At 41.5% G+C, this 288,358-nt stretch overlaps 5 protein-coding genes, 1 long non-coding RNA gene, 1 other non-coding gene and 2 pseudogenes across 16 annotated transcripts; 2 read left to right on the top strand and 7 right to left on the bottom strand.

Moving 5' to 3' along the window:
• Positions 1–10,697: 10,697 nt before the first annotated feature.
• Positions 10,698–11,176, bottom strand: LOC134737877 (peptidyl-prolyl cis-trans isomerase A). Its single transcript, XM_063649452.1, is given in 2 exon segments — positions 10,698–10,762; positions 10,765–11,176. Coding segments are annotated over 2 exon segments (477 nt in total).
• A 2,332-nt stretch (positions 11,177–13,508) lies between these two features.
• On the bottom strand, positions 13,509–18,039 carry LOC134737820 (uncharacterized). The gene is made up of 3 exons (XR_010123147.1): positions 17,115–18,039; positions 15,993–16,115; positions 13,509–13,746 (listed from the first exon to the last, which is right to left on the bottom strand). It is a non-coding gene; the product is annotated as an uncharacterized LOC134737820 (long non-coding RNA).
• A 638-nt stretch (positions 18,040–18,677) lies between these two features.
• On the top strand, positions 18,678–183,020 carry ROCK2 (Rho associated coiled-coil containing protein kinase 2). The gene is made up of 33 exons (XM_054474394.2): positions 18,678–18,821; positions 75,360–75,441; positions 76,458–76,558; positions 112,925–113,062; positions 126,739–126,999; positions 135,313–135,457; positions 138,257–138,395; positions 140,536–140,627; positions 141,352–141,511; positions 144,318–144,378; positions 144,878–144,889; positions 146,172–146,251; positions 147,130–147,178; positions 147,680–147,815; positions 147,913–148,004; positions 148,243–148,489; positions 148,874–148,980; positions 151,528–151,687; positions 154,919–155,079; positions 155,461–155,645; positions 161,274–161,343; positions 161,990–162,093; positions 162,260–162,446; positions 164,628–164,721; positions 164,817–164,911; positions 165,695–165,874; positions 166,052–166,220; positions 168,362–168,432; positions 169,037–169,125; positions 169,522–169,600; positions 170,689–170,950; positions 171,039–171,252; positions 180,380–183,020. Exons 1-33 carry the CDS (start codon positions 18,681–18,683, stop codon positions 180,381–180,383), a joined length of 4,167 nt encoding a protein of 1,388 aa, XP_054330369.1. The 5' UTR covers positions 18,678–18,680; the 3' UTR covers positions 180,384–183,020.
• On the bottom strand, positions 53,922–55,090 carry LOC129029184 (axin interactor, dorsalization-associated protein-like). Its single transcript, XM_054474392.2, has one exon. It carries the CDS (start codon positions 54,575–54,577, stop codon positions 54,152–54,154), a length of 426 nt encoding a protein of 141 aa, XP_054330367.1. The 5' UTR covers positions 54,578–55,090; the 3' UTR covers positions 53,922–54,151.
• LOC129030907 (U6 spliceosomal RNA) lies at positions 128,606–128,712 on the bottom strand. The gene has a single exon (XR_008500806.1). It is a non-coding gene; the product is annotated as a U6 spliceosomal RNA (small nuclear RNA).
• A 1,901-nt stretch (positions 183,021–184,921) lies between the features above and the next one.
• On the bottom strand, positions 184,922–206,607 carry SLC66A3 (solute carrier family 66 member 3). Of its 10 annotated transcripts, none has more exons than XR_008499840.2 (8): positions 206,303–206,581; positions 201,434–201,516; positions 201,288–201,357; positions 197,714–197,771; positions 191,430–191,550; positions 188,459–188,500; positions 185,873–186,040; positions 184,922–185,748 (listed from the first exon to the last, which is right to left on the bottom strand). XR_008499840.2 is itself a non-coding variant. In XM_063648967.1 (8 exons), exons 2-8 carry the CDS (start codon positions 203,976–203,978, stop codon positions 185,949–185,951), a joined length of 522 nt encoding a protein of 173 aa, XP_063505037.1. In that variant the 5' UTR covers positions 203,979–204,128; positions 204,835–206,577; the 3' UTR covers positions 184,922–185,948. The 10 variants fall into 10 exon arrangements, 6 of the variants coding, with proteins under 6 accessions (XP_063505037.1, XP_054330362.1, XP_063505038.1 ...); XM_063648967.1 differs by adding an exon at positions 203,923–204,128 and having other exon boundaries at positions 184,922–186,040; positions 204,835–206,577; XR_010123146.1 differs by lacking the exon at positions 184,922–185,748 and adding an exon at positions 190,650–190,723 and having other exon boundaries at positions 185,959–186,040; positions 206,303–206,584.
• Positions 206,608–210,722: 4,115 nt separating this feature from the next.
• Positions 210,723–229,710, bottom strand: C12H2orf50 (chromosome 12 C2orf50 homolog). The gene is made up of 4 exons (XM_054474395.1): positions 228,445–229,710; positions 221,522–221,561; positions 217,955–218,177; positions 210,723–217,071 (listed from the first exon to the last, which is right to left on the bottom strand). The coding sequence occupies exons 1-3, from the start codon at positions 228,699–228,701 to the stop codon at positions 217,986–217,988; spliced, it is 489 nt and encodes a 162-aa protein (XP_054330370.1). The 5' UTR covers positions 228,702–229,710; the 3' UTR covers positions 210,723–217,071; positions 217,955–217,985.
• Positions 229,711–233,205: 3,495 nt separating this feature from the next.
• LOC129030038 (putative uncharacterized protein FLJ33534) lies at positions 233,206–249,940 on the top strand (annotated as a pseudogene).
• Positions 249,941–261,698: 11,758 nt separating this feature from the next.
• On the bottom strand, positions 261,699–265,086 carry LOC129030039 (large ribosomal subunit protein eL6-like; annotated as a pseudogene).
• Positions 265,087–288,358: the final 23,272 nt, after the last annotated feature.

Below are 288,358 nucleotides of genomic sequence, written 5' to 3' on the forward strand. Positions count from 1 at the left end.
TTTGATCACTGACAGTACTGGGACTTTGTCTTCTTCCGTTTGTTATTCCCAACATCTAGTACAGCCTCTGCCACCAACTGATATTCAATAAATATTTCTTGAATGAATGAATGAGGGCATGAACGAAGAAAGTTTAGTTTCACGCTTAGAGAACCATCACGCCAGGCTTCAGGGCCAGTTGGAATCCATCCCAATTCCTGCTACAGACTTACTGATCCTGTCAGTTGTAATCAGTCGGAGAAATCATCCCAGCATGCTGGAACTAGGTAGAAACCTTGTTTTGCACATGATGAAACTGAGGTCGTAAATGTGAAGGTTGCACAGCAAATTCCATCAGAAGTTGTCTGAGATAGCAAGACTGATACCCATGCATTTCAAAAGTCATGAATCACCAAGATCTCATTCCTATTTCTAGTGCTGTGTCATACATTATTTTACTTTTCAACAAAATAATGATGGTTCCTTAAAATTGTGTAGCACTTTATAACTTACAAAGTCCTGTAAAAAAAAGACCTCTGAACTAGCTATTTGTGGTTAAGTCACTTGCCAGAACCATTCAGTTCTTAAATGATGGATCCAGGGCTAGGACTCAAGTTTTTGGCTCTATGCCCAGTGTACTCCTCAAGATCCAATGTCTGCCTCCAACATTACAATAAACAGTGGTTAAATAATGATTCTAGGCTCACTCCTGGGAAAACACTATCATTTCTAATCAATATAATCATCTCCTATTTCTAAGAATTTTCTGAAGTCGACATAGACCAGACTTGTCAAACTTTTACATAAGAGAGCTGATAAGATCGAAGCATGGCTACAAGAAGGAACCAGAGTGTCAGGTCTGTGTGTGTGTCTGTGTGTGTGCACGTGCGTGTGTGCATGGATGTGTAGTGTGTCAGTGACTCTGCATGTGGAATACTTGGTAAAGGCTTTAGGAACTCAAAAGTGTGGGTGGAAACAAAATAAGCAAATCTCCAATGCACAGCATCTGCATAGAGTGTGACCTTGATAAATACTTGCCAATGAATTAATATGCCCTGTGTTTAAAAATTCTCATATAATTGTTGTGCCCTTAGCCAGTATCTCCATAGAATAACTTTTAACAATGTAAATATGTCTTCCAAATAACTAAATTTATTCACTCATGCTTTCATTCAACAATGAACGCCTGGCTGGGTGCAGTGGCTCACACCTGTAATCCCAGCACTCTGGGAGGCCAAGGCGGGTGGATCACCTGAGGTCAGGAGTTTGAGACCAGCCTGCCCAACATGGTGAAACCCCGACTCTACTAAAAATACAAAAATCAGCCAGGCAGGGTGGCGAGTGCCTGTAATCCTAGCTACTCGGGAGGCTGAGGCACAAGAATCACTTGAACCCGGGAGGTGGAGTTGCAGGGAGCCAAGGACGCGCCACTGCACTCCAGCCTGGGTGACAGAGTGAGACTTTGTCTCAAAAAAAATAATAATAATAGCAATAGCCGGGCGCGGTGGCTCACGCCTGTAATCCCAGCACTTTGGGAGGCCGAGGAGGGCGGATCACAAGGTCAGGAGATCAAGACCATCCTGGCTAACACGGTGAAACCCCATCTCTACTAAAAATACAAAAAATTAGCAGGGGTTGGTGGCGGGCGCCTGTAGTCCCAGCTACTCGGGAGGCTGAGACAGGAGAATGGTGTGAACCCGGGAGGCAGAGCTTGCAGTGAGCAGAGATTGTGCCACTGCACTCCAGCCTGGGCGACAGAGCGAGACCCCATCTCAAAAATAAATAAATAAATCATCATCATCATCATAATGAACGCCTATAGGTGCCAGACGCACAGTTTCCCCATATCACAGCAGGAAACTAAACAGACAGGCCAACGTCTACTCTCATGGAGTTTCCATTTTTGGGGGACGCTAGACATGGATCATAACCACTCAGTTATATGTTATATTAGGTGATAAGTGGTATAAAGAAAAATATGCTTAGGCCGGGCATGGTGGCTCACGCCTGTAATTCCAGCACTTTGGGAGGCTGAGGTGGGTGGATCATGAGGTCAAGAGATCGAGACCAGCCTGGCTAACACGGTGAAACCCCGTCTCTACTAAAAAAATACAAAAAATAAATAGCCAGGCGTGGTGGCGGGTGCCTGTGGTCCCAGCTACTTGGGAGGCTGACGCAGGAGAATGGTGTGAACCCGGGAGGCGGAGCTTGCAGTAAGCCCAGATCACGCCACTGCACTCCAGCCTGGGTGACAGAGTGAGACTCCATCACAAAAACACACAAAAAAAATGAACAAAGACCTGAGAAGAAGGGGCACAAACTGTGAGAATATCTTGGGGAAAATCTTAACGTTTTGAACAAACACATAATTTTTAAAACTTTTTTTTTCAAATAGCTTATATACACTTGGCTGCCCCCCTCCCCCCGCCTTTTTTTTTCTTGAGACAGGGTCTCGCTCTGTCACCCAGGCTCCAGGCTGAAGTGCAGTGGTGTGATCACGGCTCACTACAACCTCTGCCTCCCAGGCTCAGGTGATCCTCCCACCTCAGCCTCTTGAGTAGCTGAGACCATAAGCACGTACTACCACGCCAAGCTAATTTTTGTATTTTTTGTAGAGAGAGGGTTTCACCATGTTGTCAAGGCTGGTCTCAAAGTCCCAGGCTCAAGTGATCCACCTGCCACAGCCTCCCAAAGTACTGGGATTACAGGCATGAGCCACTGCACCCAGCCTATGCGTGGCTGCCTTCTGAGAGGATCTAGCAGGTAGTTTAACATGTTATTGATAATTTGGGCATCTCTGTGACTGTCAATGCTGGACACCATGTAGTGCTGTTCATGGAGGTGGAGAGGGTGGAAGCTCAGAGGACTAGAGGACTATTTGCCCCCCCGCTAGAGGGCTCCAATCTGTTTTTCTTCTGCATTAATTATATGGCGCCCACTCCTCTCACACCCTATTATTTCTGGTAGTGTCCCAGCATCACTACCCCATGCGTTTTGTCTGCTTTTTCCTAATACATCATTGGTTTGTTAGGATTGGGTCTAGAAGAGAAAGACTTGAACAAAAGGCTAAAACGCAGCGCACAGGCTTTATGACATCTGCTCTGCCTCTCTGCCTATTCACATAGGACAATTTTTGCCTATTTCCTTACTCTCAATTTCCTTTCTGACTGTCTGAATGCCAAATAATTAAATCCCTGATTTGGGAACTGTTGCTAATTAATACCTCATTGTCCTTCCTTTTAGGGCTCAGAACCATTTTCTTTTTGATTTCAACAGATTTTCTTCATAGGAAGCAAGTTAATGTGCAGGTTTCCACAGAGCGGTGGAGACAGACTCAGGATAAAGCAGTGCATGAGGAGAAAGTTCCCAGGACAGGATCCAAGAAGCTCTCAGTGAGGGGAGGGGACCTGGAAGCACAGAGAACAGGAACTGTCTTTATTTATTTTTTAGTCAGTATGCCGTTTGCCTACAACCTAATAGTGGTACAGAGGAGGCCAATAATTCATAGCTATTTTATGCACATCAGGGAAAGGAGACTGAAAATACTCTAATAAAACTCCATGGGAAGTGCAATGGGAGCACAGAGTAATGAGTAATAGACTCTTACATGGAATCTGGGATGGGCTCACAGCAGAGGTGGCGTTTAAGTAAACCTTTGAAAGATGAGTACGTTTTCATAAGTAAAGAAAGGAGGGAGGACGGGTGTGGTGGCTCACACCTGTAGTTCCAGCACTTTGGGAGGCCGAGGCAGGTGGATTACAAGGTCAGGAGATGGAGACCATCCCGGACAACATGGCAAAACCCCGTCTCTACAAAAAATACAAAAATTAGCTGGGCGTGGTGGCAGGCACCTATAATCCCAGCTACTTGGGAGGCTGAGGCAGGAGAATTGCTTGAACCCAGGAGGCAGAGGTTGCAGTGAGCCAAGATTGTGCCATTGCACTCCAGCCTGATGACAGAGTGAAACTCCATCTCAAAAAAGAAAGAAAGAAAGGAGGGAAATTTCTAGACTGAGGAAACACCAAGAGGAAAGGCCTGAACGGAGGGAAATGCCTAGCTTATTGACCAAAAAAAAGTGAGCAAATAATTAGTATACTTTGACTTTTCCGGCTCTTTTGACTGGAAGCCTAGGATCCTTCAGGTAATACGCTTGCTTAAGGCCCCGTTTACGTTTTCTTTTTTTTTTTCTTTTTCTTTCTCCAGGTTTATATTTTTGCAACATTCTCACTCACACAAATCATCAGCTACCAACTAATCATTCAATGGAGCTGGAATTTAGGGCGCACAGGGGGGTAATGAGAAACAGGCCAAGAGTTACCAGGGACTAGACTGATCTAGTCTTACCTAAACACTAGAAGGTTTGGCGGGGTGCAATGGCTCACTCCTGTAATCCCAGCACTTTGGGAGGCTGAGGCAGGCAGATCACTTGAGGTCAGCAGTTCAAGACCAGCCTGGCCAATATGGTGAAACCTATCTCTACTGAAAATATAAAAATTAGCCGGCGTGGTGGTACATGCCTGTAATTCCAGCTACTTGGGAGGCTGAGGCAGGAGAATCACTGAACCTGGGAGGCAGAGGTTGCAGTGAGCCGAGATTGCGCCACTGCACTCCAGCCTGGGCAACAGAGCAAGACTCTGTCTCAAAAAAAACCCAAACAAAAACAACAACAACAAAACACAACAAAGACAACAAAAACAAAGTATATCACCCAGACAGCCATGTTTCCCAAGGCATATTACTGGGAACTGTATTTGTGTGAGACATTTCTTGGAGTTACTAAACCAAAAAAATAAAAACTCCTCTGGTTGATTATATTTTGGAAATACGCTTGGTTTGATGAGGCTAAACAGGTTTCTTTCCTGCAGGACTTGGTGCGTTGCAAGGAGGCCAGGGAAACAGAGACAGAGAAGCTGCTTCTCCAAACTTCAGTGACCACACCTGTGTTCCTGCAGCTGAGTGTCTCTCAGAATGGGTGTCTCTTAGGGACACACTGCTGTAGCTCAACACGGGAGCATTGCCAACACTTTTGAGCTGGAGAATAACACAAACCACAGATTAGCCTCTTGGAATGACCACTGTGGGGGCCTGAAGGTGTGGACTGGAGGCTGGACAAGTGTTGAGGGGCTCCCCTGGTGAGCATCTGGGACAGGTTTGATGAGGCCTGTCCCCAGCAGTGGCAGTGAGGCTGGCATGTCTGGGTGACCTCTACCCAGAGGCCCAGCTTTATTGCAGGCTGGCTCTGAGTCCTTTCATCTCTGGCCACAGCCGGACAAAGTGCCAGAGCTGGGCAGCTGCCTCAGTTCTCCAGCCCCTGTGCTCCGAGAGGCCACACAGGGGACAGAGATCAGAGGAGCCGACACCAAAGTGATGCAACTGCCCTCCCAGGAATGCTGTTCTCAACAGAGGAAAAAGAGTGGCGAAATGGGAGCCACGGGCCCTGTCGGGGCAGGACAGGCTTCTAGACCTCATCCTTGGGTCTAACTCCTTTATTTGACGTATGGGGAAACTGAGGCCCAAGAAGGGAAGGGAGATGCCTAAATTCACACAGCTGGACACATTTTTCAAATAACTCCACTTGTCTTACAGTAGTTTTGCATTATTTTTCTCATTGTTAATTTTAATCATTTTTTTTCAAATACTTTTGACTTCATGTCCAGGACCCTCCAATTAATATTCTTGCTCAAGACCTACATTTTTTCTAGATTCACTTTTTTTCAGTAATTAAAAAAAAGCAAATCACTTTCTTTTGATGATCTTGCCTTTGACTTTACGGCAAACTAACAGATTTTAAAACACAAGGAGAATAATGACAGGAACAAGTCCTTTGCCAAGGACTTGTCATGCCAAAAATATCCCTTACCAAATGGTTTCCTCACTCAATAAATTTTCCCTCATCCCTCATTTGACAAGTGACCTTCAAAGAAAGGAATCACGAAAGGGAGAAGGCAGCTGCCCCAGGAGTTGAAGAGGGAGATCCTGATCAACTCGGGGCTGAGCAGAGGAAACCTCAAGCCTAGTTCTGTGCTAGCTTTGGGGCCTTGAGGAAGTCAGAACCCTTCCTTTTGCGGGTCCTTTGAGTTTCTTGGCCTGGTGGTCAAGGTCCTTCGTATGTGTCCCTAGCCTATGTCCCCAGCCTTTCCCTCTTACGTCCCCCTAGCCAACTTCTGATCTAGCCAGATGTCCTTCATGGTCACCAGCATTGGCAGGCCTCTCCCACCTTTCCCCTTCTCCAGTCTTGCTTACCTGGGAGAGCCTTCTGCTATTCTAGTTATTATTCTATTCTTCAAGTTCCTGCTTCTTTCCTGAGGCCTTCTTTGGCTTCTCCAACGCAAATTATTGTACAGTTCTCTTGAATGCTCAGTACTTGATAGGATGGCCAAGACGGATGGGTTTTTACACGTTATTACCTTTAGCCCTTTTGTTTTATAGGGGAGAAAACAGAGGTACAGAATGGGAAAATAATTTGCCCAAAATCACACAATAAACAAATGGGACCAGCTTATCTGATTCCAGACTCATGCCCAGTTTACAATATCAAGATAGTTAATACTATTACATTCATTTGCCACTTGTAAGAATTATAAAAACCCATATTCTCACACCTTGTATGTTAACATCATCATTAATCCTCTTAGCCATTAATTCATTCAGGTATTCACTCATTTAAGCAGCCAACATGTATGAGGGCCGATGTCCAGGCACTGAACTGTGCCAGATACTAAGTATTGCTATTATTTCCATTTCATAGTTGAGGAATCTGACTATGACAAGTTCTGTGGTTGCCTCTAATTTACTGAATGAGTTGGGTCTCTTCAGGAAATAGAACTAACTCAGATGGTTTCCATAAAGGAGCTCTTTCCAGAGGTGTAGACAGAATTAAAGGGAGACAAGAAATGTTGAGGCACTGAGACCCGAGCGACAGTGAGAAGCTGAGGTCAGAAGGTCAGGGAGAGGACATAACCTCCCTGAGGCCCAGTGAGCAATGGAATGCAGCCCGCAGAGCTGCAGGGATTGAGGTGCAGAGCTGCTGCCAGAGGTCGAGCTGGGGCAGAGGGGAAGAAACCCTGTCCTCACCCCCAATCTCTTTCCAGCTCTCCCTTTGGGCAGAGCTCAACCAGAAGATAGACCACAGAGAGCCCAGAGTAGGCAGTCCATAGAGGTCAGCTCCTGGGGCGCAGAGCAGGATGGACAGTGGCTCTAGAAGCTAGTGGAACTCTCCAGACTCATACACAGCTGGAAGTGGGGGAGCTGGGACGCCACAAGCCTGTGTTCTTTCTTTTGTACCACGTGGCTTGCTCGTGCTTATGTCCTTCTGTTCATTCATTCAATCTTTTGTTCAGGCTATAAATACACTGAGCCCGCACTCACTCCTGGCCGGCCTCTGTGAGTATGTCTCATTTCCCTCCCCAGATCACGAAGCTCAGACCTTACCTTTTTATTGTTTTTTGTTGTTGTTGTTTGTTTGTTTGTTTGTTTGTTTTTTTGAGACAGAGTTTTACTCTGTCACTCAGGCTGGAATGCGGTGGCACGATCTTGGCTCACTGAAACTTCTGCCCCCGGGGTTCAAGCGATTCTCCTGCCTCAGCCTCCTGAGTAGTTGGGATTACAGGTGCCTGCCACCACGCCTGGCTAATTTTTGTGTTTTTAGTGGAGATGATGTTTCACCATGTTGGTCAAGCTGGTCTCGAACTCCTGACTTCAAGTGATCTGCCCACCTTGGCCTCCCAAAGTGCATGGATTACAGGCGTGAGCCACCACACCCAGCCTAGACCTTGCCTTTCTTATCTTGGCATTCCCCTTGGTGCCAGTCTTGGTCCTTGATGCATGGTAGGCATTCACCCCATTTTGTTGATTAGTAAATAGGTCCACTAAATACCACTCTGCCTTATACCAAGGATGTGGCCACAGAGGAAGCCAAGACAGCCAGCTTTCATTCTTGGAGGCACCAGAAGAGAGTGCTCCTGCACTCATCACTAAGTCACTTTCTTGTCTTGGAGTGAGAGTGGGGATTCTATGTGAGGGCTGATGCCTCTGATGCTCTGGAAATTCCCACCACTTCCAATAGCATGAAGCTCTGGGGCTGGGGTCTCACTTCCACAGTATCTCTGCTCTACTGAGTTCTTCCGAGCTCTCAGCTCTCATCTGGCCTGCAGAGTCTCAGGGCTATTTCTTTGAGGGTTGTGGCGGAGCTGATGAAAGCAAAGTTTACCACTTTCCTTCAAACACGAGGCCGCCACCTCCTCTGCACCGGGTGATCAATATTGAGGTTTGAACGGCCTTCCCTTGTAGATCCTGCTGGGCCACAGCAAACAATGACTGTGTGTATAACAGCCCGCCCCCTGTTTAAACACTATCCGTGCGAATGTCAATAAGAATCCAAAGACCTGAAGACAGTAGTCACTGGCATTCAGCTTCTGAGTAGTAGTAGTTGCACATTTCCTTCCTCCCTTCCTTCCTCCCTCCCTCCCTCCTTCCCCGCTTCCCTTCGCTTCCCTTCCCTTCCTGTCTCTCCCTTCTCTCCCTCCCTCCCTTCCTCCATCCCTTTATGCCTTCCTCCCTCCTTTCCTCCCTCCCTCCCTTCTGGAAAAGGGCAAAAGAATCAATGCAAACTAACCTACCACTTGCTTCTGGGTTTTTGTTTTTAAACTCATCCATCTTTATCTACCTTAAAATAAATTTACAGCATTTAGATACAATAATTAATCTTGTTACTTCACCGATGGAGCTTAGTGAGACCTGGAGGTCATCCTGATGTGTCCCTTTCTCTCCTCTTCCATGCCCAAACCCAAGCTGGGGGTTGTCGCAGGTTACAGAAGACTTCGGAAGTGTGCCCGCAGTCCTATATTTGCGAGGCCCCTTCACATACATTTTCTTATTTTAATGCAGAAATCAACTCTGTGGTGTAGCTTTTACCAGTAGGGAAGAGTTCAGCAGTTTGTGACTTGCTCAAGGTCACACAGCCAGTAAGTGGCTGTTTAATATCTGTCCCCTCCATTAGATCGTTAGTCTGATAATGGACAACAGGGATTATTTCTCTGTTGTTCTTCACTGTATTACCAAGATATAAATATCTTTGTTGAACAAACAAATGAGAAAATGAATGAATGAAAGAAACAACGGCTGGAATCCTATCAGCTTCTGCCAGGTGAGAAGGAGCCAGCCTTTCTGGGTAACTTTCCGTAGGCTGAACGCTGTCTGAGCCTTCTCTTACTTATTCCTCACCAGAATCCTAAAAGAGAAATTGAAGCTCAGAGAGGTGAGTTAATTTGCCTGAGGCCACACAGGTAAAAAGGGACAGACAGGCCTGGAACTATGTTTCTCTGACTCCACTGCAAGTGCCCTCATCCCCGCTGCTCGCTGCCTGTTCGGAGATAGGACCTTGACCAGCCCACCCTCCCAGCCTTGCAGCTCTGAATTTGGTGGACTGGCCTCTTCCGTGTTCACTTCTTGGAGGCTCCAACTTTGTTCAAGGCAAATGAAATATGACAAAGGCAACCGTGGCCACCACAATGCCACTCTAAAGGCCGGGAAATTTAAAGTGGGTCCTCATTTTGCAATAAGGCAGGCTTTTATGGAAACTAAGTGTATCCCAGTATTCTAATGATCAATTACTTTAACTACAGTTTTCTTCTTTGTATGCTTTGTAAGTTTTTAATTAATCATGATCATATACCACCTAATTACAAATGGTGGCCTGTGGATTAGTAAAATATCCCCCAAACTGGCTTTCTTCCTCTCTGCTGTGTCGCAAGTTCCACACGATCTTGTCCATGACTGCTGCAAGGTTCCCTCCCACTTGCCTGCCTACATAGGGCGACCATATCAGAGGGTGGTGTGGCCAGAAAGCCCGTGGATGGTATTCCATGTTAACATTTGCAACTACAGTGAGTCCTGGAGGACAGCACTGTGGTAGTTTCTTTGACATCACATTGCAAGTTAGTACAGGCCCTGGGCTTTCCCTCATCTGCTTTCCACTGACTACCCCCCATCTTCTTTCTGACCACCTGTATGCCCTTTTCCCTAGTCATCACTCATTTTTCCTTTTTATTTACTTCCTACTTTCCCACACCTGGCCTTGTTCTGCCTGGAGGAATGTTCTCTCTTTCTGTTTCCAAACTCTGCTGAATTTTTGTTGCTGTTGTTATTTAGTTTTTATTTCATAATCATAAACTTAACTCTGCAATCCAGCTAGGCATGGAAGGGAATAAAGAAGACATGGAACCCAAAGGGAACTGCAGTGAGAACACAAAGGTTGTAGGATACTGCGAGCAAATGGGGTGGAGGGGACAACATGGTTTGTCTGTGTCCCCATTCAAATCTCATCTTCAGTTGTGTCTCCCAGAATTCCCACGTGTTGTGGGAGGGGCCTAGGGGGAGGTAATTGAATCATGGGGGCTGGTCTTTTTAGTGCTATTCTCGTGATAGTGAATAAGTCTCATGAGATCTGATGGTTTTATCAGGTGTTTCCACTTTTGCTTCTTCTTCATTTTTCTCTTGCCACCACCATGTAAGAAGCGCCTTTTGCCTCCTGCCATGATTGTGAGGTGTCCCCAGCCATGTGGGGACAGTTAAACCACTTTTTGTTCCCAGTTTCAGGTATGTCTTCTTTATCAGCCCCGCAAAAATGGACTAATACAGGGCTACTCTCCTGACCTACAGAAAGAATGGTCTGGTGGTTAAGATAAAACACAGGTTGAACTTACCAGAGCTGTCCACAATCAGCAATGGTGATTTTCTTGCTGGTCTTGCCATTCCTGGACCCAAAGCGCTCCATGGCCTCCACAATATTCATGGCCTCTTTCCCCTTGCCAAAGACCACATGCTTGCCAATCAACCACTCAGTCTTGGCAGTGCAGATGAAAAACCGGGAGCCATTCGTGTTGGTTCCAGCTTTTGCCATGGACAAGATGCCAGGACCTATATGCTTCAGGATGAAGTTCTCATCATCAAATTTCTCCCCATAGAGGGACTTGCCACCAGTGCCATTATTGTACGTGAAGTCACCACCCTGACACATAAACCCTGGAATAATTCTGTGAAAGCAGGAACCCTTATAATCAAGTCCTTTCTCTCCAGTGCTCAGAGCACGAAAGTTTTCTGCTGTCTTTGAAAGCTTGTCTGCAAATATCCTGAAGGAGACATGGCCCAAGGGCTTGCCACTGACAGTGATGTCGAAGAACACAGTGGGGTTGACCATGGCTGGTAGTATGGGGCTCCTGGAGGCAGTGGTGTCTGCCAACTCTGTTAATTTCTTTTTTCTTTTCTTTTTTTGAGATGGAGTCTCACTCTGTTGCCCAGGCTGGAGTGCAGTGGCACAATCTCAGCTCACTGCAACCACTGCCTCCTGGGCTCAAGCGATTCTCCTGCCTCAGCCTCCCGAGTAGCTGAGATTATAGGCACACTCCACCATACCCAGCTAATTTTTGTATTTTCTTTTTCTTTTCTTTTTTTTTTTTTTTTTTGTTTTGAGACGGAGTTTCGCTCTTGTTGCCCAGGCTGGAGTACAATGGCGTGATCTCGGCTCACCACAATCTCCACCTCCCAGGTTCAAGCTATTCTCCTGCCTCAGCCTTCCCGAGTAACCAGGATTACAGGCATGCGCTGCCATGCCTGGCTCATTTTGTATTTTTAGTAGAGACGGGGTTTCTCCATGTTGGTCAGGCTGGTCTTGAACTCCTGACTTCAGGTGATCCGCCTGCCTCAGCCTCCCAAAGTGCTGGGATTACAGGCGTGAGCCACTGCACCTGGCCAATTTCTGTATTTTCAGTAGAGACAGGGTTTTGCCATGTTGGCCAGGCTGGTCTCGAACTCCTGACCTCAGGTGATCTGGCTGCCTCGGCCTCCCAAAGTGCTGGGATTATAGGCATGAGCCACCGTGCCCAGCCAACTCTGCTAAGTTTTAAGGACCCAGGCCACGTGTCACCTCTTTTCCCTGATCCCCCTGCTGGAAGACATGTCTTGCATCAGGATTCTTTGAGTTCTCACAGTATGTTATCTGTGAATCTCTTCAGGCACTTATGTTTGTTGAATTAAAATTATTTGTGTTTTTCCGTTTATACATTCACTCAACCATTCAACCATTAAAAATACACTGAGTATCTATTCAATCAACAATTCCTTAAACATTTTTTGTTTCTTTTTAGAGACGGTGTCTCACTATGTTGCCCAGGCTAAACTCAGACTTCTGGACCCAAGTGATTCTCTTGCCTCAGCCTCGCAGTTAGCTAGGACTACAGGCATACGCCACTATTCCTAGCTTGCATCAACAATTCTTGACTGCAAACTCTGTGTAGAAAGAACCCATACTCAGTTCCCTTTGTATTTACCACAGAACCAGCAAGCACGATATTCACATTGAATGTAGAAGGAAACTGGCCTGAGAGGAGAATGCCTTCCAGGGTGGGGCATGAGGGGAGAGGACTGAGGAGAGGCTAGGGAAGGTGAGACAGCACCAAAGGCACAGAGGTGGGAATGGCATGGTCACTTCTGTGAATGATGCATCCTACACAGTTTACAGTTTTGCTGAAGCATTTGGAGAGTGGAATAGTAGAAAAGTATTCTTCATGGTTAATAATGGGAAATTACTAATTTACTCTGGACTAACAACAGACCCAAGGTTTTGGATGTGAAAAGCATTGAAAGGGAAATGGAAATATTGTTCTTCTCATGCATGTGAGGCAAGCACTTTGCTAAATATTTTGTTAAAGGCTAAAGGGGATCGAGAACCCAGTAAGAATCAAGCCTTCACTCAAGGAAGAGGGGCCTTCATGGAGGATGAGTAGGGAATTCACAGGTGGAGAGGGGCGGAGAGGTGCCGTTCCACATGGGTGGAAATCGTCTTAACCAAAGAGGAATCAGTCAAGGGTGTTCCATTTTGAGAAAAAGAGAAGAGGAACACTGGAAGAAAAGTCTGAAAAGGGAGGTGCTGACATCTGTAGAAAGCCCGGATTCCAGGCTGAGGATTTCACGCACAATCATAGGAGAACCAGTGAAAGTTTTTGAGCAGGAAAATCACATAAAGCATCACAGTGCCACTTCTATTTCACTAATGGGGAAAATGAGATTGCCAGGTATGACATCAAGGTCCCCTGCCAAACTGGCAGAGCCAGAAACAAACTTAGCTTTCCAGGATCCTCCAAGTCATTTCTCGGGACCACTGTTCTCAAATATATGCGTTTGCACCATATATATTTTTGCAGTGACTTACCATTTACTTCTAAGTGCACTTCTGAGCTGTGACCAGAGCTTTCTCTTCTGAGAGTCTTTCATAGTATACTGGTGAATAATTTGTGTTGGATGAATGCAGTATCTTTCATCTGCAGATCTTAAGAAGCCTTAATGACAACCAAGCTTCATTAATTCTATTTTGTGTATGAGGCAACTGACTCACAGAGGGGTTCAGCAATTTTCTCATTCACCCTGGGAATTATTACCAGAACCATGAATGAAACTTAGGATGAAACTCTATTTCATAAACCATTAAACCCTGTACCCTTTATAGTAGAGGAGTTTACAAAGATAATGACACCTTTGTATTGCGAGTTCATTCCTTTATTCTGTTATTAAATCCTGGCTTGTGTGGAACAGAAGCAACTCACTACAACAATGCCAGCCTGCGTTGCTTGGCAGCGTGAAGCGAGATGGGAAAAGTTGTTACGTGTCTTATTGGTGATGGCTGGACCATTCACAGTTCGTTGTTTTCACCCATCCATTCCTTAATTCATTTATTCACTCCATGTGCATATATATGAGTCCTTATTACATCACCTGTAAAATGGGCATAGTAATATTACCATAAGCAAAAGGCTGTTTCAAGAATTAAGATAATCTCTGTAAAGCGTGATGCCTAGCACATAGTTAGCTCTTAAAATAATAGTTATAATTAAAAGAGTAATTACAAAAGCCACATGCTCAAAAGACAAAAATGGTCCTTTTCCAGCCCTAGCTATGGGTGGAGAGGGTAAAGTTGCATCTGAAAGGCGAATTAATTCTTGAGGAAGAGGCAGGTCCCTCAAATAAAAAACTGAAACTTGAGGAGATGGATCTCAGAGAAAAGAAGGAGGCCTGGACCCTCAGTCTGGGTGAGGAAGCATCAGGAGGGCTAGGAAGGAATTGCTGGGTAGTGGATGTCAAATAGACCATTGGGAATGAAGAGACAGAGAAAAGAAATTCATATGAAATGGAGTGGAGTTTCTAAGTTCTGCAGAGCAAGCTATGAAGAGTTATGGTACAATCCAAGCCTTATCCCTTGACAGGCCAGCCTGGGTAAATGCCCTGTATTTTCCGTGTTTATTTTTCCATTGTTCTTCCTTACTATTGAACAAAAGTTTCTGTCCAAGTTCCTGCCTGTCTCACCTGTGCTCAGGACACACTGGGGACTCTGTTAGAAAGGAGCAGTCAACCCCGGACCGAGTTGCATGGCACCAGGAGTCACAGCAGGAGTTCCCTTGGAGACCAGCAAGCCCAGGGAACCCCCTTCCATAGCTAATTTGGGATGAGCTGAGCTGAGAATATTAGGAAACTGCCATTTCCTCATAACCTGTTGCAATTCCAGTATTCTGTGTGACCTAAAAACTGGGTTGGAAATCCTCCTTAACACAGATACAAAACCCAGAAGCTGTAGAGGACAATATCAACCGATTTGACAGTATAACAGGTAAAAACAAAACTGAATGACAAGCAACAGATTGGAAAAAAATCTTCACAAACTGTAACATATTTTAATAAATTCTATTATAATATAACAAAAAGGAATATCCAAAATACATAAGGAGCTCTTATAAATAATAAAAAGAGACAAAACTAATGGATAAAAGATATAAACAGGTAATTGCAGAAGAAATAGATAAACAAAATGCCTATCTTCAGTAGTAATTAAGGGAATATAAGTCAGAACAAGATGGCATTTTTTGCCCATTTTATTGACAACAGTTAAAAATATTTATAATATTGAATACTGGGAAAGGTGAAGGGAAATGGGCAGTTTCTTCTACTCACGCTGAGAATGTAAATGGGTAGCATCTTTTTAAAGGCCAGGTTGAGGCCCGGCTCTGTGACTCACCCCTGTAATACCAGCACTTTGGGAGGCTGAGGTGAGTGGATCGCTTGAGCTCAGGACTTAGAGACCAGCCTGGGCAACAAGGCAAAATCCTGTCTCTACAAAAAATACAAAAATTAGCCAGGCATGGTGTTGTGTGCTTGCAGTTCCAGCTACTCAGGAGGCTGAAGTGGGAGGATTGCTGGAGCCCTAGAGGTGGAGGTTGCAGTAAGCCAAGATCTCTCGTGCCACTGCCCTCCAGCCTGAAGGACAGAATGTAAACCTGTCTCCAATAAATAAATAAATAACAGGTTGGCAGCATCTGTATTTACAGTATACCTACCCTTTGTTATGACAATTCCACTTTTAGGAATCTATACTATTCAAATATGAGGATACAAGGATGTCAATGGATCACTTTAACAGTGAGAAAACACGAATAATATCTAGCATTGATTGAGGGCCAGGACATTTCTAAGCACTTTATAACAAATATTGTGAGGACACCGAGACACAGAGGAGTTAGGTAACTTGCTCAGGGTCACACAGCAAGTGTGTGTTTGGGGCAGGATTTTGGCAATTGTTTCTTAACCACTATGCTCTCAAATAGAGAATAATTACAGTGTGGCACATCCAAACACACTGGGGAGTAGAGGACAGCAGGTAAGCCGAATGAAGCAGATCTCTGCCTATAGACATGGACACGCCTCTAGGACATATTAGTAATGGAGGGAAAAAACCAAGTTGCCACACACCATGATATGGTATAATTTCATGTCTGTGGGGAAAAGGTAACATGTATCTATAATACATATGTATGAGGATGGCCAAAGGCCTTGAGTGATATAAGAATGTATGTGGAAATACAGTCGGAACAGTAAATTTTAGATTATGTTCCATATATTTCTGGTTAGTTTGAACTTTTACAAGAATGCATTTGTGCATTACTGTTGAAAACAAGAATCGTTGTACTAACCTCCTCCTTACCCCATCCTGCAAAAACGTTTAACTCATATCAACAGATTCATTTTCTTTTCTTCCAGGTAGACGATGGGATAGGTCTTGGGTAAAAATCTTCTGTACCACGGCTTTTTCTGGTCTATATAAATATATATGTAGAAGATGCCCAGGATATATATCTTGTTGATCATTACTCTTAAAATAAGGTTTTCATGTTTGGTATTTGGACCATGGCTTCCTGTTATTCCACCAAGCTACATACAAATATACAACCAGTCAAAATTAATTTGGAAACTCAGAACCACAGTGTTTTTTTTTTTTTTTTTTGAGACAATCTCACTCTGTTGCCCAGGCTGGAGTGCAGCGGTGTGATCACAGCTCACTGCAGCCTTGGCCTCCTGGGCCTCAATGGAGGAGGCCTCCAACTCAGCCTCAGGGGTAGCTGGGACTATAGGCACAGGCCACCACGCCCCGCTAGACAGAGTGCTCCTTTTACCTTGCATATCATTTTGTCACCAGAAAAATAATCCATAATCATAGATTATCTCATTATTTTGCTCCAATGCATAAGTGGGAGTGTCTAGCTCCCTCTGTTCTCCTGGTGGCCTCTGTGGAGGTCTGAATGAGTAGCTCAATAAACAGACTTAAAGGACTCTCTGGACATGAAGTCAGTGTTACTATCTGAAAGGGAAAAGCTGCATTGGATGGATCATCGGGGCCTCTTCCTGCATGAGTCCAGCTAGGGGTGGTTTTAACTAACCTAAAACCAAAGAAGAGGCTCCAATTAATCCAATGGTTTGGATCAAAATGCAACTTTTACAGGGCTGGGGCTTCACCCTATCTTCGGGTTTACCTCTGACATGCCAGGGAGACAGTTCTTAACATTCTTATTACTTAATGGATATCAGATTGTTGCTTTTCGGAGTGGTTTTTCCATTTTTTGAAATTTAATTTGTTCTTAACCATCTTTACAGAAAAAAAAATCCCATTTATTTAAGAAATACTGTATTCTCTGGTTCTTATAGCTGCTCATTTTACATAGTTTTAGTGTGTACAAACGATTTTTTTTGTTTCATTTATTTCTAATATACCTTCTCATGTACTTGCCAAAATTTCATGTTTGACACAGTCTGCATACCTGCCAGGATTCTTGCTGTTACTGTGACGGCGCCTGTTTGGGTTACTCAGTTGTTGGACAACTGGGCCCATTCCCAGGTTTTGGTCATCACGAACATTGTGAATAGCCCCGCTGTTAACATCTTTCTGCAAGTTCTCCCCCTTCTTCGCCCTTTGGATCATTTCCTTGGAAATGTACTTCCTTAAATGGGTTTACTGGGTCAAAGGGGCTCTATGAACGGTTTTATAGCTCTTGGCACATAATTTTCGGATTGCGCCCTGGGCGGATCTAAGCGATGGCACCCGCCGCCGAGAGGGCAGGAATGCGGAGGAACGGCCCCGATAACCACCCCTCTTCCGCCCCCCAAAAGGAGAAGACCCCGCGAAGGCCTGCGGCTGGAAAGCCTTTTTCCGGTGCTCTCCCGTTCTCTCGACGTGGTTAGTGTCTACGCCGGGCAGAAACGCCTTCAGGATCCCAGGCCCTCCTGCCCCAGGACTAGGATTCCACCCGCCTCCGCTCATTCGGAATCCCAGACACCCAGGGCCCCCTCTCAGGCTCGCCTCGAAACCCCTGGCCCTGCGGCCCCTCGCGGGCGCCGAGCTCGGTCGCTATTATTTGGGCGCGGGTGAGGCGAGGCCCGCATAGCTGCGCGCTGAGTCAGCGGGGGCCGCGGCGGGGGGCGCGGCCCAGCTCCCCCCAGCGCACGGCTGCGCTGGGCCCGGCGTCCGGGGTTCCGCCTCGGGGCCGCGGGGTCGTCCCCGGGGTAGTCCGCGGGGTCCGGCGGGAGGGGCAGGGGGCGAGCGGAAGGACCCAGCTCGGGTGCGTCTCCCCTCCCCCAGCAGGAGCTCGGCCGTGACCGCGCGCCCGGCCATTCGCCTCAGAGAACCTCGCCAGGGGGAGGAGGCGAGGGCGGGCGAGGAAGGGGCGCAGAGGAGAAAGCGGAGCGGGACAGACGCAGGAAGGGAAAGAAAGAGAGGAAGCGCGGTGCGCGGGGCGGGGCGGGGCGGGGCGGGGTGGAGCGCGCGCAGGGCCGACGGGGGCGCGCGCCGGCGGCTGCGGGCGGAGGGGGCTTGTGGGTAGAGGCGGCGCGCGGCCGGAGACGGGCGGCCGCGCGGGAGTGTATGCGCCGGGAGCTGGCTGAGGGACTGCAAGGCGGCCGGCGGCGACCATGGCAGCGAGCCGGCGGCGGCCGTAGTGGCCCAGGCCTGGGCTTCAGCCTCTCGGGGCCCCAGAGGGCGGGGCGGTCCGGGCCGCGGCGGTGGCGGCGCCACTTCCCTGCTCCCGCCCGAGGACTCCTGCGGGCACTCGCTGAGGACCAGCGGACCGGCGGCGCGAATCTGACTGAGGGGCGGGGACGCCGTCTGTTCCCCGCCGCTCCCGGCAGGGCCGGGCCGGGCTGGGCCGGGCGGGCCCCTGGGAACAGCCCCCAGGCGTGGGACCGCCGCGGAGACCCGAAGCCGGAGCTAGAGGCAGGCGGTGGGCCCGGGTGGAGTCCCGGCCGAAGCTGGTGGTTCGGGGGCGGTGCTAGGCCCCGAGGCTGCCGGACCTGAGCGCGAAGAGCCTGAGTGCGGGTCCGGCGGTGGCGGCATGAGCCGGCCCCCGCCGACGGGGAAAATGCCCGGCGCCCCCGAGACCGCGCCGGGGGACGGGGCAGGCGCGAGCCGCCAGAGGAAGCTGGAGGCGCTGATCCGAGACCCTCGCTCCCCCATCAACGTGGAGAGCTTGCTGGTAGGTGGCCGGGGCCTGGGAGCTTGCTCGTTGCAGCTCACACCTCAGATCCCCTCTCCGCCCAGCCTTCCGTGCCCGTCCGCCCGTGGGGAGGGGGAGGTCTTGCCCCACCCCGCCCTGCTTCCGGCAGCCGGGGCCGGAGACCGAAAGATTCTGCCACCGAGTTCCAAGAGTAGTGACCCGCCTTTGATTCCTCCCTCTACCTCCTGCTGGAGCCGGTGTCATCCCCGGCTGCTCCTTTCTTGCAGCACTGGGAGGAAAACACCCCTCTTCTCCTTCCGCCTGCCCACTCTGGGGAGGTGGGTGGAGGACTGGCCATCCTTCATATACCAGGTTAGCTGATTTGAAAGTGTCATGCTACGTGGGGACTTGGTGCGAGCGAGGGAGAAAGAAACCTGATGCTGTCCCTGTTGCGAGTACTCACTGGGGTACATGACAAAGAGCTGCCCTCACTCTCTCCTTTTAGTCTGAAATCTTGGAACACACAGCTAAAGTTTTGCTGTTTTCACTTGCGTTTGAGCATTCCATTCCATACTTGCTACTTGATGCATTTTAATTGCTGTAAATTTAATTCCCTGAGATTATTGCGCCAGAGCCAAAAAATCAGTCTGAATTGTGGAGTGGAATAAATCTCTCCTCTTCATTGCGTCTCTTTCCTATAACGACCTTTGAAATCCAGATTAATAGCACCGTAAAGGCTGCTAATTGGCTCTTGATTAAGAAAGGAGCATGTTTTACAAAGTAGAAATGCACCGTAGGATGCTGACTTATTTCTTATTTTTGTTAGGATAGATGATTGTATTTCGCAATTTGAGTAGTGTGCAGTGTAGATGCATTTATGGGAAAAGGGGGTGTGGACTTTTACCCTGGGGAGGGGAAGAAAAGTGAAAACGATACTCTGTATATTAAATTGACTCTGGAAGACTAGAATTAGGGTGGGAGATCCTTAGATCCGTTAGACATTCTGTGCTGGAATGCAGATGTTTAGTTCTATTCCCTCCTGGGATAAACCTTACTGTATGATGAGAAAAACTGCCTCCTCCGTTTCCAGGGACAGACGGACTGACTTTTGGTCAGAGGCGGTTGGTTATCCTTTGAGGTTTCAGGCATCGTTTGCAGAGTGACTCAGTCCTGTTTGGTCAAAATGCAGGAACTGACTTTAGCTATATAGTGTGTCTTTCTGCTCAGTGTACGGAAAGTAATGAGTGATGTGCTGTATTGTGTCACATGTGTTTGATGTTTTACTGTTTTTCGGGTTAATGTGTTGTTCCTATGTTTTAATAGGAGCAGTCTTTGAAAGTCTTTAATCGGGAGTAAGATTGCTTGCATGGATGGCATAGCTTTTCCTAGGCTAAAGCGGAGACTGGGCTGCACTCCCAGCATTTTTACTTTGGTATTTTGCTAGCAAAACTTTGACCTAAGGCCAGAAAGTTTAGTTAAAAATAGTACAGCAAATCTCAAGTATTCATCAGGTTCATACTAAATCCTAGATGGAAACGTTTTGCAATTCACTTTGATATCTTAGATCTTTAATGATATTAATCATAATTATTAGAGTTATTCTGAGCTTGAATGTAAAGTAGCTTATACATGTAATATGATCATGCATTTTGTTTTATTACTTTCCAAATTATTAAAATGGAGGCTATTTTTAAAAGTGAAACATCTTACATGTTCAGGACACAGTTCATTCATTTAGTAGTTATTACAGCCAAAACACACTTTTATTAAGGTGACACATTACGGATCTGAGAATTGACATCAGATGCTGATGACTTGACAGACTCTGTTATTGCTGCTTCTAGTTGGTTAAATGTGCTTGAGGTGCAGTAAACCTTTCCAAGCCAAAATGCGTCCCTTATTCCTTTGGAGCAAGGTTCCTGGTGCTTCTGTTGCAAATTGATAAACTAAATTAAAAACATTTTTTATAATAAAGTAATTTTAAATTACGTATATTTTATTTATGAAATATTAGAATGGATTTTTTATTGTGGTAGTGTTTACAGAATTTACCATTTTTAACCATTTTTGAGTGTACAGGTTAGTGGCAGTCATTAAATACATTCACATTGTTGTGCAACCATCACCACTATCCATCTCTGGAATCTTTTCATTTTTCCAAACTGAAACTGTAAATTAATGTTTAAAAGAATGTTATAAAAATTATATTCCCTGAAATACTGATGAAATAATGACTGGTATCACTTCAAAGATCTGAAACCTTAGCATTTAGGTTGCATTTCACACTTGGTCATTGTTTTACTGCATATGACATTTATTTTTTGGTTTTGCCATAGGAAATACATATTTTGTCTTTAACAGAAAATTTAAAGGAATATAATTTAAAGCAAACACAGCTGCGACACTACATTCAGGAGCTCAGAAAGTACCTTTAAAAATTATATATTCCTAAGATGACAAAAGAAGATGAAGTACACCAGAAATGATTGTATGATGCTTTCAGTGGGCTAGGCCTAGAAGGTAAAACTCTGTAGGAAACAAAGTTATATGAGATAACGTGTAAAGTGCTTAGCCTAGTGCTTAGTACATCACAGTGCTCATTAAATTTAGTTCACTTCTCCTGTGCACATTTAGCATGTTATTAGTTAATTGCTTTAAATTTTCTTTTCAAAGGAAAATGGTTTTATTTGCAACTATTTCTTGCTACATAATTTTGAGTGAGTAGCGTTATCATTTGAATTTGTCATCAGAAAAGTGCTAGCAATCATTAGGCATAGGTAGCGCTGGATTCCAAGACTAAATCAGTGTAAAGATGACATCTTGTTTCTCTGCAAAGGCTCATGGCTTTATGTGGGTCCTTAAATTAATCTGAGAAGAATATATCTCTTTTATGGTTGCAGATTGTGAGCCGCTTAGTATTACTTAGAAATAGAGTTTTGCTTCTCTACTGCCTCTTTTTTTTTGGAGGCGAGTCTTCAGTAATATGCTTTTGTAGTGTTTGAAACCTTTGGGTAAATACCTATGCTTGTTGTGAAGACCAGCTTCTCATACTGCTTCCCTATTATGGTAAAAAGAATTGTGTTTCAGGCTTTGCTGAAGAGATATTTTTCTAAAAGTCTGTGCTTTTTGAGTGTTGATTTATTTTACTCTTTCAAAGAGTAAACAGTCACAATAACCTGTAGGACTCAAGCTTGAGTAAACTCTTACTTAAGACTTGTGTGGATGGGCAAAGGTGATTAAAAATTTGTTTACAATTTTCAGTGGCATAGAACATAAAATAATTTGATTGATTTCATTATACTTGTAAACTGTCTGACAATATTATCTCAGTGCTTAGACTCTTTCAGCATGCTGCTGGTTATTTGCCTAATTACAATAAAATTGTATGTGTATTTTTTGCATCATGTAATAAGTAAGAACATTATAAAGATACAATAAAAATGAAATAGAATAAAAATTAAAAATCGTTTTATATATTTTTTTCTTTATGAAGAGTTTGGCATTTATAGTGCAAATGTGACTAGTTTACTTTAAAACTTTCATATTGATAAGAAATATTTAAAGAAAATGAGTTAGCTAGGGAGGTTTTAAAAAAAAGGTGATGTCTGGAACTTACTGTTGATGTGAAGCAAGTGCAGGTCCGCAATCCCTTATCCACAATTTTGATATATAAAAAACCCTAAAAACCAAGTTTTTGGTAAAATGTATTTGATGATAACATCTGACCTAATCTGACATTAGAATACTTGTGGTCTAGTCATTCCTGTTGATGTAAATAATAATGCCTTTTGCTGGAGGAATATGAATGTATTTGATTTCAGGGTGCTGCCCAAATTTTCAAGCGTTTTAGGGAGTACACAGTATATGTACTGTATACCATTCTAAAATCCAAGAAATTCTGAATTTGGAAACATTTTGGTCCCAGGGTAAGGCCAATGTAGACTAAGTAAGGAAATATGGACTTACATACACTTCAGTAGCTGTAAATAAATAGTGGATAATTATCTTCAAACCTAACTTTTTTGTTTTTTATTTCCTGAGTCTTGATCAGATAGCCCTCTTTTTCCCATTTTGAATTCTAAAAATATAGTATGCAAATATAAGTTACGAAGCATAAAAACATATTCATGAAATCGTCACACAAGTTAATAAGTGGAACACTAGCTTGTAGAAGTTACCTGTGTGCTGTCGCCGCTGCTGGATTCAGTCTTCCTGCATCCTCTCTCATCTGCTAGCCTGAACATTTTATTGTTCCTTTGCTTCATTTCATAGATTACTACATTTGTGTGTATCTCTAAACAATATTGTTTAGTTTTACTTGTTTTTTTAACTTTATAAAATGTCAACATTTTTATGTATTCTTTTATGACTTGCTTTATTTCCTGAAAATGGTGTTTCTAAGATTGACTAACATTGTGGGTTATTCATATTCTCTGCTATGATAATCGGTACAGCTCCAATGTACTTACTGGGTATTTACAGTTTTCTTTCTTTCTTTTTTTTTTTGTTTTTTTTCTGTTATGGAAAGTGTTGCTAGGAGCATTTCTGGAGCTCATGTGAAGAATTCCTGTAGATTAGGGTATATATCTGGGAGTGGAATTGCTGGATTTTAAGATATACTATGTTCAGTCAACTTAATATAATGGATAGAGTTCAAAATTTTCCCCATCATGTTATTATAGAAAATTTCGAAGTATAGTAAGGGTGAAAGAATCAACAATGAACATCCATATATTTACCACATAATTAATATTTTGCTATATTTGCTGTATTTTCTTTATCTGTCCATTCCTTTATCCATCTGTCAATACATCTTTTATTTTTGGTTCACTTAAAGTAAATTGGAGATGTTAGTATACTTCACCTTCAAACACTTCAGTATGTCTTTAATTAAGAGTTCAATATTTGTTTAGATTTTTTAAAGATTAAATATGCATGCAATGAAATGCACAGATCTGAAATGTACCACTGGTGAGTTTTGACAAATGCACACATGTATTTAATGCAAATTCTTTTAAAAATACAGACCATTATTACCAACTCAGAAATCTCCTTCACACCTTTTCAGCTAATTCCACACGCCATTTTCTTCTCTTAGAGGCAGTCATTCTTCTGATTTTTTTTTTTTTTTGCAGTAAAGATTACTTTGACTTCTTCTATACTTCATAAAAATAGAATCATATAGTATATACTTTTCTGTGTCTGGCTTCTTTAACGCAACATTGTTTCTGAGAGTTATCTGTGTTATTGTGTGTGTCAGCAGTTTGTTCCTTTTTCTCATTGCTGAATTGTCTTCTGTTATATGTATAAACTGCAGTTTGTTTGGATATCTCGTGTTGATGCATACCTGGACTAGTTTTCAGTTTTTTGTTTTCACAATGTACAGTGGTCCCTTGGTGTTCTCCGGGGATTGGTTCCAGGATACTTGCCTTATAGTCTGCCTACGTACCAAAATCCGACGACGCACAGTCCTTTTTATAAAATGGCATTAGTATTTGCATGTAATCTGTGCATATCCTCCATATACTTTAAGTCATCTCTAGATTACTTACAATGCCTAGTACGATACTGTATTGTTTTAGTTTGTATTTTTTAATTTTTATTTTTTTCCAAATTATTTTTGATCCACAGTTGGTTAGATTCATGGATACAGAGTGCTGAGTGTATTATATATTTTGGCTTGATTTTTTTAAAATATGGAAACAAGATCTTGTTCTCTTGCTCAGGCTGGGATGCAGTGGTGTAGTCATAGTGCACTGTAACCTTCAACTCCTGGTCTCAATGATCCTTCCAACTTAGCCCCTCTAGTAGGGACTACAGGCGTGTGCCACTGTGATAGGCTAATTTTTATTTTATTTTATTTTTGCAGAAATGGGGTCTTGCTGTGTTGTCTAGGCTGGTCTCAAACTCCTGGCCTCAAGTGATCCTCCAACCTCAGCCCCTGAAAGCGTTGGATTAGAGGCCTGAGCCACTGCACCCAGCCTACTTTGGCTCTTAATACAGTTGCTATGAAAGTTTTAATTTCTTTTGGGTAAATTAAATACCTTGTAGTGGAATTACTAACTCATAGGGCAGATATGTGTTTACTTTTTAAGAAACTGATGGCCGGGCATGGTGGCTCATGCCTGTAATCTCAGCACTTTGGGAGGCTGAGGTGGGTGGATCATTTGAGGTCAGGAGTTCGAGACCAGCCTGACCAACATGGTGAAACCCTATCTCTACTAAAAATTAAAAAAAAAAAAAAAAAATTAGCCAGGTGTGCTGGCATGCACCTGTAATCCCAGCTGCTTGGGAGGCTGAGGCAAGAGACACCTGAACCCAGGAGGTGGGAGGTTGCAGTGAGCTGAGACCGGGTCATTGCACTCCAGCCTGGGCAACAAGAGTGAGACTCTGTCTCAAAAAAAAAAAAAAAAAAGAAACTGCCAGATCTTTTTATGAAGTAGTTATACCATTTTACACTCCCACCAACAATATATGAGAGTTCCAGTTTCTCCACGTCTTCCCCGACACTGCTCTTTAAAATGTGATTTCGATTTGCATGATTTGCATTTCCCTCATGACGAATGATGTACTTTTTCTTGCACTTACTGGCCATTTATATATTTTCCTTTGTGAAGCATCTGTTCAAAGCAACGTACCTCCATTTTTGCCCATTTAAAAACATTGGGTCATTTATTTGTATTTATTATTGAATCATACAACTTCTTTTGTATATAAAGAGAACACTCTTTGTCAAATAAATGTTTTGTGAATGTTTTTTGCTAGCTTATGGTGTATCTCTCTCTCTCCCCTTTTTTTTTTTTTTTTTTTTTGAGGTAGAGTCTTGCTGAGTTGCCCAGGCTGGAGTGCAGTGGCACAATCTCGGTTCACTGTAACCTCCACCTCATGGGTTTAAGTGATTCTCCCTCCTCAGCCTCCCGATTAGTTGGGATTACAGGCATGCACCACCACACCCAGGTAATTATTGTATTTTTATGGTAAAGACAGGGTTTCACCATGTTGGCCAGGCTGGTCTCCAACTCCTGACCTCAAGTGATCCACCTGCCTTGGCCTCCCAAAGTGCTGGGATTACAGGCACAAGCCACCATGCCTGGCCCTGTATCTCTTTTTTTAATCAAAATTTTTAATGGTTATTGCTTTTCTGCCCAAGTAATTGTTGCCATCCTCATGTCATGAAGATATTCTCCTTTGCTTTTTTCCAAAAGCTTTATGGTTGACTTTTACATTTAGGTCTAGGATACATTTTAAGCTAAATTTAATGTGTGGTGTGAGTTAGGGGTTGAAGTTAATTTTTTTTTCTCCACATAATTATCCAGTTATCCAGACTATCCAGCACCATTTAAAAAAAATTTTAAGTTTTCTCATTGGATTGCTTTGGCACCTTTGTTAAAAGTCAGTTTACTGACAGTTGGACTTTTAAATTTGCTTTTCTACCACCTTAGTAGCTACACCGGATTGTCAGTCCTGGTTCTATTGTTTAACCCATGCTCAATTCAAAAGTCATTTCTTGGCTGGGCACAGTGGTTCATGCCTGTAATACCAGTGCTTTGGGAGGCTGAGTTGGGAGGATTGCTTGAGGCTAGAAGTTTGAGACCAGCCTGGGCAACATGGTGAGATTTCTTGCCTCTACAGAAATAAAAAAGTTAGCCAGGCATAGTGGCACAAACTTGTGATCCTAGCTGCCCAGGAGGCTGAGGCAGGAGGATGGCTTGAGTCCAGGAGTTTGAGACTGAGTGAGCTGTAATGGTGCTGCTGTATTTCAGCCTGGGTGATAGAGTGAGACCCTGTCTCTGGAAAAAAAGTCATTTCTTTTTAGTTTTATCTGTACCTGAGGGAAATGACAACCAACTATGGCTGAGAGGGAAACATAGATTTTGTTTTTTGAAGTGAAGAAAGATTTGTCATTTTTTAAATTATAAAAATAATGTGCTCTCATTGTAGAAAACTTAGGGAGCGTAGAAGAGTATAAATGCTAATGGCACTTATCTGCAATCTCCTTCCTTAAAGATAATCACTGTTTAAATTAACATTTTGGTTTATATATCTTAACTTATATATATTTAAAAATTACACTATTCATGTGCTTCATCTTTTTTAATATTTAATGAATAGTATGAGTTTTATATAGTCACAATTATCAATCTTTTCACTGTAAAGTGATTTCTGGCTTGGTCATGTTTAGGAAATTCTCTATTACCAGGATTATATCATCATATACCTGATTTTTTGTTCTCACATGGCTTTATTTTTATTGATATTTTCATTTCATTTGGAATTCTGATGGAAAGTATGAAGTAGGAGTTCAAAGATTATATCAGGAGATTGAGATTTGTCTAGGTTTTAAATTTCCCAAAATATTAATTGGGAGTTTCTGTTTACATCTCTTTATTATACTTTCTATTTGGAGAGTGGTGGTTGGGGTGAGAAAGAAGGTTTAATTATTAAGGTCTAATGATTATAGGTTAGGTGTCTATTTGGGCCTCTTGAATTTCTTCATGAAAATACTATATAACTATACTTAAAACTCTAATTTGTGCTAACATTGTATATATGTGTGTATATATATATGTATATATATAGGCTGTTAGTGATAAGGATTACTGGTGGAGAGAATGTGGATGACTCAGTGCAACTTATAGCTTTTAAAAATAATAAAAGAACATTTTCCCTTGGTGGACTAGCATGTGGAGCTTACTGTTTAATAAATTCATGTGAAATCATGGTGCATTTGGGGCTCAACTAAAACTATACTCACTTTATCCTTAATTGGAGGCATTTTTCTTTCCTCTCATCTGTACTCCTCCCCCCCTTTAAAGTGTTATTAAATTATATAGATATTCTTGTAAATTCTGCAGTTAGGTTTTCTAAGTGACCCTCACTTATCTTTTCAAAAAGCATTTGGGTCACAATACTTAGCATTTCTCTCATTCCCTGTCTTCCCCTTCCGTGTGTGTGTCTGTGTGTGTGTGTGTGTGTGTGTGTGTGTGTGTGTGTGTGTGTATCAGTCAAAGGGAACTATTTGGATTCATTTTTAGTTCATTGTCAATAATATTTTGGGGAATGTTTCTAAGTCCAGGAATGATTTTATGGTTTGGTACTTCATTTTGGTAAGGTATGGGCTGTTTGTTCAGATATCTAAAGTGCTTTATAATTTTTTTTTTTGTCATAGGTGATTGACACTTATATTCAATGTCTGAATTCCTTTATTCTCTAAATGAGTTTCACCTCAGATTTCTTTAGTTATAAAGCAAGTGATAGACATTTTATTTTCAAGGGATTATAGACTTGGAACAATTTCTAATGTTTAATTATTGAGGTTTCTATGCCATGGAAATGAATTAGCAAAGTGTTCTCTAGCAGTACTTTATTTAGATAGAAACGGGCCAGAGCAGGGCTGGTATTGTCTTAATTACCTGGATAATTGTGTTGACAAATGCTTAATATGCTAAGCATTGCCTTCACATATGCTTCTTGGCTTTTGAGTTTATTTTTATTCAATGCACAGAATATGAGCACTTTTAGTACATGAGTCTTTTATGTTTTCCTATTCTGTAAATATTTGTTGAATGAACTAACAATTTTTTTTTTTTTTTTTTTTTTTGAGACGGAGTCTCTCTCTGTCGGCCAGCCTGGAGTGTAGTGGCGCAATCTCGGTTCACTGTTATCTCTGCCTCCCGGGTTCAAGGGATTCCCCTGCCTCTGCCTCCCGAGTAGCTGGGACTACAGGTGTGCACCACCACGCCTGGCTAATTTTTTGTGTTTTAGTAGAGATGAGGTTTCACCATGTTGGCCAGGATGGTCTCAAACTCCTGACCTCGTGATCCGCCCACCTCGGCTTCCCAAAGTGCTGGGATTACAGGCTCAAGTCACTGCACCTGGCCTCTTTTTTTTAAATAACAGGAGTGATAACCTGTAGAAATACCTCTACTTGAAGAGATATTAATTAAAATACTTCCCAGATAAACATTTTGATATGTATTCCTGTCACTAAGTTCTTATCTATCCATAGAAAAGAAGATAAGTAAACATCTATATATGCAGGGAGGATGGGTTTAGAAGTAGAATTAATTTGGAGGTCATGTAGGAAAAGCAAATTGTGATTTGGATATTTTCCGGATTGTGCTGAAACAGTTTGTCTTGGAAAGAATTAAGTGAATTTTATTCAGTGTTTTTAGGTGAAGTAAAGATACCTCATGGGGGCTGAACAGCTTTTTATTATTTATATGTGTCATTTTTTCCCCCTTCTCCTTAACTTTTTTCTGGTTAAACACATTTACTTCTTATGTACCTGGTTATGCCTGTGTTGGAATTGCACTTTATGAGCAGGGCAGATGAAATGCTGATGGTGTGTTCACAAGGTGAAATCCTTTAAAATAGTGTATTGGCTGTTATTAATAGTAAGGCAATATTTTTCAATAATATTAAAAATTAAGTTAAAGGGCATGAGACTTTTTTGACAGGAATCAAGTGTGTCATTGCAAGTCACAATGACTTGAGAATTTGTCAGGTATGAAGTATTCTGGTTTCTCATGTGTTGATTTGGCTTTAAACTGTTTCATGTTTGTAGTATTTCTTTTTTTCCCTAATACATGCAGGTGCTTTTTTTGTGTGTTCTCTGGACCATATTTAAAACAGTTACAGAAAGAATGGAATTTAGAGTTGTGATAGTTTTTCTTCTACATCTACTAGTGGTATTCATTTAGCAGACAAAGAAGAGTGATACATAATATCTTGCTTGTAATAAGCCTTTCATATTGGTTGAACAAATAAATACAGCCTGCAGATGTAGTGCAATTGGCAAAATGTGTTTCAATCTCTTATTTGCTCTTAGAATCAGCTCTGAAATAAAAGTCTGGTGGTTGAGAATGAGCAGGTATTGAATATATAGAGTCAGGCATCATTGTTTACTAGCATTGCTAGTTCTTTTTATTTTCAACTGTTTTATTGAGGTATAATTTATACACCATAAATTTCTTCCATTGTAAGTGTACAATATAATGATTTTTAGTAAATTTACAAAGTTATGTAACCATCATCACAATTCATTTTCATCACCCCCCCCCAAATTCCCTTGATCTTATTTGCAGTCAGTCCTGAATCCCAACCCCAGCCAGCCACTGATCTGCTTTCTGTCTCTATAAGTTTGTCTGTTCTGTAAATTCCATATAAGTGGAATCATAAAATATGCAGTGATTTCCACCTGGCTTCTTTTACCTAATGTAATGTTTTTGACGTTCATCTGTGTTGCAGCATGAATACTATGTTCTTTTTAATTGATGAATAATATTCCATGGTTGTGGATATACCACATTCTGTTTATGAATTCACCATATGAGGGCGTATGTTTTCATTTCTCATGGACAGATTCCAAGGAGTGGGACTGCAGGGTCGTATGGTAAATTTAGGCTTAACTTTTGAGAAACTGCAGACTGTTTTCTGAAGTGGCCCTACCATTTCACATTCTCACGAGAAATGCATAAGGGTTCCAGTTTCTCCATATTATCACAAAACACTTGGTAGTGTGTGTCATTGGAATTATAGCCATTGTAGTGCATTTTGCCAATGACAAATGATGTTGGCCACTGTTTTATGTGCGTGTTTTGCTTGTTCTTTTGATTTTTGCTAATGTGTCATGAGTGTGGCCTAATTTGAATCATATTTAAGTTGTTTTTGTTTTTATGCTAGGAAATAATATGGTAATCAACTGGTGAAGGAGTTTTATTTTGTATACCACAGGCCAATTCCAGTGTTGGGAATTCCAAAAATAGAATACAAATACAGATTGGTGCCCTCTGAATGTGGAATTATCCTACTGATAAGCGTTTACACCTGAAAGGCCTAGTTAATACTAAGCATTTTTTTAAAACCTTGTTATGATACTTTTTGTTTCCAAGGAATGAATGAGTCTTGCTGATCTATGTAGGCCCTTTTTTATTTTTTTAATTAAAAAAAGGTTTTTTTTTAAGAGATGGGGTCTCAGTCTGTTGTCCATGCTGGAGCGCAGTGTGATCATAGCTCACTGCAGCCTAGAACTCCTGGACTCAAGCAGTCCTCCTACCTCAGCCTCCCAAGTAGCCGGGACTACAGGTGCATGCCACTGCACCTGGCTAATGGGAAGGCCCTAATAATGGCAGTGGAGTCTACTAGTTGGGTTATTTCTGTTTCTGTTGTTGTTGTTGTTGAGACAGTGTCACACTGTCGCCTGGGCTGGAGTGCAGCAGTGTGATCTCAGCTCACTGCAACTTCCGCCTCCCAGGTTGACGTGAGTCTCCTGCCTCAGCCTCCCGAGTAGCTGGAATTACAGGCGCCTGCCACCAGGCCTGGCTAATTTTTTGTATTTTTAGCAGAGACAGGGTTTCACTATGTTGGCCAGGCTGGTCTCAAACTCCTGACCTCGTGATCCACCTGCCTTGGCCTCCCAAAGTGCTGGGATTACAGGCGTGAGCCACCGCGCCTGGCTAATTGGGTTATTTCTGAGCTACAGATGTTAAGGGCTTCTGATGTGCACATGGCTTTTTTTTTTTTGTTCCATTCTGCTCTGTGTTCATCTTCCATCTTTTGATTGTTTTGAACATGTTAGGTGTAAGCTTATAAACTTATTTATTTCCCTTTTGTTGACCCAAATTTTATCTTGATACTTCTCTGTTAAAACAGTTACTAGTATTACTTCAATAACTTGGTTCATATAGAGGATAGGTAGCTGTTGGTGTTTTAAGTACTATTGCACTTGGCTTTTGGCTTGCTTTTGAGTATTCATTTTAATTTGCGTTATAGGTACAAAGGTTGCCTGTTCTTGTTCACAGGTGGCGTTGGATGTTGACTTGGATATGTGCAAATTTTTGCATCATATCCAACATACTACATTCTTTTCAGGTGTTAAAAGTAGCCTTATTTGTGCATTCTGTATCAGTGTGTGATTCTACTCTTTTCGTTGTATTTAGGTGTGACTCCTCTAGAAGTCATACTCAGAATATGCTTATTGAAATTGAAGTTTTCTTTTTAATTTTAGGTTAGATAAATTATTTTGAGTTTTTATTAAAGATAACTACATGTGGGATCTTTTTCTTTTTTCTTGAGCTGTAAAGGAAACTTAGAAAATATTATTTCTTCTTCTTCTCCTCCTCCTCCCCCTCCTCCTCTCCCCCTCTCCGTCCTCCCCCCTCCTCCTCCCTCCTCCCCTTCCTCCTCCCTTCTCCTCCCTCCTCCCCCCTCCTCCCTCCTCCCCCCTCCTCCCCCCTCCCCCCTCCTCCCCCCTCCTCCCCCCTCCTCCTCCCTCCTCCCCCTTCCTCCTCCCTCTTCTCCCCTCCTCCCTCCTCCTCCTTCCTTTCTCCTCCTTCCTCCCTCCTCCTCCCTCCTGCTTCCTCCCTCCTCCTTCTCCCTCCCCCTCCTCCTCCCCCCTCCTCCTCCCTCCTTTCTCCTTCTCCCTCCTCCTCCTCCCTCCTCCCTCCTGCTTCCTCCCTCCTCCCTCCTGCTTCCTCCCTCCTCCTTCTCCCTCCCTCCTCCTCCCCCCTCCTCCTCCCTCCTTTCTCCTCCTTCCTCCCTCCTCCCTCCTCCTCCTCCCCCTCCCTCCCTCCTCCCTTCTGCTCCTTCCTCCCTCCTCCTCCTCCTTCCTCCTCCTCCCTCTTCCTCCCACTCCTACTCCCTTCTCCCCCTCCTCCTTCCTCCTCCTCCCTCCTCCTCCCCTTCCTACTCCCTCCTCTTTCCTCCTCCTCCCTCGTCCTCCTCCCCCCTCCTACTCCCTCCTCCTCCTCCCCCTCCTACTCTGTCCTCCCCTCTCCTACTCCATCTTCCCTCCTCCTCCCCCCTCCTCCCCTCCTCCCCTCCTCCCCTCCTCCCCCTCCTCCCCTCCTCACCCTCCTCCCCCTCCTCCCCTCCTCCCCCTCCTCCCCTCCTCCCCCTCCTCCCCCTCCTCCCCCTCCTCCCCCTCCTCCCCCTCCTCCCCTCCTCCCCTCCTCCCTCCTCCTCCCTCCTCCTCCTTCCTCCTCCTCATTCCTCTTCCTCCCTCCTCCTCCTCCTCTTCCTCCCCCTCCTCCTCCCTCCTCCCTCCTCCTCCTCTTCCTCTTCCTCCTCCCTCCTCCTCGCTCCTCCTCTTCCCTCCTCCCTCTTCCTCCTCCCTCCTCCGTCCTCTTACTCCTCCCTCCCCCTTCTCCTTTTTTTGAGACTTTTTTGAGACGCAGTCTTTGTCACCCAGGCTAGAGTACAGTGGTGAGATACCGGCTCACTGCAACCTCCGCCTCTTGGATTCTTAAAAGTTTTTCGTTTTAAAACCAAAAGGAAAAGAAAGTGTATTAGCACAGTTGTCATGAGCTTCGATGCCTACAAGATCTAGTGAAAAATGTGTTTTTGTATGTTGAAATCCCTGTAAAAGTATTTCATATATTAAATATGAAAATATTAGTATGATTTTGAAAAATGTATCACCTTTTTCAGATAACTTTGTTGTTTTAGAGTTATAGTTTGTGGGATTTTTATCTCATGGCTAACAAAACTACATACCCTGTGGCCAAGGCACAATTCAATAATGTGAGGCTCTAGAGTGACATATAATAAAAGTATCTTTTAAAGCCCTAAAGATTTATGACATTTTATCTTTTGAAATATTGTTTTCAAATAATTCCTGAATAGAAAGATAATTAGAAATGTGAAATCTGAAACTAGGTGATGCTTCTTTCACTGACTGAATATATTTCTGCAGTTATCTTTAGAAGTGTGTTACGGATGATTTAGAAACATTTTTATTGGAAGTATTTTTCCAGTTAGAAACATTTTACAATCTGGTGATGAGAATTCCTAATTCCATAATACCTCAGTGTTGTACAAGATGCTCCAGCATTTCTAAATATTTGAAAAAAATGCAATTAATTTGAGACTTCATGAGTCAGTTATGACATGTTCTTGCTAAAAATATTCTCAGGCATTATTTCTTGCTGTAGCTTAAATGGAATATGCAACTCATGGTTGCAACATTTAAAATTAGAATATGGATAATGTTTATGTTGTTATATTCAGGTTAAAGAAGAATTTAATCACAAAAGCAAGAGAACATTTAAAGAATTTAATCACAAAAATGAGAAAACGCACCTAAAGGATTTTGCTGATAGTTTTGTAAAACAATTTCTGCTGCAAGCAATTTTTTTTTTTTTTTTGTAAAAATGGGGAGGCTGTAAAGTTATAAATTTTGAATGCTGGAAAACAGATTGTTTTCCATATTTAAGACATTTCCATAATAGGAGAACAGCAGATGATACAAATAAAACTAAATTTAGAACTAATAAAAGGAAACTCTAGTACAAAATTGGCTTGTAAAATTTTCTTCTGAGGGAAGTCATAAAATATAACAGTGAATAAATTTTTAAGAAGTTACTGTTTTTTTTTTTTTTTGGAGATGGAATTGTTATAAGCTTTTAGTATAGGGAAGTTTTGTCTTTCTGGGTGATATAATGTCAATATTTGGTGTAGTGTTTTAATGTGCTTTCCCCTTTTAAACAGAATTACTCAGTTTGACTCTAGTTACAACAGATTTGTGAAATAAAAGTTTAAAAATCTGAACAATGCCTTATTTCAAATGATTTTCTATTAATAAAATTCCACCAAAGTACATAAAGAGGATCCCTATTTGATCTCATTAACATATGAAGGTTAAAATGAATTTTTTTTCTTAAGAGTTTCCCCACCAAGGTAGTGAAGATGGGCAAAAAATTAAGGAAAATGACTTGAATTTTTAATTTCAAGTGTATTTTTAAAAGAGAGAGTAGTATAGTGGAAAGAACATTGGATTTGGAGTCAGAAAAGCTAAGACTGGTGTTAATTAATGAGATGTTCTAGTGATTATCTTCTTGATTGTGAGTAATTTATAGGACTGTTTGCCTTCAAGGAGTTGTGAAGAATACAGTGAGAAGCTAACTATATGTGCTAGTGTTCTGTAAACTGTACAGAACTTTAGCTTTTTTACAGACAGTTGAAAAACTATGTGTATAACAGCCTATGTTGTTTGTGTCTATCGGTGTTTTCCAAAAGAGATGTGCATACAAAATCAACCCCCTGATATTAGCCTGTTTCCCCCCTCAAATGTAGCATATTATTTGGCACATATTAGCTTCACTAAGTGTTAAATAAATGAATGAAAATTGTTGGTATTTTTGTGTTCTTAATTCACTGAGTGTAATTAGTCGCATTGGGGTTTTGGATGGATCTTTACAATCTAAGAGAATAGTAAGACAAAGTCTTGGTGGGGTTTATGGCTCATAGATGATGGACTTTGGGGATAGAAGTTTCTTATTAGAGATGTGGAAGGGAAGGGAGTGAGCAGGACCAGGGATAGAGGCAGTCTTCTTTTCACTGATAGTCTAAATATACCATGTTCTCTATACTCTTTGCCCTTGTGTGTACCTGGATTGCTCTGTCTCCTTCTCTGTTTTATCAGCTTACCACAAAAACAAAAACAAAATAAAACTTCATTTTTTAAATTACAAAAGTAACATATGCCCCTTTAAAAATGGACAATTGGCTGGGCTTGGTGGCTCACACCTCTAATCCCAGCACTTTGGGAGGCCAAGGTGGGCAGATAGCTTGAGCCCAGGAGTTCGAGACCAGCCTGGGCAACACAGTGAAACCCTGTCTCTACAAAAAATACAAAAATCAGCCAGGTGTGGTGGTGTGCACCTGTAGTCCCAGCTTCTTGAGAGTCTGAGGTGGAAGGATTGCTTGAGCCGGGGAGGTGGAGGTTTCAGTGAGCTGAGATTATACCATTGCACTCTAGCCTGGGTGACAGAATGAGACTCCCCCTCTGCCTCTTTCTTGGCCATGTTCTCTTTCTCATTGAAGACACAGGCATGTGGCTCACAATCTTTCTCCATAAGGCTTTGCCACCATTCGTGGTGAATTTAGAGTTTATGTGAACAGAGGGCCCAGGACTCTGGCTTTATAGTTTCCTAATTTCATCATCTCCAGTTGTCTTTCTTTTCACTTAATTCATTCACCTAATCCCGTGGAGCTACTCTGGACCTCACCGTTACCTGAAAATTGGCTTTACCTTTGAGGTCTTAAATTTAAAACACTGTCCTGGCTCTGACTCTAAACTTTTGAGATCTGTAGTTCCTTGACATCTCTAAATGGTTCCTTCACTAGCAGGCAGGAACCCATTTTCCATCACTTTAAACTTCTTGCCAGAATCCTCAGTGTCCTTGTCCTCATGAATTTTCATCGTATGTATCTGGCAAAACCTAAGTTCTGGATCAGTTTGTCTCTCTGGCCAACAAAAAAAGCATTTGTTGAGCAGTGATGGATAAAAATCACACACAATTACCCAGATTAGTGGTACTGCAAATTCATGGTCTCTAGTCCCTGAAAGAGCTGTCAGGGCTGCATTGCAATTCTTTTATTCTCCATAGGGGCTATTTTAATCATTATTTTCTTTCTTTAAACTTAAGAAAGAAAGTATCCTCCCCAGATGGTCTTCCCACTTCATGGGAAAACAGAACCCATGAAAAGGAGACCCCTTATATTTCCTGTTACTTGACTCACCAGTTTATCTCCTCCGTAGCATTTGTTCTTCCTTTCCTTCTGTTTCAGTGGATGAGATGTTCCTCATGCTGCCTCAGGCTGATTCTCCAACTGTGCTCTGGGTCTCATTCTTTTCTTCCTGCTGATTAACGCTATGTCTTTAATCTCTTTCTTAATTCTGATTATTTCCCATCTCACTAATAAACATGTTCATAAAACAAATAACCAAAATCCCCCTAGGCATAAGTCTCATTTCTTACTGCATGATATGGTCAGAAAATAAAAAACAAAACAAAAAGGAAACCTCAGTTCTTTCTAGCTTCTGCCTCCTCCTCTCACCAGCAAAACAAAGCCCCAAGCTTGTGTACTTCTCTGTTGTCTCATGTTCTGTTCACTTCTCCATACACTATAATGTCTTCTCTAATCATTCACTAAAACTGCTCGCTCCAAGATCATCTGGACTTCTTGCTGCTAAAACCAGCATCTTATAGAATGTTCAAAAGTACTTGACACTTGTCAAATTGCTGTCTTCTGTTGGCTTCTGTGATGGTACACAAAGCCTCAGCTGTTTCTCCTCAGGCTCCTTTGCTGCCTTCTCTTCTTCTGCCAAATGGAAATGTTCCTTCCTTTTTTTTTTTTTTTTTTTAAATGCATTTGCCATCTTGGTTTTGTATCTTTTCCAGGACTTTATCATTTGTATGTTGATGCCTTCCATTTTATCCATCTGAGAGCTTGCATTTGAGCTTCCGGCTCACATATCCAGCTACCTACTGGTCATCTCTACTTGGATGTACTGCAGATACTTAATGATAACATATCTACAACTACATTCTCTTTTTTCCTATTGCTCCAAATCTGCTTCATTTCCTTTGGTTTTAGATTCAGTGATTGTTTCCACTATCCATTTAGCTTGGATCAGGCCAAAAATCTAGTGTCTGTTATCTTTGACCTCACATTGTTCCCAGATCTTATCAGCGTTACCTCTTAAAGGGGATTCACTTTCCTCCCATATCCCTGCTTCTTTCCTATTTCAAGTGACTATCATGCTATTTCTAGATTATTATGGTATTCTTTTCCCTGGTGTTCTTTCCCCCAGCTTTTCTAGTCTTTTATCCATTTTCTACTCTCCAGCCAGACTAATTATGAAATGTAAACTTACCCTGTTATTCTCTGAAGTATTTAAATGATTGATTTCCCATTCATTCAGGGAAAAGTTAAAATTGCTAATTATTTCCCACAAAATTGTTTGTGATCTAACTTCTGCTGACTTCTCTATCCTATCACTTGTCCCTTACTCCTCCCTTTCTCTCATATCCCACCCCATATTAAATAACTTTCATTTGAGGCTGCACCATTTTTCTTCCCATCATCAAGTTGTTAAAAAACCTAGATCCCTCTGCTTAAAATACAAATGCTAACTCCCCAAATATTACTGTAATGCAGTATGTGGAAAAACTTCTGTAGCATTGTATTTAGTTTGGTTTGAAGTTGGATTCTGGAAGGACAAGACACATATGTACAGTTTTCCCTCAGTATCCAAGGGGGATTGGTTCCAAGACCCCAAGACCCCTGTGGATACCAAAATCTGTGCATGCACCAGTCCCACAGTTGGCCCTGCCAGAACCACATACACAAAAAGTAGTCTTGCCTTTGGTTGTGGATGTGGAACTCATGGATAAGGAGACCTGACTGTATTTATTGGAAAAAAAAATCTACTTATAAACAGACTTGTGCAGTTCAAACCCATGTTAAGGGTCAGCTGTATTTATAATAATGTCTTTCAGAAACGGATCTGTTTCTATATTAAATGATAATAGAGAATTGGTTTGTATAGCGCGAAGGGGATTTCCTTAGAAAAGTGTTTCAAGTGGAAGTTGCTGATGGAAACTCATGCTTCTTGTGAGTGTTTCTATTATGAGAAGTATGGATAAAATAGTTGGCTAATGGAAAAATGGTAATATAAATGCTGGGCATAAAACTTCTTTATAGAAAACGAATAGATATTTTAAATAATAAGCACTCGAGACCTGTCATGTTGAGTAGAGGTTTTTATGATGTACTATTAAAGTTATTGTCATAGCAAAAATAATACAAGCAAGACATACATCTCTTACTATGTGCCAGGCACTGTGCTTTACTAACTTGTTAGATTTCTGTGTCATTTTTCCAGTGCCATGAAAATAACAAGTTCTTTCAAGACTGGCTTCTTTTACTTAGCAATACGCATTTTAAGTTTTCCCTCCATATCTTTTCATGGCTTGATAGCTTATTTCTTTTTAGTGCTGAATAATATTCCATTGTCTGGATGTACCATACTGTACCCACTCACCCACTGAACAACATTTTGTTGCTTCCAAATTTTGCTAATTATGTATAAAGCTGCTATAAATGTTCGTGTGCAGGTTTTTGTGTGAACATAAGTTTGTTTTGTTTTGTTTTTTGAGACGGAGTCTCCCTCTGTCGCCACGCTGCAGTGCAGTGACATGATCTCGGCTCACTGCAACCTCCGCCTCCTGGGTTCAAGCTATTCTCCTGCCTCAGCCTCCCCAGTACAGGCACTCGCCGCCACGCCTAGCTAATTTTTGTATTTTTAGTGGAGACGGGGTTTCACCATGTTGGCCAGGATGGTCTTGATCTCTTGACCTCGTGATCCTCCAGCCTCGGCGTCCCAAAGTGCTGGGATTACAGGCGTGAGCCACTGGGCCCGGCTGAACGTAAGTTTTTAACTCCTTCAGGTAAATACCAAGGAGTGCAATTGCTGGACTGTATGGTAAGAGTGTGATTCCAGCTGTATGACGTTCTGGACAAAGGCAAGAGTAAGGAACCAGCAAAAAGATCAGTGACTGTTAGTGTGGAAGGAGAGCTGAATAGGTGGAGGACAGAAGATTCTTAGGGCAGTGAAAACACTATATATGATACTATAATGGTGGATACAGGTTATTATACATTTGTGTGAACCCGTGGGATGTACAGTACCAAGAATGAATACTGATGGTAACTATGGACTTTGGGGGATAATGATGTGTCAGTGTTGCAGGTTTGTTAGTTGTAACAAACGTACCATTCTGGTGAGGGATGTTGATAGTAGGGGAAGGCTATGTGTATGCAGGGGTGAGGGGTATGTGGGACATCTCTCACAGTTTTGATGTGAACCTCTAACTGCTCTTTAAATAAAGTCTTTTAAAAAACATGTTCTTTAAAAATATTCTGCACTTAGGAATACTTACGAATTCAAATATGGTTTAAAATTTTTCTAAAAAATTACGACCTCTTCTGGGTAATATAGAGGTAGTTGCGTACTTTTTGCAAACATAATGAGAAACCTCTTACCTGTCTGATTAAAGTTATATTAAAGTCAGAACATCTGAGTAGCATATATGTGTAATAGTATATAATTTCACCCAATTCTTTGAATAAAGGTTTATTCATTCTGTACCTGAGAGATTTAGTGTCTTTTAGATTTAATGTCTTACTATTTGTTTTCTCATTTAATACAATTGTGAAATATGTAGGGCAGATATACAGAATAGAGGGAAAACTGAGGTTTGGAGGTTTGTCCAAAGTCATGCAGCTACTAAGTGGCAGAACTGGAAAAGAATCAATGTCTGTAGATTTCTAAGACAGTATTCTTTTTTTCATTATGATGCTTATTTTCTGAAGTAAAACCTCAAGCTCTGAACAAGAAATCGGTTGGCTATTTGGACAAGCTGGATGGCTATCTTAGAAAAGTAATTAATAATGTTAAATGTTTTAACATTAAAAAGATTACAAACTTCAGAATATTTGTTGTCAGTGATTGTTCAACTTGTTTACCCTAAAAAATCCCCTTAGGTTCAGGTTAATCTTCTTCACTGTTCTCCAGAAGAGCACTGCTTTGGATTTTTTCATGTCTGCAAGTGAAGAGAGCGTTTCACTGTATGATCTATACTTACTGGAGATAATGATGATTAAGAACTTACCTTTAAAACTCATTAGTTGTTAGTGTGATTTTGTTCACTGACCATTTGACCAAGCTAGGGAGGAAATGGAACGCATAACTCAGGAAAGGGAAAAGAAGCTCTTCACAACTGTGGTATCCCATAATGATAAAATTAGCCAAAACCAAAAAGTACATATTTTTAACTTTCTACCACATATAAAATAATGTTTAAGACATAGTCCAGGTACTTTTACGAAGTTATAGTTGGGAAGATAAAGCTTATTGTCAAGTGGAAAGTTAAATGGTGAATTGAAGAGCTATAAATACAGTAACATAAAATGATACCTTACTTGCTATTTGAGCAGCAGATACCAAACACCCTGAATTAAGAATGGTGGCAGTCACCATGCTTTGGAAGTATTAGAAAGAAGACCATTATGGATGCTCTTCTAATGCATTCGTGACATGAATGCAACAATGGCAGCAACAGTCATGATGATAAGAATAGTAGCAAACACTTAAATGGCTACCGTTTCTGGCATTTATATATAAAACATATAAAAATATATATGTATAAAATACATATACACACACTAGTGATACCTTGATTTCTTAACTTTATTTTTTCTTATTTTTAAAAAATTGATACATTAATATGAAAATTATGTATATTTATGGTGTACAACATGACGTTAACACCTCAATTTTTGAAAGATACTTTTCTTTGTGTAGTATTCTGAATTGACCGTTGTTTGTTTTGTTTTTGGCTTAAATAACGGAAATTTATTATCTCAAAGTTCTGGAGTCTGGAAGTCCCAGATCAAGGTGTTGGCAGGTTTGGTTTCTTCTGAGGTTTTTCTCCTTGGCATGCAGATGGTCGCCTTCTCACTGTGTCCTCGCGTGGCCTTTCCCCTTGCTTGTGTACCCCTGGTGTCATAATCTCCTCTTAGAAGGACACCAGTCAGACTGGATGAAGACCCACTCTGATGACCTTATTTTAATTTAGTCATCTCTTTAAAGACCCTATTTTTAAATACCAATGACATTTTGAGGTACTGGGAGTTAGGACTTCAACTCGTGAATTTTGGGGTGGAGGGGGAAACATAATTCAGTCAGTAACTATCCATCTATTTATCTATTTTTAAACCTATCATTTTTAACGTGGAGTGCTGTAAGATTGAAGATGCTTCAAAGAATGAATATGTATTTGAAAACTTGTGATCGAGTTTTTGTTGTGATGCTTCGTCCTTTGATCAGGGTAAACTGGTCGCTTTCCTGTCTGTAATACAGCTTTCAATTCCTACCTTTCGGGATTATTGTGGGATAGATTGACTGCTTTTGTTTTTGTTTTATTTAGTACTTTTAAAACATTGCTCCACTGTCTTTAAAAAAAAAAAATCAGTCCAGAGGTTTATTTGAGACTAATAATTTATTTGGCATTCTCTGACCCAGTGATCCACCTGCCTCAGCCTCCCAAAGTGCTGGACGCAGTGGCCACGCCTGTAATCCCAGCACTTGGGAGGCTGAGGTGGATGGATCACTAGGGCAGGAGTTCAAGAGCAACCTGGCTAACATGGCGAAACCCTGTCTCTACTAAAAATACAAAAATTAGCCCGGTGCGGTGGTGTGCACCTGTAGTTCCAGCTACTTGAGAGGCTGAGGCACGAAAATCGCTTGAACATTGGAGGCGGAGGTTGCAGTGAGCTGAGATCGTGCCACTGCACTTCAGCCTGGATGACAGAGTGAGACCCTGTTTCAAAACAAGAAAATAATTTGATCCTTTTGTGCCTTGCTTTGTTATGCCGGTAAAGAGCAGCAGTTAATCTAGAGCTAATTTTTCCATGCTACTGAGGGAAAAGCCTTTTGAGTACAGTACCTCAAGTCCCGTGAATTGTAGGGTTTTCCATTCTGGCTAGCATGGCAGGAATTATTCTTGATCAGCTCTTGGGAAATGTCTCATGTAGATCACTGATAAGTTCTCTACTGAAGACTCTAGCGGGAGCACTTGCGTTCTTTCTCTGTACACCTCCCTCCTCTCTGGTACTCTGCTCTGTTAACTGCATTGGCTTCCTTGGCTTCTAGCTCTGCTTCTGCAATCCAGGGTGACCACTTGGCTCAACTTAGGTTCCCTCTCTGGGCATGGTCACCTGGAAGTGGCCATGATAGGGCTCACTTTGTTTTTCTCCTCTCAGGGAGGGACCACCGTCTTTCACTGCCTGATATCCAGTGTCTTGAAAGTTATCATTTCACTTATTTTTTCTGGTTGGTAAGTTGTTTCAGGTGGCTGGAAGGGGTAGATTCTAGATATTTTAACTTAACTCCCTAAGCATTAAATGTAAACCCATTATCAGACTAGAATAAGACCTATATTAAATAATTTTATTGCTTCATAATTTATGTAAGGTATTTATCACAGTGGTGACATGGCAAAAAAAAATGTTTGCTGTTGCTGTCCTTATTATCTCATCAAAGGACTCAATGTTGGTGTCTTCCTTACCTTTAAGTGTTAAAGTATTTAAGATGAGGTCCAATCCAGCTGATTACAGCTGCACCATGAGACAGTGCTATTGAAGGAACCTGGTAGTGGGTAAAGAATATTGAAAAAGTTGATATAAACATTATGGCAGTGGCCCAAGTAGCTATTATTTTCTTCTTTGTACTAGGAAAACCCCTGGAATTTATTTGGGTTTGGGCTGAATGAAGACTACTTTAAAAAATTTTTTTAAAAGCAGTTTTGTTGCTGTGTGTGATTAGCCACATGAATAAGTTGAAGCTATGGAATGTGAACACCAGAGGTTTGTGAGTAGCTTCCAGGAAGAGTCTTTACAGGGAGTGAATGTATCCTTTTCTTGCCATTGCCTTTTAACAGCTGGTGTTGGTGCTTGCTATCCCATGTCATTAGGTGGAAGCAGTGGATTCAGGCTGACAGTAACAAAGCTGAGGAGCTTAGTTCCCTAATCATCATTGGAGCCACTGGATCCACCCTGAATAGTTTTAAGGTGTTTTCTGGTTAGGTTTTTCTGTCACTTGCAGCTGAATCAATCCAAACCAATAATATAATTTATTATGATAATATAGTATAAAATATCCGTGATATTTAAAAATTACCATTATTTCTTTAATATTGCCAAGGAAATAAGGTGTTTAGAAATGTGTAGATCAGATGGGACGTATCTAAAAATAATAAGAGCTATTTATGACAGACCCACAGCCAATATCGTACTGAATGGGCAAAAACTGGAAGCATTCCCTTTGAAAACTGGCACAAGACAGGGATGCCCTCTCAACATAGTGTTGGAAGTTCTGGCCAGAGCAATCAGGCAGGAGAAAGAAATAAAGGGTATTCAGTTAGGAAAAGAGGAAGTCAAATTGTCCCTGTTTGCAGATGACATGATTGTATATCTAGAAAACCCCATCGTCTCAGCCCAAAATCTCCTTAAGCTGATAAGCAACTTCAGCAAAGTCTCAGGATACAAAATCAATGTGCAAAAATCACAAGCATTCTTATACACCAGTAACAGACAAACAGAGAGCCAAATCATGAGTGAATTCCCATTCACAATTGCTTCAGAGAGAATAAAATACCTAGGAATCCAACTTACAAGGGATGTGAAGGACCTCTTCAAGGAGAACTGCAAACCACTGCTCAACGAAATAAAAGAGGATACAAGCAAATGGAAGAACACTCCATGCTCATGGATAGGAAGAATCAGTATTGTGGAAATGGCCATACTGCTCAAGGTAATTTAAACATTCAATGCCATCCCCATCAAGCTACCACTGACTTTCTTCACAGAATTGGAAAAAACTACTTTAAAGTTCATATGGAACCAAAAAAGAGCCCACATTGCCAAGTCAATCCTAAGCCAAAAGAACAAAGCTGGAAGCATCATGCTACCTGACTTCAAACTATACTACAAGGCTACAGTAACCAAAACAGCATGGTACTGGTACCAAAACAGAGATATAGACCAATGGAACAGAACGGAGCCCTCAGAAATAATACCACACATCTACAACTATCTGATCTTTGACAAACCTGACAAAAACAAGAATTGGGGAAAGGATTCCCTATTCAACAAATGGTGCTGGGAGAACTGGCTAGCCATATGTAGAAAGCTGAAACTGGATCCCTTCCTTACACCTTATACAAAAATTAATTCAAGATGGATTAAAGACTTAAATGTTAGTCATATAAAACCGTAAAAACTCTAGAAGAAAACCTAGGCAATACCATTCAGGACATAGGCATGGGCAAGGACTTCATGTCTAAAACACCAAAAGCAATGGCAACAAAAGCCAAAATTGACAAATGGGACCTAATTAAACTAAAGAGCTTCTGCACAGCAAAAGAAACTACCATCAGAGTGAACAGGCAACCTATAGAATGGGAGAAAATTTTTGCAATCTACTCATCTGACAAAGGGCTAATATCCAGAATCTACAATGAACTCAAACAAATTTACAAGAAAAAAACAAACAACCCCATCAAAAAGTGGGCGAAGGCCATGAACAGACACTTCTCAAAAGAAGACATTTGTGCAGCCAGCAGACACATGAAAAAATGCTCATCATCACTGGCCATCAGAGAAATGCAAATCAAAACCACAATGAGATACCATCTCACACCAGTTAGAATGGCGATCATTAAAAAGTCAGGCAACAACAGGTGCTGGAGAGGATGTGGAGAAATAGGAACACTTTTACACTGTTGGTGGGACTGTAAACTAGTTCAACCATTGTGGAAGACAGTGTGGCGATTCCTCAGGGATCTGGAACTAGAAATACCATTTGACCCAGCCGTCCCATTACTGGGTATATACCCAAAGGATTATAAATCATGCTGCTGTAAAGACACATGCACACGTATGTTTATGGCGGCACTATTCACAATAGCAAAGACTTGGAAGCAACCCAAATGTCCAACAATGATAGACTGGATTAAGAAAATGTGGTATACTTTTATGGAATGCTGTGTAGCCGTAAAAAAGGATGAGTTCATGTCCTTTGTAGGGGCATGGATGAAGCTGGAAACCATCATTCTGAGCAAACTGTTGCAAGGACAAAAAACCGAACACCGCATGTTCTCACTCATAGGTGAGAATTGAACAATGACAACACTTGGACACAGGAAGGGGAACATCACACACCAGGGCCTGTTGTGGGGTTGGGGGAGCGGGGAGGGATAGCATTAGGAGATATACCTAATGTAAATGACGAGTTAATGGGTGCGGCACACGAACATGGCACATGTATACATATGTAACAAGCCTGCACGTTGTGCACATGTACCCTAGAACTTAAAGTATAATAAAATATATATATATAAATGTGTAGATCAGGGCAGCTTTAAGAAATAGCTTTTGGAAGTTAATAGCTGTTTATGTATATGCCTGGTGTTTTACAGACATTTTATGTCCTTTATTTCCTTTTCATAACAATGCTGCAAAGTTATGTTGTTATCTCTGTTTTATTGATGCTATGAGGTTTAGAGAAGTTATGTAAGAGTTGCATTGGTAAAGTTAATATTCAATTTCAAGTCCGTCTGATTCCAAATCGCATACTTTTTTCACTAACCCATGCTTTTCTAACCCCTTTGCTTTAAATTTTTATCTCTGAGTATCTTCTGATTGGTAAATTAATCTATTTAGGAGATGCCCTGTAAAAGTGACTAAATTTATTATTTCAGGCCACGTATTTCTTTTGTTTCTTATTATGTTGACATAAGTTACATGTCTTTTAGTTACTTGCATCATTTCTGTGGCCTCATTCCCAGGAAAAGTTAAGCTTTCCTGAATTTGTGAAGTTGAACACCACCATAAACTCTGGACTCATGATAATTTAACCTTATGTTATATACCATAGATGAGAGTTTAGTCTGAAGAAGATCTCAAACTATTAAGCTTCTTAACTGTGCTGGTATTCTCCATCAATTAAAGGTTTGGTTTATGTATGGTTAGCTTTAAACGACCACACTTAGGATCTGAGGAAAACCATTTGACCCTTCTAGCCTATTCTAAGTCTCTTAATTCACTGAGAAATTTTGATGCATTTTTAGTTTTCATTCACTTATTATTTTGTTTTAGCCCTCTCTTTTTGTTCTGGAATGACATATTAGCAGTCAGAGGACAGACATACCATATCCTAGGAACCTAAGCATGTCAAGAATTACTTAAAATACATGGTCGCATAAAATGTTTACGTCTTAAAGAAATTTACATTTTGTAATCTGTTATGGCAAAATATTTTTAAAGCCTGAGTGTTCCAGACCTGTTCTACCTGTTACCTCTTAACTGAGATGAAGACTGCATACCTGAAAGAGAAATTCACTGGTAGAAGAGACACATGCCAGAACTACTGAGAATTAAGTCTTTGTTTATGTAACCTTTTAGTTTGTTGAGTCTTTCCTTTTTTGGAGTACATGAAATTAAATACTATGGAATAATTTGCCATTCTCAGCTGTTAATATATTCCCTATGCTGTAGAATTTGTTAATGCTACCTTTATTGTTATATAAACCTGACACGGTTTTTGACTTTAGTAATTGACAAAGTATGGATGTAAATTTAACAAGGAAAAACATTTAAAATTAGTGATGTTACATATACAAGTGTTGTGTAAATTCTGAATTTTCTTGGTCTCTAAGACCTATCCATCACCTCCTCTTCCACCCACCGCTGATACTGGATATACGTAGTATTTATTTATACCTATTTATTTATTTTGCCTCTTTTGCCTTTACAATAGTTACCCATTTTCCAACTTCTCAAGTTGGAGTGCTACCAGTTGAGGGTAGTTGTATTGAGTAGTTCTTTTAAAGAGAGCTTTCTTAGGGTATATCCAAATACTTCTCTTTCCAGTATAATAGCCATTAGCTACATATGGCTAAGTTAATTAAACTAATCAAAACAACATAAATTCAGTTCCTCAGTTGTGCTAGCCTTATTTCAAGTGCTTAGTAGCTACATGTGGCTAGTGGCTACCATCTCGGACAGCACAGCTTTATAGAACGTTTGCAGTGTTCTGTTGAGTATACTTAGAATGTGGACTGAAGAAGGCCCCTGGTACAACTCTATTTTAGATATATGTCATTTAATAATGTACTTACGGCTTTAATTTCTGGCTGAGGTTGTTCGAAAAAGTGAAGTCTTTAATCCTTGTGAAGCTTGCCTTGCTTACCAGTCTGCATTCTGATGAGTTTTCTCACTATGTTTTGAAGTCTTTTACAGTGCTGCCTATTTAACAGACAAATAGGACTTTGCTTGTTGTTAAATGATTTGCCAGAAAAAAATTATGGATATGTTTTTAGAAGTTTATTATATTCCTGATTATAAGAGTAACAGATGTATTATAGAAAACTGGGAAATGTAAAGAGTAAACAATAAAAACTTATATTATGCTGACTCAGATAATTTACTGTTTTTTTTGTACTAGTTTTATTCATAATATAATTAAAAAAATTTTAAACTGTTGGGAATTTATCTCGTACTCAGTTTATTTCCATTTTGTTCCCTTGTAGCATAAGAGTTTCTATATGATACTGTAAAACAACAACAACAACAAAAGAAAAACACTTTGAAGCATACACTGCAGTATTGAATTCAGTGGTTATAATTGCTTAACCATTCCTCTGTTGTTGGACATTGTGTTCTGTGTAATGGTGCTCTTTGTTTTGTAACATAGATTACGAGGGTACATCTCTAACTTCAGAATAATTGTTTTACTTTTTTTGGTAATTATTTGTTAAGTTTATGTCTTATGCTAGAGTATAAGCCATTTGAGTGCAAGGACCATGCCTTGATTACTTGTCTTAGGTCTTTTTTGCATTGAGAAAGGATATAAAGTTATTTTAGTGATATTTTTATCCTCAGTTTATATCATTGTGTCTGATATATAGATACTTGTTTGACAAATTGAACTTAGATAATTGGATTTTTCATTTTCATAGGTTTTGCTTATGGATAAGAATATGCACGACATTTTAATGAAGTAATAATTCAGCTTTTTGGACACATTCCTTTAGGGATTATAGTCTCATTTGTGATATACATTTTTCCTTTTTTGCAGCTCTTTTCACAGGAGAAAGTTTTTGGATATGCCATTTAAAGAGATGAATAATTTTTCAAGGACATCTATATTTAAGCATCATATTTGCCTGGCTTTATCACATACCACAATATGGTTTAGCTATTTGAAGAACATCTTTAGTGGCAAATGCAAAACAGTGAATCATGGGTGCTGAGATACTGGCCACATTTAGTTATGATACAGCTTTGTAGCTTGTATAAGTTGATTTCAACAGTGTTCTAAAAGGAACTATGAAAAGCAAATTTGAGGATATGTATAGTTTGTTTTTTTTCCTAAACTTACTTGGTTTTGCGTGTAAAATGTGGCAGATAGGAAACCTTATTCATGTAAATATGGTATATGTTGGAAATTGTAGTATGTTGGTACCAATAAGTGTAAATGAAGTTCTAAACTATTCTTAAACACATTTTAAATACCTTTAACAGTACTGTTTTAGTGAATAATAGTAACTAAACAGCATGTGCAATGCAGTTAATTTCTTTAAAGAACATACAAAGGACGTATGTCAGTCAAAACTGGTATAAAGAGAGCAGCAAATTGGAAAACATTCATAGTAATGTTTTTAGTTGCTACATTAGACTATGAGGAGAACATTACTATTACTGTGAAATACAAATTGTTGACTGCAAATAGTTTTTCTGGTATCATTATAAATGCTTTATTCATTTATCTCTAGTTCTATAGTAATACATTTAAATCTACCTTATTTTTAATCGCTTTTAATATTCCATTGCTTGGATAAATTATTTATCCATTACCCCTACCAAAGGATTTTTGAGTCACTTTCTTTACATCTGAGTATCAAAGAATGTTCTTATAAATATATATTTATGCAGATTCTAGGAAAAATGCTATAATTTTTTCCTGTACTTCTGACATTTCTTCAGTTAGTGTTAAATGTTTTTATAATAAGGACAAAGTAAAAATTTATATTTGTAAAAAATGCTTTAAAAAGTTGTTTAAATATTTGAGAGGAAAAATTAGATTATTTTCTCTCTTTATAACATGCACCAAAATAAACTCCCGATAATTAAAGAGGATAAAGGTAAAGTGAGAAACCATAAACTATACAGATTCCCATCTGATCTAAACATAATAGATATGAAAACAGTCACATTATAATGTAGTTTTTATTTACTGAAAGTGAACAAAACTAAAAGAGAAGTTAAAAGAGAGAAAAAACTGAGGAAAACCATATGCCCCAAGAGGCATACGCAGCACTAATATTTTTAACATAAAGAGGTTATACAAATTTGCTGTAAAACCTCAAATATCAATAGAAACATGGTACCAGGATTTAGACAATTCACCAAAGAAATGCAAACGACAAAAATAATGCTCAGGATTTAAAAATATAAAAATTAAAACATCAATAAGGGATCATTTTATTCTTATAAAACCCAAAAATATTTTAAATATGGTAGCATCTGCTGTAGAAGAGCGTAAATTTGTCACATTTATTCACTGCTGGTCAGAGTCTTTCTTGTTAGTTTTAATTTGTCTTTAGTTAATAGTTAATAGACTAGAACAGTTGTAGGTTTACAGAAAATTAAGCAGATGATACAGAGATCCCATGTCACAGCTACCCCATCCCCTTCCGTTTCTATTATTAACATCCTACATTAGTGTGGTACACTTGTTACATACAGTTAATGAACCAATGTTGATACATTATTATTAACTGAAGTACATAGTTTTCTTTAGGGTTCATTCTGTGCTGTACATTTGTTTGGGTTTTGACAGATGTGTAATATCAAGTATCCACAGTTACAGTATCATACAAAAGAGTTTTACTGTCCTAAAACTCCCCCGTGCTCCACTTCATCATCCTCCTTTCTTTTTCCTCTTGTTGCCTCCAATCACTGAGCTTTTTGCTATCTCTAGTTTTGCCTTTTCCAGAATGTCATATAAATGGAATTGTCCAGTGCGTAGGCTTTTCAGAATGGTTTCTTTCACATAGAAATATGCATTTAAGTTTCGTTCATGTCTTTTTTTGTGGCTGTATGATTCATTTCTTTTTATTGCTGAATAATATTCCATATACCACAGTTTATCATTTACCTATTGAAGCACATATTGGTTCCCTCCAGTTTTTGGCAATTATAAAGCTGCTGAAAACATTTGTATGCAGGTTTTAGGGACAAAACCCCAACAGAAGTTGAGGAACATCTATTCTCAACAATAACAAATGCATTATTAATACATGGAAAAAAGATGAATCAGAATTATACTGAATGAAAGAACCAGTCCAATAAAGAGCACATACTATTTGATTTCATTTACATATAATTATATAAACTTCAAACTAATTTATAGTGATAGGAAAACAAATCATTTGTTTCCTGGAGAAAGTGGGGGCTTTTGAAGAGGGGCAGGAGAGAGGGATTTTTCAGGAGTACAGGAAACTTTGTGGATTGATGGATATGTTCATTATAGTGACTGTGGTGATGATTTTATGGATGTATACATATTGACAAAACTTATCAAATTGTACAGTTTAAATGTGTGCTATTTATTGTATGTCAGTTTTACCTTAATAAAGCTCCTTTTTAAAACGAAGCTTAGAGTTTAAAAGAATATAAAGTATATGCTAAAAACTGAGAAAATTTTAAAATATGAATTTGTTAATTTATTGAGAATAACTATAATAAAGCCATTTAATTTCACCTATGTAGTACTTAATGAAAAATATGTTTTTCAATACAAAAAGTTTAGTGAGAAGAGTGGCCTTGCTCTGTTATTTTGCAAATCTTTTTAGTGTCTGACTTTAGTAGGAAACGACGGCTGGATTCTCATCTGCTTCTTCATGTGATCAGTTGTGATATGTTGTATTTGTTGAAGTAAATGAAGAAAAATCATCATTGTACGTATTTGTAGTTGGAAAAGGGAGGGGGATATTAATAGCCTTTCTAGATAGTTCTGGATATTCTTCAAGTTCTCTGTTGAAATCCCCCATCTTGATATCTCAGACATATTAATAGCAGTGATTTTGAAGTTTATGTTAAGTTTCTGGATCTCCTGTGGGGGGGGTGTGTGTGTGTGTGTGTGTGTGTGTGTGTGTGTGCTTTCTCTCGATTTTATGATATTTTAGTTTTATCATCTGGTATGGCTACTAATGTTTGACTGCTGGGCATTGCATGCGAAAAAATTGCATAGGATTAGGTAACATTGTCTTCAGAGAGGATTTACATTTTCTTCTGGCAGTTACGGTTGAGGCAGACTACCTTAATGTATTCAGTAATTGAACTGATTTGAGGCAGATTTTCAATCTTTTGCGGGTTGGTCTAGTTTTGATTTTTCCTTATTACTTCTAGGGTATAGCCCTTTAGTAGACTCAATTAAAAACCCTGGACTTTTTCTTCTTCGTAAGTCCAGAACTCTAATTTTTGTGTTCCCTACTCTGTAAGAATGCTAGAAGCTCTCTTAGGCTTCTCAACTTCAGAGCTGCAACTTTGTAGTCAACTTCAGGTTCACTTCTTTGTCCACCCACCACCCTGCCACCTCAAGGATTTTGGTTTCAAATCTTTACTGCTTTGGGGGCTCTCCAGGACTTGAGTAGATTTTTAAAAATAAATTCGTTTGGCCTTTAAAGCTTTTCCTTATTGATAAGATTGGCTTGCAACAAATTAGTCTATCATTGGTAGAGATAGAAATCTCCAGATTTTCTAAGAATTGTTTGTTTTTTAAAAAAAGTGTTTCAGTGTACTAGATAGTAGAATTTCAGGGGCTTGATATATTATAATTACTCTCATGCTGATTTCATAGCTAGTTGAGAGTTGGAGAAGTAAGTTAGAGATCAGAATGTCATCTATATTACTGGTAAAATCTAGGATGCAGGCTGTGGCTCAAATACAGGACAAAACTATTGTCCTAAATGAAATTTGAGTCATAGATACATTTTTCTCACAGAGGTGAAATCTTCCTTTTTTTATTATAAGAATAAGAGTAGATGAGAATAAATGTGTATCATTTATATTGATCAAAATTCTGGAAAATTAAGTAATTTAGTGTAACTTAAAATTGTAAATCACTGTTGTGGTCAGTGTGTGTTATATAACAGACATAGGTTGTATATACAACCTATGATTCTTCAATTGAGCTTATATTTTTATGAATTTTATGAATTGAGCTTATATTTTTATGAATTTTGCAGAGCGTGGATTTGTAGTAAGTAATGTTGAGCATGCCAGGATATAAAATATTATTTTGCATTCTCAGGAATTATCAAAAAATAGAATATTTTGTGATGATTATGTTTGCAATTTGGTAACCGTTCTGCAATCTGGTTATTTGCTGTTCATATTCGGAATTTATCTAAGAGTCAATGAGTTGTGTACTCCAAGAATTCTCTCAGTATTGCAGTATATGTCACAATAATGTGGCAATATCTTTCATCAATTCTAAGCCATGTGATTAGGCATGTTAATTGTTGGAATCACCCATTTAAAACTGCTTAACTTTGAACCCAACTCCACTTTAAACTTGTTTTAAAAATTGTAAATAAGACTTTACAGTAATGGCCAGAACTCATTTAGTATTTGAGGTTGTAATCAGTGCTAACACCAGGTGACACAAATGCAGTCAAGCTACTTCCCTTGAAAAAACTCACCAAACTTTAGGATCAGATTACCATAACATGGGCTAAATTAAAAACAGAAATGAAATACACAGTATTTATTACAGGGATATTTACCAGGAAAAGAAAGTATCTTTAGGCCATGTTGGTTTGACTATTATTTTACGTGATTTTATAATTAGTTCAGTCCATTCATAGAAATCTCTCAAAGAAAAATTTTGACGTAGCTCTTTTTTTTTCTTTTATTTCTTTTTTTTTGGAGACAGAGCAGGCTGGAGTGATGTGGCATGATCTTGGCTCACTTCAACCTTTGCCTCCAGGGCTCAAACCGTCTTCCCACCTCAGCCTCCTGAGTAGCTGGGACTACAGGCATATGCCATCATGCCCGGCTAATTTTTGTATATTTTGTAGAGACAGGGTTTCATCACATTTCCCAGACTGGTCTCAAAGTCCTGAGCTCAAGTGGTCTTCCTGCCTTAGCTTCCCAAAGTGCTGGGATTACAGACATGAGCCACCAAGTCCAGCTGACGTAATACAGTAATTGACTGGTTTCATATTAGGAACATTAAACTACATTTTTATATTTCATATACTCATTTTTGTGATTTTTAAAACAATTTTTTGGTGGAGATGGGGACTGAAATAACTTTCTAGGTATAGAACCCTAATTTGCAATACTGTTTCTATTGGAAATTCGAATTTTATTTACAAATTTTAATTTCAGTCGTTATCAAAGAACCAGTTAGGTTGTAAGATGGGTGGGAGTTGTGTGTAAGCTCCATTAAATCAAACCATCTTTATTTTGTGTATTCTGCATATGCACACACATGTACATATACAGTTATTCCTCGAAGTCTGTGGGAGACTGGTTCTAGGACCTCTAGAGGATACCAAAATCCATCCTTGCTCAAGTCCCTTATGTAAAATGGTGTAGTGTTTTCATATAACCTGTGCTCATCCTCCTGTATACTTTAAATCGTTTCTAGATTACTTATAATGCCTAATACAATGTAAATACTATGCCGATAGTTTTTTTTTTTTTTAATAGAAAGTAAAAACATGTTTCAAAAGCTGCAATAAACCTGTATCCAAAGGAGTCCTATACATCAGTGATGTGCTGGACTTTGAATTCTGTGGTACAGCTTTGCATTGGACTCCCTCCGGCCTACTGGTCTGGGTACGGCTTGCTTCCTGCCTGTTGAAGGGTGAATACGCTACACAGAGCTATGATGGTTTCTACTGAGTGGTAAAATTCACAGAAGTTCCAGGTTCATCATGTCAGGATCATTCCTTGTGCAAAGTTTGATGTAGATGAAGATAAAGTGGTTTCTTGGTCAGTAATTGCAATTGCTTTCTTTTCAAGTCAGTGGGCTTCTTGTATAGTTCTATTACAATTGGCCCAGGTTTAATTTCATCCATCTCCATGAAAGCAAAACACTTGGTGCTGGTAAACCTTTTTTTAGGCTTGTAGTGTTTGAATTCAAAGAAGATAGCTGCACCTTTGGTTAATTTTTCAACATGCTTCTGGAGCTCAATGTCCACATTAAAATGAACATATATATCTTCTTTTCTTGAAGCCACAGGAGTATCTTGCACAGGAGTTAAGTCTATGCCATTCAGATCCTTTACATTAACTGTAATATGGGGATCGATGCACTGCCCAGCATCTTTCAAACCAATTTTCTCAATTCTGATAGTGAGTAATGTCATTCCTGGTTCCGATGGCAACCTTGATAAGAAAGTACCGGGAACTCTAGCAGGAAAAGAATCAGGAGACCCTGCTCCAGCATCACCCTCTTCTTCATCTTCTTCAAATTCCAAATTCTCTTCTTCACCAGGTGCCAAAATTCTTCTTAACAGGACAGGCTAAACATCAAATGGGAATTCTTTATTATATGTAAGAATATTCTTTAGGATTGGTTCTAGCTTCTTCAGGTTCTCCGGTTTAAATTCTTCTTGAGGCTGTGTGGACTGTAAAGCTGCACTTCGCAATTCTAAGCATGTTGCAATTTTGCCTATGGTTTTCTTTTGTTCTTCTGTGAATTCAAAATTATTGTGTTGAGCTTGGGCCTCTTTTTGGAGATGTCTTGCTAATATCTGATACTCGTCTATCGCCTCCACCAGCTGGCCCCAAGAGTCGCAGTCAGCGCCTCTCCTAAAACTGGCACCCCAGCGCTGCAGCAGACTCCGGGTCACCTCTGACATGGCCGGTCCCCACCCCGTCCCCTCCTGCCCCTACCCCAGCAAGGCCGGGTTCTAGGGCGCCATCCTCCCCAGACCTGGCCCCGACATTAACAGGGCCAGGAGGAACCGCTACGGCCACCACCGCCACCCGCCGAGGAGCCGCCCCAGCCCATTTTTCACCGATAGTTGTTATATTGTATTGTTTAGGGACTAATGACAAGGAAAAAATTCTGTGTATGTTCAGTACAGATGCAACAATCTGTTGGTTTTTTTCCTGAATATTTTCAGTTTCAATTGTTGAATCAGTGGATTCAGAAACCACGGATATGGAGGGCTGACTGTATACAGTCTTTTTGGTATGTTTCTTTTTCAGAAGTGTTGGTTTAGATTCAGATATATTTGTTAGTTAGAAGTTTCTTTAAGATAATGTTTTCTGGCTGGGTGCGGTGGCTAACGCCTGTAATACCAGCACTTTGGGAGGCTGAGGCGGGTGGATCACGAGGTCAAGAGATCGAGACCATCCTGGACATCATGGTGAAACTCCATCTCTACCAAAAATACAAAAATTAGCTGGGCATGGTGGCATGCGCCTGTAGTCCCAGCTACTCGGGAGGCTGAGGCAGGAGAATTGCTTGAACCTGGGAGGTGGAGGTTGCAGTGAGCTGAGATCGCACCACTGCACTCCAGCCTGGTGACAGAGTGAGACTCCGTCTCAGAAACAAACAAACAAACAAAAAAGATAATGTTTTCTGTCATTTTGGTGATAATTATGCAAGAAAGGAAGGTCAGCTTCATTACCTGGTACACAGGAGAAAAAAGTATTCATAAAATGGGATACCACTGATTTGACTACTTCATGTGTAGAAACCATAAGATCATCTTTAGATTTTTGAATTATACTTTTTGAAGTACAAACCATTCAGTACATTTTATAATACTGTAAATTAATTAAAACCATTGTTGTTAGTGTAATTATAGCCTCGGTAGTTTTTCAAGGAAACGTGGTAATAAAATATCGAGACCTCAGTTACATATGTCTGTTGGTTTATACCACTGACTTTATTAGAATATTAGTTTGGCGTCATTCTTTTTTCCCCCAAGAAAACCTGCTTTCTGTATCTTCCCATATTTTTCAAGCAGGTCTGCTATAGTTAATTCCTGTCTGTCAGCATTTGGATTGTTTATACTGTACTTCCCACATGGTGTTGGTAGGTATTTTCTTGCTGTATTAGCTGGCTACAGTATTATGGCTTTGCTTGCTGATGGAAATAGGTTTGTTCACTAAGCTCCTTAGGGCAAGGACATTAGCTCATTAATTTATGCTGTAGACATATTTGTTGAAATGATATCCCAGAGCTATCAAGTTAACAGCGGAGTTCTTTTACCTGTTTCTGTATTCCTTTGCTTTGATTGAGAAAGTGAACTTATTTTGCAATTGATTCTTAAATCCCTTGTGTTCAAAGGATTTTATGTACACTCAGTCATTTAATGAATATTTAGTAACTACGGCATGCCAACCACTGGTTTAGGCAGTGAACAAAGCAGATAGAATTTTCCTATCAGTTTGCATTTTAATAAGGAGCTAGATAATAATTGTTTGTAGGATAGTGATAAGTGGTAAGGAGAAAGAAAGTAAAACAAAGAAAGATAATGCAAAATATAGAATTTTAAAAGTTTACGTATTATAATAAGTTCTCCCAGAAAAGGTGACTTTTAAGTGAAGACTTGGTGGAGAGCTACCACCAAGTGGTGCAGATATATGGGTGTGAGCATTTCTGACAGAAGGAAATAGTAAGTCCAAAGTCCCTGAGTCAGGAACATGCCTTGTGTGGTTTTTAAAAAACTTCTTATTTTGAAACAATTTTATAAACTTACTGCGTACACAAAACATTTGATTTGTCAACTGTCCAAATAATGTTCTTCATAGCAAAAGAATCTGACCCAGGATCATATATTCATCCAACTCTCATGGCTCTCGAATCTGCTTCAATCTGGAACAGTTCCCCAGTCTTTCTTGACTCTCATGCTCTTGACAGTTTTGATGATTACAAGCCATTTATTTTGTAGAAATTGTTCCAGATTTGCCACTGGGAGCCCTTTCATACTGGCTTATATGTCTTCCTGACAAGTCACCATCAGTCCTTGTACACTTCTTTACTTATTTTTAAACTTTTTTTTTGAAATAATTATAAATTCACAGTAAGTTTGCACAAATAGTACAGAATGGTCCTGTGTACCCCATTTCCCATAGTGTTTATGTCTTACATAACTATAGTTTATTCTCAAAACGAGGACATTGACATTGATACATTGTGTATGTATAGCTCTATGCCATTTTATCACCTGTGCACTCCTTCCTTTTTGGCACAAGATGCTACAAGCTCATCTTATCATTTTCCTACTCCAGCCTTAGAATCAGCTATTTCTCCAAGGAGCCCTAGTTCCTTTTAGTGAAGAGTAGTATTTTAAAACCAAGATCTGAGTGCTAGATGAGCTCATTGCTATGGGAGTATCTATTGTACACCAGGCCCTTTCAGTGGTCACATCCAGGAGGCATGTGCATGCACGTAAGTGTGTGTGTGTGTGCACCCATACAGACATTTATCTACATCTGTATTTCTGTATCCATCTTTATTTTTTTTTAGCTTTATTTTTGAGACGGAGTCTCGCTCTGTTGTCCAGGCTGGAGTGTAGTGGCATGATCTCTGCTCACTGCAACCTCTGCCTCCCGGGTTCAAGCAATTCTCTTGTCTCAGCCTCCCGAGTAGTTGGGACTACAGGCGTGCGCCACCACACCCAGTTAATTTTTGTATTTTTAGTAAAGACAGGGAGGGTTTCACCATGCTGGCCAGGCTGGTCTCGAACTCCTGACCTCGGTTGTTCCACCCTCCTTGGCCTCCCGAAGTGTTGGGATTACAGGCATGAGCTACCACACCTGGCCTCCTGTATCTTTTATATATTGAAATCTGTTAATTCATGTTGATACCTCTAGTTCCAGCTCAACACCATGAGTTCATTGTAGTGTGCCCAGCCCTCCTCCCCCATATTTGTATTTATTCTATCATTAGTATGAGCCTGGTTCAGTTATTACATGGTAACTAATTGGCTGAATTCCTCATATTTAGTCAGTCTCCCAATGCTGTAAAGCTGTGGTGCTGCTCAGTTTTCCCTCCTTGTTAGTGTCCTGTCTGCCACTGAGCTACCTTCCTACACCATTCCTACTTCTTGTGTAGGGTACCTGTTGTGATTTCGAAACCTTTAGAAGGCCAGTGTGGCAGAAGCACAATGAGTGAGACAGAAAGTAATGGGAGGTGAGGTTTGAGAGTTAATAACTAGGTGGATGCGAGCAGATGATAGACTCAAAGGCTGGGAATTGTGCTTTACTCTCAATGAAATGGGAAGCCATTGGAGGTTTTGAACAGAGTAGTGACAGCATCATTCTCTGTGTTCCGTTGAAAATATTCTAAGAAGAGAGAGAAGGCAAAGTTGGAAGCAAGAAGACCTAATGGTAGACATTTGCAATGATTCCAGCAAAATGTTGGTGATTTGTAAAGGTGGTGAAATCTGGTGGAGTTCTGGATTCATTTTGAAGGCAGTCTTGACCAGATTTGTAAGTGTTAGGATTTGGGCTCTTGAGAGAAAAAGCAGTCAGATTTGAATATTAACATTATTGGCCTGAGTATTTGCAAGGATGGAATTGGCATGAATGGAGATGTGAAAGACTGAAGGAGAGAAGTGGTTGTAGTAGGAAAAGGAAGGGGTAGGGCATAGTTTTGGACATTATTGTTTGAAATACTTACTAGACATTCAGAAAAAGCTGATAAATAGCAAATAGATATATGGGTCTTGAATTCAGGATTTTAGTTGGAATAGAGATAATGAATTTAGGAGCCATCAGCACATATTTAAAGACATGAGACAAGATGGAGTTCGAGGGAGTGAGTGAATTTAAGAGAGAAGAGGCCCAAAGACAGGAGAAAACCAATAAAGTATACTAAGAAAGGGCAACCAGAGAAATATGTGATAAACGATTTAAATGGGTTTTCATCAAAGCAAAGTAGAAAAAGTTTTCAAGTTTTTGAAAATAATAGGTCAAGGCAGTCCTGACCAAACTTTGACCTGTTATTTTGAAAAAAATAGTGAAGGACTGTCTAAAGATGTTTATAGGTCAAGTAAGATGTGAGCTGAGACATGATCGTTGGATTAGCAACATGTAGGTCACTGATAAGCTTGAAAAGAAAAGTTTAGGAGTGTGATGATGGCTGTTAGTCGGGGGAGAACTGATTGTAGTGAATTGTAAAGGGAATGGGAGGAGAAAAACTTAAGACAGGTAGAATAGGTATCTCTTCCAAGAAATTTTTCTGTAAAGAAAAAGATTGAAACGAAATGGCAGCTGTATGGGAGATAGGGTCAAGAGATTTTTTCTTAAGGGTAAGAGAAATAACGACATATTTCCATGCCAATGGCAGTAATCAAGTAGAGAAGGCGGCAAGAAGAAATGAAGAGAGCATGGGAGAACTGCTGTTGTGGTATTAATGAGCAAGAGGGAATGGGAGATTTAGTGTGTAGGTGGAGGGATTAGCTGTAGCTAGGACTGTACATCGATAATAGCAGGAAAGAAAGTAAAATGTGTGGGCACAGATGCAGGAATGTGGATAGATTTGGTGATGAAGGCTTGTGCAAGTTCTCAGTGAGGTAAGAAGCAAGATTTGAAGAATTCTGCACTTGAGGAATTTACAGCTAATAGATGTGAGATAAGCTGTGTACAAAAATAACTTTTATAAGGACAAAGTGACATCTTTGAAGAACATGTAATGTGTAGGAGTTAGGAAGGAGAGATTTTTATCCTGGAGGATCCTGAAGATTTCACAGAAATAAGTTTTATCTGAACTGATCTTTGAAGAATAGATAAAAATTTGAACAAGTAGAGATGACTGAAGAACTTTAACTTTTTTATTTTTTTATTTTAATGCTTAGCACTCAGCCTTGGTACATGGCTACCCCTCAGCAAATGAATGAGTGTTGAATGTTCTGTGGTGAAAGACTGTGAGGAAAGTGATGGAAGTAGAAAGACCAAGGTGAAAGGTGAAAGTTTGGGTGGTCCAGACTTTCCAGTGGATACTGTTCAATAGATATATAATGTGAGCCACATATATAATTTAAAATTTTCCAGGAGCCACATTTTAAAAGGTGGAGGGAAACAGATGAAATTAATTTCAATAAATATTTCATTTAACCCAGTATAACAAAGTATTATTTTAACATGTAATCAATATTTTAAAATTATTAATGAGTTATTAAAAGAGTTATTTCATATTCTTATTAGTACTAAGTCTTTGAAATCCAATGTGTATTTTACATTTACCAGAGCATCTCAGTTCAGGCTAACCACATTTCAGGTGCTTGGTAGCCAGATGTAACTAGTGCCTTCTCTATTGGACAATATAAATCTAGAGCAAATGTGAAAGAAGGGTCGTAAATAGTGGGAAGTCAGATTGGAGAAGGTCGATGGGGCAAAATATTCCAAATGCTAGTTTAGACTTGATTTTCTAGGCATTTGGAAGGTATGGAGTAATGTTAAGGGTGCCTGTAATCCCAGCTACTTGGGAGGCTGAGCGAAGAGAATCACTTGCGGAGGTTGTAATGAGCTAGACCGTACCACTGCACTCCAGCCTGGGCGACAGAGTGAGACTCCGTCTCAAAAGAAAAAAAAAACAACAACAAAAATACACCCCCCCAACAAATTTGAATATTAAGAAGAGCATGAAATGTATAGCTTTATGTTTCAGAAAGATTACTCAGCAGTAGAATGGAGATGTACTGGAGCAGAGGGAGATTAGAGGCAGGGAAACGAGTTAATAGGTAAGAAATAATGTGAATCTGAAACCATAATGGAGAAATTTTGTATTTCTTTTAAACCATAGTTGCTGGCCGGGCGTGGTAGCTCACGCCTGTAATCCCAGCACTTTGGGAGGCCAAGGCAGGTGGATCACCTGAGGTTTGGAGTTCGAGACCAGCCTAGTCAACATGGTGAAAACCCATCTCTACTAAAAGTACAAAAATAAGCCAGGCGTGGTGGCAGGTGCCTGTAATCCCGTCTAGTTGGGAGGCTGAGTGAAACTCCGTCTCAGAATGACTTGTACAGAGGGGATGACTTGAAGTAAGGGACAAGGGAAAGGAATTCTAAACCTGACTTACATAGAATGGCATTGCTTATTAGATATAGAGTAGGTAAGATTTTTTTTTTTTTTTTTTTTTTTTTTTGAGACAGATTTTCACTCTTGTTGCCCAGGCTGGAATGCAATGGTGCGATCTTGGCCCACTGCAACCTCCATCTCCCAGGTTCAAGCGATTCTCCTCCCTCAGCCTCCCAAGTAGCTGAAATTACAGGCGCCTGCCACCACGCTTGGCTAATTTTTTGTATTTTTAGTAGAGATGGAGTTTCACCATGTAGGCCAGGCTAGTCTCAAACCCCTGACATCAGGTGATCTGCCCGCCTCGGCCTCCCAAAGTGCTGGGATTACAGCCATGAGCCACCGTGCCCAGCAGAGTAGGTAAGATTTGAATGAGAAGATGCCTAATTTAATTTTCGTTATATTGATACCAAGATGCTGGCTATTTACACAACAGTTTTTTGAGTATATACACTATGCCTGGAATATAGAAAATAAGTTTTTACCTTTAGGGAAGATAAATTCCTTACCTTTAAGGAATTTATGACCTCCAAAGTTTTAATCTTGTATCCCATCATTGAAAAATTTTTGAGAATATCTCCAAATATATTTTATTTATAATTTATATACATGGACTATAGTATTAAAACATGTAAATTACAAAATATACATAAAAGAGGAGTTTTTAAAGTATAATTTTATAAACATAAGATTTTTATAAATATTACTTTATTAATGGTACAAACTTTTTCTTTCCCCACTAAATGACATATGCTTTATTGCTTTTTACAATTTTTGTTTAATGTTGTTGCAGTGATTTGAAGATTAGGTTCTAAGTTCAATTTATTTTGCTGCCAGGTTTTGAGAACTATCATAAGTTTTTTTTCCTCCTGAAATTTCACAAGGAGGTATAGCAATACAAATGGAAGAAGCATAATACGTTAGTGGCTGTAGTTACTAAATCACAATACTCACTTTCTAATTCTGCTCACCAATGATACAACTTTTTTTTTTGCACCTTAGTAGATCATTTTACACTCTCATTGAGTAGGTCCACTCAACTTAGGAGACTTCTTGGGTCTTTTGGGTATCTGGTGGATACTTGGAAATAAGGGTACTGGATCACAGTGTACTATTTTGTAGAAGTAGGGTAATATAAGCCTACAAGATGGTTCAAAGAATAAAGTCTAGATTTTTGTTGACTTTGTTGCCTTTTCCATTTTGAGTGTAAGAAAAATTATGGCTATTTGTGGCAATTTAGGTTCAGTGTCTTTGAGTAATTTTGTATTTCTTTTAAACCATAGTTGCTGTCCGGGCATGGTGGCTCACGCCTGTAATCCCAGCACTTTGGGAGGCCAAGGCAGGTGGATCACCTGAGGTCTGGAGTTCGAGACCAGCCTAGTCAACATAGTGAAAACCCATCTCTACTAAAAGTACAAAAATAAGCCAGGCGTGGTGGCGGGTGCCTGTAATCCCATCTAGTTGGGAGGCTGAGGCAGGAGAATCTCTTGAACCTGGGAGGGTTCAAGAGATTGTATTGAGCCGAGATCACGTCATTGTACTCTAGCCTGGGCAACAAGAGCAAAACTCCGTCTCAGAAAAACCCAAAAAAACCATAGTTGCTAATGTGTATCTAAATTGGTTGATAAATTATTATTCCTACTTAAGGTGCTGTTATTGCCAGAAATGAAGGAGCAATATGCAGATTTATGGATGAAATGGTCTAGTTGGTAATTAGCCTTTAGAAACTGTAGAGTTACCTATTAGTTATCAAATTGTTGCATCAATGGGACCTTTTCTCTGACAAATAAGGATTTATAGGCTACCAAAATATGAAATAGACCCCAAAAACTGTGAATTAGATTCGCTTTCCAAGACTTGCTCATCGTTCTTTATTTATAGGGGAGGGCACATACAGTGGACAAAAGAGAGACAGGACAGATATTTAAAAGGTTGTTAAAATGTTTTCTGATTTTTAAAAAGTGTTTACTTAAAAAAGTTTCCTGAGAGGTATGAAAGAACTGTTGCCTCCTGGGTAAGGATGAGTTGTGCCTTGCTTCTCTGGTTTCTGTTGAGAAGAACATTTTTACTTTTCCATGAAAATTAGGTTGGCTACTCGTTCTGCATAGTTACAAATGTAGTTAGAAGAAGAAAAGAGAAGAGTGCGTACTTTAAAACAACCATCAACAACTATTTTCTTCTTGCTGTGTTCTTTCGTGGTTCTTAGTGGTAGTTGTATGAATAGCAGAAAGACCTGCTCCTGGTTGCAGCTTCTGCCTCTGCTGTATCCCTAAGTGGCTCTGCCTCAAAGCACTTCTCCATTTTTTTTTTCTAGTGGGACTTTTATGAGAATTGAATGAGAAAGTGACTTTCTTTTGCACATAGTATGCACTCAGTAAATGTTAGTTTCTTAATGTGATCTGTGGGCACACATTTTTGCCCTTTGATTTTTCATGTGAACTTGGTTTATAAAAGTACTTGGTTGTGCCTTAAAAAGTTCATTGTTTAGATTTGATTAATATTTGACTGGAAAATTGAAGATTATGTCTGTGGGTATAATGATTTGATCTTGGGGTATTTCCAATGATTTTTTTTTTTTTTTTTTTGAGATGGAGTCTTGCTCTGTCACCCAGGCTGGAGTGCAGTGGTGCAATCTCGGCTCACTGCAACCTCCGCCTCCCAGGTTCAAGCGATTCTCCTGCCTCAGCCTCCTGAGTAGCTGGGATTACAGGGGTGTGCCACCACACCCGGCTAATTTTTGTATTTTTTTTTAGTAGAGACAGAGTTTAGCCATGTTGGTCAGGCTGGCCTCGAACTCCTGACTTCATGATCTGCCCGCCTGGGCCTCCCAAAGTGCTGTGATTACAGGTGTGAGCCACCGCGCCCGGCATCCAGTGATTTTTTAATGTGGAATATAAAATGAGATTTTTAAATCTCTGTAGTTTTAAAACATATTTATAATAACTATAGTGATATATCAAATTCTGACAATAGGGAAAGATAGTTTTGTGTTTGAAATTCCTTTAATTCCATCTCAGATTCTCCAGCAGGGCAGCTCTCCTCACTCAAAATTGCTGACTTGTTTTTAAGGGTTATGAGTAACATCTTTTCCATTACATGGAAGATGGGATCCAAAGTATAAAGTCGTGTGACTTCTCATAACCTGCTCCCTCCCAGCACTTTGAACACAAATAAGCTTTAAAAGTGTTTGGAGGATAAGTCTCTGTAATAAAAAATTTTCATTGAAATGTAGCAGACTTGAGGATGAGTTTCCTACTCATATGTCCTCCCTGATTGAGAAGATACAATATAATAGAAAAGGTATGTGAAAATGTCTAAGCACAATGATGGCAAACAGGTTTTAAAGTTCATTTGCCCCTGTGTGTGTGTGTGGTTTTTTTTTTTTTTTTTTTTTTTTGAGATGGAGTCTCACTCTATTGCTCAGGCTGGAGTGGAGTGGCACGATCTTGGCTCACTGCAACCTCTGCCTCCCAGGCTCAAGTGATGCTCCTACCTCAGTCTCCCAAGTAGCTGGGACTATAGGCTAGCACCACCATGCCTGCCTAATTTTTGTATTTTTATTAGAGACAGGGTTTCACAATGTTGGTCAGGCTGGTCTCGAACTCCTGACCTCAGGTAATCTGCCTGCCACGGCCTCCCAAAGTGTTGGGATTACAGGCCACTGTGCCTGGCCTCCTGTGCTATTTTTATATTGTCAATAAGTTCATTATTATCCAATGCATCCAAAACATTCTTTGTAAATATATGTCTATATATACCCTCACAGGAAAGTATGTATATTGTATGTATACAGCTTGATAAATTTTTAATCTGAGAACCCATATAATCAGCAGCTAGGTCAAGAAACAGAATTTTCCAGAATGTTGCCTCATCCTGACCTTCTAAACACCACCCCACCTATGTTTTTCATGAAATATTTATTTTTATGTACAAGTTTTTAGCAGTTTTAGGGAAATTACATTTGCTTTTAATTACCTAATGTATGTTTAAACATCATTAATTAGAAAGAAATGGGATATTTTGAACATTTCTGTCAGAAACTTGAAAAAATTTTGTTCATAAAGGTACTCAGAGAGCTCTGTGTCCTCCACACAGCTGACCTAATATAATGTGGTAATAGCCACAAAAAGGTAAAATACTTAGCATATAGAGTTAACAACGTGTATTTAGAATAGATGTGTTTATCACTTTGCTGAAAGAAATAGATGGAGAGACCTACCTTGTTCTTGGATGGGAAAAAAAGTTAGTTTTTCTCAAATTAATCTATTAATCCCTGTTAAGATCCCAGTTCAGAGAAGAGAGAGAGAAAAAAACAACATATGACTTGTAGGAGGCAGCAAATAGTGAAATGCATTGGGATTTAAAATAGCATCTGTTTCAGTAGAGATATGGAGCTATAGATAATAAATGAGTAATTTTTTAAAAGGTCAAAATGTATTAAGACTGACTTCTGTAATACCTTAGATCTTGTTTACTTAGATTTGCTATATTTTATTATGAGTTATTAATACAAAATTTCACCACAAAAAACTTAGGAAAAGAATAAAATCATATAATTTCATCATGGTATGATAGTTATTGTATTTTTTGCTTTCCATTCAAAAATTTCATATACATATTTCCCTTAAGTAGAATTATTATACATTTAATTTTTATTCTGCACTTTTTAAACATTAATTTTTAAAAAATACTAATTCCTACCTAGTCTTTGTAACAATTATTTTTAATGATTGCTTAATATAACTTTGACAAGCTTTAGTAAAATTTACTTAGTTTTTCTGTTCCAGATTTTTAGGTTGCTTTGAGTTTCTTGCTATTATAAATAATGTTGCTCCAAGCACTTTTGTGTTACATCTAATCTTTCCCAGATTTTAACTGTCTTAAATAAAATGTTAAGCTGTATAAACTTAAAATAAGATTGAAAATTACTTGGGAGTGAAAGAGCTTTTAAAATTGATTAAAACATAATTACATTCATAACAAAAGGAGTTACAGTGACTAGTACCTAACCTTTGTTTCATTTAGCATCACAAACAGTCTTTCATTAGTTGTCATACTAGCCCTGAGACTTAGATGTTGTATTGCATAGATGTCAAAAATGAGATTTAAAGGAGTAAAATAATTTTCTTTATGGAACACATTATGTTAGTGATGGAACTGTTTTTGGTTCTGTTAGTATAAAAAATGTGCTAATAGGTTTAGATGTTAAAGTGTAAAAACCTTCCAACTCTCCATATCCTAAATTACATAATCTTTAAATGCATAGTGTGTATTTAGGTGATATTGAAAATAGTGATAATAATAGCTAACATTTATTGAGTGATTGATATTGTTTGGAGATGAAGCAGAAATTTAGCTTCACAATTGTAGAAAAATGATTTTCTATATTTAGGTTCTTAGGGATGGAAACCATATAGACAAATTTCTTGTTATAAAATGAAAAAGAAGGTTCTGTTTATTTAATTGACAATTGACTAGAAACAGGCTGGGAAGACTGTTTCTTGTCATTAAGTGTGAATATGACCAAATGTTTTACCTTCTAATAAACAAAACCTTATCTGTTTTTTGTATCTTTTCAAAATTTAAAAAATACTGGAATAGCTCTATATTCAGAGTGGCTTAGATATCTATCTACTTAACTGTATATCCACAAATATATTATAGACAAATGTTGCTTTGTAATTTAGTTGGCCATTGTCATCTCCAGCATTCTTAGTTACTAGATAGACTTTACAGGAAAAGTTCTTCCTCCCACCATCTTGCCCCTTCAGCTCCAAAATGTCCATGAAGTGTTAGGTTATTCTGCTTTGAGACCCTTTGTTTTCCCTGTCTCTTTTTTTTGTTTTTTGAGATGGAATCTCGCTCTGTCACCCAGGCTGGAGTGCAGTGGCGCGATCTCGGCTCACTGCAAGCTCCGCCTCTTGGGTTTAAGTGATTGTCCTGCCTCGGCCTTCCAAGTAGCTGGGATTACAGATGTGTACCACCACGCCTGGCTAATCTTTGTATTTTTAGTAGAGACGGGGTTTCACCACGTTGGCCAGGCAGGTGTCAAACTCCTGACCTCAGGTGATCCACCCTCCTTGGCCTCCCAAATTGTTGGGATTACAGGCGTGAGCCACCATGCCAGGACTTCTCTTAAGGTAGTCTGGTCTTCCCTGGAGTATCTGTAGTGGAGCACTATATAAACAGATCCTGCCATCAGTGTATTTAGAGTACTGCTGCTGAACGATATTATGAATATCAAAATATTGAAGCCATATAATTATTCTGTGTACTATGAGCACCGAATAGGAAAATTAATAAGACATAAAACCAGCAGGCCTTTTGGGGGTATTTTTCTTGTATGTATGTGTTATATCCTGGATGAGATTTTTTTTTTTTTTGCCCTAAAGTCTATGTATGATATTTAACTGTACAAGTTGCAAATATGGAAAATACTTTTTAAAAAGTCTAACTTGCCTACAATCAGAATAACAACTCTAATTTTATCTGGCCAGTAGTTTCTCAGTTGAATACTAATATTAAATTAAGAATAGGATTCAGACAGATGATGCATTACTTTTTCTAATATTTTATAATAGAGAGGTGTTTAAATTGCCTGTTTTCTGTTTTATAGGGAGTTTCAGGTAACATTGTATGTAATTTTTGAGGATAGAAGCTTTTTTTAATAGAGGAAAAGATAAAATTGTTGATTTATAAACCATAAGAAATCTAGTAATGCAGGCTGGGCACAGTGGCTCACACTTGTAATCCTAGCACTTTGGGAGGCCAAGGCGGGTGGATCACCTGAGTTCAGGAGTTCGAGACCAACCTGGGCAACATGATGAAACTCCGTCTCTACTAAAAATACAAAAAGGTAGCCGGGCATAGTGGTATGCGCCTGTAGTCCCAGCTTCTCTGGAGGCTGAGGCACAAGAATCACTTGAGGTAGAGGGAGGAGGTGGAGGTGGAGGTTGCGGTGAGCTGACATCATGCCACTGCACTCCAGCCTGGGCGACAGAGCAAGGCTCTGTCTCAAAAAAAAAAAAATAGTAATACAAATATAATTTGATCTTAATTTTATTCATGTGTTTCTAAACAATATGTTACATTATGTATTACATAAATAAAATAATAAAACAATGTATTACATTATGAATGTAATTTGATTCATATCTTCCCATCAACTTAATATTTTAGAAGAAAAAAATTAGAATTTAATTTTAAAAATACCAATAATTATTCAAAGCAGCATTGGGCCCAATACCAACCCTAATGCTTCTTAGCTGTGCAGTTCTGGGAAATGGTTTAAGTTCTCCAAGCCAAATTTCAACTAAAAAATATGGTGATATTAAGACCATATAATTAACACCATATAATTCCATCATATAATTAACACCATATAATTAACACCATATAATTCCACAGTCTGCTAGGAAAATTAAATAAGGAGATGTTATATAAAGTGTTTGGCATCATGTTTATCCAAGAACTCTGCAATACCAGCTGCTTTATTATCAGCACAGCAGCACTATCACCATTAGAACAATTACCAACTTTACATTTAATTCTTCTAAAACTTTGATCAAATCAATAATGTGATTTTTTGCTCTTTCTTTCCTTTCTTTTCTTTTCTTTCTCTCTCTCTCTCTTTCTTTCTTAATTTTCTTTTGAGACGGGAGTCTCACTCTGTCACCCAGGCTGGAGTGCAGTGGCACAATCTCGGCTCACTGCAAGCTCCACCTCCCGGGTTCACGCCATTCTCCTGCCTCAGCCTTCCAAGTAGCTGGGACTACAGGCGCCCACCACCACGCCTGGCTAATTTTTTGTATTTTTAGTAGGGACGGGTTTCATCGTGTTAGCCAGGATGGTCTCGATCTCCTGACCTCACGATCCGCCCGCCTCAGCCTCCCAGAGTGCTGGGATTACAGGTGTGAGCCACCGCGCCTGGCCTGTACATTCTTTTAAAATCAGAATATGCTATTGTTAATGCCTCTCTCATTGTAAAGGTTCATTCTCTTTTTAGGACCAGGGCTGAGGTTAGGGTGAAGCCATTCAGGCACTTGGAACAAAATTTAAGGGAGAACCCTAAAAAGCCACAGTAATCAAGATATTTTAATGTAATATTTTAAAAATTAATGCAAAGACTCATCATGAACAGAATATCAAACTCAAAATTTTAAAGAAAGGCAAAATCAGGAAGAGTACTGTGCCAAGCCGTATTGGCATGTGAGGCAAAAAGGAAAAATTAATAATACTGGTCCTATCTTGCCATGCTGAGCCATGTTAGAGCCTGAGGCTCAAGGAAAAGTCATAAAAACATTCCTATTGCTCCTGTCTCTTGCCCTTGGAATGTTTCTTTCCCTATGCCAGGCCTTGCTTTAACTATTTAAATAGCCAATTTTTAAAGAACTGCTCACCAGAATGATTTTATAGGCCATGAACTCTTTTTTACAAATGAGGGCCCTAGAAATTGGGTGAAATTACTTGTGTAGGGTCACACAATTTTATCTTTTCCTCTATTAAAGTTTTTCTCCTCAAAGTTACTGCTAACCTCTGAGTTGCTAAATTCTCAGTCCTCAATTAAGTTGACTTACCCGTCCTCAATTTAAGTTGCCACTAAATGGCAGAACTGTGATGATATAACCCAGGTTTCTTAACTTCTAGACTTCCTTTACTTTGTTATCTCTTTATAAAACACATCTGTGTATTTGTTGGCTCATTACCCTGAGACTGGGTAATTTATAAAGAAAAGAGGTTTAACTGACTCAGTTCCCTAGGCTGTACAGGAAGCATGGCTGGGGAGGCCTCAGGAAACTTATAATCATGACAGAAAGCAAAGGGAAGCAGGCATATCTTACATGGCTGGGAAAGGAGGAAGAGGGAGAAGGGGGAGGTGCTACACACTTCTAAACCAGATCTCCTGAGTACTCACTCACTATCGTGACAACAGGGAAAAGTCTTACCCTGTGATCCAGTCATCTCCCACCAAGCCCCTCCTCCAGCATTAGGGATTACAATTTGACATGAGATTTGGACAGGGACACAAAAATCCAAACCATATCAACTATTTTAGTTATGTATTTGTGTTTGGAGTTGAAATAGCAAACAGAGGAAATGTGTTACAAATTCATTTAAATAACATTTCCTCGTCACTAATCTGTATAGCAGATACACAGAAATATGCTTCCTATGCTCTGTAACTAACTGTTTCTTTGGTTGTCTTGACTTTAAAACTTGTTTGTTATTTAGTATTCTTTTAGAGGAATAACTTTACTAATTAAGTTTATTATTTTATTAACTTTTAAGTTCAATATTGTTTATAAGAGCATCATAAAATCTTAATTCTGTTATATATAAGCTATTCTGGCTTGGACACATTTTTTAACCTCTTTAAGCTTCAGTTTCTGTGCCTACTAATGTAGGTGTGACAATAGTATTAACTTACATGCTGTGAGGAATAAAATGTTAAATGCATGTATAGTGCTTTGCACAATACATGGTGCAAAGTAATCAAGAAAGGTCCCTGTTAATAATATATGCTGTATTAACCTGTATAATGTAGTTAAAGTTTTTGGTAGGTAGGCTGTAAAGAATAAGATACATAATTTGTGGTCATGCTGAATGCTAGGTATTATTTACAGTCTATGAATGTGGAGTTTTTTTTTTTTAAATACAGTATTTAAAATAGTAGTACTAAGAAAGTGGTGAACATTGATTTAGAAATAATAAACTTGTAATCCAAATAGCCTTTAGAAAAGTTACTGCTAACCTCTGAGTTACTAAATTCACAGTCCTCAATTAGGTTGATTTACCAGTCAGATTAACTATCATTAGTCTATCATTTGTCTATCATTCTGTCCCTCTTCCTGCACTCTTCATCTGGCTTCTAAGATGCCATGATGGTCTTGACTTCCCTCCTCAAAAAAATGGTTGTTCCTTTTTAGTCCCCTCTTCTCCCTTGTTTCTTAATATTGATGCATCCCAGGACTCTGTGCTTGATTCTTTTCTGTTTCTCTATGATCACTCCTCTGGTGATCTTACCCAGTTTTATAGCTTTAAATACTACCTGTGTGCTGACAACTCATAAATGTATAAAATGTTCAGCTAAAGGATAATTTGTGCCTCATTTAGCAATTGAAATTCCTAAGAGGGTATCTCCATCATATTGCTTATCAATTTAGACTTTCCAGGTTGGCAAAGTATTTCCAATCTCCTTTTATTTTTATTTTTGGAAGCATTTTATTTGGATGTTTAACAACAATTAGATTTTTTTTTTTTTTTTAAGACAGAGTCTTGGTCTGTTGCTCAGGCTGGAGTACAGTGGCGCGATCCTCCGCTCACGGCAACTTCCGCCCCCTGGGTTCAAGCGGTTCTCCTGTCTTAGCCTCTTGAGTAGCTGGGATCAAAGGCTTGTGCCACCACGCTCGGCTAATTTTTGTATTTTTGGTAGAGACGGGGTTTTACTGTGTTAGCCAGGATGGTCTCGAACTCGTGGCCTCAGGCGATCCGCCCGCCTCGGCCTCCCAAAATGCTGGGATTACAGGCATGAGCTACTACTGCACCTGGCCAACAACAATAAGATACTAAGAAGCAGTGTACAGTGAAAGTGCAATCAAGTTCAATACTTCATTTCTTGACAACTGAAGTATAAAAGGCTCTGTGTTCAGGAAAAGTTAGAAAAATAGACCATTTTATGTATATGTATTTTTTCCCTCATAATAATTATAGTAGGGGAAACTGGGTGTTGGCTTATACATGTTTTTTTAAAAAATATAGTAGGATAACACATTTTTCTCCCTGCCTTTCTCTCATGCTTTTTGCATATAGACAACCTAAGTTAGTTTCTGCATTGGAGCTAATTCACGTTTCTCAGCTGGTAGCCTTAGAGGTGTAACTGGGCTAGCTGGGGGCATAGACCAAGGCTTGATTGAAAGCTGTGTCTGACCTATCTAGTGATGCAGATTCATATGAAACTTGGGCAATAAGATGTTGTTGTTTTTCCCTCCAGTGTCTTATTTTAGGAGCGGGGATTTTCACCCCAGGTACTGGTTTTGTAGTAATCAGTCTGGTTTTAATTCCTCACCTCGTTTAGTCCCTTTTAATTATCAGTCGTTGATCTTGCTGCTTTTTCTGACCTGAAATCCAATAGACCTCTGTGACTTTTAGCGCATACTCATTGCTTGGCATTTTTCTTTCTGGTGTTTGAATATTTTGTTATTGGTGGTAGTGTTTTGTTTAGTCTCAGTGGGGCTATCGCTTTCAAATGTTCTCCTGTCATTTCTATACGGTTGGAAACTGGCAGATCGTTTTCTTCATTGCTTTAAAATTTTGGTTGTAGTCTTTTCCTGAATTTATTTTATTTCTTTTTAACATTTATTTATCTCAGTTTTCGTATCATTTTTTAAAAAATGAGATGGGGTCTTGCTGTGTTGCCCAGGCTGCTCTTGAACTCCTGGGCTCAAGCAATCCTCCCACTTCAGCCTCCCGAGAGCTGGGATTACAGGGGTGTGCCACTGTGTCTGGTTTATTGTCACTTAAAGAAAATAATCACAGTTGAAATCACTGACACTTAAAACAAAACTTATGAAGGTTTATTTGAAACTGCATAACAAGGAAGGTCACAGACATAGGCTTTCAATCAAGTCCTGAGCTAACTCAGCTTGCCCAGTGACTGGATCTCAGCATTAATTTCATATACTTAAAACACTGGTATCTGAAAACAGTTCAGAATTTTTTTATTAAAAGGTGATACTAAGTAGAATAAATTTTGATTGTAAAAATTATAAACGTAAAGGCCTCAAGTAAGAATGTAAGTTTATAAATGTATATGTTATCAACCTACATTAAAGTATCATAGTATCATAAAAAATTGATGCTACATAAAAATAAATGAATAGTGCCTAATTGCGATAGTGTTTGGTCTTTAAAAAATGGTTTTATAAACAAGATGGTTGAGTTGAGCAAATGTTCAGATGTTCCAAATGCTGAAAAAGCTCTCTGACTCTCTTCTACTGGGGAATATTATGGGAATATATTTATAAACTTTCCAGATTATTTAATCTTCACATAATCCCATCTCTTGGAGAGAACTTTTGGGGAAGATGAGGGGGAGCAAGGATTTTGTTCTTTTATTAATGTCAAGTTGTAGTGTTGCTTCAAAGAAAGGCTTCTCTTGTCTTATGTGTAAATGGAGATTTTAATGCAGAGTTACTTTTATTTCAGTATGAAGTGTTAATATTCTATTTGTTTGAAAAGTCTCTGAGGAAGATTTACGGTTGCAATAGAAGCCTTTGCCTTGTCAATTTATATTTTTCTTCTTTTTCTTCCCGTGGAGGTAAATGGAGGCATGGAAGAATGCTTTCCATATGAATATACTTTTCTTTGATTTGAAATTGTAATACAGAGTATAAGTCTAGATACATCTAAAATATAAATGATTCAGATTTTACATTTTAAACTTATTGAAATATCAAAATTATACTAATCAAGATACATTGATTTGGTACTTAAAAATAGCCTAATATGCCCAAATGTTAGAATCCTTGAAAAGTAGTCCAGCTGTTTTGGAGGAGTGTGTGTGTGTCTGTGTGTGTGTGTGTGTGATGTTGTTTATGTGTATGTGTGTGGGAGGGTATGTCTCAATGTGTGAATTTAACAATCCCAGCTTACCTGGAAGTTGGATTTTTTAAAATGTATTTTTTTCTTTTAGTTGAAGAGACTCAAGATTGCTTTGTATCTGTATTAGATATCAGTGGGATATAAATCATTTTGTTATTAAAAATGTTAATAGTTTACTCTTAACACCTTTGCCCCTTTCTGTTATTAAATAATATTTTCATAAAGTGTTAACATTTTTTAGTGAATGAAAATTAAAAATATGAACTATAACTGAGTGGCAAGCATAGTATGTACAGTTATTCTAGGATTAGTAGATTAATTACCTTTCTAAAGAAAAATTTTTTTTCAGAGACAAGGTCTCACTGTGTTGCCCACGTTGGTCTCGAACTCCTGGGCTCAAGTGATCCTCCTGCCTCAGCCTCCCAAGTAGCTGTGATTACAGGTGTGTGCTGCCACGCCCACCTGGATTACCTTTCTAAATTTTGTGTGTAATTTTCCCCATGTTTTCCCCCTATCCAAGTCCCCTAAAGGTTTCTTTTTATTGCTGTTTCATTTTCTGCAATCCTCTAGCTTCCCTGTTTACCCTCCCAGGCTCCCGTTGTTTCTTTTAGCAGGGTGTCAGTCTGATCATTGAGACTAGAGGGATGAGTTAAGTCTATTGGACCTCCTAAGATTTAGGTTGTATGCTGTTACTGTCATTTCCTAACAGCGTGACCCTGAGGAAATCAAAGTCATGTAATTTCTCTGTGCCTTAATTTGTTTCTTCATTTTTAAATTGAGGATGTTTCCTCCTACCTTCCACAGAGTTACTTGGCATTGAGACAATGTATGTGATAGTATTTTAGAAATCCTGCTACCTTCACAAGCATTTCCATTGAGTAATCTGAGACTTAGTTACTTTCTGGTGAGTTTTTTTCACCTCCACCATTATGTGTATATAGTTTTTTTCTGTTTTAATGCATGTTCCTTGTAGAAAATATGGGAAATACAGAAATGTAAACAAAAAATAGAAATCCAGACAATGCATCATCCTTTTGTTGTTGTTTTTAGAGGAAATTTAGTTTTGAGACTGAGCTCCCAGAGGGTAAGGATGGTGTCATTTATTTTTGGATTTTCTCTTCTTAATCTGCACTAGGCACAACATGAATGCAGGTTTAATGAGAGGGAACTTAGTGTGGCTGTATTTCTTGAAGTCAAAACCTGATGAAATTTGGCCATTTGAAGAGAGAAAAGAAGACATCTGTCTAGCAAAAATAATAATAGATACATGTTTTGAAATGACATTTTTCCAGTGGCTGAAAGAACACAGGAAAACATGATAGGGGCAGTCCTAATATTCTCTGACAGAGGTTAGGAAACCAGTTAAAGCTGTTGGATATGGAACTTATGGACACTATCATATCAAAGTGGGTTGGCATTTTCCTGGTGAAAATGACACAAATAAAATTAAAAGACTTTTTTTGAATGCTTGGAAATTGTAAAAACTGTCTTTTCCTCTTTTTATTTCTTAACAGGATGGCTTAAATTCCTTGGTCCTTGATTTAGATTTTCCTGCTTTGAGGAAAAACAAGAACATAGATAATTTCTTAAATAGATGTAAGTATGTTTAAACTTCATATTTGATCTTATAACTGTACTTTTGTTAAGAGATTTTTGTTTGGTTATTATCAGCCTATAAATTTATTAATTTAATCAACTTATTTATTAAACTTAAGTCTTTTGCTTAGCATTTGATTTATTCAAAAATTGTTACTTTTATTTTTAAAGCAATTGCAGAACCGAATTACAATATGCAAAGCAGATAAAGTTCTAAATTTTGAAATACATTATTAAGACTAGCTATTTTAGGACAGGTTATTTATAGCAGTTTGAAGAGAAGTTTTAAATTAATATTTACAATTCCAAGACTTAATATTACCCAGAGAATTAATAAGCTTTATACTTCTGTAATTGTGGACATTTCAGACTAATAATAAATAATGTGATAACTATTATTACCATATGTGTGGTAATCCTTAATCTTTGCCATTATTAATGTTACAATGCAGAAGTAAATGAAATTGAATTCCAAGAATAAGAAATTCTCAAAACAATTAATGTATACTTTGTATCATCACAGTAAGCTCTTTACTTTGAAATTGGCAGAGACTGAGGTATTTTCCCAATTAAACAATCTTATCTATAGTTACTATTTATACAGTATGATTACCACTTTTCAGAGAAGTAGGCCATCAAAATTCATTACTAAGATTAGCCTTGCAAGTAATTTCATGGCAACTTTCTACCATGATTCAGAGTGCACACCAGGATTGCTTGGGTCATCACTGTGTCAGCTATCATCTAACTTGCTAAGCAACAGAATCAGAAACAGAATAGCTGTAACTGCTACTTTTTGGCAGTCAGTGGTGTTCATTTATATGTGTTAATAAACCATGGAGAGTTTTGGTTCTTTAAGGTTAATGTATATCTTAGATTTTTAACAGCCTTTAAAAACTAGCAAGTTTAGCTAAAAACTGTCTTTTCTTGAAACAAAAATATATTTATAAATATGTTGATTATTTAAAAATATAAATATGATTGATATTATAAGTATGGTGATCTTTTTATGGTAGATGAGAAAATTGTGAAAAAAATCAGAGGTCTACAGATGAAGGCAGAAGACTATGATGTTGTAAAAGTTATTGGAAGAGGTGCTTTTGGTGAAGTGCAGTTGGTAAGAAAGTATTTGTTTTGTTCTTATTGTTCTTTATGACATCATGGTTTTGTGAAGCATTATCAATAGCAGCTGAGTAGATCTAATTTCTATGCCCACCCATGCCAGAAGGTGGCTTTGTGATCTTGGTCAGTGTCTTCATCTATAAAAGGAAGCGTTTGTTGTCTACTCTGGGTCTCTTCCAGCTCTGAAACACATTGTAGAAAATAAGGCCAATATAGCTTCACATGTGATCTGCCTGGCAGTTAATATTCCACCAGAACTGTTGTATTTTTATTTAGAATGTTCAGATTAAAAACATCTGCTTAAGGAACTGAGATTTATTTAGATGTATAAGAAATCTAACAGATAAATTTTAATAACTGAAATTAAATCTGAAATTTATTTTCGCAGGCCAAAGTGGTACCAATTGGAATTATAGTAAATGTTGACAATAACTATTACCTTTATATTATTGGCTTAGGAACTCTTCCTAATCTCGTATTCCTGTTTTCATCACCTGAGTATATGAAACTCCTCCTCTATTATTGTCCTTATAGTTAAATTAGAGTCAAATTCTCTTCTTCACACTACAGTGTTTACCCCTCTTGATGGAGCACTAAGAAAAGTAGTGATCATTGTAAGTCAGCATGGATTTTATTAAGAACAAGTCATGATAGACTTTTTTTTTCCTTTCATTGCTTCTTTCTTTGGGTTTTTTGTTTCTTTTTGTTCTTTTTTGAGACAGGGTCTTGCATTGTCACTGAGGCTGGAGTGCAGTGGCACAATCTTGGCTCTCTGCAGTCTTGACTTCTCAAGCTCAAGCAGTCCTCCTACCTCAGCCCTCCAAGAAGCTGGGACTACAGGCATGTGCCACACACCCGGCTCATTTTTTGTATTTTATGGAGAGATGGGGTTTCACCATGTTGCCGAGGCTGATCTTGAATTTCTGGACTCAAGGGATCTACCTGCTCGGCCTCCCAGAGTGCTGGGAGTACACGCATGAGACGCCTCACTGGGCCTTTCTTTGATGGGTTTATTGGACTCGTAGATCAGGGTAGTACAATGTATGTCCATAAGAAGAAGAATATTCTTCTGAAGAAGTCTGACACACTTGAGGATAATATGATGAAATGTCATGGTAATAATTGTATGGGTAGGCAAGCTTTATAACTAATGTACTAGTTTTATTCCAAGGAGGCTAGTGAAAGCATGGATGGTACATGGGACAGAGACCTCCAAGAAAGGTTTCAGGGTCCCTCTTCTCCTATTAAACATTTTTTTTTTTTTGAGACAGAGTTTCACTCTTGTTGCCCAGGCTGGAGTGCAATGGCGCGATCTCGGCTCACTGTAACCTCCACCCCCCGCGTTCAAGCAATTCTCCTGCCTCAGTCTTCGAGTAGTTGGGATTACAGGCATACACCACCACACCTGGCCAATTTTGTATTTTTAGTAGAGACGGGGTTTCTCCATGTTGGTCAGTCTGGTCTTGAACTCCTGACCTCAGGTGATCCGCCTGCCTCGGCCTCCCAAAATGCTGGGATTACAGGCGTGAGCCACTGCGCCCGGCCTCCTATTAAACATTTTAATGACTTGTTTGGGAGCGATGGTAGCATGTTGAATAATTTTGCAAATGAGTTAAACCTGAAGTATAATGAGGATGATTTTAGGTGATGAGCCAAAATTCAGAAATCATCAGTGGGAAAGATCATTGGCCAGATAGAAGTGAAATTGAACCAGAATATAGTACTTGGATGTGAAGAACACAGGGAATAGTTGCTTAACAGTACTGTCTGAATTAAAGAACCATTTTCCTTGAATTGTAACCAGGCAAGAGTCATTAATGATCAGACTACCTAAAGTAGTAAAGAAATTTGGGGCTGCTTTAATATAATTTCTAAATTGATAGAAATTGATGGACCATACCTGTAATATTTTATTTATTCTAGATGCCCTGTTGGCCTGTTTTTTTCTTTTTTTAAAGACTTTAGTTTTTTTAAGAGCACTTTCAGGTTCATAGTAAAATAGAGAGGAAGGTATAGAGATGTCCCGTATACCCCTTGCCCCAACATATGCATAGACACTTCCATTGTCAGCATCCCTCATTAGAGTACATTTGTTACAACTGATGCTTACATTGACACATTATAATCACCCATTGTCATAGTTTACGTTAGGGCTTGCTCATGGTGGTGTACATCCTATAGGTTTGGCCAAGTGTACAATGATATATGCCCATCATTATACTATTATACATAGTATTTTCATTGCCCCAAAAATCCTCTGTGCTGTGCCTATTCATCTCCCAGCCCCAAGTCTCTGGCAGTCACTCTTTTTACTGTTTTCATAGTTTTGCCTTTTCCAGAATGTCATGTAATTGGAATCATACAGTATGCAACCTTTTCAGATTGTCATCTTTCACTGAGTAATACACATTTAAGGTTTCTCCATGTCTTTTCGTGATCCTTTAGCTTATTACTTTTTACTAAACAATATCCTGTTGTCTGGCTATACCAAAGTTTATCCATTCACCTACTGAAGGACCTATTGGTTGCCTCCAGGTTTTGACAATTATGAGTAAAGCACTATAGACATCCATATGCAGGTTTTTGTGTAGACATAAATTTTCAGTTCATTTGGTTAAATACCAAGGATCTTGATTGCTGGATCATAGGATAAGAGTGTATTTGGCTTTCTAAAAAACTGCCAAACTGTCTTCTAAAGTGGTTGTACCACTTTGCATTCCTACCAGCAATGAATGAGGATTCTTCTTATTTCACATCCTCCCTGGCATTTGGTCTTGTCGCTGTTATAACTGACAAAAAACAAGTGTTTTGGTTATTTGATTAGGTGTTTAACGGTATCTCCTTATTAATTTGACATTTCCCTGATGACATATGATGTGGAACATCTTTTCATATACTTATTTGCCATCTGTATATCTTTTTCTTTTTTTCTTTTCTTTTTTTTGAGGCGGAGTCTCTGTCGCCAGGCTGGAGTGCAATGGCGCTATCTAGGCTTACTGCAACCTCCACCTCCTGAGTTCAAGCGATTCTTCCTGCCTCAGCCTCCCAAGTAGCTGGGATTACAGGCACTTGCCAGTATGCCCAGCTATTTTTTGTATTTTTAGTAGAGACAGGGTTTCGCCATGTTGGCCAGGCTGGTCTCCAACTCCTGACTTCAGGCGATCTGCCCACCTTGGCCTCTAAAGTGCTGGAATTATAGGCGTGAGCCACCACGCCTAGCCTGTATATCTTCTTTGATGAAGTGTCTGTTCAGGTCTTTGGCCCATTTTTTGATTGGGTTGTTTATTTTTTTTATTGTTGAGTTTTGAGAGTTCTTTGTATAACAAATTCTTTTGGATAATAGACCTTTATCAAGTGTGTGTTTTTCAAATATTTTCCCCCGGTCTTTGGTTTTTCTTCTCATCCTCTTGACATTGTCTTTTGAGTAGTAGACAATTTGAATTTTAGTGAAGTTCAGGTTATCAGTTATTTCTTTCTTGGGTTATGTCTTTGGTGCTGTATCTAAAAAACCGTTGCTCTAATCAAGATAATTTAGGTTTTCTCCTATGCTATCCTCTAGAAGATAAAAGGTCTAGTCTTGATTCTTTTTTTTTTTTTTTTTTTTTTTTTTTGCATGTAGATGTTCAGTTATTCCAGCAACATTTGTTCAATCCATCGTATTGCCTCTGCTCCTTTGTCAAAGATCAGTTGACTATATTTATGTGTGTCTATTTCTGGGCTCTCTATTCTGTTTCATTGATCTATTTGTCTTTTCTTTCACCAATATCACATTGTCTTGATTACTGTAGCTTTATAGTAAGTCTAGAGGTTGGATAGTTTCATCCCTCCCATTTTGTTCTTCCTTACTTATTTTTAATTATTATTTTTTGAGATGGCATCTTCCTCTGTTGCGCAGGCTGGAGTGCAGAGGTGTGATCCTGGCTCACTGCAACCTCTGCCTCCTGGGCCCAGGTGATCTTGCCGCCCCAGCCTCTCGAGTAGCTGGTACTACAAGCGCGTGCCACCACTCCTGGCTAATTTTTGTATTTTTAGTAAAGATGAGGTTTTGCTATGCTGCCCAGGCTGGTCTCAAATTTCTGGGCTCAAGCGATCTACCTGCCTTGGCTTTCCAAAGTGCTAGGATTACAGGTGTGAGCCACTGCACCTGACTGTTCTTTAATATTTTGTTGGCTATTCCGGGTCTTTTGCTTCTCCATATAAACTTTAGAATCAGTTTGTCAATATCCGTGAAATAACTTACTGGGATTTTTTTTGTGATTGGATTGAAAATATAGACCAACTTGGTCTATATTTGAAGAACCGGTATCTTGACAACATTGAGTCTTCATATCCAAGAACATGGACTATCTCTCCATTTGCTTAGTTCTTTGATTTCTGTCATCGGAGTTTTGTAGTTTTCCTCATATAGATCTTATACATATTTAGTTAGATTTATGCCTATTTTATTTTTTTAGGTGCTTTAATGTAAATGGTACTGTGTTTTTAATTTCAAATTCCACTTTTTCATTGCTCATATACAGGAATTTGATTTCATATACATTGCTCATATACAGAATTTAATTTCAAATTCCACTTTTTCATTGCTCATATACAGGAATTTAATTTCATATATATTGCTCATATACAGAATTTAATTTCAAATTCCACTATTTCATTGCTCATCTACAGGAAAGCAATGAACTTTTGTGTATTAACCTTCTGTCTTGCAACTTGGTATAATGACTTGTTCCAGGAAATTTTCGAATCCTCTACATAGATGATCACATAGATCCTTCCCAATCTGTATACGCTTTACTTCCTTTTCCTGTGTTATTGCATTACCTCGGACTTTCAGTACAGTGATGGAAAGGATTGGTGAGAGGAAATGTCCTTGCTTTTGTTCTTGATCTTAGTGGGAAAGCTAGTTTCTTACCAGTAAATATGAAGTGAGCTGTAGATTTTTTATAGATATTCAAGTTGAAGTTCCTCTATTCTTCATGTACTGAGGGTTTTTTTTTTTTTTAATCATGAGTGGGTGTTGGATTTGTCAGATGCTTTTTCTGCATCTATCATATGATCATCTATTTTTCTTTTTTAGCCTGTTGGTGTGATGGATTACAATAATTGATTTTGAAATGTTGAAGCAGTATTGTATACCTGTAATAAATCCCACTTGGTTGTGGCGTATAATTCTTTTACACTACATAATACATTGTTGGATTTGATTGGCTAATATTTTGCTGAGGATTTTTGCATCTGTGTTCATTAGAGATAATGGTTTGTAGTTTTCTTGTAATATCTTTGTCAAGTTTTTTGCTGACCTTGGAGAATGATTCTGGAAATATTCCCTCTACATCTGTCCTCTAAAATACATTATAGATAATTTCTTCCTTTAATAGTTGGTACATTTCACCACTGAATCCATCTGGACCTCATGCTTTCTGTTTTGGAAGGTTAATAACTATTGATTTAATTTATTTAATAACAGTAAGTCTGTTTCTTGTATGAGTTTTGGCATATTATGTCTTTGAAGGAATTGGTCCATTTCATCTAAATTATTAAATTTGTGGGCATAGAGTTATCATTCATTCATTCATTGAGACAAGTTCTTGCTCTGTTGCCCAGGCTGGAGTGCAGTAGTGTAATCTCAGCTCACTGCAACCTCCGCCTCCTGGGCTCGAGTGATCCTCCCACCCCAGCCTCCTAGTAGCTGAGACTACAGGTGTGCACCACCATGAATGGCTCAAATTTTTTTTTTTTTTTTTTTTCTGTAGAGATGGGGTTTCACCATGTTGCCCAGGCTGGTCTAGAACTCCTGAACTCAGGTGATCCGCCCGCCTCAGCCTCCCAAAGTGCTGGGATTTCAGGCATGAGTCACTGCACCCGGACCCTATTATCCTTATTAATGTCTGTGGAATCCTTAGTGGTTTTCCCTCCTTCATTTCTGATATTGGCAGTTTTTATTCTCTCTCTTGTAGCCAACCTGGCTAGAGCCTTAAAAATATTATTGGTCTTTACAAAGAACCAGCTTTTAGTTTCATTGATTTTTCTGTATTAATTTCTTGTTTTCTGTTCCTTGGTTTCTGCTCTAATTTTTATTATTTATTTTCTTTTGCTTACTTGGAATTTAATTTGTTTCTTCTGTTTCTAGTCTCCTAAGTTGGAAACTCAGATTATTGATTTTAGATATATGCATTAAGCACTGCTTTCACTGTATCCCACCAATTTTGAAAAGTTTTGTTTTTATTTTCATTTGTTTCAAAATATATTTTAATTTCTCATGAGATTCCTTCTTTGACCCAAGAGTTATTTGGAATTATGTTGTTTAATCTCCACATATTTTGGGATTTTCTAGTTATCTTTCTGTTACCAATTTCTGGTTTAAATCCATAGTGATCTGAGAATAGACACAGTATGATTTCTATTTGAAGTTTGTTATGGTGTGTTTCGTGGCCCAGAATGTGATTTATCTTGGTGAACGTTCCATGAGAGTTTGAGAAAAATGTGTATTCTGCTGTTGTTGGATAAAGTAGTCTATAGATGTCAGTTATATCCAGTTGATTGATGGTATTGTTGAGTTCCACTATATTCTTAACTGGTTTTCTGCCTGCTGGATCTGTCCGTTTCTGATAGAGCAGTGTCAAAGTCTCCAATTATGATAGTGAATTTATCTCTTTCTTCTTGCTGTTCTATCAGCTTTTGCCTCATGTAATTTGACACTCTGTTGATAGATATATAACACATTGATGATTGTTATGTCTTCTTGGAGAATTGATCCTTTTATCAGTATGTAATGCCCTTTTTTATCCCTGGTAATTTTCCTTGCTTTGAAATTTGCTCGTCTGAAATTAATATAGCTACTTCTGCTTTCTTTTGATTATTGTTATGGTATATTTGTTTCCATCCGTCTACTTTTCATCTATATGTGTCTTTATATTTAATGTGAGTTTCTTATAGAAAAAATACAGTTGGGTCTTTTTTCTTGATTCACTCAATCTCTGTTTTTAAATTGGTCCATTTAGACTTCTGACATTCAAAGTGATTGTTGATATAGCTGAATTAATATTACCATATTTGTTGTTGTTTTCTTTTGTTGCCTATATTCTTGTTCCTATTTTTGTCTTCCATTCTTTTTCTGTCTTTTGTGGTTTTAACTGATCATTTAATGTGATTTCATTTTCTCTCCTTTCTTAGCAGATTGTTTATACTTTTTTTTTTTGCTTTTTATAGTGTTTGTCTACTTTTTTCCTTTTTTTTATTGTTTGCCCTAGAGTTTTAAATATTTATTTACATTTCTGAGAAAATTAAAAATAAAACCACCGGCTGGGCACGGTGGCTAATGCCTATAATCCCAGCACTTTGAGAGGCCAAGGCGGGTGGATCACCTGAGGTCAGGAATTCGAGACCAGCCTGGCGAACATGGCAAAACCCCGTCTCTACTAAAAATGCAAAAAATTAGCCAGGCGTGGCGGCAGTCACCTGTAATCCCAGCTACTTGGGAGGCTGAGGTGGGAGAATCGCTTGAACCCAGGAGGCAGAGGTTGCAGTGAGCCAAGATCATGCCATTGCAGTCCAGGCTGGGCGACGGAGTGAGACTCTGTCTTAAGAAACCAAAATAAAATAAAACTACCTTTACAATCCAGCAATTCCACTAGTAGGTATATATCTAAAGGAAGTGAAATCATTATTTAGTAGAGGTATCTGCATTCTCATGTTCATTGCAGCATTATTCATAAGAGCCAAGATATGGAATCAACCTAAGTGCCTAACAATGGATAAAGAAAGATAATATGGTATGTATAAACAATGGAATACTATTTAGCCTTACAAAAGGAAGAAATCCTGTCATTTGGAACAACATAGATAATTGATGGTTGGAGGATCTTGTATTAAGTGAAATTAGCCCAGGCACAGAAAGAATACCACATGATATCACTTATATGTGGAATCCAGAAAAGCTGAGTTCATGGAAGTAGAGAATAGAATGGTGGTTACCAGCAGCTAGGGAGATCTTTGTCAAAGGATACAAAATTTCAGTTAGATGGGAGGAATAAGTTAAAGAGATTTATGGTACAACATAGTGACTGTAGTTAATAATGTATTTTCAAAAAATCTCTAAGAGAATAGATTTTAACTGTTCTCAACACAAAAAATTAGAAGTATGTGCAGTAATGCTTATATGTTAATTAGCTGGTTTTAGCCATTCTACAGCATATACGTACTTCAAAACAACATGTTGAACACCATAAATATATGCAGTTTTTGTCACTTAAAAAATAAAATTTTTGTGAAAGGAACTTTAAATGCTAAATGAGGAATCCTGTCTGTAAATCATGCTCTATGATTCCATAAGACATTCTGGAAAAAGACAACTTTGGAAGCTGTAAAGATTAGTGCTTGCTACCCAGAGGAAAAGAAGTCATACGAAAAAGATATTTGCACACACGTTTATAGCAGCACCATTCACAATTGCAAAATCTTGGGACCAACCCAAATGTCCATCAGTCAACGAGTGGATAAAGAAATTGTGCTATGTATATATGATGGAATACTACTCAGCCATAAAAAGGAATGAATTAACGGCATTCATAGTGACCTGGATGAGATTGGAGACTATTACTCGAAGTGAAGTAACTCAGGAATGCAAAACCAAACATCGTATGTTCTCACTGATATGTGGGAGCTAAACTATGAGTACGCAAAGGCATAAGAATGATACAATGGACTTTGGGGACTTGGGGGGAATGATGGGAGGGGTGCGAGGGATAAAAGACTACAAATAGGGTGCAGTGTATACTGCTTGGGGGATGGGTGTACCAAAATCTCACACATCACCATCAAAGAGCTTACTCATGTAACTAAACACCACCTGTACCCCAATAACCTATAACCTATGGGGGAAAAAAGGATTGGTGGTTGCCAGAAGGTTGTGAAGGGGTGAATGGGTGGAGCACAGGGGATTTGTGGGGCAGTGAACCTATTCTGTCTGTTACCATATTGGTGGATGCATAACATTTTGTCTGCTAAGGCATAGAATTGTGTAGCACAAACAGTGAACCCTAATGTGAACTCTGGACTTAGTTAATAGTAATGTATGAATATTGCTTTGTCAGTTGTAACAAATGTACCACACTAATGCATTCCTCTAATATTAACATATTAGAGGAAACTGAAAAAGAGAAGGGGACAGGGAGTATATAGTAAATTTTTGTACCCTATTCGGTTTTTCTGTAAACCTAAAACTGTTCTAAAAAATAAAGTCTATTAATAAAAACATGAAAAAATAAATATACTCACAGTTTATCCAAGTCCCCTTTCAAATCACAGCATACCACTTCACAGGGGGTGTAAAATACCTTATAATAACAAAATAATCCTAATTCCTTCCTCCTGTTACGTCTATCATTGCTGTTATTCATTTTGTGCATATATATGTATACATATACACACACCAGTACACATACAGACAAGCATACGTTACTGAATATATTGTTGCTGTTATTATTTTGAACAAATTTATTTGTTAGATAGTTAAGAACATGAAAATAACAGTTTTTGTTTTACTTTCACTTATTTCCTCTATTTCTATTTTTGCAAGAAACATCATTGGAATTACAGGGTTTGCATTGACTCTAGGTTGTTTTGGGTAATGGTCATTTTAACAATACTAAGTCTTCCAGTCTATTAACAAGGGACTGGGTTCCATTTACTTATGTCTTCTTTAATTCCTTTTAGCAATGTTTTGTAGTTTTTATTAGATGTCTCTTTTGATTAAGTTAATTCCTGAATGATCTTTTTGATGTTATTGTAAATGGAATTGTTTTTGTAATTTTCATTTTAGATTGTTTATTTTTAGTGTATAGAAATATAATCGACTTTTGAGTGTTGACTTTATATGCTGCAGTTTTGCCTAACTTATTCTAATACATTTTTTGGGAGGTGGAATCTTTAGGATTGTCTACATAAAAGATCATAAATCATTTATGGACAAAGATAGTTTTATTTATTTTTTATTATCTAATTTCTCTGGCTAGAACTTCCAGTGCTATGTTGACTAGAAGTGGCACAAGCCTTTTCTTGTTCTTTATCTTAGCGGAAAAACTTTTAGACTTTCACTATTGAGTATGATATTCACGTGAGTGTTTCACATATGTAGTTTGTTACGTTGAGGTGGTTTTCTTTTACTCCTGGTTTGTTCAGTGTTTTCTTTTTGTAAATCATGAAAGAGTGTTGAGGCAGGGCACGGTGGCTCACGCCTATAATCCCAGCACTTTGGGACGCTGAGGTGGGCGGATCACCTGAGGTCAGGAGTTCGTGACCAGCCAGGTCAACGTGGCGAAACCCTGTCTCTTCTAAAAATACAAAAATTAGCCGAGTGTGGTGGCAGGCACCTGTAATCCCAGCTACTAGGGAGGTTGAGGCAGGAGAATGTGTTGAATCCGGGAGGTGGAGGTTGCAGTGAGCTGAGATTGCACCACTGTACTCCAGCCTGGGTGACAGAGCAAGACTTTGTCTCAAAAAAAAAAAAAAAGAGTGTTGAATTTTGTGAAATGTGTTTTCTCCCTCAATTGAAATGATTATGTGTTGCTTCCCTTTATTCTGTTAATGTGGTTTAATACAGTGATTGATTTGCACATGTTTTACCATCCTTGGATTCTAGGAATAAATCATACTTGGTCATGATGTGGAAACCTTTTAATATACTGCTGATTTCAGTTTGCTAGTAATTTGTTGAGAATCTTTCTATTAATTTTCAGAAGTGAAACTGGTTGGTAGTTGTTTTCTCATACAGTCACCTGCCCTTACCTGTAGGTTTGCTTTCTACAGTTTCAGTTGCCTGCAGTCAACCAAGGTCTGAAACTATTACATACAATAAGGTATTTTGAAAGAGAGAGAGAGACCATATTCATATAGCTTCTATTAAAGTATATTGTTATAATTCTTCTTCTTCTTCTTCTTCTTCTCATTTTTTTTGACATGAAGTCTCGCTGTTGTCCCCCAGGCTGGAGTGCAATGGCACAATCTCGGCTCACTGCAACCTCTGCCTCCCGGGTTCAAGCGATTCTTCTGCCTCAGCCTCCCGAATAGCTGGGATTACAGGTGCCTGCCACCACCCCCGGCTAATTTTTGTATTTTTAGTAGAGGTGGGGATTCACCATGTTGGCCAGGCTGGTCTTGAACTCCTGACCTCAGGGGATCCGCCCGCCTCGGCCTCCCAAAGTGCTGGGATTACAGGCATGAGCCACCGCTCCCGGCCTGTTCTTATTATTCTTAATTTTTACTGTTGCTTAGTTTATAAATTGAACTTTATCATAGATATGTATGTGTAGGAAAAAACATAATATATATAGGATTCAGTACTCTCCATGGTTTCAGGTAACCACTGGGGTCTTGGAATGTATTTCCTAAGGATAAGAGGGGACTACTGTGATGTCTTTATCTGTCCTTGGTATCAGGGTAATGCTGGCCTCATAGAATGAGTTAGGAGGTGTTCCTTCCTCTTCAGTTTTTTAGAGAAGTATGAGAATGATTGATGTTATTGAAATATTTGGTAGAACTCACCAGTGAAGCCATTAGGTAAAGAGCTTTTCTGTGTCAGGAAAGTTTTGGTTACTGAATCAATCTCTTTACTAATTGTAGGTCTATTTATATTTTCTGGTTTTTTGTGTGAGTTAGTCTTGGTAGATTTTGTGTTTCTAGGAATTTGTCTGTTTTATCTAAGTTATTCTACTTGTTAACATAAAATTGGTCAGAGTACTCTCTTAATCATTTTAATTTTCGTAAAGTGGGTAGTAATGTCCCCACTTTTATTTCTGATTTTAATAATTTGAGTATTCTCTGTTTTTTTTATTAGTCCATCTAGCCAGAGATTTGTGACTCTTTTGGATTGTTTCAAAGAACCAGCTTTTGGTTTCATTGATTTTGTTGTTGTTGTTGTTGTTGTTGTGTTCTCTGTTTTATCTTTGCTCTAATCTTTATTATTTCCTTGCTTCTGATGGCTTTGGGTTTAGTTTGTTTTTCTCTTTCTAGTTTCTTCAATTGTAAAGTTTAGTTTTTAATTTCAGATCATTCTCGTTTTTTTAATGTAAGCATTTATAGCTATAAATTTCTCCCATATACTACTATTGCTGTATTCCGTAAGTTTTTTGTTGTGTTGTTTTCATTTGTCTCTGGAGTATTTTCTAATTTCCCTTCTGATTTCTTACATGATTCGTTGGTTATTTGTGTGTTGTTTAATTTCCATGTTTTTGTGGATTTTCTCATTGTAGTTATTTTATCGATTTCTTTTTTTTTTTTTTTTTTGAGACAGAGTCTCGCTCTGTCACCCAGGTTAGAGTGCAGTGGCGCGACCTCGGCTCACTGCCAGCTCCACCTCCTGGGTTCATGCCATTCTCCTGCCTCAGCCTCCTGTCTTTTATTGATTTCTGACTTCATCCCATTGTGGTTGGAAAATATACTTTGTATATCTATCTTTTTAAATCTTTTGAGACTTAATCTGTGGCCTGACATATGATCTGTCTTGGAAAATGTCCCATGTGCACTTGAGAATATTATATATGTTATTATGTGTTCTGTATATATCCCTGAGATCTAGTTAGTTTATTGTGTTAAGTCCTCTGTTTCTTTACTGTATTTCCATACTCCATTCTATTAATGATAATAGAGAATTAAAGTCTCCACCTATTATTATAGAGCTGTCTATTTCTCCCTCAGTTCTGTTTTTGCTTCATATATTTTGATGGTCTGTTACTAGGTGTATAAATGTTTGTAATTGCTGTGTCTTCTTACTGTATTGAAACTTTTATTAAGATACAATGTCCTTCTTTGTTTCCTGTAACCTTTATTGATTTAAAGTCTATTTGGTCTGATATTAGTATAGCCACTTCTGCTCTCTTTTGGTTACTATTTCCATCCTTCCACTGTCAATCAGTTTGTGTCTTTGGATCTAAAGTGATTATCTTATGGACAATGCATAGATGGATCTTTGTTTTAATTCATTCTGCCAATCTCTGTCTTTTGATTGGAGAGTTTAATTCACTTACATTGAATGTCATTACTGGGAAGAAGAATTTATTTCTGTTATTTTGCTATTTGTTTTCTATATGTTGTAAAGCTTTTTTTTGACCCTTATTTCCTGCATTTCTCTTGGCTTTTGTGTTCAGTTCATTTTATTATAGTGGTATGTTTACATTCTTTCTCAATTCCTTTTGTATGTATTCTGTTTTCTTTGTAGATACCATAGGCATTACATTTAACATCCTAAACTTATAAAAATTCAGATGTCAAGTTATACCAGCTTAGCTTCAAGAATATACAGTAACTTTGCTCTTTTTTTTTTTTTTTTTTTTTTTTGAGACAGAGTCTTGCTCTGTCGCCCAGGCTGGAGTGCAGTGGCACCATCTCGGCTCACTGTAACCTCCGTCTCCCGTGTTCAAGTGATTTCCCTGCCTCAGCCTCCTGAGTAGCTGGGATTACAGGTGCCCATCACCGTGCCTGGCTAATTTTGGTATTTTTAGTAGAGACCATGTTGGCCAGGCTGGTCTCAAACTCCTGACCTCAAATGAGCCACCTGCCTCGGCCTCCCAAAGTGCTAGGGTTATAGGCATGAACCACTGCAGCTGGCCAGCTCTGCTTCTTTAACAGCTCTGCCCTCACCCTTTCCAGTTGCTGTCACAGAATTACCTCCTTATTGATTATGTGTCCCAAACCATAAACTAATCACTTTAAATGCATCAATTTTTTATATAGAACAAAATGGGTTTATGAACCAAAGTTTCAATAATACTAGCTTTTAGATTAATAATTTAAAAATATGTATTGGCCTTTTAAATCGAGTAGAAAGCAAAAAGTGCAATTACAAACCATTATTACAGTAATACTGGACTTTATAATTGTGTGCGTATTTACCTTTATTGAGATTTTTATTTCTTCACATGACTTCAACTTACTGTTTGAACAGTGGGTTTTCATTTCACCCTGTAGGACTTCATTGATCATTTCTTGCAGGTCAGGTCTACTGGTAACAAGCTCCCTTAATTTTTGTTTATCTGTTAATGTCTTAACTTTCCTGTCAGTTTAGGGAAAACACAACAACCAAAAAACCCAGTCAAACAATAACAAAGCTTCGTCACTTTCCAAGGCAGTCCTTTCCTCAGATCTACTCCAAATGAACCTTTCAATTCTACTTCTTTTTTTTTTTTTTTTTTTTGAGATGGAGTCTCGTTCTGTCTCCCAGGCTGGAGTGCAGTGGTGTGATCTCTGCTCACTGCAAGCTCCGCCTCTCTGGTTCACGCCATTCTCCTGCCTCAGCCTCCTGAGTAGCTGGGACTACAGGTGCCCGCCACCACACCTGGCTGATTTTTTGTATTTTTAATAGAGACGGGGTTTCACCGTGTTAGCCAGGATGGTCTCGATCTCCTGACCTCGTGATCCGCCCGCCTCTGCCTCCCAAAGTGCCGGGATTACAGGCGTGAGCCACCGTGCCCAGCCTCGAACCTTTCAGTCCTTTCAACCTCAGATGGCATTGTTTCAAGTCCCCAGAGCACCATACCCCTTGAGTATATCCTATCAATATGCCCTTTAAAACAGGGCAACAGGTTTCTGGTTCCACAAATAAGGAGCTTGGAAATCACCATCCGTCCTAACAACAAATAAAATGCTGAAGAGACTGAAAAACCAACAGTGCTTCTTGAATCCAAAAGACAGGTGAGGACACCAAACAAACCACTGACCCCAAACTAGAGAGACAAACAAATAGCCATGGCTATAAGATCCAGGATTCATAAGCAGAAATTGCCACGAGAACCAGTGCTGAGGTAGGAAAACCTGAGCTGTAACTGACAAATTGCTGGGGGCTAAGTGGTGGTCAAGTCAGACAATTAAAAACTTGCAGGGGACCCAGTTATAGGTGAGCCCCCACACCTTTACAGATTTTATATCCAAGAACTCAACCAGAGTCTCACAGTAAATATTGGAGAAAAATCTCCTCATGCTTCCAGGAAGATTAAAGGGAAAGGAACATTTTGAAATATGCCACAGCATTTGCTTCTTAACAAGGCCTGCCCTCTAGATTTAACCAGAGCATGATGGAACTTGGGGAAAGTTAATACACAACTCCAGCCCACACTAGCCATCCTATGACTCAGAAACACATTTGAAGTTCACAGTATAGAGGCACAGGGATTCACTGAGACCTAATCATAAGACTAGAACACTGCCCGCAAGATTGTAGAACCTAAGACTGTAGGAAACATTGCCTCTCTCTACACCTTATATTACTAAAGACCTATTTACAGAAGTTCCTTTTACTCAATGCATCATGTCCCGCTATCAAGGAAAAATTAGAAAGCATACTAAAAGGCAGGAAAAAAATTTTTGAAGCGACAGTAAGCATTAGAAGCAAACATGGTAGGAAAGCTAAAATTATCAAACCAGCAATTTAAAAGAACTTTGATTAATATGCTAATGGATAAAATAGCATGCATGAATAGAGTGGTGATGTGAGTAGAGAGACAGAAATCCTAAGGAACAACTGAAAATAAATTCTAGAGATCAAAAACACTTTTAACAGAAATGAAAAGTGCCTTTGGTAGACGTATTGCTAGACTGAACAAGGTTGATAAAATATCTCTTTAGTTTCAGGATATATCAATAGGTAAACCCAAAACTGAAAGCATGTAGAGGGAAGACTGAAAAAATCAGAACAGAATTATCACAGAACCATGGAACCACTAGAAAAGGTGTGAAATATGTGTAATGGGAATACAAGAAGAAGAAAAAAACAACAGAAGAAACATTTGAAATAATAGTGAAAATTTTACCCAAATTAATGTCAGACACCAAACCACGGATCCAGAAAGCTCAAAGAACACAAAGCAGAATAAATGTCTTAAACGTTACGTATAGGAATATCATTTTCAAACTGTAGAAAACCAAGCATAAGAAAAAGCCTGAAAGCCAAGAGAAGAAAAAGCCAAACAAACCACACTTTACCTATACAGGAACAAAGATAAGAATTTTATCTGACTTCTCCTCAGAAACCATGCAAGCAAAAAGAGAGTGGAATAAAATATTTAAAGTATTGAGAATAAAAAAGAAAGCAAAATTACCAATCTAGAATTCTGCACTTTAGGAAATTATCCTTCAAAAGTGATGGGGTGGCTGGGTGCAGTGGCTCATACGTGTAATCCTGGCACTTTGGGAGGCCAAGGTGGAAGGATTGCTTGAGGCCAGGAGTTTGAGACCAGCCTGGGCAACATAGTGAGACCCCATCTCTACAAGAAAATTAAAAATAATTAGCCGTATGTGGTGGCATGTGCCTGTAGTCCCAGCTACTCTGGAGGCTGAAGTGGCAGGATTGCTTGAGCCTGGGAGGTCAAGGCTCCTGTGAGCCATGACCATACCACTTCACTCCAGCCTGGGTGACAGAGCAAGACCCCATCTCAATGAAAAAGCACACAAACACAAATGATGGGAAGAGAGAGGATTCTGAAAAGAGAGGGGAGTAACAAGCAAGAGGAATCTCTTTCGTTACCTGGACAACAATCACACTGGCAGAATATGTCGTATATCCGAAGAAACAGGAAAATATATATAGGCCATTCAAAGAAAACAAAAATAAAAGAAACTGTCCTTGAAAAAGACCTGAAGGCCAAGGCCGATTCAAAAAAGGTTTTTTTTTTTTTTTTTTTTTTTTTTTTTTTTTTTTTTTTTTTTTTGAGATGGAGTCTTGCTCTGTCACCCACGCTGCAGTGCAATCATGCAGTCTTGGCTCACTGCAACCTCCACCTCCCAGTTCAAGAGAGTCTCGTGCCTCAGCCTCCCGAGTAGCTAGGATTACAGGCGCCTGTCACCACACCTGGCTAGTTTTTGTGTTTTTAGTAGAGATGGGGTTTTGCCATGTTGGCCAGGCTGGTCTCAAACTCCTGATCTCAGGTGATCCGCCTGCCTCAGCCTCCCAAAGTGCTGATATTACAGGCATGAGCCACCACTCCTGGCCCAAACAAAGACTTTAAAACAACTATCCAAAAGATGCTGAAAGAACTAAAGGAAGATATAGAGAAAGTCACGAAAGTGATGTGTGACCAATATGAAAATATCAGTAAAGAGACAGAAAACCTAAAAAGAAACCAAAAAATTTCTAGAGCTGAAAAGTACAATAACTGAAATAAAAAACACTAGAAGGGGTCAAAGGGGCAGATTTGAGCAGACAGAAGAATCAGCAAACTTGTATATAGGAAAATGAAGATTACTGAGTCTGAGGAACAAAGAAAACATTGAAAAGTGAACAGTGAAAAGTGAACAGAGAAAAGTGAACAGTGAAAAGTGAACAGATTGAATAGTGAACAGAGTCTAAGGGGTATGAGTAGGACACATTCAAATAGAACAAAATATGTACTGTGGGAATAACAGAAGAAGAAAGAGACAGAATATTTGAATGGGTGTAAACTCCCAAATTTTGATGAAAGCCGTGAATATCCAAGAAAGTCAACAAAATCCAACTAAAATGAACTTGAACTCAAGGAAATCTACAATGAGAAATCTTACGGTCACACTTGAAAATTACAAAGAGAGAATTTGAAAGCAGCAAAAGAGAAGTGATTTGTCACATATAAAGAATCTTCAATAGATTATGAATAGATTTCTCATCAAATATTTCAGAGGCCAGGAGACAGTGGGCCAATATATTCAAAGGGCTGATAGAAAAAAATGTCATCTGTGAATCCAGACACACATACACACACACACACACACAGACACAGCAAAACTGTTAAATGCACACACACACACACACACACACACACACACACACACACACACACACACACACACACACACACACACGAAAAAAACACACACACACACACAGTAAAACTCATATCCGGAGGGCTGACCTTAAGAAGCGAATGCTGTGGCATATTTCAAAATATTCCTTTCCCTTTAACCCTCTTGGAAGTGTGAGGGGATTTTTCTCCAATATTTACTGTGAGACTCTGGTTGAGCTCTTGGATATAAAATCTGTAAAGGTGTGGGGGCTCACCTATAACTGGGTCCCTTTCAAAGTTTTTAATTTTCTGACTTGACCACCGCTTAGCCCCCAGCAATTTGTCAGTTACAGCTCAGGTTTCCTACCTCAGCACTGGTTCCTGTGGCAATTTCTGCTTGTGAATCTTGCATCTTGTAGCCATGGCTCCCTTTATTTGTTTGTCTCTCTAGTTTGGGGTCAGTGGTTTGCTTGGTGTCCTCACCTGTCTTTTGGATCCTGGAAGCACTGTTGGTTTTTCAGTCTCTTCAGCATTTTATTTGTTGTTAGGATGGATGGTGATTTCCAAGCTCCTTATTTGTGGAACCAGAAACCTGTTGCCCTGTCTTAAAAGGCATATTGGGGCCAGGCGCGGTGGCTCACACCTGTAATCCCAGCATTTTGGGAGGCCGAGGCGGGCAGATCTCCTGAGGCCAGGAGTTTGAGACCATCCTGGCTAACATGGTGAAACCCCATCTCTGCTAAAAATATAAAAAATTAGCCGGGCTTAGTGGCGTGCACCTGTAGTCCCAACGAGCCGAGATCGTGCCACTGCACTCCAGCCTGGGTGACAGGGTGAGACTCCGTCCCCAAAAATAAGAAAAAAAAGCATATTGATAGTATATACTCAAGGGGTATGGTGCTCAGGGGACTTGAAACAATGCTGTCTGAGGTTGAAAGAATTGAAAGGTTCATTTGGAGTACATTTGAGGAGAGGACTGCCTCAGAAACCAGTGAAGCTTTGTTATTGTTCAGGGTTTTTGTTGTTGTTTGGGTTTTTTTGTTTTTGTTTTTGTTTCTTTTTTTTTTTTTTTGGTATGTGAAAATGGTGAAGCTTTGGCTTTTAGAATTTTGGTACTGTGGTCGGGAGAGTGGGAGATTAGATGACATGACAGTTGAGTTATAGAAGAGCCTAAAGATAGGGAAAATATATAGTAGTTGAATCCTAGCTCTTCCATTTTCTAACTCAGAGATCATGGTGACCACAGGCATGAGTCTTTCTGAGTTCCCACCTGTAAAATAGAGATAATTATACCTGTCTTATGGGAGTCATTATGGGGGATTAAGGGAATTAGTAATAAAAATAGGCCTGGTCAAAGTGCTTCCTAAGGGTTAATTGTATTATTGCCTATTGGTATATAGATTCATGCTGTGAATATTTTAAACAGATGCATTGTTTCTGCATACCTGTGTAGTTATGGAAGAGATACAGAATTTGGAGTTGAAATTTGGAAGGAATATGACAGACCTTAACTTATCATGTCTTAATGGCAGGATATTCACTGTACTGTGTTAATTTGATCATTACAATTTAATATGTTAAAGGAGAGAGAAGAAAAAGGAAGATGTATAAATAGAGAAGGCTTTTATTTTTGTTTTTATCATTAATTTTTCATCTCAAAATTTGTTTTGGCTACAAAATATGCAGAAACAAAGTCTTAATTTTTAGAAATGAAAAATATTTTAACATTCCATTAATCTGATGACCTGACCCAAGAGTTTATAGCATGTTTGTTTTGGCTTTAATTCTTGGTTCTGTTTTACTTTATGTAGAGATTCTTTAAAATAAGGATAAGATTGCAAAGGAGAAGTGCAGGTGCTTCTTTCATAGCCTTTTAAAGTTGATTCGTATACAGTAAATAAATTACTATGGCGGATATGTGTGGACTGTTCCACATTTGGCACATCTTTATGAGTATGTTTTTCTAGACATTTGAAGAAAGTTTTATAATAGTTGGTGCAAATTTGTCCTTTTATGTGAAATACTTTTTCATTTCAAGTTAAAAATGCATTACCACAGAGGATCTGCCAATTTCTACAGATCGAATTCTCACTGTACAAGTGACTTTAGTATGTCACAGTAGGTATTGCACAGTAGTCATGCACAGCATTATGGTGTTTTGGTAAATGATAGACTGCATATATGTCAGTGGTCCCAAAAGACTATAATGGAGCTGAAAAATTCCTTTTACCTAGTAATGTCAGCTGTCTTAAGGTCATAGCCATCTTAATGCCGTAGTTCCAACAATTACTCATGCAACTCAATAGTGAAAAAACAAACAAGCCCAACAAACCACCATGGACATATTTCTGAAAAAAGTGACACCTCAAGAAGTACCTCAGGCAGGTCCTTCAGGAGGGATTCCAGGAGAAGGCATTGTTATCATAGGAAATGCCAGCTCCATTCATGTTATTTTGCCTGAAAACCTGTTAGTGGGACAAGATGTAGAGGTGGAAGACAGTGGTATTTATGATCCTGACCCTTTGTAGGCCTATGGTAGTGGGCATGCATGTTTTAGTTTTCAATAAGAAAGCTTTAAAAATCTAAAAATAGAAAAAGGACCACAGGTGTGTACCACCATACATGGCTAGTTTTGAATTTTTTTTTTGTAGAAACAGGGTCCCCCAGTGTTGCCCAGACTTGTCTCTAACTCCTGGTCTCAAGCAGTCCTACTGCTTTGGCCTCCTAAATTGCTGGTGTGAGTAATCCTGCAATCCCACTGTGTAATCCCCCTGCTTACTTCTTATTCCTAAGAAAAATGTTAAGTGACATTAAATTTTTTCCTGGTCGCTGTTTTATTTAAAACTATGGAATTTAATATATGAATGCATTCTCATTCACAAAGGTCTAAATTGCTTAGAATTAGGTGGAAGAACATGTTAAAACCTCCATTTATCATGTTTCTTTCTCCCTATTACCATTTTCAAACATAAAGGTAACCACCCTTTTTGTATCCTTTCACTGCTTGGTGATTTACAGATATTTGGAGACTGTTGCAAAACTAATGTTGAATTATTTTCAGTGGGTATTTATATTTTCTCCTAATCATTTTCATTCTAGGAAAGTTTAAAACTTTTCCCTATTCAGTTATGAAAATTTCCCTTGAAATTAAGAATTATGTATATGATGAATACGTTCACAGTAGAATAATGAGAAAACAAGCCAACATTATACTTTTAAAATTCACCTGTAGTGTTAGAATTGAGAGAGAACTACTGTTATTAATTTGATATCTAGATTTCCAACTTGCCCATTTCTAAAGATACATGTAATATATTTAAGTCTTAAAGGATCATTATATACATAGTTTTGTAATTTGTGTTTTTTAATGCAGTAATAAATGGTAGCATACACTCTTTTAGCAGTTGTAACATGCCAGGCAGACTTTTAATCTATTTGTATTTAGTAACCCAGGTCTTCACAACAGTCCTTTCAGGTAAGTATTATTACTATTATGCCCATTGTACAGATGGGAAAATTAAACTCAGGTAGTTAGGATAAATAACCTACCGAAGTTCACATAGCTGCTAAGTGGTTGAAATGAGATTTGAATTTAGGCAGAGGATTCCAGAGAGTGTTCTCTTTGATATATGGTCATAACCATCTTTCCATGTCAATAAGTATAGACTTCACCTGTACTTTTATTGGCTGTATAGTATTTTACTTTCATCTCACTCAAACTCTTAGTAATATTCACATCTCTTTATTTCTTGAAAGGATTTTTTCTTTACAGGCTCTTCCTTCTAAGTTTCCTTCATGATTCATTCTCTACCTGACTTCTAAATTTGTAGTTTCCAATGGCCAGGCTTTTTGTTTCTTTTATTTGTCTTCTTAAGGTAAGCTCATGCATTCCTGTGACTTTAAATACAGTTTATATAATGGCAAGGTCCAAATTTATAGTTACTGCTCAGAACTTTCTACTTTGCTCCGCAACTCATATCCACAGTGGCTTATTTGACATCTTCATGAAGACGTGTCATAGATCTCTAAAATGTGTGAAATCAGAATGTTTGATTCCCTCTCTAACTTTGTTCTTCCTCCACAAATCTGTTCCTTCTCTTTCTGATTGTAGTAAATGGCTCTTGCATCAACCTAGTTGTTCAAGTCAAAAAATTAGGAGTCATCACTGATTACTCTTTTTTCTGTCAACCCTTATAGTTAATTTTTCAGTAAGTCCTGTTTCTGCTTTCATAATATTTCTCCAGTCCATCCACTTTTACTGTCATCACCTTCATCAAGCCACTCCATCATTATCCAGTTATGTATGAATACCTGCTTTGCATTCTATTTCCACTTCTGCTAACAGTGTTTCACCATCGTTACTATTAATCTTAGGTTGTGAAGTGCTGATGAAGACAGTGTTAGGACTCTGCTTATTACATCTATAAATTCACACTATCCAAGCTCAGTTAGACTGACATTACTATTTAGCAGACCATCTTCCTCCTGCTTGAAATACCCTTGTGTTCTCATGTATTACTCCTATCCCCATTCCTGGTTTGTGTGTAGTGGAATTAACAGTGGAGCTTTTTAGCATACATGTTTTGTTTTCATCTTTTTTATTTATTTCCCCACCTCCTTATATTGAGTTAGATAAAAAATGGGAATTCTCCATCTGATCTGACTAATATAAACTGCTGTCAAGGTGACCTTATAAAATATATTTATGTATTATCTCTGCTGTATATTTAATGGATCTTTTTCCAACTGAATGAACTATGAAATCTTCATCCTGGCCTTCCAGGCTGCCTTTTAAGGTGTTGGCCAATTAAAAAAAAAAAAACTTTAACTCTTATCTTCCACTGAGCTATTCATTGTAGGCAGGCTTCTCATTTCAGAGCATGCTCTTTGTGTTTTTGTGTGTGTGTGTGTGTGTGTGTGCCTTGTGCTATAGTTTATATATATACTTTGATTTCTTTTTTTTTTTTAATAATGTAAAACTTTGGATGCAGGAACTGTGTCTTTCAAGTACTTTTGGCATTTACATCAGGGATTCATAGCTGTTCTACATAGTTCACTCGTATCTGGAAAGATTATCTTATTTAGTCAGGAACACAGTTTTGGAGGAATATCTGTAGAGCAGCAGGAAGAAAAGGAGAACCCTTACTGTAGGCATTTGTCAGTTCAACCCAGACATTGGTAACTAATGTGTGTGTGTGCAACCAGATCATATCTGGAGTTAGATTTTTCTTGTCTTTCAGTATGCTGTATAGCACAGAAACTTGAATGTAGAAAGTTTGCATTGAAGAACTGACTGTGATCCTTCCTGATCACTGGGCTTATTGCTTCCTGGGCATCCACTGGCTTTTAATTTAGTTTTAAGCCAAGCTTTTAAAGTAGAACCAACCAGGAGGCAAGGATGTTGGGGACATGATTTTCCAATGCTACTCATGTAAACTCAACTTTTTAATTCCTTCTTTGGAATAAAACAGGCTCTTCACTGTTTACAGGGTTATTTTTAAGTGGCAAAAATTATCTGTCTTTCAACATGTTTTTGTAATTCCTGTATCCCCCATTCAATCTTGGCTGCCACAAACAGAAAATGTGAGGACATTTTTTTCGTGTATCTATGGTAGAAACAGTAACTGCTCCAGGTCTGTCAAGTAGATTCATTGGATCTTCTTATAAAAATAATATATTTTTGATAATAAAAATAAATTTGAAAATTTCAAATGAGGTGTTTTACTTAGAATGATGTTCAAAAGTTTTTGTCCATAAGTGTTTGAGGAGGTCCATTTTAGGATTTTCCAAGTGTATTAGTCTGTTTTCACGCTGCTAATAAAGACATACCCGAGACTGGGCAATTTACAAAAGAAAGAAATTTATTGGACTTACAGTTCCACGTGGCTGGGGAGGCTTCACAATCATGGCAGAAGGCAAGGAGCAGCAAGTCACATCTTACATGGATGGCAGCAGGCAAAGAGAGCTTGTGCAGGAAAACTCCCCCTTATAATAACCATTAGATCTCATGAGACTTAGTACTTATTATCATGAGAACAGCACAGGAAAGACCTGCCCTCATGATTCAGTTACCTCCCACTGGGTCCCTCCCACAACACATAGGAATTCGAGATGAGATTTGTTTGGGGACACAGCCACACCATATCACCAAGTATGTCTCTGGCTACACTTAGGAATGTCTCATCTACTTAAGTTTTTTTTTAAGCTCTACATATTAGCTTCAGAAAGTACAAATAAAAATAAGAATAAAAATTACCAAAGATTTTATCAGTTATGTTATAACCCCTGTTAACTTTTTGACCATTATTTATTTTTTTGTTTTTTGTTTTTTTTCATATGTATAGCCAGTTAGATGGTGTTTTTACACTCATCCACTTTTAAAATTAAAAACAAGGGATATAGCAATCTTTTCTATACAAAGAGAAACACTGTAATAGGAGCAACGTTTTTATCCTTTAGGTACTCATAGACTAGTGATGGGAAATTCATGTCATACTACATAACAGAATGAGCTAAATTCCATTTGTCTGTGGTGGAGTCAGCTAACATTCTCATTGAGGATATTCTGTGTGCTGAATATTTATAGCCATTATCTCATTTTATCTATGCAATAACTCTATGATATGTAGATGAAGCCACTGAAATTTAGAGATTAGGTAAATTGGCCACATAGTTCATAAACAGCTAGGAGTTTGCCCAGGTTTGTTGACATTTAAATCCATGCTTGCTATTTCTTTCTTTATTTATTTAAGACAGAGTCTTGCTCTGTCGCCCAGGCTGGAATGCAATGGCGCGATCTTGGCTCACTGCAACCTCTGTCTCCTGGGTTCAGGTGATTCTGCTGCCTCAGCTTCCTGAGTAGCTGGGATTACAGGCACCTGCCGCCACGCCTGCCTAATTTGTGTATTTTTAGTAAAGACAGGGTTTCACCATGTTGGTCAGGCTGGTCTCGAACTGCTGACCTCATGATCCACCCGCCTCAGCCTCCCAAAGTGTTGGGATTACAGGCTTGAGCCACCACGCCCGGCAAATCCATGGTTTTAAACATTACTCTGTGTGGTGTGATAATGAACAGTCACTGTATCTGACTGTTCATCTGTCTGTCCATCTGTATTGAATAAAGAAGGAGTTGAAGAATAAAGGGAAATCTACAGAGATGCTGAGGAAAATAATAATAAAATAACTTGGAAAGAGACATCCTCAAAGGATAATCAGTGGAAACCAGCTTTGCTAAAGTAATAGCATTTTATTGTGATACTTGTAACATGACTGCTAATAAATTATAAAGGTATGGTATAGATATTTGGCATAAATAAGCTTATTGCCTCTTAATGTTTGCTCTGTAGATTAAGTTATGTCAAAGACCACAAGCTGATGGTTCCAAGCTCTTGATTTATGAGCCAGGAACTGTCCTGTCAAAGCAGTTTAAGTGAAATTCAGGCCCTATGAACTAGAACATGTAGCCAAAATATTCTAAAGTTTTGTAGATATCCTACAGATATATGATTTTGTTGAATTAGTCAATTTAGCATTGTGCCAGCCACTACACAGTCTCACAAATGAAAGTATGTGTTATATTCCTAAAGGAGCTTATGAAGTAGACATGTTCACAAGTAATAGATTATTTTAAGTGCTATGGAAACACATAGAGGGGAGCAGTTTTACATGAAGAATCACCAAAAGTGAAGTCAGTCAGCATTTTTCTCATATTCAAAAGCCATCTTATGCCTATCTTGTGTGATTTTATTTTATATAAATGAGTATCTTTTTCCTTCTAGGTATATTTGTTTTTCTGTTTAGTTATCTCATATGTAAATATTGCTAGTTTAAATATTTAACTGTTTTCTACCAGCTGACAAATATATTTTAGCTTCTGTTGATATCTTTATAGCAGAAGTTTAAAAACTGTTCTTGTCATGTTCTGAGTCAAGCATAGGTAATAATACTGTATAAATTAAAATTGGCTCTTAATGTTGTATGGATTGCTTTCTCTAATGAAGTTAGGAAGCATTCAAAATTTGATTTGTTCTTAAAGTGAGTGAAGATTTGAAGAGTGGTGTAAATATATATAGAAGAGGGACTATGTTAGCAACTCCTTTTTTTTTTTTTTTTTTTTGAGACAGAGTCTCGCTCTGTCACCCAGGCTGGAGTGCAATGGTGTGATCTCGGCTCACTGCAACCTCTACCTCCCAGGTTCAATCAGTTCTCCTGCCTCAGCCTCCTGAGTAGCTGGAATCACAGGCACCTGCCACCACACCCAGCTAATTTTTGTGTTTTTAGTAGAGATGGGGTTTTGCCATGTTGGCCAGGCTGGTCTGGAACTCCTGACCTCAGATGATACACCTGCCTCAGCCTCCCAAAGTGCTGGGATTACAGGCGTGAGCCACCACACCTGGCCTAAGCAACTTCTTTTTAACACTGTTGACATATTTTAAACTATATTTAACAACATTGCTGGAATGACTATTTGAGATAACCTGCTAATTGAACACAAATCAGTTGAAAATCTGGTCTATCTGCTGTAAGAGGGTTTTCTAGTTTCAAGTCTAGGATAATTCATTCTTTAAATTCCCACTCCCCACCTGTGTTTTCATATTCCTTTCCTGTGCATTTATTTTCGGTATTCTATAAATTTTACAACACTATACAAATCAAAGGAATTGTTACTCCAGCTTGGTCATTTAATATAGAAGATGGATGTAAGCCATGATTCTTGTCATTACTTACTTTGCTCTTTGCATTTAGGATTCTTGTTATATACAGTTACTATATATCAATCCTTCAAATTTCAAAAAATTTTTTTACAAGAAAAGTATATTTTAAAGATAAAATTAATCCAAAAGTAGTGCCAAATAGGACTGCTTATTAATATAGATTTATGTATCACTAAGGATAATTACTAATTACTACTTTTACACAATTTTAAAATATATAAACACCGTTAGCTACATAAACTTATTTAGACCCAACAACAACCTTATGATAGGTATTATGATACTAGCTTTATAGATTGCAAAACTGAGTCTCAGAGAGGTCAAATGACCTGTCCAAGGAAAAAGAATTCAGTGGCATAGCAGGACCTGGAACCCATATTTGTATGATTTTAAATCCAGAAGTATTTTAATTACTTACACTTAATCAGTAGCTTCCAGAGTGCTTATGAATGTTTTATTTTGGCTTAAACATTTGTCTTGCAGTTCCATTTACAGTATATGATATGCAAACACTGATTTGTATAGTTAATGCAAAGATAACTTCAGTCTGGTCTTTACCCTAATGATCACCAACTAGGGAAAAGTAATCCATTTAAATGAGGCTCTAGAGCAGCTTTTCCCAAAGTGTGAGGTATGCTAGTATATGTATCAAAGGAATATTTATTATTTTAATGTAATTCCCAGCCTAAAAGGCCATCAGCCCTCAGACCAACCAACAACAGGTTTATTCTAGATCTTATGTAGTGAAGCCTAAATCTCCCTTAAAAGCTCAAACTTTCTTCTCCCCTGTCCTCACTTCTCTTGAAGCTCTTTGTCTAGCTCCTTCCCCTCTGGGCACATGCAGTCTCCTCATAATTTCCTCCAGTCTGTCACCCTTGCCTTTCCTATATTTGACTCTTTATACTTCTTTAGTAATCCAGCTCTTCCTCCTCAGCTCCAACTCCTCTCCCTTTTCAGTTTTCTTTTCTTTTTTTTAATCCCTTTCCAAGATCCACACATCAAACACCAGTGTCCTCTTTACCCCTTGGGTTCTTCATAACACTGTCACATATACCTTAGCCCTAGACTTATCCTACCTCCCGTCCTATCACAGCTCCTTCTCCACTCAACTGCATTCACAACCCACCCTAACTCCTTAACCTGTGACTAACAGAAATAACCTGCTCAACAAAATCTGTGGTATGTAGTGTCTTTCTCACCAAACCAACTTCTAACTGGTTCCAGGATTGGGAGGTCTTGTTTTTTTCCCCTTGGCTGTCTCATAACTGAACTCCATAGGCTCTCTCCACACTTTAAAATGTTTTCTACACTTTTGTGCTTATTCACTGTTGCTAAGCTTGCATTCTACAGTTTTGGTGATTCAGAATGTTCTGGGGTTCACGAATAATATGGGGAACATTTTAAAAAAGAATTAACTAAGAGCAGTTGACAAAGCCTCCTGCCTTGAAAGGAAATTTTGGCTTACAAAGGACCATTGTTAAATCAGATTGGACAGGAGGTGATATCAAAGAAATACGCAGGTATTAAGGGTATGAGACAAAACTTCTAATGCATGAAGTTTGGGAAATACTGCTCTAGGGTATTTGGAATTCAAATTTATTCATTCAGTTAGTCGCTTATTCACTCATGCATTCACCATGTCATTATATTAAGCATCTACTCTGTACCATCATTGGGCTAGCTATGCAGTAGTATGACAAAAATTCACAGTTTCAGCCCTCATAGAGTTTCCTGTGTAAGGGAAGGGAGATTCCATGTGCTTTCATGAAAAGCAGAGTTTTTGTTTCTTAAAAAAAAAAAAAAGTTCCTCCTTAAACAGATTTTAAAAATATAACTGAAGTGACAAAAATACACTTTCTGTAAATAAATAACATCTAGTAGATGTGTTACCCCTCAGAATTTCTATTATGATAAATAAATGTACCAAACTTGGTGTCAGAAATCACTGTGGGCCAGGTTAGAAAAACAAACACTTTTCACTTGAAAATACATCACTCCATTATTCAATATTATAAAATGAAGAAAAATCACTATTACTGCTCTAGTTAGTAAATGAAAGTGTATTTGCTTATTACGAATGTTGGTTTGATTTCAAATCTCCTGAAGTACCTATCTCCTGAGATGCTGGCTGAGCTTTAAGGACAGCTTGCAACACTGGATCTTCCCATGGGCCGCCATCTCTAATGATTCGAGTCACCAGTCCCAGATTCACATGTCCATATCTGCGGAGGTGATTCTGGTATTCCTGGAATGATCCAAGAATATCCTTTAAGAGCTCTTCATAAAACTCACCTCTTCCAAAGAACAGCAGCAACTCGAAGAAACTCACAGCAAGGCTACTCAAAACATGTTGTACGTGCTCACATTCATCTGGGAATGATGCACTGGCTGTTGTAAAACAACAAAGTACAATCTGAAGAACCTGAAGCTGTGGCAAAGGGACCTGCCATCTTCCAGCGTAATCTTCAACCACCTGACAGAAGCGTCGGCAATAACCCCGACAGCTGATCGCGACGCCGCCACTGCAGCTGCCAGCACCGCCTCTGCCGTCGCCCGCACCTCTAAGCCCCAAAGGGCCCAGCAGGGACTCCACAGTGGCCACAAGCTCTTCTCTGAGGCGTTCGGCCTTTTGATCGCTGTCTTCCTCCGCCGTGAGGCTCTCGCCGCCCAGCACATACCAGCCCCTGCTCCTCCGCCGCTGTAGCTGCCTAGGCTAACCTCCCAAATTTCAAAATATTTTAAAATGAGAAGTGATGTAATCTATTAATATAATCTTTGTAATTATAATTTGTTTAGGCAGTTTTCATTTTGGGCTATATTTTCTTTATATCCATACTGATGTTTTGTTTGCTTGTTCTATCAAATACTGAGAATCCCTAGCCTACTATCCCTGCATTAAAAATTTTGATCGGGGTGACCTTGGAGCGTAATTCAACCTCTGAACAACCTGAACTAAGACCATGGGGTATTAACATTTCCAACTGAAGGTATAGATTTGTCTGTTTCTTTCTTAGTTCTGTTAGTTTTTATGTTATTAATTTTCAGGCTCATTTATTGAAGATGCATACGTAATTAGAATGGTTATGCCTCCGTAATGAATTACCCCTTTTATCTAAATTACCTTCTTTATCTCTTATGATACTCTTTGCCTTGAAGTCTGCTTTATTATTTACATGCCAACTTTCTTACCCTTGCAGTTTGCATGGTATATCTTTCTCCATTCATTTGTTTTCAAGTCATTTGACCTCATAATTAAACTATATAACTTATGTATATATTGATATATAATATGTATATTAGATATATGTATTAGTCCGTTCTCACATTGCTGTAAAGAACTACCTGAGAGACTAGATAATTCATAAAAGAGGTTTAATTGACTCACAGTTTTGCAGGCTGTACAGGAAGCATGGCTGGGCAGGCCTCAGGAAATTTACAATCATGGCAGAAGGTGAAAGGGAAGCAAGCATGTCTTATGTGGCCAGAGAAGGAAGAAGAGAACAAAGAGGGAGAATGCCACACACTTTTAACAACCAGATCTCATCAGAACTCACTATCAGGAGAACAACAAGGGGGAAGTCCCTCCCCATGATCCAGTCACCTCCCACTAGGCCCTTCCCTCCAACACTGAGGATTACAATTTGACCTGAAATTTGGGTGGGGGCACAAATCCAAACCATATCAATATATAATTATTATATATAAGTATGTGAACTATAATTGCTTTTTAATCAGTTTTTATAATTTATGTTTATTAATTGGAGTATTTAATCCATTTATAATTACACATATTTTAGACTGTTTAAAACGGTATTGGAATCCCCTGAGTCTCTTCATTTTCATTTATTCATTTTGTCTTTATTTTTCAGATTGATTTGTGTTCAAGTTCACTGACTTCCATATAGTTTCCTTTTTTTTTTTTTTTTTTTTGTGATGGAGTCATACTCTCTCATCCAGACTGGAGTGCATGGAGTGCAGTGGCACCATCTCGGCTCACTGCAACCCCTGCCTCCCAGGTTTAAGCAATTCCTCTGCCTCAGCCTCCCGAGTGGCTGAGATTACAGGCACACACCACCATGCCTGGCTAATTTTTGTATTTTTAGTAGAGACAGGGTTTCACCATGTTGCCCAGGCTGGCCTCGAACTCCTGACCTCAAGTGATCCCCCCACCTCAGCCTCCCAAAGTGCTGGGATCACAGGTGTGAGCCACTGCACCTGGCCTAGTTTCCATTTTTCTGTTGATATTTACTTCTATTCACTCATTAAGACTATATTTTATTTCTTTAATATATTTTCCGTTAGTTCTTTGAACATATTTATAAGAGCTATTTTTAAGTATTTGTCAGTTGAATCTAACATCTTTTGGGGCCATTTTCTATTGACTGCTTTTTTCTTGATGATGAGTCGCATTTTCCTTTTTGCCTATCTAGTAATTTTTAAATTATATACTGTACCTTGTGGATGTATGGTGGAGACTGGGGTTTTGTTATTTTTCTTTGAATACTATTGATTTTCATTCTGATAGGCTGTCCAGTTACTTGCTGTTCATCCTTAACTCTTGCAGGCTGTTTTACACTTTGTAAATGTAGATGTGTGGAAAGATCAAGATGTTTCCCAAGTTTTTTTTTTTTTTTTTTTTTTTTTGAGAGGGAGTCTCGCTCTTTCCCCCAGGCTGGAGTGCAGTGGTGCGATCTCCGCTCACTGCAAGCTCCGCCTCCTGGGTTCATGCCATTCTCCTGCCTCAGCCTCCCAGGTAGCTGGGACTACAGGTGCCTGCCACCATGCCTGGCTAATTTTTTGTATTTTTAGTAGAGACGGGGTTTCACCGTGTTAGCCAGGATGGTCTCAATCTCCTGACCTCATGATCCGCCCGCCTCGGCCTCCCAAAGTGCAGGGATTACAGGTGTGAGCCACTGCGCCCGGCCCCCAAGTTCTTTTAAATTTGTAGTATGCAACCTCCAAACTGTGTTTCCCTTTGGATCTTTTAGGGTTTAATATTAGGTTTTGTTAGGTTTGTGCTAGAGTAGGTCTTACTTTAGAGCCTGGTTCTTTTTCATAAGATGCGTCAGCTGAACACCCAAGAAATTAGCCAGGTTCCTCTACCTTTTTTTTTTTTTTTTAAGAGACAGGGTCTCACTATGTTGCCCAGGCTGTCTCAAACTCTTGGGCTCAAGCAGTCCTCCTGCTTCAGCTTCCCAAAGTGCTGGGATTACAGGCGTGAGCCACCGCACGTGCACTTCTCTACTTTTGCTTGTCTGGAAATCCTGTGTTCTTCCAGTGCCACTTAACCTCTAGTGTTTATGTTTTACCATAACCCCAAAGCAGTTGGTCTCTAATAAACCTGGACTGCTTTCTTTCTGGGTAGCCCAGCCTTTAGCCAAGTACACACATGTGACTTCTAGGGATCTCCCTCTCCTTACTTTCCAGTTTCCTGCCCAGAATAATTTAGCTGCTTCATTTGTCTTAAACTCTGATCTCTGCCTCCTCAACTCAGCAGAAACGTGCAATTACATGCTGCGTACTGGTTGCAATATTGACTTTTATCAGAGTTTCTGGGCAATTATGGGGTTGACTTGGTGAGTTTCTCTTCTCTCAGGAATTACAGTCTTGTGTTTATTTTATGAAACCTGAATACAGTTGCCTTGCGTGTTTTGTCATTTTTGATGGTTGTTTACAATGGGAGGGCTAGCTGGTACCAATTACTTCGTCATAGCCAGAAGTGCATGATTCTGAGTAATAAGTATACAAATGTGTTGTGTCATCCTGGGACTTATTTGTGTTTTCCATTAGTGATTTGTTCAAACCCACTCCCCTAATACAATTTTGTACCTGGCTTTTATTGGAGGTGGAACAAAACTTTCTCTATTAAAGAGGCATAGCATTTTATGATTTTCTAAAATTTTATTGCATTTTATAGAGTATCTGATAAGTGTCATGGTTCTTCCCTGTCTCCTCTGGGGAAGACACCAGCATATCTTTGGTTTACCTTATTTTCATCAATATAAGTATTAGCTGTACATGTGGATAGTATTTGACAGAAGATAACTAGAAATATTACCTGCTGAATCTTTTTTAAAACTGGAAATTGATGGTGTGGCCACTTGTAAAATACATTTTTGCAGATATTAATTGAGTCATTAAATATTTAGTGAGTGCCTGTTTTATTGCCATTGCTGGCATTGTACTTGGCACTAGGGATATAATGGAGAACAAAATAGGCATGCATAATCCCCATCCTTGTTGAATTTACATTCCACTATGGGAGACAGGCAATAAATACAAAGAAACAACATCAAAAATTACAAATTATGATATCTACCAGGAAGAAAACAAATAGGGTTCTGTGGTTGAGAACAGTGAATTCTTAGTTAGGGTGGTCAGAGAAGACCTCTTTGAGGAGTTTTATATTTAAACTGAATGGATAAGGAGGTAGTATCCTTATGGGAGAGGTTGAATTAGGTACTATGATGGGTTTTTAAATACCTTTCCAGTACCCATAAAGATCCTGAGGAAAGTTTCGTTATATTAGAGGAACTGAGAGAAGATAAGTGTGTCTGAAGTATGAACAACGGGAAGAAAATGACAAGATTTAAGTTGGGAAGGTGGACATAGGCTAGATCATTTAGGACCCTGTAGACAATGGTCAGGTGCGTGATTTCCTCTTCTTTCTTCCGTCCCTGAATAGGGTAACCATATAATTTGTTGTACAAAAACTGGCATACTCTGAGTAAAAAGGAGCACCAACTGGATGGAATAGTGGGTTGACAGATGTAATCTAGCCCTGTTTGGGAAAATCATCCTAATTGTGTACATAACATATGTAGAAATAGTATAGATTCTGCCTGCAGACTACCTTTAAATCTTATTATTATTATACTTTAAGTTCTGGGATACATGCGTGGAACATGCAGGTTTGTTACATAGGTATACATGTGCCATGGTGGTTTGCTGCACCCATCAGCCTGTCATCTATATTTCTCCTAATGCTATCCCTCCTCTAGCCCCTCACCCTGTGACAGGCACTGGTGTGTGATGTTCCACTCCCTGTGTCCACGTGTTCTCATTGTTCAACTCCCACTTATGAGTGGGAACCTGCGGTGTTTGGTTTTCTGTTCCTGTGATAATTTGCTGAGAATGATGGTTTCCAGCTTCATCCATGTCCCTGCAAAGGACATGAACTCATCCTTTTTTATGGCTGCATAGTATTCCATGGTGTATATGTGCCACATTTTGTTTATCCAGTCTATCATTGGTGGGCATTTGGGTTGGTTCCAAGTCTTTGCTGTTGTGAACAGTGCTGCAGTAAACATACGTGTGCATGTGTCTTTATAGTAGAATGATTTATAATCCTTTGGGTATATACCCAGTAATGGGATTGCTGGGTCAAATGGTATTTCTGGTTCTAGATCTTTTTTTTTTTCCACCCAGGCTGGAGTGCAGTGGCGCGATCTTGGCTCACTGCAGCCTCAGCCACCCAGGTTCAAGCCATTCTCCTGCCTCAGTCTCCCAAGTACCTGGGATTACAGGTGTGCATCACCATGCCAAGCTAATTTTTGTATTTTTGGTAGAAACGGGGTTTCACCATGTTGGCCAGGCTGGTCTCGAATGCCTGACTTCAGGTGATCCGCCCGCCTCAGCCTCCCAAAGTGCTGGGTTTACCGGTGTGAGCCACTGTGCCTGGCCTCTGGTTCTATATCCTTGAGCAATTGCCACACTGTCTTCCACAGTGGTTTAATTAATTTACGCTCCCACCAACAGCATAAAGGTGTTCTGTTTCTCCACATCCTCTCCAGCATCTATTGTTTCCTGACTTTTTAATGATTGCCATTCTAACTAGCATGAGGTGGTATCTCATTCTGGTTTTGATTTGCATTTCTCTAATGACCAGTGATGATGAGCTTTTTTTCATGTTTGTGGGCTGCATAAATGTCTTCTTTTGAGAGGTGTCTGTTCATATCCTTTGCCCACTTTTTGATGGAGTTGTTTGTTTTTTTCTTGTAAATTTGTTTAAGTTCCTTGTAGATTCTGGTTATTAGCCCTTTGTCAGCTGGATAGATTGCAAAAATTTTCTCCCATTCTGTAAGTTGCCTGTTCACTCTGATGATAGTTTCTTTTGTTGTGCAGAAGCTCTTTAGTTTAATTAAATCCTATTTGTCAGTTTTGGCTTTGTTGCCATTCCTTTTGGTGTTTTAGTCATGAAGTCTTTGCTCATGCTTGTGTCCTGAATGGTATTGCCTAGGTTTTCTTCTAGGGTTTTTATGGTTTTAGATCTTACATTTAAGTCTCTAATCCATCTTGAGTTAATTCTGCTTACTATCTATATAGCCCTTGGGCAGTTTGATGTCTCTGTGCCTCAGATTTCCCATTTGTAGTATGGGGAAATAATACCTCACTGGGAATGAAGATTAAGTAAGATAATATATGTATCAAAACACGCAGTGCCTGGCACATGCCAAGTACTTAGTAAATCTGTTCTTTCAGCATTTATTTATTGAAAGGTTATTATGTGCCAGACATTATACTAGGCAATGGGGATTAAACGTTGAACCAAACACAGAAATCCTTGCCTTCATTGGGTTTATATTCTGGTGCTGAGAAATAGGTGATAAATAAGTTAAAAATGGGATGTAAGATGGTAATAAGTACGATGAAGCAAAAACATGACACAGAGAATGGAATATGGAATATGCTTGGCAGCAGAAGGGGATAGTGATTTGAACAGGGATTTAAGGAAGTGAAGGATTGAGCCAGCTACAGAAGGTGATTCCAGGCAGAGGGAACATGCAGAGATGATATGGGAAGTTGTTAGGGGGTTTTAAGCAGAGGAATGACAGGAAATGGTTTATATTCTAGAAGGATGACTAGGCTGTGGATAAGAGAGACTGACAGCAGGGAAACAAGTTGGAAATGGAAATAAAATATGTTGAGCCAGGGTGGTATCAGTGGAGGTAGTTAGAAATGGTTGGATTCTGAAACTTCTTGAAGGTAGAACTGACAGGATTTGCAGATAAATTTGATAAGATGTTTGAGAGAAAAAGAGGTTTTTTAGCTAGAGCAACTAGAAGGATGAAGCTACCATTTACTGAAATGGGGAATAACTGTGGGAGGAATAAATTCAGGGGTGAAGATTAGGAGTTTCAGTTTTAGGCATCCTATTAGACATCCAAGTATTAGTGTTAGCAGTTGTTACTTATCTAATAAATGTTAACTGTTATAATCATTCATTAAATATTTATTGGCTCTCTGGTGGACAGTTTGCTATGTTCTTGGAATTAAAAGGGTGGTCAAAAATAGACAGTCTTCTTGCCTCTATGGAATTTGCAGTCTAATTGGAAACATAGAAATTGGTCAGATGACCTCATCGTTGGTAGTATTTTTTTCCTAAAAAACAAACAAACAAACAAAAACCTTTAATTAGGGCACCTAAAGAGAAATAAGAGTGACTTAACAAAATCATAGGTATCCCTTGATATCTAAATTTATTAAGTTCTTACTGGCAGATAGTGAGGGATGTGTATACATTGATGTTTCAGACTACTTACATAAATGGTTTTTTTCAGTAGACGTATATTTTAAATTTCTTATTTAACAATACCTCATTCTTAAAGTTGGTTAGCTTAATATGAGAGAATGAAGCTTCACGAATTTACCTTCATTTAGTTGAAATGAGAGAGTTGTATATTGAATTCAGTGTTTAAAATATTACATATTTCATAGAATACTTAGGTTGTTAGAAATGTTCTCCTTTGTTTCTTTCATTAAAAATGTTTTGCTTTTACTTTTTATTAGCTAAGGACCATTTTTTTGTAACTGAAGTCTTTAATAATAGCATTATAGTATCATCTGTTTACCTTTCTCTCATAACATGAAAGTATTAATTTTTGTGTTTTAAAAAATCAACAGGTTCGTCATAAGGCATCGCAGAAGGTTTATGCTATGAAGCTTCTTAGTAAGTTTGAGATGATAAAAAGATCAGATTCTGCCTTTTTTTGGGAAGAAAGAGATATTATGGCCTTTGCCAATAGCCCCTGGGTGGTTCAGGTAAGCATACTAACTTTTATAAGTTTATTTCCTTTTTTTTATGAGTGCTTTATTATTCATGAGTTGATTTTTGTGTGCCAAGTCTTATGCTTCATTTACGTGGTAACAGTGCAGTTATTTTTAGGAGATTTGATTCGAAACATTTGTTTAATGTTCCAAAACCGTATGTCCACATAGATATGACATGTAATACTTATTTAAATTGTTGTATGGAAGCAAGTATTACTTGCAGCTTTTTCTTCTTGATTCTTTTATAAAGAATTGGCTTGAATACCAGTATGCCATTATTTCATACCCACTTATTCTTGTGATTTACATAGTAGGAACATAGTAAATTCATTGAATCATCTGGAAGGGTATATACATATTAATATTCCAACATGGCACATGTGTACATATGTAACAGACCAGCACATTGTGCACATGTACCCTAGAACTTAAAGTATAATCATTAAAAAAAAAAAAAAAAAAAGTTTGTGTGGCCAGGCTCAGTGGCTCACATCTGTAATCCCAGCACTTTGGGAGGCCGAGGCAGGTGGATCACGAGGTCAAGAGATTGAGACCATCGTGGCTAACACAATGAAACCTTGTCTCTACTAAAAATACAAAAAAATTAGCCGAGCATAGTGGCACCCACCTGTAATCCCAGCTACTCGGGAGGCTGAGGCAGGAGAATTGCTTGAACCCGGGAGGCAGAGGTTGCAGTGAGCCGAGATTGTACCACTGCACTCCAGCGTGGGCAAGAGAGCAAGACTCGGTCTAAAAAAAAAAAAAAAGAAGTTTATGTTACATTAATCAGCCTATCTTGAAAAAAAAAAAAAAAACCAAGAAACTTCCTACAATAAACATTTAGAAAATTCTACAATATTGTGGCTCCTAATTTTGCCTTTTATTTGACTGTGGGTTAAGGAATTTATGGTTCTGCTTTGCCTTCATTCTTTTTTTTTGAGATGAAGTCTTGCTCTGTTGCCCAGGCTGGAGTGCGGTGTTGCGATCTCCGTTCACTCCGTCTTCTGCTTTCCAGGTTCAAGCAGTTCTCCTGCCTCAGTCTCTCGAATAGCTGGGACTACAGGCATCTGCCACCACGCCTGGCTAATTTTTGCATTTTTAGTAGAGATGGGGTTTTGCCATGTTGGCCAGGCTGGTCTCGAACTGCTGACCTCAAGTGATGTGCTTGCCTTAGCCTCCTGAAGTGCTGGAATTACAGATGTGAGCCACCACACCTGGCCTTTGCCTTCTTTACTATTATGTTTCTCACTAGCTTTGCTTCTCTAAAAATTTTTTTTATACTAGTAACTAAATCTGCAAACATTTTTGAACAAGTGTCCTGAGTAAGATTAGGTATATACCAGTTCTTGTTCAGAATGCTTAAATGATCTGGGAGTTTGATACCTTGCTTGTGGAAGGCAGTTCAGATTCCCACCCCCGCTCCCCCCAAAAAAACTCACTTTTGACCATGTTATTTAGAAGCTCATTACTGTTGCTTTTTTATAAGGTTGATCCTCACTCCTCCCTCCCCCACTTTTTTTTTAAATTGTAGGCAGTGAATAGAAATTCTGATATGTACAGCGAAACTAAAACTTCTATGGTAAATTCTATACCATGATAATTTTTTTTTTCCCTTGAGACGGAGTCTCCCTCTGTCACCCAGGCTGGAGTGCAGTGGCGCGATCTTCGCTCATTGCAACCTCCACCTCCTGGATTCAAGCGATTCTCCTGCCTCAGCCTCCCGAGTAGCTGGGATTACGGGTCCTCACTACCATACCTGGCTAATTTTTGTATTTTTAGTAGAGAGACGGGGTCTCACCATGTTGGCTAGGCTGGTCTCGAACTCCTGACCTCAAGTGATCTGCCTGCCTTGGCCTCCCAAAGTGCTGGGATTTACAGGCATGAGCCACTGCACCCGGCCTGCATACCATGATAATTTATCTGATTAAAGAATGATTGCAATAAAGTATTTGTTTCACTTTTAGCTTTAAATTGCTTTCATAGTAGCAGATTGCCATTTCTGGTTATTTCATAAATTGATATTCTTTGATCTTTAATTCTGCTATGTGAACCTTTATAAAGTGTTAATTGAGATAGAAGAAAATCTGCTGATTATTGAAGTAATTGGGATAATGGATCTGAGGAAGCAAACCAATAGTGAAACATAGTACAATTGAAAAAGTAAATCCGATTATAATTGTGGCCTTTATATGCTTCTCTCTCTTGGTAAAGAACAACATTCCATGCACCATTATATTTATGTGTATAAAATGTTTGACTTTTTGGGAAAACTTGTCAAAGTGACTGACTTCTTTTTATTTATTGTTTTATTCAATGATTTTGAATATTTTCACAGAGTTGTACAACCATTACCATTACCTAATTTTAGGACATTTTTCTCACCCTCCAAAGGAGCCCTGGACCAATTAGCATTTATTCCCCCAATTCCCCCTGCCCTCCTGCCCCTGTCAACTGCTATTCTATTTTATGTCTTTATGGATTTGCCTATTCTGAAAGTGTCCTATAAATCAGATCACACAACATGTATGTATGTCTTTTGTGACATCTTTCACCTAGCCTAATGTTTTGACATTCATTCATTCGTGTTATAGCATGTATCAACACTTAATTTCTTATTATGGTTAAATAGTATTCTGTTACGCGGTTGTACCACACTTCGTTCATTCATCACTTAATGGACATTTGTGTTGTTTCTCCTTTTTGACTATAATGAATAATGCTGCTTTGAGTATTCTTTCATAAGGATTTTGGTACATATGTTCACACATTTCTTTTAGGAATCTACATTGCAGTGAAATTAATGAGTCATCAGATATGCCTATAATTAATTTTATTGTATTATTTGTTTTCCAAATCTCAACTCTTATTTTTAAATGACTATTAAATATTTAATTGTATTAATGCCCCCATAGTTACTATAATTTTGTTAGAAATATCACTTTTCATTTTTGTTAATATAAATTAGCCACAGTAATAGGTCAAATCTTCGGCCTATCTGTATTTCTTAGAAATATATTATTAGGGTGATTTCTGAATTCAATAGATAAATATTGACATATTTTTAAAACTTTTATTCTTTTGCGGGTAGAGAGGACTTTGTCTTTTTAAAGCCATTTATATATCCAGTTTGCTGTGTTTTTCTAGTGTTCTTATTTTTATGGCAAATGCTTCCTTGCTTTCCTTTGTAGTTTTGTCACCCAGATGTGTACCCCTAAACACCTTAGTTTAGTTTTGGCATTAAAAAAAAATTTAAGTTCAGGTATATCTTTTAAATCTCTCAATGTAGAGAGTTTCCCTCTTCTTTCATTTACTTTTGTCCCCAGGTTGAAGAAACCTGGATTTTGCTGATGTCTTCTTGTGGTGTAGTTTAACATGTTTCTCTCTCACTTGTATTTTTGTAAATTGGTTGTTAGATATAGAGGCTTGATCAGATTCAGGTTTCACTTTGGAAGGGGATGGTGTAGGACTACTTCATAGGCCGGGTTCATAGGCCACCTATAAGAAGACTAATGTCCGGTTATCTGGTGTGTTACCAGCTATTTGTGCTCAGTGTCTTGATATATCATTTATTAAGGTTTGTAAAATGATACTTCAGTTCAATCATTCCTCCTTGGTTATAGTGACTGGAATACTTCTGTGAAGAAAAATATTTATCTGTTTACTTGTTAGTTACTCGGTGCAGTTCACACTGGAAGGACAGGATAAATGCTTTATTCTTTTATTGTATTTACCAGTTTTCAAAATAAGGGTGACCAGTTTTGGGGGAGAATCAGTTTGAACTCATGGACTTAAAACCTGTTTGATATGTTTCAGTCTTTGAATATCTTATTGATGCTTAAATTGTGGTACCTTTGACCAGTGGGATCAGAATGAGGTTGGTTTCTGAAACCTTTAACGAAGCCTTAATAGTCTTTCATAGCTTGCTTGCAGTGTGATGTAACAGGGTGCTCCAGACCTATCTTAAACATTTGCTGCTCTTGATGTGTAATTAACTGTGCTTGTAGGTCTGTGTTTTATACATGTGTGAGTTTTTCTTTACAATAGATTCCTAGCGTTGGGATTGCTAGGTCAGATGGTAAGCACATTTGACATTTTGATTGATAGCACCAGATTGCTTTGTTAAAAAATTTTTCTTTACAAGTTTACATTATCTTTGTACAATAGATGTTCTCTTTCACCACAGTTTTAGCAAATACTTGATATTGTAACTATTTTAAATTTTTACTAGTTGCATGCTTGAGAAATAATGTGTTAACTGTGTTAAGTTGTACTTTCTTGATTACTTACGAGATTCATCATCTTTCATATGCTTATTAATAATTTATATTCCTTTACATTAAGCCTAAAAATATAATTTATATTTTTATAAATTTATAATATAATTTTATAAATAATACATAATTTATAATATAATTATATTTTATACATTAAGCAATGTATAAGGAATATAAATTTCATTGCTAATGTATAAGGAATATAAATTAGTAAGCAAATATGCTTATCTTTTATAGTGCACTGAAAAAGATTTCGAAGTAGTGTAAAATTTAAAGTAAATGCTATTTGCAATAATGTGATTTTTAAAAGTGGGATACTGAATTTGATTTACTAATATTTTGTTAAGTAGTTTTGCATCTATGTGCATAATGAGATTTGACCTTTAATTTAATTTAATTTAATTATTTAAACATGGGCTCTTGGTTTTCTTATTACGGTAAGACTACTCTAATAGACATAGTAGGGAAGCATACTACTTTTTTCTGTGCTTTGGTATGGTTTATAAAAAATGTAAACTATTCATTTCATGAGGCTTGAATGAACTTACTTGCAAAGCTTTCTAGAAAAAAATTCTTTTTTTTTTCTTTTTTCTAGAGACAGCATCTCACTCTGTTGCCCAGGCTGTATTTAGTACAGTGGCAAGGTCATGGCTCCCTGCACCCTCAAACTCCTGGGCACAAACAATCCTCTCACCTCAGTTTCCCAAGTAGCTGGTACTGCAGGCATGTACCACCATGCCCTGGCTCATCTTTGGTAAAGACTGGGTTCTCACTGTGTTGCCCAGGCTGGTCTCGAACTCCTGGCCTCAAGCCTTCCTCCTATCTCTGCTTACCAAAGCACTGGGATTATTATAGACATGAGCCACTGCACCCAGCCTAATGATACCTTTTTCCATTTTAAAAATGTATTATGATAAATGTCAAACATATCCCAAAGTAGAAAAAAAAGTATATTGAATCCCCATGTACAGTTCATCCAGCTTCAACAATTACCAACCATGGCCAATCTCATTTCAGTTATGCCAGGAATTGCAAACATTTTTTGGTAAAGGGCCAGATGGTAAATATTTAGGCTTTGCAACCTAAGAGGCAAAGTTGAAGATATTACATAAGTATTTATATAATGAGAAAACAAATTTCTGCACAGTTTTTATTGATAAAATTCAAGAGATAATAAATACAATTTAAAAATACAGGTCTACTAATGACAAGAATGAAATTCTTTTCTGGGTGTTTGCTCAACTGGGGTCCACAATTAGTGATACCTATCATCAAAATTAAGTGAAAATACTCATCTGTTAATGCTGGTGTGTAAAAATATTTTCCATATTCATCTGTGAAAATGTCCTTTCACACAGCTAGGTATTGCCACATACTATAATTATCCACTAACATATGAATGTTTTTTAAAGTTGTAGATTTATGGAAAAATTGAGTAGACGGTATAGAGTTCCTATCTATCCCCAATACAGTTTTCCCTGTTATTACAAATGTATGAATGAACCAGTATTGATACATTAAACTAAAGTCTTTATTTAGATTTTTTAAATTTTTACCTATGTTCTTTGTCTGTTTCAGGATCCCATCCAGAATACCACATTACATTTAGTTATCGTGTCTTCCTAGGCTCTTCTTGGCTGTGACAGTTGCTCATACTTTCCTTGTTTTTGATGACCTTGACAATTTTGAGGAGTACATGAATTATACTGTAGGATGTGGATGCTCCTCTGTAGGAATTTGTCTGATGTTTTTCTTATTATACTGGGGTTATGGGTTTTTGGGAGAAAGACTGCAGAGTTAAAGTGCCATTTTCATGCTGTCATATCAGGAGTACATGCTAATACATTATTTATGACTGTTAATGTTGACCTCAAGCATATAATTTTGATTTACCATATTTATCACTTGGAGAAGGCATTTTCAGAAAATTTTAAAATTCTTCTTTTGATAGTTACATGTTAATCATTTCTAATTGAGATTAGATAGAAGAAGCCCCTTGATTGGAAAGTTCAAATCAATTTTGAAATATGGATATTTCCCTTGCGCTTACATTTGGGCCAAAAATGCTGCTTCAAAATGAGGAAATTAACATCGATACATTACTGATTAATATTCAGATCCCAATCAGGTTTTCACCAGTTGTCCCAGTAATGTCTTTTATAGCAGGAGGATCCAGTTTCAAACCACATCACATTTATTTTCTTTCAGTTTTGAACATTTCCTCAGTCTTCCCTTGACTTCTCAACCTTCTTGGCTGTAATATCCCCCACTAGGCTGCCCCTTTGCTTGGATGTCCTTTGGACCCTGTTTGTGTTACCAACCACAGGTTCCTAGGGTCCCAGGCACTAGAAAATGAAATGAGGCAAGAAAGTGTCCCAGACAAGGCTTTATTCATGGGTGATGTTAGAACACAAAGGAGAGCACTGGAGAGAGAGTTCTCCAGCTGGCTCCCTGAGGACAGGTCTTTTTGTTGTTTTAAGAACCGTGATGACATAAATAAGCATGAGATACTTGGATGTCATTACATGTGCAGGGTGGAGCACAAGGTGTGCAGGTGCAGTGAGAAATCATGGTAGTACACACATGGCATGATAACAAAATGGTGAATAAGCTCCTCCCTGGGTGGGGAGTTTAGTATTATAAGGAGGCAAGGGGTAGAGATTAGCCATTCTTCTGGTCTTATGCACATATGGGCGATAGGATTAACTCCCTTGAGTGAGATTTAAGGTGGGACGCTGTGTATTTTAGTTTCTTCAAGATCATACTTCAGTGAGGATGGCACTTGATAAGATTTAGGGTGGGATTCTGCTTATCGTAGTTTCCTCAAGTTCCAGCCATCAGCTGGAAGGAAGGTCAAGGCAGGGTAGAACCCCGTCCCTCCTCTGTCTCACTTGGGCTTTGGTATCCCATGGCACCCATCCTCACACGTGAATGGTCCTCCTTCTCTTCCTGAGCTCTGATACCCTCTGTGTGGCTTGACTGCTGACTCCTTTTATGGTATGTTTTGATGAATAGTAATTCATAATTTTAATGCAGTAAAAGTTTAATCGAACTTTTATGGTTAATGGCCTTTTGTGTTCATTAAAATTTGTCACTACCTTGAGAGCATGAAGATATTGTGCTATGTTACCTTTCTGACTTTTATTTTTTCCCTATTAATCTGTCCTATCATAGTCCATTAGGGCTCCTGTAACAAAATACCAGAAACCAGGTAGCTTATAAACAACAGAAATTTATTTCCCAAAGTTCTGGATGCTGGGAAGTCCAAGATCAAAGTGCTGGCAGATTTGTTGTCTGGTGAGAATCCACTTTGTTGTATATGGCACCTTGTCTCTGTGTCCTCACATAGTAGAAGGGGGTGAATGAGCTCCCTTGGGCCTATTTTACAAGGGCAGTAAACCCATTTATGATGGCTGACTTCATGTTATGCTAACAAGGTGACTCAAGTGGCCTCCATGACCTACTCATTTTCCCAAAAGCCCCTTCTCCTAATACCATCACCTTAGGATGATGGTGTTATACCGTCATTAAGATTTCATATGAATTTTGAGGGAACACAAAACATTCAGACCATAGCACCTATGATCAGCCCAGAATGGACTTTTTATAATAGAGTGTTACTTAAGGATTCAATTTTACGTGTTTCCATATGGATATTCAGTTGTTCCAACATTACATATTGACAAAACTTTCTGTTCCCCACTGGTGTACATTAACTCCTAATGTTGTCATTCATTTATCCATCTGTTTTGGGGTTCTGTATCTCACTGCATCATTTATCTATTCTTGCCACCAGTAACACAATACTTTAATTAGCTTGGCTTACCTTGCTTGGTATTTATTGGAGTTTCTTAGAATTATGGGTTTATAGAGTTCGTTAAACTTGGAGGTAGTTTGGCCGTTATTTCTTTAAATGTTTTTTCTGTCTCAGATCCTGTCCCCTAAGCCCCTATCCCCTTTCTCAGACTTCAGTTACACATGTGTAATCTGCTCGATGTTGTCCCATAGGTAACTGATACTCTTTTTCCCACCAGTGTTTTTTTCTTTGCATGCTTCATTTTGTATAGTTTTTTGCTATGTCCTTAAGTTCATGGATCTTCTCTTCTATAGTATCTACTCTAACTTCACTCCCATTCTATTTGGCTTATTTGACTCCACAAAATTGTTTTGAGATTCATCCATGATGTATATCAATATTTCATTCCTTTTTATTACTTTTATTACTTTTTATTACATATATCCTTGTAGGGAGATGTGACAATTTATCTGTTTGTCTATTAATGGACATTCAGGTTTTTTCCAGTTTTTCTCTCTTATAAATAAAACTACATTATTATTTCTGGATTAACTTGATTCTTTGAAAGTTGTTTTTAAGCTGTGGTAAATTTAGAGTTGCCTTTATTCTGATGGAAAATATATACGGTATCTCTTTTCTGTTGTTCTAGTGGCTGTGTTTACCATTTTAACATGCACATTTAAGTTTTCAAAATTAATTTTATTGAGGTATAATAACTATGCAACTTTATTGAGGTATGCAACTTTTTATACCTTTGTAAGACAACTTTATAATAGAACTTTATTGAGGTATAATTTGCATAGCATAAAATTCATCTATGTGAAGTGTATGCTTTAGTGAGTTTTAGGAAATTTATAGCATTGTGGAACCACCACTACTATCTGATTTTAGAGCATTTCCACCATCCCAAAGTGGTCACTTGTACCCTTCAGTGACATTTCCTATTACCCTCTGAGCCCCAGGCAACCATTAATGTGCTTTCTGTCCCTGTAGATTTGCTTTTTCTAGACAGGTCTTATAAATGGAATCATATAATATGTTGTGTTTTGCATCTGGTACTTTTTCCTTAGCATACTGTTTTTAAGGTTCATCCACATTGTAACGTTTGTTATACTTCATTCCTTTTTAGTGCTGAATAATATTCCATTGTATGGTGTGGTATAATAAATAATATATCTAGTCTTTGTCGCCATTTCTGGCACAGAGCTTCAAAAGCCCTGGAATTTCCTGAGTGATAGGAGTGTCTTTGTTACACCAGTGAGGTGACTCACGTGTCCTCCTGATAGCTTCAGGATGAGGGCTGACCACTACAAAAGACCAAACACGTGATTAGAAGATTAAGGCTTTTAGCTGCCAGACCTCCCGGGAGAGGGAGAAGGAGATGTTGGGGGAAGATTAGAGATTGAGTTTAATCATTTGGCCAGTGATTTAATTAATCATGTCTGTGTAATGGGGCCCTTATAGAAACTCTGGATACTGACACTCAGTGGAGCTTCCTGGTGGTGAACACATTGATGTTCTGGTGCCAGGAGAGAAATGCACTTTTATTCTACACAGAGAGGGTGCAGAAGCTCTGTAATCTCTTCCAGACTTTGTCCTGTGTGCATCCTTTATAATAAAACTGTAATCATAAATACAGCACTATGCTGAGTTCTGTGAGTCATCCTAGTAAATTGTTAAACCTGAGGAGGTTGTGGGAACCCCTGAATTTGTAGCCAGTAAGTCCAAAATGTAGAGAACCTGGGGATCCCCAAAGTGCAGCTGATTTCTGAAGTGAGGGAAATTTTGTGGAAGACTGAGCTCTTCACTTGTGGGATCTCATACCAAGCCTTGATGGTTAATGTCAGAATTGCATTGCAGAACACCCAGTTGGGGTGGAAACGGTATACAGATGTACTCCATGTTATTTGTTCATTTACCGGTTAATGGACATTTGAATTGCTTCCACTTTTGGCCATTATGAATAATGAATAATGCTGATATGAATATTTGCTTATTAGTCTTTTGTGGATATATTTCATTTCTTTTAGGTAGGTACATAGGCGTGGAATCCTTGATTGTTTGCTACATTTATGTTTAACTTTGTAAGACATTATCAAACTGCTTTCCAAAGTGGTTGTGCCATTTTGCATTCTCATCAACAGTTAACTATTTTCTGTCTTTTTTAGTATAGCTATTCTGATGGGTGTTAAGTGGTATATCATTGTGGTTTTAGTGTGCATTTCCCTAATGACCAATGCTATATATATCACTTGTAAATGTTTCCTCCCAACCTGTGGTTCATCTTCTCATTTTATTAATAGTATCTTTCAAGCCAGAAAATTTTTATTTTGATGAAATACTATGTATCAGTTTTTTATTTTGTCAGTTTCGTTTTTGGTGTTATATCTAAGAAACCTTTGTCTAATCTAGGTTCATTAAGATATTCTCCTGTTTTTTTTTTTAAGATTTTTGTAGTTTTAACTCTTAAATTTAGGCCTATAATTCATTTTGAATTAATTTTTGACTATGGTGTGAAGTAAGGGTCTAAAAATATTTATCTTTTTGGCTGTAGCTATCCAGTTGTTCAAACTTTTTTTTAAATTATTTTTTCCCTCATTAAATTGCCCTGGCACCTTTGTCAACAAATTTATTGATCATAAATACAAGGATTTATTTCTGGGTTCTCAGTTCTGTACAATTGTGTTCAATTGATCTATGTATCTTTTCATATGCCAGTACTCATATCTCACTTTGTTGCGCAGACTGGAGTACAGTGGTGCAATTGTAACTCACTGTAAACCTCAAAATCCTGGGCTCAAGTGATCCTCCCACCTCAGCCTCCCAAGTAGCTGGGACTACAGGTGTACCACCATTCCTGGCTAATTTTTAATATTTGTGTAGAGACACAGTCTCACTTTGTTGCCCAGGCTGGTCTCAAATTCCTGGCCTCAAGTCATCCTCCCACTTAGGCCTCCTCAAGTGTTGGGATTACTGGCGTGAGCCACCGTGCCTGGCCAGTATTGTCTTGATTATTGTAATTTTGTAGTAAGTTTTGAAATTGGGAAATGTAAGTCCTCCTGCTTTGTTCTAGTTCCAGATTGTTTTGGCTTTTCTGAGTCCTTTGCATTTCCAAATAAATTTTAGGACCTGCTTGTTGGTTTTTGGAAAAGACCCACTGGGATTGAGATGGAGATTGCATTGAATATAATGATCAATTTGGGGAGAATTGCCATTTTGATAATATTGATTCTTCCAATCCATGTACATGAGGTGGTCTCTTCATTTATTTTCATATTTCCTTTAATCATTTAAACATGTTGTATACCGACAGACACACACACACACACACACACACACACACACACACTTTCTCAATTTGGTAACTAGCCTTATCATGCTTTCCTATTTCTTCCTTCTCTTCATCCTGATGCCTTCCATTTTAAAATTATGTCTCACATAATCCTCTTACTTGGATTTATTCCTTTTTTCCCCCCCTAGTCAAGTCTCACTCTGTCACCCAGGCTGGAGTGCAGTGGCACGATCTTGGCTCGCTGCAACCTCTGCCTCCCGGGTTCCAGCAATTCTCCCACCTCAGCCTCTCGATTAGCTGGGATTACGGCATGCGCCACCATTCCTGGCTCATTTTTGTAATTTTAGTAGAGATGGAGGTTTTGCCATGTTGGCCAGGCTGATCTCAAACTCCTGACCTCAGGTGATCTGCCTGCCTCAGCCTCCCAAAATGCTGGGATTACAGGCATGAGCCACTGCTGTGCCCAGCTATTCTTCATTTTGTCAAACTATATTCTCGAATAATTTTTTTGAAAATGGTCTGTCAATTATAAAATTTCATTTTGTCATCTCCTTTGTTTTCTTGTCTGCCATATTCTAGAATGAAAATTATTTTCCCTCAAAACTTTGAAGATATAGCTATGTTGCCTTTTATATTCAGTATGTTGGCTGAGGGGTTTGTTGCCAATATGATTTTATGTTTTTGTATATATGGCATTTTTTGGAAACAGGATTTTTCTCTTGGATTTCTGAAAATTTAGCCCTAGCTGTGTAAAGTATCAGTTTCATTTAGAGGTTTTCTTGATCTTAGATTTTTAACTTTACTAATTTCTAGAAATTTTTGTTTACTATTCCTTTGTTGTTCTAGTCTTTATACTCTCTAGGACTGCTTTTAGGTAGACGTTGGTGCTTTTCTGACATTGCTCTGTATTTCATCTCTTACTCCTTCAGTGTGTTCAGAGAACATTCATTTTCTCAGTTTTCTAACTGTAATCTGTTTGTCTATCATCAGTCATATAGTGAATTCTTAGACTTCAGGGGTTTTTTTGTCCTTATATCAGCCTAATGTTTAATTGATGTGACATCTGTTACCCTTTTGAGGGTATCGATTTTACATGTATTTTTTGTTTTCTTTTGAGACAGAGTTTTGCTCTTGTTGCCCAGGCCGGAGTGCAATGGTGTAATCTCGGCTCACTGCAACCTCTGCGTCCGGGGTTCAAGCAGTTCTCCTGCCTCAGCCTCCCAAGTTGCTGGGATTACAGGTGCCTGCCACTATGCCCAGCTAATTTTTTATAGTTTTAGTAGAGACGGGGTTTCACCATGTTGGCCAGGCTGGTCTCGAACTCCTGACCTTAGGTGATCCACTTGCCTCGGCCTCCCAAAGTGGTGGGATTACAGGTGTGAGCCACCACGCCTGGTTGATTTTACATTTTTAAAGCTGTCTTCGGTTTGTCCTATTAAACATTTCCTTGAGTATTATTTTTGTTTGTCAAATTGCTGTTTTCTTTATTTCATGATGTTGGTTTTTCTCAAATATTGATTCTTAGTTTTATCTTTTCCCTGTTTGTCTGTGGAAGGCTTGTGTTTGCATTGCTTGTTTCTGGGAGGGGTGTGACATACTGTTTGCTAGAATGTACAGATAGGTTTTCTTCAGACATTGTGGTTTCTCTGTCTTTTTGGGGGGCCAGTAGCAACCTGGACTGGTATCTTCTTTCTCTGGTCCCAATGCTACTGCTGTAGTCTCAGTACACTGAATGTCTCTTGTTTATCATGAACAAGGTGATGGGGAAGGGGAGAGAAGAGTTTTGCCTCTTCCAAATATGGCTACCAGTGACTCATTCTTTCCATTGATATGGGGCTTATTCTCTCTTCTTGTATCTGTTGAATCTAGTATCTCTAGATTTTTTAAAATTGCTCCTACCTCCTCAGCTCTTTTCTGTGTGAGTTATGTGCGGTAGTTTGTTCAGAAAGCTGTTTTCTTTAAACTATAGTGAATTCTTCTGTCATTCTTTCACCTTTAATGTTCATTGTTCCTGTTTGTTTCTTTTCTTAAATGTTTCTATTTAAATAGTTTCTTTTGTATTGTGTTCTCCATGAGGGGAAATATTCATTTATGCTTGAATAAGGCACCCATATAAAAATTTTGTCTGATACTGTTTATCCATTACATATGCCTGAGTCTAAAATAAAAGATCTCATACATTTTAGTTTTGGTTATAAAATAGTTTGCCTTTTTCAATAGTAATAATAGTTTTTTAAATTTTTGTTCTGATTATGGTTTTTGGTTTGGGTTTTTAAAAATTTTTCCTTTTCCTTTTGTTTTCCAGCTTTTTTATGCCTTTCAAGATGATAGGTATCTGTACATGGTAATGGAGTACATGCCTGGTGGAGACCTTGTAAACCTTATGAGTAATTATGATGTGCCTGAAAAATGGGCCAAATTTTACACTGCTGAAGTTGTTCTTGCTCTGGATGCAATACACTCCATGGGTTTAATACACAGAGATGTGAAGCCTGACAACATGCTCTTGGATAAACATGGACATCTAAAATTAGCAGATTTTGGCACGTGTATGAAGATGGATGAAGTAAGTAAGCAAATTATTTAAAACGATAGGTTTTTGAGGGACAGAAATAAATGAAATACTTTAAATCAGGTCTTCATAGTTTTGAACAAAGGTAAATATCGTTTTCATAACTGTATAGCACCCAAACAAGATATAACCAACTTAAAACATTTCCTTAACCAACTTAAAACATTTCTTTTGTAATCATTTATGTAGCTGTAGAGTACTTATCAAGAGAAATAAAAACTTAGCTTAGTTATCTTCCTCATAGACTGTTGACAAGCATTTGCTACCAATCAAAACCGGTTCATGTGTATAATCTAGGTGAAGAAGGACACAAAATCTAAATTAAGGTAAATTAGGTATTTTCACCACCATTGTTATTTCTACATTTTTTTCTTTAAAAGAGGAGGTAAACGTAAGTAAAGAAATTTATGTTACAACCTCCTACTCACTCCCTCTGCATCAACCACGCAGAATAAATTTGGGAACATCATCTGTTGCGATGCTTTACCTGTTGATCAATTCATATTATGATTAATAGGTTCAGTGGCATTAACCTCGTAGCTCATTATGATATTGATTTATTTTGGTTGTAAAATTTATATATCTTGCCCTTTTCTCTGTAAGTGTGCAGTAAGTAATTCTTGATGGAGAGAGATCGGTTCTGTTTCCTTTGTATTACCCTGTTGGACCTAGGAGTCGACTTATAAATGTTAATATATATTGACAGCAAACTGTATTTCATGTTTTGTATGTTTTTTATAACTTTCCAGTATGCTTATAAAGCTAATCTTATTTCTTGATAGTTGTCTAGTCAAATGTTTATTTTGAGTTAAGGTAATTTTCTCTCTACCTCTTAACTTATTCATGCCACCTGTATGACATTCACTTTTATTGATCATTCTACCTTCATCAGCATTCCAACTTCCAAGCTCATCTCAGATTTTACCTTGGCTTTAAGGTTCCTTCTGATAATCCTGACCTGACTGATCATTCTTTAATGTCATAATGTCCATAATTTCTTCACATAGTCAGAATTTGTGCTATACTTTATGGGCCATTTTTGTCTATCTTAATCTACCCAGGTAGAACTTAACATCCCTATATATTTTTGGTCTTTTTGATAGAGTCTGTTATGTTCTGCAACCCTTAATCACTGTTTAATAGGTGGAGTTTTTTATTGTACCCAAAGCTCCCTCTTGTGGTATTTGGTATAATATAGTGTGAAATGATTAACAGTGCAAATGATCTTTAATGAAAATGAAGTATGAAATAATTTGCTAATAGAATGCTAAACTTATGTCTGCTATACATAAGAGAAGATGTTTTTGTGTTGTACTTCCATGAATGTATTGCGATTTTCATTAAACCAAAAACTTTTGGCGCTAGGGTACAGAGAAATAAATCATAACACATGTTTTTAGGGAGGATAAGGGTGGTTAAGGAGAGAAAGGTGTAGAGAAGGAGAATATGGGGAACGGGATAGAATATGGTACCTACAGAATAATTGTATAAGCATGTAAGCAAATACTTAAATTGTCTCTTTATAAGGCAAAGTAAAACATGGCCTAATTATGTTTACTATTTTTACTTTTATTTTTATTTATTATTTTTAATAAATTTAAAAAATATGGACTGCTTCAAGAATTTGCGTGTTATGCTTGTGCTGGGGCCATGCTAATCTTGTCTGTATCGTTCTAATTTTAGTATATGTGCTGCCTAAGTGAGCACTGTTTACTGTTTTTAAACTCAGATACAGACAGTTGAGTTTATACTCCTTGGTTCATAGTTTATTGTCATGAGTAGTCAACACAAAGGCCTCATCTTGCTTTTATTTTATATTTTCCTCCATTCAGTTTCTGTCTCATTCTGTCCTTCCTCTCCCTAATAGATAGCTAGTATATGTTTACCATATGTTTTTGCAGATTATTACTATAGTGTACATATATGTTCTTAGCTGGTATAAACAGTATCTTGATATAGATGTCATTTTGTTTGCTGTTGTTACTCAGCATTGTTTTTATATCTCTCCCTGATAAATGTCAGTTGGTTCATTGCTTCTTTCTGCTGCTTAGTATTCCGTAGTATCTATCAATCAATTTACCTTATTATTCCTTGGATGTTCGATTTTTAGGTCACCTCCAAATCCCTGCTAACAACAGTACTGTCTTGAACATCTTTATGTAGGTCCCATGTATATGCTGACAAGGGGTTCTCTAAGTATAAACATAGAAGTGAAACTACTACATCAGAGGGTACATAAAGAAAGAATTGCCCGATCTCCAGAATGGCTGTGAATGTTTGTAACTTCTTACTACTAGTACATGAGAGATCTTGTCTCCCCATATCCTTGCTAACACTTATTATTCAGTTCTCTAAGGGTTACCAGTTCCATTGATATACAGTAGTATCTTTAAACAATTATGTTCATCTTATTGGACTAAGTTAGCCAAGAAAAAAATAAATAAGATTTATAAAAGTTACATTAATCTTTTTTTGTTGTTATTGTAGACAGCGTCTCCTCTATTGCCCAGGCTGGAGTGTAGTGGTGTAATCATAGCTCACTGTAGCCCGAAACCCCTGGGCTCAAGGGATCCTCCCGCCTTAGGCTCCTGAGTAGCTGGGACAACAGGCGTGCACCACCATGCCTGGTTCATTTTTTTATATTTCATGGAGACAGTGTCTCTCTGTGTTGCCTAGGCTGATCTCAAACTCCTGGGCTCAAGTGATCCTCCTCCTGCCTTAGCCTCCCAAAATGCTGGGATTACAGATGTGAGGCACTGTGCCTGACCAGTTATGTTAATCTTGTAACTAATGATGACAAACCGCTCTTCATATATTTGTCAGTCATTTCTGTTTTGTGAATTACCTGTTTATATCTTTTAACTCTTTTAAATTGGTTTCTTGTTCATGTACAAGGATTGCTTATATAATCTAGACAGTGATTCCATAGATATTGCTGATATCATCTTCCATTGTGTTACCCATCTATGCCTTCCTTTGTTTGAATAGAACTCCTTCATTCTGATGTAGTCAAAGATGTTTTTTTAACAAATACTGAACTTTTAAAGCGTTGTTTTACCCTAGACCTCCATTCCTCAAGCAATACTAAGGATAATTATACAATGTTTAAGAACAAAAGAGTTTTTTTATTAAAAACTATAGTACATTGAATTTATAATTTTCTATTAGTTTTTAACATGAATAGTCTTATTGCAAGTTTAAGGCTCAACACTTCATGTGCCTTTGTTTGATTATTGTTGCCATACCAAAGCCATTAGAAATGTCCATAGTTTTGGCCAGCTGCAGTGGGTCACACCTGTAATCCCATCACTTTGGGAGGCCAAGGTGGACAGATTGCTTGAGGCCAGGAGTTCGAGACCAACCCGGGAAACAAGGTGAACCCCCATTTCTACTAAAAATAGAAAAATTAGCCAGGCGTGATGGTGCATGCCTGTAATCCCAGCTCCTTGGGTGGCTGAGGCATGAGAATTGCTTGAACCCAGGGGGTGGAGGTTGCAGTGAGCTGAGATCGTGCCAGGCCACTGCCCTCCAGCCTGGATGACAGAGCAAGACCCTGTCTCAAAAAAAAAAAAAAAAAAAAAGAAATGTCCATAGTTTTATTCTCATCCACTTACAGAAGGGACTGTGACTTGGTTTTATACAGCTTACATGCCAAAAATAATTTTTACATTTTTAAAAGTTTGTTTAAAAAAAAGAAGAAAAATATGTGACGGAGAACCTGTGTGGCCCACAAAGCCAAAATATTTACAGTCTGGCCCTTTACAAGAAAAATTAGCCAACACTTTATCTATAATATAGACATATATGCTCAAATTATTTTTCAGCCATCCTGACTTCCTATAAAATGTTATGCCATGGATAAAAGCAAAAATAAAATACAACTATCAACTTACAAGGACTAAAATGATTTGTCACTATCAGAATTCAGAGTAATACTATCTCATTAAATTATATCATTGATAAATTGTACATTACACAACTTTCTGGATGCAGTTGCCATCACCCTTATTCTCTCAGAAAAAAAAAAAACTTATCTAAATGTGAGTGAGAGTCACATTGTAAGATATTTATATGTAGATGTGTCTCAGTAATAGTTGAGAGCTACTGCTATGTTGGGTGTACTCTGCATGTCATGCATTTTATAGCAACCTTTACCTCCTTTTAAGACTACTTTATATGTTAGTATTTTAAATTACCTGAAGAGGGCAGGCACGATGGCTCATGCCTGTAATCCCAGCACTTTGGGAGGCTGAGGTGGGTGGATCACCTGAGGTCAGGAGTTCGAGACCAGCCTCGCTAACATGGCGAAACCCCATCTCTACTAAAAACACAAAAATTAGCCAGGCATGATGGCGCGGGCCTATAGTCCCACCTACTCAGGAGACTGAGGCAGGAGAATTGCTTGAACCCAGGAGACGGAGGTTACAGTCAGCCAAGATCGTGCTACTGCGCTCCAGCCTGGGCGACAAAGCGAGACTCTGTCTCAAAAAAAAAAAAAAAAAAAAACTGAAGAAAAAAAAAAATTACCTGAAGACGATTTTTATCCATTAATATTCTAGCATATACCATTTGACTAAATAGAGGCTATAATTTTTTAAAAGCTAACTGGTAGCTTTTCTTTTTAAGTAATTTTTTTTTAAAAAAGGTATGCATTTTCAAAAGGTTTCTCAGATTATTTTAAATGTATCATATTAAATATGTATTTGCTAAATGTATTTGATGTATTATGGACCAAAAAAATCATAAATTCAGAGAATTTACTGAAAACACTGAATTTACTGAAAAGAGAAGAATTTCCTAAAACAGAAGCATTCAGTGATTCTGTTATTAAAAATTCCATTTACAGTTTTTTTTCCACCTTTATAGGAAGCATTTCAGTTGTTTTTAGACCAACTCCAAGATTTCTGATTGACCAGTTTTGTGTTTTCAGTAGGTTATCTTGATTTATGATATTTTTTGACCATGATAACACATCAAATATATTTAGAAAATACACATTTAATCTGATACATTTAAAATAAAATAATTTGAGAAACCTTTTGAAAATGCATACTTGATTATCTGGCTCTCCAGCTTAATACCCTTCAGTAGATTTCTGTCATCTACTGAATTAAGTTCAAACTCCTTAGCTTGTCACATGAAATTTCTTCTGATATGACCCCCTGCCTGCTTTTGTACCCTATTCTCTATCATTTGACAGTACTTTATGGCTTAGAAGTCTTGAGTTACATGTAGTTCTTTCTATACTATGATATATCATGATTCTTGGCCTACATATATGCTGTCTAAAAATCTGCCTGGAAAATTCTTATTCATATTTTGAAACTCAGTTCAAAGTTTGCCATCTTGTGAAAGCTCCTTAGGTTGGCTTCTTTGTCCTTTCCACGTATCCCCCTTTTGGAGCATTTTCTTATTTTTTGACACTATACAATGTTCAAGACTTGTCTTATATTTTCTCTGCCTCACCTCTGGAATCACCTACTTCTCCAGGAAGCTCTGATTCTTTTTATTAAAGAATGGTATTTATAAATCAATAATTGGGTGCTAGATGTGCTCATTGCTCCTGGACTGTCATTACTTCTAGGCCCTGCCAGCTGACAGAGTTAGGGGGTATATATTGTATATACTAAATGTACTAAACCATAAACCACATGCACACATGTTTATATTTAATTTTGTATATGTCTGTATATATAGCATATTAAAAATTAGGAGCTCATACTGATAACTCTGATTCAAGTCCAGCACCACTGGGTTTATTCTTGTCTCCCTCCTTTCTTTTTTGTAATTTCTGTCGTGAACAGTAAAACTCTTGGCTCTTATTATCTGCAATGTATTTACTTACCAGTTCAACCCTAGTATACACATAAAATTATTTCAGAGTTGTCAGTCCTTACCCCTGTGACAAACAGATTTGCTAACCAAAATATATTATTTTTGCACACTTCTTTCTGTTTTTAATTAGTCTTAACCGTGTCCTGTTAAGATGTTATTTTTCAGAGTTACTTAGTTTAGTTTGTTTCTTTCTACCTTCTCTAATGTGGTTATGTTATTTATTTATAAAACAAGTTCGTTTCTTTTTTTTTTGTGTTCCATTTAGAGTTCCCGCCACATCCTGATTGGTTTTAATGTTTATTTTTTTTGGATACGTGAAGTTTCCTCTGGTTTTAGGAGATAGAGCTATACAAAATGTATGCTCAGAGAAGAGTCACTTGCTCCATATTCCCATACCCTGTTCCCATTACTCCCTTCTTTCCATCCTTTGCCCATCTACCCACTGTTGGTAAGCCAATCTCTTTAGTTTTTTACTTATCCTTCTCACAGTTCATTTAAACAGGGTTAGAGACTTGTTATAAATGTAGATTTCATAGTCATATAATTTGAGGGCTTCCACATAAGACACTTTTTAAGTATTTTTAAATATCATTTTCAAATGTTTGTTTTAAAAACTTCAGTATGCTAGCCAAAAATTATGGTTAGAACATTAATTTTCCAAAAGCAGAGTGTTATTCACATAGTTTAGTATGTGAATATAGTTTACTATTAGCAATTACTATTACTATATAGAATATAATAGTTTATAACCAATAAAAATCTTTAGTCCTACCCAAGTATTTATTCTGCAAGTGGTTATTCACACTGATATGCAGCTTATCCTTCCAGTCGTCATTGTGTGGAACTTTACATTTAGTTGATTTGGATTTCACTGCATTTCTTGAACAAGTTTATACCAGGTTGTTCCTGTTTCTTTATGCTCTTTTTTTCTATCTAACCTGTCATACCATCCTCTCTCCTTTAAACCCTAGCTTATCTGTCCTTTACAGCCTAACTTTATGCCAATTCTTTCTTATCTTGCCCTTTCTTGTCCTTCCTCTGAACCTTTGAATGCTAAGTAATTTTTCCTTTGGTTGCATGTGTGCGTTTGTGTTTGTGTGTGTGTGTGTCTCCAGTAAGTTGGTTTTAGTAGCTAAGTCTCATATAATTTTTTAAAAGCTTAATTTCTGTGGATGTATGTGAAATAAGGAAATTTTCTTTAACCTAATAAGCCTCTATTAATTTTTTCCCCCAACAGAAGTCTAGACTGTAGGACAGTCCATGATAAAAATTAATTGTATACCCTGCCTTTTGAAGTCAGGCACTGTCTTGTTCATAATTTGTCCTTTGTAGTAATCCACACAAAGTGTTACTCCCATGGTTTGCTCAATTATTTCCATAACATTTATTTTTAAATTTCTATTCACACTAAAATAGCTTTTATTCTCTATTTGCTATATATGTGGGAAAATAAAGCCATTGAGTTAGTTCTGCCAATTTGAGAATGAATGAAAAGATTTTTTCTATAACAAGTTTCATATAAAGTTACATAAATTAGGTTTACAAAATGTGTTCAACCTCCTTTTCTCAAGGTAGCCATAATACTCAATATTAGGTAGTTTGTATAGCTTCCTTATGAGGAATGTGGGCAACACACTCTTTACTGGGCAGGTAAAGGAAATAAAGGGCACTTAATCTCTCAAATCATTGCAAGTTGGACAGAGCTAGAGGTAAAGAAATACCGTTTAGCACCATACTTCTCTAGTCATTTCATTTTGCAGCATGCAGACACACACATCCCTATAATGGTTATTGTACTTGTCAAAAAGACATCAAGGAGGGATTATTTTATTATCTACTGAAACTAAACACAGATAAGTGGTTTTTAAAAATCATCTTGCCAAATATATTGATGCCACAGCTGCATATTTCTAAATATATAGCTTGGAAGTATAGCTTTCACACTTCTAAGATCTTTTAATTTAAACATTTGATCTATTTCTTTATTTTTTTCCTTGGTAATACAAAAGCCAACTCTTTATTCAGCCTCCAAACTGGGGCCCTTTGTTATCTTAATTGCTTCAGTTTATTCTGGAAATATGAAAGCTTCCTTTCTCTAATGATTCTTTTTCCTAGGTCAGCATCCTTAAGACCACATTTTGTACTAACCTTATAACTATAGTGTAAGAAATAAGAAAAAGAAAAGTTGTTGATTTGCATGGAATCTCCATTTTACCAAACCTTTTTCTTCTTTCATTGAGGAAGCCACCTGTATTTTAGAGTTCACAGTTTATTCCTATCTGCCATAATTTAAGCATTTTAATGCATTTTCCAGTGTATTTATTCTCTGTATCCCGAAGTTATGTCAGCACTGAAGTTCTGTTGGTAGCAATATGTAATCACTGTATATCTAGTAATAAATGTATTCATTGCATTTATAAGTGTGTGTTTTTACACTGATCTGTTTTTTCTTTATCTCTCCTGTTCATGCAGACAGGCATGGTACATTGTGATACAGCAGTTGGAACACCGGATTATATATCACCTGAGGTTCTGAAATCACAAGGGGGTGATGGTTACTATGGGCGAGAATGTGATTGGTGGTCTGTAGGTGTTTTCCTTTATGAGATGCTGGTGGGTAAGTAAATATTTTAACTTCTTTTTTCAAAATGCTTCTTATAATACTTTATTTCAGTCAGGAATTTGAGAATATAAGGAAATTAATTGCCTTTGTCGTAGGTAAGAATTGGATTTCTGGAAACTTTGAATTAGTAGTATCTCATAGGGCAGACTGTTAATTGGAAAATTAATACCAAGCCTGATACTGGCATGGTGATTAAATAGAATAAGTAGAATGTAAAAAGATTTAAAAATATATCACCAGGAAATATTTCTCCAGCAGACATTTTTGAATTAAGAAAATATTAGAACAAGAAGCAAGTTTACAGGTTCAGTGGGCCTTCATTCTAAGATTTTCCTTCTTTTTTTTTCTGAGGCAGCGTCTCGCTCTGTTGCCCAGGCTGGAGAGCAGTGGCATGAACGCGGCTCACTGCAGCCTTGACGTCCTAGGCTCAAGTGATCATCCCATTTTGCCTCCCGAGTAGCTAGGATTACAGGCACATGCCACTAAACCCGGCTGATTTTTTTCATTTTTTGTAGAAGTGGTCTCATCATGTTGCCCAGGCTAGTTTCAAACTCCTGACCTCAAGTGTTCCTCCCAGCCTCCCAAAGTGCTGGGATTTTAGGCATGAACCACCACACCTAGCCCTCTAAGTTTTTCTTGATCAATCGTATTTGTTATAATATTTAAATATAAGACTTAATATTTGTCCCAATAGTAGTAGAGAAATAAAAATCTCTTTAGTTTATGTAATTGCATAATTGATTTCGTAAACAACTGTATTCCTTCCATTTACTACTTGCATATATATTGTTTGTAATTCTTGTGAAATAAATTATAAATATAGTGTTTACCATTTGATTATCAAGATAAATATATTTTATAATAACATTTCAGTTTTAGAAAACTCAGAGACAAATTTAGTTATTTCTTCTTTTTTATGACCAAATCAAAATTTGAAAGGCTGAAGTATTTCAAAACTTTCTTTACATCATAGATTTCATTCCTAAGGTTTCCCATTTCTAAGTACTGGGGTCATAAAAATACTTACACCTTCTGGCTAAGGAAGCCAGTGACGTGGCATGGGGATGAGGGTTGAAAATGTAGTTAAATCCACTTTCCAAGGCAAGTATGTCAAGGCTAATAGCATAATATGGAATTAGAGTTAAAAATATACTTTTTAGAATTAGAGAATATATTTTCTGAAAGATGAGCCTAAAAGAAATGGTAGTGTAAAACCTGTATGATAAAAGACTATGGTTATTGCTAAAAAATCAGAAATTTTCGGTAAATTGCAAATTTAAATAATAATTACTCTTGAACTTTTTTTTGGCATAAATTGCTTTCTCTTGATGACTGTCTTGTGTATGTAGCATTGATCTTGTTATGCTTTGTTTCATGTCATAGTATGACCTACTTTATTTTGGGCCTTTCAGAGTGAGTCTGTTTGTACACATCATATGGTCCCATGTAGCTGTCTATTCTCCCATCTCTGGCCTAGGTTGTGTCTTGTAATCTTTTGAAAATAGAATATATTCTCTTTTTTGCCTAGGCACGCTTTCCTAGGGATTTACAAAATAAGATACTTTAGAGGAAGTAATTTGGCTTATTTGATGAAGAGGCCATTTAAATTCTCACGACTGCCAGGCTGGGTGGTGCTAGCTCATCTCTTCAGGAGGCTGAGGCAGGAGGATCACTTGAGCCCAGGAGTTCAAGGCCAGCCTGGGGAACATATGAGATACTGTGTCTAAAAAAGTAATAATAAAAGAGTAAAATTAAAATAAATAAAAATTTTTTAACATAAGAAAGTTTAAAAAGTTAAAAAATAAATTAAAAAAATAAAAAATAAAATACTGAATTCATCACTCCCCTCCACCTTTCTTTGAACACAAACAAAAAATAACTACCTGAAGACATTTTTTGAAGTTTTGGATTGGCTGATTTGGGAAAGTCAGGTTTTCATTAAAGTTGCTTGTAGTGTAGGTGTACTGGCAGAGCCTGTAACACTTGTGGGTTTAGCTGAGTACTGGCCAAAATGGTGCTTTCAATGTTTTCCATCTTTATACTTGCTTCAGTGCATCTATTACAGTCATTAGTAAGAACACTGCATGGGGAGACCATTTCTGCCCTCTTTTAACTGTAGCTATATGTCATTTTAAGCTAGTCACAGTCTGTCTCTCTGGGCCTGACTTCCTGTTATGTAAAATAATAGAGTTGGTTTAACTCTTGCAGCAGCCCTGTCTGGCCTATCATGATGTAAATGATTTAAGTCTGTGCTGTCCAGTGTGGTAACCATTGGTTACAACATGACTTAAAATGTGGCAAGTATAACTAGGGAATTGTGTTTTTCATTTTATTTAATTCATTTTAACTTTAAATTGCCACCTATAGCTAGTGGCAACTGTGTTGTATAACATCTCTAGAGAGTGATTTCAAAATGCTGATCCAGCCCAAGCATTAAAGGACCCTGACGGATCTGACCCCACATAGGAAACCTTTCTCTTGGACTATTCAGTAAAACATTTCCTCTCTTAAGTTAAAAAAAAAAACAAAAAAACTCAACAAATTCGGGAGTTATTGTTGATTTTATTTTGCTTTTAAGGGATGAGAGATCATTGGTGGTGGTAAAATTTAAATATATTCTTTGTTTTAGAATATAACAATATGTCTGTTGTTTTGACTGGGACTCTGTGCCCGTAGAATATTTGTTCTTCCCTGCATGTGACAAATTTAAACTTAACATATTTAAATATTAGGTGAAAAGTGTTTCCTTTGCATTCTCTGTTACATTCAGTATCTTCTTTCTTGAAATTTTAGGGGATACTCCATTTTATGCGGATTCACTTGTAGGAACATATAGCAAAATTATGGATCATAAGAATTCACTGTGTTTCCCTGAAGATGCAGAAATTTCCAAACATGCAAAGAATCTCATCTGTGCTTTCTTAACAGATAGGTAATGTACATTGAATTTCTTTGTAGAGAAGCCCTTTTATGTTAAATTTGTAGAAATAAAAGCATACCTAGCTTATTAACGTATGAAATCAGTCTGCCTCTCATTACCCAAGTAGCATCTGATTCTGGGTTAGCCTTTTCCTTCTGCTAAGCCTGGTGTTGGGCTACCTTGTTGTTATGTGTGTACAGCCCAGTTGTAATTGAACTCTAACCTTAACCCTCATGTCTAAAAAGGAAAAAATAGAACGTGGTAAAACAATGGATTTGAAAGAAATAAAACTTTTGTATTGTTCACATTTTATCCTCCAAGCTGGTTATTCCATATTACTCTTATATAACTTTGAGAGTGTTTTGTATAGGTAAATATTCAACAGGTTATAATCTTAAAAACTATTCGTGTTAGACTTGGGAGTGCTTCCTTCCCAACCCTTTTTAATTTGCATTTGAATATGAGCAAGACTATCCTGGAAATTGTATACTTTTAAAAACAAAATAGATGAACAAAGGTGTGAAAACCTCCCCCAAAAGAGAAGCTAGAAAGCTATTTGATTTCTCTTCCTTGTTCACTCCATTCCATTTTTTTCTAATGTCCCATTTTATGTTTGTGATAGGAGTCATCCTGTCAAAGGACCAACATATACAAGAGGGTGCTCACACCCTCGTTCAAACTTACACATCAGCTTTGTGATCTTGGGGAAATTATTTTTAGTTTTTTGGGAAATAATTTTACTCATCCATAAAACAGTGGGCTCAAATTACATAACTAAGGGCATTTCTAGCTCTAATATGCTAAGATTCCTCAGCACATCTTATTGCTTATTAATTTGTTACAAGCATTACTGCAGTGACTATCCTCACACATTCATCTCTGCATACATTTTATAGGATAAAATCTTAAAGGTGGAATTCTGGGATACACATTTTAAACTTAAGTGATGTTACAAAATTGATCCCCAGAAAAGTTACATCAGTATGTATTTCCATTAACAAAATTGTTTTCCTCTCGTCAAACTGAACATTATAAAATTTTTTCTTTTTTTCATCAAAGAGGATAATTATTTTTATTTGTCAATCATTTGTAGAATAAAACTTTAATAACTGTCAATTACATCGTTGACGAGCAGTCGGTGCTGATAAACTCAAAGTAAAATGGAAATGACGATTTATATATTAAGACCTGGAGATGAGGAGATGTTATCTTTGAAAAGAAGGAGAGACGCCTCTTTCTAAGAGGATAGGGTGGAAGAAGAACACAGCCTGTATGATGTTTGATGTGGGCACTGAGCAGGATTGGTAGGGATGGTCATAATTTGTGCTGGTTGATAAATTGTACAACAGGGTACACCTGTTTTATGTTAATGAAAGGAGTGTTATTCATGAAAGATTTGAATTAGTAGTCATGGGGCAGGGGTGTGCAATCTAAGGAATGATTATAGGTGGAAAACTGATATTTTGAAAATGAGCTAATGCCATAAATATGGCTAGGAGCACTTCCCCTTAAGGTCTACAGTTTTCCTGTTTATGTTAAACATAGCTCCAGGGCCTTGTATAACACAGATGCTCTCTGTTTCCATATAGTCTTCATTGAAGACTCAGAGGATCAAAGAATGAAATTCTTTGTAACATTTTTCATATATGCAGAATAACTTTAATATACATGTAGAGATATAGTTACCAGAATAAATATGGATAGCTTCAAACATAATATATGCGTTGTTTTTAGGAAAGGGAGAGATTTTAAAAATAATATTTCTATTAGAGAAGTTTTGAATAACTCTTCTCTGCCAAAAGTTAGACCTGTGTCTGTTTATATCCTGAAGTTACTGTCATTCAGTCGTGGCACATGCAGGTGAATGTTTTTACTTGATAGTCTTAACGTACTTTCATTTGATGCAAACTATAGACAGCAACATTTTACTTTTCATGACATTTATTGTGCATTACAGTTTTTAAAATCTCTCTAAAGAGATCACATACTGTAACTTGGGATTGCTTATTTTTGAGAAACATTTAAGCTGAAGCTTTTAATACAAATATCTCAAATTTACTTGAGATCTTTATTTTGGTTAAACTGTTGACATAGAGTTAATCTTTTTATTTTATAATTTTTAAATAATACAGTCTTTAACTGCATTGTTTAGGGAGGTACGACTTGGGAGAAATGGGGTGGAAGAAATCAGACAGCATCCTTTCTTTAAGAATGATCAGTGGCATTGGGATAACATAAGAGAAAGTAAGTCAATAAACCTAAATATTTTCATTCCATCACATTCTGAAATTCATAAGTTGATTCCTTTTTTGAAATAACAAGCATGTTTGATAACACTTAATGCTAACTCATTTTTAAATTGAGAAATTTCATTTCAAATTTGTTCTGTGGCAATATTTATAACAATATTCCTCAATATCTTTGCAAACTATTGGCAGTATTTCTCAACACTTTTATAATAAACATTACACATTTCTTAATTTGCCAAGTTAAGCTTTGTAGATCTCAATAATTTTCAGAATCAAGGGAATGCAGTCCTTTAGTTTAAATGTGTTTGACTTGACAAATCAACAATTATTTGTGGAGACCATACTCTGTTAAATATTGCGGTAAGCATAGTAACATATTTTTACTATGTATATATGACATTGATTCATTTTAAGGGTAAGAAATATTTCTGTTTCGAGATTGTAGAAAATGGAGGTCTCTAAATTCTGTGCAAATTATTGCTGCTTGTAATTTTTAACAACTAGAATAATATGTTGCTTTCCTTGTTTAATCTGTATTTAAAACTGATCTAATATAGCAATAAATTACAAAATTTAATTCTGTGAATCGATAAAATGGCAAATGCGCTGCTACAAATTTATATAGTGTTATTAAATAATAAATAATACATCATAATAAAATAGGATGGTTTATATATTTTGGTTGTGAATGAAATAATTTATTTCTTTTCTTTTAATAGCGGCAGCTCCTGTAGTACCTGAACTCAGCAGTGACATAGACAGCAGCAATTTCGATGACATTGAAGATGACAAAGGAGATGTAGAAACCTTCCCAATTCCTAAAGCTTTTGTTGGAAATCAGCTGCCTTTCATAGGATTTACCTACTATAGAGAAAATTTGTATGTGGTTTATTATTTGTTAAATTTTACTGTTTTTAGAATCTAGCTATAAGATGATGTCTTATTTTGAGACTCAATTATAGAAGATAAAGTATTAATTTGTTTTTTTCCAAAAGGACTATCATCAGAAGAATTCTTAATTTTATTTTATTATTTCTGAATGTTATATGTTATTCATTTAAAAGTTATTGCAAGACACCATTCTACATTCTTTTGGGGACATACAATAAAAACAAATACCTATTTTTGAAGAAGCTTGTCATCTCATGAAGGATATAAGGGAATTATATAGTCATAAAGAAGGGTAAAATGTGACAGTTGCCTTAAGAAAGATGCTAAGAGAATCTGGGATGGTTCAGAAGAAAAATAGAAGTCATCTCTTTGGGGTGGGAGTAGGGAGAAATAGGTCAGAGCTCTGGGAAGAGGTGGCATTTTAGCCAAGTCTAACAAGAAAAGGTTTTGAGTGGCTGAAATATGGGGAGGTTAGGGGACAGTTGTGAGGTGTTGAATAGTGGAAGCAAATGTTTGGAATGTGAGCATACATTGGGAGCAGAGCACTCACATTGAGTCCAGTAGCACTCAAACATAGAGCAGGTGCTACTATGTCATTACAGTTTGGAGGACTCGATGAGACTATGTGGTTTTCTGGCCTGTAATCTCTGCATCTAGCAGAAAGTCTGACACAAGATCATTCAATAAATATTGGTTAACTGAAGTGAGAGTATTGTTTGTAAGATTAGAAAATATGTTGAGACTGGGTGTGGTGATTCACACATGTAATCCTAGCACTTTGGGAGGCTGAGGTGGGAGGATAGTTTGAGCCCAGGAGTTCTAGACCAGCCTAGGCAACAAAGTGGAACCCTGTCTTTACAAAAGAAAAAAAAAAAGCTGGGTACGGTGGCTCATGCCTGTAATCCCAGCACTTTGGAGGCTGAGGTGGGCAGATCACCTGAGGTCAGGAGTTCAAGACCACCCTGACCGACATGGAGAAACCCCGTCTCTACTAAAAAATACAAAATTAGCTGGGCATGGTGGCACATGCCTGTAATCCCAGCTACTCTGGAGGTTGAGGCAGGAGAATCACTTGAACCCAGGAGGTGGAGATTGTGGTTGAGCCAAGATCGTGCCATTGCACGCCAGCCTGGGCAACAAGAGCGAAACTCCATCTCAACAAAAAAAAAGAAAAAGAAAAAGAAAAAAGAAAGCCAGATGTGGTGGTTTGCGCCTGTAATCCCAGGTACTCGGAGGCTGAGATGAAAGGATCACTTGAGGCCAGGAGTTCAAGGTTGGAATGAGCTGTTCCAGCCTGGGTGACAGAATAAGACCATGTCTTAAAAAAAAAGAAAAAAAAAAAAAGTGAGTTTTGGGGAAGAATTATCAACAGATGATTGTTGTGTGCTCTGCTAAGAGGCTTTTGACCACCTGGCATTGGGAAGCCACTGAAAGCTGTTCAGTAGTTGAATGAGGCATTAAAGATATTTGAGAAACATATTGTTGACAAACTTACAGTATATCCGTGTGTGTAGTGTGTCATGATCAGAATAACCAACCATTGCAATTTGCCCAGGACTGAGGGTTTTCCTAGGATGTGGCATGGGACTTTCATGCCAAAACCAGGAAAAATCCAGGCAAACCAGGATGAGTTGGTCACCCTAGTAATGAAAATATTCTAAAAACTATTGTCATGCTGACCAAAATGAGGGTATCAGTGCCAGGAAAAACACAAGCATGGTGTAGGCAATAAGGAAGAACACAGTTGGGAGAAATTGATAGTCAAATAGAAGTGATGATTTATATATTTAAGACCCGGAGATAAAGACATGTTATCCTTAAAAAAGGAGGAGAGAAGTCTTTTTCTAGAAGATGGTGTAGAAGAATAAAATAGTTACAGAAACTGTAACTATTACAGGCAGCTCACGCCTGTAATCCCAGCATTTTGGGAGGCTGAGGTGAGTGGATCACTTGAGGCCAGGAGTTCAAGACCAGCCTGGGCAACACAGCAAGACTGTTTCTCCACAAAAAATTTAAAAATTAGCCAGGTGTAGTGGCATGTGCCTGTACTCCTAGCTACTTGGGATCCTGAGGCAGGAGGATTAATTGAGCCCAGGAGTTCGAGGCTGCAGGGAGCTATGATTGTACCGCTATACTCCAGCCTAGATGACAGATTAAAAAAAGAAAGAAAAATGAGATAATAAGATGAAGAGGTGGGAAGTATAGTGTCATTTAGTGAGTCTGGTGCAAACAAAATTAAAGACTAGTTATCCCGTAAGAGGGAAAGGCAAGAAAAGTTTAGCATTTGATTGATTGATTGATGGATGAATTGAGATGGAGTCTCACTTCGTTGCGCAGGCTGGAGTGCAGTGGTGCGATCTCGGCTCACTGCAACCTCCACCTCCCGGGTTCCAGCAATTCTCATGCCTCAGTCTCCCGAGTAGCTGGTACTACAGGTGTCCACCACCATGCCCGGCTAATTTTTGGTTTTTTTTTTTTTTTTTGGTAGAGATAAGGTTTCACCATGTTGGTCACACTGGTGTCGAACTCCGGACCTCAGGTGATCTTGCCCGCCTTGACCTCCCAAAGTGCTGGGATTATAGGCGTGAGCCACCACGCCTGGCCCTAGCATTTTAAATTATTGAAAATGATACAAATGTCTTGAGGGAAAAATATTGCTTCGTTTGTAAATAATGTGTTGAAGTGAAAAGAGAGAAATCTGTGTTTGATATTTAAGTCTGAGAATAACTTGAATAAAACAGCACATAGATTAAAATGAAATGAAAAAATTTATTTTCTCCCCCCTTCCATGTAGGCTATTAAGTGACTCTCTATCTTGTAGAGAAAATGATTCAATACAATCAAGGAAAAATGAAGTATGTATACATTTTTACTGCTGTAGTTATTTTAGTTGCATGTTTAAATATTTTAGTAATACCCATGTTTTTAAAAAGCTAATTTGATGCTCCTTTTAAAATCATGAGATGGCATTCCTTGTGTAATACAGTTTAACATAGCATTGCAATGATTGATTTATGTGAATAGTATCATTATTCAAGACATGATGGCTAGTACAAAGAGGACTTCTACATGGCTTTAGGCTTAATTGAGTGCCAAAAGTGATAGAATAAGTTTGTAAACAACTATAATAACATTTAGAAAATTGACTTCTATAATTTGTAAATGAATGCAAAGCTAAATCATACATGTATATACACATACACATAAATGATGATGCTAAACATTTTTTCTTCAAACTTATGAAAACTAAAGCATTAGGTTGGATAATTTTGTTATGGTTTGTGTTTTAGGAATTTTACAGAACATAACCATCATTTTAATATTTTAATGTGTTTTCTGTTTTGTTTTAAATAGGAAAGTCAAGAGGTATGTTGATGTTGTCAGATATATTGAAAAACTGAGAAAAACTCATCACTCTCGCAAAGTTTAAATATAGTCATATCCTACCTAGCATTTGGAGTACTACATCTACCCAAGAGAGAAGTTCCCAGCCTTTCTTCTACCAAGTATCTCTTATTATTGTTCTGTGGATCTGTTTAAAATATATATTATGTAATTTTGTTTTTATTTATCAAGGACATATAACTGGCAGCAAAAATTTCTGATTAGCATATAGTAACTGGTGTGCTCAAATTATTGTAATGCAGTAGTAGCCAAAAGCAATTAAACTTGACTAGTTCATTAGCCTGTATATTTTTATTAAGGGAAAATAGAGTTTTGCTTAAGATAGATGCAGTATTTAAAACCATGGAGAACCTGATCACTAGAAGGAATAATGGAAAGTACATTGCCATGGGAGTCTAATAGACCTGCATTGATTTTTGCCACTGTCACTTATTAGCTATGCTGCCTTGGCCTGATTATTTACTGTTTTTGAATTTCATTTTCTTTATCAAGTAGATACAATGCTACCATCTTTGTAGGATTTTTGTTAATATTAACAAGACAACATTTGTAAAGTGCCTGATATTTTACCAAAGGCACCGCAGGAGCTCAAAAAGTTAAATCCTTTAAAAAGTAAATAATGTTCCAAAAATGGATTATTTAATAGTTTTGGTAATTTTAGCTTGTTTAAAGACTTACATAGCTAGGGAAAGCTGCTGAGGAGCTAGCTTGTAATTAATTAGCTATCATTTATTCGAAAGTTATTGATTACTCCACAGTAACATGACCAGCACTACGTAGGAAGATATAAAAGAAGAGCTTATATTCTTACTTTGAGCATATTCAGTTGAGTACTCTGAATATTTGTTTTAGATGTATTCATTTTTATCTGACTAGCACAAATAATGACAATATTTTCAAGCAGATAATTCATAGAAAAGCAGCAGAAGATATCAGAGGTGGTATTCTTTATAATGAATTTGAAACTTTGTGTCATAGAACAATTCTGCCAAAGTTAGAGCTTCTTATGCATGGTTACATAAGTATGTTCATACATACATGCGTACTCTGATAGAAAGCAAGAGATGGGGGAGTTTTTCCCTTTATCAGTATAACTCACATTAAGACAGTACAAATACTGTACCATTATAGAGGACATTATGTTTAGTGGAAAGACAAAATAAGCTTATCATTGTTTTCTTTAAGCCTCTCATCTTTAAATATGACCAAAATACGTAATTACAGTTTCTTGTTTTTTTAACAGATTCAGAAAAAACTGTATACATTAGAAGAACATCTTAGCAATGAGATACAAGCCAAAGAGGAACTGGAACAGAAGTGCAAGTATGTTTTGTAGATAATTAAATATTACATTATAAAATTTAAGTTTAAACATTTACTGAAAAAAGGAGAGCGGCCAGGCGCGGTGGCTCACACCTGTAATCCCAGCACTTTGGGAGGCTGAGGTGGGTGGATCATGAGGTCAGGAGTTCAAGACCAGCCTGGCCAAGATGGTGAAACCCACTCTCTACTAAAAATACAAAAATTAGCTGGGCATGGTGGTGGGTGCCTGTAATCCCAGCTACCTGGGAGGCCGAGGCAGAGAATTGCTTGAACCCGGGAGGCAGAGGTTGCAGTGAGCTGAGATTGTGCCACTGCACTCCAGCCTGGGTGACAGAGTGAGACTCCGTCTCAAAGAAACAAAAGAATAAAAAAGAAAAAACAGAAACGGAGAGCTACGGCCTGGCGCAGTGGCTCACGCCTGTAATCTCAACACTTTGGGAGGCCAAGGGAATTACTTGGGAGGCTGAGGCGGGACAGTCGCTTGAACCTGGGAGGCGGAGGTTGCAGTGAGCTGAGATCGCACCACTGCACTCCAGCCTGGGCGACAGAGCGAGACTCCGTCTCAAAAAAAAAAAAAAAAAGAAAGAAATGGAGAGCTACGGGCCAGGTGCGGTGGCTCACTCCTGTAATCCCAACACTTTGGGAGGCCAAGGGAGCTACTTGGGAGGCTGAGGCAGGACAGTCGCTTGAACCTGGGAGGCAGACATTGTAGTGAGCTGAGATTGCGCCACTGCATTCCAGCCTGGGCAACAGAGCAAGACTTCGTCTCAAAAAAAAAAGGAGAGCTACCAAGTAATTATGTAATTACTTTTAAATTTATAGACTATGTTTTATTGTAAATTGGAAGTTATTTACTGTTTCTTTCTGAAATTCTTTAGATCTGTTAATACTCGCCTAGAAAAAACAGCAAAGGAGCTAGAAGAGGAGGTAAAGTTGCCCCACTTTTTTATTAACATTTTTGTTAGTAAAAATCTTTGATGTCTGACTTACCTAAGGAGCTCTCTTAGTACCATAGTAATACGTGCCTTGAAACCTACCTTGTAGTATTGGTGGATAGGACTAAATTATAGGGAAATCATGTTATAAATAGGCTTCATTTTGCAAACTTGAGTTAATTCAGTATGTGTAGATATTTCAAGGGAAAAAAATGCTATTCATAACATTTTAGGCCAAAGTATTAAATAATGATAGTTCAGTAGTCGTGGAAAGTTACAGGAAGTTTGAATAGTAAACAAAACATTTACGGTCTTTATGATTTAAGAGTAGTGTGCTAGTTTACAATCATAGAAAGCATTATTACAGTTTTAACAAAAAAGCAGTGATAGCCTTTTTGAGATCTTTTTTATCTGTTTGGAATAACAAGTATTTTTTGTTTTGATTTTATTTTTATACATACTTTTTTGATAATAACTTTAAGCATTATTTCAGATTACCTTACGGAAAAGTGTGGAATCAGCATTAAGACAGTTAGAAAGAGAAAAGGCGCTTCTTCAGCACAAAAATGCAGAATATCAGAGGAAAGCTGATCATGAAGCAGACAAAAAACGAAATTTGGAAAATGATGGTTTGTGGTGTAGAATATTAATTACTCATCAAGAAAAAAATTAAGTGTGTGTATGTGTGTTATGTTAAGCTTGCCACTGAAATGCTTTTTATCATAGTTAACAGCTTAAAAGATCAACTTGAAGATTTGAAAAAAAGAAATCAAAACTCTCAAATATCCACTGAGAAAGTGAATCAACTCCAGAGACAAGTAGGTGGATCTCAATTTGTAGTAAAGATACTGGGTTTTATTTTTAACTGCGCGATAACATTAGTTTTAGTTGACAGTGTTGCAAAAGGCCTTTACCTCTAATTTTAGAAATCATTTGGAAAATATTTTTCGGTTTTTGTTTATTTTAAATAGTTTCTAATGGGGGAATACATTGACTTATTTTCATTACATACATCTGTGTTTGTTTGTTGTTGTTTGGTTTTGAATGGAACAACAGCTGGATGAAACCAATGCTTTACTGCGAACAGAATCTGATACTGCAGCCCGGTTAAGGAAAACCCAGGCAGAAAGTTCAAAACAGATTCAGCAGCTGGAATCTAACAATAGAGATCTACAAGATAAAAACTGCCTGCTGGAGACCGCCAAGTTAAAACTTGAAAAGGAATTTATCAATCTTCAGTCAGCTCTAGAATCTGAAAGGAGGGATCGAACCCATGGATCAGAGATAATTAATGATTTACAAGGTATTGAAGTCATGGTTGCACTTGAGTTAATTTTGATGATTCTTATTTTAAAAATAACTTTAGATGATGGATAGTGTGCTGGAGTAGGACATTTCTGAATATACTATTCAGAAATATTCTAACGTTAGAATATTAGAAATACATTGATACAAAATTTTATGAACAAAAGATTTAATTTCAAATAGTATGATTTTAAGTATTAAACTCTTCAGGTAGTAGATTGTATTCCATTTGAATTAACTATAAAGCACAGTACCAACAAGTGTAAAACTTCTGCTCACAAACAACAGCTCCAAAATAGAAGGTGGCTTGCAAACTTTTTATTCCTAATTGAATATATATACTTTGTGGGTTTAATGTTTTTAAAAACATTGCAATTTTTAGGTAGAATATCTGGCCTAGAAGAAGATTTAAAGAACGGCAAAATCTTATTAGCAAAAGTAGAACTGGAGAAGAGACAACTACAGGAGAGATTTACTGATTTGGAAAAGGTAAAACATGTTTTATATTTTTGCGTAAGAAAATTGACAGTAGACTTTCAGGTTAGAAAAGTTATTCTAAACTAAGGGAAGTCACTAACTGGAATATTTCCACATGCTCATGGATTCCTTTTGATTTGGACTTGATGTGTAGATAAGAGATGTATCTGCAGGCTTACCATAACACCGTACAAGCAGCCCTCAGCATGCTGGCTGCTCATGAAGTGAGGGGACCCATCCTGGAGTGTGGATAATGAGGATCTCTCTAGGACCCAAGGAAAACTCAAATTTCGACTCATAACATGTCTTAAAAATGCCATATATAAAGTCACCATGACTTTTGGCATTTAGAAGTTTTTCTTTTAAAATACTCTAAGAAGGGGATGATTTCTAGAGTCTATGCAGTTAGCATTTTATTTTCATTCACTTATTTATTTACTCAACTAAATATTCAGTGTGTTATGTGTGGTAGAAATATCAGGATGCAGTCATTGCCTTGAATAATGTCACAGTTGAATAGGTAAGTTTAAATAAAAGTTAAATAAAAGTTTAAAAGTTAAAAGTTTAAAAGTAATAATAAATAGGTAAGTTTAAAAGTAATAATAAAGCACAAAGATAATTCTAATGCAGTATGGCAAATAGAATGATAGACTTATGGACAGGGTGTATGGGATGCATCCCTAACCTGACAGCAGGATAGGTCGGGCAAAGGCACATTCCAAGTTAGGGAGAACAGCATGAGCAAAGACATAGAAGATGGAAAATAAAAAAGGCATTGTTTGTTTTCTGGAGTATAGAGTGGGAGTCAGCAAATTTTAATCGTTTAAAGGCATGATAGTAAATATTTTATCTTCTGTGGGTTATATGGTCTCTTGCAACTGTTCAGCCCTGCTGTGATTCATAAAGGAATGGATGTGGCTATGTTCCAATGAAACTTAAAAAAGAAAAAGACATCAGGTTAGATTGGCCTGAAGATCACAATGTGGTTGTTATGTAAGGACATGAGGAATTCAGTGGTCAGAGTGAGGCTACAGAGCTCGGCATGGTAGATCATGCAAGATCTATTAAGAAATGTTGAATATAGTAATGGGCTAGCCACTTAAGGGCTTTAAATTGGATGATCTTATTAGAGGTACATTAAAGATAGATCACTGTGTACTGTGTGGAGAAAAGATTTGAGGAGGACAAGACTAGAGGTAGAGAGACCAGTCAGTAGACTTTTTCAGTAATGCTGATAAGGAATAATGGGAGACTTAGTACAGCCATTAAAAGGTTGGAAAAATTGGAAGACTCAGAAATATTTGGAAGACGAATATTTGGCAGCACTTAGTAGTTGATTAGATATGGCATATGAGTAGCAGTCAAAGATGAGTCCCAGATTTGTAGGTTGTGACAAGATATATAGTGATGCTGTTAATAAAGAATAAAGGAAAAATAGCTCATGAGACAGTGATAAACCCACTTTAGTCCTCTTAAGTTTGAGGGTACCTATGAGACAGCCAAATTAAGAATGTCTGCACTGCAGTAGGCTATAGTAGTAGAAGTTAGAAATATTTGAGTCATTGGTGTGTAAGTAGCTGAAATCATGTGAGTGGAATAGCCCATCTGGGAAAAGACTGTGTAAAGTAGTGATTTTTTTTTTTCTTTTTTAGGACAGAGTAGATTACTCTGTTGGTGGATTATGTGCTTTGAGAAATCATTTTTCGTATGAAAGGCTTTATTTGGAAAAAAGCCTTTATCATATTTATGATATGAACTATAAAAATCAAAGAATTAGAAAACCTTTGGGGTTTATGTAGAAAATAGGAGGAGCATTGGGGCTTAGATCACCAACATTTAAGGGACAGCTGGGAAAGCTTCAGGAGCAACAGGAAGGATGCAAGCAGAATGGAGAGAACCAACTAAGTACAAGGTCGGCAATGCCAAGGGATAGTTTTAAGGGGGGCAGTGAGTTCAAATAAGATAAGACTGAAAAGGGTCTTTAGAATTTGATATTGAGAATAGCATTGGTCTTTTTGTTGAGATTAAGTGAGCTCGATACAGATCTCAGAACAGCAGAGTGGGGGTGTAGACTATTGGGTACAGTGGGAAGTAGAGAAGTAGAGTATGTAGATTACTATTCTAAAAGGTTTGAGTGAAGACGGGAGGGGAAATACTGAACATTCTAATTAAGACTGTTAAAAAACGAGTTAAGGTTGAGCACCATGGCCCACACCTATAATCTCAGCACTGTGGGAGGATCACTTGAGCCCAGGAGTTCAAGATCAGTGTAGGCAGTGTTTAATGAGACCTTGTCTCTACATTAAAAAATAAAATAAAATAAATTAGCCAGGAGTGGTGACAAACGTCTATAGTCCCAGCTACTTTGGAGGCTGAGGTGGGAGGATTGCTTGAACCTGGGGAGGTTGAGGCTGCAATGAGCCGTAATCAAACCACTGTACTTCAGCCTGGGTAACAGAGCAAGACTCTGTCTCAAAAAAAAAAAAAAAAAAATTAGAAAGCTTTTGAAATTGTGAGCTAGTCTTTTTTGTTGATAGCTGCATTTTAAATATTTAATAGGAAAAAAGCAACATGGAAATAGATATGACATACCAACTAAAAGTTATACAGCAGAGCCTAGAACAAGAAGAAGCTGAACATAAGGCCACAAAGGCACGACTAGCAGATAAAAATAAGATCTATGAGTCCATCGAAGAAGCCAAATCAGAAGCCATGAAAGGTATGCATTTTTTAAAGAGGGTTTTCCAGCAGCGTCTTCCTAAGAATTGATTCTGTGTTAGCTTTTTGGTTTTGAAACATATTTGTTTATATTTCATTGTCAAATATTGGGAATTGGAGGGAAAAATACTATTAGGGAAGCTTTACATAGATATTATATTATTTTTCCTTTGTATCGTTACAGTAATCATTTCTAAGATAGTAAGACCCAAACACAAAATTACATGATCAGATTTTTAGATCAGAGATAAATTAATATTTCTCAATATTATATACCTGGTAATATCTGTACCACTCTGTATATGTGTATCAGTAGTAAGAAAGAATATCTGAACTTGACACGCTGTGTATCTGTTACTACTGATACAGGTAATTCTTGTAATACAAGAGTTTCGTATTATAAAATTCTTGCCAGTTTATGCAAGGTAAGGATTTAAACGTAATAGCTGGTCTAACTAGAATGTAAGTTCACTGAGTATTTTGATCTCTAACGTGATGAAGATACTAGCCAGATTTGGTCGAAGCCATATAATACTAATAGATAACAAAGTTAACCTTCCCATAAACTAGACTTTATCCTGGAATTGTCTTAGGATAATTTTTTCTTTTCCAAACTGACTGTTTATAATGACTCTGAAATTCCAAAGAAAATCAGTACTTTAAGCTATTCTTGTGAAAGGCTTAAAACTCTTGAACAGAAATTTATTTTCATATTGAGGCATAACATGAGTAAAATAACTTAGAAAAAATAGCCTTTTAATTATTGCATGTAATTAAAATGGTAGATTTTCTTAGTAAAAATCAGTGTAGTTTAAGGTACTAAATCAGGATGATAAGAAATGAAATGAGTACTTTATTTAGAAAAATCTAATTGTAAGGGAGAAAGTTACTGGGCCATATTTCCTTTGTCTGTAGCCTAGAAGACAGAGTTGAATTATTTTCACTGAGGTATAATTTACGTGCAATAATAAAATGTAAACATTTTTGATGTTTTGTGATATGCTCACATAACTACTGTTCAAAACAAGATAAAGAATATATCAGGCTAGGCATGGTGGCTCACATCTGTAATCCTAGCACTTTGGGAGGCCAGGGTGGGAGGATCTCTTGAGCCCAGGAGTTTGAGACCGGCCTGAGCAACATAGCAAGACCCTATGTCTACAAAAAATAGAAAAATTAGCTGGATGTAGTTGCATGCGCCTATAGTCGGAGCTACTTGGGAGTAGGACTCTCAGTATTCCTGCAATGATGCAGGAACATTGCTTGAGCCCAGGAGTTCAAGGCTCCAGTGAGCCATGATTGCATCACTGCACTCGAGCCTCAGTAACAGAGCAAGACCCCATCTCAAAAAAAAAAAAAGGACTATTTTCATTATCTCAGTAATGCCTCTTTCTGTTCTCAATGCCTACATTATGGTGATTTTTTTTTTAAATGAGGACATTTGTTTAGTGATTATTCTCTGAACTGATAAAAATGAACCAATTCAGTATTAACTACCATTTTTTTCAAACTATTAAAACGCTAATGTAAGATACATGATGACTTCCATATTTTACACATGAGTACACAAAACTGTTAAATATTATAGATGGTTTCAAATCTGAGGCTAAAGCCTTTGGTCCTTCTGTTGCATGTCATTGGCTCCTTGGATTAAGAACATGGCTTACCAAATAATTACTAGCTATGTGACCTTGTCTAGTTATTTAAACTTTCTGTGTCTTGTTTCCTGTAAAGGGACTATTACAGTATTATTACGTTGTTGTGAAAATCAAGTGCAATAAAACATGTAAAGTGTTTAGAAATGTTAACTATTATTAGTACTACATGGGGAATGTTTCATTTTTCTGCACTTTTGAAGACCATTCATTAAACACTAAATATTCATAGGTTTAATTTTTACCTAATACAGCTTTATAATAGATGATAATTAGATGTTGAGCATTAATTATGAAAAAGCAGAGGAGCCTTAATTGAATGCGAACTGAAGTACTAACCAGTATATCAAGATAATCCTTTAACTGTGGTGACTTACATTTAACACTGAAATCACTTGGAACTTTGCGTTCTGATAAGTAAAATAGATTAAAAATTTATTGTAAATAATTTAGAAAACACAGGAAAGTATAAAGAAAAAAGCAAAGATTACTCATAATCCTATGAGTTAGGATACTATTTTGTAAGTTTTCTCCATTTTCTATACCGTTTTGCTTTTTAAAAAAAAGACATTGTGAGCGTTTCCTTAGGTCATTAAAAATTCTGCTTAAATAATAAGCACTTACCAAGTGCTTGCCATATGCCAGGCAGCATTTAAGTGGTACACATGTATTAAATCTTCACAGCCTCCCTAGGTGCTATTATCCCTATTCTGGAGATAAGGAAACAGAGGTCCAGAGAGGTGAATCACTTGCCCAGTCAAACAGTGTTAGACCCAGGGTTTAAGCTCGGAAAGTTTGGTTCCAGAGTCTTGTCCTTTACCACCTCCCTAAAACATATTTTTCAACACCTGCATAATAATGTGTTAATACGGAAAGTCCTATGGAGATCATAGAATCTACCTGGATTGTTTTAAGGTAAAAATAGTAACACTGAGAGACATAGAATAGCAGTAAAATATAAGAAACCTTTATTTAAAGATGTAAGCATCTTGTAGAATATAAATAAAGGTAGAACTATTTTGCTTCCATTAGAATAGATGTAATATTGCAGAGTGTGATACATTTTTATGCCCTGTGAATGAAACTCCTAATTTTCAAGTATGAAAGTGAAAATATTAAATTGAAAATTAAGGCCAGGTGCAGTGGCTCATGCCTGTAATTCCAGCACTTTGGGTGGCTGAGGTGGGTGGATTGCATGAGGTCAGGAGTTTGAGACCAGCCTGGCCAACATGACAAAACCCCATCTCTACTAAAAATACAAAACTTAGCTGGGTGTGGTGGCACATGCCTGTAATCCAAGTTATGTCTGGAGGCCGAGGCATGAGAATTGCTTGAATCCAGGAGGTTACAAAGAGCAGAGATTGTGTCACTGCACTCCAGCCTGGACAACAGAGTGAGACTCTGTCTCAAAAAAAAAAAGAGAGAAAAGAAAAAAAGAAAATTAATAGAATATAAGGCAGCATCATTTATTATAATTTTTATTAGTATGGTGTCATTTAATGTGCTTTTACTTATAAATTCATGATATGCTTCTTTTATTTGTAAATTTATGATTATGTCCATTTTTATTATACTAGAAATGGAGAAGAAGCTCTTGGAGGAAAGAACTTTAAAACAGAAAGTGGAGAACCTATTGCTAGAAGCTGAGAAAAGATGTTCTCTATTAGACTGTGACCTCAAACAGTCACAGCAGAAAATAAATGAGCTCCTTAAACAGAAAGATGTGCTAAATGAGGATGTGAGTATTAAGTGTACTAATGATTAATAATAAACTAATGAATTAATAAGTTAGGTTTATTCATGAAGGTCTAGTGATGGTTTCATAATTTTAAAGTTTTTCTTATAATAGTCTGCAACCTGTTGGTTTAACTAAATTTTGATGATATACTAAAGGAATCATAATTTAAACATTTTTAAAGTTATATTTACCTTATTATATTTTATTTAAAAAATACAATTATAGTATTATTAGAAATACAAAAAAAATTTTAGTATGAAATGAATTAGCTACCTAAGGGTAAAAAAATCTGTTTTACATTACCATATTTTATACCAACTTCATTGATTAGAAAAATAGAAATAATTTACTTATATACCAAGTACACAATTTATTTCTTAGGTTAGAAACCTGACATTAAAAATAGAGCAAGAAACTCAGAAGCGCTGCCTTACACAAAATGACCTGAAGATGCAAACACAACAGGTTAACACACTAAAAATGTCAGAAAAGCAGTTAAAGCAAGAAAATAACCATCTCATGGAAATGAAAATGAACTTGGAAAAACAAAATGCTGAACTTCGAAAGTAAGTTAATTGATTGAGATGTTTTAATATGCATAATTATCCATGTATAAGTTAATTTTGGTGTATCTGTGGATTTTCTTTTGAGCATTTTACTTTCTTGGCCGTGTTTTCTATTTCTTTCTGTACAAGTAATGTGTTGAGTGTCACTGTTGTCCTTCGAGATTATATTCATTTCCCCAACAGTTTTTACTGCTGCTACCTAATTACAATGTGATGATAGAGGAAGTGTTGGTGATGAGGCAGAAGAAAATATCTGGGATTTTCATACCATGCTTTTAGCTTCCTCCTCAGGGCTCTTTCTCAAGCTTATTGTCCGTGTGCCTGTTTGTTTCCTTAGTTTCTTAGACTTGGAAATGTTTGACTGTTAAATAAACAGCATGTAAATTTTTAATCATGTCATAGGATATACTCTAGTGTCTACTTGATTTACTTATAAAATAGAGAACATATTGTTAAAATACTTTAAAAATATTATAGGCACAATTGTGCACGTCTGTAGTCCCAGCTACTTGGGTGGCTGAGGCAGGAGAATCACTTGAGGTGAAGTGAGATTGCTTTGCGCTGTGATCACGCCTGTGAATAGCCACTACATGCCATCCTGGGCAGCATAACAAGAACTCAACTCTAAAAAAGATAAAATATACAGTAAATATACTATTAAAATTTGTCCCATTTATTCTATTAGTAGGAGAATTACTTCTTCCTAATCATGACCAAAGGTCATATTGGATCCCGGTTGTTTGATGAAAGACAGTGTGATAGAGTAGAAAGAACAAAGTCTTTGGATCCAGACAGACTGAGTTGTGAATATTGGTTCTGTTACTTACCAGCTAACCAACGTCGGGCAAATGATTTAATTTCTCTAAGCCTTTTATCACACTTGTGAAAGGGAGCAGTAATAGCTTCCTTGTTAGGGATCTTGTAAAGGATAGCAATGGTTTATTTAAAGCATCCATCATATAAGTGTTAGGGACTATTACTGCTAGATCTATTACTGTTACAACTACTATAGCTACTACTAATGTATCCTCATTATAATTGTCTGCTTTATGCATACCTGTGACAGGTCAGTAAGATTGATACTATCTAAGAAAGGATGCTCAAAATATTCGAGTAGACTGTTCTTTTTGCTGAGCTGATCTGTTTATTGCCAGGGTAAGCCTAGACCTTCAACTTCATGAGATTTAAGCTTTTAAAATTGGAACTAGAAATTGGAACAATAATCAGACATCTTTGTCTTTATGGTTTTTTTTTTTCTGTATATTAGCTTTATTTTTCTCTCTTATTTCAGGCCAGCTTTTTATTCTAACAATAGTGTTTATGCAGATGTAAGAGCTAATCATCTAGGTTATGTTTCCTTCCCACTTCTAATAATGGTATGTTTATACCTAGTGTATATGCCTCTTATTTTCTTTGTAAGTAAATAGCGTTCTGTTGTTTCTTAATCCCTCTTTTCCTTACTTTCCCCCACCAAAGACACCCATGTTTTCTATCTTAGCCACCTAATAGGGTTATAGAGGAAGTGTTCATTGTAGGGTTAAAATTGAAGGGCAAAAATTATTTATTTATATTTTGTTCTCCCCAATCCTTTTTTTTTTTTTTGAGATGGAATTTCACTCTTGTTGCACAAGTTGGAGTGCAATAGTGTGGTCTCAGCTCACTGCAACCTTCCCTTCCTGGGTTCAAGAAATTCTCCTGCCTCAGCCTCCCAAGTAGCTGGGATTACAGGTGCCCACCAATATGCCCGGCTAATTTTTGTATTTTTAGTAGAGATAGGGTTTCACCATGTTGGCCAGGGTGGTCTCGAACTGCTGACCTCAGGTGATCTGCCTGGTTCTGCCTCCCAAAGTGCTGGAATTATAGGTGTGAGCCACTGTGCCCGGCCCCCAATCCTTGATTGAGGTTTTACATATACTACATCCTCAATAAATGTTGTATGAATGATTACATCCCTCTTAGGTGTAAGGCATTGTAGTAGATACTATGAAAGACAGAAAGATTAACCAAATACACTTCCTACCCATGAGAAGCTTACTAGCATTTTATCATTAGTTATTCAGTGGGGAAGATAAGGCAGGTACATAAGTGAATACAAGGTTAAAAAAAAAAATACATGCAATGGGAATTTACATATGAAGTGCTATGTTGGCTTCTTTTTAAAATGGCCAACATACATATCTCTTCTTTCTTGTAAGATTCCAGAAAAACTCTAGTAAAGGAATTTAAAAAATATATAAACCCACAGTAAGTAAGAATGAGAATGGGTTGGAGGGCAAGAAGGTTCTCTAGTGAATGAGATGGCAGTTAGATGGAAGCCTTGCGACTGATGAAGTAGAACAAAAGAAGAAAGGAGTATATATAAGGCCGGGGTATATATGAAGTGGGATATAGATGGAAAAGAAGTATTCAGAGCAAATAAGGCCTGGAGTAAGTTGTGACACTAAATGAACTAATCTGCTGATCATACTCTACCATTAACCTTGCAGATATGTCTGCAGCCAGGCACCTCCCACCACTAAGGTTTTTATCAGAGCATTCTCCTCTACAGAGTAATTAGGTACAACCTCTGGGGTAATTAGGTACAACCTCTGGGGTAATTAGAACAGCTAATATGGGATGAAAAGCCTTTCTCACTCTGGCATTTAGGGGTCCCTTTGCTTAATGCTGGCTTTTAAAGCCTCTCATCTTAAACTGAATCTTGCCAGTGAGAAAACTCCTACATACATAGAGATTAAAGTTTTTCCCACCTCCTTTGCAAGTAAATAACCAAGTATCACTAAGCATCTGAGGAAAGCCTGCAATCTGAAAGAGGAAGAGTATGATAATGAAAGAGGAAAAGTGCCCCCGGAGGAAACATATATCAAGGAGTAGAAGAAAACTGCTAAAAGTTCTGGAAAATAAAAGCACTGTAAAAAGCTACTGGTAATTAGTATTGATCAAAGATTTCAGGAGATAACTGCTTCCATTAATTGAGAACCAGACACAATGTAAAAGGAACAGCCAGAATAGGAACAAGCTCTTGAAGATGAATAATTACTGCCAATATAAATTTGTTGGAAGGGTTCAAAGTCAAAGAAATTTCCTAAAATGTAGAACAAAAGAAGAAATGGCATGGAAGGTTTGAAAGACATAAGTAAGGCACAGAGGGACTGTTCTAGGAGATCTAGCACCCAGCGAATAAGAATTCCAGCAAGAACTAAAAACCAAGAGGAGGAAATTAAAAAAATAATAGAGAAGAATTTCCCCTAGCTGAAGGAGAAATGTCTTTAGACTGAAGGGACTCAGCAAATAAATGAAAAAAGATCTGCATCTAGACATATTCTCATGAAATTTCAAAAACAAAGACAGGATGGGAGTGTTAGAGTTCTCATCTAGTAAACCGGGGAGATTATAGTTTGTGTTTGCTATAAGAGGGAAATGGGGGGTTCATTATACCACTTAGATGAGTGATACAACTATATTGGGAGGTGGGGAGAGGTTGGGGAAGGCAAGAGAGCTAAATTCAAGTCTGACAACAGAGAATGGGCAAATAATATCTAAAACTTATGGGATGTGGAGATAACCACCAAAAGATAAAACAAATGAAACAGTTATTTCTTCTAGGGGAATAGGATTAGTAGGGGTAGAGAGGTGTCAAATGAGGAGACTTCTACTTCTCATTGTAATTTCTTCCTTCTGTTCTGTACTCCTCATTTGTAATCATGTAATTACATGGTTCTTTCTGAAATAATACTTTCTGAAAATTACTTTTCTTAAATACCTAATAAATATTAGGTTTTAAAAGTTACATATAAATGAAAGATATCAGCTCTTGAAGAAGATCCTGATGTTAAAATTATACTGTGGTTTGCTACAAGTGGGCTTAGCTGACAATGATCAGACAGTTTTAAAACTTGACCTTTCATATATTTGTTAAATTGCATCTCTCACATCTTTGACTCGTGGAGAAATAAGAATCATGAATTCTCAACAGTATACTCATCAACAATAAAATACAGAAATGACACAGTTAAGTGACATTGAGTCATAACTTCCTTTTTTACCCACAAGTTTAAGAGCCAGTGAGTAAACAAAGTGACCAAATTATGTTAAATGGGAATGAGAATAAACCTCCTAAGCAGTATACGAACTGAAGAGACTGGGGTTAAATCACATGCTCCCTCTGAGTCTTCCTGCATTGTAGTTTTTAAAAATACCCAAGTGGTGTTCATATAGCTTCCCATTGTAAAATACTCGACTCTATTAAAAAAAAAAAAAAAGCAGTAGGTAAGCTCTCCTTCATGAATGCAGACATTTTCCTCTCTCCAGAGATAACATATCAACAATTTGTTATTTCTCCTTCCAGACTGTTTTCTGTGCCTTTATCTATATATCTGAACAAATATATGTGAGGTTGAGTTTTCTGTGCATTTTATTTTTTGCTTGTTTTTAAATTATACAAATTGTATTGTTCTCCAACTTGCTTTATTCCTCCTTAGTTTTGGTTTCGGATAACTATAACTTTTATGTTTTTAAAATAAGGCCAGAATTTAATGTACCATTTCAACCCAGCTTCTTAAATGGGTTGTTGGGCTTGCTTTTATTTTATTTATTATTTTATTCCTTTATTGAAGATTAACATAATACAGAAAAAGTACACAAATACTAAGTGTAGAGCTGAGTGAATTTTTACAAAGTACACAAATCTGTGCAGCCACCGTCCATGTTTAGATCTAAAGCCAGCACTTCTCACCTCCCCAGAAGCCCCCTCCCAGGCATTCTGCACTCCCCACTGAGATCACCAGATTTGAGGTGCTCTTTGGATTCTTCTACTTGGTTGGCATAAATGGCTGATCACAGTGTCTGTATGTGAATGTTTGATTCAGTGTTGATTTAGTATAACACTGGTCTCAGAACCCCTTTATACTCTTAAAAATTATCAAGGGTTCTGCCGGGTGCAGTGGCTCACGCCTGTAATCCCAGCACTTTGGGAGGCCGAGGTGGGCGGATCACAAGGTCGGGAGATTGAGACCATCCTGACTAACACAGTGAAACCCCATCTCTACTAAAAATACAAAAATTAGCCAGGTGTGGTGGTGGGCGCCTGTAGTCCCAGCTACTCGGGAGGCTGAGGCAGGCGAATGGCATGAACCCAGGAGGCGGAACTTTTAGTGAGCCCAGATCGCGCCACTGCACTCCAGCCTGGGCGACAGAGTGAGACTCTGTCTCAAAAAAAAAAAAAATAATAAAATAATAATAGTAATAATAATAATAATAATAATAATAATAATAATCAAGGGTTCCAAATGAGTTTTTGTTTACGTTTGTTATATCTAATGATTTGTATTGTGTTAGAAATTAAAACTGAGAAAACTTTAAAACACAGGAACACACAAACACGTTTTTTTAGCCATCAGAATGACGTAATTACAAGTCATGTGGCCTCAGGAAAAGTACATAGGGTACATAACGAGGGAATGAGAGTTTTAAAAAAAGCCATGGTGCTCAGTATTATGAAAATGATTTGACCTTATGGGTTCTGTGGAAGAACCTCAGAGACTCCCAGGGCTTCCCCCAGACCATACTTTGAGAGCTGCTCGTTTAAAATGTGTGTAAGTTATTTAAACCTTTGATTCATTGTCCTCACAGAGAACGTCAGGATGCAGATGGGCAAATGAAAGAGCTCCAGGATCAGCTCGAAGCAGAACAGTATTTCTCAGTAAGTTCAAGACACATTAATTTGCAAATAGCAAACAGAGTTTTGGATGGGATGTTTTATTTATACCATACAACTCATATAAAAAGAGCAGCTGGGCAAAAGAATGTAGATAGTTTAAGAGAAATTTATTATCATTGCTAGAAAAATAATTCTAAGCACAAAACGTACCTGATGAAGCTGATTAACAGCTTCATCAGGTGTGTTTTCAGGAAGAAAATATTTTTATAATGCAAGAAATAAAATTATAATAAAATTATCATTTTAATAGTTGTGCTTTTTTGAGATCAGGTTTAAAAATATGAAGTAGAAACTCCTGTTTTATTGATTTAAGCCAACAACATTTTTTTGTCTAAATTCTTAATGTTTTTCCTTGCCTCCTTATTCATTTTACCTATCTATGCTATTAAATGAGAAATATCACTGTGATATCCAGTTGAAAATCATGCTTCTTAATTATTAGCTGAACTTGTATTAGTTAATTGATGACTAGAAATAGGAAAGTTCATTAAACTATTCATTTGCTCAGGGACTTAACAGTAAGAAAATATTTGTATGTGTTCATTCTCCTTTTTGTCTGAATAGCTTTTGAATGTAGAAGTAATATTTCTGATGATGGTATACATTTCTGTTGTATTTTGCTATTTAGACCCTTTATAAAACACAAGTTAGGGAGCTTAAAGAAGAATGTGAAGAAAAGACCAAACTTGGTAAAGAATTGCAGCAGAAGAAACAGGAGTTACAGGATGAACGGTAAGTATGAGACCCTTGTCTCTTTTTGTTCATATCTGTATACTTTGCTCCTAGAACAATGCCTGGTAATCACCAAATAAAAAATTATTGATGAAGTGAATTGGACAAAAACTTTCACTTCATAGTGAAAACTGAACCATTAAAATGATATATTGCTAAAATGTAGGGACTCCTTGGCTGCCCAACTGGAGATCACCTTGACCAAAGCAGATTCTGAGCAACTGGCTCGTTCAATTGCTGAAGAACAATATTCTGATTTGGAAAAAGAGAAGATCATGAAAGAGCTGGAGATCAAAGAGATGATGGCTAGACACAAACAGGAACTTACCGAAAAAGATGCTACAATTGCTTCTGTAAGTCAAATTCTTGGTGCTTTTTTGGATTATAATTAAATTGCTGTATCTTAAACCTTCTTTAGACATACTAAGTATCACAGATCTAAATGAAAAATTATATATGCTGACTACAAGATTTTTAATCTAGTTAACTGCCGCCTTCTCAATGTTGTCAGAGGAGCTTACTAAAAGTGACTTCACCTGTTAATTCAAAGTTAAAGGTCTAAAGTGAAAGGGTCATTTTTTTTTCTTTTTAAACAGAACTTAGTTCAGAAGAAACTACCAGGAAAACAGTTCCATGCAGGTTGAAAAAACTGCAATAAAAATGTCAGAGAGAGGTCAAATATCAAGTAGTTAGGTTTACTCTATCAATTAACTAGACCTATTGAAATGCAGTGGTAATTAAAAAGTGTGGTATTAGAACAGGGATATTCAATCCTGTTCAGTGGAAATGAAAAGGGAGGTCAGAAAGATTTCTGCACATACAGGAACTTGGTATATATGATGGGAGTGGCAGTACACAAATCACTGGGAAAGGACACATTTCATAAATGGTTTTGGAATAACTGTTTTTATATGGAAAGGAATAAAATTAAATCCCCACTGCATCACACACAAAAGTAAATTCTAGCTATCTTAAGGACTAATTATGAAAAGTAAAAATTTTAAGCTATTAGAACAGAATCTAAAAGTTGCATATGACAGAAGACAGCATAAACAAATGACAGAAAGGAGATATTTGTAATATATTTATTAAACAAGGGATTTGTATCTAGAGTATATGTAGAATGTCTGCAATTCAGTAAGATAAGATTAAAGAATTTGGAAGAAAACTTAGCTGGAAGAGAAAACCTAAATATATAAGCACGTACTTAACCTCACTATTGTTCAAGAAAAGCCTAGGTAAAACAACTTTGAAATACCATTTCATACCCATCACATTGGCAGAAATTCAGTAGCTGACAATTTCAAGTGTCTGAAGAATGTCTAGAAGATGGCATTCTTATTCACTATGGGTAGTATAAATTTAGTATGGCATAGTACAGTAAGTAGTATGACAGTTTCCAGTAAATTTTAGGCATTCACATAATGCAGTCCGAAGAAAGTCCACAGTAAGATAAATACACTATAGAAACTTAGGCACAATGCTTATAGCAGCATAAATATATTAGCAAAAACTCAAATGTCCATGAATGAATGAATGCATGCATTAAATGTAATAGAAGATGGAACTATTACATCAGTTAAAATAAATTAGGTCTTCATTTGTATCAGCAGTTTAATGCTTTGATATGCTATTGAGTGAAAACAATTACAGAAAGATAAATTCAGTAAGATAGAAAATCGCAGCCTGGCATGGTGGCTCATGCCTGTAATTGCAGCACTTTGGGAGTTGAAGGTGGGAGTATTGCTTGAGCTCCAGGAGTTTGAGACCAGCCTGGGCAACATAGTGAGACCCTGTTTCTACCAAAAAAAAAAAAAAAATTTTTTTATCCGGGTATGGTGGTTCGTGCCTATAGTCCCAGCTAGCTACTCATGGGGGCTGAGGTGGGAGGATCCTTAGAGCCTTGGAGGCTGAGGCTACAGTGAGTGGTGATCGCACGCCATTGCACTCCAGCCTAGGCAACAGAGCTTGAGACCTTGTCTCCAAAAAGAGAAAAAAAAAAAAAGAAAATCACATAAAGCCACACTATGTATTGTTTCATGTGTATGTAATGAAATACAGTCATGGGTGGAAAGGCAAAACACATAATTTACAGTAAAACTTCCTTCAGGCCAGGTGTGTTGGCTCATGCCTGTAAGTAATCCCAGCACTATGAGAGGCCTAGGCAGGCGATCACTTGAGGCCAGGAGTTTGAGACCAGCCTGACCAACATAGTGAAACCCCATCTCTACTAAAAATACAAAAATTAGCCAGGTGTGGTGGCGCATGCCTGTAATCCCAGCTACTAAGGAGGCTGAGGCAGGAGAATCACTTGAACCCAGGAAGTGGAGGTTGCAGTGAGCTGAGATTGCGCCACTGCACTCCTGGTTGACAGAGCAAGACTCACCTGGGTGACAGAGCAAGACTCTGTCTCAAAAAAAAAAAAGAAAAATAAGAGGTTTAACAGTATTCTAGGATGTTTCTCATTTGAATTGTTTTATAACATAAATTGTGTAAATTGGGATGTGATTATTTTTTCCTCTTTCATTTCTTAGCTTGAAGAAACTAATAGGACACTAACTAGTGATGTTGCCAATCTTGCAAATGAGAAAGAAGAATTAAATAACAAATTGAAAGATGTTCAAGAGCGTATGTATTAACAAAAAATGTTTATTTTAAATATACCTAATGTTTATCAGCTGCTGTAATTACCAATGTAATTTTAACTTTTTTCCATGTTTCAGAACTGTCAAGATTGAAAGATGAAGAAATAAGCGCAGCAGCTATTAAAGCACAGTTTGAGAAACAGCTATTAACAGAAAGAACACTCAAAACTCAAGTATGTATAATAGAATCTAAATATGATTTTGAATTTTGTCTCAGTTTATCTCTGTTACATTTTACTTCTAGCATTACAAATTAGTAGCAGTAGTCATCGAATGTACCAATATTTGTGAAGTCACAATTGTCTGATTTTTGCCAGGTTGGGAGAAGTTAGATTTGATTAATATTGTTAAATTCTATAGCAACTAAAATTTTTCTTAATTTTTCCTTTTGAAATCACATTCTCTTTCAATTTATTGTTGTAATTTAACATGTTTTTCTACTTTTAAGAACTGTTTGGATTGACCATTTGCTGACAACCTGAAAAGTGTCAGTTAGTTCACTCTCTGCCAACTCCTACAGTTGCATATGTACTGCATGAACAGGTGGGGTACTAGGTACTCTTCACTGTTGTTGGACATAGAATATTTTATTAATACGATGTCACTGCAAAATGTTCTTCCTCCAGAATAAAAGAAGGGTCTGCCTATTAAAGTCTCTCTTAGAACTAAAAAGTCAAAATGGTAGAAAGCAACATCAGATCAATTCTATAAATATTTAAATTATAATTCTCAGAAAACACGAGTAAAAATCTAATGGCTCATTGGATGGAGAAGGATGATGAGTAGTAAAAGAGGTGTATTATTTAAATATTATAGAAAGTGTTTCTTTGTAGCCCTGTATGTAGGGAAGGAGAGTATTTGTGATTGTATAACTTGTTGCTCTTGATGAGATACTGAGAAACCATGAACGTAATTTATTTTATTTATGTATTATATTTATTTTTACATTTTTTAAGGCTGTGAATAAGTTGGCTGAGATCATGAATCGAAAAGAACCTGTCAAGCGTGGTAATGACACAGATGTGCGGAGAAAAGAGAAGGAGAATAGGAAGCTACATATGGAGCTTAAATCTGAACGTGAGAAATTGACCCAGCAGATGATCAAGTATCAGAAAGAACTGAATGAAATGCAGGCAGTAAGAATACTTTTTGGACTCTAGACTGAAGACTTCTTTTTAAGAAGTAGAATTATTTTCATGTCTGTGTTTTACTGGTTATAGACCATTTCTATTTAATAATTATTATTGAACCAAGAAGCAAAATGTTGAGTTATGTTGCATCCAATTAACTTATTGTAATTAAATTTCTTATAGCAAATAGCTGAAGAGAGCCAGATTCGAATTGAACTGCAGATGACATTGGACAGTAAAGACAGTGACATTGAGCAGCTGCGGTCACAACTCCAAGCCTTGCATATTGGTCTGGATAGTTCCAGTATAGGCAGTGGACCAGGGGATGCTGAGGCAGATGATGGGTTTCCAGGTATGGATTTGCTTCCAGCACTAATATTTGTCTTAAATATAAATCAGTTCATTGTTTTAAGTCTTGCGACTGACTGCTCTGAAGGAAAAATGTTTGTAATTTCTTTAAGGGAAAACCTACTCCTTGGAGTAAGGATTCAAGTAACATTTCAAACTTATTTTATTTATTGATTTTTTTTTACAAAAGAAAAACTCCACGTCTAGTTTTTAAATTATTATATATTAGCTCTATTTTTAAGCTTTCGTTTCATTTTCTCTTCTTTCTGCATTCTTACTTCCTTTTATGTTGGGTGTTTAGTTCATATCACTCAGTCACACACTATGGAATCCATGTCATTCACCTACCAACGTTCCTCTACTTCTCTCAATATTGCCACTAAGCCTTCCAGTTCTCACATGCTCCTTGACTCTGATTCTGACTCAGAAGAAGAATCTTTGCCTTACTTACCCATTTCATCGGAACCTAATGGCACAGGTGATATCCTGAAAATCTTCTCATCTTTGGAGTTTTTCCCACTACCCTTAATTTTAGTCCTTTTGAAGATTTTTTATGTAACATTAACTAATAATCACTAACTCTAATATGTTGTTGTAGACTCAGTTAAAAATAAACTGCTGCATGAATAAAGAATTTGTTTTTAAGGTATTTTCTTATGGCATTGCTGTTATAATTGATAGATGCCAACTTGCGAGAAATGGAGTAATACATTATATTGCTTAAGAGCGCATGGTTTCACTGCTTGTTTTAGCCATTTTCAACCAAGAAGAGATTCTTCCTGAAGTTTCATAACAAGAGTGGTGGTATAGAAAAAGTACTTCGACTGATTCAAAGGATATGCTTAAGGTTTTTACTGAGTACTTACTGACATTATCCTAGGCATATGTCCTTCATAAGAAACATGAAAGAATTTGGCCTGATCGTTACCCTGAAAGAGATTACAGTTTAAATGAAAACAGCAGAGAGTTCCGTCATTCAGAGTCAAAGAGGCAGCCCTGTATGATCTTTCAAGACTGCAGTTTCCTCATCTAAATTAGGGGAATAATTCCTGTTCTGTGCGGTTTTTTTAGGATTAAAGAGAATTTATGTAAAGCATCCAGCACGGTTGATACATAATAGAAGTTAAATAAGTGATAGCTACTTTTACTATTAGAATAACTTCCCCAAATGCTATTTCACGTACTTATTTCATTAAAAGATATTGATCAAATGTCATTAAAACAAATTCTGAGGATTCATACACATTCCTTAGTTGAATTACAATGTTACTGATTTTGATATTTTGGAATTTAGAAATCTTTTGGTTATTTTGCTGCTTATTAACCAAATTTTATCTAAAATGTACATAATTGGTCAGGTGTGGTGGCTCATGCCTATAATCCTAGCACTTTGAGAGGCTGAGGCAGACAGATCACCTGAGGTCAGGAGTTCGAGACTAGCCTGGCCAACATGGTGAAACCCCATCGCTACTAAAAATACAAGAAATAGCTGGGCGTGCTGGCGCGTGCCTTTAATCCCAGCTACCTGGGAAGCCAAGTTAGGAGGATCACTGGAACCCAGGATGCAGAGGCTGCAGTGAGCCAAGATTACGCCACTACATTCCAGCCTGGGCGACAGAGCAAGACTCCATCTCGAAAAAAAGAAATAAAATGAAACAAAATTTACATTATTTTATTTTATCATAGTTATTCTAAAAGTCCATTTTCTCTGAACACGTAATTATTTAAAATATTTACTCCTTGAAAATGTGCACAATGTGGCCCTCTTCCAAAGGAAAAATAAAGGAGTCTAAGGCAGGTGTACCAGTGAGAATAGAGAGTTGCTGCTGCTGCCTTTTTTTTTTTTTTTTTTGGCAACTTTTCTCCTGAATTTTACAAATGCATGAATTTAATCAATGGAACATTTGACTTTATAAAACTATAGACTTTCTGTTTCCAATATGATATAACCTGGATTTTGTTTTGCATTGCATAACTTTTTACTACTGATCCTGTACTATTACTGTATCCTAGATGATGTATAGTGATAAATTCTAAAGGATATATTTTATTTGTTTTATAAATTTCATATTAAAATTTTATTAAGTTCTTTGTTATCTAAGGAGAATTGTTACCTTTATCCTCACATGTTGTTCTTATTTGTAGAATCAAGATTAGAAGGATGGCTTTCATTGCCTGTACGAAACAACACTAAGAAATTTGGATGGGTTAAAAAGGTAATTGATACTTTGAAATATGAGCCTTTTGTTTTTGTTTTTGTTTTAACTCTAGTCATTTGGCTTTTGTAGTTGTAGGATATACACGACTGGTACTTTTAGACACATAGAACTTGTTTATACTTCAGGATTTGAAATGATATGATTTTATTTATCTTTGTAAAAAATTTTTTGTCCTCATATCTTGTTAATAAGACAGATTTTATTGTTAGGAAATTGTTGATTTTGATACTGTTGCTGTTTTGTTGGGAAAAGAACTGTGAATATAGTAAAAAAGACCCACTTATTTATTTTCCTCTGTTACTATGATTATTGATTTTATTATGTTTATTTTTGAGAAGGTTACTAATGATGTTGGATCCCAAAGCTAAGTCCAAAAAAATTTAACTTTACTTCTCCCCACAGTTTGCTTATTTAAAATATCTATTAATATAAACAAAATTTATTGTTATTTTAAGGAAGACTTTCCTAAAGATATATTAAGTACTTTTTAGTTACTTAGTATTTTATGATTTTTATTGCTAATATAGAATTTATTTTCAAAAAAATCAATAAGGTATATAAAAACTTGAATTACTGATTTCTTTTCTCCCTGTTTTAACAGTATGTGATTGTAAGCAGTAAGAAGATTCTTTTCTATGACAGTGAACAAGATAAAGAACAATCCAATCCTTACATGGTTTTAGATATAGAGTAAGTGTTTTTATTAGAATATTTAGAAACTATATCTTTTAAAGTATAAGAGACTAACAATGCAATTTATTAGTCATAGTATAGCTCCTACTGTACTATTGTTACATTTTCCTGTGATTTGCTTCATACAGATGAAAGTCTGGGATACAGGGTTAGCTAAAACATCTTTATTTCATGGGCCTTTGATACATTATTTTTTGAAACTAATTAGAAAATTTCTGACATAGAGGTTTCTAAAAATCTTAATTAATTATAGAATTAATAGAACAAAATATTCTGAGTTCCTAACATGGGTCAAAGTAGTCAGTGTTTAACTTCTGACATAAGTATAGAAGAATTAATATATAATTTGATCCTTGGGTGATATTTTATTCCTTTATTCAAAATTTTTTGTAGCAAGTTATTTCATGTCCGACCAGTTACACAGACAGATGTATATAGAGCAGATGCTAAAGAAATTCCAAGGATATTCCAGGTAAACATAGTTTTGTTTATATTTGGTTGGTTGGCTTTGTTTTGTTTTTTTCACATTTAAAAGTTCTCAAATGACATGACATGTTAATAAATCTCTTCATTCTTTGACCCTCTTCAGGTTACCTTTCTGTTTCAGTCCTATTTAAAGTTGGTTTGTTGCTTTGTGACTTTTGTGCTTAATTCTGTTTGGGAACGTCTTCATTTTTCTCCATTTTTTTTTCTCCATTTTATTTGTTAAAGCTTGCAGTGTGTTTGTATCATGTTTCTGGTCTTTGCTATATTTTTGTTTAAGGTTGGTTATGACTTTTTTTTAAGCATGAATTTTTCCCTTTCTGTTTTTGTTTAATCTCAGCTCTCTAGAAAGTTAGGAAAGTCAGTTATGGAGGTAAATTTTGTACCTTATAGCCCTTTTACCTCCAATTTAAAGTGAAACCACATTCTTCCCTTTACTACTTCCATTTTAAAATTAGTCAAACCAACAATGACTTACTGATTTCCTTCTATGTAAGAGTCATTGTGCTTGGTGTACTGTGTGGAAGTTGGCTTCTTGTTTTCTGAATGCTTATCATGTTTATTTGGAGTATAATACACATCCTTTCCTCTTTCTTTTCTCTCTCAACTCTCAAAATACAGGACTTTTGAAATGAAGCTGTGCTCATAGCGTTTACCCAGTTTTCTGTTAAGTATTACAAAACACCAATTAGTGTGATTGCCACATTTCTCCAAGTGATTGTTTTGAACAGTCTCTCCCAGAAAAACTTTCTAACACCTATGAAGTGCACATTTACCTTTTGCTGACCTATTCTGATAGTGCTGCTAAAGCATGGGTGTTATAAAGAAAATAAGGAGGCAGCATTTGAACAGGATCAGTCCTTTTGAAATGCAAACCAAAGTGACTGTCTGATGACATTTCTTATATAAGCTCTTGATTAAGTTTGCGTAATCAAGAGCTTAAGTTTGTACTTCAGATACATTTTCTTCTCTTTGAATAATTTAGGCTAATTTTATTTTACTTACACTATCAGAATTGTTACTACATAAAAAAATAGCGTGTTTGGAAATCATTTATTGTTCTTTTGGCATTCATAGATTCTGTATGCCAATGAAGGAGAAAGTAAGAAGGAACAAGAATTTCCAGTGGAGCCAGTTGGAGAAAAATCTAATTATATTTGCCACAAGGGACATGAGTTTATTCCTACTCTTTATCATTTCCCAACCAACTGTGAGGCTTGTATGAAGCCCCTGTGGCACATGTTTAAGCCTCCTCCTGCTTTGGAGTGCCGCCGTTGCCATATTAAGTGTCATAAAGATCACATGGACAAAAAGGAGGAGATTATAGCACCTTGCAAAGGTAAATGGTAAATTACTTGCTCCATCGATATTGGCTATGTTCAGATCATTTTAAGCACATTAATTTTTTTTCAAATTTTTCTTTATAGTATATTATGATATTTCAACGGCAAAGAATCTATTATTACTAGCAAATTCTACAGAAGAGCAGCAGAAGTGGGTTAGTCGGTTGGTGAAAAAGATACCTAAAAAGCCCCCAGCTCCAGACCCTTTTGCACGATCATCTCCTAGAACTTCAATGAAGATACAGCAAAACCAGTCTATTAGACGGCCAAGTCGACAGCTTGCCCCAAACAAACCTAGGTAAAAAACTAAAATGTGGTAAGGAAAAAAAAAAAGTCTATTAAAATATTTTGCTATTTATATTCAAACTACAAATTTTCCTAATTAGTTTTCCTTTGCTTTGTATTTTAGTTAACTGTGGAATACCAAATGTTTGGAACTGTCTTAATGTGCATGTCATATTCATCGATTCAGATGAAAGTAATATAAATTTACTTACTAAATCACACACATACAGTAAATTCAACCAAAAATCTTTAAAAATTTTTGTTATGTTTATTTGTACAGTAAATCCTCACTTAACATTGTCCATAGGTTCTTAGAACTTACAACTTTAAGCAAAACAATGGCAGGTCCTGGAATTAAGTTGTTTCCTTCAAAATTGTTCTGTTACAACCTTGATGAGAAGAAAATGGTTTTGTTATACTTCATTTAGCTTAAAGTCGTACTTTCCAAGAACATGTTGATGATGTCAGGTGAGGACTTACTGTATAATGATATAATTTTCAGCTTTTATAAGCACTTGAGTAATTTAATAACTTAAAAGATAGAATTAACATTGTACACAGACCTCACATTGTCAAGTGCACACACTGTGTTTCATATTATAAGCTTTTATTATGTTGGGTGACTTGGGAGGCAGGTTTAAAATCAGCTTAAGTTTTAAATCAAATCTATAAATTTAAAACAGTAACTTGAGTGTGATTTTAACAGCAACATAGACCAGCTTTAAAAATGCAAATATTAGCTAATGGGTAAGGTGGTTATTCCTTGGAATTGAGGTAGAGTTAGGAAAATGGAGTAAGGTCAGGGATGATCATTATGCACAAAAACATTTTGATGGAGCCATTTTCGGATAGCTATGTGAAAGTCCTTTAGTTAAATATCTTGATTCACAATAGCCATTTCTTGGCTTACTAACTACTTCAGCATTTATAAACATTGCTATCCATTGAACATGAAATGAACACAAGAATTTGGTTAGCTAAAGGAAAAAGCATATACTTTGATCAGGTATCTAATTTCAGGTATCCTTTTGGTTCCCTAACACAGGACCTTCAGTATATGAATATTGATGTGCATTGGCTGTATTGTCAGAAATTCTAATCACAAACATTTTAGATGAAACTTTCTGAAACTAATCTCTTAAGGAAATAATTTAGAATGACAAAGGCAGAATTGGTGTTTCAGCAGTGAAAATGTTGAATATTTTGTGTGAGGTATGATAAAACTAAACAAAATTAGTGATTATTGACTAAAGCTAAAGAAACTCAGAATTCAGAGACACTGAAGGCCATTTCAAGTGCCTTCTGTAAAACATCTGAAAATTAAATTTCTATTATTAATATTGTAGAACTATTAATGCTTAAATGGCATTTTAATACCTTATAGTGTATGTAGTGTATAGTGATTTCAGTTTCCAAAGTACTTCTCTGTGTATTATTTTCTCTCATTTAACTTCTTATATATTATCTCATTTGCTCTTTAAAACAGTCCTGTGGAATAGAATAGGTATTGTTATATTTATTTTTGATTAAGACTCCAGAAGGGGTTTGTCTAGATCTAGAACTGTAATAACTCCAAATATCCTTTTGATACATTTTTTTCTTTTGTGCTATTTGACACATTAATGATGTCACTACATACGATAACATATATGGGATTAGTTTATGAGGCACACTCCGAATTATGTAGCAGGCTGTTTTTGTGTACACTGACTTACAGATACCTTCCTTTCCCAGTCCACATCAGCATTATGGTCTATTTGAGAGTACATTTACTTTTGATTTTTGTTACTTTTTTTTTTTTTAAACTTCTGGCCTTGCCCTGTGAATCATTCATTGATTTTTTAAAAAAATACATTTTGTCATAGCAACGGTAAGTAGTAGGGATTTCTTTCTCTCACATCTGCATGTAAATAAAACTAATATCAAAATTGACTGTAAAATGTATAGTGTATATTTTGTGAAAAAATTCATTTAATACATTCTTTGAAATTCTAAACATGAAGGTGGTCACATTTATAATATAATTTGGATTTTGTTGTGCATCTGCAACATTATTTCCATTGTTTTTGGCATTTGAGTCTCCATTGTTTCATGTACTCCTAGCATTGTGTCTGTATCTCTTACATGAATCAATCAACCTGCATTTTTATTATTATTATTATTTTTTTTTGAGACAGGGTCTCACTCTGTTGCCCAGGCTGGAGTGCAGTGGCACAATCATGACTCACTGCAGCCTTGACCTCCCAGGCCCAACTGATTATTTTCCCACCTCAGCCTCCCAGAGTAGCTGGGACCACATACATGCACCATGACACCTGGCTAATTTTTATTTTTATTTTTTGTAGAGATGGGAGTCTCCCTATGTTGCCCAGGCTGGTCTCAAATGCCTGGCCTTAAGCAGTCCTCCCACCTCGGCCTCCCAAAGTGTTAGGATTACAGGCATGAGCCACCACGCCTGGCTAGTATTCCATTTTGAATATCACATTTTAAGAGTCACTTATACAAATTGAATGGTATATAGATGAGAATAACAGAGGTTGCAGTATGTCATTTGAAAGTATTATGTAGCAAGCGAAGGAACTGAGGATATTTTGTTTTCTGAAGACATTATTTGAAAGTGTGAGAGATCATAAATAGCACTAAACAGTTAAAGACCTTTCCCTTGGAAGATGTATTAGAAGAACCAGTCAGAGAGGCAAACTGTAAATCTCATTGAGTAGCATGGTTCCAGGGAGGAATCAAGCCTCAGGCTGGATGGCTTTTAACATGCTACTGGACTAAAGCCCATTCAATATACAAATGGGTGGAACTGGTAAAGGGCCATCCAAGAAAACAGAGACGCAGAATTGCTGGTGTGTCAGCAGTGATCTAATATCTAGCTGTTCATTTGAGTTTGTTTAATATTAGTCTTAGCATTAGTCAATCTAGCTTTAGTTGAACTAATTTGACATGGTATCCTTCTTAAAACAAAGTTTGGCTTTGTTAGATACATCAAATATAAAGTGAATCCATAAATGTTCACTTAACCATTTTTGGTAACTTTTCCTCTGTGTCTTTCCTTGTGGTCATCTGCCATTACATCATTACATCTTTTCTTCTTCTTTTTTCTTTTTTTTTTTGTGAGATGACGTCTCACTCTGTCACCCAGGCTGGAGTGTAGTGGCGTGATCTCAGTTCACCACAACCCTCCACCTTCCAGGTTCAAGCAATTCTCCTGCCTCAGCCTTCTGAGTAGTTGGGATTACAGACATGCACCATCACGCCTGGCTAATTTTTGTAATTTTAGTAGAGACGGAGTTTCACCATGTTGGCCAGGATGGTCTCGATCTCTTGACCTCATGATCTGCCCGCCTCAGCCTCCAAAAGTGCTGGGATTATAGGTGTGAGCCATCGCGCCCAGCCTCTCCTCTTAACTCTGTTTTCAGCACTTCATTTTTTTCTGTAGTGGTGAAGTTTATTAAAGTAATAGATAAATGTTAGCTAGTATTATGCTAGTTTATCCACAGAACCACTCTGTGAGGTAGCTATTAATATATCTCCATTTAACAGATGAAGAAACTAAGGCACAGAAAGATTGTGTACCCAAGGTCACACAGCTAATAACTGGCAGAGCCATGACTTTAGATCCAGATAATCTAGTTCTGGAGCCTGGACTTGGAAGTGAAGTAGTCACTGCCTCATTGTGATAAAAATAGAACTTAATTAGCACTTTGGGAGGCCGAGGCAGGCGGATCATGTGGTCAGGAGATCGAGACCATCCTGGCTGACACAGTGAAACCCCATCTCTACTAAAAAATACAAAAAATTAGCCCGGCGTGGTGGCAGGCACTTGTAGTTCCAGCTACTCAGGAGGCTGAGGCGGGAGAATGGCGTGAACCCGGGAGGCGGAGCTTGGAGTGAGCTGAGATCGCGCCACTGCACTCCAGCCTGGGCGACAGAGTGAGACTCCGTCTCAAAAAAAAATAAAAAAATAAAAATAAAAATAAAATAAGACTAGAACTTAATTAATTGACAGTTCATAAAAATAATGTATAGAAATGGTATTCTACAGGAATGTTTTCTTGGTACTTTTGAATTAAAATTAAAATGCCATACTGGAAAAGTAGGAAATTTGTGAAGAAAATGCTAATTTTTGATGAAGACAATTTGGAGAGTCCTAATTTGTTTCAATGCAAGATAAAAATATACCAGTCTGGGCCAGGCGTGGTGGCTCACGCCTGTAATCCCAGCACTTTGGGAGGCCAAGGCAGGTGGATCACCTGAGGTCAGGAGTTCAAGACAAGCCTGGCCAAGATGGTGAAACCCTGTCTCTACTAAAATACAAAAATTAGCCGGGCGTGGTGTCAGGCACCTGTAATCCCAGCTACTCGGGAGGCTGAGGCAGAGAATTGCTTGAACCCAGGAGGTGGAGGTTGCAGTAAGCCGAGATCGCGCCACTGCACTCCGACCTAGGCAACAGAGTGAGACTCTGTCTCAAAAAAAAAAAAAAAAAAATTATATACCAGTCTGGCTAGAGGGTATTTCTCTTTAATTAATTTTCTTTTAAAGATTTTTTTTAACGCAGTATTTAATGCATGCAGAAAAGTATAAAGCAAAAATGCAATAAATGCTCATTTATCGAGTTTTAAGAAGTAAAACATGGCAACACAGTTAAAACTTAATGGAGGAAGTAGCTATTGTGTCATTATTATCTTTGTTCTTCCCCATTTCTAAATGTTAGAGAGTTAACAGTCTACTTGGGAAAATAATGAAGTTATATACAATTTGAAGTGTCAAAAATAAATCCATAGATGAATATATACCTGATCTTGAATTGGGGGAGAACTTCCAAATAATAAAAGCAAAGAAAACAAAGCCAAAGATCAACTACCCCAAAAGTAAAGCCTTGTAAATTTAAAAAACACCATGTATTTCCAAAATATATGAGAAAGATGAGTTAGTATCTTCACATATGGAAAGTTCTTATAAATCATTGAGAAAAAAGATCGCCTCATCCCCATACAAAATTAGTGAGGCACATGCAGGCATTATTATGGAAATAGCTGTTAAATATAAAAAAAAGTGATCAGCCTGATTACAGTAGTCCCCCTTTATCTCAAGGGATATGTATTCCAAGACCCCCAGTGGATGCCTGGAATCACGAATAGTACTGGACCGTACACATACGATTTTTAAAAATCTGATAATGAAGACCATTAGTAAGTGACTAACAGGCATGGATATGCTGGACAAAGGGATGACTCACATCTCAGGCAGGACAGAGTGGGATGGCACAAGATTTCATCACGCTGTTTACAGTGTTGGGCAGTTTAAAACTTCTAAGTTGTTTTGAGCTTTTCTATTTAATATTTTCAGACTGTGGTTCACCACTGGTAACTTGAAACCATGGAAAGTGAAAACAAGGATATGGGGGGACTACTGTATTAAGAAATTAACATTAAATTAAAACTATAACATAAAACTATTTTTCACCTGCCAAACTGGCAAGGGTTAAGAAATGAAATGGGTACTTTTGTGGACTGCTGGTAGAACTCCAAATTAAATGCACTCTTTCCAAAGCATCTTTGACAATAAGTTTCACAGGCCTGAACTATATCCCTGTTGATCAGTTAATGGTGGAGACAGTCAAGAAACAGGCAATTACAGTACTATGTAAAATGCTGTTTATAATATAGGGATGAACAGAGCGCTGGGGGAAACGAGGGAAGCATGGAGAATTCTGCCTGAGGACATTAAGAAAGATCTCAAACAATGGAGGATGGATAATTTTACAAGCAAACAAATAAGGGAAAATCAGTTCCAGGCAAAATGTCATGTGCAGAGGTACAAAGTCATCAGAATTACTTATGTATTTGTAATTTTGTGTTGGGTTGGCGTTGGGAGAAGGCAAGGGCAGGGAGTGGTAAAAGAGGATGTGACACTGGAGAGAAAGTCTGAACCCAGCTGAAAAGCTCCATGTACACTGCGCTCAGGAATTTTGATTTATAAGTAGAAGTCTTTCAATAAGGGATTGGTATTCAGGCTTAATGAGATCCTGAACTGAGTACTTGACAATGAAAACGAAGAAAATAAACCTGGATTCGGAAAGATTTCTTCAGTTGAAATAACTAGAATTAGATGACTGATTGGAAGGGATGAGGGAGAGGGTTGTAAGGGAAGTCTTGTCATACACTGCAGTCGTATCTAGCGATTAGACTTTTAAATTTGAGATTGTGACACTGGCACACACTTCAAAGGTTTTGAAAGGGTATGCAATGCAGCTTATGCTAAAGCTGAGGCTTGGATGCGCTGGAAGGCCTGCTGATCACAATCTCCCAAGCAGTAGAGCTGAAACTATGGCTATAAGTTATGTTATATATAAGTCTAGAGAGGTGAGTGTGTGCCAGGTTGTGATATGTGTTAAGTGAGTAATTATATCTGTTTGTGTGTTTTCTCAAATGTTGTCCTGTGTTTAGCACATTTTAAAAGAGTAATTTGAGTCGCTGTGTTTATTTTAAATTAGAGTAATCAACCTATTTTGTCAGTGTTTCTCAAAGTTAACCAGCTGTATCAGAAATCGCCTCAGGTTTTTTATTTGAAAATGCAAATATTTGGGCCCTTTTCAGTCATATCTAAATCTCTTGGAATGAGGCCTTATAAAGAGCAGTAGGTAAATCATATACACTAAAGTTTCTTCCTTTAGAAGTGTGTAAATAAGAACCACTGACAATAGTGATTACAGGTGAGACTTTGGGGACTAGATGAGTTCCTTGGCACAAATTGATTCACGAACACCACAGTTTTAAAAATGAAAAAGTTACTCCTTTTTTATTATTTATTTATTTTTATTTTTATTTATTTATTAATTTTTTGAGACGAAGTCTCACTCTTGTCCCCCAGGCTGGAGTGCAATGGCACGATCTCGGCTCACTGCAACTTCCGCCTCCTGGATTCAAGTGACTCTCCTGCCTCAGCCTCCCGAGTAGCTGGGATTACAGGCACCTGCCACCATGCCCAGCTAATTTTTGTATTTTTAATAGAGACAGGGTTTCACCATGTTGGCCAGGCTGGTCTTGAACTCCTCACTTCAGGTGATCCGCCCGCCTCAGCTTCCCAAAGTGCTGGGATTACAGATGTGAGCCACCGCATCTGGCCAGGTTACTCCTATTTTTAAAAACAAAGATGATAGCAATATTACAGTTTAGGTTATTGAATTAGAAAGAAAAGACCACATATATCCCAACTCTAAGTCCAGTTTAGCCAAGATGAGTTGCTAATGCTACTTATATACCTGTGGCTTTTCCCTTGTCCCTAGTTTTTCATATGCAGGACAAAGCTCTTGGTGACACATTGAGCAGGCAGGGTCCTACTGGAATTCAGAAAGCTGCTTTCTTATTCTATTACTCCCTTTTTACCGCATGGTTTTTGGTGCTATGATGGAAAAACTGAGCTGACAATCTAACCACTTTGGTGAAGGGAACATTGACAAATGTGCTTTCATAATTCTCAAATCAAACTGGGCATCAGGATGGTTACGTGTTTATCTGGGGTATGGGAGTGAGGAGGGAGAAGCAGATTGTTTCTTATTATCCCAAATATGATCGCTGTCTTCAAATATCTGGAAAGTATACTTGGCCAACATGATTATATGCATTTATATATAAAGGGCAAGGCTTCCCTGTGTGTGTCCATCTTAATTTAATCTTGTTGTTATCCATGAAGGGAAAGTTAAAATGCTTACAGCACATTCAAAGTATGATTTCTAAGTCATAACATTAAGTTACAGTTTCTAAAGAGTGTGTTAGAGTATAAATTTACAAACCTCCTATTGCAGATTGCTTGATTTGGCATTTAAAGAATGGGATTGGTCATTTGATGATGTTGATGGTGGTGGTGATGATGATGACGATGTTTTTGATTTCTGAAGAAATAAATGGGGTAAATCAAAAAATGAAAAATCAGTTATTTTAGTACTTCAACGTAGTGCATGTGGTTTGCACTTGGGCTTTCATTACTTTTTATTTTTGAAACTTGTTTTTAATGGTATATAGTTAAAAGTAGTTTTCGAAAAGTTGCTAACTGAAATTTACATGTTAAGTGTAAAAGTGAAATGCTATGTTCAGATTCTTTATTGGCTATAAATTTTTAGTACAATTAGAATTTATCTTAGGAATGAGATGTAGAAATCACAAAAGGAGTTAATTCTGATACGTTCTGTTCATTCCAAAGAAGCCATATTCAGAAGAGAAGTAAAATTTACAACGTTTACAAGTTCCTACAGCTATATTAGTTTGTGAACATAGCATGGGATTCCTTTCTCCATTTCTCTCCTTTTATTTCCACCTTGCAAGAATTGAAAGCATAAAAACTTTATAAGTCTAATAAGTGCTGTGAAATAGCTATTTCTGATTTGGCATTTTTGTGTGTGGTGCAGTGAAATGTTTGCTTTGTGAGAATTTAATGTTACCCTTGCTGAAGAATGTCAGTGATACGCTGTGAGAATTGTGCTTTTAGAAAATGTAAAATAGTTTGGTTAATAGTGGCTAAAGGAGATTTGAATGAAAGTTGAGCCTCAACTTAAACCTTTTACATAGAAGGATTTAAAAGAAATAATGTGTGTTTTAGTCTAAGTAAGCATGTTGCAAAACATAAATCAGGTAGTACTGGTATCTATTTATAATCAGATTTCATAGAGTAGCTTGTATATATTTACTACAACAATGTAGTTGGTCCTATCTTATAGATAAAACAAAATGTGGCTTAGGGTTGAACAGCCAAGTAGAACCTGATCAATAGGCCCATTTCCCTTTCAGCTACATGAGGCAGCTGGCAGTTAAACCCCAAATCAAACTTTATCTTCTAAGTTATTCTGTGGTATATTGTTTAACCCTAATAGCTTGTTAACCATATTAAAATGTGTGTGTAATGTGTGTAGCTAATATTCGAAAATTCCAAGTTGTTTTGGGAAAGAATATAATTGTATGTACCTGTAGGAAAAGTAATACAGTAAGTATGTTTATGCATGAGTTTAGTGTTAAAAAAAATAGTAGTTGGAAGACTGTATAGTTTAATAATGTGAATGGAATGCTTTTTCTAGGAATTTAACAATCTCTTAAATTATTTCACTGTATCAACTAACTTTATTTTTCCTTTCTTTTCAGCTAACTGCCTTCTATGAAAGCAGTCTTTATTCAAGGTGATCGTATTCTTCCAGTGAAAACAAGACTGAAATATGATGGCCCAAAATTTATTAAAAAGCTATATTTTCCTGAGAGACCGATACATACGCTCATACATATATGTGTTCCCCTTTTCCCTGTAATATAAATTACAAATCTGGGCTCCTTTGAAGCAACAGGTTGAACCAACAATGATTGGTTGATAGACTAAGGATATATGCAACTCTTCCAGACTTTTCCATAAAGCTCTCTCGGCAGTCGCTCACACTACAATGCACACGAGGACTGAGAAGAGTTAAAGGCTAAAGAGAACATCTTTTCTAGCTTCAACAGAGAGGTTTCACCAGCACATTTACCAGAAGAATCTGGGAATGGATTCCACTACAGTGATATTGACTGCATCTTTAAGAAGTGACCATTATACTGTGTATATATATATAAACATACACATATATATATATATAGTACTCTAATACTGCAAGAAGGTTTTTTAAACTTCCCACTTTATTTTTTATACACATTAATCAGATATCATTACTTGCTGCAGTTGCAACTATGCACTTGTATAAAGCCATAATGTTGGAGTTTATATCACTATTCCTGTGTACCTGATGGAAGTTGCATGTTTATGTTTAAGCAGTTACTGTAACAAGAAGTTTAAAGTTAATTATATGAGTTTCCTAATGCTTCATGATAGGCAACTTTACCCATTTTGAATGCCTTAATTTAATTTTTTTCGAAGTCTCAGCCCTGTCTGTATTAAAAAACAAAAAAAGTGTTTACCAGCTCTTAGGATGTAAACTAGCTTTGTGGAAGATAAATCGTGCACTATTTTTCTCATAAATAGTTATATCAATGTCAGCCTATTTTGATTAACAAATGTTTTTGAAGTATTATTGGTTATAGAAACAATAATGGATGGTGTTGGAACTAATATATCCTTGATGTCTGTCTATTATTCATTCAACCCTTTTTACAGACCTCAGTATTAGTCTGTGACTACAAAATATTTTCTTTGCTTTAAATTTGCTGGCTACCCTAGATGTGTTTTTATTCCTGGTAAAGACATTTGTGATTACATTTTCACACTTAAGATTCAAAATTTTTCCCAAATATAAAGAAAACTAAGACAGACTGTAGATGCATTTTAAATATTTAAATATGATCCTCAGACATGCAGCTGTGTGTGGCAGTATTTTAGTACTGGGTTAAGAAAACTGGTAACTGGGAAGAAGTGGCCTCAAAGGCACTTAATTTGATTTTTATTTTTTAAATGCTGTCAAAGTTAGAGTTTACGCAGGACCATTCTTGCTATATTCTCACGATCCCAGATAAGTGTGTGTTTTATACTGCAACAGTATGCAGCAATGGTAAGCGTAAAGTTTTTTTTTTTTTTTTAAATTATGAAGTATTTTAACAGTCTCTCTTCAAACTGTCACACACAGTTTGGTATGATATTTAAATACATCATCTGGACGGGCATGGTGGCTTACGCCTGTAATCCTAGCATTTTGGGAGGCAGAGACGGGCGGATCACCTGAGGTGAGGAGTTCAAGACCAGCCTGCCCAACATGGTGAAACTCCATCTCTACCAATATACAAAAATTAGCCGGGCATGGTGGCGGTGGCCTGTAATCCCAGCTACTTGGGAGGCTGAGACAGGAGAATCGCTTGAACCCAGGAGACGGTGGTTGCAGTGAGCGAAGATCGTGCCACTGCATTCCAGCCTGGGCGGCTGAATAAGACTCCGTCTCAAAAAAAAAAAAAGTCATCTAATATTTTGATGAAGGAAATAGACATTTTTCATTGATTCCCTCTGATGTCAGTTAGAGATGTTTAAAGAGTTAGATCCCCATAATACATACTATTGTGGAAACTGAAGAGTAGCCACTGGCCTACTGATAGACTGAAACTGATTTTGTTATTCTTACGTTCTCCAGTCTGCACTCTGCTATGCTGTCTGTGCTCAGACTAGATGTGCATGCCGTTTCCTTTGCAGGTGTGTTCTGCAGCTCTGGTTTTGGGGGACAGCTCTTTTTTAAGTAAGATTAAAAAATGAAAAATATATAAATTTATATAGAATAAATATTTCCATTCATTAGAGTTGTTAAAAGGAGACTGAATTAATATTTTATATAAAGATTTTGTTACATTATGGGAGGTTCTATCCTATTCTGAATTGGAGAGTATATATATATATATATATATATTTTTAATAAACTTTATTAAGGTGAAATAATTTCAAGTTTACATATGAGTAACTGAAATATTTGAGTAAAAAAGGCAAAAGTTTAAATTTGGAATGCTGTATATATTAGAGAATATGGGGAATCATGGTGTGACCAACTGTACAAGGAAGATTCATATGAAGGTCTTAGGGGAAAAAGATAATTCTGAAGGGTGAAAAAAAAATCTCTCCCATGGAGATTCTTCACATTGTATGGTTTGACATAAGGGTTTATAAGGTTGTTTGTCCAACTAATGAAAATGCGCTTAATAAAAAATTCTGACCTTGGGTAAGAATTCGCTTTTTACCGCATTGCCGCTTTCATGTACATACATGAGTGCATGCACCTATCAATGTGTTTTCTTTCCAACACTTATTAAATATAAAACAACCTGATTTTGTGCTCGTTTCTCTTTTTTCTTGAGACCCTAAAGCTTCCAAGATAAATATTTATAAGACTAAAATTTGCTTGTTCCTTCACACCTGATTTCTCCTAGAACCATGAATACCTCCTATGGGGAACTAAGAAATCATGAATACTGGGATTTTCTTATTGGATTTTTTACTTTTGTTTTGTGGGGATAACGAGACAGAAGTGAAAGGAAAACTGGTGCCGGTATTACTGTTGAAATTAATGTACAGTGAATGTTTTTAAAGTATTAATTTTAAAAAACCATGTTCTCTAGAAACAAGTTTTAAAAATCTATATGAAAGTTTTAAAATGTTCTAGCTAACTAATGGATAAGCATACCAGTAAAGCCAAAATAAAGGTTAGTGCTTTTAAAACTAACCTGTGTTAGAGTTACATGAATCCGGCTCTAAAGTATCTATTTTGCATCCATGTATCTATAGATCTTAAACAGAAATACTCTAGGTTGCCACACCACAGTTTTAAGAAGTTATGCTGCTGCTGTTATTCTCTTCTAGGATTCTGGTGGTAAAGTAGAGAAACTCGGACACTATATTAACCTTACTGAAACATGCTTTAAATCGTGTCTAAAATCTGATTTGAGCAAGTCACTGCCGAGCTTCTCAGTCTGCATTGACACTGCTACTGACTCACCTCTCCTTCCCTGGAATAAGGCTTCAGCTTCCCTATGCTGTGAAGACACCATTTGTAAGCACTTTGAACGTAAGCACTGTGTGACAGCGCTGGATATCATGCTTGGGGGGTGGGGGGGCCTCTCCCTGACTCCTATCCCCATAATAATGAGTTTTGTTTGGAATTGTAATAGGTAATGAACTGCATGGTTTAGAAAATCATAAATATTTGATCAGCTGTCCCCTCTGAACAAAAATTGCACCCCTTTTTTAAAATTTTGTTGCATCTTTGTAGTGATGTAATTGTATTTTATGCCTGCTTTTTTATAAAAAAAAATAAAATAAATGGAGACATAAGCATTTTCATACTTCTCCTGTGAAATAGTCCTGGAATACGGCAACCTTCTAAAGGTTACCCAAAACATTTGCTTTCTCTATAAGATGGGTATAAACAGTGGGATGAGGATAGTAAATAAGTCTTACAGCTAAGGCTATAGACTTGTGATTCTTCTGCCCTGTGATTTAATTCATGGAGAAATACCAAATTTCAACCAGGAGCCTGTCTCTGATTTGATTTGGGTGTTTTAAGACGCACACAAATAGAACAAACTCATCTGAATTGGTGAGGATAGGGAAAAGAGGCAGGATGTCTGTTTTGTCAGGAAATAGTGTGCTGATTGATAGGTGATTTTCTAGAAAGTGTTTCTCTGGCAGTCAGTGGAACCTTTTCTAGGGCACTTATTTGCTATGTGATCTTGGGCAGGTTATTCACTCTGAGCCTCAGTGTTTTCATCTGTAAAATGGAGATTGTGTCTACTTTACAGGATCACTGCCAGATTAAGTATGATGTGTGTAGAATGTCTGAAATGGCTCGAGTGTTTGTTGCCTGACAAAGGGGGAAAAACAGAGACCTCGTCACCTAAGTATGCTATTAAAGGAGTTGCTTTAAGCAATGATAAAGTACTAATGTTATCTAAATAAAACATTTGTTGGACTAAAAATCATCCAATTTGTATTGATGCTAATAGTCAGATTATAACCGCAAATGAAAAAAGATTAACTTAACTTGCATGTTTAAAAATATGACATCTGTAATTTTAACAACTACAGAATGAATAATTTTGTTTTTAGATACCATGTTTGTTTCTCTTCCTGTTGGTCCCAAGCAGTAGTTCTAAAAGGATTAACCAGTTTATTTAAAAACTATACCTTACATAAAATAGTCATATTAATAATTGACAGTTGACTCAGCAGAATTCAAAATATGAAAATTTATTTTGCATAGGAAACAATAATCTCTGGTAAACATCATTACTGCATATAATAAAACAATGCCTTCAATTAAAGGGGGAAAGTGAGTTTTAAACATTAGGGTTAATTTAGAAGAAAATACAGTATATAATAATCTCAACATCAAGTTTAGGGTAAAAATACTATAATGTGAAAAAAAATCCGTAAGAACTGGACAGAACCTACCTAACAACACCCTTTACCGTGTGTGTTTTCAATAGACAAAACATATTTTGTACCAAATTCCAACAGTGGTAATTCTATAGTTGTGGCCCTTTAAAAAAATGGCATCATTGTACTTGAATCAGAAAGCTTACTGGGATTTCCTCATCGAAAGTAGAGATTGCAGCTGATCGTAGTACCTTTTGTTAGTAATTACTTAAGGCACAGTGCAAAGTTGAAGGACTGTTTTGGTACAAACTCAAGCCAGTTACATGTATGCTTGCCTTGGTATCCTTGCTAGAGCACATGCAGGTGTAATACTGTATTATATACAACAAGGCCACCCTGTTGCATCTATGTTACAATTAAACATCAGTCCCAGAAAGTGAACCCTAGTCATTTATTATAGGTGCCCACCTCTGACTTGGAACAAAATGCCACTCCATTCATGTTCATTTTTGTCATGGAGAGGATTTATTTCCTAAAAAGATTCTGAAAGCCAACAAATCGATGTCGTTCTTCATAGAGAACTTAAGAGTAAGGGTCAAAATGGCCTCAAAATGGGCTTCTTGGATGACTTCCAACAGTCACTGCCTTCTCAACACTGCAGATGTCTGAGCAGTACCATAACCTAATGAAGTGAGGAAGGAGGAGGAAAATTGGTATTTTTAAACAAGTATTTCAGTGGCTCTTTCAAGTCTAAAAAAGCCTTTGGCTTCAAAGATTATAAACTGATTTACTAAATTTTAAAAGACCTTAATTTAGCAAAGAGCTTCTTTTTCCTTTGGTTCCGTTGCTCAGAATCCCCTGTGTGAAGGAATAATGTATCCATCATTCAGCCTTTATAGCGGTCTTCCGGTAGCGAAGTACTGTCACTGTTACCCATATATTTAAAGCCAGCATGATCACAAAACGTAGAAGAACTGAAATTTTAAAAAAGTATATTAAAAACCGTCTTTACAATACAGAGCAAAACCACCTCCTGCTCAAAGCATAAGCCTAAATAAAGCTTCACCCCCAACCTCCGAAGTGAACAATTTTGGTTCCAGGTATTTCCGGGGAAATGATCTTCCTATCATAATGACAATTTTCGGCCCCTTGGCCCAACTTCATAAATAATAATTTATCATCTTAAGTGCTCAATTGATAGTAATGTGGCTCTGGCTAAGAAGGGTTATAAATTTTTTTTTTTTGGGGGAGACAGTCTTGCCCTGTCACCCAGGCTGGGATTCAGTGGCCTGTCTTGGCTCACTGAACCTCCACCTTCTGGGTTCAAATGATTCTCCCGCCTCAGCCCCCCAGGCACCTGGGATGACAGGCGCCCACCAACACGCCTGGCTATTTTTTGTATTTTTAGTAGAGACAGGGTTTCACCATGTTGGCCAGGCTGGTCTCAAAACTCCTGACCTCAAGTAATCTGCCCACCTTGGCCTCCCAAAGTGCTGGGATTACAGGCGTGAGCCACTGTGCCCAGCCTAAGAAGGGTTATAACTTTTAAAAATGCCTTTACTCATCTGAAGTCCTGAGGGTGCTGCTGTCTCAGAACATTCCATGTTAAGCAAGGGTGGTTTAACATATTCTGTTAAGATCATCCTGAAAAACTGGCCCACACGACAAGGCATATTTTATATTCAAGTAACCATGAAAATGTGTCTCTTTGTGGAAAAATAAATAAATATATATAAAATATATATATAACTTTAACAGTGACTTAACTACTACTTTAAGGTACAGATACACTCCTGATAAATAGGTTTAATGAGATTTAAGATATCTTTGTGTTTGAAAAACACATGTAAGATTTTAGCTGAACTGTTTTTAAAAAGTTATTCCCAGGCCGGGTGCGGTGGCACACGCCTGTAATCCCAGCACTTTGGGAGGCTGAGGTGGGCGGATCACCTGAGGTCAGGAGTTTGAGACCAGCCTGGCCAACATGGTGAAACCCCATCTCTACTAAAAATACAAAAATTAGTTGGGCATAGTAGCGCATGCCTGTAATCCCAGCTACTCTGGAGGCTGAGGCAGGAGAATTGCTTGAACCCAGGAGGCAGAGGTTGCAGTGAGCTGAGATCACGCCACTGCACTCCAGCCTGGGCGACAGAGTGAGAATCCATCTCAAAACAAAACGACAACAAAAAAGTTACTCCCGGATATACTGATCACTTTCAAGAACAGCTGTCATAGATAAGAAATAAATCACAATTAGAACAATCTTGATCTTTTAATTTCTAATGTATAGGTTTTGTTGTTTACTTGTGGTTTGACTTTCCTTTCCATGCTGAGAATTCAAGTCCTGTGGAAAGACCCAAGCCTGTCTTCCTTCCCATTTTGCACTTGATCAAAGTTTATGCTTCGACCAGAACAATTTTAGTCCTACCATCAGAGCTGACAAAAAGTATTCGAGCAAAGGTATAACCTCCAGGAAGAGATTAACAAACATATCTCTGTTCTGAAGCACTATTTCTCAAATAATAATTAGCTCATTTAAAAGGTCTACATGCTGGGGACATTTTCTGATCTTCACAGGTGACACCATCTGTTCTAATCATTTTCCAAAGATGTATAATATATGCTTGATTTGGGAGTTGAAAACAGCCTAAGGAATTACTAAATTCTTTTGTGGTTAACCATAGTTTTCCTCCTCCGTGACAGCTTTTTCTTTTAAAGAAACAGAACAAAAACATAGCCCATTGGTGACACCACTTCCCTGCTTCAAAGCCTCCAGAGCCTTCCTACTGTTTGTAGGCAGTTCTTGTAGGCCCTGGATACTTGGGCCACTGCCAGCCTCGCGTCCTTCCTCTCCTGAAACTCACCCGCTTGTCACTTTCCCCCTGCTCTTCGCACTCTAGCCCTTTGTCCTTCGCTCATGACCTTCACAGTGCTGCTCCTTGTTAAGAGTCTGGCCTCTGCCCACATCCTTTCCTCTGGCTAAACCTCTATTCATCCTTATGATCGCTCTTCTTCAAATTAATCTGCCCAACTCCTGCAAACTAGGCCAGGTTCTCCTTAGATGCTCATCCTGCCCTACTCTTCCAAACCATGTCCCATTAGAATTCAATAGGGAATTGTGTGATTACCTCACGTCCAATTCCACTGCTTAAGTGGAAGTTCCATGGAGATAGGAATCTATCGTCTTGTGCATATTCTATCCCCTGTACTATAAGAAGGAGAGGCTTAATAATAAAAAGGGTGACCAATAAGACTAGGAATACATTGTTGCCGTCTTCTAAATGTGTAATCCAATAGAGCCAAGTCCATCCATTAAACCCTAAGACAGTTTACAAATAAAGGAGACACAAATAGCACAAAACTCAAAAAGGAAGTGAAGATATTTTGCTTACTTGTAAAATCATTGGTGGTCATTAAGGTTGTGATTATTCTTGCTGTAAAAGAAAACTTGCAGCAATAAGTAACTTGCCTCTCAGACATTTTGGGGCTTAGCTAATAATGTCTTTCCCTTTTAATATCCCAATATATATTAACCATTATTTTTAAATTATTTTTATTCTTTTTTAAACAACATATATTAACTATTCTTGATAGAGTTTGGTAGTACAGAAAACCAAATAGTGCTGTATTTCATAATTACATAAAAACTAGCCATGCCGGATCACCTGAGGTCAGGAGTTCGAGACCAGCCTGGCCAACATGGCAAAACCCTGTCTCTACTGAAAATACAAAAATTAGCCAGGTGTAGTGGTGGGTGCCGGTAATCCCAGCTACTCAGGAGGCTGAGGCAGGATAATCGCTTGAACCTGGGAGGCAAAGTTGCAGTGAGCTGAGATTGCACCAATTCACTCCAGCCTGGGTGATAGAGCCAGACTCTGTCTCAAAAAAACAAAAAACAAAAAACAAAAAAAACCAGCCATGCACCCTACCCCAATGGCCCAGTGGTTTTGAAGCTGCTTGTGAGGGAAGGTACCTAGAAGGTACTCGAGCACTGCCTGTGGAAAGCCAGAGAGACTGAGCTCCCTTCCACTGTCTCTGTGCTAACCTGCAATCCCCGACCCTCCAAAAGCAACTCTCATTTACAAATTGAGCATCTGGGTAGTTTTATTTACAGAAAGGCTCCCACTAATTAAAAACAATGTTTTGGCCAGGCACGGTGGCTCTCGCCTGTAATCCCAGCACTTCCGGAGGCTGAGGCGGGTGGATCATGAGGTCAGAAGTTCGAGACCAGCCTGACCAACATGGTGAAACCCCGTCTCTACTAAAAATACAAAAATTAGCTGGGTGTGGTGGCGGGCGCCTGTAATAATCCCAGCTACTTGGGAGGCTGAGGCAGGAGAATCGCTTGAAACCGGAAGGCTGAGGTTGCAGTGAGCCGAGATCGTGCCACTACACTCCAGCCTAAGCAAAAGAGCAAAACTCTGTCTCAAAAAATAAACAACCAGTAAATGTTTTCGAATCCCTGATTTCTATCCTTGCATTTTATAGATAAACAGACTGAGGCCCAGAAAAGGGGAAGATTTTTCCAAGGGTCTAATTAGAACTATTTTGTTTAGTTTATTTGTGTGCCATAGCCCTTTACTTAGTAAACATTTAGGAAATTGGAGTAACAGTTTAAACCAACACACGAGAGCAGGGAGCGGCATGACTTGGGAGTTAGAGAAGATCACTGCCTGCAGCTCAAGGCATGCCTTTCCTAGCCCAAAACCAGCCTGTCAAAACTTCTCTCTGCTAACACATTCTGCATTTAGCACATACTGACATAGTAGTTTTTTGGTTTATCTTCCAACTAAACTGCAAGCCCCTGAAGGGCAGAGGCCAAATCCTATAAAATCTTTTGTTGACACATTTGATAAACCAAGGCTTTACACACAGACACCACATAAATAGTTGATTAAATCATCATTTAAATAAAAGAATTCAATCATATAAGTAGACAGAAGACTTCAGTTAGGAAGGCGGCCAACAAAGGACTCTCAAACAAACTTTTTAAAAGGCTGTTAATAACCACACATCTGACAAGGGTTAATGACCAGAATATGTAAGAAACTCAAATGACCCAATTAAAAAATGGGCAAACGATCTGAACAGACATTTCTCCAAAGAAAACATACAGGGCCAGGTGCAGTGGCTCACACCTGTAATCCCAATACTTTGGGAGGCTGAGGTGAGATGAACACTTGAGCCCAGTAGTTTGAGACCAGCCTTGGCAACACAGCGGGACTCCTCTCTACAAAAAATTGGCTGGACGCGGTGGCTCACGCCTGTAATCCTAGCACTTTGGGAGGCCAAGGCGGGTGGATCACTTGAGGTCAGGAGTTCAAAACCAGCCCGGCCAACATGGTGAAAACCCGTCTCTACTAAAAATACAAAAATTAGCCAGGCATGGGGGTGTGTGCCTGTAATCCCAGCTATTCAGGAAGCTGAGGCAGGAGAATCGCTTAAACCTTGGAGGCAGAGGTTGCAGTGAGCCGAGATTGCACCACTGCACTCCAGCCTGGGCGACAGAGCGAGACTCTGTCTCAAAATAATAATACTACTAATAATTAAAAATTAGCCAGGTGTGGTGGTGTGTGCCCGTACTCCCAGCTACTTGGAAACCTGCAGTGAGCGAAGATCACATCACTGCACTCCAGCCTGTGAGAGATAGCGAGACCCTGTCAAAGGAAAAAAGAAAGAAAGTCTTGATTTTAAGACATAATTAAGACAAGTAACTTGTTGAATATAAAGACCAGCAACCATGGATGGAGACATTAGCCCTTTAAGATGCAGAAGAACCGTGATGAAGTCTACTTAAAATATCTAAAACTAGTAAATCCAACTAATGTGATAGCTCTGAATTATAAAAATGTTTCTACCTACATATACCATATATGTATTTTAGGTAGTTTTTGTAAGAATCCAAATGAACAGTGAAAATTCTAAAGTTGAGACCAAACAATGTGGCTGCCGAAAATCTCCATCACTACACATCTTATTCACTCTCAAAAGCCACTGTATGATTTTCATCTTTTAAAACCTGTTATATTCAAATTCTTAAGATAAATTAGTACATTCGATATAATCAACCTCTTTGTCCTTTCAAAGAAGACAGAACTAATTAATATCAGGCCAGATTTTTGGAGAAAAATAGGCTTTCACTTTTTTTTTTTCTTGGCAACTTAGATCTTACAGAAAATGGAGTGCAGTTTGCATTAAATCATCTTTGTAAACATGGATACACTTAGGAGGTTCTAGCTGAGTAGCCATTTGTAAAGTAGTAAAGCACCAGGGACCACGTTACTTCAACACCAACTTAACACCCTACTAGGTAGACACTTGGTGCTACCAAAGGCCTCCCCACCATCTGAGTCCGGTTCTTACTTGCACAGGTATAGGAAGAGAGGCTCCAAGTCAGCGCACTCACAGTTCCTGAGTCTCTCGTCTTCCACAGACACTGGAGCTGTGCAAACTTACTGGCTGCGCTGATGAAAGTACATAGATTCTGTTTGCAGATAAAATGTGAGAAAGTCACGAGTCGATTTGTTTACAAAAGCAAAAGAGGCCGGATGCGGTGGCTCACACCTGTAATTCCAGCACTTTGGGAGGCCGAGGCGGGTGGATCACGAGGTCAGGAGATCGAGACCATCCTGGCTAACACAGTGAAACACCGTCTCAACTAAAAATACAAAAAATTAGCTGGGCGTGGTGGTGGGCGCCTGTAGTCCCAGCTACTCGGGAGGCTGAGGCAGGAGAATGGCGTGAACCCGGGAGGCGAAGCTTGCAGTGAGCCGAGATCGTGCCACTGCACTCCAGCCTGGGCGACAGAGTGAGACTCCCGTCTCAAAAAAAAAAGCAAAAGAGCACCAGATACTCAAAGCATTTTTGAAGCCAAATTTTCAGGTCAAAATAATAACGGAATTGTACAAAGTTGAAACCTAAGTTTAGTGACAAATAATGCAATAGTGAGACGTTTATTTATTTATTTATGACAGTCTCACTCTGTCGCCCAGGCTGGAGTGTCAAAATAATAACGGATTTGTACAAAGCTGAAACCTAAGTTTGGTGAAAAAGAATGCAATAGTGAGACATTTGTTTATTTATTTATTTAGTTAGTTAGTTAGTTAAGACAGAATCTCACTCTGTTGCCCAGGCTGGAGTACAGTGGCACAATCTTGGCTCACTGCAACCTCCACCTCCCAGGTTCAAGCAATTCTCCTGTCTCAGCCTCTCAAGTAGCTGGGAGTACAGGCACGTGCCACCATACCTGGCTAATGTTTTTATTTTTAGTAGAGACGGGGTTTCGCCATGTTGGCCAGGCTGGTCTCAAATTCCTGACCTCAGGTGATCTGCCTGCCTCAGCCTCCCAAAATGTTGGGATTACAGGTGTGAGCCACCGCGCCCAGACTAAGACATTTATTTATAACTCACAGATTCCACCGTGCAGTGGGTAACTAATGGCCAGAGCTAGTTTGAAATTGAGAATGAGAAAGAATCAATGCTCGGCCACAGAGGTTCATCTATCTACACCTCCAATAAGAAGTAAGTACTGAGGGGCCAGGCGCGGTGGCTCAGGCCTGTAATCCCAGCACTTTGGGAGGCCGATGCGGACGAATCATAAGGTCAGGAGTTTGAGACCAGCCTGGCCAACATGGTGAAACCCCGTCTCTACTAAAAATACAAAAAAGTTAGCTGGGTGTAGTGGCGGGCGCCTGTAATCCCAGCTACTAGGAAGGCTGAGGCAGGAGAATCGCTTGAACTTGGGAGGCGGAAGTTGCAGTGAGCTGAGATCACATCACTGCACTCCAGCCCTGGCAACAGAGTGCAACTCCGTCTCAAAAAAAAAAAAAAAAAAAAAGTACTGAGATATTGTGTTTTAGAGCTTGGGGAAAACTATGCTGTTCTGAACTGACAAACATAAACTCTAGCAGCAAGCCGCGGCGCCTCAGCCCTGAATTTCTGGCTATTCTGATAGTCTGTGTGGTGGTGCGCTCAGGCCTCTGCTATACAGTGAGGTAAGAGATCCTCACAAATCAGCCTGCTGCTCTGCACAGCATCCTCGACGCTGACAACCACCAGCCCTGCCAGCATCAGTCTCTTCAGCAGCTGAAACTCCAGTCTCTGGGTTGAGTGTAGACCGAAGGGAGACAAGGTGACACCCAGGAGACCAGTTAGGCTAGTGCAGTCACCTGGGTTTGTACGACAGCAGTAGAAACAGACGAGGTGAGAAGTGTTCAGGTTCCGGATATATTTCAAAGGCAAAGCCAATAGGATTTGCTGAGGGAGTGGTAATGGGATGTGACAAAAAGAGAAATCTGGCTGGGCACAGTGGCTCACGCTGTAATCCCACTACTTTGGGAGGTCGAGGCGGGCAGATCACGAGGTCAAGAGATCGAGACCATCCTGGTGAACATGGTGAAACCCCATCTCTACTAAAAATACAAAAATTAGCTGGGCATGGTGGCACGCGCCTGTAGTCCCAGCTACTTGGGAGGCTGAGGCCAGAGAATCACTTGAACCCGGGAGGTGGAGGTTGCAGTGAGCCAAGATCGTGCTACTGCATTCCAACCTGGCGACAGAGCAAGACTCTGTCTCAAAAAAAAAAAAGGAAATCCAGGGTGATTCCAGTGTCCAGTGTTTCTGGCCTTTGCAGTGGAAGAACGGAGTTGCCATTAATTGAGACACATTGAGATGAAGGTGGGAGAGGGGCAGGGTGGAAGATCAGAAACCCAGTTCTGGACACGCGAGGTTGGAGAGGCTCAGTCGTCAGGCAAGGGTAGCCAGTGGTTGGCTGTGCGGTGTGTGCTGGAGCCCTGGGAACACTGAAGTCAGGGAGCTGAGGAGGAACCAGCAAGGACACAGAAAGGATCAAGGGGAAGGATCACTGGGGAGCAAGGCTTCCTGGAAGCCCGGTGGGCAAAGTGATTCAAGAAGGAGTCCTGATCAATGGTGTCAAAAGCTACCAAGATATGAATGAAGAAGAGGAATGAGAACTGGCCACAGGCTCTGGCGCGAATGAAAGCCGCTGGCCTTGACAAGAGCAGCTTGTTTACCTTCTGTCTCCCCCAGAGAAGGAAAGCTCATGGGGAACACTGTCTGTTTCCTGCTGGGTCCCCAGGACCTGTGACAGTGCTGGCACCTGGCCGGCAATCAACAAATCCTTGCTGAGGGAATAAATCCTTAATAATAATGCAGTTTGGCAAACGTGATGATAAAGGTGCACCCAGGATGACTTGGGAGGAGAGAAGGGGTCACTTGGACAAGGAAGAATTATGGAGAAGGGAGGCCAGGTGCAGTGGCTCAAGCCTGTAATCCCAGCACTTCGGGAGGCCAAGGCAGGAGGATCACTTGAGGCCAGGAGTTCGAGACCAGCCTGACCAACATGGTGAAACCCCATCTCTACAAAAAATACAAAAATTAGCCAGGAGTGGTGGCATGTGCCTGTGGTCCCGGCTACTCAGGAGGCTCAGGCACAAGAATCATTTGAACCCAGAAGGCAGAGGTTGCAGTGAGCCGAGATAACACCACTGCACTCTAGCCTGAACAACAGGGTCAGACTCTGTCTCAAAAGAAAAAAAAAGGAATTATGGAGAAGGGAACCACTGGGAGTGCTCTTGGGCAGAGGAGTTGACCAAGAACCTGTGGTCAGGCCTGTGGCAGGACTAAAGTCACCCTGAGAGCTGGGTGCAGATGCTCGGAGGATGGCTGACCCCAGGCAGGGAGACCTGTGAGGAGAGGGGCTCTTATGCAATCAGGAGACCTGGACAGAGCAGAGGAGGGAGGACTGCAGGGGAGGGCTCACACCAGAGAACCAGCCAGAACACAGGATCGGTGGGGTGGCGAGGAGTTGGTGCAGGATGCAAAGAGCTGGGGAAGCTGGCTTTGTTCACACACATCAGGGTCCAGACCACATTATAATACACTTGTGTTAAACACAAGCTTGCCTGCTAGATATTCTACCAGATTCATCTTTCAGGAGCAAAGCCATCTTTACAGTCCTGAAGTAGTGTTGGTTTGGGCCTAACCAAGCCCTAGAATGTCTTATCACATCAACTCAATTGGAGACTATGAAGTTTTTCTGTAAAACAGAGTCTAATCTAGGAACAGGATTGGAAAGAAGGGATGCTTAGCTGTTATGGAGATCTTTTTTTTTTGAGACATAGTCTTGCTCTGTCGCCCAGGCTGAAGTGCAGTGGCTGGATCTCAGCTCACTGCAACCTCTGCCTCCTGGGTTCACGCCATTCTCCTGCCTCAGCCTCCCGAGTAGCTGGGACTACAGGCGCCCGCCACCACACCCAGCTAATTTTTTAAAATATATTTTTAGTAGAGACGGGGTTTCACCATGTTAGCCAGGAGGGTCTCGATCCCCTGACCTTGTGATCCACCTGCCTTGGCCTCCCAGAGTGCTGGGATTACAGGCGTGAGCCACCGCGCCCTGCCTTGCAGATCATTTTTAAGTACTTTAATCATTTTCTTATGAATAAACCATGAGTATATGAATTAGCAATTTAACCACGAATACACAGTTTAGGACTTTTGGGGGAACGATCTTGGGTACCTGCATTTGAAAGCCAAAAAATGGAACATTCTACAATTGAGGTTTTCCACTGATTCAAGCAGCACCTGCTCCTCTCTAGGATTCTGGGGTTTTGCTACCATGTGTGAGCTCTGAAGGCCCTGCTCATTCTCCTGCACTGGGGCTGCGTGACCCTCAGATCTGGGCCACCTTTTGCCCCAGACCCTGGTACCTCAGAGCAGGTGCGTGAGGAACACTCATTGAGTCAGTAAAGGAGGGCTATGGGCAGACACAGCACAGAGCCTGGTGTTCAGCCCTCACATGATAAAGAGAGAATCAAAATTTTATTTCACGAAATGTTATATCATCAATGTATGGTTAGAATAGACGACTACTGCTAAGGGCACAGAAGAAACACCTAAAAGCTGTTGTTGCCCTTGACCCCTGAACTTGATTCTTTTGTTTTGTTTTTGAAACGGAGTCTCGCTCTGTTGCCCAGGCTGGAGTGCAATGGCTTGATCTTGGCTCACTGCAACCTCCACCTCCCGGGTTCAAGCGATTCTCCTGCCTCAGCCTCCCGACTAGCTGGGATTACAGGCATGCGCCACCACACCCAGATAATTTTTGTATTTTTAGTAGAGACGGGGTTTCGCCATTTTGACCAGGCTGGTCTCGAACTGCTGACCTCAGATGATCCACACGCCTCGGCCTCCCAAAGCTCTGGGATAACAGGCATGAGCCACCACATCCCGCCATTCTTGACAAGCCTATATCTCAACACTGCTAGAAGGATGTTTCCTCGGGGTGAAGGCTCACAGCTGCTGTATGGGGGCTAATCACCCCCGAACTAGAACCACCCCAACTCATCAGTAGTAAGAGCTACTGAGAAAATAGAGATGGCTCATTTACAGGGTTGTGAGATTTGGCAAATAAAAATACAGGACATCTAGATAAATTTAAATTTCAGAACAACAACAAATAGTGTTTTAGTACAAGTATGTCCCATGCAATATTTTGTTTGTTTTTTGAGATGCAGTCTCGCTCTGTCACCCAGGCTGGAGTGCAGTGGCGTGATCTTGGCTCACTGCAAGCTCCGCCTCCGGGGTGGAAGCGATTCTCCTGACTCAGTCTCCCAAGTAGCTGGGATTACAGGTGCCCGCCACCATGCCTGGCTAATTTTTGTATTTTCTTTTAGTAGAGAACGGGGTTTCGCCTGTTGGCCAGGCTGGCCTCCAACTCCTGACCTCAGGTCATCCGCCTGCCTCGGCCTCCCAAGGTGCTGAGATTACAGGCGTGAGCCACCCCACCTGGCCCCATGCAGTGTTTTGGACATACATGTACTGAAAAAGTGTTCCTTGTTAATATGGCAACCCTACTTATTTGCTCTCCAAAGTCACAGGGTTGAAATGTAACAGAAATATTCAACAGAGAATCTAGTCTACTTTCCAGACAAGATGTTGGGGGAAAGGGGAAAGAAATTCGTGGGTCTGGGTGTGGCAGGCAGTGCCCTGTGACCACCAGTTAGTTCTCCTCCTTCTTTTCTCGTTGGGTAGAAACATTCACTTCCGTCACCTTGGAGAGGTCTGTGGTCAAACACATCCCAAACCACCCTCAGAAGCCCTTGGAAATTTTCGGCCCTGAGCCAAGTATGAAAAAAAGGCAGCCCTTCTCCAGGACAAGGCCAACATGCCATTATAAACCTAAGAAGAAGCTAGTTAACTGATGCTCAATTCTTCATTCTAAAACTGCTAGTGGCCAGGTGCCATGGCTCACACCTGTAATCCCAGCACTTTGGGAAGCCGAGGCGTATGGATCACTTGAGGTCAGGAGTTCGAGACCAGCCTGGCCAACACGGCGAAACTCTGTCCCTACTAAAAATACAAAAATTAGCTGGGTGTGGTGGCACATGCCTGTAATCCCAGCTACTCGAGAGGTTGAGGCAGGAGAATCCCTTGAACCCAGGAGGTGGAGGTTGTGGTGAGCCGAGATTGCGCCATTATACCCCAGCCTGGGCAACAAGAGTGAAACTCCATCTCAAAAAAAAAAAAAAAAAAAAATATATATATATATATATATATATGTATATAATATCTATCAAGTTCTCTCCAAGGTAGCTTATTCCTCCTACTTTCTTTTCAAGTACAATACTTACCATGGCCAGGTCTATGATCCACTTCTGCAGGGCAAGGACGAACCAAGAAGACACCAATCTTACCAAGTGCTAAGGGACACAACAGTGGGTCACCCACATCCGCACCACCCTCCCGTCTCACATATACAAACCAAGACCACAGACAGCGGCACGCGGAAGCCAGGTGGGTGGGACAAGAGGACACGCTACCAGAACCTGCCGGATTTGGAAGGGACGAAAAGGGTCGCAAGTGAACACCTGCTCGGAGTTCAAAAGAACGAAAGCAGGTTACAGAACAGAAATACAAAGACATCCATGCTCATGGACTGCTCCCTAGGATTGGGAACATTCCTAGTGGTTTTCACCGCCCACTGAATTCTGGACCATGCAGACATCTCCGATTTATGGTCAAAAGCTAAGCACTTAAAGGAGAAGTCCAACATTATAAAGCAGGAATGTTCTGCAAAATTGCTGTGATGTGAACTTCTGTTTACTGACTTCCACCTTTCCCACTAACTCCACTGTAAAAATGATACAGCTGGGGCGGGCAATGCCGGGAGTCAGGCATGTGCACCGAGCTTGGTGACGCCACAGGAATAGAGAGGCCAGCTAGGGAGCTGAACGAGCACCCAGGAGACAGAGGCCAGGGCTGGAAGGGGACAGCCAAGAGTCTCTGGAGTGCCCTTGGGCAAGTCACTTTCCATCTTTCCACCTTGATTTGCTTATCTATAAAATGCCTACAAGCACGTAGCACCGACTCAAGAGACTGCTGTTATTATAATTTCAAACATTAATTAAATGAAGATATTGAAACAGACAATGCCCTGTGCTAAAAGTCAGTGGAACTAAAATACCCACAGCCTGATCAACACCAGAAGGTAGCTCGAAGCTGGCTGGATAGAATCCTGTTTTTAAAACACTAACTCAGTTTTTAAATCTAATTTTTGTGACTCCTCCCCCAACCAATTCTGTTCTATCCTACCTCATTCTGTGTATTCTGAATATACATTTTATAAAATTCGACCAATAGTAGGAACTCCTGAGATCCTACAGATGATTTATTTGTAGGGTTGCCAGATTTCACAAATAAAAGTGCAGGACACCCAGTTAAATTTGAATTTCAGGTCGAAAACAAGTAACTTTTCCCAAGTAGCTGGGATGACAGGTATGAGACACCATGTGTGGCTCATGTTTTCTCGTCTTTTTTTTGGAGCGCTAGGGAATCCCACTATGTTGCCCAGGCTAGTCTCAAACTCCTGGCCTCAAATGATCCTCCACTTCGACCACCCAACACACTGGGATTACAGGCACGAGCCACTGCACCTGGCCAGTAATTTTCAGTAGAAGTATATCCCAAGCAATATTTAAAAGTATTCATTAGGCCGGGCGCGGTGGCTCACACCTGTAATCCCAGCACTTTGGGAGGCCCAGGCAGGCGGATCATGAGGTCAGGAGATCGAGACCATCCTGGCTATCACGGTGAAACCCCGTCTCTACTAAAAATACAAAAAATTAGCCGGGCGTGGTGGTGGGCGCCGGTAGTCCCAGCTACTCGGGAGGCTGAGGCAGGAGAATGGCGTGAACCCAGGAGGCAGAGCTTGCAGTGAGCGGAGATCACACCACTGCACTCCAGCTTGGGCGACAGAGCGAGACTCTGTCTCAAAAATAAAATAAAATAAAAATAAAAATAAAAGTATTCATTAATATGGCAACCCTATTCTTTTGCTCTCCGTAACTCACAACCAATGGGAGATTATAAGCATCTTGCTGATACTACAGACTCGCCATCAGCATCCAGCTATGTGGTATCTCCCAGTGCCACCAGCACCCAAATTTTCTAATCTGCAGCCTCACCATCTGCACAAAGCTGTTGCATTTTATTTCAAAAGTAAATTATATAACTCTTTTCATCTTCAAAGTGCTGTTTACCAAAACCTTTAACCAGCTGGGACTGACCGTGAAGTGTTGAGGTGCAGTACAGCTGTGCAATCCCTCTTTCTGCAGAGAGAAACTGAGGCAGCAGAGCTTACCACTCGGGGAAACAGCAGAGGGTCAGGACTCAGCCAGAACCCAGCTCCCTCCCTAGACACAGGCTGCAGAGCCTCGCTTCTAGTAAAACCACCACAATGGCCCTGTCATTTACTCTGCTTGACTGTGTTTCTGGTACTTCTAGCTCTTACAACAACTCTAAAACAGAGGCATTATGATCCCATGTCACGGATGGGGGATGCGCAGTTTACACCGTATGCTGAAGCCACCCCTGTGGTGGCAGGGACCTGTCCTGTCTGGCTCCAGGCCAGCTGCTTCCCACCACTCCACACCCACATTCTCATGGCCTGCGCTTAGGTCACTCGGGCCACAGGCCTGGCTCTGCCCTCCTTCCTCCACTCTGAAGAGCGCATGGGAAGAAACAGCTCAGGCTATTTCACAGATGTGGCAGGACAGACTGACAGCTAGTGCCATTCAAAACACTTTCTTGGGCCAGAAGGGGCGGCTCACGCCTGTAATCCCAGCACTTTGGAAAGCCAAGGTGGAAAGATCGCTTGAGTCCGGGAGTTCAAGACTAGTCTGGGTAACATACCAGGACCCAATCTCTAAAAAAAATTTTTTTTAATTAGCTGGGCATAGTAGCATGCACCTGTAGCTCCAGCTACTCAGGAGGCTGAGGCAGGAGGATTCCTTGGCCCCAGAAGTTCGAGGCTGCAGTGAGCTATAATCCAGCCACTGCACTCCAGCCTGGGCGACATAGTGAGACCCTGTCTCTTAAAAAAAAGGTTAAAACATCTTACAGCTTGGTCAACATAATGAGACCCCGTCTCTACAAAAAATTTAAAAATTAACTGGGTGTGGTGGCATGCTTCAATAGTCCCAGCTACTCGGGAGGCTGAGGCGGGAGGATCACTTGCTCAAGGCAATCAAGCTTGACCGAGGAGGTCAAGGCTGCAGTGAGCTTTGATCCCACCACTGCAACCCAGCCTGGGCCACAGAGCGAGACCATCTCAAAAAAACACCAAAAACGAAACCAAAAAAAAAACACTCTCCTGGCTTTTTAAGGAGTGTGACGTTCAACTAGTGAGTCTTTACAAAGAGAACTGAAATGAAGCCTCACTCTCATTCACAGGAAGTGCCACTGAGCGGGGCACATCTGTGAGCTGACCAGACTCCCACTGCAAGCCTCCGGGCCAACAACTGCCGCTCAGACCTCAAGGTTCAGCCTCTAAGCTAACATCTTGAGAGGCGCCGGATACTCTCATTATTATTGCTTCCAATCCTCGGAGGACATTATCAGGGCAGGAAGAAATGTCTCAGATGAACTAATGCAGTTGGACGATGCTGCTCTTAGCAGGGGTGGACTCTACCGATCTGCCTTCCACTCCGCCTGCTGGCACCGCCCAGGGCATGCTGGTCTCGGAGGAGCAGCAGGGGCTGTACTGAGGACATCTCTGGTGTACGTGGACACATTTACATTTGGGATTTCTTTTTTTTTTAGTTTAACCAAAAAATACACATCTGGTAAAGAAGCCTGCTTCACAATGCATACTATTCGCAAATAACACCCCCGTTCCCACTTCTGGCTCAGATTCAGAAAGGATACACAGCGATGTAAGGAGTGGCCTGCTTCACGTTCCCGCTAAAATGAAAGATACAGAGCAGAAGGATGACATCTGAAAGAGAAAGGCTCAGAGTGAGGGAGGAAGGGGAGACCCGTGGCAGCCCGCTGGACAGGGAAGGGGCTGTTACCTTGCGCGATGAGGATGGGGTACTCCAGGTAGGTCAGCGGCGGATACCCATAGTAACACTGGTACCGGAGAAACACCAGGAATCTGGAGAGAGAAGGGCACATGTCCACACGGCTGCCCCAAAACGCAGCTGTCGGGGCCGGCAGGCACCCAGAACACTGAGGTCAGTTTGCCGAATCCTTGCAGTGAGGGTGTGGACACACCAGTGTCAAAGAGGAAGGTTTGGAACAAAATAGATGGAATTCAGTTGAATCATCTGTACAATTTTTGGAGCATCCAGAACTTACTGGGCACCGGGCCACAGTGCAATACCCACGATCTCTATAGAGTGCCTTGAGATGGTCGCTTACAAAGGATTTTTACAGAAGGCAAATCCCTGAGCAAGAATATGAGACTGGGCCTTCTGGGCCCACGCTTGCTGGCCTGCCTGCACCGTTGGGCTCTCACTGACCCCGGCAGCTGCCCCTCAGCTGCTGCACACATCTGCCCTCCACTCTGAGAAGCTGCAGAGGCGCAAGGATCCGAGAAGCCGCAGCCATCCCTGGACGGGGGGTCTGTGGCCATGTTTTAGGAGTTAGAACAGCACCTGGATGGTCCAGTTGCCTTCCAGAAGAGCTGCCCGGTTGAGAGGGCAGTGGGGGAAAAGCGTGAGGAACCACCCTCGATTTCGCTAAGAAGATTCCGGCTGTGAGGATGATGCGAAGACCCCGGGGTCCCACCTTCTCAAAAGAAAAGGCAGGGCTTCCTGCCTCCCCCTCACACCCAGCCATCTCCCTTCAGGACCGGAATCCCTGTGGTCTCCTGGGGCTACCTGTGTGTCCCATCGCCCAGCTTTGTGGCTCCTCCCTCTCACCTGTGTGTTCGGACCACTCAGGTCAGGAAGAAAGGGGAGCCAGAACCATGGGACTCCAATGCACAGGAGGGGCCCCCCAGGGTCTCCAATCTCCTAAGCTGGGAAAGAATCCTGGAAAAGCCCGATTCACAAACAGGCTGTGCCTCCCTGGCCTGTTTCTGACAGTGCACAACTTAGCTGGGGGCGGAGTCGGAGGAGGGCACAGTGTCGCCCTGAGCACGAGGGCCTCCCCCATGCCTGGTCCCCGAGTGGAGGCCCCCACCATGCCCAGCAGGGTCCCCACCCCCAGCTGCCTGCAGGCCCTCCGGGTGCTTTGCAGCTGGGCCACCTCCCAGCTTCAGAGACAAGAGGTGCCTCTGCACAGCCCTGCCCTGCCGCAGGGACTCTCCTTCTGCCAGCCTCCTGAGCAGCCCCCTCTGTTCCCCTGTGAGATTGAGCCTGGGGGGCTGAGAGAGGGGGAGGCTGCACCCCAGCCCCTCTGTGGGGCCACAGCCAGCCACTGAGTGCTGAAGAACAAAAGCTATGGGGGTCTTCACCATTGAAATAACTGTGTGCTGACCCCTGGGACGCAGCCACAGTCCGCAGGCCAGGCCTGAGAACCTGGGAATGTCAGAGCCCGTTCTCACCTCCAGGGGTCATCCATGCTGGCTTCCACATCTTACAGACCACTTGGGGAAACGGAGGCCCATAGACACCAAGAACATACAAGATGAAGAGCCTGATTTCCCGAGGCTGATCTGGATGCAGCCGTTGCTGCCCCTGCAGGTTTTGTCATCTACTCCCTGCTTTCCCTGGGATTCAAACTCCCCCCGTCCCTGCAGCCTGGGGAGGTAGGGTGGGGACAGTGACTTTCCTTTAGTTTTTAATGTTTCTTTTTTTTGAGATGGAGTCTTGCTCTGTCGCCCAGGCTGGAGTGCAGTGGCGCGATCTCAGTCACTGCAACCTCCACCTCCAGGGTTCCAGCAGTTCTCCTGCTCAGCCTCCCGAGTAGCTGAGACTACAGGTGTGTGCCACTACACCTGGCTAATTTTTTTTTTTTTTTTTTTTTGAGGCGGAGTCTTGCTCTGTCGCCCAGGCTGGAGTGCAGTGGCACAATCTCGGCTCACTGCAAGCTCTGCCTCCCGGGTTCACGCCATTCTCCTGCCTCAGCCTCCCGAGTAGCTGGGACTACAGGCGCTCACCACCGCGCCCGGCTAATTTTTTGTATTTTTAGTAGAGACGGGGTTTCACCATGTTAGCCAGGATGGTCTTGATCTCCTGACCTCATGATCCACCCGCCTGGGCCTCCCAAAGTGCTGGGATTACAGGCGTGAGCCACCGCGCCCGGCCTACACCTGGCTAATTTTTGTGATTTTAGTGGAGACGAGGTTTCACCATGTTGGCAAGGCTGGTCTTGAACTCCTGACCTCAGGTGATCTGCCCGCCTCGGCCTCCCAAAGTGCTGGGATTACAGGCATGAGCCACCATGCCTGGCCCTTTAAAGTTTCTTTTAATAAGTAATCGCTACAGTGCTTATCATAATAAAATCATGCCAGCCGGGCATCTGACACAGCCCCATTTGTTTCCATTCCCATCTGCTCCATGCAACCATTGGAGTTTTCTCCCTCAACACCTGTAGAGGGTTAAACAAAACATACCCGCACCCAGGCTGGGGGACAAGTGACCTGGAGCAAGTGGTGGGCTCCAAAGGCATCCTACCCAGAGGCCGAGGCTCTACAGCCTAAGGGTCCACCGGGGGAGGGCCGCAGTCCATGGAAGGCTGCAGGCGGGGCAGGTTGGATGAATCTTGTGTTCCAGGAGGCTCCTGGCTGCAGAGAGCAGGGAGGCAGAGCCCAGCAGAGCCCTAGGAGAAACAGCAAGGTTGGGAACTTGGGAGGGGGAAGGCTCCAGCTACAAGGAATGCCCCTGGGTGGCAGAGGAAGGTCCCTGGGCAGAGGCTCCTACCCTTCACACCAAGCCACACTAAAAAGGCTTTTCTGGCATAATTAAGACACACTTCATGCTCCAGTTGACTCAATGCTCTCAAAACCAGGCTCTTAGTTTGCTCAAATGGAGACCCAAAGAGGGCCCGTGCCCTCCAGGCAGCTGACTGCGACAGCCCTGGGGTTCCTTCTGCTCTAACTCTGGCTGCTGCCTGAACTGGTCAGGGGCCCGGGGCCCAGCTGGCAAGCATGGCAAGCCCCAGGCGGGCCTCCCAGGCAAGGCCGGGAAGGGCATAAGGGAGCATAAGGGAGGCAGGCAGGGAGACAGGAGGGCCAGGGGGATGGGCCCTGACACAGCCAAGCCCATTTACAGAAGTCTATGTGCCTGGCCCTGGCCCTGGCTTGGAGGCTGCAGAGCTGGTGCACCAGCCCTGACAGAGCCCCCTTTACCTGCACGTGATCAACTGTAAGACCCTTAGACAGGCCAGCAGGGATGGCAGCAAGCCGCTGCCCCACCCAACCGTTGAGCTCCCATGCCCAGGAAGACCCTTCCACTGCCTGAGGTCTAGCTTTCACTAAGGTGAGCTGGGAGAGGTGACAGCTGGCAGATCTAATATGAGTCCTCACCTGCGTATCTCTGAGGGTTTGCGTTTTTCAAGCAATGGTGCAAAGGTGGTGGAAATGCAGGCCTCGGGGCTGGTGGCAGGAGGGAATCTACAGACTCTACAGACAGCCTGGCTTCTTTTCCTTCATGGGTCCGGCTTCAGCTTCCCCAGCTCACGGACCTAGCAAGGGGCCACGGCCAAATCCCACTCCTGGCTTTCATGCCCTTTGTCCCCTCTCCCACCTGAACGGTCACTGCAGCCACTTACAGCCTGTGTCTTTTGCCACAACCTCATCGCTCCAGCCTCTCTGCTGCCAGCCTGGTGGTGGCACCAGCCTGAAACGCATGCTGCCCACCTCCCTGCCATCCAGCCTGGGACCTCCCCTCCCCACCCCGCAGGGCAGAGTCACTCACAAGCCTAGAAGAGGTCACAGTCCCTCCCACCGCAAGCCTTTCCCAAAAATTTCCCCTCAAAGCCCCCCATTGGATGACTGTGCCCAGGGCCGGGCTCCATAGGGCCGGCGCGGGGTCCAAAGCCTGAGTGGGACCCCTCACCCTCCCACACCTGAGGTCTCCTCTTTCTGCCCCGCACCCCTTGGCTTCTTCCCATCCTGTATCCCGCACCCCCCACCCCGCCCACCAGGAAGGCTTGTGTGGAGGACCAGCCTTCAGACCCCACTGGGTGATGGCGGGGAGCAAAGTGGAGGGCCTGGCTTGGCCAGCGGGAAGGGGCGAGACCACCAGGTTGAGGTATGTGTTTTCCTATTGTCGGGGCTCAAAAATGATACCCCAAAAGTTTGGTGCTCTGGCATGATGAATACTTTGAATAGGAAAACCCTAGAAGCTGCCTCAGAATCAAGGACTTAATGACCTCTCCGTCACCCCTTCCCAACTGCAGAGACTCTCCAACTTCCTTACAGATGACTAAGGAAACTTCTTTCTACAAGAATGCAATTGTCTTAAGACCCTCTCCCAAGGAATCTCATTAAATAACCAGGAAAGATTCCCCACCAACCACCGGGAGAAGAGAAGAGATTCAGCCATTCTTAGTTCAACCCCTTATTTCACAGGTGAGGAAACCGAGGCCCGAGAACGAGGTTGACGGTGCGTGGTGAGTTTAGGGACAATGAATATGACAATGAATATGACAGCCTCGAGGTGCAAATGGCCTTGATCAGGGCCAGCAGGTTTTGTCACTAGCGCACCAAGGGCTGCCTCCGCTGGGTCTGTTTTCTCATCTGTCAAATGGGCGTGCGCAGTCAATTCGTGCCACGCGGGGCTTGGTGAGAAACAATGTACGCGGGTGGTGGGTGGCCGTGGGAAGAGCACCCCGAGCCCCTAGGCTCCCTAGTTCACCCTCGGCCGCTGCCAGCTGCGACGCCGGCGCGCAAGGATCATCCCCGCCCTACTTAGAGCCGAGGCTCTCCCGGGCTCCCAGCGGGCAGCAGCTGCGAGGGGGAAGGAGGCAGCCCCGGCCGCCCCGGGCCTTACCCTGCCAGCTCCAGAAGTAAACTCGGAAGGCTGAGGCCCCGCGCGCTGCGCGCCGCTAGCACGGCGGAGATCTGCGGCAGCTTCAGCGCGGCGCACACGCCCAGCGTGCTCCAGTTACACAGCCCCAGCAGCGCCGCCTCCATAGCGCCACGGGCGCGGGCACCTGGGCGGCCGCAGCGAGAAGGGACCGCTCAGCCTCGGCGGCGCAGCTCCGCCGAAGCCTTCCGCCTTCCCGGGATCCGCCCGGGACCGCCCGGCCAGGGCCCGCCCCTCCGCGCACCGCCAGGCCTCGGGCCCGCCTCGCTCCGCCCCTCCACTGGACGCACCCCGCCCTCTGGCCCGCCTCGCCCCTCCCGCCCGGGCTCGCCCCGCCCCCTAGCCAGCCTTGTCTCGCCCCGCCCACGGGCCCGCCTCCCTCCGCCCGCCCGGGCTCGCTCAGTCCTCGAACCGGCCTCATCTCGCCCCGCCCCCAGATTCGCCCCTCCCGGTCGGCCTCACCTAGCCCAATCCCCTGGCCATCCTCGCTCCGCCCCGCCCCCTCCTCTCCGCCCCCCCCACTTCTGGCCAACCTCGCCTCGCCCTGCCCCTCCTAGCCCCGCCCCCGGGTGACAGTCCCACCCTGGCCTGCGGGCTCCGCTAGCTGCTGCTTCGCGTTTCCGCGTTCTTGCGACCTGATAGTTTAGCCGCCTCCGGGAGCCGCCCTGGAGGTCCGGTTTTTCCACGGGTTGGGTGGACCGAGAGGCAAATGGCCCAGGAGGATGGGCCATTCTGCCGGAATTTTTCCTCCCTACAAGTGTTTTAGTTTCTCTCACTAAGCACTTCAGGAGTTAAAGCCTCCTGCTTAAGGGCTGAGTGCACCCTCCCGATTTACAGGTGGGGAACCAGGCTGGAGAGACTGTCTGGGACCAGAGCCCCGGGGTCGCCTCATTCGTGCCCTTTCAGAGCACGCGGCCTGTCTCCAGTCTGGAACTGAAGGCTTCCCTCCTAGCGGCGTGGGCCCTGAGGGGCCACCGGAAGCCTTGAACTTGAGCACTTCACAGTGAAACTGTTTCTTAAGGATTTCTCCTGATAAAGTAACTTGGACGTGGCCGTCTAAGCCACAAACTGAGGGAAAGGGAAGGACGCATTTTCCAACCTCTGGAAATCGCCTGTGTATTAGGGCCAGGTTATGAAGCAGGCAAAAAAGCACCAAAATGCAATGCCAGAATCCACGATGCCTGGTTTTGTGCCATAAACCTTAGCCGGGAAGTGTGAGGGACGGGAGCTGCGTCACCTTCGGAGTTCGGAGTTCTGGCCGAGGCTCTTTCTCTCCAGCCTCACCAGCCCATCACCTCCGCCTATGGAAAAACAAAACAAAACAAAACAAAACAGGTGCTGAGTCCTGCCTCCCAGGTCTAAATGAGAACAGGATGTTCAGAAGGGAATCCTTAAAGGAAATTGGGCTTGGGCCTGCCCTGGCTAGATCCATACTGATCATTATTGCCCCCGCGAAGCGGGAAGATTGCTTGAGGCCAGGAGTTCAAGACCAGCCTGAGCAACATAGGGAAACCCCCGCCTCTACTAAAAATACAAAAATTAGCCCAGCGTGGTGGCGCGTGCCTGGGGTCCTAGCTACTCGGGAGGCTGAGACAGGAGGATGGCTTGAACCCAGGAGGCAGAGGTTGCAGTGAGTCGAGATCGGCCACTTCACTCTAGCCTGGGAGACAGAGCCAGCGGACCCTGTCTCAAAAATAAATAAATAATATATATAAAAATTTTTTGAAGAAGAAAATAGAGAAGTAAAGAGCTTTTTTTTTTTTTTGAGACGGAGTTTCACTCTTGTCGCCCAGGCTGGAGTACAGTGGCACGATCTCTGCTCACTGCAACCTCTGCCTCCCGGGTTCAAGTGATTATCCTGCCTCAGCCTCCCAAGTAGCTGGAATTACAGGCATGTGCCACCATGGCCGGCTAATTTTTGTATTTTTAGTAGAGACGGGGTTTTGAACTCCTGACCTCAGGTGATCCACCAGCCTCAGCCTCCCAAAGTGCTGGGATTACAGGCATGAGCCACCGTGCCCAGCGTAAAGAGCTTTTTAACAAGCATCAGCAGCAATGACTATAGAAACATCTAGAACCTGTTGAGTGCCTCCTGTGTGCCAGGTGTTTTACTTTCATCATGCCATGTGATAGGTCCTTGATGCAAGAGGTGGTCCTGGTTGGAAGTGCCTGGTTCCCACCACATGGCAGTGGAATCCCCCTCCTTCCTCTTTCCCTTCTGCCCCAGCCTTTATTCCAGGGGGTGGCCAGGATCTGGGACCCCAGGACTAGCCTTAGGAGGGAGCTGCTCCTACCTGGGGTTCAGCCTGCGCTAGCATTTGGGGATGCAGGCAGCATGAGGGGCCTTTGAGAGGTATGAGTACTCCCAGGACCACGCAGGGAGTGGCCTCCTCCGTTGTGGAACAAATGCTGCTCCTGGCCCAGGACACTGCAGCCGCCTGCTCTGGGGGTCAGCTGGGTGAGGCAGGGCTGTGGAAGAGGTTTCTTCCTGGCTCCTAGACCCCTCCCTGGCTACTTTGGGTGAAGACCAGGATGCACTGATGTGGGTGTGTGGCCCTTGGGGGTTAGACAGACCTCAGCTGTCCTCCTAGCATTGGCCCCTACAGACTGCATGATCTTGGACAGACCTTAACTTCCCTGTTCCTCAGTGTCATTTTTAAAAGGGGAGAACCATCCCCCTCAGAAGGTTATTGAAAGGCACAGAATAGGTGCTCAACGTCTATGGTCATTCCCCACCAGGTGCAAACTAGCAAAACCTTTTTGGGATTTGTGGGCACTGGCTTTGCTCCTGAAGCTGTGTGGGGATGGGGGCGGTCCTAGGTGGAGCCAGGTTTGGGCCATGCAGGAAGGCGTTTGGGTCTCAGCCCCCATGCCCAGCGGGACATCTCAAGAGCATGCCAGCTCTTCTGCTCAGAGGATGGCCTCAAAACAGCTGATCTGCGAGGCTCCTCTGTTCCTTCGGGAGGTTGAGGAGTGTCTGGACGGGGGTATCTACAGTGCACGCTCACTGGGATATCTCTCCAGGACAAGACAGTGCCCCCATGTTAGAGACCTCTGCCTCCTCCCCAGCTACATGGCAACCCTGGTCACAATCTGTTACAGGACCCTAACCCCGCTCCTGGGCTACAGCTGCACAGAGTGAATCAGCTCCCTGACTGAAGCTGGCCAAGAAGTCTCATTGAAACCGCCTTTGCAAAAATTATAGCAGGAAATTATGACAGTGAAAGAAATCAGACCTAACTGACCCCATCTTGCTTCTAACCTTTAAGCTGTCCTGGTTCCTTTCTGGGCATAGGCTGAACCAGCCTTGGGAAGGAATTTAGTTTATGGTTTGACTCTGAAACAAAATTAATAATAACCTTTTCCTGAAAAGACTACCTTTGTGCCTTGGGACCTGTCTGCCTTTGTAGGACTAACAAATTAGCTACAAGATTAGAAATTACAGTTTAGGGTCATGCAGGCTCTGGCTGAAAGAGTCTGAACCTTCCCAAATTGCTCCTAGGGATCACATCATTATTGTAAAACCTAAGATCAGTGCTTGAGGTATTTTGCAGACCCTGCACTGGATGGATCAGCTGACACCACCCAGACCAATTATTTGGCTCAACCAGTTCTGCAATCCTTGCTCAGGAACAGAAGACAGCAAGAAAACTTCATTTCGACCCCCCTATGAGTCCATCTCCATCCTGACCAATCAGCACTTTCCACTTCCCAAGCCCCTATTGGCCAAATTATCTTTAAAAACTTCCATCCCCCAGTCGGAGCGCAGTGGCTCATGCCTGTAATCCCAGCACTTTGGGAGGCTGAGGCGTGCAGATCACCTGAGGTCAGGAGTAAGAGACCAGCCTGGCCAACATGGCAAAACCCTGTCTCTACTAAAAACACAAAAATTAGCCAGGCATGGTGGTGCTAGCCTATAATCCCAGCTACTCTGGTGGCTGAGGCAGGAGAATCGCTTGAATCCAGGAGGCACAGCTTGCACTGGGCCGAGATCGTGCTACCGCACTGCAGACAGAGTGGGTGACAGAGTGATACTCCGTCTCAAACAAAACAAAACAAAAACAAAAAAACTTCCATCCCCAAATGCTCTGCTCAGGGAGACTGATTTGAGCAATAATTAAACTCCAGTCTCCCGCACAGCTTGGCTCTGTGTGAATTGCTCTTTCTCCATTGCAATTCCCCTGTCTTGATAAATGGGCTCTGTCTAGGCAGCGGGCAAGGTGAGCCCTTTAGGTGGTTTACACCTTCACGTGGGAACATGGAATTGAGCAGAAACTGATTCCATACCTCCCCCACCCTCACCCCCCGACTCCCTTCAACAGAGGAGATGTGAACTCGAGAGCCATTGGTGGTGGCAGTAAACCCAAAATATCTGAGACAAGTCTCAACCAATTTAAAAGTTTATTTTGCCAAGGAGATCCTGACGACATGTCCCCAAGATGGCTGGGGTACAGCTTGCTTTTGTGCATTTTAGGGAGACATGAGACATCAATTAATATATGTAAGATATACTTTGGTTCTGTCCAGTAAGACAGGACAACTCGAAGAGGGGGGCTTCCAGGTCATAGGTAGATAAGAGACAAAAGCTTGCATTCTTTTGAGTCCTTGATCAGCCTTTTGGTGAATTCACAATCTAGTCTGGCTCAGTGAATCTTCATTTTTACATAAACAGTAGGTCTGAGGAAGCAATCAGATAAGCATTTCTCTCAGGTGAGCAGAGGAATGATTTTCTGTCCTGCACCTGTTAAGATCAGCTATCAGTTTACATTGCCAGGATGAATTCAACAGAAATGTTTCAGGGTAAAGTTTTTTTTTTTTTTTTTTTTTTAATTCTTGGCATGATCCTGAGTAGGGTAAAGATCTTGAGGCCCACAAGGAATTTCCTTGTGGGCAAATTGTGAGGGAGGCATGTAACTGTTTTATCTTTATAGCCATCTTATTCAGGAATTAAAATGGGAGGCAGGTTCCCAGCTTGACTTTTCCCTTAGCTTAGTGATTTTGGAGTTGAGATTTATTTTTCTTTCACAGTGGCCATTCCCCCACCTTCATTTAAAAAAAAAAAAAAAATTCCTAAACCGCCGGGCACGGTGGCTCACACTTGTAATCCCAGCACTTTGGGAGGCTGAGGCTGGCAGATCACCTGAGGTCAAGAGTTCAAGACCAGCCTGGCCAATGTGGTGAAACCCTGTCTCTACAAAAATACAAAAATTAGCCAGGCATGGTGGCAGGTGCCTGTAATCCCAGCTACTCGGGAGGCTGAGGCAGGAGAATTGCTTGAACCTGGGAGGCGGAGGCTGCAGTGAGCCAAGATTACGCCACTGCACTCTAGCCTGGGTGATAGAGCGAGACTCCGTCTCAAAAAAAAGAAAAAAAATCCTAAACACAAATTTTTCGTTAAGCCACTTGCAAGTTTGTTATATACATCATGGCACTTTTCAGCAAACACCTCCTAAGAACAAGGGCTTTCGGCCAGGCACAGTGGCTCACGCCTGTAATCCCAGCACTTTGGGAGGTTGAGGCGAGTGGATCACGAGGTTCGAGATCAGCCTGGCCAACATGGTGAAACCTCGTCTCTACTAAAGATACAAAAAATTAGCTGGGCATGGTGGCACGCACCTCTAATCCCAGCTACTCGGGAGGCTGAGGCAGGAGAATCGCTTGCACCCGGGAGGTGGAGGTTTGCAGTGAGCCAAGATTGTGCCATTGTACTCCAAACTGGGCAATGGGGTGAGACTCCATCTCAAAAACAAACAAACAAAAAGAACAAGGGCTTTCCTCTACAGAGCCTCAATGGACTCAGCACACTGCACTTTCCCACGGATACAATGGTGTTAGCTAACATTTAGTCTGCAAAGGGTCCTTTAGAGCTGCTTTTGCTTTCACCCAGGATCCAGTCAAGGATCACGGGCCAAATCACTTCTTCAGCCTTCCTTTGTCTTTTATGACATTGACTTTTTTTATTTTTATTTATTTTATTTTAATTAATTAATTAATTAATTATTTTTTTTTGATAGGGTCTCATTCTGTCACCCAGGCTGGAAGGCAGTGATCAGATCATAAATCACTGCAGCCTTGACTTCCTGGGCTCAGGTGATTCTCCCATCTCAGCCTCCCAAGTAGCTGGGACTATAGGCCTGCATCACCACACCTGGCTAATTTTTTGTATTTTTTCAGTAGAGATGCGGTTTCAGCATGTTGTACAGGCTGGTCTCAAACTCCTGAGCTCAAGCGATACTTTTACCTCAGCCTCCCAAAGTGCTGGCATTATGGGTGTGAGTCACAGCGCCTGGCAGACGTTGACATTTTTGAAGAGTCAAGGCCAACTCTTTGGCAGAATGTTTCTCAATTTGAGTTTGCCGGGAGTTTCTTCCTGATTATATTCTAGTTACTTTTTTTTTTTTTTTTTTTTTTTTGGCAGGAGTGCTTCCTAGGTGAGTAGGTAGCGTTGTCCTCAGTGAACCACACCAGGGGAGCACGGTGTCAGCTGTCCTGTTATTGGTGAGGTTTGGCTTAATAGTTTGGTTAAGGCGGTATCTTCTAGATTTCAGCATTTACCATTCCCTAAGAATCTTTCACTCAGTTGTTTTAGTGTCTTTTATTGATTCTTGCCTAAATCAGTTATTGCTGTGAGTCATTAAATGGTGATTTTTCTGTTATCATTTATTCTGCATTCTTCAATAGAAAAGAGTTTTCATGGCCAGGCGCGGTGGCTCACACCTGTAATCCCAGCACTTTGGGAGGCCGAGGCGGATGGATCACCTGCAGTCAGGAGTTCGAGACCAGCTTGGCCAACATGGTGAACCCCCGTCTCTACTAAAAATACAAAAATTAGCCAGGCATGGTGGCAGGCGCCTGTAATCCTAGCTACTTGGAGGCTGAGGCAGGAGAATCGCTTGAACCCAGGAAGCGAAGGTTGCAGTGAGCCAAGATTGCACCATTGCACTCCAGCCTGGGGGACAAGAGCAAGACTTCATCTCAAAAAAAAAAAAAAAAAAAAAAAGAGTTTTCATTAGTACTTAAAATTTTAAAAAATTATTGGTATGAACCCATGGATTGTTATTGTTATTATTATTAATGTTATTTGGCGGGGCTTGTGGGCACTGGCTGGGGGTGAGCATGGGCATGGTCAGGGTGGGCTATTACTGTTCTTCATTTCAGTGCTCATATTGTCCCAAATTTAGGTTGGTCCTTGTATCCCTTTTCCATATCGTCATGACTTTTTGAATTTTTCTTAGTTTCTGGCACAGGAAGTTGCTCCAGGCTCGCCTTGTACTTTCCGTGAATGGAATTCTTTTTTTTAATCACGTGGAAAGTTGGCCGGGCGCGGTGGCTCATGCCTGTAATCCCAGCATTTTGGGAGGCCGAGGCAGGCGGATCACCTGAGGTCGGGAGTTTGAGAACAGCCTGACCAACATGGAGAAACCCTGTCTCTACTAAAAATGCAAAATTAGCCAGGCGTAGTGGTGCATGCCTGTAATCCCAGCTACTCAGGAGGCTGAGGCAGGAGAATCGCTTGAACCTGGGAGGCGGAGGTTGCAGTGAGCTGAGATCGTACCATTGCACTCCAGCTTGGGTGACAAGCTGGTGAAACTCCATCTCAAAAAAAAAAAAAAAAAAATGTGAAGCAAGCATCCCTCCAGGCTCGCTATGGCTCTCAGGTCTTGATTCCTTTCCTGAAGCCCTGCTACCTCCTGGCCCTTGGTCTCCAAGTGCCCATCTCTTTATAGGTAACACCCCCTTTTCCTTTTGCTGGCACTGACCCTGCAGGCTTGGTGCCCACTTCTTCATGACCTCCTGACCCATCCACCCTCCCTTGTTCTGGCCCAAATGAGCTGAAAGGCTGGCCTTGGGACTTCACTGCAGATGCCCCTCTGTCCTGGTTTCCTGGGCTCCCAGTGGGTGAGATGGGGAAGGTTAGAAGCAGGCATCTTCTTGAAAAGATGGCAGATGTGGCAAGGAGCAGAGGGTGGGTGGGGCTGGTTGTGAGGAGGGATTTGGCGTGATGACAGGTCATTGCAGAGTACAGAAAGCAGTTCTGCATGCAGAAGCCATCAGTGTGCCTGCACGGTTCTGTTGGGCCTTTGCGCCCTGGTGATGTGCCATGAGAAAAACATGCCCCAGGAGGCTTTCAGTCCAAGAGGATGAGAGACATGCATAAAAAACTTGAACCTAACCTGAAGTGTGGAGGCAAGTCTAGCCAAGCCCAGCCAAAATCAGCTGAGCCCCAGCTACATGCAGACCTGTGAGCAAGGAAGGGGGTGTTTTGTTACACAGCATTATCACAGCTGATTAGTGCACTCTGTAAAAGAACTCAAACCCCTTTGTTCTTCAGTACTCCCTGAATGCTCAAAGAAGAGAATCCTGGAGCTGGAGATGCCCTTAAATCTGTCTTCTTCCCTCCCCTGCCATTTTATAACTGTGGAGACTGAGGCCTGGAGCGGGGAAGGCAGCATGGAGAAGTCACACATGAGATGGATCCTGGCTCTTCACTAGTTGTGAGCCCCTGACCAGATTGAATGAAGTGTTTGGCTTAGTTTCCAAACCTCTCAAATGGTGACAATTCTAATACGTGCAAAACACACAATGTGGGTAATGCGCCAAGCCCAGAGTCTGTGCTTATAGGCTGTGTTGTCTGTAAGTGGCTGTGCTTCCAGGAGTGGCAGAACTGGCGCAGGTCCCTGGCCCTCCTCACTGCCCTCCAGGGCACTCAGTGATTCCCTCCCCTCTGCACAGGCCTGACCACCTGCAGCCATCCTTAACCTTGACTTTTCTTGTGCCTCTCTCTCCCTCAAATGGAAATCTTCTTTGTTTTGAGTGTGAGAATAATATAAGGCAGGCTCAGGGCAAAAACGTAAATTGGGTCTTTAAGGAGCCTCCAGCATCTTTGTACCCACCCAGCCCGAGGACGAACACTTGACCTTCATGAGATGCAGCCAGGATGTGACCAGGACCCCTGGCTGTCCTGGCCACTGACCTTTACCTGGCTGATGATCTCAGAGTGGAGAGGGAGCCCAGCTTCCATGTCAGACACTGAGAAAGAAGGCGGTGGCCTCCAGATCCAAGTAGGAAGGGTTGGGCCTCTTCCTGGCCAAGTCACACTGGGCCTGGTCTGCTCCATCACACAGTCGCGCAGGGCCAGGGTATGGCATGAAATGCAGGGGCTGTTGCATGGAAATAACGTGTCCTGTCCTGTGTAACTCCTGGAAACACCGATGATCTATTCTTGATGGTAGTAGGGATCCCAGAGATTGGAAAAATCAGTTTTCCCTTTCTCAAGAATCAAGAGACTTTCTTTAAGCAGAAAAATCCTGTAATTTGCTAAATTTGGGGGAATCAATCCATTGAGGATTAAAGGGGACCCATATAGCATAGTGCTTAAGTATATAGTCCTTGGACCAAGACTCAACTGCCGAGTATGAACCCCAGCTTCACCACTTGCCAGCTGTGTGACCTTGGGCAAGTGACTTAACCTCTCTGTGCTTTAGTTGCCTCATTTATAGGAGTATCTATCTCATAGGGTTGCTGAGAGGATTAAATGAGTTAATACATGCAAATAACAGTGACATTTAGCTACTGCTGAATAAGACCCAAGCAAGTATCAAAGACAGAGCAGTCATTTCAGCCCCTGCCCCATTCTTCTCTCTTTTCAGGAGGCCACGGCTGGGGTCCTGCAGAGAACACTGAGCTTCAAGCTTGAGGCCTGGCATTAATGTATGTTTGGGATTTTATTTCACCTCTCTGAATCTCAGGTTTTGCCTGTATTAAATGAATATGAAATCTCTGCCTGTTGATTCTCTTGGGTTGTTGAGAAAATAAATTTAAAATGCTTTACCCTAGAAACTGTGGGCTATTGTTTTTGTTTTGGCCAGTTTTTGTTTATTTTGTTTGTGTGTCAGTGTGGGTGTAGGGAGATTCTGCTCCACGAGCTCACTCAGGGCTCCAGGCTTGGGCCTGACATGCTCCCTCCATCTTGTGCCGCTCTCTTCCCTGCATCCTCCAAGTCCTCTCCCTTCTTCAGCTGATGGGGAAAGGAGAACAAGCCAATACCTGGAGCGTCTCATGGACCAGGCCTGGAAGGGAGACCTAGGGTTTTTGCTCCCATTCCACTGGCCATGGCTGTGTCACATGCTCCACCCAAACCAAGGGAAAACACAGCCTAGCAGAGCACCCGGGAAGAAGAGGAGAATGCGGATGTTTGAAAGAATGAATCCATTTGTGTTTTAACCAACAAAGAGGAACTAAGCCTTTTCTGCATTTTTTTGCTTAAATATAAAGGTTGTGATATAATCACAAGGGTCCTTAAAAGCTGGAGGAAGTGAAACCAGATGCCTGTAACCCCAGTGCTTTGGGAGGCCAAGGTGGGAGGATCATTTAAGCCCAAAAGTTCAAGACCATCCTGGGCAACATAGTGAGACCCTATCTCTACATAACATTTTAAAAATTAGCCAGGCATGGCCGGGCGCGGTGGCTCACACCTGTAATCCCAGCACTTTGGGAGGCCGAGGCAGGCGGATCACCTGAAGTTGGGAGTTTGAGACCAGCCTGACCAACATGGAGAAACCCCATCTCTACTAAAAATACAAAAAATTAGCCGGGCATGGTGGCACATGCCTGTAATCCCAGCTACTCAGGAGGCAGAAGCAGGAGAATTGCCTGGACCTAGGAGGTGGAGGTTGCAGTGAGCCAAGATCACACCGTTGCACTCCAGCCTAGGCGACAGTGTGAGACTCCATCTGGAATAAAAAAAAAAATTAGCCAGGCATGTTGCCATGTGTCTGTATCCCTAGCTACTTGGGAGGCTGAGGTGGGAGGATTGCTTGAGCCCGGGAGTTCAAGGCTACAGTGAGTTATAATTGCGTCACTGCCCTCTAGCCTGGGTGACAGAGTAAGACACTGTCTCTAAAAAAAAAAAAAAAAAAAAAAAGAGAGAGAGAAAGAAAGAAAAGATGAAGGAGTGAGGCAGGAGAGAGCGAGCGATAGAGACTGATTTGAAGATGCTAGGATGCTGGCTTCGAAGACGGAGTAAGGAGCTGCCAGCTAAGGAATACAGGCTGCCTTGAGAAACTGGAAAAAATGTGGAAATAGATTCTTCCCCAGATCCTCCTAAAAGAGCACAGCTCGGCAACATGTCGATTTTGGCCCAATGACACCCATGTCAGAGTTGTGATCTTCAGAGCTGTAAGATGATACATTTGTGTTGTTTTAAGCTATGCAGTTTGTGGTCACTTGTCACAGCAGCTGCAAGGAGTGAACACACTGAATCGCAGGAGGGAGACAGAGGCAAAGAGTGTTGCAGCAGCCAGCTCAAGGTCCCACAGCTCATCAGGGTCACAAGCTGGATTTGAACCCAGGCATTCAGTGCTCCTGACCACAATGCAGGGTCCCTTTCATGGGGCACCCATGAGTTCCCAAGCTGGAAGGGCTGGGGATTGTATGGCCGTGGACCAGTTACTGAGTCCTCTGAATCTCACGTGTAAAAAGTGTGTAAGAGTGACCCCATGGAGCCCACCAGAAGAGCGTCCTGCAGCTTAGAGACAGTGCAGACCCAAGCTGCCTTGTGTGGGGAGCTGACTGGTGCTGTTGTGGGCTGGGTTTCTTGTCCCCACCCACACCCACCTGGGGAAGGCCAGCCCAGCCCTCCTTGCTCCTAGATGGGCTGCATCTCGTCCTCCAGCTTCTTCTTCCGGGCCCCTTCTGTGAAGAAGAAGTCCATGCGGATGAGAGTCTGTCCCAGGGGCGTGTCCAGCCTGCTGCCCACAACCTGGTTCATGGAACTGGGAACTGTGTCCGAAAAGAGAGGCACATGGTCTGGCAACTTCTCAGGCTCCTTCTTGTTGCCCTGAGGAGAGGGGACAGCTCGGATCACACAGAGCGTGGAAAAAGGAGGACCTAGAATGGGAGAAAACAGAGCAGAGAGCAGGTGCCTCTCTGTGTGAAGCATCTCCAGGTGATTCAATCCTGGTTTGGACTTGGGATCCCTCAAGAGTGACCCGATGCCACAGCCTCTGCCAAGCTTGTCCCTCCTCTTCCTCCACTTCCCCTTCCCCAGGTGCCTCCCAGATACCTTAACTTTTATGCTGCGACCTGCAGAGATCAAGGGAAGGATCAGGTCTTATTCCCCTTTCTATCCCCAGGACTAAGACGCCACTTTACATCTGGTGGGAGGTTTTGATTTGTGTGTGTGTGTGTGTGTGTGTGTGTGTTTTTTGGTAAATTTGTACTTAGAGTATAACATTCACACAGAAAAGTGCACAAACCATCACTGTCCAGCTTGACAAATGTTCACAAAGTGAAGATGCCCATGTGCCCAACCAGATCAAGGGGTATGATCCCCTCCCCCGCCTCCTTTCAGCCCCTCAGCCCCTGTCTCTGCTCCCAAGGCAACCTGACCTTGACCTCTAATGCCACGCATTAGCTTTGCCTGGTTTTGAACTTTACATTAGTGGAATCATGGCTCTTCTGTCTGGCTTCTTTCTCTCAACATTATGTGTGTGAGATTCATTCAGCTTTTGTGTGTGGCTGCCGTTCATTCATTCTCAGTGCTGTACATTACTCCATGGTGTGAACTGTACTCCATGGTGTGAACTGTGTGAATATCACACAAGTTATTCACCTGTATCACCGCTGATCACACTTGGGTTGATTCTAGTTTGGAGTTCTTATGAGTAGTGCTGTTCTGGCCATATGTGAACATGCATTTGGGTGAACTCTGTAATGGATGCATGCATGAATGAATGACTAAACGTAGTCTGATGGCCAGGCACCGTGGCTCATGCCTTTAATCCTAGCACTTTGAGAAGCCTAGGCGGAAAGATTCAGACCAGCCCGGGCAACATGGTGAGACCCCGTCTCTACAAAAAAATACAAAAATTAGTTGGGTGTGGTGGCACATGCATGTAGCCCCAGCTACTCAGGAGGCTGAGGTGGGAGGATCACTTGAGCCCAGGAAGTTGAGGCTGCAGTGAGCCATGATCATGCTACTTCACTCCAGCCTGGGCAACAGAGTAAGAACATGTCTAAAAAAAAAAAAAAAAAAAAATCTGACAAGTGGGAAAACATCCTCAGCTCTTCCTGCCCCTGTTGAGGGTTACCTTTCTGCTACCCTGTGTCTAATAGAAGTGACATGACCTGTCAAGTAAGGAGATCGTGGTTTTCACCTGGCAAAGTCCATGCCGAGGTGGCTCCACCCTTTGGCCATGATGCAGATTTCAGTAGTCAGGTTGCTATCACATAGCCCTTAGCAGGGAGAGACTCTTATAGGCTGCAAGCCCAGACCAGATGCACAGGGTGGGATATCAGGTCCCATGAGCTGAATTTTCCCTCCAGAATAGACAGCAACAAGTCCAGCAGGTCCACATTAAACCTTTCCTCAACCTGGCAGGGTCCAGGTAAGCATGGCCACCCCCCTGAGTGACTTTCCACATTGCTTATCTTCCAGGTTGGTTCTTTGACCATCTTTTTTTTTTTTTTTTGAGACTGAATTTTGCTCTTGTTGCCCAGGCTGGAGCTCAATGGCACGATCTCTGCTCACCGCAACCTCCGCCTCCCAGGTTCAAGCGATTCTCCTGCCTCAGCCTTCCGAGTAGCTGGAATTACAGGCATGCGCCAGCACACTCGCCTAATTTTTGTATTTTTAGTAGAGATGGGGTTTCTCCATGTTGGTGAGGCTGGTCTTGAACTCCCAACCTTAGGTAATCCACCTGCCTTGGCCTCCCAAAGTGTTGAGATTACAGGCGTGAGCCACCGCATCCAGCTGATCATCCTTTTTATAGTGAGATCCATCTTTCCATTCACTCATTCATCCAGCATGAACTGAATGTTCACTCTTTTATGGTCTCTGGGGGATGGGGCAAATGCTAGGGTTGTGGTAGCGTGCGGTGATGAATTCATATTCATCTTTTCTCTTTTTAAAAAATAATGTTATTTTTGTAGAGATGGGGTCTCCCTATGTTGCCCAGGCTGGTCTTGAACTCAGGGTCCAGGTGATCCTCCCACCTCAGTCTCCCCAAGTACAGGCATGTGCCACCATTCCTGGCCTCATCCTTTCTCTTAAGGAGTTCACAGCTGGTGAAATTGGGCATTGCAGTATTACATTACATGCAATACCAAAATAACGGGTGAGATATGCTGGTGAATCAAAGGAAGGAGTGATCTGGCCAAGCCTGCCCAGGAAGGGGAGATTCCCCAGAAGAGGGGGCACGAGAGCAGGGTCTTGAAGAGTGAATAGGAGTCCGTCAGGCTGACCAGGTGGAAGGACATTCCAGCAGGGGACGAGCACGCCCAAAGGCATGGATAAAAGAGTATTGTGGGGGCTGGGTGTGGTGGCTCACGCCTGTAATCCCAGCACTTTGGGAGGCCGAGGCAGTTGGATAATTGAGGTCAGGAGTTCGAGACCAGCCTGGCTAACATAGTGAAACCCCCTCTCTACTAAAAATACAAATATTAGCCAGGCATGGTGGTGTGCACGTATAATCTCAGCTACTCAGGAGGCTGAGGCAGGAGAATCGCTAGAAACCAGGAGGTGGAGGTTGCAGTGAGCCGAGATTGCACCACTGCACTCCAGCCTGGGCGACAGAGCGAGACTCCATCTCAAAAAAAATAAAATAAAAAAGTGTGTTGTGGGGTCTGTGTGGGGTGGGTAATGAGGCTGGGGAGATAGATGGTTTAGATCACAGGAGGTTTTGTAAGCCACCTGAAAATTTCAGACTTATTGAAGCATTATAATCAGGGGAGCTACATGGTCAGTTCTGCCGTTCAGGGAAATTAGTGTGGTGGCAAAGTGGAGGATGGATTGGAGGTGGTGATACTAGAGTCAGGGAATTTGTTTACAAAATATTTTTACCCAATCTCATTGTCCTTCTCGGGCACGCCACACAGATATGACTACACATTGCTGCCATCCTCAATCAGGGGAGACATTTCAGCAACAGATGCCTGTCATTTCCAATTGGTTCATCTTAATAAAATTAAGAAACACTGAGGGAAACAAATTTCTAAATGCTTCATGTAACTGTTTTCTATCCAACGGACCCTGCATTCCTTGAAACAAGAGTGTATTTGACTCCTCGCTGCACATCCAGCATCTGGTGCGGAGTAGATCTTCAATAAATGTTAGTTGAATGATGGAAAGAATGAGTTATATTCAGTTGCAAGTATGTTTGGCAGGAACATATTTTACCTTACCATTGGGTCATAGTCTTTCAGGAAACTCCAGTTCTGAACCCTGGAAAGGAAAAACATGTTGGCTGTGTGAGTTCCTTCCAGGACATTTTTACCAATGACTTTCACTGTGTCAAGTCAACGCAACAATGTATCACATGGAAGAACTAAATAATTTCTTTTTTTTTTTGAGACGGAGTCTTGCTCTGTCACCCAGGCTGGAGTGCAGTGGCACAATCTCGGCTCACTGCAAGCTGCGCCTCCCGGGTTCACGCCATTCTCCTGCCTCAGCCTCCCGAGTAGCTGGGACTACAGGCGCCCACCACCGCGCCTGGCTAATTTTTTGTATTTTCAGTAGAGACGGGGTTTCACTGTGGTCTGGATCTCCTGACCTCGTGATCTGCCCACCTGGGCCTCCCAAAGCGCTGGGATTACAGGCGTGAGCCACCGCACCCAGGCTTTTTTTTTTTTTTTTTTTGAGAGGGAGTCTCGCTCTGTCACCTAGGCTGAAGTGCAGTGGCAGAATCTCAGCTCACTTCAACCTCTGCCTCCTGGGTTCAAGCAATTCTCCTGTCTCAGCTTCCCAAGTAGCTGGGACTACAGGTGCACACCACCACACCTGGCTAATTTTTGTATTATTAGTGGAGATGGGGTTTCACCATATTGGTCAGACTGGTCTTGAATTCCTGACCTCAGGTGGTCCACCCACCTCGGCCTCCCAAAGTGCTAGGATTACAGGCATGAGCCACTGTGCGCAGCCAGAACAAAATAATTTTTAAGTGAAACAAATGCCAAGTGTCAAGCAGGTATTTATGGTGTATCCTACCAAAAGAACAAACATTTCAATTTCTAATGACTTTTCCTGGAATGACAACTATGATGTTGCTATGGTGGGGCTGCCTAAGGAAAGCAAAGGCTACCATCTCGCCCTGCCTCTGCTTTCAGAAGGCTACAGTAGGCAAGCATTCTCTGAAGAAAAAACAGTTTTCACATCCCCAAACCTTTGTAACCTTCCAATGTGAGTGACAGAGGAAGGCTAGGGAGAGGTAGGAAAAGGGAGGGACCATAAGGATAGTATTACCTTGCACTGGTCGTTTAGTTTTATTTGAATCTAATTTTAAAAAGTCAAACAATTCTACAAAACATAATAAAAACAGCCTTCTCTATCCCCAGCCTCACAGCCCCTGAGCCCCACATCCTAGAGTCAAACCTTTGCCAGCCTTTTAACTGTTTCTTCAGGACTTTGCGTCCATATTTTGAAATAATAGGATTCTACTGCTGTATTATGCCATTCTTGCCTTGCTGTAAAGAATACCTGAGACTGGGTAATTTATAAAGAAGGTGTAGGACAGGCGCAGTGGCTCACACCCGTAATCCCAGCACTTTGGGATCACCTGAGGTCAGGAGTTCGAGACCAGCCTGGCCAACATGGTGAAACCCTGTCTCTACCAAAAATACAAAAATTAGCCGGGCATGGTGGCAGGCACCTGTACTCCCAGCTACTAGGGAGGCTGAGGCAGGAGAATCGCTTGAGCCCAGGAGGCAGAGGTTACAGTGAGCAGAGATCAAGCCACTGCACTCCAGCCTGGGCGACAGAGTGAGACTCCATCTCAAAAAATAATAATAATAATAAAATAAAAATAAAAAAAGAAGGTGTAACTGGCTCAGTTCCACAGGCTGTACAGGAAGCAGGATGCTGGCATCTGCTTAGCTTCTGGGGTGGTCTCAGGAAACTTACAATCATGGTGGAAAGCAAAGTGGCAGCAGGCAGGTCACATGGCCAGAGCAGGAGCAAGAGAGAGAGAAGGGAAGTGCCATACACTTTAAAAGAACCAGATCTGGTGAGAACTCACTACTGTGAGGACAGTACCATGGGGATGGTATAAACCATTTATGAAAAGCCACCCACATGATCCAATCGCCTTCCAGCGGCCCCACCTCCAAAGCTGGGGATTACAATTCAACTTGTGATTTGGGTGGGGACACAGATCCACACCATATCCACTGCTGTTTCTTAATATTTTTTAAAATTTAAACTTATCTATTGACTTTCTATTATGGGAGAGGAAGAGTTAGCATTCTTACCCCTGCCCTTCCCCTTGTTCTTTCAAAATCATTATAGATCTCGGTTAAATTGATATATATCGTTTTGATTCTTATGATTATGTAAATGTTATCCCCTGATGAACCAAGGAGTGCAATATGCCCCAATTCTGTTCTTGTACAACCTTGTATTCTTTCTAGAGCTAACAGAGAAATTACATTTCCTCCCAATTTTTTTTAGGCTTCTATGTACTGATCATTGATTTCAGATGCTCCAACAAAACTGAAAAGTCCCTCTCAATATTATTTTCTACACATTCATGTGCATCAGATAATAAACATTCCTTTAAAATCTTTCTGCCAGGTGCAGTGGCTCACACCTGTAATCCCAGCACTCTGGGAGGCTGAGGCAGGCAGATCACGAGGTCAGGAGATCGAGACCATCCTGGCTAACATGGTGAAACCCCGTCTCTACTAAAAATACAAAAATTAGCCAGGCGTGGTGGCGGGCATCTGTAATCCCAGCTACTCGGGAAGCTGAGGCAGGAGAATGGCGTGAACCCAGGAGGCAGAGCTTGCAGTGAGCTGAGATTGCGCCACTGCACTCCAGCCTGGGTGACAGAGCGAGACTCCGTCTCAAAATAAACAAATAAATAAAATAAAACCTTTCTTAGACACCTCCTCAGAAGCCCCGTGTCCTCCTGCTCCCACTGGCCTAGCCATGCCTCAAGATCACAGGCTGGTCCTTTCCTTCACCAACACGCTGGCATCCCCCTCTTTGGGAATTCCATGTCTTACTTTCTTGTTAATGCACCTGTTTTTGTGGAGCACCTACTCCAATATCTGTGGACTCATGCATTTCTTTGGTTCTGGAAAATTCTCACTTACTTTCTCTTTAGACATTTTCTCTCTCCCATGCTCTCATTTGGGAGTTTTGATTAAAGATATGTTGGACCTTCTTCAGTTTCTCTATGTTTTTAATTCATCATTTGTATTTTCTGTCTTGATTTTCTGAATAATTTCTCCTGTCTTGAGTTTATAAAGTCTCACTTCAGTTGTGTCTTATATTTCAACTTTATATATTTTTATTCCTACAAGTTCTTTTTGTTTTTTGTTTTTTTTTGAGATGGAGTCTCACTCTGTCACCCAGGCTGGAAGTGCAGTGGTACAATCTCAGCTGATTGCAGCCTCTGCCTCCTGCGTTCAAGCAACTCTCCCTGCCTCAGCCTCCCAAGTAGCTGGGATTACAGGTGCACGCCACCATGCCTGGCTAATTTTTGTATTTTTAGTAGAGATGGGGTTTCACCATGTTGGCTAGGCTGGTCTTGAACTCCTGACCTCAGGTGATCTGCCCGCCTCAGCTTCCCAAAGTGCTGGGATTATAGGTGTGAGCCATTGTGCCCGACCTCTTGTTTCATTTTTAAAAGCAGGCTACTAGAAAATTTAAGCTATGTGTGTGGCTCACATTGTATTTCTGTCGGGCAGCACTGCCTTACACATTCCTCTTTGGGTTTTCAAGGCCTTGCAAAACTCTGTCCCCTGGGTCTTTATGCCTCCTTGTGCCCCTGGCTTTCTTCTCTGGTGTTTCCTGGCAGCTTCCCTGCCTTTCTAGTAAATGTTGCAAGTTCTGTCCTGCATCCTTGCCTCTTCTGATCCATTGTGCTCTTCCAGAGAGAGCTTATTCACATTGCTGAGGCCAATCCCCACCCGTTTCCTTCTAAAATTGAGATAGAATTCACATTTCATAAGATTCACCTTTTAAAGGACACAATTCAATGACTTTTAATATATTCACGGAGTTGGGCAACCATCACCACTTTCTGATTCCAGAACATTTCATCACCCCCAAAACACCTGTGTCCATTCGCAGTCAGTCCTCATCCTCCCCTTCTGGACGGGTTTTTAATGTGCAACTCCTGACTCTCACACTCAACTACCTCCTGGGCAGCTCCATCTAGACGTGGTTCAGGCATTGAAAACTCACCAGAACTCAGCATCTTCATCATTTATCTTCTCCTCCCTATTAATTATTCAAGCTGAGACCTGTCATCCTTTACTCCTTCCTCACCTTTCCTCCCACATTTACTCAGTTTGTAAATATTTTCTGTCATTCTGTAGGTTGCCTTTTCACTCTGTTAATTGTTGCCTTTTCACTCTGTTAATTGTTGCCTTTGCTGTGCAGAAGCTTTTCACATGCAAAAGAAGGAAACTGGATCCTTTCTAACGTGATACATACCAATCCACTCAAAAACATAGAAAGAAGCTTCATGACATTGGTCTTGGCAATTATTCCACGGATATGCCACACAAAGGACAGGTAACAAAAGCAGATAGACAGATGGGATTACATCAAACTCAAAAATTTCTGAAGAGCAAAGGAAACAAGCAACAAAGTGAAAAAGCAACACACAGAATGGGAGACAATATTTACAGATCATATTTCTGATAAGAAGTTAATTTCCAAAATATATAAGGAACTTCTACAACTTAGTAGCACAAAACCAAATAACCTAATTGAAAAAAATGGGTTAAGGACTTGAATAGACATTTCTCCAAAGAAGATAAATAAATGGCCAATAAATATATGAAAAGATGATCAATGTCACTCATCATCAGAGAAATGCAAACCAAAACCACAATGAGGTCAAACATGGTGGCTCACACCTGTAGTCCCAGCACTTTGGGAGGCTGAGGCATGTGGATCATCTGTGGTCAGGAGTTCAAGACCAGCCTGGCCGGAGCTTGCAGTGAGCCGAGATTGTGCCACTGCACCCCAGCCTGGGCAACAGCCAGAGCTGGAGCGAGACTCCGTCTCAAAAAAAAAAAAAAAAAAAACAAAACCAAACAAAACCAACCTGGCCAACATGGTAAAAACCTGTCTCTACTAAAAATACAAAAATTAGCCAGGCGTGGTGGAGGGCACCTGTAATCCCAGCTACTCAGGAGACTGAGGCAGGAGAACTGCTTGAACCCAGGAGGCAGAGGTTGCAATGAGCTGAGATCATGCCACTTCACTGCAGCCTGGGTGACAGTGTGAGACTTCATCTCAAAACAAAACAAAACAAAAAATCACAATGAGATACCACATCACACCTATTAGGATGGCTGTTATCAAAAAAACAAAAGACAATCAATGAGTGTTGGCCAGTGTGTGGAGAAACTGGAATGCTGAGATACTGCTGATGGGAATGCAAAATGGTGCCACTGCTATGGAAAAGACAATGGAGGTTCCTCAAAAAATTACAAATAGAGGTACCATATAATCCTGCAATCCCTCCGATATGGTTTGAACATTTGTTCTCTCCAAATCTCATATTGAAATGTGATCCCTAGTGTTGAAGGTAGGGCCTAGTGGGAGGTGTTTGGGTCACGAATAGCTTGGTGCCTTCCTTGCGGTAATGAATGAGCTCTTGCTCTATTAGTTCACAGGAGAGAGGTGGTTGTTAAAAAGAACCTGACACCTCCTCTCTCTCTCTCTCTCTCTCTCTCTTTCCCTTTCGGTCCCTCTTACCATTGACATGCCTGCTCCTCCTTCACCTTCTGCCATTATGGTAAGATTCCTGAGGCCCTTACCAGAAGCCAAGTGGATTCCAGGACTATGCTTGTACAGCCTGCAGAACTGTGAGCCAAATAAACCTCTTTATAAATTACCCAGCCTCAGGTGTTCCTTGATAGCAATGCAAAATGGACTAAGGTATCCGTTTTTGAGAATTTCTCCAAAAGAACTGAAATCACTCCCATGTCCATTGTAACACTATATATAATAGTCAAATGTGGAAGCAACCTAAAAGTCTATTGACAAATGAATAAAGAAACTGCACACATATATACACTCAGCCTCAAAATGGGAAGAAATTCTGCAATATGCGACAAGATGGATGAACCTGGAGGACAGGATGCTAAGCTAACAAGACAGACATGGAAAGTCAAATATTGCACAATTCCATTTCTATGAGGCACTGAAAATAGACTCCTGGAAGCAAAGACTAGAATGGTGGGTGCCAGAGGCTGGGAGGAGGGGGAATGGGGCGTTGCTACTCAACAGGTATGAAGTTTCAGTGGTGCAAGATGAATGCATCCTAGAATCTATCAGGCTGCTCACTTAAAAATGTAATCGAGATCGTGCCATGTTCCTGCTTAAAATCCTGGATGGTGTCTCCTTTGGAAAAAATGCATCCAGACTTTTACAAGGGCTGGGGTGGCCCCCGCTGCTCCCCCTCATCCTGCGGCTTTCCTCACTCCCAGTGCCTCAGCTACACGAACTCGCTGTTTTTTAGATACATCAAACTCTTGGCTCCTTCTCATGTCTCGGCTTAAATGTCTCCTCCCCAGAGAGGCCTTCAGCAGGCTCTGCCCCCGACGCTGAACTGTTTCCTTCTTACCGCTGGTCACACTTCATGCACATTTGTACTTGTTTGCTTCTCTGCTTGCTTTTTGGCTGCCCTGTCCTGAATATGAAGGCTCCGTGGAGCCATGGCCAGGTCTGTCTAGTCCCTTGTTGCAGTCTGATCTCGTTTCAGAGCGGCTCATGGGTATTTTTGGTTGAATGAATGCATGAAGGAGCATCCTTTCCCCAAGTCAGGTCAGACGGCCAGCGCCTCTAACCCAGACTAGGCCAGCAGGCTCCAGCTCAAGGGATTACCGGCCTCGTCGCAGTCGGAAGGAATGAGGTGGGGCTGCTCTGACCCAGCGGCATCTGGTCCTGGCCTCCATCTTCCTCGCTTCCTAGGCTCAGGCTCAGGCCTGGCTCCGGGCTGGGCTGGTGACCCACCTCCCCCCGGGCATGCCATGCCTTCTGTCCCTCAGCCGGATCGTTTGCCCTCCCATCTCCCTTTCTCCAAAACCTTCCACAGCTTGTAGTCAGGCTGCGGAGTCAGGGTGGGAAAGGGAGAGCAGGGACTCACCAGCGTCGCTGGCCCCGCCGCTCGGCCTCCAGGAGCTCCCGCCACAGCTGGTCCTGCTGCACGCCATCGCAGGCAGCTCCCTGAGCTACCCGCTGCGCCTTCAGAGCCTGGGGGGCCTGGCAGCCACCGGCAAGACCCCTGCTGGCCATAGGGCCACCCCGGGCAGCTGGGGAGACCGAGGCTGGCGGCCTGGTGGGGGGCAATCGGTACCCAGCTGATGTGGTTCTCTGGAGCCCAGGGGTGGGGGGGCTCCCCATGGGTGCAAGTGTGTGTGTGTGTGTGTGTGTGTGTGTTAGAGAGAGAGAGACCTGTGCCTGAGCTCAGCTCAAACCTCCTCCTGGAACACTCTGTCCCTCCTAACCCCGGGAGAGCCTGGGCAGGGTCCTCCTCACTGTGCCTTCAGGCCTCGAGCTCAGAGTGGCCGACGGGGACAGGGCTCTCCGGGCTGGGGAGAGCATTTGAGCCCAGTTTCGTTTTGAACTCCCGCCTGTGTTGACTGTTGTCCTGGGAACGGGCAGCTCCTAGGAAAGGGGCGGGCCCCGTGTGTGTGTGTGTGTGTGTGTGTGTGTGTGTGTGTGTGTGTGTGTGTGTGATCTGAGCCCTAGGGCTGGAGGGCAGAGAGTGCCTGAGTAGATGCCACGCTCAGTTCAGCAGCCCCCTACCCCGAGGCCGGAGTCCTCCGCACAGGGGAGGGGAGGGGGAGGGAGCAAAGCTGGGGCTCCTGGGGGCCACCCTCACCGTTATCGCACTTGGCTTCCGGCAGCCCCTTTCAGGCCGTGGGGCGATGATAGTCCTGTGCTGCCCCCTCGTGGATGCTGCGAGGCTCGCACGAGATGGTGGCCCTGAGGGCGCTCTGGGAATTGTGGATCAGGCATCAGTGTGAAGCTTCCTGCTTGTTTGGGAACGATGGCGCAGGTCATGAGCTTATGTCGGGCGAGGGAAAATGAGTGCAATGTACTAGGAACATCCGCTCTGTCTGCAAACCCAGAGCGTTCACACAGCACTCTGCTTTATCTGAGACCTCCCAGCCATGCCTTTCCAACGCCATTCTACAAATGAGGAAACTCAGGCCCTTACCGGCAAGATTAAGTGACGGCCCACGGTCACACAGTCACCAGCTGAAGGGAACAGTGAGAATCTGAGGGCTCATGGTCCGAGCCCTCAGCCCTGTTTCTGCTCTAACTGGGTGCAGCCAGGCTCCCTCCGTGGCAGCCTCTCCTGGTCTGGCTCAGCTGAGCTCCAGGGACGCCCGCTGCTCCCATCACTTCTGCCTCCTGCACTCCCTGCTTCCGGTTCTCTGGGTTTCGTGTTGTTCCGGTAGGTGCTGGCAGATTGACAGTTCCTTCCACACAGCTTCTCTGTGGGTCCATTCAGCTGGCCCACTGCTTCCTATCTTTGTACAGGAAAAGCTAAGTCCAGACAAAGCCCTGATGAATAGAGGGCCTGCGCAGAGTGCCCGGGGTGCAGGGCAGCAGGGCAGCCAGTGAACCACTGAGCTCGCACTGTGGCCAGTCCTGTGGGCCCCTGCTGGATTCTGCTTCTATGAGGGAGGCAGCAAGGAGTTGGGACTTCACAGGTGAAAGGACTTGCCAGGTAGAAAAACTGGGGTGACCACAAAAGCGTGGATGCAAGAGACAGCCTGGTATTTTGGGAGATGTGGGGGAGGAGACAAGGACGGGGGTGGCAGGGCACATGGGGGCAGGCCCCGGGGTATTTTCCACTGTATCCTGCACCCAGTGGGGAGATACCGATGGGCTGTGAGCCCCAAGGAAGCTGCAGGGAACAGAATCATCAGGACCGGGGCAAGAAACAGGTGAGGTCGCCATTGCCATGGTGTGGGTGAGCAATGGCAATGAAACCCCTACTGGGCTCTGGCGGAGGGCTGGCATGGAGAAGACAGGGCTGAGAGCCAGGCCAGAAAGAGCTGCCAGCTTTGTCTTCCCACACTTGCATAAGGACGGAGCTGAGGGATGTGACCTCTTGGAAAAACATTAGTCTAAAATCAGAGCTGCAGGCCTGGGACTCTGTCTCTCCTCTGTTCCTCCCCTCGGAGCTGGGATGACACAGGCTGGCATCTAGTGACTTAAATTTTCCTGGTAAAGATGAGCGCAGCAGGAGTGCGGTGGGGTGGGCCGCTGTGAGCTAGGACCCTAGGTCAGGCTTTTCTGAGTGCTGTCTTCATGGAGGTGTCTGTGCTCCCTGCACTGCGACGACAGGTTCCTGCCATGCCCAAGGAGCAGTGGTTCTGACTTCCCTGAACCCCCAGAAGGCATCCCGTGAGTGTCTTTAGAGAGGACAGTGTGTCCTGGGGGGTCCTTGCTGTGTGTCCCGGGAGGCTTTGTCAGGCTGACCGCAGGCTGTGGCCCTGAGCAGCTGGGAACAACCATGAAGTTTGCTCAGATACCTCCAGCCCTGGCCACAGGCTCCAGACACAGGGACCAGGGCAAAAAAGGGCAGCAAGGGCATCTGTGACAAACCATCACAACTGATTGAGTTCTTGATGTATGTAGAGGCTGAATATTTCCACGGATTTTTTTTTTTTTTTTTTTTTTTTTTTTTTTTTGAGACGGAGTCTCACTCTGTTGCTGGGGCTGGAGTGCAGTGGTGTGATCTTGGCTCACTGCAACCTCTGCCTCCCAGGTTCAAGCAATTCTCCTGCCTCAGCTTCCCAAGTAGCTGGGAATACAGGTGTGCACCGCCACACCCAGCTAATTTCGTTTGTATTTTTAGTAGAGACAGGGTTTCACCATGTTGGCCAGTCTGGTCTCGAACTCCTGACCTCAGGTGATCCACCCGCCTTGGCTTCCCAAAGCGCTGGAATCACAGGTGTGAGCCACCGTGCCCGGCTGGAGGTTGGTTTTTAAAAATTAAAATGTAATTTAAAAACCATTTCAGACCAAGTTGATAGAGGACTGGATTGATGTGTGACAAAGCAAATACAATACAACGTAACTGTAGAATCTAGGTGGTGGACGTATGGGTGGGCATATGTTGGGTGTCTGCCCTACCATTCTTTCAACTTTTCTGTGTGTCCGAAAAATTTCAAAATAAAATATTGAGGGGGGAAAAAAACTCACCTGCCAGTCCAGGTCAGTCACTGCCAGTCTTTTTACATGTCCTTGTGCCTGGAAAAACATCCAAATTCACTCTGGGTGAGCCTCACTGCGCCCCAGCCTGGGAGGACCAACCCCGCCCTGCCCCTCCGGCCAGCTCTAAGGCTGGCCTCACCTGGGGATCAGGACACCGGGTTCCAGTCCCTGCTCTGCCAGTGACTTGCTCTGTGCCCTTGAGCGAGGGCTCAGGGCACACCCCACATTTTGTGGTCTAACTTTATCTGAGACTTTCCAGCGGAACATAAGAATCCCTGCGTTTGGGAGGTTGCTGGAGTTGTCTTTTATTGGGTTTTGCTCACCCCAAAAGGCGTAGCAAGTTTAGGGCCTTCAGCTGGGCGAGGCAGAACGTTCCAGCCCAGGCAGCCACAGGGTGGCCCCACCAGCCTGGGAGCAAGCGCGCCTGCGATGCACACAGCGAGGCGAGGCTCCGCCCTGCGAGCCAGCCCCGCCCACTCCCTGTAGGCCCCGCCCCTTCTCGGGTCGGCTGGCTAGGGAGGGTCCCGAGCTCCGCCCAGTTCCGTGGGCGTAGGGCTCAGGGGCCCCGGAGCTTGGGAGCCCGAGGGAGGGAGCTGAAGGGGCGGGTCCGTGGGAGGCGAAGACAGGGGAAATGTGTGTCTGCATTTTTTAATTTGCAGGGGATATTTTCCGTCCCCTTTGTCCCGTAAGCCTCTGCTTTTTGGATGAAAACGTTGGCTTTACCACCCTCTCTCTCCTTCCCTCACACGCACACCTTGAAGGCATCATAGCAGGCGATGACCGCAGAAGAAGCATCCAGGGCCACAATTCTTGCCTTGTCAGCTGCTCCCACCACGTTCCCAGAAAGCTCCGGGTTCATCAGAACAGCAACATTAAAGGAAAGCCCAATTGATCTATGGAAAAATCCGCTCCGGCCTTCCTCTTGTAGCCCCAACCGTTTTCACCTCTAAGTAGCCGCTTTGGGTCTTACTGTTGGTTGTACAGTTGCTGTCAATGTGCCAACCATTTTGTACCCAGCTTAAAATTGTTTGTTTGTTTGTTTATTTATTTATTTATTTATTTAGAGGCAGAGTCTCGTTCTATCACCCAGGCTGGAGTGCAGTGGGGCGATCTCTGTTCCTTACAACCTCCGCTTCCCGGGTTCAAGCGATTCTCTTGTCTTAGCCTCCTGAGTAGCTGGGATTATAGACGTGTGCCACCGTGCTCGACTAATTTTTGTATTTTTAGTAAAGACAGGATTTCGCCATGTTGGTCAGGCTTGTCTTGAACTCCTGACTCAAGTGATCTGCACGCCTTGGCCTCCCAAAGTGCTGGGATTACAGGCGTGAGCCACCATGCCTGGCCAATTTTTTTTTTTAATGTATCAGCAACATCTTTTCATGTTTCTCTTTACAATTTTTTTTTTTTTTTTTTTTTGAGACAGGGTCTTACTTTGTCGTCCAGGCTGGAGTACAGTGGCATGATCATAGCTCATTGCAGCCTCCACCTCCCTGGGCTCAGGAGATCCATCTCAGCTTCCTGAGTAGCTGGGACCACAGGTGCTTTATAATCTTTACACATCTCATTGTAGCCAGTTTTTTAGTGTTGATGCATCATAATGTGTTTAACCAGTTTTTTCTCTTCTTGGGCATTTAGGTTTTGTTAAGGTTTAGCACAAGCTGTGATGAATATCTTCAAGCCTCTGCTTCCTGCTGTGGAATTGTTGCCAAAGGACACATTCCCAGATGGGATTACTGAGTCAGAGGAAGTGGACATTGAGTGGCTGTCAACAGACAGGCACTCTCACAGTGCCCAGGTACCACCAGCAATGTATACACATACAGGAAGCGCCGGCTTCCCTGTCGTCTTGTTGCTGTGGCGTGTTGCGGTCTCTAAGACCACCCCGGGTTTGATGATTGGCTAGGAGAACTCGCAGGACTCAGCATACAGTGATACTCGAGGCTATGATGTATTACGACAACAGGAAATGAAGCAAATTCAGCAAAGGGAAAAGGCCAAGTCCAGAGGAAATGGAGTGTGAGGGTCCAAGACCCTCTCACATGCTGGACGCACCCACTTCCCCCGGAAGTGTGTTGGGACAACAGGTGTGGAATGTCATCAGGGACACTCACTAGAGATTTGGCACCAAGGGTTTTACTGCAGGCTAGTCACAAAGGCCCCCTCTGCCTAGCATGTACCAAAATTCTGGACTCCCAGTACGAAGACATAAACCACAGTGTTTACACAGTTTAGGGGCAGTGAGCCGTTCGTATCAGGGAAGGGTGGGGTGGGAACCCGCCCCAAATCCAATTTCCCAGATACGAACCAAGGGCCAACCTTGCAAGCAGTCCTTGCTAAAGATAACATTGCTATAATTTGTATTTCTTTCATTTTTCTTTTGAGAGTAAATCATGTCGGTATAAAATAATGAGATGGGACCTGGCCATCCGAAGGTTCATTCACTTTCAAGGCTGGAGGTTGATGCCAGCTGTTGGCTGTGACCTCAGGTAGGTCTGGCAGCCAGCTGGGGCCCCTCCATGTGGCTTGGGCTTCTCTCCAATGTGAAGTGGCTGTGTTTCACTGACAAAGAGGGAGCCAGGTGGAAGCTGTGTCACCTTTTCTATCCTAACCACAGAAGCCACCCTTTGCCACTTCTACCACATTCTGTTTATTAGAAACAAGTACGAATACTGGCCCATATTCAAAGGGAGGAGAATTGAACTCCACTTGTGATGGGAGGAGGATCAAATAATTTGTAGAGGTTATTTAAAACCATCACAAACATATTAGATTTGCCATGTTTAGGCATTTATTCTGCAAAAAAACATACAAATGTGCAAAGTTACTTGAGGCTATTTTCTGCCGTGTTATTTGTGTTAGTTAAAAAAAAAATGGAAACAATATAAATGTTCATCAAGGGCCAGGTGCAGTGGCTCACGCCTGTGATCCCAGCACTTCGGGAGGCTGAGGTGGGTGGATTATCTGAGGTCAGGAGTTCGAGACCAGCCTGGCCAACATGGTGAAACCCCATCTCTACTAAAAACACAAAAAATTAGCCAGGCATGGTGGTGCATGCCTGTAGTCCCAGCTACTCGGGAAGCTGAGGCAGGAGAATTGCTTGAACCCTGGAGGCGGCGGTTACAGAGAGCTGAGATCGCGCCACTGCACTCCAGCCTGAGCAACAGAGCAAGACTCCGTCTCAAAAAAAAAAAAAAAAAATTCCATCAATAGGAGACTGGTTATGTTACTTGTGGTATCTTTACTATACTTATTACTTGTAAAGATGTCATCTGTATAATGTTAAGCAAAACAAACATGATAAAACAACAATAACAAAACCTGTTGCAAAGTGGTATATGCGGTCTGATTCTGGTGTTGTTATTATAATATGAATTGAATGCATGAGAAAAGTCTGAACGGATGTGCTTCCTCCTGTATCTACTGCATATCTTTAGGCAGTAGGCCGGAATGCAGTGGCGTGATCATGGCTCCCTGCAGCCTCCAACTCCCGGGCTCAGCAGTCCTCCCACCTCAGCCTCCCAAGTAGCTGGGACTACAGGCATGCGCTGCCATGCCTGGGTAGTTTTTGTATTTTCTTGTGGAGACAGGGCCTCACTGTGTTGCCCAGGCTGATCTCAAATTCTTGGGCTCAAGCAATCTGCCCCCCTTGGCTTCCCAGAGTGCTAGGATTATAGGTGTGAGCCACTGCACCTGGTCAATCATGTTAACACCTAAGACGTGATTGTCAGGGTTAGTGGATAGAGCACAGAATTGAGAATCCAGAGAACTGGGTTCTAGTCTAGGCTCTGACCCTACCTCCCTGGGCTTTTTTTTTTTTTTTTTTTTTTTGTGACAGGCTCTCCTTCTATCGTCCAGGCTGGAGTGCAGTGGCACCATCACGACTGACTACAGCCTCCTGCGCCCCGTGATCTTCCCACCTCAGTGCCCTGAGTAACTGGGACCACAGGTGTGTACCATCACACCCAGCTAATTTTGTTTATTCTTCTGTAGCAATGGGGTCTCACTATGTTGCCCAGGCTGGTCTCAAACTCCTGGGCTCAAGCGATCCACCCTCCTTGGCCACCCAAAGTACTGGGATTACAGGCATGAGCCACCATGCCCGGCCTGGGCCCATTGGTAAGGATTATTCAACAGTAAAGATAGTAAATCTCTGACACTCTCTCTTGGATTATGTATTAGTTTGCCAGAGCTGCCCTAACACAATGCCATGAACTGGGTGGCTAAACAAGAGAAATGGAGCGTCTCACAGTGCTGGAGGTCAGAGGTCTGAGAAGAGGGATTGGTGGGGTTCATTCCTTCTGAGACAGTGAGGGAGAATCTGTGCCAGGCCCCTTACCCCGCTTTTGGGAACTTCCTGGCAATCTTCCCTGTTCCTTGGTGTGCAGAAGCATCACCCTAATCTCTGCTTTCATCTTCACATGGTGTTGTTTCTTTGTATGTCTCTGTCTAAATTTCTCTTTTTAATGAGGGCACATTCATACTGGATCTCAGCCCACCCTACTCCAGTATGACCTCCTCTGAACTCATCGCATTGGCAATGACCCTGGTTCTAAATAAGGTCACATTCTGGGGTTCTAGGGATTAGTACTTCAATGCAAATTTCGAGAAGCACAATTCAACCAATCACAGATTATACAGATTTGAATTTCTTCTGGGATCTATTAAGTGATAAAACCGACCTTGTATGGCCAGGCACGGTGGCTCACACCTGTAATTCCAGCCCTTTGGGAGGCTGAGGTTGGTAGATCACCTGAGGTCGGGAGTTCCAGACCAGCCTGGCCAACATGGCAAAACCACGTTTCTACTAAAAATACAAAAATTAGCCGGGTGTGGGTAGGCACGAGCCTGTGATCCCATCTACTAGGGAGGCTGAGGCAGGAGAATCACTTGAAACCGGGAGGTGGAGGTTGAAGTGAGCTGAGATCACCATGCCAGTGCACTCCAGCCTGAGTGACAGAGCGAGACTCCATCTTAAAAAAAAGAACCAACCTTGTATTCAGCCCCCACTGTACGTCAGGCATTGTTTCCAGTCCTTACCTCACTTTCGGTGAACAGTATTAGCTCCATTTTATGGATGAGAAAACAAAGGCTTCAAGAGGCTGAGTGTCTTGTCCAGGGACACAGGCAATAAGTGGCAGGCCTTGCATGGAATTCACTCATATGACTTCTAAAGTCTGTGCTTTATTCGAACTGCAGAGCTGGGGCTTGACTAATACTTAAGTACGCCTAAGTTTTTTTCCCCAGGAACTTCCTTGATAATTTTCATTAAATAGACCTTATATTTTCAATCCAGTCGAGCCTCTGGGAGACGAGTTAAAAATTCCCTAATGTGTAATGAGATTAAAAACAGCAACTGTGTACACTGCTTTAGAAGTGTGCTTTCTTGCATTTCTCTTGTGAAGTATTGTGACGGCCTTGTGAGGTGGAGCCGATCACATGTGGATTTAGGGGCAGAAACTGGAAGACCACAACCCACCTAGACCACACAGGCAAGAAATGGACCCCCAGGACCAGAATCCCCTCTGACTATAGTTTCTGGCCTCTTCTTCAGTTGTTATTTGCAGAGAAAAAGCATCTCACATAAACAGTTTTACTTCGGTTATCAAAAAGATACTCAATGATCTATATTTCAAAGACTCTAGATTCCTGGGAGTTGGGAGAATTTTAAGCATTGAGAACATATTCTGGAGCATGTCTTTATGTTCTTTATTCTGTAGCTTCCCATGGGTGGTCAGCCGAATGCATTTTGGGAGAAAGCAGGTCTCGTGGATAATATTTCTGAAGATCAGAGCAGGTTGTGTCGGGTCAACGTTGGCCACGACTGCAGCACGCTCCGGAGGCAGCAGGGGGCACCCTGGAGCTTCGCATCCTCCCTCAGGCCCGCGGCATCTGCCCTGGCTCCACCATCCCCAGGCGTCTCAGGTTGGACGCACGGTGGTTCGCTATGGCCATTTCTGATTAAAGACGGAACAAATGGATTGTCCGGATACGGTGTCTGTGAAAGGAACCCAGCCGTGAGCCTGGGCAGGCAGGTGCCCTGGTAGGGGTGGGCCCTGCCACACCTGTGGGCCCCACAGGGAGGGCCCAGAAGGGACGCAGGAGGTCACCTGCCGTGCAGGGTGCGGGGGGTCTTGGGAGGTGGGCAGCAGCTGTTTACCCGTGAGCGACGAGGAGCATCAGCGCTTGAACAGCGGAAGCAGCATTTACAGGCGAACACCAGCCCGAGGAGGGCCGGGGGGCCCAAAGCTATGGCGTCCAGAGCCTCCCAGCTCCCACTCTGTCCTCCAGTGGCCATGGAATTGCTAACTATGAGGGCGCGAGCTTCTCCCAGCAAGTCAAGGGGACGCTATGTGCTGCGATGACGGATCCGGCCGCCTTGCCTTTGGCCTTCCAAGCCCCTCTCTGAGCCCCAGGACCGTACCCACACCTGCCGGCCCGTGCAGGGTGGTCCCAGCCTGCGTCATTCAGGCCTCACTCCGGAGCCAGGCTTGGTGTAAACTCCCAGCTGAGCTCCCCTGCTGGCTGCGGTCTGTGATATTTCCCTGGTGGTCTCTGACGGGGCCGTAAGGCCTCCCTCTGGAACCCAGGCTGCACGCTCGAGGAGCTGGGGGCAGTCGGGCAGAATCAGCCTCTGGTTGCCAGCATGGGGTGTCAGGCAGGGGCAATGGGGAGAGAGGGTGGAGGTGTGGCACTGGTCTCAGGCTAGGGGGAGGAATTCACACCTGCGTGCTGAGGCTGGTGCTGCCCCCCTGATCACCGGGAGGTCAGCCTCTCCTTCCTGGGGCTCAATTTGCACCCCTGGCTTGTGTGGTTGGCACTGTCTGTCTCCGGTGAGAAGCCCCTGCCTGGCTCAGGGGAGACCCTGGTCCAGAGCCCACCTTTGGAGCTGCCCTGTCCTGCAGACGCAGGAGCCACACCTGGCCTGGGCCTGGCCCTCCAATGAGGCTGCAGTGGCCAGGAGAAGGCCAGTCAGAAAGGCCATCTGCCTGGCAGGTGTCCCCTGCCTAGGGGCCCGGGAAAGGAAGTTGTCAGGCGTCTGGCAGGGAAGGCCAGGTTTGCAGACAGGGGTGGCAGCCGGCTCCATGTAGCTCTGGGACCCAGGTGTGTGGCAGGGCCAGGAGCAGGTTCTGCTGCTCTTTGAGGCCCGACTCCAACTCATTTCCTTGAGAGACCCTTTCACCCATCCCGACCTGCATTTGCCTGTGTCGTCCTTTGCAGCAGCAGCCTTATGTCTGTGCCTATTGTGTGCCCTCTGAGTTCTAGGCTGAGGGTGAGGATTGGATGAATTGATCCACGCAAGGCTCCTAGCATAGTGCCTGCCTGGCACATGGTTAAATAGACATGAAGTCATAATTACCAGGTGTGTGACCCTGTCCTCAATATGAGTGCCACAGTGGGCTGGAGAGTGGCAGCCCTGCCGGGCAGGATCGTAGGGTCTCAGTGACGGGGCTTCCTCATTTCACTGATTGGGAGAGAGGCTCACTGAATAGTAAGTTGGCTGCATCTTTTCTGTCTGAGCCTCTCAGGGAAGCTTCCTAGGGGATAAAGGCTTGAGCTGGAACTTGGAGGAGTTTGCAGGTGGCTGGGTTGGGGTGGGGGTGGGGAGGAGGGTGCCAGCATGCCAGGTGGGGGAACGGCATGGGTGAAGGTATGGAGATGGGGGAGGGATCTGGATGGGGTGCCTGTGGCTGGAGCACAGGGCGTGTGTGGGTGGGAAGCAAGTGAAGAGAGGAAGAGCTCAGGGGCTTCTGGGGATGTCTAGAGGGGACCCACCATGGGAGCAGGCCAATGGCTGGCAGGGCTAGGTGTTGCAGGTGCCCCTGATGGATTTGGTCGAGGTGGGCACACATGCTTATGTCAGAGGCATGTAAACCAGAGCAACTCCATCTTGAGTAGGACTGGGTAAAATGAGGCTGAGACCTACCGGGCTGCATTCCCAGACAGTTAAGGCATTCTAAGTTACGGGATAAGATATGAGGTCAGCACAAGATACAGGTCATAACGACCTTGCTGATAAAACAGGTTGCAGTAAAGAAGCCGGTCAAAACCCACAAAAACCAAGATGGCCATGAGAGTGACCTCTGGTCGTCCTCGCTGCTACACTCCCACAAGCGCCATGACAGTTTACAAATGCCACAGCAATGTCAGGAAGTTACCCTATATGGTCTAAAAAGGGCAGGCATGAATAATTCACCCCTTGTTTAGCAGATCATCAAGAAATAACCATAAAAATGTGCAACCAGCCGCCCTCAGGGCTGCTCTGCCTATGGAGTAGCCATTCTTTATTCCTTTACTTTCTTAATAAACTTGCTTTCACTTTATGGACTCACCCTGAATTCTTTCTTGGGTGAGATCCAAGAACCCTCTCTTGGGGTCTGGATCGGGAGCCCTTTCCTATAACACGTATAGCTCTGTACACCTTGAGGGTCTTGGAGGGACGGTGGAGACAGCCCAGGGCTGAGGGCACCCCTTCTGTCAGGGGTGAGGCTGATGCCTGGAGCCTCAGTCTCTGCCCCACCCACCAAGGCAGAAGGCTGCCCCCTAAGGAGGAGCGATGACCCAGAGTCCTAAAGGAGCAGCAGGGCTCCTTAGTGTGGTGGGAGGTGGAGGTTGGTTGGGGTCAGGGTGGGAAGTGGGTGCCTGGCCAGGTGAGCATCCCCAGATCTGTGGGACTGGCTCCTGCAGACCTCTGTCCCCGCTCCTGCTTCATCACCCTGACCTGCCCCTGCGCTGAGAGAAGATGGATGAGAGGGTGGGGCCAGAGGCTCTGCAAACTGTGAAGTGCTGTGCTCACCCCCCTTGAGGTTGTTCATGCTCAGTTCAGCTGCGCTTCTTCCCGGGGAGAAAGTCTTTGGAAGCTCAGGGAAAAGGCAGATCAGGAATGCGGAAGTGCCTGGGGAGGGAGCCACTCAGAGGATTAGAGTCCACACGGTGAAAGCAACCCACACAGTAGTCCCCCGAGAGCAAACAAGGTGAGGGGAAGGGGTGCTACAGGCCCCTGAGACTGGGGAAGGGGAGCAGACATGGTGAAAGGGGACAGGAAGGGATTTTGGGGGTTGCGGGCATCTCATTTGTTTGTTAAGCCATTTCCCCATCACACCAGCCCATAAGGTAGGTCATATTTCCATTATATCTGTTGGAAAAGGGAGGCTCAGGGAGGGTGAGCAACCTGCCAGGGTCACACAGCAGAGCTGGCATTTGAACTCAGGGCTCTGACTCGTGGGTCCTGGGAAATCCCTCCATGGCAACGGAAAAGATCACAGAGAGGCTGGGGCCAAAGACAGATTCTGCCTAGCTCCCAGGTGGCCTGTGGCCAGCTCTGCAATGATTTCTTCTAAGGCTGTTAGTCTTTAAAGAATGGCAAAGCCCAGGAGTGAGTTCGTCTGCTACTGCGAAGTGAGTTGTTTCTGATGCGCACTTCTGGGAGGTAGTGACATTGCTGTCACAGAAGGGACTGAGCAGAAACAAACTGCTGCTGCAAATACGTCTTGTTTGAGAGTGAGCTGGGGCTGGGTGAGCTCGGAGGCCCTTCAGCTCTGGGGTTCCTTCATTCCAAGTCTCTTTCCTTTTACAGGCCTCAGTTTCCTCCTCATGAGAGGTGGAGCAGTGGTTCCCAAACATGACATTGAAAGTGTGATCCTGGGCCTGACTCTGAAGCTCTTCCAGCATCCACCTTCCCAAGTGACCAGACTCTTGGGAAGGCATCACCTCAAGATCTCTGCACCCTTCCTCCAGAGTCCTGGGGTTAAGCTAAGTTCTGGGAAGGTAGGACGGGCCTATGCCTCCTGCCTTTCTTCGCTGTGGGGTTGGTCCTGTCTCTGCTCCCTCAACCCCTAGTTCCTGTCCATTTCTCTTGAGACAGCTTGTCTGTCTCAGGTCCTCTAAACCTACTCTCAGGCCTTCACTTCCTGTCACCTGGGCAGCAGAGCATGTTTTCTTCAATAGCACCCTCCCTAAGAGACTCTTCAAATCATTTATTTGTCATGATGCATGATAGTTAAATGAAATAACAGAGGCAATGAAGCACCCGCTCAGAGGCTGGCACCTGGTGCACCTTTGACAAGTGACACTTTCATCTTGAGGACAGTTGGGAGGAGTTTGCATGGATGAGTGGGGATGTGGGTGTGCTGGGTGGCACCAGGGCACACACAGCTTGACATACGGACACTGTCTGGCAGCAGGTTAGATTAGAGGTGGACGGGGCACGGATGCATGGACAATTAAACTAGGACTCAGGGACGCTCTGCCCCAGGACTGGGCAGGCGAGTGCTCTGGGAAGTCAGTGGGCAGACAAAGGGTGTGACTGGGTGGGCAGGGCTTCTTGGGGGAGGTGATGCTGTTGACCTGACCAGGGACCGATGCCCTTTCACCCCTTTGTTGTTCTTTTTTTTTGAGATGGAGTTTCGCTCTGTTGCCCAGGCTGGAGTGCAATGGCACCATCTTGGCTCACTGCAACCTCTGCCTCCCAGGTTCAAGTGATTCTCCTGCCTCAGCCTTCTGAGTAGCTGGGATTATAGGCAAGTGCCACCACGCCTGGCTAATTTTTGTATTTTTAGTAGAGACAGGGTTTTGCCATGTTGGTCAGGCTGGTCTTGAACTCCTGACCTCAAATGATCCTCCCGCCTTGGCCTCCCAAATGTTGGGATTACAGGCATGAGCCACCGTGCCTGGCCTCTTTTCTTTTCCTTTTTTTTTTTTTTTTTTTTTTTTGAGACAGGGCCTCAAGCTTTGTCACCCAGGCTGGAGTGCAGTGGTGTGAACATGGCTCACTGCAGCCTCAACCTCTGGGATCAAGTGATCCTCCCACCTCAGCCTCCCGAGTAGCTGGGACTATAGGTGTGCACCACTATGCCCAGTTACTCTTTTTGATTTTTGTAGGGATGAGGTCTCCCTTTGTTGCCCAGGCTGTTCTCAAACTCCTGGGTGCAAGTGATCTTCCCACCCTCAGCCTCCCAAAGTGCTGGGATTACAGGCGTAAGCCACCATGCCTGGCCACCGTTTGTTCTTCTTACAGCTCATGGAGAAGACAATTATAATACTTTAGCTCATCCCAATCACCACATCACGGCTTTAGCAATGTTGGGAATCTGATGTACCCATGTCCTGCTGTTATAATGATGACAGTGGTAATAGGCACACATCTTGAGTACCTCTTTAACCACTCGAATGCTTTATTTCATTGACTCCTGACAATAACCAAATGACATGGTACGATGGTTAATTTTATGGATCACCTTGATTGGGCCAAGGGTGCCATATTTGGTGGAGCATTACCAACTGTGTAATGTGTCTCTGAGGGCATTGCTAAGTGAGGTCTGCATTTGAATGGGTGGACTGAGCGAGGCAGGTGGCCCTCCCTGATGGGCGTGGGCTGCATCCAGTCAGTTGAAGTCTATGTGGGTCTCTTTTGAAGACCCAGATAGAACAAAAAATCTGGCACGAAAGGGCTCTTCCTGCCTGACTGCTGGAGCTGGGACACTGTTCTTTTCCTGCCTTTGGACTGAGACAAAAACATCAATTCTTCTTGGGCCTCTAGCCTGCTGGCTTTCAGACTGGCACTTAGCATTTGGAGATCCATAGGCTCTGACTCAGACCAGAGCTGTCGGCTCTCCTGGGTTTCTAGCGTGCTGACTGCCCATCTTGGGACTTAGCCTCCATAATTGCATGAACAACTCCTCAGAATAAATCTCTCTCTCTCTGTCCTATTAGTTCTGTTTCTCTGGAGAACCTTGACTAATACAGACAGATGAGTGCTATTGTTTCTCTTTTGCAGATGAAGAAACTGAAGTTCAGAGAGATCAGATGGTGGGGTGGGAAGTCACCCTCGGACTCAGTGCACACCCAACCTCCTGAGCTCTTGGCCACTGATATGGTTTGGCTGTGTCCCCACCCAAATCTCAATTTGAATTGTATCTCCCAGAATTCCCACGTGTTGTGGGAGGGACCTAGGGGGAGGTAATTGAATCATGGGGGCTGGTCTTTCCCATGCTATTCTTGTGATAGTGAATAAGTCTCATGAGATCTGATGGGCTTATCAGGGGTTTCCACTTTTGCTTCTTTCTCATTTCCTCCTGCTGCCGCCATGTAAGCAGTGCCTTTCACCTTCTGCCATGATTCTGAGGCCTCCCCAGCCATGTGGAACTATAAGTCCAATTAACCTCTTTTTCTTCCCAGTCTCGGGTATGTCTTTATCAGCAGCATGAAAATGGACTAATAGGCCGGGCGCGGTGTCTCATGCCAGTAATCCCAGCACTTTGGGAGGCTGAGGCAGGTGGATCACCTGAGGTCAGAGGTTCGAGACCAGCCTGGCCAACATGGTGAAACCCTGTCTCTACTAAAAATACAAACAATTAGCCGGGCATAGTGGCGGACACCTGTAATCCCAGCTACTCGGAAGGCTGAGGCAGGAGAATCACTTGAACACAGGAGGCAGAGCTTGCAATGAGCCAAGATCACGCCACTGCACTCTGGCCTGGGCAACAAGAGTGAAACTCCATCTCAAAAACAAACAAACAAACAAACAAAAAACAACAGACTGATACAGCCACTGTGCCCATGGTCCTACCAGGTCTGGGCCGGTGCAGCCTCTGCAATTTCCCGGGGAGGTGCCTGGGCCCTATTCCTTGACATGAGGAGCAGATGCCAAGGGCCACAGTGAACGCCGTCACCTCTGAGGACCAGGGTCGGGAGCTGGGGAAGGAGGAAAGGACTCAGGGGCATCCCATCCTTGGTTTTCAGAGCAGCTGAGGCTCTGGGAGGACGGAGAGCTATCTGCGTTCTCATGTCTAGTGGGTGATGAGGCTGCACAGAGCTCAGACTCTGACTTCAAAGCCTGCTTGGCAGGTGAAGGGACCTATGTATTAATGTTGCACTGAGTGATTTCGTGCTACTGTCTCATTTATCTTTGTTGTACCCTGTGAAGTGCAGACGATTCTACCCCAGTTTGAAGAAAGAGTTTTGGAGAACTTAGGTGACTTGCCAAAGATCTCCAGGCTGGAAAGTCATGCAGTTTGGAATCAATTTGACAACAAATGATTCTAGGGTTCAGGTTTTTCTTCCACTCTTCACTCTTTCCAAGTGGGAATCCTTCTATTCATTTCTAAACAAGAGAGGCAGGGAAGCCTTGTTAAAAGAAAATATCCAACAGTGATTTTGAGGAGGAAGTAGTATTTGACGCAAATGACGGGGTATACAAGGGTTAGCTTCGGGGCTGCTAAACCAAAATGGGTGGAAAAATATTTTGTTTACTGATGGATTAGTCACCATTGCCTGCTGATTATATTGCCAATATTAGCCTTGTTTTGATTACTACAAAGGCCAATAGCTGCCTCCTACAACATGCTGGTTCTACAAATTGGTGGGGAATCTGTAAATGAGGAGGTGTCCCCGGGAGACCCCACAAACCTAGCTTGGCCCTTGTGGTGCCCCTTAAAATGTTGCAGTTACACAGCTGAAGGATGATGTCTGCTCCAGGATTATCAACTCAAATCATGTGTTTGAATTACAAGTCCCTGCTCTTGTTAGAGGGATTAGAGCCTATTTGGAATGAAATATGTTTGGATTTACAAGTCTTGCAGGTTCTCCTGGGATCAAGTGTACTGGAATGGGATGCCTCTTGCATTTTGCATTAGGACTGAAATTCACTTAGTGACTATATAAGCGGAAAGGTGGTAAATTACGATGACTAAGAGCAAGCACTTAGGAGTCAGACCCACAAGAGAAAGCCAGTTCTTCCCCTCCCAGCACTCAGGATACTGACAGTGCTTTGCTTGCTGAGGTCAGTGTCTGCAGGTGGCTGTGGAGTGAGCACGGGCTCCTTGTAGGCTTCACTCCTTTATGGCTTTCTCTCACTAAGTTTCAGTCCTATTCCCTCGGAAGAAGGATAATAACAATAGATAATGATAATAATAGTCACTCCATAGGGTTATGGCAAACATGAAACACCTTGAATTGTGTGCAAAGTTCTCTGCAAACTGTACGGCATCTGGTAAGAATAATGTTGGCTCATATGATGATGATGCAGCCCAGTAGACAAAATAGCCCCCAGGAGCATCCCTGTAATCCCCAGCGTTGGGTCTGCTTGGCTTGCTGTAGCAAGGGGGAACGCACCTGCTGAGGCTTCCAGGACTTGGCCTTGTGCTGGGCGAGTCTAAGGAGGAGTGTTGGTCATTCTTGCAGCTGCAGCATGGTCCTGCCTGGGTTTCTTGGTTTCTCTGTTCTGTTGGCTTCAGCTGTGTTCCATTGGAAACCCTGTTTATCTCAGTTTACCTGAAGCATGGCTCATTATCTTTTCTTCCTTTCTTTCTTTCTTTTCTTTTTTTGTGTGTGTGACAGGGTCTCACTCTGTTGCCCAAGCTGGAGTGCAGTGGCGCAGTATTGGCTCACTGAAACCTCTGCCTCCTGAGTAGCTGGGACTACAGGCATGCACCACCACACCTTGTTAATTTTTGTATTTTTGGTAGAGACGGGGTTTTACCATGTTGGCCAGGCTGGTCTCAAACTCCTGACCTCAAGTTATCTGCCCACCTTGGCCTCCCAGAGTGCTGGGATTACAGGTGTGAGCCACTGCGCCTGGCCTCAGCATGGTTAATTTTCACTGTCTCAATTATATAGGTCTTAGCTATCAAAGCATTGGATCTCATTATTAAAAAATATTTAAAAAATAATAAACAGAAGTTTGTAAAAAATGTTGTAAGAAAATTTAATGAGTACCCTTTCAACAAATTTGTAAGTGTACAATCAGTATTGTCAACTGCAGGCATAATGTTAGACGGCAGATCTCCAGAATTTGTTCATCTTGCGTAATGGAAACTTCATATCCATTAAACAGCAATTCCCCATTTCCCTGTTCCTCCAGCCCCTGACAGCCACTATTCTGTGATCTGCTTTTCTGAGTTTGACTTTAGCTACTTAGTGCAAGTGGAATCATTCAGTATTTGTCCTTTTGTGACTGGCTTATTTCACTTACTATAATGTCTGCCAAGTTCGGGCATGTTGTAGCAAATGGCAGGATTTGCTTTTTTGAAAGGCTGAGTAATGTTCCATTGTGTGTATGCACCACAGTTTTTCTAACTATTCGTTTTTTTTGTTTTGTTTTGTTTTTGTTTTTGTTTTTGAGATAGAGTCTTGCTCTGTTGCCCAGGCTGGAGTGCAGTGGCATGAGCTCGGCTCACTGCAACCTCCACCTCCCAGGTTCAATCAATTCTCCTGCCTTAGCCTCCCAAGTAGCTGGGATTACAGGTATGTGCCACCATGTCCAGCTAATTTTGTATTTTTAGTAGAGACGGGGTTTCACCATGTTGGCCAGGCTGGCCTCGAACTCCTGACCTCAGGCCCACCTCAGCCTCCCAAAGTGCTGGGATTACAGGCGTAGCCACTGCGCTCAGCCCCCATTCATTTGTTGAAGGACATTTCCACAACTCGGCTATTGTGAAAAATGCTACAGTGAGCATGGGAGAGCAATATCTCTGTGAGATACTGGTTTCAACTCTTTTGGATAAACATCCAAAAGTGGAATTGCTGGGTCATATGGTAGTTCTATTTATGATTTTTTGAGGAGCCTCCATACTGTTCTCCATAATGGTATTCCCACCAACAGTGTACAGGGCTCTAATATCTCTGCACCCTTGTTAATACTTGTTATCTTTTTTTTTTTTGATAATAGTCATTCTAACAGGTGTAAGGCTACACATCTCATGGTGATTTTTATTTGCATTTCCCTAATGATTAGTGATGTCGAGCATCTTTTCATATATCTGTTGGCTATTCGTCTATCTTCTTGGGAGAAATGTCTATTCAAATCCTTTGCTCATTTTTAAATTGGGGCAGTAATTTTTTCTGCTATTAAGTTGTAAGAGCTCCTTATATATTTTGGACATTAATCCCTTATCAGAGACATGGTTTGCAAATATTTTCTCCCATTCCATAGGTTGTGTTTTCACCCTATTACTTCCTTTGCTACGCAGAAGCTTTTTGCATGGAAAAGAATGGAATTAGACCCCTTTCTTATACCATGCACAAAAATCAACTCAAAATCTATTGAAGATTTAAATGTAAGACCTGAAACTGTAAAACTCCTAGAAGAAAACATAGAAGAAAAACCTCATGACATTGGTCTTGGCAATGATTTTTTCAAAATGACCCCAAAAGCACAGGTAATAAAAGCACAGGTAAACAGGTGGGACAAAAGCCTTGGGTCTTATTTAAGCCAACACAAGATCATCCCAAGAGAAAAGAAATTAAATTTTCTCATAGCCTCATGATTGTGCCTTCCTCTCCCTGTGCTCCAGCTTCTCCAGGCTGCTCCCCCCTCCCACCTTTGAGCGTGCTCCAGCCTCTCCAGGCTGCTCCGCTCTCCCATCTTTGGGCCTGCTGGAGCCCAGAACTCTGATCTGTCGTGGCTCTGGTCATTCATGTCCCAGCTCAAACCATCCTTTTTAACGGCTTTCTAGTAACCAGGCCTCCATTTAGCTTTCTGGGAGACTTGGTCTCATTCCTGTTTTCTTCATAACATTTAAAAGTCTCCAATTATCTTGTTCATTCTCTGTTTCCTGCAGTAGAGTAAAAGGCTATTGGCGCATCTCCAGCTAGAATGGCTCCTGGCATGTGGTAGGTGCTCTGTAAACAGTTGTGGAAGAAAGGAAGGAAGGAAGGGGAAAGGAAGGAAGGAAGAATGAAGGAAGGGAGAAAGGACAGAGGGAGGGAGGGAAGAAGGAAGGAAGGAAGAAGGAAAGAAGAAAGTGGGAGGAAGGAAGGAAAAAAGGTGGGGAGGAAGGAGGGAAGGAAAGAAGAGAGGGAGAGAGGAAGGAAGGAGTAAGGAGGGAAGGAAGGAAAGAAGAGAGGGAGGAAGGAAGGAGGGAAGGAAGGAAGAAGGGAAGGAAGGGAGGAAGGAAGGGAGGAAGGAAGAAGGGAAGGAAGGAAGAAGGGAAGGAAGGAAGAAGGAAGGAAGGAAGAAGGAAGGAAGAAGGAAGGAGGGAAGGAAGGAAGAAGGAAAGAAGGAGGGAAGGAGGGAAGGAATGAAGGAAGGAGGGAAGGAGGGAAGGAGGAAGAAGGAAGGAAGGAGGGAAGGAAGGAAGAAGGAAGAAGGGGAGGGAGGAAGGAAGGAAAGAAGGAAGAAACGAAGGAGGGAGGGAAGGAAGGAAGAAAGAAAGGAGGAAGAAAGGAAGGAAGAAGGGGAGGGAGGAAGGAAGGAAAGAAGGAAGAAACGAAGGAGGGAGGGAAGGAAGGAAGGAAGGAGGAAGAAAGGAAGGAAGAAAGGAAGGAGGAAGAAAGGAAGGAAGAAGGGGAGGGAGGAAGAAGGAGAGGAAGGAAGAAAGAAGGAAGCAAGAAAAAAGGGAAGGAAGGAATAAGGAGAGGAAGGAAGAAGGAAGGAAGGAAGGAAAAAGGGAAGGAAGGAAGAAGGGGAGGAAAGAAAGAAGGAAGGAAGGAGGAGGAAAGGAAGGAAAAAATGAAGGAGGGAGGGAGGGAGAGAAGGAAGGAAGGAAAGGAGGGAGAGAATATCCCCACACATGATCCTTCCCTGTTGATCCTTGCATTCTAGGGAGTTGGAAGGGAGCTAGAGGTCGGGACCAGCATTCCCCCAGCAGCAGCACTCCCTCCTGCAGCATCCTTGCCGTACTTCTTTCCTTCCTTCCTTCCTTCTTTGCCTTCCATCCATCCTCGCAGTCCTTCCTTCCTTGCCGTCCTTCCTTCCTCGCCTTCCTTCCTTCCTTGCCATACTTCCTTCCTTCCTCACCATACTTCCTTCTTTCCTTCTTCACCTTCCTTCCTCGCCTGCCTACCTTCCTTCCTTCCATCCTTCCTTTCTTCCTTCCTTCCTTCCTCACTGTACTTTTGCTGCACCGTTTTCATCACTTCATGTCATGCCAGTGCTCTCCCTTTGGAAATACTTTTCTTAGACAGGAACAGACACACCACCCTGAGCCTCACTGAGTGGCCTCAACTCTGACCCTTAGAACCACTGAGAAGAAGACCCCTCACTCATGATAGCTCTCCAAGTAATTGAGGATGTCTCTCAGCACCCTAAAGAGGCAACTTTTCTTCAAGATGAGGCCTCATCTCTTTCAACTTCCCTCCCATGGCATGGCTTCTGGATGTCTTGCCTTCGACTGTTTATATCAGGAGCCCTAGGAACACTGAAGAATTTCAAGGATGTCCTTTAGGGTGTCTGTGAAACCCTTGATACTGGTGGTATGTTCCCTGCAGTTGTGCAGTTTGGGGGTGGGGAGAGACTGTAGGATTCAAAGGACCCTTGACCTCAAGTGGTCCAGAAGCCCTTCTCCCTCTATCCTGTCTTCCGGGAGCCATGCGCCATCTATCCTGTCTGCCAGGAGCCGTGCGCCATCTATCCTGTCTGCCAGGAGCTGTGCGCCATCTATCCTGTCTGCCAGGAGCTGAGCGCCATCTAGCCTGTCTTCCAGGAACCCCGTGCTATCTAGCCTGTCTTCCAGGAGCCCTGCTCCATCTAGCTTGTCTTCCTGGAGCCCTGCTCTATCTAGTCTGTGTTCTAGGCCAGAATCGCTCCACCTAGCCTGTCTTCTAGGAGCCCTGCTGTATTTAGCCTGTTTTCCAGGCCAGGCCTGCTCTCTGCAGCACACAGTGGGTATTTTTCTCCTTCATAATGACCGCCTACTCTAGGTAGCACTTTCTGATTTAATGACTCACTTTCACGTTTGGCATCTCACTGAGTGCTCATGATTCTCTTCATTCACCGTGTCTAATTCTTCTTCTGTGAACGAAGAAACTGTCCTGAAAGGGTGTGTTTTCTATATTTTGAGGCTGTTTTTTTTTTTTTTTTTTTTTTGAGAGGGAGTCTGGCTGTGTCACCCAGGCTGGAGTGCAGTGGCGCGATCTCGGCTCACTGCAAGCTCCGCCTCCTGGGTTCATGCCATTCTCCTGTTGAGGCTGTTTTTTGATGTATCAGCTTCATGACTGTTATACCTTCTGCTATTCTATCATTACACAGTAAGTTTGTTGGCTTATAAAGCACAACTTTTTTGTTTTTGTTTTTCCTGTTAATATATTTACATAGCTTTTCTTTTGATAAGTATTTGTGTGCTATATTTTTTCCCATCAGTTTATTTTAAATCTGAATCCTTAGTTTTAGTTGTGTTTCTTGTAAGCAGCATAAGGCTGTTCTAAAAAAAATTCAGCCAGACAATTTCTGTCATTTAACTAGCAATTGTTTTCATTTACATTTATTATAATTACTGGTTCCTTAAATTTTCCCTCAATCTTATGTTGTACTTCCTGTTTACTCTGCTTTTTGAAAATTCAATTTCCTCTTGCTATTATTATTATTATTATTATTTTGAGATGGAGTCTTGTTCTGTTGCCCAGGCTGGAGTGATTATTATTATTATTATTATTTTGAGATGGAGTCTCATTCTGTCACCCAGGCCGGAGTGCAGTGGCGTAATCTTGGCTCACTGCAACCTCCACCTCCCACCTCAAGCAATTCTCCTGTCTCAGCCTTCTGAGTACCTGGGACTACAAGCACACGTCACTATGCCCGGCTAATTTTTGTATTTTTAGTAGAGATGGGTTTCACCATATTGGTCAGGCTGGTCTCGAACTCCTGACCTCAGGTGATCCACCTGCCTTGGCCTGCCAAGGTGCTGGGATTACAGGCGTAAGCCACTGTGCCTGACTCTTGCTATTATTTTGAAAATTATAAACTGTATTTCTCTTTCTTATCTCTTTGAAAATTGCCAATTTTTTAGTGGTGTTTGAAAATTCAAATGTATGTACTTAATTTCTGCAATTCTACAATTTTTCTATCCTTCTCCCATTTTGTCTGAAATACAAAAATTTTAGAATGCTTTTACTATAATCATCTTATCCAATTTTGCATGTTATTTTTGACCAATATTTTGGTTTCACCTTGTTTTTATTTCACCTTAAGTTAGTTATGTGTTTTTTCTAGTCAGTGGTTTTTTTTTTTTTTTTTTTTAAGTATTTATTGATCATTCTTGGGTGTTTCTCGGAGACGGGGATATGGCAGGGTCATAGGATAATAGTGGAGAGAAGGTCAGCAGATAAACACATGAACAAAGGTCTCTGGTTTTCCTAGGCAGAGGTCCCTGTGGCCTTCCTCAGTGTTTGTGTCCCTGGGTACTTGAGATTAGGGAGTGGTGATGACTCTTAACGAGCATGCTGCCTTCAAGCATCTGTTTAACAAAGCACATCTTGCACTGCCCTTAATCCATTTAACCCTGAGTTGACACAGCACCTGTTTCAGAGAGCATGGGGCTGGGGGCAAGGCCATAGATCAACAGCATCCCAAGGCAGAAGAATTTCTCCTAGTACAGAACAAAATGGAGTCTCCTATGCCTACTTCTATCTACACAGACACAGTAGCAATCTGATCTCTCTTTCTTTTCCCCACATTTCCCCCTTTTCTTTTCAACAAAACCGCCATCGTCATCATGGCCTGTTCTCGATGGTCGCTGACTCTTCGGAGCTGTAGGGTACACCTCCCAGACGGGGTGGCTGGGCAGAGGTGCTCCTCACTTCCCAGACGGGGTGGCCGGGCAGAGGTGCTCCTCACTTCCCAGACGGGGCGGCCGGGCAGAGGCGCTCCTCACATCCCAGACGGGGCGGCCAGGCAGAGGCGCTCCTTACCTCCCAGACGATGGGCGGCCGGGCAGAGGCGCTCCTCACCTCCCAGATGGGGCAGCCGGGCAGAGATGCTCCTCACCTCCCAGACGGGGTGGCCGGGCAGAGGCGCTCCTCACCTCCCAGACGGGGCGGCTGGACAGAGGTGCTCCTCACTTCCCAGAAGGGGCAGCCGGGCAGAGGCGCTCCTCACTTCTCAGACGGGGCGGCCAGGTAGAGGCGCTCCTCATTTCCCAGACGGGGCAGCCGGGCAGAGGCGCTCCTCACTGCCTCCCAGACGGGGTGGTGGCCGGGCAGAGGCGCTCCTCACCTCCCAGATGGGGTGGCTGGGCAGAGGCGCTCCTCACTTCCCAGACGGGGCGGACGGGCAGAGGCGCTCCTCACTTCCCAGACGGGGTGGCCAGGTAAAGGCACTCCTCACTTCCCAGAAGGGGCAGCCGGGCAGAGGCGCTCCTCACTTCTCAGACGGGGTGGCCAGGTAAAGGCGCTCCTCATTTCCCAGACAGGGCGGTCAGGCAAAGGCGCTCCTCACTTCCTCCTAGACGGGGTGGCGGCCGGGCAGAGGCGCTCCTCACCTCCCAGACGGGGCGGCCGGGTAGAGGCGCTCCTCACTTCCCAGATGATGGGCGGCCGGGCAGAGGTGCTTCTCACTTCCCAGACGGGGCAGCCGGGCAGAGGCGCTCCTCACTTCCTCCCAGACGGAGTGGTGGCCGGGCAGAGGCGCTCCTCACTTCCCAGACGGGGCGGCGGGGCAGAGGCGCTCCTCACTTCCTCCGAGACGGAGTGGTGGCCGGGTAGAGGCGCTCCTCACTTCTCAGACGGGGCGGCCAGGCAGAGGCGCTCCTCACTTCCTCCCAGACGGGGTGGCGGCCGGGCAGAGGTGCTCCTCACCTCCCAGACAGGGTGGTTGGGCAGAGGCACTCCTCACTTCCCAGACGGGGCGGCCGGGCAGAGGCGCTCCTCACTTCCCAGGCGATGGGTAGCCGGGCAGAGGCGCTCCTCACCTCCCAGACGGGGCGGCCAGGCAGAGGTGCTCCTCACTTCCCAGGCGATGGGTGGCCGGGCAGAGACGCTCCTCACCTCCCAGACGGGGCGGCCGGGCAGAGGGGCTCCTCACTTCCCAGATGATGGGCGGCCGGGCAGAGGCGCTCCTCATCTCCCAGACAGGGCGGCCTGGCAGAGGTGCTCCTCACTTCCCAGACGGGGCGGCCGGGTAGAGGTGCTCCTCACTTCCCAGACGGGGCGGCCGGGCAGAGGCGCTCCTCACCTCCCAGACGATGGGCGGCCGGGCAGAGGCCCTCCTCACATCCCAGACGATGGGCGGCCGGGCAGAGGCGCTCCTCACCTCCCAGACGATGGGCGGCCGGGCAGAGGCGCTCCTCACCTCCCAGACGATGGGCGGCCGGGCAGAGGCGCTCCTCACATCCCAGACGATGGGCGGCCGGGCAGAGGCACTCCTCACTTCCCAGACGGGGCGGCGGGGCAGAGGCGCTCCTCACTTCCTCCCAGACGGGGCGGCCGGGCAGAGGCGCTCCTCACCTCCCAGACGGGGCGGCCTGGCAGAGGGGCTCCTCACCTCCCAGACGGGGCGGCCGCACAGAGGGGCCCCTCACATCCCAGAAGATGGGCGGCCAGGCAGAGACGCTCCTCACTTCTTAGACGGGGTGGCGGCCGGGCAGAGGCTGTAATCTTAGCACTTTGGGAGGCCAAGGCAGGCGGCTGGGAGGTGGAGGCTGGAGCCGAGATCACGCCACTGCACTCCAGCCTGGGCAACATTGAGCATTGAGTGAGCGAGACTCAGTCTGCAATCCCAGCACCTCGGGAGGCCAAGGCGGGCAGATCACTCGAGGCCAGGAGCTGGAGACCAGCCCGGTCAACACGGCGAAACCCCGTCTCCACCAAAAATACAAAAACCAGTCAGGCGTGGCGGCGCGCGCCTGCAATCCCAGGCACTCGGCAGGCCGAGGCAGGAGAATCACAGGAGCCTGAGGCAAGGAGGTTGCAGCGAGCTGAGATCAGGGCAGTACAGTCCAGCTTCCGAAGAAAGAAGGGAGACAGGAGAGGGGGAGGAGAGGGGGAGGGAGAGCCAGTGGTTTTTTTTTAAAGCTTTATTGATATATTTTTTACCCCTTTCTTTGCTCATCTCAGGCCTTCCTTCTGGGTTCAATTTTCTTCTTTTTGAAGCACTTTCTTAATAAACTTTTTAATTGAAGATCTCTTAATAAATTCATTTAGTTTCTTTTCACCTGTAAATATCTTTATTTTCCCATCATTCCTGAATGATAATTTCAGTAGACAGGCAGTCAGTCCCACTTTGACAATAATTTTGACTTAGTGCTTTGAAAGCAATATTCCTTTGTATTCTGGTTTCTGATACCCCCGTGAGAAGTCACACTGTCTGCCTGCTATGCAGTGTTCTGAAGCGGTCTGCCCTTTCTGGTGGATTTTCAGTGTGTGCCTTTGTCTTTGGTCTATTGTAGTTTCATTGTGGTGTGTTCAGGTGTGAGATCGTGCTTTAGGTTGAGTTCCTGAGTCTGAGGATCACCCCTTGGCATATGGGCTCTCCTTCACTTCCTCTATTTTTTTTTCCTTCCCAGACCATCAGATGTATGCATGTTGGTCCTTCATCTTTTCTTTGTTTCTCTTTTTTTTTTTTTCCTTTTTTTTTGAGACAGAGTCTCGCTCTGTTGCCAGGCTGGAGTGCAGTGGCGTGATCTCAGCTCACTGCAACCTCTGCCTCCCGGGTTCAAGCGATTCTCCTGCCTCAGCCTCCCAAGTAGCTGGGATTACAGGTGCCCGCCACCATGCCCAACTAATTGTTGTATTTTTAATAGAGACAGGGTTTCACCATGTTGGCCAGACTGGTCTTGATCTCTTGACCTCGTGATCCACCCGTCCCGGCCTTCCAAAGTGCAGGGATTACAGGCATGAGCCACTGCGCCCGGCCTCTTGGTTTCTCTTAACTTGCTTTCATATTTGTTCCAAGTCTTTGTCTCTCCATGACTGATCCTGGGCATTCTTTAGCTAGATCATTCAGTTTAGTAATTTGTTTCTTCACATCTATCGATCTAACTTGTGCTTTAAAGCCTTGAATTTTAATTTTTAAGTGTGTGTATTTATTTTTTCTTTAGAGACAGGGTCTCACTGTGTCACCCAGGGTGGAGTGCAGTGGCTATTCACAGGTGCTATTGTAGAACACTACAGCCTCGAACTTCTGGGCTCAAAAAATCCTCCCGCCTCAGCCTCCTAAGTAGCTGGGACTAAGGCACGTGCCACTGTGCCCAACTTACATTTTTTATTTCTAAACATTTAAATTGTTTTCTCCTCTCTTATTTACTTTGTCTTTTTCTTCTGTGTCTTGTCTGCATTTTTGAGAATGTCTTTAAACATTTTAAACATTCTTATTTGTATTCTGTACCTCAAAATTCCATTGCCTGGAAGCCCTATGACTGATTCCAGGTAACTTGTGCTCATGACGGGTTCCTCTGTGGACTGTGGGCCAGACTTCTTGGGTTTGAATCTCAACTCTTCTTCTTTGCTGTGTGTTCTTGAGTAAGTTACTTATCCTCTCTGTGCCTTCATTCTCTCCTATTCCTAATCCAGGAATATGAATGATATTAATAAACAATAATGAGAATAAAACTACCTACCATTAGAAGAATGTGTGAAGATTAGGTGGGACAATACAGGTCAAAGATTTATTTATTTTATTTGTATTTTTTTTGAGACAGAGTCTTGCTCTGTTGTCCAGGCTGGAGTGCAGTGGCACCATCTTGGCTCACTGCAACGTCTGCCTTCCAGGTTCAAGTGATTCTCCTGCCTCAGCCTCCCAAGTAGCTGGGATTCCAGGCACCCACCACCACACCTGGCTAATTTTTGTATTTTTAGTAGAGATGGGGTTTCACCATGTTGGCAAGGCTGGTCTTGAACTCCTGACCTCAGGTGATCTGTCCTCCTCAGTCTCCCAAAGTGCTGAAATTACAGGCGTGAGCCACTGTGCCTGGCCCAGGTCAAAGATTTAAAACTGTGCCTGGCCCAGGTCAAAGATTTAAAACTGTGCCTGGCACAAGTTAAGTCTTCAATAAAGGTTAATCTTTTTTTTTTTTTTTTTTTTAATTGAGAAAGAATTTCGGTCTGTTGCCCAGGCTGGAGTTCAATGGCACAGTCTTGGCTCACTGCAACCTCTGTCTCTCAGGTTCAAGTGATTCTCCTGCCTCAGTCTCCTGAGTAGCTGTGGCTACAGACACACGTGGCACCACACCCGGCTAATTTTTGTATTTTTAGTAGAGCCAGGGTTTTACCATGTTGGCTAGGCTGGTCTCCAACTCCTGACCTCAAGTGATCTGTCTGCCTCAGCTCCCCAAAGTGCTGGGATTACAGGCGTGAGCTACCGCGCCTGGCCAATAAAGGTTAATTTTATAGTACACAGCTGGGCTTTATCTTGGAAATCCTACACACCTTGGTTTGAGGACGTGTTTCTCCAGAGAGGTTTTACATTTGTTTCTGCCAAGCATCTGGGGGACTATCAACCTAAGACCACTCTTAGCTAATTTCTTGACTTTGGTTTCCCAGACCAAATGGTATCAATTCAAACCCAAACCCAGTGAGGCCAGGTATGGATTCTCAGGGGATGCTCTATCCCACTCAGAGCCCAGGAGTTGAGACACATGTTTCCTTGTCATTTCTTTTTATTAATTTCTGTTTTACCTCATTCTATCACTGAGGGTATGGCCTCCAAGTGTCCTGCATTTCTAGGGAGTCTCACTTCCAAGTCCCTGCCTCGTGCAGGCCCCGGGTTTGGTGTCCAGTGCCTGGATGGCTGTGGAAACCAAGGCTCTCTGTTCCTGAGCTTGGCAAATATCCCCAAGGGCAGCAGCTGAGTCCGCAGCTTCTTCTTTGCTTCTGTCCCCTGGGGCTCTCTTACTGATGTGTGCCCCGCTATGTATTTAACAGGATATCAGGATAAATTTTCCAGGATTTCTAGGTGTTTTGTGGCAACGGGATTTTCAGATTTGTAGATTTTCCTTTTGCTGGAAACAAAAATGCCCAGAGAGATTTTATAACTGACTCAAGCCCGTGCGTCTTGGACAGAACAAGAGTCCCGTCCCCTTCAATTACACCGTGCCGAAATGACACGTTAGCTAGCCTGTGGGTAAGAGTACGTTTTCCATTAGGCCTTTTGAGATGCTATGTTTAGCTCACAGACCCCAGCAGCACCTTCATGGACCTGTAGACATGAAGGGGATTGAGGCTGGGGAGTGTGGTGTGGAGACTTCTTTTTAGGGGACCTCAGCCTCACACTGAAGCCTTCTGTTACCATCTGACATTGCCTAGCTCTAGGATCCTCCTCCCCTTTCTCCTCCTCCTTCTTTTTCTTCTGTTTTTACAAAGAATGTGGAAATATGTACATTTTTTTTTCTACAATAAAGACGAGAACATGGAGCCCATAACATTTTCCAGGGCTGTCCATCTAACGACCTTGTCAAAGTGAAAGGCGATCGGTCCTCAGTGACCACGCGCTGGTTCTCAGCAATTAGTTTTTTCCCCACCTCCCTAATCATTTAAAAATTACTCCAGGCCGGGTGCGGTGGCTCAAGCCTGTAATCCCAGCACTTTGGGAGGCCAAGGCGGGTGGATCACTAGGTCAGGGATTTGAGACCAGCCTGACCAACATGGTAAAACCCCGTCTCTAAAAATACAAAAATTAGCTGGGCGCAGTGGTGCATGCCTGTAGTCCCAGCCACTCGGAAGGCTGAGGCAGGAGAATCACTTGAACCCAGGAAGCGGAGGTTGCAGTGAGCAGAGATTGTGTCACTGCCCTCCAGTCTGGGTGACAGAGTGAGACTCCATCTCAAAAAAAAAAAAAAAAAAAAGAAAGAAATTACTGCATACTGGAATTTTGCTCAAAATTGGTCAGGCTTGCTGGTTTGTTTCTATTTTTCATTTATTTATTTTTTTGAGATAGGGTCTCACTCTGTCACCCAGGCTAGAATGCAGTGGCACAATCATAGCTCACTGCAGCCTTGACCTCCTGGGCTCAAGTGATCCTCCCACTTCAGCCTCCTGGGTAGCTACAACTGTATATGTGCATCATCACCATGCCTGGGTAATTATTATTATGTTTTAATTTTTTGTAGAGATGGGGGAGGTGTCTCACTATGTTGTCCAGGCTGGTCTCGAACTCCTGGACTCAAGCAATCCTCCTGCCTCAGCCTCACAAAATGCTGAGACTATGGGCATTAGCCACTGCACCAGGCCTAGTTGGTTTTTAGAATTCACCTTTCCTCTGTTTTTGAAAACTGAGCTGGCATTTCCTGTCTTCAGACTACTGGCCTCTTTTCTTTCTTTTTTTTAAAACAGAGTCTCACTCTGTCCCCCAGGCTGGAGTGCAGTGGTGCGATCTTGGCTCACTACAACCTCTGCCTCCCGGGTTCAAGCAATTCTTGTGCCTCAGCCTCTCGAGTAGCTGAAATTACAGGGGCCCACCACACCTGGCTAATTTTTGTATTTTTAGTAGAGACAGGGTTTCACCATGTTGGCCAGGCTGGTCTCAAACTCCTGACCTCAAGTGATCTGCCCTCCTCGGCCTCCCAAAGTGCTGGGATTACATGTGTGAGCCACCACGCCCGGCCTCTCTTTTCAATTCTCTTGATTTCTTAGGTGTTTTTGCGTTTGACCTGTGCCGAGGCTCTCACGTTCTTTCACTTTCCCTGGTTAGAAATTTTCTAGTTCTGAAAGCGTAAACCTAACTAAAGTGACCCAAAGGTTTCTACCCTCCCTCTCTTATCTGAAGATTGGAAATCCTATGATGTGAGGAATCTGGTCGTAGAATTCATAAATCAAAGTTGAAGTAACTTCGGCAGACCAGTCAGATGAGCTGGTGAAGACCCAGGACTGATCTGATTTAAAAAAAATCAGGCCCCCATGTGGAATGAATAGGGTTCAGGTGAAACCTCCAGACCAGAAAAGGGGAGAGGGAGGGTCCTAACTCCCAGGCCGTGTGCTAAACACGGTACAGATCCACAGCCACCAAAAATATCAGGCATTGTATTGTGGCCCGAGTAGGATTGGGGATGGCTGCCTCCAACTAGTTTAGTAACCTATGGAGCTCAATAGTTGTTCATTTCACAATCGGGTGCCTGCCTCCCTTGGGCCTCCCTGCTGCGCCTGGCCATGTGGAAACCCCTGTAGCTCCCTGGCTGTGCAGGAGCAGCCACAGTGTGCCCCTCCCAGGACCACCGTCCCCCTCACTGTCTCTGAGGCACCTGCATGGACCAGGTCTGGATTGAGTCTCATTTCTCTGGATTCCCACGGCAGCCGGTGGCTGCCTCTCCCACACCTGTCACTCCGTGTCATGGAAAGCTGTGTGTCTTCCTTCCCACCGAGTCTGAGCCACTCGAGGTCAGGGCCATGACCGTGAGCTGCACGTCCTCGGCGCCCAGTGTGAACCATGTACAGTAGAGGCCGACTGACGTCTTGGAGGCAGAAGTGAGTACGTAACTGATAATTGCTTAAAGTCGGCCGGGCCAAGGTTTACAGGCTGGGAGCATCACCAGATGCAGGTGGGGCACAGTGGGGAGGGGGGAGGTTCCCAAGGCCGCTCATCAATGGAGTCTGAAGGCAGCTGTCCAGGGGTAGCCTCTGAAACATTCTGGAACAAGCTTGTCCTGTCACAATGTGGCTGTGAGGGGACCCTCACCCGGAGGCCTTGGGTGATGTGTTTGTTAGTTTCACAGCCACACATCAGCATGGGCCTGTGTCCCCCAGGCCACATGTCGGCATGGGCCATGTCCCCCAACCCATGCGTCAGCATGGGCCATGTCCCCCAGGCCACGCATCAGCATGAGCCATGTCCCCCAACCCCCACGTCAGCATGGGCCATGTCCCCCAACCCACACGTGAGCATGGGCCATGTCCCCACATAGGTGAGTCCCTGATGCAGGTTGGGTCCCCGGGGAAGCTCACTCAGAGACAGAAGTGTGTTTATTGGTGGTGGGGCACTGCTCTTGGGTTTAAGGTCTGTGAAGGGGGAGAAGGAAGGCCAGTGGGGTAGAGGGAGTAGTTGGGCAGTGATGCCCTAATCGCTGGTCCCCGGGGAAGCTCTGGAGCTGGCACACCCCTTCAGGGTCATCCCGAGTGGAGCCTGGGGCCAGGCCTTTATCCACAGTGTGGGCCACCACTGGGTGCAGGTGCCCAGGAGGGGGCGTGTTATGGGTTGAATTGTGTCCCTCCAAAAAGATATGTTCAAGTCCCAAGCCCGGCTACCTGTGAATGTGACAAATCCATTGTAGAAACCAGCATTCAGATCTCATCTCTGCACAACCGAAATCAGCATTCAGATCTCATCACTGCACAACCTAAACCAGCATTCACTCATCTCTGCACAACCTAAACCAGCATTCACTCATCTCTGCACAACCGAAACCAGCATTCAGATCTCAGCTCCGCACAACTGTGATCACTATCGAGAGCAGTGACTGTTACATAGGTTTAGAGACACGTTGTGGGGGTTATATGACCACGTATTACTGTGCAAAAAGACGTCACTCAAGCCCATTAGTGCAGAGGTTCCTTTAACTGTGGAGGATTAAATCAAGGAATCAGAGATTGTTTACACCAGAAGGGACTTTGAGGTGTTCACTTAATTGGAAAGCAGATCACTGTGGGCCCTGCATGGGTGTTGGTATCCACTGAAACTCCAAATCCCATCCAGGGGAGGCTGACACAGGCACCAGGTGTAAGGCCCCACCCCAGCTGGGCTCCCCTCCGCGGGCAAGCCTGCGGCCTGGCCAGGAAGCCCAGCATGGTGTGAATGCTGAGGGGGGTGCCCCAAGCTCCCCCTCCAAGACAGAGGCACAGTCATCGCCTCCCAGGATTCACCTGGAGGGGGCTGCCTGGCGTGAGCTCATGCCCTCTCGTGCCACCTGCTTTAGTGGCTGATTGCTATGCCAGGTAACGGCAGGGCCACCTGCCTGATTCAGGCTGCTGTGCAGCCGCCCAGCCTCAGAGCTGCCTGTGAGCCTGGCTGAGGCCTTTGCTGCTCATTCCTGCTGCCCTCACCCTTGGCGGGGGCTGGTCTCCAGAGCATCCCCATAATCCACTTGCACCCGGATCTCTGTCTCTGAGTGTGCTCCAAACCCAGTCCCAGCGTGTGGATAGTCACAGATCTCTGTCTCCGAGTGTGCTCCAAACCTGGCCCCAGTGTGTGGACAGTGGTGTCCTTCTGCACATGCTGGGGTAATTGATGGTTGTATCTGCTCCGAGACGGTAGAGTGGGCTAGCTCCCAGCCCCAACAAATGGCCCTCTGTGCCCTCCACACACACTCAGCACAGGCTCAGCAGCCTGGGGAAGAAGGAAGCCGCTCTGCTCTGTGCTCTGGGTGCCCGGCCCTGTGAACAGCACGGAGTGTCCCCACGGCTCACTGCGCCTCCTCCTTCTGGCCCACGTCCATGCCAGCATGCTGTTCACAGACACGGCCCAGGCCTCTGTCCCTACAGCTTTATTATTTTTTAAATGTTATCAGTTATTTCACTAGGTTCTTCTTAAATTTAGAACACCGATTTGTGAGGATAAATTCCATTCCTCAGAGCAAACACAGATCTCAGGTAGCCCTGGAGCTAAGGAATAGCTTTGATTTTTGGTAAAATCTGTGAGTCCACAGCTTTCTGATCAATCTTGCGCTGCCCCGTAATCTCGTATTTCTCTTTTTCTGTGTCGAAGATCTCACCTTCCTGGTGTCTGGGCTTCCGCAGCTGCTGCTTCTTGAAGCAAGCATCAGTGAGATGTTTTGGGATTTTTACATTGCTGATGTCAGTTTTGGTTGAGGTGGCAATGACCAATGTCTTGTGTGTTCTCCGTAGAGGAACTCGATTGAGGACCAGAGGTCCACTCCTAAGTAACAAGCCACTAGACAGCTGCTTCAAGAAAACCACCCTCTTACCTCTGTAGCATCCAGTGAAGATGATTAGAATGGCTTCGGGGGTAATGCTGGCTCACAGTTTTCTCATGTGCTGACTGAAGGTTTTTTTGCCGTGGCTCAACAGCTTTCGAGGCGCATCTCCAGTAGGATAATATCTAGGCATTTTGTTAACCACCCAGGACCACCGTTCTTGTAACCACCAACTGGTTTTGTAACAGTTGCAAGAACCTTCTCCCTCTTTTTCTTTTCAACCTTGGACTTCACAGCTGAGTACTTCCTCTTCCACGTAGCCTTTCTGGAATACATGGCAGGTTGGGAATACCTGCCAACTCCTCTGACAAGGACGGGATTGAGGCTGCAATGGGGCTTCCCCTTCTTGAGTTTTTCAGTCTTGAGGTGATCCCTTTTCACCTTGCCACCAGCATCAGCCTTCTTTGCTTCAGGCTTCTTCTCTTTAGTATCCGGCTTCTCGACTTTTTCACCTGCCGTCTTGCAAGATGGGAAAGAGCTTTTCTACAGCTTTGCTTCCAAGGCAGGAGCTGAGCTTTCTTCTCTGCAAAGGGCCTTATAGAGAATGTTCTCTGGTCTTCTTTTCTTCCTTCTGCAAACTCTTCTCCAAGGGGCCAGAGGCTGGAGATGATGGGACTGTCTTTTAATCTAGGGAGGGGTTATCATTAGCCCGTGGTGCTAATTACATGAATTGTTAAAGCCCACATGAGCACGCTGCACCCAAGGTGCAAAGAGAATGAATGCAGCCCCTTTGTTTCTACTGGCTGGCATTGTCTCTTGGGGATGCCACAGTCTCTTGACAGACACGTGGTCAGCACTGCAGACCCCCCTTCTTCCCCTCAGCTCCTGATTCTCTCTGAGTGGGGGTGGTGCATGCGGTGGGGGAAGGAGAGCCCCTGGTCTCTAGGCAGGTGGCTGTTCTGCCCTTGGGTGGGCCCTAGCTGCTGGAGGCTTAGGTCTGTCTTGTCCTGCCCCTGGGCAGCCTGGTGGGCTGTTGCAGAAGCCTGTGGCTGCTGTCATCTATGGTCTGGGGAGCTCAGCCATCCACCCTGGCTGATGATGTCCTGGCTGCTCTGGAGGTGCCCTCAGGTCTGGTTGGAACTTCCATTTGATTCTTGGCTCAAACAGCCCCATTGACTGATTGCACCCTTGGCTTCAGAGTCACTTTACCCCCATGAAAATGACTTTCTCTGACAGGTCCCCATGCCTCAGCTAATAGCTACCTAGGGGTTCCTGCCATAACAATGGAGCTAGGCAGACCCTGAGTGTCACCTTGGGCTCTTTTCGAGTCTCCGTATTTACCCAGCTGCCCTGGCCTGGGTGGAAGTTGGGAGTCCCAGAGCCATTGGGGTGGGGCCCGCAGGCAGGCCAGGTGTTCTTGGAGTCCCCATGGGAGTCGGGTCGAGGCAGGGCCCTGCTTTGACCTCTCCCCACGCTGCGTTATGACCCTCCTGGCTTGGAGAGTGTGGGCTCAGGGGGAGAGGGGACACCAAGGGTTGCTGCCTGTGCCACCTGCCTCTACCCCACTCTTCCTCAGCACCACCTGGCAGGAAGGCTCCGACGTCCTGTTTCCCCCAGGTGGCTGAGATTTTCTCCATTCCACATCTTTCTCCTTCCAGGAGCAGGATCTTCCCCAACCCTGCCTCGAGGCCCAGATGGCAGTCAGGGATCAGGTTTAGGGAACCATTAACACCCAGTGTGACGATTTCAGATCCTGCTCCCATGACCTCCACATCCCCTAGACTGGAAGCTTCCTGAGGACAGGGTCCTGCTGTCCTGTTACTGTACCCCCAGCACAGGCCGGCACCAAATGAAAACACAGACTTACACATTCTCCTAGAAAACTCCAGATAGCCCAGTAAGGCCTCTCTGGACCTCATCGGAGATGTGGGAAGCACTCTTTGAGAAACACTGCTCCAGACTTTCCTGTGAGTCACCGAATGATACTGATTTCACCTGATGCTGTTATTTAGATGACTGCAATACACTAGACGATTTGGTTGTAAAACTTGGCACTCTCGAATAGAGGTCAAGTTCAAGAATCAATCCAGAAATGCTCTTCACAGTGTGCAGTGTCACTGGTTGTAGCACATTGAAATCATGACCAATAGAAGGCAGCCTTTGGGAGAACCCTGTGTGTGTCTGAAGTTAATGAAGAGGAAAGCAAATGGCTGACCGGCTGTTCTGCTCTGGTTTCCATGCCCACCTGTATTTCTAGAGGGTAGGGTTGTCAGGCCCAGGGCCTGCGGGCCTTGAGGTCACTCTGTTCCTTAATGCAGGGGCTGCTGTCCCCACAGGGCAGCAGCAAACAAGGAGAAACAGAGCCACCCCCACTGCCACCATGTGCTTTACACGCATCACCTCACTAAATTTTCCCAACCAGCTATGGGCAATAAATGTTATTGCGTCCCATTGAACAGGTAGGCAAACTGAGGCTCTGGGAAATTTAGTGATTTTCTTTAATCATGCAGCCATACAGTTTAGAGGATGTGGAGGTTATGGGAGCAGGAGCTGAAATCATCACACTGGGTGTTAATTGTTCCTTAAAGCCTGATCCCTGACTGCCATCTGGACCTGGAGGCAGGGTTAGGGAAGATCCTGCTCCTGGAAGGAGGAAGATGTGGAATGGAGAAAATCTCAGCTACCAGGAAGAGAAATGGGAGGACGGAGGCTTCCCGCCAGGCAGGTGGTGAGGAAGAGTGGGGTAGAGCCAGGTGGCACAGGCAGCAGCCCTTGATGTGCCAAGGTTGGAGCATGAACTGGTTCTTGCAAGAAGAGGTCCTTTGAGGACCCTGTGGCCCCAGGACTTTCTGCAGAAGTGGGTGCTCTTCCCCAGGAAAGGAGAGGTGCATGATTTTGAGCAGCACTGGGCTTTTCCAGCACCAAGAGAATTTCTCGAGTTTCAGACGAGAGCCTTTCCGGATTCTTCTTTGAAGCCCTACTGGGGAGAAGTGTGCCACTGAGCTGATGGGGGGATGCGATGTGGGGGACGGAACGTCAGCTGCCATGTCAGTGCCAGGGGCACTGGGCTGGCAAGAGAGCCACCATTTCTGCCCAAGCAGTAGCCAGGGGACAATGGAGATTGTGACAAAGAAACAAGGACAGTTTGGTGTGACAGTGACAGTGGGCTCTCTGTGTGCCATGACATAGCAGGAAAGGCCAGGCCAGACCGACTGTGGATGTCTGATGGCTTTGAGTGAACTCAACAACCATTGACTGGGTGAAGAATGGGAAGGGCACCAGCTGAAGCCTGAGGGCCATCATCTGTTGAGCACCTACTGCCACCGTGTGCTCTGCATGCGTCACCTCACTTAATTTTCCAATCAGCCATGGGCAGTAAATGTTATTGTATCCTATTTGACAAGTAGGCAAACTGAGGCTCCGGGAGATGTAGTAATTTTCTTTAGCTCATGCAGGCATGCAGGCATGCCTTACACAAGGGGTGCAGGATTTGAATTCTGTGCTTCTGTAACAGGGATATTATCCCTGTGAGGCCACCTAATAAGAGGCATGCTGTCAGAAAAGAAAATTCTCACCAGGCTACTGGCCGCTTTTCTTTCTTTCTTTTTCTTTTCTTTCTTTTTTTTAAAAAAAAAAACAAAACAAAGCAAAAAAAAAAAAAAAACAGTCTCTGGCTGGGCACAGTGGCTCATACCTATAGTCACAACACTTTGGGAGGCCAAGGCAGGTGGATCACTTGAGGTCAGGAGTTCAAGACCAGCCTGGCCAACATGGCGAGATCCTGTCTCTACTAAAAATACAAAAATTAATCGAGTGTGATGGTGTGCACCTGTAATCCCAGCTACTCGGGAGGCTGAGGCACGAGAATCACTTGGACCTGGGAGGCAGAGGCTGCAATGAGCCAAGATTGTGCCACTGCACTCCAGCCCAGGGAACAGAAAGAAACCAGGTCTCAGAAAAAACAAACAAACAAACAAACAAAAAAAGGAAAATTCAGAAGTGGGACTGAGTGATTTTCATCAATTACTTTGTTTATTGACACACTTTATTTGACATATATTTATTGAGCACTGTTATTTGCTAAATTAGGAAGACAGATAAAGGCTCACGTAAGAGGAGTTGGCCAGGTTTGCAATGGCTTCTCTGGGGTCACCAGCCAGTTAGGGCAGCATGAGGACCAGAACTGGGGGCTCCCAGCGCCTGCCCTTCAGAGTTTTCAGGAGGCCACGTGCTTCCATGGAAGAGACTGCTTCCTTTTCTGATGGGATTGAGACTAAAGGTTGCATTCCCTGCGTCCTGGTCACGAACATTAAATGTAACACAATGACATAATTATAGAAGTGGATAACACCCCAAGCCTCCTTAACCACCTGCTCTAATCATCGACAGCCCAGAACACATTGTAATAATTTGTCACCCATTTTTAAGGTACAATACACTAACTCTTAATAAAGCGAGAGATGAGCAAATAAACATGCATGCCAGTCTGAATGCTATAATTAGAACTACCATTTGGTTAAAGAAAAATGGAGACGTTTTAATTCCAGGCCTCTGCTTGAATTCTGCTTGAATGTGAAGTTGCTGCTAGGGAACAAGCCACGTGTGTGAACACATCAAGTTCTGAGGACACGGTGGCATCTTGAGAAGATATTTGTTTGTGAGGCTGGGGTGAGCTCTGTACATTACTAGATTCTTAAGTTCTGTGTTTATTTCCCAAGGCCAATCTAACATGATAATTAGTATTTTTCAGATATTCCTGACAGTTACTCAGGATGATGATTTCACATAAAATTTCTAACTCTATTGATATAACAGGTTGGCATCATTCTTTGGCACCAATGGGTTGAGTGATGATAGGATGAACACAAATTATTCATTCATTTAATAAATAATTAGGACATACATGTCTGTTATTTCCAGGGAAGCCAGGAAGTGTGTTTTCCTCGCTGTCTTCACAAAAACACCTCAGCCTTCTCTTCTGACCACTGAGTTAACATTTACCAGAGTGACTCCTTTAGGCCCCGTCAGTCCAAGTGCTCAGCAAAACTGACCAGAGCAATCCAGAAACAGAAACCTACTCTCTCTGCAGTGTCATTAGTCAGCTGGATTTTAGACTTCATTCCTTCTTGGTTACTGAATTAGAGAAATTTCAAACTCCTGAGCTACAGGGAGGATGGGCACTCTCTTCCTATGCCCATCAGAGGGAGGGAGTGGAATGATTTCAGGTAATCAGGTGAGTGTACTTTGAAAATCTCCAAGAATTCAACCCATGCAGAATAAGAACCTTCCTGGAGAAGAGACCACACCCCCAGTGGGCCTCCGCCAAGGCACTCAGTTCCCTGGCATCGGTGAGTGCTCGGTGGAATGGTGGCCACCTCCAGCACTGGCCACAAGCCAGGCACTGTGCTAAGCTCGGAGGCCTCCAGCACCACCGACGAGGAGGGTCCGTGCTCTGAAACCTCCAGGTGATGCAGCCACCAGCATCACCTGGAGGACCCCTTAAAATGCAGATTGCAGGGTGCCCCCAGACAGGGATGCCAAACTTAACAAATAAACATTCAGGACATCCGATTAAATTTGAATTTCAGATAACGAATTATCATTTAATATAAGCATGCCCCAAATATTGCGTGGATAATATTAATCATCTGTCTGAAATTCAAATTTAGCGGGATGACCTGTAGTTTGTCTGGCAGCTCTACCCCCCGGGATTCTGAAATGGCAGGTCTGTGCTGGGGCTTGAGGATTTGTATTTCCAGTAAGTTCTTGGGTGATGTTGATGCTGCTGGCCAAGGCCACACTTTGAGAACCACCGAGGAAGGTAATGTTATGATCCCCACTTTATGGTGAGTCAGATGGGGCACAAACAGGCTAAGCAACGTGTCCAAGCTCACAGCTCTGGCTGGGACCCGGGGAGCCTGGCTCCCAGGTCTGCTTGTTAGCCACGGTGCCACCCCACCCCAACGAGAGGTGCTTCTCAGAAGTGGTGCAGCACCCCCCACCCACCCCCACCCCCAGGCTGTCTCCTCACATGCTTACTCCCAATGTTTTCTGGGGGTAAAACCAAAATGGTTATTATTTTTTTTTGAGATGGAGTCTTGCTCTGTCACCCAGGCTGGAGTGCAATGGCGTGATCATGGCTCACTGAAACCTCCGCTTCCTGGGTTCAAGCGATTCTCCTACCTCAGCCCCCTGTGTAGCTGGGACCAAGGGCATGTGCCACCACGCCCAGCTAATTTTTGTATTTTTAGTAGAGGCAGGCTTTCACTATGTTGGCCAGTCTGGTCTTGAATTCCTGACCTCAGGTGATCCACCCACCTCGGCCTCCCAAAGTGCTGGGATTACAGATGTGAGCCACCCTGCCTGGCCGAAATGCTTATTTTTAAAATGCAAGTTGAGGCTGAGTGCAGTGGCTCGTACCTGTAATCCCAGCACTTTGGGAAGCCGAGGTGGGTGGATCACTTGAGGTGGATCAGGAGTTCAAGACCATGCTGGCCAACATGGCGAAACCTCGTCTCTACTAAGAATACAGAAATTAGCTGGATGTGGTGGCCCACGCCTGTAATCCTAGCTACTCAGGAGGCTGAGGCATGAGAATTGCTTGAACCCAGGAGGCAGAGGTTGCAGTGAGCTGAGATCACGCCACTGCACTCCAGCCTGGTGGAGAGAGTGAGACTCTGTCTCAAAAAAAGAAAAATAAAAAAGTAAATGCAAGCTGAATTATGCTTCTCCTTCACTCAAAAGTGGACAATGACATCCATGTTCATCAGTAAAGCCTGCATCCTGAGTGTGACCCACAGGGCCCTCGCTGATGTGGCCCTGACACCCCCTCTGGCCTTATTTCCCACCGCCTCCCCCATTCACGCTTCTCCAGGCACACTGGCCTTCGTGCTGCCTTTGAACATTCCAGGCAGACTTCTGCCATAGGGCCTTTGCACCTGCTGTTCCTCTGCCTGGAATGCTCTTTTTCAACAAGCCCCCATGGCTCCTTCACTGCATTCAGGTCTCTGCCACAATGTCACCTCTTGAGAGTCTTTCCTAGTGATCCAGCTGAGACGGCAGCTTCCTTCATCACTTTCTAGCCCCTCATCCTGCTTTTTATTCCTTTGCAGCACTTATCACCAATCAGCTGATATTCTGCATGTATATACTTGCATGTATACCTGTTTATCTGTCCTATTTATCTCCATCCACTAAAAGGTAAGCTCTGTGAAAGCAGGTCATTTGTTTTATGCACTACCTAGAACAGTGCCTGGTAATAGATGGTACTCAAAAACCAAGACTGGATTAACTGCCTGTATCAGGCACAAGTTCACCTGTTGGAATTCAGTGTCAAGACGCTACCCCTGTCCTTGCGGAGCTCAAGCTAACATGGAAGAGAGATGCAGAAAAATACAGTTATGCAACAGTGTGGCAAATGCAATACTGAAGATCTGCTTGGGCGCAGCTCTGATGTATCCATCTCAGTTTGGAAAATGGCTCACACTTAAAGCTTTTTAAAAACGAGGTTAGTAGAATCTCAGTGAGAAAGTTCCATCTTTGCTGCACAAGACCATCTTTCAACAGAAATCACATGGTGAGTTTATTCCTGAACCTCTTATGCAAGAAGTGGCATATCTGGAACATACTGGGATTGGCCACCCAACTGCCCGGCCCTTCTCTTTGTGGCCAGGAGAACCCACATCCTGTCGCAGAGGTGAACATTTTAGACACTCTCTTTCTTAGCCCCCAGTTACAGTCAGGGCCTGGGCATGGGAGCTCCTCCGCCCAGTGGGACCGGATGGGGAGTCTCTGGGGCCTTTTAGGAAACGCTCCCTCCCTAATTCAAAGAGCTGTACTGGGGGAAATGCCCCCTTCTTTAAGTGGACATTGTCGCATCTGCAAGTGGTGCCCAGAAGCGCAGAAGCCACATTGGAACCACGAGGTGACAGCTGAGGGGCTCGGTGACTCTGCTGAAGGTAGCAGAGTGGAAAGGTTCCCCTGAACCCAGCCATCCCCAACGCCCCCATCTCCAAACCTTTCATGATGTGTGACAAGAGGCTGCTGGTGTTCTACGGCCACTTTCCCAGGGTTCCTGTCCCTTGTGCTGAAGCATCCTGCCAGCCCCGGGAGGAGAGCCGCCCACCCGCCGACGTGGGCTGCTGATGCTGTGGACCTGGGGGAATACTTTGTATAGGAAGTCGCACACCTGGGATGCACAGGGATTGGCCACCCACCTGTGATGTGCAGAGAGGCTTTCCAGATCATGCCTGTGAGCACAAAGGGGGAGGAAGGTGGCCAAAGCTTGGGGAGTGGCTAACTGGTCCTCTGCAGCAGGGTCCGGTTCATTTTGCTGCCTCCTTAGCTGACACCTAACCGTACCCTGCAGACCCTCTGGAGGAGCCTGGCACGCGTCTGACGCTTCTCTCTAAGGGGCCAGTGAGACTGCGGCCAGAGGCAGGCGGTGAAAGAGAGTGATCCAGATGTTTCCTCCTCCTGCAACGCCCAGGTTCTGCACTTCCTTTGCTCATCCACTCTTGCTGGGAATCCAGTGCCTTTTGTACATCTTGCAGTTTAATTTAAGCACAGAAATTCTATCAGCTGATTTTAAATGAGGGTGCCCTCCTCAATGGCTTAGGCTTCAGGGTTGTTTCTGACCCTGGGAAGGACTTAGTCCTTCTGTTCCCCAGCGCTGCAGCAATCTGCTCTCTGCTTTGTGACGGGAAAGAGGGGATTTAAACTCTGCTCATTTTAATGGGGAGAGTCATTTCTGGGCTGGTGATGTGGCCCCCTTTGGGCAGAAGCATGCCTCCACAGGATTCCCTGTGCAGCTCCACTGAGCACCGAACTGGGGGAGCAGCTCAGGGGTGACCCGGGAGGCCATGTTGTCTTGGGGACATTTGCATCTCACATGTCCCAGGATGCAAGTGTGAGGCCCCTGCTGTCTGTGCTCCTGAGCATCTGGTGTCATGGGTTCCATAGATGTGGAGGTGTCCAGCTGCTGCCACAACCAGAGTGTGACTGACCCTGTCCTCACGGCCTGGTGGCAGTTTAGGTACAGGAGTGAGCTCCTGGAGGCCAGGGCCTGTGCAAAAGCTCCTTGCATGCCCCAAGGGTGAGGAATATTGAGTGGGTGAAGAATAAACACAGTGCCTGGCACACAGTGTGCAATGAACAATTCCTAATCGACTCAAATGGCTAAGCCAGGGGGAGCTGGGTATACCATAAATCCTACAATAAAAATTTGGCTTCATCCAACAGAAAAACCACGGGGTGATGCTGATTTATAATACAATCTGTTTCACTGTGTGATTCTTTTTCAGTTGTTGGCTCTTCTAAACACATTCTAAGCAGGATTTGATCAATGCATTGATTTTTTTTTTTTTTTTTTTTTTTTTTTTTTTTACATTTTAGGAATCCACTTATTGCACACGGTGAGGTGCATCGGCAGGGGCTCAGGCCTGCTGGGGTTTCTCCCAGGCTGGCTACCTCAGTCCATCACCCCATCCCCCCAGACTCCAGAGGCTCTTCATCTGTCACCTGCTGAGTTTGTCTCTGGTGCCTGTTGTCTGCTTGGGCTGCCTTCCTTGCTTTAATCTTCTCTCCCAGAGACAGAGTTGAGAGAATACATCCTTGTTTACCTGCAGTTTGCAGCACGTCACATCCCTCATTCTTCTCTCTCCGGGCTCCACTGCACAAGGAGGGCTCTTTCCAGCCTGTGCAAGAGGGCATGGAGCTGAGGGAGGCAGCAAGAGCTGCTTAAACAGGGAGAGCTGTAATATGCATGCCTTGAGATTCACCCATTTCAGTGCACGATTCAGTGGCTTTAGTGTAGTCACAAAGCTGGGCAGCCATTACCACTGCATAATTTCACATTCCCATCATCCCCAAGGAAGCCTTTTTCCTGTTTTCCCATTCTTCCCTCCCATTTCCCCTTCTTACCTCCCTGCAGCCTCTGGCAACCATTAATCTACTTCTTGTCTTTTTGGATTGCCTAGTTTGAATGCTTCGTATAAATGGAATCATACACTATGTACTTTTTTATCTGGCTTCTTTCTCTTAGCATAATATTTTCAACATTCCTAGGCTGGGTGCCATAGCTCACTTGTAATTCCAGCACTTTGGGAGGCTGAGGCAGGTGGATCACTTGAGGCCAGGAGTTTGAGACCAGCCTGGGCAACATGGCGAAACCCTGTCTCTACTAAAAATGCAGAAAAAAAAAAATTAGCCAGTTGTGGTGGCACACACCTGTAATCCCAGCTACTCAGGAGGCTGAGGCATGAGAATGGCTTGAACCTGGGAAGCAGAGGTTGCAGTGAGCTGAGACCACTGCACTCCAGCCTGAGTGACAGAGTGAGACTCTGTCTCAAAAAATCTCAAAAAAGTTATGTTAATATAAATAAATTATATATAATATAATAGTTATTATATAATATATAACATTATAATATATATTTATTGTATTATATATTTATTATTTTATATTATATGATTTATTATACAATATATAATATACAATACATAATATATAATATATGATGTATAATATATATTATATACTTATATAATATATATTATTATATATATTTATTAATTATATAATTCTATATTAATTATATTTATATATTATATATTTATTATATAAGTATATATTATATATTTATATATTTATTATATTATTATAATTATATATTTTTAAGATTCCTCCATGTTGTAGCATGTTTCAGGACTTCATTCCTTTATATGGATGACAATTTTCCACTGTATGAATATACCACATTTTTTTAATCTGTTCATCATTTGATGGAAATTTGGTTTGATTCATTACACTTTTTGGCTATTATGAATACTGCTGATAGAAACGTTCATGTGGAAGTTTTTGTGTGGCCATAGTTTCAGTTCCCTTGGGTGTATACCCAGGTGTGCAAGTGCTGCTGGGTCATGCAGTAACTTTATGTTCCACATTTCAAGAAACTGCCAAACTGCTTTCCACAGTGACTGTGCCATTTTACACTCCCATTAGCAATGAGTGAGGGTTCCAGGTTCTCCACATCCTCACCGACACCAGTGAATAACTTTTTAATTTTAGCCATCCTAGTGTGTGTGAGGTGGTCTCTTTTTATGGTTTTCATTTGCACTTCTCTAATGATTAATGAGGTCAAGCATCGTTTCATATCTGATTGGCCATTATTATATAATATTTGGAGAAATGTCTATTTAAATCCTTTGCTGATTCTTTAGTTGGGGTATTTGTCTCTATTAAGCTGAGAGAGTTCTTTATATATTCTAAGTATCCTCAGATATGTGGATTGCAAATATTTTTTCCCATTCCATGAATCGTCTTTTCACTTTCTGGAATAGTGTCCTTTGAAGCACAAACGTTTTTAATTTCAAAGTCCAATTTACCGAATCTTTTCTCTAGCTGCTTGTGTTTTAGGTGTCATATCTAAGAAACCATTCCCTAATCCAAGGCTATAAAGATTTATGCTTTTTTGTGTGTGTTGGGGTAGTAACAGTTTTATAGTTTTAGCTCTTACATTTAGGCCTTTCATCCATTTTAAGGTAATTTTTGTTTATGGTGTGAGGTAAGGGTCCAAGTTCATTGTTTTGCATGGGACTATCTGATGGTTCCAGCACATCTGCTGAAAAGACTCTTCTTTATCCTTTGAATTGTCATGTCTGAAATCTATTGACCATAGATGTATGGGTTTATTTCTGGACTGTCAATCCTATTCCATTGATCTATGTATTTATCCATATGTGGGTGCCACATTGTCTTAATTACTCTAGCTTGGTAGTAAATTTTGAAATCAGGAAGCGTAAATTCTCCAACTTTGTTCTACTTGTGAAAGTTGCAGATATGAGGATGAAATCACTTTAGTCAGACCCAGACAATACAGTGCCGGGAAGGCATGAAGGAGAGGGGCTCATGTTTACATATCTGAAATAAGAACTATTCCAAGGACTTTCTAGAAACCCTGGAAGAAATCCCTTCATGTCCTTCACACATCTGCTTTGTGCAGCTTGTATGTTTTGCATGTGTGCGCATATTTCTTTTTTTTCTTTTTCTTTTTTTTTGTGAGATGGAGTCTCACTCTGTCGCCCAGGCTGGAATGCAGTGGCACGATCTTGGCTCACTGCAACCTCCGCCTCCCGGGTTCAAGCGATTCTCTACCTCAGCCTCCTGAGTAGCTGGGACTACAGGCGCCTGCCACTACGCTTGGCTAATTTTCTGTATTTTTAGTAGAGACGGGGTTTCACTGTGTTAGCCAGGATGGTCTCGATCTTCGGACCTTGCGATCCGCCCATCTCGGCCTCCCAAAATGCTGGGATTACAGGCGTGAGCCACCGTGCTTGGCTGGGTACACATATTTCTATGACACGTGGTTTATCATTAGACATTCTTTAGGACTGTAACAATTCTGATAAGATGCTCTTGAAAGAATGCTTGCTCAGTAAGCCCTTCACCAATGAACTGATGCCAGCTCTGGCTTTGAGCTACCAGAACCAATGAACTCTGTGTCCAAGAATTTTATGTGAATGTCTCCCTTTTTGCTAATAAAAACTTCCCCTTACTCCTTTTCCCTCACTGGGTGCACCTGTGACTTGTCATAATGTGTTACGGATTGTAATCCTCTTTTCTATTCCCCTCCAAATTTAACATATTTGGAGACATATTTCTCTCATGTCTTTTTTTTTTAGGTTGACATACTTTTTCAAGATTGTTTTGGGTATTCTGGGGCCCTTGCATTTTTATGTGAATTTTAGGTTATCTTGTCAATTTCAGAAAGAAAGCAGCTAGAATTTTTATAGAGATTGTATTGAATATGTAGGTCAATTTGGAGGGTATTGCCATCTTAACAATATGAAGTTTTGTAATTCACGAATATACAATAGCTTTCCATTTATTTAGACTTTCTTTAATTTCTTTTAATGTTTTGTACTTTGCAGTGTACAAGCCTTGCACTTTTTTCATTAAATTTATTCTTAAATATTTTATATTTTGATGCTATTGTAAATGCAATTGTTTTCTTAGTTTCAATTTTGGTTTGCTCATTGCTAACGCATAGGAGTACAATTGCTTTTGTATATTGATCTTGTATCCTGCAACCTTGAAGAACTTGTTATTAGCTCTAATAGTTTCTTTCATGGATTCATTTGAATTTTCTATGTACAAGATCATGCCATCTGCAAATGGAGATGGCTTTACTTATTCCATTCCAATCTGGATGTCTTTTATTTCTTTTTCTTGCCTAACTGGCATAGTCAGCCCTTCTAGTATAATGTTGAATAGAAGTGCCACCTTTCAAAAGAGAGCTCTTAAAACTTTCATCTTGGTGCATTTTAAAAATTTCACGTGGGGAAAAATGAGAATAGAATTCCTTCAAAGTGCTAGGAGGTAGGAAGAGAGAAAAAAGAAGTAAAGAAAAAGAAAAATAACATTAAGTAGGAAGTACAAAATAAGACAGCAAACCTAACTCTAATTAGTTCAGTAATTATAATAAAACTAAACAGATTCCATTTTCTAGTTCATTTAGAAACTCTTGGACAAAAATCAGGCCAGATGTAGCGACTCATGCCTGTAATCCCAGCACTTTGGGAGGCTGAGGCAGGTGAGTCATTTGAGGTCAGGAGTTCAAGACCAGCCTGGCCAACATGGTGAAACCCCATATATAAAAAAATACAAAAATTAGCTGGGCATGGTGGCATGTACCTGTAATCCCAGCTACTCGGGAGGCTGAGGCATGAGAATCGCTTGAACCCAGGAGGCACAGGTTGCAGTGAGCCGAGATGGTGCCACTGCATTCCAGCCTGGGTGACAGAGCAAGACTCTGCCTCAAACAACAACAACAACAACAACAACAAAAAACCAGTCCAAATTCAGCTATGTGCTATGATACCCAGAAAATAATGAGGCAAAAACGTTAAAATTAAAAACAGGGAAAGATTAAAAAGGATAAAATAATAACTAAAGGAAGCTACTAGTTATATTAATATTAGACACAAGAGATTTGAGTTATATCATTAAGGATTAATAGAGTTATTAAATACAGTAAGAGAAAAGTTTCACAAGAAAGAAGTAAAAATCCTGAACTTGTATGCTCCTAAAACATATCATCAAAATAGATAAAGCAAAATTTGGCATACTTTTCCAGAGAAGTTGACAAATCGCTAATCACAGTGAGAGATCTTAATACCAGCTTGCAGAATTGATCATTCAAGCAGAAAAACAATACTAGAAGAGTTGATCAATACACTAATAGGCTTGATCTAATAAGCTGCATAGAACCTACATCCAATAGTTAGGAAATTCATATTTTAACTTCCAAACATGATATAAAACATTGAAAAAATTGGCTACATGCTAGGATACAAAGCAAATACAAATAAACATAGAATGAAATGGTATGATGTTGACCTTTCTGAGGTCATAGAAATAAAATACAAGGCCGGAGCGATGGCTCACGTGTGTAATCCCAGCACTTCAGGAGGCCAAGGTGGGTGGATCATTTGAGGTCAGGTGTTCGAGACCAGCCTGGCCAACATGGTGAAATCCTGCCTCTACTAAAAAGACAAAATTAGCTGGATGTGGTGGTGGGCACCTGTAGTCCCAGCTACTCAGGAGGCTGAGGCAGGAGAATCACTTGAACCCAGGAGGTGGAGGTTGCAGTGAGCCGAGATCGTGCCGTTGCACTCCAGCATGGGCAACAGAATGAGACTCTGTCTCAAAAAAAAAAAAAAAAAAAAAAGAAAGAAAGAAAGAAAGGAAATACAAAAAGACTGTCAAAAAGTATCTTACAAAAATTAAGAGGAAGTTGGCAGAGTTTACACCAGTCAAACAAGGAAAAGACAATAAGATTGAACTTGTTGGAATTTGCTGTATTACATAATTGGTTTTATTTTCCAAGGTATAGACAATGAATGTTTTAGGGGAGGCAGAAAGGGAGGCATGGTGAAATCTTGTTTTCTGGGTAATTTCTGTTCTGAAAATAAAAATGTGTCTGCAGGGCTTATTCACTACAGGCGCAATTTTGCAATCTTTTTCTAAGTGAGAGGTTCGCACTGTAGTTATATGGGGAAAATGTGCTTTAAAACTCATTATTACTAAGCCTTTGAATTCTATCTTGCTTCCCCCAAAGCCAACATTTTATTCACTCCAGCATGCCCAGTGCTTTTGCATAAGAGATTCTATGTCATTTGAAGCAGAGAAGCTGTCTCTTTCTTATACATACAGCTCCAAAGAATGTGACGGTAAATTGAATTCTTTTTTTGGTAATTGTTGAAGCAATGCCCTGGGAATGTTGAATTTATTATAGTGCTGCCTTATACTTCTACAGATGTGAAAACCCATATTGAAAAAATACAAGTTTGTAATTTCTTTAATTATCATGAGAGGTTCTTCTGTATCTGGACAGTCTGTAAAAAAGAAAAAAATAGTGCTGGGGTAATGATGAGAGATGTGCTGGATAAGCTTACTACATTTGTAATGATCCAGAGAAGAGCAGAAGGGGTAATGAAGAGGCAAAATGAATATGGCAGAAGCATCAGTCTAATAGCTGACATCTGCTCAGTCAAATTTGGGGGCCCATTGTTTAGTAAGATACACTTTTTTGCTTGTGAAATCCATAGAATTCTATAGATCAATAGGAAAAAAAAAACCAGAGAGGAACTTTTGGGGTTCATCCCAAACAAGATGTCTCCCATTCATTGTGCATCTCAAGTGAGCCACACAGAAAAAGGCAATCCAGTTTGATATTTGGACCATTTTTCTTAAACACTGATCTCTTTCTCTTGCACAAAGTTCTGGATTTTAAGCACGTTAACTGCAATTGGTGTTAGCATTTGCAACTTCATTAGTGAGTTTTAAAGAAGGTCTTGAGGAAATGAATTGAAATTCATTTAATGTTTAATTTGTAAATGTAGACAATATTTTTTGCCTAGCCTAGGCACGACATGACAAATATCAGATACCTTGGGGGGACTTTTTAGGGATTAAAAGAAGATGCAACTTAGATCCGAGAGGAGAGTTAAGTATTTGGCAAAAATGATTCAGTTAGTTAAGCGTGGCGGTGTGCGCCTGTAGTCCCAGCACCCAGGAGGCTGAGGTAGGAGGATAGCTTTAGCCCAGGAGTTTAAGACTGCAGTGAGCTATGATCGTGCCACTGCACTCCAGCCTGGGTGACAGAGCAAGACCCCATCTCTAAAAAAAAGAAAGAAAAAAAAAGGAAAAAGATTTGAAAGTTCAACTGGCATTAGTGCAAAAGAGTCCATACAGGGCAGAGAGAAACTTGAGGCTAACACAGACAGTAAATCAGAGGTAAGGCTGCCTTGTAATGCAATGTGCAAGTACAGAAAATTGCCACTTGTCACAGCTACTCCCAATTAAATAAATTTTGAGTCAGGTGGAAGGGTAATTAGCCCAGAATCACTTGTCCTTTTCCCATCTGCAAAACATAATGTCTCAAGACTCCTAGGAACTACCAGTGAATTGTAAGTAGGTAATGTAATGCTATCATTTTATTTTGGGTGCTGATACGGTTTGGCTCCAACTCTCATCTCGAATTGTAATCCCCACGTGTCGAGGAAGGGGCCTGGGGGGAGGTGATTGGTTCATGGGGGTGGTTTTCCCCATGCTGTTCTTGTGAGCGTGAGAGAGTTCTCAAGGGAGTTGATGGTTTTCATTCTGGCACTTCCTTGCTCTTTTGCTCTTACTTTCCTAATGCCATGTAAGACGTGCCTTTTTCCCCTTCACCTTCTATCATGATTGTAAGTTTCCTGAGTTCTCCCCAGCCATGTAGAACTGTGAGTCAATTAAACCTCCTTTCTTTATAAATTACCCAGTCTCAGGTAGTATCTTTATAGCAGTGTGAGAGTGGACTAATACAGGTGCTAATATATATTTCTGTAAAACTTAGATTTTTTTTTTTTTTTTAGAGATGGAGTCTCGCTCTGTCGCCCAGGCTGGAGTGCAGCAGCACAATCTTGGCTCACTGAAGCCTCTGCTCCCGGGTTCTAGCAATTCCCCTGCCTCAGCCTCCTGAGTAGCTGGGATTACAGGTGCACGATGCCACACCTGGCTAATTTTTTGTATTTACTAGAGACGGGGTTTCACTGTGTTGCCCAGGCTGGTCTGGAACTCCTGAGCTCATGCAATCCACCTACCTTGGGCTCCCAAAGTGCTGAGATTACAGGCAGTGGGCGCACCACACCCAACCAATCTATCTTTTAAAAGACAGGGTCAGAGAAAGTCAGGGAGGACCATGGGAAATATTGACATGATGGCAGTGGGTGGGGCTATTGAAGGACCCTGGCTTCCCAGTTCCACACACCTGTGTTTAAACACTACTACTTAGCAGCTGTATGACCATTTCAACTGGCTGGCTTTTCAACTCAAAGATTCTGTGAGCGCCTCCTATCTGACAGTCCAAGTCCTAGGTGTTTATTCACCATGGTGACTGAGAGAAGTATCATTTCTGCCCTAGTGACACTCATGTTTTATTATGAAAAACATGAAACAAGCAGTTATAGCTACGTACGATTCAGTGTTTGAAAAACAGACAGAGTTCTTTGGAGCACAGAGAAGGTGTGTTGCGGGGGTTAGTGGGAGCTTTGTCGGGTGGAGAAGAGGCCAGGCCAGATCTTAGGGAAGGAGGCAAGTTAGGAAGCGGATACAGCATCAGGCAGAGGAGGTGAGGGTGGGTCCTACCTGGAGGAGACGCATGGGAATGAAGACCATGTATTTAAGAATTAGAATTGGTAGGGCTTTTTCTAGCCTTTTTCTAAAAAAAAATTTCATAATTTACCTTTAGTAAAGATGCCATCATCCATTTTTTGGTCTGTAAAGGATTATATAGGCATGGAGGAACATATGGAAATATATGACTTAATTGTTAATGACTTAGGTTTTGTTGGTGTTTTAGTCTGGGTTCTCCAGGGAATTGGTTCTAAAGAACCAATAGCCTACACACACATACACACACACATGCAGAGAGAGAGAGAGAGAGAAAGAGAGAGAGAGAGAAAGAGAGATTTATCATAAGGAACTGACTCATGTGGTTATGGAGGCTGAGAGGTCCCCAGATCTGCAGTCAGCAGGCTGGGGACCTGGGAGAGCTGATGTGTAAGTTCCAGTCTGAGTCAGAATCTGAAGGCAGAGAAGATTCATGTTTCAGCTCAGACAGTGAGAGCACATGTCAGGCCTTTGGTGGACTGGACGAGGCCTGCACACACCAGGGAAGGAAATCTGCTTTCCTACATCTACCGATTCAAATGCTAAACATCGCTGATATAGCCAGAGCAATGTTCAACCATACATCTGAGCTCTCCATTGCCCAGTCCAGCAGACACATAACATAAACCTCACAGTGGGTATGAAGGGAGAGCCAAGACAGGCAAAACAAAATGAAACGAAACACCCCCAAACCCCAAACCAATAAAACAACAGTATGATATGTTTTCACTTAAGCATGTGGGCATATGTAAAAAAGAAAGTTTTTGTGTGTTTTTTTTTCATTTTAATTTTTTTTTAATTTTCTTTTTTTGGAGACAGAGTCTCATTTTGTCGCCCAAGCTGGAGTGCAGTGGCTGATCTCAGCTCACAGCAACCTCCACCTCCCAGGTTCAAGCGATTCTTGGGCCTCAGTCTCCCAAGTAGCTGGAACTACAGGTGCGTGCCACCATGCCCTGCCAATTTTTGTACTTTTAGTAGAGACAGGGTTTCACCATGTTGGCCAGCTTGGCCTTGAACTCCTGACCTCAAGTGATCTGCCCGCCTTGGCCTCCTAAAGTGCTGGGATTATAGGCATGACCCACCATGCCCTGCCAAAAAAAAAGTTAAAAAAAGAAAAAAAAAGAAACAGTGGGTTTCAAAAGTCATTTGGGTCACTCATCTCATCTTGTGATTGGTTTATGTCATTGCTTAGACAAATGGCTAACTGAATATCTGGGACAAGTATTTGATTCTCCACTGGTAGGGATTCAAAAGTTCTTTATTAGGCCGGGTGCGGTGGCTCACGCCTGTAATCCCAGCATTTTGGGAGGCCAAGGCAGGTGGATTGCCAGAGCTCAGGAGTTTGAGACCACTCTGGGCAACATGGTGAAACCCTGTCTCTACTAAAATACAAAAAATTAGCCAGGTGTGGTGGCAAGTGCCTGTAGGCCCAGCTACTCGGGAGGCTGAGGCATGAGAAATGCTTGAGCCTGGAAGGCAGCGGTTGCAGTGAGCCAAGATCATGTCACTGCACTCCAGCTTGGGCTAAAGAGTGAGATTCTTTCTCAAAAATTAAAAAAAATTATATATTAGTCTTCCTGTATCTGCTCACTTATGTCTGAGATTTCTTTAGCAGGTTTCTTACTCATTACAGAGGAGGCATAGCATGCAAATGACACATTGGACAAGTAGCACAGGGACTTAAATTCACACTAAAATGTAAATGACTACTACCAGAATGGTGCACTGACTTTGGGTGGAAGAGTGGAAGGGGCACTGAGTCTGAAGGGCATAGAAGAGAGTTTGTCACACAGTGAGTTAAGGGGCCCAGAAGGGAAGTTTTGGAGAAGCTTTGTTGGCTTACTTGGTTCTGAAAGAGGCAGCTGTAGTGTAAGGAAAAAGTACAAATCTGGGTTCACTGTGTCACTTACTGGCTGAGTAACTTGGGCAGATGGCGTAACCTCTCCAAGGGTAAAGATATTTACATGGCTTTTTCAGAGATAATAGCCATGACAGCTGGACACGGTGGCTCACGCCTGTAATCCCAGCACTTTGGGAGGCCAAGGTGGGTGGATCACCTGAGGTCAGGAGCTCGAGACTAGTCTGGCCAACATGGTGAAACCCCATCTCTACTAAAAATGCAAAAATTAGCCGGGCATGATGGTGGATGCTTGTAATCCCAGCTACTCGGGAGGCTGAGGCACAAGAATCACTTGAGCCCAGGAGGTGGAGGTTGCAGTGAGCCGAGATCATGCCACTGCACTGCAGCCTGGGTGACAGAGCGAGACTCCTTCTGAAAGAAAGAAAGGAAGGAAGGAAGGGAGGGAGGGAGGGAGGGAGAAAGGAAGGGCCGTGACGTGTGACCGCTGAGCAGAGTCCGTATTCCGTCGTGGCAATGCAGGACTCTCCTCCTGCTCACCTCTGCCCAGGCCACCCAGGGAGTCTGCTGCAAGTTTCCCCTTTCCCATTGCAGATGTGCCCGCAGAGTAGGGTTCATGGGCGATCTTACCATGCGCTGCCTCCATGTGGCTCAGCCTACAGGAACTTGGCAGGGGCCGGCCTGGCCCTGTTTCTGTCTCAGTGACCCCAACCGGCTGCCAGAGAGGCGTGGTGTAGCTGAGTCTCTGAGTGTGAGAGCAGGGCTGCACGTGAAGCCCTGAGCACAGTGCTTAGCACATAGTAGGTGCACAACAAGCGCTAACCACCCCAATGATCATGACGAGGAGGAGGGCGTTAATCACGTTCTCGTAGGCCACATCTGCAGGAAGGATGCTTCAGAGGTCAGGGAGGGAAGTGAGCTGGGGATGCCTCCTCCTTGAATGCCCGCCTATCTGGAGAGGTGCTCAAAGGCTTGCCTCTGCAGGCAGATCCAATCCTAAGACCCCAGGAATCCAGCCCCCGCTTCTCTCAGCCACCTGGCCTCCAGTGGTGTCTCTGTTCTAGTCAGCTGGTCTCCCGGCTGTCCCCAGCTCATGCGTGGTTTCTCCTTGTTCATTGTTCTGTTGGTCTGGAATGTCCTCCGGCTTTCATGTCTGCCTCCACCAATCCCCCTGCCCTGCCCAGCCTGGCCCCTTGGCAGCACCAGCTTCACTGTGCTCTCAGCAGCTCCCAGGTTCTCTTCTCATGCACAACTCCAGCCTGCCTTCCACTGCAAATCTCACACCCAGTGAGGATGCCCTGCCTGCGAGCAGGGACGCAGGGAGCAATTCTGCTTTCTTTCTTTTTTTTTTTTTTGAGATGGAGACTCACTCTGTCGCCAGGCTGGAATGCAGTGGTGCGATCTCAGCTCACTGCAACCTCTGCCTTCTGGGTTCGAGCGATTCTCCTGCCTCAGCCTCCCAAGTAGCTGGGATTACAGGTGCCCGCCACCACACTCAGCTAATTTTTGTATTTTTAGTAGAGACAGTGTTTCACCATGTTGGCCAGGATGGTCTCAAGCTCCTGACCTTAGGTGATCTATCTGCCTTGGCCTCCCAAAGTGCTGGGATTACAGGTGTGAGCCACTGCACTGGGCCACAATTCTGCTTTCTGACTCGGTCGTCTGCCAGGGGCCCACAAAAGGTGACTCTGTGTCTTTCTAATGAAGGACAGACAGTTTGGCATCAAAATCACCAATGACTGTGGGCTTGTGTATTGGTGGTGGTTGTGGCTGGTTTTGAGGGAGCGGTGAGGGTGAGGTCGCACAGGTGGCCCCGCTGCTGTCACTCCCGTGCGCAGTCAGCTGCTGCTGGGCTGGAGGTGTGCTTGCCCACATTGGTTTTTTTTTGCTGTTTTCAATATTTATTGCCTAATGAAATGACAAATTGCATCCGATGCAGCTGTCTTGTCAATGAGGAAGCAATGTAATTAAGTGTTAAAATTATACTGCTTCAATGCCCCAAGCTGTGCTTGCTTCACGTAAATTGAATGGCTATAAAAAGATCCCAGGGCGGGCTTTGTAAATGGCCTGTCACATCCTGCAGGAAGGGAACTCCACGGTCACCAGGACCTTCTGGACTTCGAATGTCAAAAATGACAAACGGACTGTGCTTTCCTTCTTAATAATGATCATCTGTCACCCACTGGTGCAGAGTAACAGGCCGGGCTGCTCATTTGCCTCATCTGCTGAAGATGACTCCATCAAGGCGAGCTGTCAGTGCCCAGTGGCACTGGGGGCACTTGGAGGCCAAGTGTGATCACAGCAAATTCCAAGGGATGGCTTCTCCAGGTGTCCTCAAAGCCCAAGCACCTCCCTCCTCACAACAGCTCCCAACCCACCCCCGTTTCTGATCCAAATACCAAATGCTCATTCCGGGCCCATTAGACTGTGGGTTGTTGTTTCTTTTAGGAGGAGGAGGGTAAAAATACATTGCATGGCCAGGTGTGGTGGCTCACGCCTGTAATCCCAGCACTTTGGGAGGCTGAGGTGGGTGGATCCCAAGGTCAGGAGATCGAGACCATCCTGGCTAACATGGTGAAACCCCATCTCTACTAAAAAAAAAAAAAAAAAAAAAAATAGCTGGGTGCAGTGGCAGGCGCCTGTAGTCCCAGCTACTCAGGAGGCTGAGGCAGGAGAATGGCGTGAACCCGGGAGGCGGAGCTTGCAGTGAGCCGAGATCGCGCCACTGCACTCCAGCCTGGGCTACAGAGCGAGACTCCGTCTCAAAAACAAACAAACAAAAAACCATTGCATAATATTAATCATTTTAACTATTCAGAAGTGCATGATTCAATGGCATTAATTACATTCACCACGTTGTGTACCCATGACCATTATCTATACCCAAGCAATTCATCATCCCAAATAGAAACTCTGTACTCATTCAACAATAACTCCTCCTCCTCCACCCCCAGCCCCTGGTCGCCTCTATTCTACTTTCTGTCTCTATGCATTTGCCTGCTCTAGATACCTTATGTAAATGGAATCACACAATACTTGTCCTTCTGTGTGTGCCTTATTTTACTTAGCACAATGTTTCCAAAGTCCATCTGTGTTGTAGTGAATATCACCATCTCAATTCCTTTTCACAGCTGTATAATATTCCACCCTGTGCATAGACCATCCAGCTGGATTTGGAAAGGACCCAGGCATCTCCTGCTCTACTGTAGCCGCAGACCTGGGTGAAGGCTGTCATCTTTGACACCAAGGTCAGACTGTCTCCATTGCTCTTTACCCTGAGGATGTGGCTGACTCCTTCACTGCCTGTCCTCTTCAACTCTGTGTCCAGAAGTCATGGGGTGCTCTGAGGCAATTGCACGGAAAAGCAACAACAGTGGATCTTGAAAATATGGAAGAGACTCAAAGCAAGTTATTTCCTGGATTTTTGTGAAACACTGATAAGATGCTAACAAGCACTGTGTAGAAAATCTATTTGCTCTTGGACAACCAGTCCCACAGGGAAACCATCTGTGTCTCTTGCCATGGGGAGAACAGAAAGGCAACGGCTCAGTTAATCAGGGCTGGGCACTGCTGGCCTTCCCTGGGTAGTGTTGGGGGACAGAGTTAGTGTCGCTCCATCAGGCCACACCTTCACTCGGAGCACTCTCTTCCCACTCACGATGGACTAGGACCCTCACCTTGAGTGAGAATGTGATTTGTCATGGCATCTGTGATCATAAAGTCACTGAACGTGACCCAAGACTCCTTCTCTTGACAGATGAGGGAACTGAGCCCGCAGATGAACAGCAGATGTGCCAAACCCCCTCAGGTGGTGGCTGTTTGTCATCTGTCACCTGGCTTCTATGTCACCCTCCCTCCACGGGGCAGCAGGTGCTGCTTCTAAATGGACAAGTGGGAACGTGGGTCTAGAGGAGTCCCCACAGTCAGGGGGATGCTGTCGGTCCCAGACCTGCCACCAGACCATCGCTCGTTTCCTCTTGACACTCCACATTGCCAGTGCTTGGTTCTGAAAGACTCGTTTTACTCGTGAAATATTCACACTTCCTAAGATGGTAATGACTGGTATTATTTTTTAAAAGACATCACTAATGCTTTATTGCTTTAAAAGAAAGGAGAAGGCCAGGCGCGATGGCTCACACCTGTAATCCCAGCACTTTGGGAGGCCGAGACGGGCGGATCACGAGTTCAGGAGATCGAGACCATCCTGGCTAACACGGTGAAACCCCATCTCTACTAAAAACACAAAAAATTAGCCGGGTGTGGTGGTGGGCGCCTGTAGTCCCAGCTACTTGGGAGGCTGAGGCAGCAGAATGGCGTGAACCTGGGAGGCGGAGCTTGCAGTGAGCCGAGATCTCACCACTGCACTCCAGCCTGGGCGTCTCAAAAAAAAAAAAAAAAAAAAAAAGAAAGGAGAAGAAACATAACTGTAATTTTCCAAAGTTTGGATTGGGAGTTTTCAGGTCCTTTTTGGAGGGCAAAGGAAGTGCCAGCTTCTCTGGGGAACTTGTTTTTAAATCCAAAGACTCGAACCACATTCTCCGCACATGAACGTGTTTGCTTTCATCCCTTCTCAGTGTTTCCTTTCCATCTTAGTGCCATTGTGGTTATAGACATCTGCATTTTTAGAAGCATTTTACCCATTTTTTTTTAAACATTCCAGAACTGCTGACATACTGCGGATGCAGAGTATAAAACTTGAAAAATGCAGATGTTGAAGGAATAATAAGTATCTTGTGCTTTAATACTTTATGGCAGGATTGTACTATAAGAAAATGAATTAAACAGCTATGTAAATCATAAACAAAAACTAAAAAGGAACCAAAGTGAAAAGGATAATTTCCAGGCAGTGTCTTTCTATTGTAACCTGTTATTTAAGGAAATACTGGTGATTTCTTCTAAATAGGATATAAAACTTACTTCAAATTACTCTTCCTTAGTCCTGCCTGCCAAGAACTCAAGTGTAACTGTGATAAAATAACCTTTCCCAGGTATATTGGCAGGTATGTGTGTAATCTCAGAATACGCAGGTGACATAGATATGATATGACAGCTGGTAATGGTGGATTCATTTATAATGTTTACACTTCTATGACCAGGCCTTAAGGGAAGGTCAGTTTTTTAAAAAACCAAGCAGTGTCTTCCTACCTATCTCCAGATACGTGTCAGAAAAGAAGCACATGTTTGTGCTTCTGTTTTGTTTCTGCTCAGCAATATAGTCAAGCAACAGTTTGTTTCCAAGTGACCCATTGAGCCATGTATGCATTTTTGTTTATTTCAAATAAAACATATTTGTATTATTTGTCAAAAAAAGGAGAAAAAAGTACAATAAAACATTATGCAACTTGTTACTAGATGCTGAGGATGTCACATTAAAGATGAGAACACAGAAAGAAGAAAATGACAGAAATAGACTTCTCCTAGTCACAGAACAGACAGGAGTGTCAAAGACTCTATTAGTTAGGAGTAGGTTCACTGCTAGTGACAGCAACCTGGCCTTGGAGGCTCAGACCCACAAAGGTTTATTATCTCACAAAAAAGTAGTACAGACGTAGGCAACCTAGGGCTGGCGTGGTGGCTCCATGAAATTAGCAGGTAACCCGGTTCCTTTCTGTCTTCTATTTTTGCCTGGTATCTCTTCCAATATCAAGGCAACCTCACAGCCTAAGATGGCTGCCAGAGCTCCAGCCATTATTCCTACAGTTGAAGCACCAGAAAGGAAAAAGTGAGGAAGAAGGGCTCCCTCGATCATCGGAGAAGCACTCCAAGAAGTCCAACACAACACTTCCGTTCGCATCTCACTGGTCACACCTAGTTTCCAGGAAGGCTGGGGAAGGCAGTCTTTATTCTTAGATGGCAACATGTCCAGCTAAAAAGCAGGACTATGTTACTAAGGAAGAAGAGAGAACAGCAATAGGTAGCAGCTGTAATCTCTGCCACATACATAAAGCCAGTGGTCTTAAGTGGGTCTGATGGTAGGGACAGTTGTACTTTGGCCAGCTGTCCACACTGCACTGAGAGCTGCTGGTCACTTGGTGCCTGCTGTGACACTGGCCTGGCCACTGGCAGGAGGGAAGCAGTGATGCTAGCCATTCCTCAGCCCACCGCTGTGTCTCATATGGCGTCCAACCTTGTTTTATCTGTACAGATCCAAAAGGAACAGTAGTCGTTTTCACTTACATTTCAGTTTGTGCCGTGCATCGCCTTCTGACCAACATGTTGTTCTTTGGTTGGCTCCTATAGAAGCAGAGTTTGAGACAGGAGTTTTTGTTTGTTTAAGGGATAGGGTCTCACTCTGTGAACCAGGCTAGAGTGCAGTGGTGTGATCATAGCTCACTGCAGCCTCCAATTCTTGGACTCAACTATCCTCCTGCCTCAGCCTCCCAAATAGCTGGGACTACAGGTGTGCTACCACACCTGGCTAATTTTTAAAATTTTCTTTAGAGACAGGGTCTCACTATGTTGCCCAGGCTGGTCTCAAACTCCTTGACTTAAGCAAGCCTCCCACCTCAGCCTCCCAAAGTTCTGGGATTACAGGTGTGAGCCACCTTGCCAGGCCTGAGACAGAAACTCTTGAGGGAGTGCCCTCGGGTGACATGTGTGAGGGTGACAGAAGCATACCCAGACAGGGGAAGAAGTAGACAAAGAGGTAGTTTGACCCCACAGGGAGCCCAGGACTGTGAATGGGACCCACGTTGTCCCACCTGAGGCAAGGGGCTGGGTTTTAGTGTCCCCATCGGTCACATAGGTGCCG

Source organism: Pongo pygmaeus, chromosome 12, assembly GCF_028885625.2.
Source record: "Pongo pygmaeus isolate AG05252 chromosome 12, NHGRI_mPonPyg2-v2.0_pri, whole genome shotgun sequence".
Classification (NCBI taxonomy): Eukaryota; Metazoa; Chordata; class Mammalia; order Primates; family Hominidae; genus Pongo; species Pongo pygmaeus.

Coding starts and splice junctions, on each gene's coding strand:
- ROCK2 (XM_054474394.2), top strand. CDS start 18,681: ATGAGCCGGCCCCCGCCGACGGGGAAAATGCCCGGCGCCCCCGAGACC. Junction 135,458..138,256: donor CCTTTATGAGATGCTGGTGG/GTAAGTAAATAT, acceptor TTGAAATTTTAG/GGGATACTCCATTTTATGCG. Junction 155,080..155,460: donor AAGATGTGCTAAATGAGGAT/GTGAGTATTAAG, acceptor TTTATTTCTTAG/GTTAGAAACCTGACATTAAA.
- LOC129029184 (XM_054474392.2), bottom strand. CDS start 54,577: ATGACATTACTCACTATCAGAATTGAGAAAATTGGTTTGAAAGATGCT.
- SLC66A3 (XM_054474387.2), bottom strand. CDS start 206,445: ATGGAGGCGGCGCTGCTGGGGCTGTGTAACTGGAGCACGCTGGGCGTG. Junction 197,772..201,287: donor GCCACTCCTTACATCGCTGT/GTATCCTTTCTG, acceptor GCACTTGGTAAG/ATTGGTGTCTTCTTGGTTCG. Junction 188,501..191,429: donor CTCTTCCTATACCTGTGCAA/GTAAGAACCGGA, acceptor TTTCTTTTACAG/CAAGAATAATCACAACCTTA.
- C12H2orf50 (XM_054474395.1), bottom strand. CDS start 228,701: ATGGGGAGCCCCCCCACCCCTGGGCTCCAGAGAACCACATCAGCTGGG. Junction 221,562..228,444: donor CGGCGGGGCCAGCGACGCTG/GTGAGTCCCTGC, acceptor TTTCCTTTCCAG/GGTTCAGAACTGGAGTTTCC. Junction 218,178..221,521: donor TGAAAGACTATGACCCAATG/GTAAGGTAAAAT, acceptor CCCTCTCCTCAG/GGCAACAAGAAGGAGCCTGA.